The sequence below is a fragment of the Rhipicephalus microplus genome, chromosome 9 (genome assembly GCF_043290135.1).
Source record: "Rhipicephalus microplus isolate Deutch F79 chromosome 9, USDA_Rmic, whole genome shotgun sequence".
Lineage (NCBI taxonomy): Eukaryota > Metazoa > Arthropoda > Arachnida > Ixodida > Ixodidae > Rhipicephalus > Rhipicephalus microplus.
Genome location: NC_134708.1, coordinates 93,099,865 through 93,388,222, shown reverse-complemented (window position 1 = coordinate 93,388,222; position 288,358 = coordinate 93,099,865). Strand labels below are relative to the sequence as shown.

Here is a 288,358-nt window from a genome sequence, read left to right as displayed (position 1 = left end):
TTACGCAGCATGGCTGACACTAATAAGTATTGTTACACATTGCGTCATCTTGAACAATTAGCTATCTGCAAAGATGGCTTTACACACATAACTTATAGCACTGACTGAAAAAAAAGCTTAATTTTGAACACCCTGAGCGTGCGAGCTACTTAAATAAACCAACCAGGTGGCTCAGCGAAGTTCTTTTTCCATAGGAAACAGAAGCCATGCGCAGCTGTTGTACATCTGCAGCCAACTTTGCCACGAGCTACCATTGATGACTGGCTCCTGGGGATTTCTTTCGCACTCAGTTTGTACAAGGAGCATGCATATGCTGCGATGGAAACACAGAAAAAAAATTAGGTGACATGAGTGTCTTTGCACAACTGAATTTTTCAGTTTATTCAAAATGATTCGGAACATTGTCTTAAACTGGCAGGATTTACACAAAATAAAGCTGTTACAACATAAACTTTCTTGATGTTCTTCACAAACAAAGCTGCAACCTTAAGAAATATTATGCAGTTTCCACGCCAGAGATGTGTCAAAACCATGCTTGAATTGCGCTCGTGCATAGTGCATTGACATGCAAATTCAGTGATACCACAACACACATATGAAGGTATGTTGACCCGCCGGTCGCGGGATCAAATCCCGGCTGCGGCGGCTGCATTTCTTTTCCGGAGCCCTCAACTCCGGCGTCTCTCATAATCATATAGTAGTTTTGGGACGTTCAACTCTATATATCAATCAGTCAATCATGATGGTATGCAATTTAACCAAGTATTTACTACAGGTAACATATAAAATAAATTTGATTTCAAATGCAACTAGTGTACCTTTTTTCGGGCTGACCACATTGAAACAATTATATCTATTATGTCACTAAATGACTATTGTGTGCTGCTAACCTGTGGTCATTAGTTTAAATGATTCTGGTTGGCCAAATATTCAATACCCTTCACTTGAGCATCACAGGCTGTCTAATGAAGAAAGTGGAAATACGTTTAGCAAGGTTTCACCCACAAGGGTGGGTGGGACACATGCGATATTTATTAAACCAAAACAAAATAACGAAATCCCAACATAGTTGTAACAAGCAGAGTAAAATCCATGTCGCTCTAACGCTTGGACTAATGAACGAATTGGTGCTCACAGAGTAATGTATAGCGACTCGGTCGCATTTAGCAATGAAATATTTGTTCGAAAATGCAGTTCATGTTTAAGGAATGGCTTAAAACGCGCGGGTTGCGGCCGCATTATGTAATCTATGTTGCAGGTGTATACTGCAAGTTCTAATTTTACTAAATGAGCTGCATGATCACCTGAGCGTAAGGTAACCTTTGCGAGCCCTACCTAAGACGATGCAACACGCTGCACACGAACACGGATCAACTCGAATGTCACGGTAGTTTATAAAGACGCGGGCCGGCGCGGATGCACACACCGGCATACATTCGGCCTCTCGCAAGAATAAAACATGTCTGATAGTAGTCATAACGTATAACGATACTGTAGCTGTGTAAAATAAAACGTACAGCGAATCAAACAGCCGTAGTCACGCTCACTTCAATAGCGTGCAATAAAAATGATTGGCGTACGTGCCTTAGCTATGGTCAATGCCTACACCTAATAAACTCCCCAGAGTTATATAACCAAAAATAGTGGTCGACGCGAGCAGGCCCCCCTCCAACACCACTGCCGACAGAGGCGGGCGCTGCTCCAACTCATCTCAAACCTGCCACCGAATTCCCGCTGCGTGTGCATGTGCTCACTCCTTCACCTCCCACACAAAAGAAAAACTTGTCCATGCTTAAGCTCGCACAACTTTGCCTTTGCTCTGATAAAATGGAACAGACAACCTGGCTGGCTACGAACACAAAAGCTCCCTTATCACGCACATGGTACGAAAAACATGGTGAACGCGGCGGAAACAAAGCGCCGCCAGCAGCAATGTGGCACATATCTGGCGAGTGCTCAATGACACGAAGCCACATGTGATAGCTTGAGTGTATCTTCGTAATCAGCAGCACTTGCACAACACAAAACACAAAGATAGAACGCAAGCACACTTCACACATCGAGAAACATGATTACATAAAGAGCGGACACTCCCGTAGGGCCCTGTGGCCCAGTACTGCCATACTTTCAGCGCCACGAGTGGTTGGTCTGTGCCTCTGTGCAATCAAATCTGCCTCTGTGCAAAACAAATACAGAAAGGCAACACTTTCTAGTCATACTTCACTGTTTTCTGTTGTAAGGCAATAAATGTCCTAAGCGGCACATTATGTGGAGCGGATATAATACAATTGCTCAAGTTAACATTTTTTTCAAGAAAATGATGTCAAACTTGGGTATTTATTGTCCTCCTGCGGAGGCTATTGCATATCTTAACAAAGGGGTAAAAGCAAGCATGGGTATGCCATCTAGCGGTTGTTTAGGCCCTTCCTTGCTGGGCTGCGAAAACGCCCCAGTGGCCGGTCTTTATATAGTGTATTTCTCTACGCTTCACACAGGAGACAAATTGACTCGCACACAACCCTTCAAGAGGCGGTCGTCGGTGGAGAAGTGGGTAAAGCGCGAGACAGACGTGCGATTTTCCGTGCGATGCGGCGTGCGGCGTCACATGGTGCGGCGTACCACATGCGACGTTTTGGGACACACGGGGGCGAAGAAGCTATCAGCGGCAGGCTCCACCCCCCTGCGGCGCCTCGGCATGCAGGGTCGAACGACTTGTTATCCTCGTAATGATGCTCAAAACAAACAACAATACACAGCCATGCGTTGCCCGCCCCCAATAATTATTAAATCGCATTCGTGAACGACAAGCACGTCGCAACCACGGCAACAGCTGATTATTCACGACTCAGAAAGGTAGGCCTAGCTTTGCGGGCGCCGGCCGTCGCCTACGCCATTCACACGCGAGCTCATCGCCGAGCGCTTGTTTCTGACAACAATATCAAGCATTGCGCTCGTATGTAATGCGTTAGCATACATTATTACTTTATCGATGACATCAATGTGAAGAGCAAAGGTGGAAGCGAAGAGAGCCAGCGCAGAGACGCCGTTAGCTGTGTTTACCTGCGAAATGACCCTGCATCGCTGCTCACGATCTCCCTAGCGGTTTCAAAACGGGCGTTGTCGTGCAGAAAAGGCACACTTCAAGCATCACTTTATTTAATGCGGAATAAGATCACGTCACCAGGGAAACAAACGTACTCGATGTTTGTCACGCCACCGCAGTCGGCGATGTCAGCAATCCACACTCGCACAGCTCCATCGACTCGCCTGGAGCCTTGGAACACGGATGATGGGAGCGGCGACAGGGAGATGGCGCCACTAGCACCGTGACGCCACTCGTATGCTTTTGCTGTGATTGGCTACTGCTATACGGTGGTGCGATGCTGCGACGATAATATCTGGCCGGTTTGATGTTCGCCGCACCGGCTATGCGGCGGTGCGACGCGAAGATAAGTCACGAAACGTCACGAAACGTCACCACTCCGGCAGTCGCATCGTCGCACCGCACGCCGAATCGCAGAGAAAATCGCACGTCTGTCTCGCGCTTAACACACCCAATCAAGTAAAATGGTTACAGCCGCGCAGACCCACACCGCATTTGCGCTTCTTAATTTCTAAAGGCTGACTAAAATGCTCTATTATGACAATTCAATACGTAAAAAATGTAGATATAAATTACATGAATACCCACAACGTGTAATAATTTGATTTAAAGAAAAAAAGAAACGTGAAGCTTTGAATGCGGAAAATTTAAAACTTCTATGGAAGGTACACATTGAACTCAATTCCGAACAAACAAATGAACAGAAGCAGTAATAACCGCCGAAAAAGGTTCATTTATTGTGAAATAAAAATTTACAATTGCAGATGCAGACATGTACAAGCGAGATTTTATTGCGACTGATTTAAGTATACTGTTAGGCTATACATATATATATATATATATATATATATATATATGTATATATAGATATATATACATATATATATATATATATATATATATATATATATATATATGCTATATCCTATACCTATGGGTTATGGCATCCCATACATACACACACATATATATATATGTGTGTGTATATAGGATGCCATACGCATATATATACATATATATATACTACATATACTACACTATATATATATATATATATATATATATATATATATACATATATATATATATATATATATATATGTGTGTGTGTGTGTGTGTGTGTGTGTGTGTGTGTGCGGATTACGTCTTTATCGTTCATCGTTATGTTTTGAGGGCGTTCACTGGAGAAAGCCAAACGGACGTAACAATTTTTCCGACATTAGTATCTTTCTGATGTCCCATGGACACCTGTTTAGGACGTGGAAGTGCGGATTTTATCCGGATGTCCGATGGACTTCCAAAGACCATTGGGAAGGAACGATGTTCTCGGAAACGTCATGCTCATCTTTTCAAACAGTTTTTATTTCATTTTTCGTGGCAAGCAATCCACAAAAATAATACGCGAGTTGCAGAGCGCAAAAAAAAAGCTCTCTGCTCCGAATACAACAATGCGAGGAATGTTAGTTTAAGGGCTTCAATGACGGATGTAATACGCACTTTACAAAGTAATAAATGGCGTTTGTACCTAGCGGCAGCCAAGCTGAGAAGTAGACAAATAAGCAAGAACCTCAAGGCACACCACACACGGCTTCGCACCTTTTTTTATCGCCTCTCCCTGCTAGGGTACTGCTTCACTGCATTAATTTCTAACGAGCACAGATAGTAACACCGTTGCCGTCGCGTGGACGCAATGTGCACCTTTCTGGCATCTGATTGATGCCAGATCTCTCCCGATCATGTGCGCACGAGGTGACAAAGACAAACAAGAAAGGCACAGTTGCAGTCGCAAAGGCATTTAAACCTGTACTGCACTAGAAAAAAAATTGGCAGATGCCACGTGCAGTGGGATTCCGTGATACGCGAAGCACAAATGAGGAAGGTTAAAATGTCAATAAAATCAAGACAGCGCTACAATGTGGATGTAAATTAGGCAGTACGTGGTTTCAGTTTTATGAGTATAATGTTTGGACATGTTATTTACCTTCGTCGTCTATTCTCGTGACGTGATATCAAATTTAATATATGTGGAGCTTGCAAAACGGCCGCTAGCATGCTACGATCGTAGCATGTAGTCATGTTTTACATTACGCGCATAGTATGACTATCTTGTTTGAAAGTGTCATTTACCTCCGCCATCTATTCACGTCTCGCGATACCAAATTGGGCATATGTGGAGCTAGCAAAACGGCCGCGAGCACGCTATGAACGCAGCATGTAGTCATGTTCTTAGGTGAGATGCATATCTTGATTATCATGTTAGCCCCAGTCATATACCTTCTTCATCCATCAACGTCTCGTAATACAAAGTTAGGTAAATGTGAAGCTCGCCAAACAGCCGTGAGGGCATCATGAGCGTTTCATGTAGTCATCTTCTTACATGACCCGAAACTCATGATTATCATGCCTGCACAAAACATATACCTTCGTCATCCATTCACGTCCCGTGATAACAAATCTGGTATATGTGAAGCTAGCGAAACAACCGCAAGCGCACCTTGAGTGTGGCGCGTAGTCTTGACTTACACAACATGCATCTCATAATTCCTACCTTAGGTTCTATCATATAAGTTTGCCATACATTCATGTCATACCATACCAGTTTTGTTTATGTAATGTGAACAAAACTACCGCAAGAGTAGCAAGACAATGAAATGTAAATCTTTACATTCATGACATATATGTCATAATTTTCATGTTACGCCTAGTAAGTTATGTCCGTCATACAGTCACATTGTGTCATACCAATTTACGTATCGTTACCATAGTCCAAACGGCCAGGAGAGATGAAAGTCGTAGGCGGCTAGATAGATAGATAGATAGATAGATAGATAGATACATAGATAGATAGATACGCTCAATGTCAATGCTCAATATAGATAGATAGATATAGATAGATACGCTCAATGTGTGGAATGATTTTGATACTGGCGGCCAATGACCAAGTTTTGGCTTGATGACATGCAATTTATTCTGTGCGTGTGTCCCATGTGCTCTGCCAATAACCCCTGAGCTTTCGTGTTAGAAAAGGTTTCGAATCGAGTGCAGGGACTGGTATCAATGTATAGGTAGCAGTTTTGTCGGCGCATCCAGCTAGCTGATCTATCAGAACGTTGCCTTGTATTTCGCGGTGTCCTGGCACCCAACATGCGACAACATGCTGCTTGTATGTGTTGGACTGTGCATAGGAGCGATTAAAGCAAGACAACGACAAGGTTTTTGTGATCCTTTAAGATTTTTGAGAGCTTTTACTACGCTTAGCAAGTCTCAGTGTATTATCGCCTTCTGTAGACCTATTTGTTTTATATTGTAAATGCAAGGTCAAAAGCGGTATCAGCGTCGGTACAGAAGCAGCAAGAGCTAGCCTTATGTACGGGCAGCGTCGCAGCAGCAACCAGGCAGTCTTAGCTCGTGCCTCGCTCCCACGTGTCGACGTCGCTGCAGTAGTGGGCATTCCTCTTCCCTACACTTCATACCCCGTCGGAAAAGGAGCCATCCTGGCGACTCATGGTGAACAGAGTACGAGCGGGTCGTAATAAGGTTTCAGGCGCTGTACGTGAACAATTTCACGTCCATGAAAGCGCTGGTCGGTGGATGGCGTACCAGGTTCGACGATGTAGTTAACTGGTGAAGTCTGCGAGACAATGCGGTATGGTCCCTGGTATTTTGAAAAAAACTTCGAGGAAAGACCTGTAGGCACAGCGGGAACCCAAAGCCACACAATAGTGTCCGGAAAAAAGTTAGGATACGGGTGGTTATCGTCACGCCGAGATTTTCGTCTCCATTGGTCGATGGTTGTGAACGACGGGGCGAGCTTACGGAATTCCTCGGCACGGCGGGCAGCTTCAGAGATGGGCGTAGACTCGAAGGAATTGGAGTGGTAGGGCAGAATGGTATCTAGTGTGGTGGAAGGGTCCCAGCTATATAACAGGAAAAATTGTGAAAAGCCCGTAGTCGCCTGGGGAGCAGTATTGTATGCGTATGCACAAAAGGCAGAATGAGGTCCCAGTCGGAGTGGTCTGAGGCAACATACTTCGATATCATATCCCCTAGGGTATGGTTGAATCTTTCGGTCAATCCATTCGTCTGCTGATGGTAGGCGGTGGTAGTCCGGTGAATAATAGAGCATTCGGCAAGGAGTGCCTTGACGACTTCAGAGAGGAACACACGTCCTCTGTCGCTGAGAAGTTCGCGGGGTGCGCCGTGACAGAGAATGAAGTGCCGCAAAAGAAAAGAAGATACGTCGCGTGCTGTGGGAGCAGGCAAAGCGCCTGTTTCTGCGTATCACGTCAAATAGTCGACAGCGACAACAATCCAACGGTTTCCGGAAGCCGTGAATGGAAGAGGCCCGTACAGATCGATTCCAATGCGGTCAAAAGGTCTGGCTGGGCCAGAAATTGGCTGGATCAGAGCAGAGGTATGATGAGGCAGAGCTTTCCGTCGTTGGCACTGCGGGCATGACTGAGTGTACTTGCGCAAAAAGGTGTACACGCCTCGCCAATAAAACCGGGAGGAAATCCGAGCGTATGTTTTGAAGATGCCCGCATGTGCGCACTGAGGGTCAGCGTGGAAAACTGAACATATTGCAGCACGAAGATGGCGAGGTATGACCAGTAGCCACTTTCGGCCGTCAGACTTGTAATTCCTGCAATAAAGGAGGCCATCGCGGACCTCAAAGTGAGCCGCTTGACGGCGCAACGTTCGAAAAGATAGAGAAGTCGACGGATCTGAAAGGGATCACAGAACAGAGCTGATCCAGTCATCCTTGCGTTGCTCAGACGGTATGTCACAGTTATCTGAAAAGGCAACCATTTCGTCCACGGCAGATAAACATGCAGTGTTGTAGGCCCGTGTGCTCAGATTTGGGTGCACGTTAAAGAACCCCAGGTGGTCTAAATTTCCGGAGCCCTCCACTACGGCGTCTCTCATAATCATATAGTTGTTTTGAGACGTTAAACCCCACATATCAATCAGATAAACATGCAGAGCTTTCAGCGGACATAGGTGAGCGTGATAAAGCGTCGGCATCAGTGTGACGTCGGCCAGACCTGTAGAGAACACGCATGTCGAACTTTTGCAACCGCAAAGCCCAGCGAGCTAAACGGCCAGAGGGATCCTTCAACGTGGATAACCAACAAAGCGCATGGTGATCGGTGACTACGTCGAAAGGGCGACCATATAGGTACGGTGTAAATTTACCTAGAGCCCATATAATTGCCAGGCACTCCTTCTCTGTCACAGAATAGCTCTTCTCCGCTTTGGTGAAGGCACGGCTTGCGTATGCGACTACGTACTCCTGGAATACTCCTTTACGCTGCGCGAGCACGGCGCCGAGTCCAACACCACTGGCATCGGTGTGTACCTCCGTCGGAGCAGTCGGGTCGAAATGACGCAAGATTGGTGGCGAGGTTAACAGACGGCGCAACTTTTGGAAAGCATCGTCACAGGCGGGTGACCAAGCGTAACTTTTCGAGTCACTGCGTAGAAGTTCAGTCAAGGGGGCGGTGAACATAGCAAAATTCCGACTAAAGCGGCGGAAATACGAGCAGAGGCCAAGAAAGCTGCGCAGATCCTTCAGAGACGCAGGTTTAGGGAAATCTGCAACTGCCCGAAGCTTGTCGGTGTCAGGAAGAATACCCTCTTTAGATACCACAAGACCGAGGATGGTGAGCTGACTTGCGCCGAAGTGGCAATCCTTCAGGTTGAGCTGAAGGTGGGCGTCAGTTAGGCACTGCAGCACTTCATCTAATGAGCCTGCGAAAATGCATTGGAAAATCCGGTGAAAATATAATCACGTCATCCAAGTAACACAGGCATGTTTTCCACTTCAGGCCACGCAAAAGATTGTCCATCATCCGCTCGAATGTTGCGGGTGCGTTGCGAAGACCAAAAGACATGGCACAGAATTTGTAAAGGCCATCAGGTGTGACAAAGGCCGTCTTAGGCTGATCTTCAGGTGCCAGAGGGACTTGCCAGTAGCCACTCCGTAAGTCAATAGAAGGGAAGAACTCCGCACCTTGGAGGCAGTCAAGGGCATCGTTGATTCTCGGTAACGAGTAAACGTCCTTTTGAGTTATTTTGTTAAGACGACGGTAGTCAACACAGAAGCGAATTGACTCGTCCTTCTTCTTAACAAGAACGACTGGAGATGCCCAGGGGCTGTTCGAAGGCTAGATAACGCCACACTTGAGCATGTCAGCTACTTGGTCATCGATAACCTGGCGCTCGGCTGCGGACACGCGATAGGGTCTTTGACGCAGTGGCGCATTGGTACCCGTGTTGAAGCGGTGACACACGGCTGACGTGCGGCCAAGGGGAGTATGCTGGCAGTCGAAGGAATAACGGAACTTGTTCAGTAGTCGTAGAAGCTGAGCACGTTGCGAAACTGTTAACGTGTCGGCGATGGAGCTCCTCAGTACGTCCGGCCTAGTAGTCTGCGGCGAAAAGGCACAGTCACTCCAGCAACTTCATGTTCGGCGGAAGGACCAGCCGGCATGTGGATAATTGCAGAAGGGTCGAGACTGTAAACACGCCCGACGCACTCACCCCGAAGTAGTGTTACAGGACATCACAGCAGGTTCGAGATGAGTAGTCTGCTGACGCCGTCATGAAGTTCTAGAAGGGCATAAGGTAGTGGCAAACACTTGTGACGAATGATTTGATTTGATTTGATTTGTGGGGTTTAACGTCCCAAAACCACCATATGATTATGAGAGACGCCGTAGTGGAGGGCTCCGGAAATTTCGACCACCTGGGGTTCTTTAACGTGCACCCAAATCTGAGCACACGGGCCTACAACATTTCCGCTTCCATCGGAAATGCAACCGCCGCAGCCGGGATTTGAACCCGCGACCTGCGGGTCAGCAGCCGAGTACCTTAGCCACTAGACCACCGCGGCGGGGCACTTGTGACGAATGAGAAGAGCAGATGGCGTGAAGAGGGCACTAGACTTGGCGAGAGAGTTGCAAGACACCATGGTAAGGGCAAAAGAGTGCGGCGGTATGATGACGTCTTCAGCAACTAATAGTTTGTCCCCGGTTTCATGAGCATCATATAATGGAGCGTCGTCAAACACTTCAAATGCCACCTCAGCGCGAGAGCAGTCGATGCTGGCCTTATTAGAGGTGAGAAAATCCCAGTCCAAAATGAGGTCACGGGAGCAGGAATCCAACACTCGCAATTCAACGACATAAATGAGGCCATCAATTGCGATGCGAGCAGTACAAGCAGCGGCCGGCGTGACGTGATCTGCGCTGGCTGTACGAAGCGATATACTAGCTAGTGGCGTCATAACTTTTTTCAGCAAGCGGCAGAGTCTAGCACTTATCACTGAAACTGCGGCACCAGTGTCGACAAGAGCGAGTGCAGCGACGCCGTCCACATGTACGTCCAGAACGTTCGTTGGTGAAGTGAGAGGCCTTGGTATTTTCGCTGGCGACGCAGTTCCTGCGTCTGGAACTGCGGCAATTAGTTTTCCCGCTCCAGCGATGAAGGACGACGACGCATCGGCGATGGCGAGCGGCAGTTAACAGGAGGGCAGTGGTCGGCGTACGATGACTCTGGTAGGGTGGCTGAGAGCCTTTGAACGAATGGCGCGGTGGCACATAAAGGGCAGATTCGAAGGTCTGGTCGAAGCTCTGTCGGTAGACAGGGACGCGCCGACGGCAGTATCGCGCTATGTGGCCAGGTAGCCCACAGGCAAAGCATATTGGGCGATCGTCGAGTGTACGCCATTGTTCACTACTCTAGACGGACGTTGGCTGAGCGAACCGAGGAGTGGGTCGGAGCGGCACGGCTGAGGGAATTGACGTAAAAGTCTGAAGAGGTGGTCGAGCCGCTACTTCAGCATAGCTTAGAGGTGCCTTTACCTCGGCACTGGCAACAGGGCTCGGCAAGGGTGAAGTGTCACGGGCAGATGGCAGAGCCGCGCAAACTTGCTCCTGGATGACCTGGCGAATGTTTGCTGGCAGAGGTGACGCTGGTTGGCTGGCTGTTGATAGCAGCGATAGCTGACGAGCGACCTCAGCCCGAACAAACTCCTTAATCTGCGATAGCAGCGACTGAAGGTCAGATGTGGTGGTCAGGCTGGAGAGGGTGTCATCCGGAACGTCAGGGCGTCGCGTGAGAAGACGCTGTTGTCGCACCTCGTCGAAACTCTGACACAACTTAATGACCTCAGAGACAGTGACAGGGTTCTTGGAGAGCAGCATTTAAAAGGCGTCGTCGGAAATGCCTTTCATGATATGTCGCACCTTGTCAGTTTCTGCTATCGACGGGTCGACACGCCGGCAGAGGTCGAGGATGTCCTCTATGTAGCTGGTGAATGTCTCACCAGTTTGTTGGGACCGGCCTCGTAGGTGTTGTTCTGCGCGAAGTTTGCGCACGCCAGGGCGTCCAAAAACATCTGCGATGCAGGTTTTGAAGGTAGTCCAGGTGGGGATATCCGCCTCATGGTTCCTGTACCACAGCTTGGCAACATCCGTTAAATAAAACATCACGGTGCCAAGCTATGTGGGATCGTCCCATTTGTTAGTAGCGGTGGCTCGTTCATACGATTCCAGCCAATCCTCAACGTCTTTCTCGTCGGTGCCGCTGAAGATGTCGGGTTCTTGCAAGAGCTGTGTACCGGGACAGCTCCTGCGTGGCGAAGCCGGTGGGGGTGTGAAGACAGCGTCGTCAGGCATGACAGACGGCAGCTTTCGGCTCCGCAGTTCCAGGACTGGGGAACACTGTAGCACTCTCCACCAAAATATAATGTAAATGCAAGGTCAAAAGCGGTATCAGCGTCGGTATAGAAGCAGCAAGAGCTAGCCGGATGTACGGGCAGCGTCGCAGCAGCAACCAGGCTGTCTTAGCTCGTGCCTCGCGCCCGCGTGTCGATGTCGCTGCAGTAGTGGGAATTCCTGTTCACTACTGTTTAATGAGTTTAACGGCCGCAAGTACCGCATAAGCTTTGCCAGTGAAAATGCTTGTATCGGGGTGCAGTACGCCGGATTCCGAAAGAATGGACCGACGGCTGCGTACGGGACAGAAGTGTTAGACTTTAAAGCATCCGTAAAGAACTCAGGACACGTGTATTTCTGTTGTAGTTCTAGGAAGTATGTCTGAGTATGTGCAATTGGTGCATGCTTCGTAACCTCCGAAAATGACACGTCACAAGATATCGCCTGCCATTGCTACGGAGGCAGGCATATTGCGGGGGCCATCATAGGTGTTCAAGTGGCACACTGGTTTCCTTCGCTTGCGCTCTCGCTCGGAGTGAGTAGGGTTGTCTGATATAAGGTCGTTTCTCAAGCACAGCAAGGCTTGACATGTCATTATTGGGGAATATGAAGAATGTTGCTTGTCGGCGTTCACTTTAGGATAATAATCAGAAGACATGTAACATCTCTGTAGGTGGAGCAACCATTCGTTCGATTCAACGTTCAGGCTTTCGAAGGGGCCTAGTGCAAAAAACACCCGTAAAGAGACGGATGCCCAGATGTTGTACAGGATCAAAGATATTAGGGCAGTAGGTATCACAGACTACTATGCTATAGCCCCATAGTCTAGGCGAGCACGTATGAGGCTTGTATAGAAATTGATCAGACACTTCTTGTCACTTGCCCACGTAGTGCGTGACAACACCTTTAGAACATTCCTGGCTTTTATGCACATGTTTTTTTAGATACTTGATTTGTAGTATGATGGTTAGCTTGGCGTCCAAGATTAGGCCCAAGAATTTGTGTTCATTATTAACAGAAAGACGTTGCCCACGCAGTTGAATATCAGGTTTCGAATGAATGCCTCTCTCTCTGGAGAACAAAACACACTTTTATGCGCATTCAGTCGTAACCCGTTTTCTTCTGCCCAATTGGAGTCTTTGTTCAAACCAAGCTGAACTTTCTAATCACACTTGCCCAGATTACTAGACCAAAAAGCAAGCTGGACGTCGTCAACATATGTGCAGTAAAACATATTTCGAGTGATGGACAAGCGCGAAGAATTCATTTTGATAGCAAAAAGTGTGCAGCTAAGTGCGCCACCTTAAGGAACTACTGTTTCTTAGAGAAATGTCTGCGAAAAAACGCTGCCCACTCGGACACGGTATGCCCGATTTGACAAGTAACTTTCAATTATGGTAAGCACTCTTTCACGCTTTCCAATGTGGGACAGGTCTCCTAATGTTCCAAAGCGCCATGTTGTATCGTAAACCTTTTCAGTATCGAGGAACACAGAGAGGAAATATTGTTTGTGGACGAAAGCATCTCTGATCTGTGCCACTATACGAACAAGGTGGCCGGTGGTGGATCTACCCAATGAAACGGTTCGTGCAAATTCTTCGTTTCAAGGAAATGTACAAGTCGGTAGTTTATCAATTTTTTCGAAATGTTTTCACAAGCAGCTTGTAACTGCAATAGGCCTCTTCCTCGAAACTGAAGATGGGTCCTTGACTTCTTTCAAAAGGGGAATAACAATAGCCTCTTTGCAGGAAGTAAGGACAATGCCAGAAAACCAGATAGCATTGTAAAAACAAAGTATTTTTTTGCGTTTTGATTGCGAGGCTTTTTAACTTATCGTACAACACTCGATCAGAACCTGGGTCCTAAACACTGCAGTAGTTTAGTGATGTCTCGAGCACAGCAAAGCCAAAAGCCTGGTTGTATGCTTCGTATTTTGTACATTTGTGTTGTAATTTCTGCTTCTCAATTCTTTTTTTATTTTTGAAAGCTTCAGTATAGTTTGACGAGCTGAACATCCCTTCAAAATGCGTGCCGAGGAAATTTGCCTGATCTTCCAAGCTGTTTCCATATGTGCTTACGAGTGGGAGTGAGTGTACATGCTTTCCTGCTACCCTACTAACCATGTTCCAGACTTTAGCCTCGTTTGTATACGAGTTGATCCCTGTTAAAATATTGTGCCAAGTTTCCCCTCTGGCCTGCCAACGCGTTCTCCTGCCTCTTGATTTTATTTTCTTAAAGCTGTCTAGGTTTTCCGTTGTTTGTAAGTTCCGCAGCAACCCCCAAGGCCTGTTCTGCTCCTTTCGCCCATTTCGACATTCAATGTTCCACCATGGCATGCGGCGCTCGCCGGGAAGTTCAGATGTTTGCGTGATGCAGTTGGCTGCTGCATCAGTAAGAAAAGCTGTGAAGTACTGCACAACTTCATCTGTGCCTAACCTGCATATGTCAGTCCAACTTAAGTGAGTAATGTTATGAAATTGTTCCCTGTTGGCGTTGTTTACCAGCCATTTGGGAACACGTGGAGGACATTTATATAATATTCGTGCATTAAAAACTAAGGGAAAATGCTCACTACCATATGGATTATTATAACTCTCCATTTGAGTAGGGGTAGAAGAAAAGGAGATACAATATTGAGGTCTTTTGACGAGTATGTTTTGTCGGCGAAGTTATAGTACGTTGACTCCTTCCTGTTACTTAGACAGGCCCCGCAACAAAGGGGAAATGTTTAGTGAGACGACCTCGTGCATCACAGCGAGAGTCACCTACCAGACCGATTAGTGCATTCAGACACCGAAGCACAAGATATAGTTCAGGTAGTTCGTCTCCCAAAGACTGGAATTAACGTTTTTCAAGACAGTGGTTCGGAGTTATGTACAAAAAGCAGACGGTGACGGGTATGTTTAGATTAACTGCTCGGACAAGCACCGCCTCGAGGGAAGTTTGAAGGGGTAATTGTGTACATGCTATTCCTTGGCTAACTATATATGCTACACCACCGGATGATGGCATGGACATCTCTATACTATCGGAAGATTACGTTGTTAAATAGAAAGTTTCTGTGTGTTCGGTTTAGGTGTGTCTCTTGTACATACAGCACTCTAGTATTGTGTTCTTGGTGGAGATCTTGCAAGTCATCGAGGTTTCAAAGAAGGCCTTGGATGTTCCATTGTAATATTTCTCTCTGCATATTAAAAAAAGATGCGTCTGTGTGTAAAGAGAGTATCCTTTGTTGGTGTGAACTTGTTATTTTAAGTGAAAGGACAGTCGTCCGGCCCCGTTATTGGCTTTTTAGATTTCTTGGCGAGCTCCAAGGAGCCACGCCACTCTTTCGGCCTCCAGGGTATTGTGATATTCATTGCCTCCTCGGAGGCACTGGATGCCCGCACGTGCGAGGTGGTGGTTCAGAATTTAGGCCTCACCTGATTTGGTGACGCCTTGAGACCAGAGGACCCTGGAGTCTCTGGTCTCGTTTCGCTAAGAGGTGGAGTAGACTGAATTACTGCCGCTTTGGGGGCAGGCGCCATAGCCGACGGCTCGCTCTGCGCTGGCCGAAGGAGTGGCGAAGGCTGGTGCGGCGTTACTCCCTGGCGCCCCGCGTCAGCATATGTGAGGCCATAAAATGGCAACACTCTTCTTGCTTCTTTGAATGTGATTTTTTTCTTTGTTCTTCAATGTGATGGTCTTTTTCTTTTTTTCCAAATTGAACAAGACCGTGAGTATGCGGCATGAATTCCGCCACAGTTCACAAACTGTGACAGTTCTTTGCAGTTGTCAGAATTGTGACCTGACGCTCCACATTGTGCACAAGTTTGGTGACCACGACAGCTTTGTGAGCCGTGGGCATGCCTCTGGCATTCAAAACAACGACGTGGGTTAGGTATATATGGCCTGATTGAAGTTTTCGTGTACCATGTTTGAATAGTTTTTGGCAGATAGTGTGGAAGCGAACAGTTTGAAAGCGAACGTAAGTATAGAGTCTTATGTTGGTGTTTGCTTCTTGTCTCTTCTGACGATAATCCTGTGTACATTGGTCCCAATCTGACACTTCCAACAGTCCAGAAGTTGCGCTTCGCCAAGACCAAGCAAACAGTGTCAGATACCACTCCACGAGTGGTGTTCACTGATCTGTGTTGTGTGACAGTGATCGGAGTGTCACCAAACTTAGAAAGACTGTGTAGCTTCTAAAACTTCTTTTCCTTCAGATTCGAGGAGGAGGTTTCTGCTTGCCATTTTGGTACTTTTGTATCCGGACCCAAGGGTTTCTGTAAGACACCTGGATACTAAAAAGGGGGATACAGTTCTGGCTTGCTTGCCACTTTTCTCATATTTTATGACGTGAAAATGAGGGATGTTGGCAAGTGGCTATTTAGGATTCTGTGTGATTGAAATTTAGGCTTATAGAAAAAAATCTCATTATATTTGATGATAAGATTTTAATTTGGCACGTTTGCTGCTAGTATATCTCAAATTTTTGCGTTTATTCTGCCTAGTTGCTTCGGAACGAAATTCATTGGTGGTTTATGAAAACGTGGCCAATGAGCAAGAAAAATGCAGTTTGGGCAGTTGATAAATACATATTCTGAACGTTTTAACGAATAGCTCCAAGTTTTAGATAACCCTGAACCGTAAGGATACGAAATCGACAACGCAAAGTAGGTAAGCACAACTCCTTTTACTAAACATTGCTCGCAAAGAACATGGGGAGCCCTAGGCTTAGTCGCAGGACATCACGCTCTAAAAATCCATCTCCTTGTATTAAGCAGTGCTCGCAACAAACTTGGGAAGCCCTAGGCATAGTCGCAGGGCCTCACGCTCCAAAAAAAAATCAATGGCTTAAGTTTATAAGCAGGGCCACCTAAGAATACAACACATCCAAATGAAGTTTTATCTGAGTTCTCTTCATTTTCATTTGACACAGACGTTAGGGAGAGAGAAGCATGCTATTGCAACAGCTACAGCATCACCACATGTTTCAAATCCTTCACACTTAAAATCATAAAAGCGCAGTGATTCATCCATCTGACCTAAGCTATGAATCATTCCTTAATTAAATATTGTCTGACATCACGATCTCGGTTTAAAATTTCCGGCATTTGCATTGAGAGAGAGCTGTAAAGTAAGGTTCTCGTCACACATCGATGTCAGAAAGAGCCGTAACGACACAGAGGCTGGCAGAATGCGTTGTTTAATACTGGCTTCATGAATAAAATAGCTCATAGTCTATACACTGTACAAGCCTTGGTAGTAAAAAAGCAAATCAAAGAAGCATTAATTTTACTTTGCAGTACGCTTTGGCAAGCGATTTCTTTTAACATGTGGAAAAATATTGTCACTTAGTGATGACGTGAACGAAGGATGCAGTCAGCGTCTTCAATTTGAAACTGATTATTTGACCTATTTTGCAGCCCCAAAACGAAAACTCGTATTACAGCCAACATTGCACGCTGAACCGGCGTCGTGTAAAAACTGATCATCATTGAGAAGCGCCCACACTCTACACATCATGCATCAAGCTTTCCAGCTTCATCACATGTCGTCGTTATTATGCGAAGACACGGGCAGAAACACAGTAACGAATGCCTATTTGTTCTTTGTGCATTGATTGCACTAATCAGCTTCCTATGCTTTTAATATATTTATTTTTGTCTTTAGAGGTGAAATAATTGATTCTCAACCCGTAAAGCACCGCTTTAGTGAACAAGAGGATTCATTAGATGGTAAATGGCGGCATACAAAGGCGGCAAATGTGTATGCACACGTTCCTCAAAAAATGCAGCGGTATTCATGGTTTTGTAATTTGTCCACGCGATCAGGCACAAGTTTTAAAGGATTTAATATGCAATCGCTTAACACCTCAATAAGTACTTCTAACTATATATACTTCAAAGATGGAAAACTGACTACGTAATATTTTAGGAACTCTTCGACATGTGTATCCAGCGATTATTTCCCTAAAATATCATGTTCAGGGAACCAAGCTGACAAGAGCCGTTCCCACGTGAAGATGGTGAATACTGAATGGCTAGCTTAAGATATAAAGAATGTCTTTATGCTCTTGAACACTTATTAGGTAATTGAAAGTACACATAAAATAAAATTCACATAGTTGACAGCAAGGCGAGCCATACGCCTCTCAAATTAATGGAAATCTCAGCGGAATAAATGGTGATCACAAAGACATATATTCCTGTAGGAGTGCCAGTCTGCATGCCGCTTGTGTCCTGCCTGCATACTTTCGCACGCGTGATGTGATTGTGTTGCAGACCACCATCGTGCTGACTATAAGCGCGTATTTGCTACCATTTTCTTCATTACGGAGCAACTGGACCTTAATAAATGACGAACTTTACGATACATTGTCTGTTAGTCAACCCTAACAAACATCTATAACATTTTTTTCATTATCAATGGGGCATGTTCCGCACCTTTTGTACATCACCGATGTTTTCTCATAGTTAGCTCGAGATGAGAGTTTTACAGGAAAACCTTAAAGGGCAAAACTAGCAACCACTTGTTTAAAGCAGTGTGCTCCAGATGTATCTAGGTGGATTTCACGGAAACAACAAAGTACAGGGTCTTCTTCCTAAAGATGTTCATTGGTTCGATTCACAGTATAAAATACATTTGTTTAAACCAGAAAGATTTTGTTTTTTCAAAGTTCCACGTATATTTCCTTTTGGTTATAGACTCGATACAATACATTACCAAATAAATATTTCATTAGTCAACCGCCACATTAACACGGAAATCATGTACCATAATCAATAACGGCGTCAGCGAACACGGACATTATACGATAAAAGTATGTAGCGGGCACCAGGTTTTAACATTGGCTTGTGAATTGTGGCAAACTACTTCTCTGCTACGCGCATTTAAAAGGGTCATGTAATGGTCACTCAAAAGTTTGTGGTTTCTTGCGAAAGTTGAAGCTAGAGGGATGAAAATGCTTTTCGACGTGTGAACACTGTACTGTGAAAGATTATTTCAGTAAAAAATAAGCTGTAGAAGTCTTCGACTGTAAACTCGGCCCACCGCCGGTTAACTGCCAATTTTCCATGGCGTGTGCGACGTCACAAACCACTGGGAGCAGTTCCATCACCAGAAACCAAACGGCATCTCCAGCACGCGGTCAGCGTGTTCATTTTGCTGCGAGTTTTGCTCCCGCGTGGTCCACGTGCGTCGCAAGTGTTGCGAAGTGGTACCGGTACCATCTCCTTGTCGTCGGTAACACTCGGCTCAAGATTTGGGCAAAGAATACTGGAGCAACAGAAGTGGGGACGACGTCCTGAACGCTGCGGATTTCAATTTCGACCCCATCACCACCAGCTCGTGCGACAAAGAAAGCGTCGAAGACGGGGCGAACCCCGATGCTAACGACCGCGGTGTTGTGGCAGATGCTGCATGGTGCATTCCGCAATGACGAGTAGATTTATTTCAAGCTTGCCAGGTTTACAAGCGAGCTAAGCGATTAGTAGACGCTGCCTCAGCTTTATCAGTGTTATACCGAACTCGCAGACAAGACGCTGGTCATCATTGTAGCTGTCTGCCTTGAAGTGCGCAGACCACAAAATAGGCGCGTCTGTTGCGCATCAGTAATTTCTTCGCACGTTTATACCCCAGCGTTGCGTTTGGCGGGCTTTTTAGCGACCTCGAACAATGACACAGTACTCCCTCTGCTCTGTACGCTCTGTCACCCCACAGTGCAGCATGGGCGATTCGGTGGCATAGCTTCAACCGCTGCCAGTCATTGAGTTCCAGTTGCACGTTGAATAACACTGAAACAACTCGATTGCAAGTAAATCTCACCCTGAAACATAATCGCCCTCCTTACTTAACACCATGCAGAAGCTCGCGGAGTAATCCGTTCGTTAGGTCACGCCTAGCGAGCGCGCCAATGTATCCCGACCACTTGGCCGCTCGCTCGTTTATAAAAATATTTGATTATAAACTACGACCAAATGTGCTGAAACCTCGCCAGCTCATTTGTGAGCGTACAAGTACCAACCCACACAACACCAATTATTGTCCAAAATTGGGTGTCATGTCCTCTTTCAGATGACTGATGGTGTGCTTGGTGCTTTGTCTTTATAGTGATTATAGTCGGCCAATCAGGGTTTGCAACGGGCTCTAAAAGGAATGCTCTGATAGCAGCGCATGTTTTGTTAAGGCCTGCCTGCCTGGAATTGTTGCTGTTGTTTTACCTCTTCACAATAAAAGCATATAACAAATCACAAGAGCAGCCTCTTTGATTGATACGTGGCGTTTAACGTCCCAAAACCACCATACGATTATGAGAGACGCCGTAGTGGATGGCTCCAGAAATTTCGACCACCTTGTGTTCTTCTCGTGCACCCAAATCGGAGCACATGGGCCGACAACATTTCCGCCTCCATCGGAAATGCAGCCGCCGCAGCCGGGATTCGATGCCGTGACCTGCTGGGCAGAAGCCGAATACTTTAGCCACTAGACCACCGCGGCGGGGCAAAAGCAGCCTCTTTTTCTGCGTACTTGTTTGCTGCCACCAGTACCAATGACGGTGTCTGTGGCCCATATTGCGTGTCTTAAGAAAATTATATCAAGGACCTAGCGGTATTTGTTCTAGTGATGCTAGCGTTTGTGCACAATGCTGCTGCGCAACAAGAAGATTTAGCGTCACTCTGTTACGCTACAGTAATACACGTAAAAGCTGCGATGACTATAATAGAGTGTTGATAGGGGCAGCAGACCCAAAACATAGCGAACGGCAAATTGTGTTTGGAACATAACGAATAGCAAAGTCCTGTCCCTGTGTTGTTTGCTACGTTTGAGGGCGAAAAAAGGGGAGAGAAAGACGTCGTGGTAATTTAAAATCACCAACCTTTTTTATTAAAACTACGTATTTCTTGCGTAACAAGAAAACGAGCGCTTTACTTTTTGAAATTATTTATTAAAATTAGCTATGGGTTGCCTCTGAAGACAAATGTTTTTCTTTTTCGTGCGCGGTAATCATTTTTCACGCAAATGCATATGGTGGCCGCTTAGTTCTTGTACGCCACTTTCTCTTTGTGCTAACTCTCGCATCTATGACGTCTGTTTCACCTTGAGTTCGCGCTCCTTGCCCCTCTTACTCTGTTTCCTTGTTCTTTATTCCTGGCAGTGCGCGCAGTCTGATAAGCAGCTTCACTGTTGTTGGCGTCAGCAATATCATGTTGATATCATGGTAACGAGCGGAAGCTGAAACGTGAGGCCCTGGTCGTCATCGATGGGTTCACGTTGACGAAGCACTGAAGCCTTTCACAATTATTGGCTGCGTGTTTGTGCTTTATATTGAGGTTAGAAACAGGTTTCGCTTGGGTTTATCATTATGTTTATTCGATATTCCGCATAATGTGCCTCAAAACATCACGGCAATGATGAAGATTGTTGTGTGGCGTTTAACGTCCCGAAACCACCATATGCTGCAAACATTTTTCCACTCATAAGTGTGTATTTTTTTATCCCATGGGCCACGCCCTTTAAGTGTGTTTAGGAACACTCTAAACGTAACGTGTTTAGAAATACCCTAAAACATAGGGTGTAAAGAAACTTTATTTCTGCTTTTTTAGATGTAACACCCGTAAACAATTAGTTTTGGATGAAGCTACGCCCGTTCGAGTGGGATGTAACACTAAAAAAACCCTCAAAACGGTGGCAGTTACATGGATAAGCACACTTGATCAAATGAAGCGCAATTAACGGGACAACAAAAGGAGAGAGACAGGAGGTGACGCTTCATCTTGTGTGTTGAAGAGAGCCGTTCATAGCACTTCATGCCATCAAATATGCATCACCAACTGAACCGAGCCTCATCTGTTCTCAGGGAGAAGCATATATGAACCTTCTCTGCGGCTGACAGGGAAGAAAGAAGATACTGGTGTCAGCAAATCCACCTATTATACCTGCATGCTTGCAAATGATAAAATGAAGTGTGTGGTCGTGAATGAGCTGCCTAACACCAGTGTATATGTGTGTAGGTAGACTGTGCCAAAAACGACAAAGTAGGACGCGCCAGACACACACACACACACACACACACACACACACACCACAACAGTAGCGAAAGCTGTAAGCTGTAGCGTAACGTTCAACCGAACATACGCCAAAGCAAAGACAATTCAGCCCATATGTTCACAGGTACCTTTATTTATAGAAAAACTGAAAGAAGTCTGACATACAGGACTCTGACGGCATTCTGCAAAATTTTGAAATATCTCACGTGACCAAGTTTTTTTCTCTGTATATTAGAAAGTCATTGTTTTCAATACAATAGATCCCCATAACTTTCAAAAACATTTGCGCTAGTCGGGCAAACGACTGAGAGGTATGGCGTTGAATGACACCAATAGAAAAACACGTAGAAAGAGTAAGCGAGTTTCTGGAGTCACATTTACAACCGATTTTATGTCGCAGTATAATTTTCGACATTAAATATGAGAACATTCGACAAAGTATTGTAATTGGGGTTGCAATAATGTAATGTCAGTGTTGATTTACTTCCAATCGCAAAAGCAGAGCTAGTCACTGCTGCTTGCACAATCATATTAGCTGCTAAGTTAACTGGTGCCTTCGAGAGAAGTGGGGCCAAGCTGTTCTTTCTGTACAGCAAATTCAATCCCGGAAACCTAAAATAAATACACAAGGAACAATGATCGAAATTTCACAAAGAGTGCAACATACAGTGTGTACCCTGCATAACTAACTGCTTCCTTATGTGTAAGTATAAATTGAGTGTTTATCAAGCATATTCAGTGGCATCGGGCTCCACTGCAGAGATGAATGCAAGAAAAAGTATGCTGATCAATAAACGCCACAAAAAGCGCACTGTGGCAGAATCGTTATACCTTTTGTGCCAGAGATATGAACCTTACTTTACCCTTTCAACTTGCTTGAACAGGCAAATAAAAAGGAGCAGCTCCAAGTTGATAATGTTTCATTAGCCGCATGCATCAACCCATCTAAGTGACTGTCAAGTTCCATGCTTAAGTATGCATCAACACAGCTATATGTGTATTTCTGCAGATCTACCATGGTACTCAATCAATCAGTTTATTAAAAGAATGGAGTACAACACGCAAGAACATATACTTAATTTATCTATATTGCACAAAAGCGCAATCCCACTGAGCATACATGAAGATATGCACATTGAGAAGGTATTCAGTGCAAATAACTTACAAAAAGATGTAGTATGCGAAATATACTAGTGTTCTTGAACTGCCTCACATCCACACAATTATATAATGGAAGAATTGGCTATTGGGTCATTCACGGTTAGACGTCCCAGCCATTTTGGCAAACATCTCAAATGTATTAAAAAAATCGCGCTCATTTATCACAATTAAAATGTAACTGTTAGAATATTTCGCAGACGAATAATTTTTGGTCAAGTAGCTGCCTCCTGAACTTCCGAGAATCTCGTCTGGGTGTTTGCGAAGAAAATTATTTGATAAGTACGTCTTCTTCTGCCGTGCCAAATTTGGTCTACAAGTAGAGGGCTTGCGTAAAGTGTTCGAAGCTCAGTAATATTACCATTTTTCGACCACACAAGCCTCAAAAAAATTAGCCAAATGTGTTATATCGGCATTTTTCTATATCAATACTTCACTTTCAATGAATATCTGACGAGTGAATACTCAATCCACATAAGGTATATTTTGAGAAAACAATATTTTATACTTCTCAAGCTGTCACACTTTACAAGAAAAATTCACGAATTTCACAAAATAGTTGTTTTGTTCATATTGAGACGCAATTTTCACCATGTGGTCGTTGAATTAAAATAACCTTTGTACTTAAATTGAAAGAAAATAAACAGTTCTTTTATTGTGCCAAAATTCTTCATAACAATTTATGTTTTGACGAAAATCACCGCATTTTCATGGAGTGAATGATGATGAGTGAGATGAAGCGTCCATACGTCCAGACGCACAAACAGATTGACAGACAGTCTGACGGAAGTATAGAAAGACGGACGGACTCACAAACTGACCGACAAACGGAAGCCCGAACGGACGGATGCACGGATGGACGGACGAAAGCACAAGTGTATGGACGAACGATTCGCCCCACTAATCCTCATTTTGTCCGTGTATATGCTACGAAAAACACTAACGCAATTTATTGTGCATCTCATAGAGTGGCTACATACTATTAGTACGACTGCAGAGGAAGGAACGTCCCACGGTCTCAAGAGCTTTGCCCCTAATTGATTTATGAAGTTCTTCATTCGCCATTTGATCAAACGGCAGCCGACGCCTCGAAGTTCCCCATTGTCGTTGATGGGAAACTGCAAAAATATTTTTTCTTTATTAAATAGCAATTGTAAAGATAAAACTTTTCATATACAAAAAACTGTCTATTCGTTTTCAATTTAGGTAAACGGTGATTTTTATTTGGCCAAGCACTTGGTGCAAATTGCGCGTCAATATTAACAAAAGTAACAATTCTGTGAAATGAGGGATCTTTTCTCGTAGAGGTTAACAGCTTCAGTTGTCTAAAGATTATTTTTCATCAAATTATCTTTTCTGTGAAATAAGTAGTCAGAGCTCAGATATTCATACAAAGTGCCGTATCGCAATGAGAAAATGCAAACATAACACATTTTGGCTAAATGCTTGGAGTTGTACGTGGCCGAAAAATATATTATTATTACTGAGTTTCAAAAACCTTACATAAGCCTGTTTACATAACATGTACAAAAAAGAGCCGTACTTGTAAAACAATTTCTTTCACAAACGACACTCAGACAACATTCTCGGTAGTTTCAAGGCAACCACGTGACCAAATACTTTTTCTCTCTGAAATATCGTAGCAGTTCACTGTTCTAGTGCGTGAAATCATCACGATTGATTTTTTCGAACACATTTGCCATCGCCGCCTAATTCGCTGGGAAATTTTGAATAAAGGGACTTTGTCACTTTTCCTCAATGACCATTGCATACTGCTAAACTTGGGCCATTTGTTTCAACCATGCTGGCAGGCTGATAAAGCATAACTACTTCCTGATGCAGCGTAGGCTCTTCAGTGGCTGTGCGTGTTGTGTTCCCAGATAAATATGATTCCCAGTCTTACAATTTGGCTACAGCACATGCTTAGATACCGTGCAGTCTGTATGAACTTAGAATGTTTTTTGTGCAACAAAACTATATTATTATGCTTCACATAGCGAAATTACCTATAGCAGCTGAAGTACTTAGCGAAGTTAAACGCCAAAGTGAAGTCAGTGCAATAGAACTCTGAATAAAAAGAACGTTATGAAAGGTACAAATGATGGAAACAAGCGGAATAAAATACAATGTGCTCGAACGTTAGGAGTTATGCTCAAACAAGCGTTTGCACTGTTCAAGTAGGCAATTCGGCCACACACACACACACGAAAGTTTTGTTCAAACACAAGTACAGCTTCAGTTCTCGCTCCGCTACATAGGCATGGCTTCCGGCAGTGTCACGCTACGTTGCGGGGGAATGAAAATACTGGTGAAGACAAATATACCGAAATTGAATGTATTAGCAAGTAGGCAAACTTCGCGAGGCACACCTATTGCGAAGCAGTATGCTTTGTTGCCACCCGATGCATCAACCCGAGTTATCACGGTAGTATTAGGGCGCACAACTAAAAAGGACTGAAAAGAATGACATGGATACCATGCTCTCTTTTTTCGTTCTCGGTGTTTTTATGCAATAAAAAAAAGAGAGAGCAATTGAACTGCCAACATACCCAAGCATATGCATCTTAGATACGGTTGATGCTTAGAGCTAACAGGCCCCCTCTCCGCACACGTATTATTAAGTAAACTAAAATTGATCGTATTTACGAGCGGGCTCCGTTAAACACGCCTACCAACAAAGGGCACCGCAAAAATCTGTTCAATTTCTTCGCCGAACCACAGCCGCACATGCTAACTATGCTTTGTACTCCAAACAATCCAAACAAACAAAAAAACTTGGCCACAATCACACTTCTTCATCATTCCCGAGAAACACTTCGCAAAAATATTCTCGCTAAGTAAGGAAATGCTGACTTGTCATCAACTACTTGAAAAAAATTGTTTGAAGGCGTTATTCTCGTGCTAACGCAGTTAACACGGTGCTAAACGGCACATTTCAAACAGGCGAATTTCAAACTAAACACCGACTGATAAACTCTACCGATCGAAAAGCCATGCGCACCACATGCACACACACGGGAGGGATCTTCGCCAGTTCACGCAGTGACATGTAAGACGACACCCGTCCTTTTTCCGCGCTCCACGCCCACTGTATGCGCGAAGCAATCCCGGGCAGCCAAGGTTGTCTAGGCGACGAGACTTGATGACCCGGTGGCGCTCTTAGATGCGGTTTAACAGTAGCTCCGGCCCTCTACTGATTGCGCAGGCGCTGCTTTTTTTTCTTTTAGAGATGATAGTCTTTCTTTGGGAACTTCAAACAAAAACTTTGGTACGTCTGTCTGTCTGAACATTTGTCTATTTGCCCAAAGTTACCGCGAAGCAGGTACTTATACAGTACCTGCTGATACCCCGAACGTCCAACCCCACCCGCAGCACCCCCCAATGTTGCTCAAGAATCAGCCTTCATACGTGTGTGATTGTCAATTAAAATCAATTATTGCGCATATCTAAGACACAATAACAACACGTATATATTCAGCATGTTCATCTTTTACCAGAAAAGACATACATAAGTAATTGTAAGAACCGTAGCACTTATCACGCTGCGCTGACCGTCCAAAGCTTGCACGAAGAAGCGAGTGTTTACAACGCTTTGCTAAGACGACACGGTGGTGGCACCTACCCGTCGCCCTGCGTTCTACACCTTACCACATCTGAGACTGGCGGGCACGCTGGTCTCAGGGCCACCTGCTTGGTTTTTCAAAAAAAAAAACTGCCAGGTGGCGCTCATGTCTCACAGTGTGACGTGACGTGATGCGCTCGTTCGATTCCACTGCACGCTGGAGGCACTCTAACGCAGCGCTTTCAGAATACCATTCACCAATTTTCTTCTGCAGAATATCAAATGAATGTTTTCTTCACTCTCTCCACACGCAAGACTATCGTCTTTCGACGACATTTGCAGAGTACGTGCGGATACGGAGCCATTTTTTCTTCTTTTTGTGGCAGTGATCTGTTGCGTTATACCCGTTCTTTAACAGCGCCTCTGAATCGCAGTGAATATTTTAAAGGTGCAGTGCGGCCAGCACGAGCTGCTGGTCAGGACGTGCATTTGTAATATTTATTGATATGTGGTGTTTAACGTTCCAAAACCACCATATGATTGTGTAAGATGCCTTTGTGGAGTGCTCCCGAAATTTTGACCTCCTGGGGTTCTTTATCATGCACCCAAATCTGAGCACACGGACATAAAACATTTAAGCCTCCATCGGAAATGCAGCTGTCGCTGCCGGGATTCGATCCCGCAACCTGCGGGTTAGCAGCCTAGTACCTTACCCACTAGACCACTGGGACGGGGCCGCGTTTGTAATATTCAGGAGCAATGTTTAGCGCAGCTTCATCGACCTAATCTTGTATACACTGGTAAAAGCGCTAAGCTGGCGGCTTCTGCTTAACTCTAAGGGTCTTTAGTGACTGCGCATTCAGGGTCACGCAGGCGATATTTTATCAGCCCTTTTATTTCGTTAAAGACATTGCTCCTCCCACCGTTGCATGCATCGGCCGTCACACTACCCAGGTAGCGCAGAAGGCTGAGTCAACGTGGTTTGAATGTCACGATTGTGAGGCCACGTTAGACGGTAAAATATAACATTGCACTGACGTTTAAAGTATTACGTTGCCATAACAAAATGTTTTTATTGTTGCAGCAACATTCAAATAGTGATGTTGTCCTAACGTGTTGTTTTTAGCGAGGCAACAACATTCAAATTATCACGTTGCCCTAACTTGATGCTATAATTGTGGAAACAACAATCAAATATTCACATTGCATCAAAGTTGTATATAGACATCAAACCCGTGTTTAACAGCGAACGTAGAGACAACATAGAGAACATAATCGCTGAAACATCCATTAACACACATGGAATCTTTTTCAACTTCGTGTACCTAATTGCTTATTGGCTGACAGTGGCTAGTTAGTGTGGTTGAGTAAGAAATAGAAGCACAAACAATACAGACAACAGTTCAGCCTATGTTTTTCACACACTAATCATTTTATAAATCTGATTTCTTTATACAGCTGCACTGTATGTTTCAATTATTTGTTTGTTTGACACTACAAGATTGCCGTAGCGCAGGAGACAAAAAAGCACCACCATGAGTCACCTGACTAGGCCTCTATAGCTCCGCACCATACGTTCTTCACACAGAGTGACTACATTGGCAAAAATAAAGAAACACAAGAGCACAATCACATGATGGAAACCACTGCGTCCCGTTCTTACGTCTGTAGCTAGTTACACTAAACACAGTGAATTCATATGTGAGAAAGATATGTGCAAGAGCAAGCCTGTTAGGACCCCAAATTTCTAGGCTACTAATAGCCTGCTGTAGGCAGGCTTCATTGTAACGTATATGCATGCAGACTTGAAGAATAAATTACGTGTCTGTTTCAACAATTACTGTGTGGTTGGAAAAATAGTATGGGAACCATTACAATTTGAAGTGAGCAAGCAGTAGTTAAATCAAACTGTGCCTCCATTATGATTCATCACTACAATCATGTTTTAAAGAGCGCTTTCAGATTAAACACAAAAAAAACAGATCTACAAAAACGGGACTTACATGCTTGTATGATGCAAGGCAACAGCCACAATAAACCCTACGATGGGCAATAATTATGGAAGTGGAACCAATAGGAACCATGGAGCTAGAAAAACAGGTGTTTCACAGAGCCTTTATTCTTGGCGAACATGAAAAGCTATGGCATGATTTGAGACAAAGATGCAAACAGGAAGATCAGTAACTGGATATAGTAATAAAGTAAAATTACGGTCAAAAGAGAGAGAGAGACATATGGTATGAAGAAATGCAGGGAGGTTCACCGCAAAGCAAGTATCTGGTTTGCTACCCTGCACTTGGGAAGGGAGACAGGAAGGTAAGTAAACTGTAATGAGAGAGAAAAAAAGAGCGGGAAGAAGTGAAAACACACACGCACTAGACTGTCAAAAATGTTCGACGAGGCGGGGCGATCGCAGAAATTTTAGGAGGACGGTCATTGACGCAATAAATATATAGACATACTGAGCTTTCGGACAAAAAGGGGTGCCCATTCTGGTTCGAAACTGCTTTGACAACTGTTTGCAGTACTCAAGTATCTGTTAGTGTGTGTGACTGATGAAAATTCAATACAGCAGCTTTTTCGCATGCTCTGCTTTTACAGCTTTGTTGGAAACTCGCATCGTTATGAAAGCATTTCAGGTCTTCTCAAGAACTGCGTGTAAGTAAACATCGGCCAAAAGTTAAGCAATCGTAAAAAAGTGTGTTATTCTGTCAATGCCAAAGTTATGTGCCTGCAGAACACAATGGCCTGCAGAAAACAATGTCTTCAAGCAAATATAAACATTGCATTGCACCGCGAGCAAATGCCACACTAATACAGAAGGACGATCACTCACAACAAACAAAGTAGACACCAACCTAGAGGAAGCACGCCTGCTGAAAACACTCTGTTGTTGGTAAGAAAACCTAAACCACAAATTGCAGTATCGTGAAAGGGCACAGTAATCTGGAAACAATATCACCCACAGCAAATCTGGGAGACGCCAACACGGAGATGCCAAGCCTGCACAACACACTATGCAGCACACCAATAACTCCAGACCACTGCGGTCTTCTTGCCATTTGTCCAAGGTCTGGCTTGAGCTTCGCATGTTATGTCGGCTTGAACAAATGCACCTATTATTTGTGATTCCCTTGCTCGAGTCGGTCGAGCGGGAAGACACGCAACTGAGGCAAAGCTGCTTATGAGATGTCATTCTTTCTTCGCGTGACTTCACGCGGCTTTCTATGTAGTAGATGTAGAAGTAGTACCAGGTTTATCCAGCTGCCTTTGTGACTGATACATTTGGTCAACTGCAGTGTTTTTGTAGTTGGTCACAACACATACGGCTGAGGGATATGTCACAGGTGTGCTCCTTTCTCCTTAACATGCTACCGTGCACTTCAATGCCGTAAATTCTGACCGTTACTGATCACACAACAGCACCTTTTACCTATGTAATTCGAGGCTTGAATGGTTTCAGTCTTAATGGAGTCTTCTTTCCTTAGTAAAGGAAGCTTCGATGCTTTCTTTATGTAGTATATTCTCACTAACTCAATTTTTTACCAGTAAGCCTGGTAGTGCAGGGTAGGTTTTTTGAGCAGCATGTTTGTTTTCGACAGAGTAGGTATGCTAACCTGTCAGCAGTCAGGCGGGCTTCCCTTCCTGTTCCAGCGTGATGAACATGCATAATTAGCACCACTTTCATGAAGCTGTTTCGACGACTAATACATTTGGTCAACTGCAGTGTTTTTCTAGTTGGTCACAACACAACGAAAGCTTAGCTGCATTTATCAAACTGTCAACTATAAATTATAATTAGGCTGATTTGAGCTGGAAGTCGTGTGCGAGCTGCTACTGCTTGGTGAACCTGGCGAGCTCTGTACATGACAATTGTGGACTATTGTCACTAGTTCGCATAAATGGTGATTCATGCCTGGGGAGGTCTGTTGTCTGATCATCTTGTCGCGCTGCGGCTCATTGTTACATTCATGCACTTCAAGGATTGAGGCAGTGGGGAAATAGCCGAGACGTTGTTTAGCTTGCCGCTTTAAGCGGTAAAGCGTGCAGCAGGTATACTGTTTGTTGCGTGTCAGCATAGAGTATGCATGGAGTGTTCATTTCTGGTTGTGGAGTCACCTCAGTTGGAGGACCGAATTCTGAACTGTTGTCGATAAGGGCAACAGTTCCGCCGGCTACGGAAAGTCGGAGTATCAAGCCCAAACCTCATAAGCGCGAAAATGCATGCGACTGCGACGAGCGATGCGACATAGATCGTCTTCGCGCGATCAGTCGCTAGCGCAGGCAAACCTCATTCACGCGACGGCTTCGGCGAGCGAACTCCACTGTTGCTGGCATGAGGTCGTCTACTCTCACCAAGAAAACCGCGTAGTGAGTGGTATGCTATTTAAAAACACGGAATATTGTTGTGTAATGTAACGGAAAGTGTTTATGAATGCTTTGCAGCACTTTTTTATATGCACATGCGCAAACATTGCGTTATTTCTTGTTGCGCATACGTGACTCGAGCAGGGTCACGTGCACCTGAGTAGTCTTTGTCTTTTCCAGTTTTTGCTATTGGCTGCTTGAGCCCAGCATTTCCGGGCGATGAGCGACGGTTTCCAAATCTGGAGAACTGAGCGAACGTGCGAATACAAGCACGCGACACGTCGCGCGAATGCCCTGTTTTGTCACTCATAGCATCGCTCGTCGCAGTCACGTGCATTTTCGTGCTTATGAGGTTTGTTCTTCACCGTCCGTTCGATAGATGCAGTTTCTTGACTTGCAACGGTGAAATAAAGTTTAAATCGCTGTGTGAACAGCATCCAGTTCGCCCACAAATCACCGATAATGCACTTACGTGCTCAGATGTCTCTGCTGTGGACGTTATTTTGTGTAGGAAGATCCGCATCAAGTGAGCTCAATAATGATGCTTAGTTGTTGCGTGGAGGTACTCTGCTTTTTTTCACTAGAGGTTGTCGTTACTTGTCACACTTGAACGACTTCTCCCGCTTGACTAAGCCACTCTAACTTGACGCCTTTCACCGAGAATGCAGAGCGAGAACACACAAAAATAAAATGCTCCGTGCTGCTTTGGTACGTTTATGATGACGATAATAGTTAGTCGAAAGCGAAATTGCACAATCTTCGATTTCAACTCTATTTCGAACTGGTTATTTAAGAGTAAAAAAAGACAGGCAAGGCTGTATATGAAAGGTGAGAAAAAATTTGTTTGCAAGGGACCGAATTGCTGTACACACTACTAAAATATCCGCAGGACAACGCTATGACTTGTACAGCGCAACTGAAGTTTCAGTTACACACTCATCATTTACTTTTTTTTGCACCCTCATGATGCGTTTTTACAATTTCTATGTTGCGATCATCAAATGTCACCAAAACAAAAATGAAGTCATGATTAAAATAATAACACAATTTGCGCAAAGAATCCTTAAAATACCTAGTTATAAAACAAGCAATGACCTTTAAGATTCGCACTGGCTTTAGTCTCGGAGGCTATACAATGTCAACTTCGGGCCGCGCCTTGCATCATGGGCTGATATAGTCACATGATAGTTTCGCGCTCAAAATAATGGAGGTTTCCGCTGCGGTCCCTTCATCAGTAGTTAACAAGATATAATTTTAGTTTATATAGAGTCTGCGTGGCTGCATTTATCGGCTTTGTGTTCGGCGGTGCCCCCTCCTGTCCGTGTGCAACTAAGCAACGCGTTCGGCGGTGGTAACGGCTTCCACCTGACCTTGAACTGGTATAGCGCATTACGGGGAAGAAGAAACGGCCAAGCAGACCGACACAAGAGGACAGAGCGCTGACCGAAAAGCAGAGTACCTGTGGCAGCATATGCTCTTCCACCTTCGTGCCATGACCCCCATGAAGGTGACTGCAATGAGCAACCCTGTACACACTCTGGGTGGTGTTGTGCTCCCTGAAGCGGTTCGACGCGTATTGCGCCGCGGACCGAAGTTCGCCACGGAACCAGCCAATTCGCCGTACGATCTGCTCACCTACGTCAGGCAAGTGGCTCGACAGATTCCTGAGGGTGAAAGGGTCAGGTGTGTTGCCGATGGCGTTGATGTGGTTTCGCGTTTCATGCCTCCCACAAAAAAACTGCCATTTAAGAAAGTTGTAGGACACTTAAAAGACAATCCACTTGCTCTGTTACCTTCTGACAAAGAGGGAGGTTTTGTCGTTTTACCGAACTCTTTATTTATTGAGAAAGCGACCACAGCTGTTCATTCCGTCTTTAGAGCTGAGGATGGCACTTCTCACAGCAAAGTCAAATCCCATGCAAAACAGCTGTGTGCTACCTTGGGTTTCGAAAAACTTGCCAAAGCAGAGGATAAGGGCAAAAAGCTTAGCCTTGATGTGTTCTTCACGGCCAAAACACACAAGGTTGATTGCCCTCTACGGGTAATTGTGACAGAGAGAGGAACATGGCAAAAAACTGTGGCATTATTTCTGCAAGAAAAACTCAAGTTGCTCACCATCGATGACCCTTTTTTTAATTAGGAATTCAGTCATTTTGGTTAACTTTCTGGAACATAACGACAGGGGCTTAAAAGCACTTTCGGTCGATATAAAGGATTTGTGTTACTCTTTGCCTCATGAGAAGTTGTTACAGTGTGTTGACAATGCCATTGACTCAATTGATGCTGTAGCCTTCCAGAATCTCACAGGTGTCCGTAACAGTAACCTCTTAGAGCTTCTGTCTTTTTATATAGAGTCGACTTTTGTATCTTTTAATGATCGTAAATACATTCAGAATAGTGGCGTCTGCATCGGGTCACGCCTCGCCCCGATCCTTAGTGACATATACCTTGCATATCATGACCGGTTGCTGATGAGCATGCTTGACCAAAATATTGTCACAAAATTATGTCGTTACGTAGACGACTTTTTAAATTTCATCGACTGCAGCGACGCTGCCTGCCAGCAGCTAACCGACGGTATTTTAATGACTTTTAAAGAATGTTTTAAACCGCTTTTATTGGCTCATGAGTTGCTAGCTGACAACAGCTTACGCTTTTTAGATTTGAATTTAATTCTTTCACCCGACTATGTGTGCTCACTATTTAAACCAAGAAATGAAAAAGCCCTTTTACCCTATGACTCTTCCCATTTCAAGTTAGTTAAGTGAAGCATCACAAATCTTTGTCTCATCAATCCTCTTAGGAAATCGTGCCATCATGTCATGCAGCGCAGCTTTGCAGCTCAAGCTGAAAGGCTTTTGAGTGCTGGGTACCCAGCTATCCTACTGGCATCTATAGCTTAAAAGCTATAAAGCAGATAAAGAAAGGCTGCAACTCCGAGGCTCCGCCGGAATCTAATGACCGAAAAAGACCTGTAGTTTTATTCTACGTGCATGACATTTCCCACCGGCTAAAGAAGATTGGGAAGAAATGCAGCTTCAAAGTGGTGTTTTCAGCGCCAGGTAAGTTACAGCGGCTTTGCAAAGCAGTCAATCCTCTCAAATCACGTACCACTGGTTGCGCAACCAAGCACAAAATTCGGTTTGTGCCGTGTGTAGCGGGGGCTGTTTACGCGATTTCATTCTCATGTGGTAAGTGGTATTTCGGTCAAACGGGGTGCTGCCTTAATGAAAGGCTGAAAGAGCACCAATATAATGTTCACAAAGGAATCCAGGGCCACATTGGAATTCACTGCCGCGATTGTGGATGTTCCCCCATGTTTGATCAATGTGAAGTGGTAAAAAAGCACCCGTCACAATTAACTCGGGAAATTATAGAAGCGCATTGTATAGCAAGAGCTGGCAGCACGTGTATTAGCGCCCCTTCTTTGGTTTTATCAGAACATGATGTGGCCTTCCTTAATCAAGATAACCGCCTATGAATCTGTGATATGTGACGGTGCAATGTTTAGTGTAATCTTGTCGTGGCGTTAGGGTGGTTTTGTATGCTTGCGCTGGTCTACATATTTGATGCAGTTTGACAATAAAACTCAGTTAAAAGTTAGCGCTCTGTCCTCTTGTGTCGGTCTGCTCGGCCGTTTCTTCTTCCCCGTAATGCGCTATACCAGTTCAAGTACATCCAACCAACTCGCCCAATCTTCAACACTTGTGCATTCCACCTGACCACTCCTCCGGCTGCATGATCGGGTAAGCAGTGGGGTATGCAGTCTTCTCTGTTGTAGCCCTGTTTGCCATCGCAGGTTCCGTCACACAAAATGTGACGTGAATCACGTTCACTGCCAGTGTCGCACGGGCGCTTTTGATCGTGGTTTGGCTCCCGAATTGCGGTTTCACTCTCGTTTCGGGCAAACTTGATTCAGATTGATTTGCACCGCTTAGCAACGATCATTGTTGATCGCGATCAAAATATCAGACCCGTCGTCGTTCTGTTCTCGCGCTATAACTATCATCATGTAATACCAACTAGCATAAACTGCCAAACTTCCGAATCAGCCCCTTTTACACACCGCCAAATCAACTGTATTCAACCAAAAATCATAAATGTGTCATTTTTGCGTACATTAACTCTAAATATCTGTATTTATGCAGTGTATACGATGTATGAACTAAATAAAGCAAAAGGTATATCTACGATTCATTATCCGAATCATTGTTAGATTGCTCTGTGTGATTGTGTCTACAAAAAGTTGGCCCTTTCAATAAGTGGCAGCCCCTTGTTCATTTAAACAACGGTTTCGCCTTGTTTCCCCGGGCCACGAGTTTTGCCGTAACCTCTTCCGTCACGTCTGTTATCATGGCCTTCTTCGTTTGGCTCCTGTCAGGGTTATTACATTTGTACACGTTTCTTCGTGTTATAGCATTAATATAGTTTTACTCCAATTATTCTGTCAGGAGAACAAGTATGATTCTATTATGGCCGTTAAAATCACCGCAGCCTGTAAGCGTAATCCTATCGACGTGGTGACTTGCGGCACAACTATTCATTTGCTTTAACTACTTGCAAATGATTTAAAAGTGAGATAACGAATGCAACTTTGTTAAGAATTGTGTAACCAGTCTCGACACTCGAATGCTAACTACTCAAATGTTGACCATAACCTGAGTAACCTAATGTTTAAAAATTAACAGAGTGGAATAGCCCCCTGGTAAGAACTACTTGAAAGGACTACGCTTGCTTTGAAGGCACCTACAATTCCACATATATTTTCGGAAATGCCTCATCACTGTTGTTTGTATGCTACAAAAGTTTTATGAAGTCAATCCTCAAGGCAACGTCCCATCTGACCCATGTAGCTCCTGCCACATGTCAGTGATTGGGTACATAATGCCTTTAACCCAAGTTACATACTTCTGCCTGTGATGAGTGCGGCAGTCTTTCCTTCCTTTCTTCTGATGAATGAATCTGCGTAGGTCAGAAAGTTTCGGGGGCCACAAACACTACTTCAACTCCAGCACTTACTACCTATTTTCTAGTAGAGTTTGTGAGAAACACTGTGCATGGTAAGTGCGAAGGCCGTCTTTTTTTCTTGCAGCCCTTCAGATAGTCTGTAGCTTGTTTCTACGCCTAGGACAGCTCGCATTCCAAAGCAAAACTTAGGCTAGAGGCAACTCGTCTTGATTTCAACCTCCAATATCAAGTCTAGACACTTACATAGAAATTTCTTCTACCACCTTGTGTTAAAGTGATCCACACCGAGCACTCTGCAAGGCTATGTGTATGGCCGCCATCTTGGTTCTTTTTGTGTGCCTCAATGAGAAAGGCAGTGGTGGCTTCCATCGACGAGACTTACACCGCCAACTTGTGCAACATTTTGTAAAAATCTGTCTTAAGCGCAGGGATTAAATTGTGAAACATTCGGGAATCATTTGTTGCCACAAGATGCTGGAGCTTGTGCTGCAAAAATTTCATACTGGGCTAGACAACCTACTTTCAGTCCACAGATTCTGCCATATTAAAGAGTATAAAATTATTCACTTAGCAAGGGATTGTATAGCACTGAAACCTAGCAATCTGTTATTATTGTTCCTATAAATATTGGTCAAGTGCAGCTCCCTAAGAATTGATGAAGTTTTCGGTTCAATGCTAATACTCTGCCGTTAGAAATACACATCTATGACCTAGCAAGGGAAAGTAGAATCAAGTAACAGCGTGAGAAACACTTCCAAACTGCTGCCAGTGACATTCAACACTTTCCGGGAAAAGATACTGCTCAAAGAAATTCGATACCATCCTTGACGCAGAGCAGTAGATCCTTAGCGCTGGCAGGCTCTTTATATTTCGTTAATCATTGAAATGGTTTTATAGACTTGTACCTGGCTTGCGATCAAGTAAAATTTATTAATAAAAATGTTGATGACTTCTAGTGCTGTAAAATTCTCCTGCTTTGTGGATGATTTTTTGGTGTTTCACTAAGCAGAATCAATAGGCTGGAAGTAAAATGTCGTGCCCACTTTTAAGCTTTCTTAGGATGTTCTCCAACTTCTTGAAAAAGCGTAGCTGCTCCTCGAATGAAGCACGAATAAATTCTTGAACTTAAGGTGGTTTCTCAGAGAATAACAATCATATTGGTGGTATGAATTTTGTGCTCGGAAGCCATTGCTGCTTTTGTGTCATGGTATTCAAAGTGGCTAAAAGGCGGAACATGCACATGCCTTTGCAGAATGCTCCGTAGCCATCGACTAATCTCCAACAAGGTGGATGATGCATTCTCCGAGTAAACATCCCATTTTAAGACGGTGGGTTTCACTCAAGATGTGTTCTTGTTGGTAGCTGTAAGTTTGCTTACGTATGTGACGGAGCCTAGGTGTGAAGATGAGTGGCTGGCCACATCGAAGGCCCAAGAAAGAAATAAAGCACCTGTGTACATTGCATGTACAGTGTCTCTCACAAACACAAGGACGTAGGGAAAAAGTTTTGAAGTCCAGGCAGTGTACTTTCTTGCCTGTGCAGATCCACCTCTTGAATGAACCAAAACGTCTGCAGCTCTGATCACAGGCGGAAGTGTGTAACATGTTTTAAACACATGGTGACCACAATCCCTTTAACAAAGAAAAAATTAGCCCCTAAAATTTTTTTTGTTCACTCTTGGCGAGTGTCTTGTTCCTGTAGACCTAGTGTCTTTAGGTAGTGTAGGAGGCCTTATTGTCAGCTACATACACGTAGAAAGATCACGTGCTACGAATCGTGCCCACCAATACTCCCAGGTTTACGTTGTCGGAAACACTCTATAATATCGACAAGAGGTCAGCCGCCACTCTAGCTAATATATAAGAGCATCGATTGCATTATCCGAAGGTTGTAGGTTCAGTCTTTACTGGTTGAAAGTTGTGTATTTGTCCACCCTAATTTCTGAACAGTTTAATTGTAATTGTTGTACTATAGTCAGAAATCTACTAATAACGTATCCTACAATTTTCATGTGCTGACTGTCTGTTCTCATTGAAGTACTGTATATACATCTGCACTGCTTTGTAATAAAGTTCATTAGGAAGATGGTGCTGCATATTTGTATCTTTTGTCCCTCGAATTGCATTTGCTCGGAGCAGCCTTCGCAGTTGAGTTAACTTGTCGGATCAATATGCGGGGGCACGGTTGTTGCCTTCAATATATCAAGATTTATATGCTGTACCACACTTTAAATCAACTTTACAGCACTTGTCATACCATTACTTGCAGAACACTCCTTTGGTTTCTATCTAAACAACCCACTGCCTTCTAAGTCACAAGTTTGTGTTGGCTTCCACAACCCTTGCAAGTGCTCTCCTAGCAGACTTCTTCAAATGAAGAGGGGCAGACTTGCATGCGAGCACAAAGGCCGATGTCCTTGCTTTGACTGCACATTTTTAAGGGTCATGCACATTTACTTCTCAGAAGCAATTATCGCTGCACCCAGAAAACCTTCATTGAAGAAAGTTGTCTGGGCGGTGACCATCTTCATGCGATTTTCTGTTCATGTAGCCAGCTATGTTCACATGAAAACCACGGTAAGTCCCACCTCACTTGTTTAGCGCCCTCTGAAATTGAAATCGTGACTGAGCACTGTAAATCCTTATTCTAGGTAAATAATCGTTCCATCAACAATGAGTGTGTCAATAACTACTTATTGCAAAAGAAAATAACGCCATTAGAATATTTTGTGTGAGTGCTCAGGCTGTGTCTATAAAAGATAATTGAGCCCTTAAATGCTTCTTTTGTTCTGTGACATGCAGGAGGGTCAGTGGCTCAGACAAGAACCTTACATAATGATATGCTCTGTGAGCACCATTGCAATCTGTAAATAGCAGTTTAAAGGTTTCCTGGAATGCTTGTATGGGTTGATGGGTTAGGCTCATTTTTGAAGACAGTGTGTTTCTTGCACTTGGTCCAAATCGAAGAGTCAGGAAATTAGTAGAGGTGGAGGAGATCGCAAGGTCAACTGACGCATGTGTAAGCATGCTATCGTTACACCTTTGAGATTAAGAGCCTTGTCTTTCGGCCGGATTTAGAGATACGAGCTGTCCGGCCGCATGTTTTTCATTCCACTTATTCTGATATTGTTATTCTTGTGCATGGTTTGATGCTTTTATTTCTTGTTCTTTTTCTGTATACAGCTAAGCCTTGATGTAACTGGATGGACAAGTGAACAGAAAAATTTTGTTGTTGCAAGGATTTCGTTATTGGAAAATAACACAGTACTTATTGAAATAAGCAAAGACGCACACCATGGAGAACAAAATTTAGGACAGAACAGAAAAGGCTTCACTTGCAACTAACTGTGTTCTCAGAAAATCAGCGAAATATATAAGCGTACATACCATGCGCGTGCACGTTGCCTTACTTGCTAGTCAAAAAATATGCCATAAGATTGACAACAAGAAAATGATAACAAAAAAGCCACTAAACAATAAAACGATTCTAAGAAACAAATATTCCCCAACACGCAGAGCAACAGATGTACCACAAACATGCGTATCTCCCTTCTTTTTAATGTAGAATTCTTCCAAAATTTATTGGGCTAAGGTATCATTCAAGGACGGATACACTGGAAAACCTAGCCTCACGTTTGCAGAAACTACAGTGTGCTGGCAATTAGGCCGAAAGTTTATTTTTCACAGGAAGTTCTTGCTCCCTAATTCTGTAGTTAATGAACTTGCACATTTGCCTGCACATTGCGGTTCCTGCAACTGTGAGGCTAGGTTTTTCAGTGTATCCGTCTTTGGAAAGAGTAATGACTCCTTAGCACGCAAAATTATGCAAGCATACTACATAAAAAGAAGAGAAATACGCATGTTAATATTACGTCTGTTGCTCTGCATAGAGGGAATTTTGTTATTCAGAATCTTTTTTTGTTTAGAGGCTTTTTTGTTATAATTCTATGTTGTCAATCTTAGCGCGTGTTTTTTGACTAGCATGTGAGGCAATGTTCGTGTGCAAGGTTGCTACGCTTATATATTTTGCAAAATTTTTGAGGATAAAGCTAGTGGCGAGTGACACCCTTTCTGTTTTGTCCTCAATTTTCTTTCCCGATGGCATGCATCTTTTTAGAATTAAGTAAGGATGTACCACTAGCCCAACAAATCGGTTTATTAAGGTGGCGGTCCTACTCCGGCAGCACCTACTCTGCATTTTATTCACTGTTTGCTAACGTTCTATACTCAGCCTATTGATGTGAATTGTATTGCATTAGAAAGCTTACATTCTCCTTTCTAATGACAGCTAGTACAGTCGCCTAGTCTGAAGTGGTTTTAATAGCACTCAAAACAGCGCGAGCCAAGACCAGTGCTTTTGCTGTAAGAGCCCCCGTTGCACTGGAAGCGTGGCAAAACTGTTCTACTTAACCAAATGCGATTTAGTGAGCCTCTTCATAAAATATTATACAAGGCTTCTATGAATAAATGTAGCCAGCAAAGCAATCAAAAAGGCATGCAGGCTTCAAATAAAATGAGCAGAACAATGTAGGTGTTTGAGTGAAAAAGTTTTTTCTTTTTTGTGTAGAACAACATTGAATGGATTTGCAGGCTGCAATGTGCCTAACTTCTTGCAAAGTTGTTACGCGTTCTGACGAGTAGTTCATGAATAATAACTGAATGAATTCACGAATTTATGGATCCACTTGTTCAGGAAGTACCGACTAGGTGGTAAAACTTTCCAAGATGAAAATCTGATATTTTCAATATTGAAGCAGCAAGCCTTTCTATGCAGAGAAAATTGTCATAAGTTAATTAGAAAAATGTATGACAGAGTGATTTCAGCTCATTTTTCCGCTTGCAAGGTTCGGGCAAATTTACTTGTTTCTTTTATTGCTAATTCATAATTATCGCAATTATCGCACATTAGCTCGACTATGTCATGTTTTGTAATTACCAGTGCTCACTAACTTTGCGTAGCAGTGGTTGACTAAAAAATTTTCAACAATAATGAATACTGCAAACAATTTTCGGTGTTGGCTTAATCTATGAAGAGAACCATGAAGATGTCTCGTGTTAGTATTGACGTTCGTCAAAAGTGATGCCGCTAAACATCACTATGCCACCGAAATACGTATGGGCTATTTCTTAAGATTTCAGGCTTCAGTGTCTAGCCCAGTGGGTATACTTAGTCGCTATGTATCAAATGCACAATGTAACCCCATGACGCTGCTGAAAAAAAAAACAAAAGCAAGAGACGGAGTGACAGAAAAAAAAGAAGGGGACAAAGCATGCCACACTCCTGACCAAGTGGTTTGGCAATAGTGCCGAGGATTCCAGGACCTGCTTGGCTGCTCGCCTTTGTAGCCACAGGACTGCAAGTGTTTATAAAGTACACAGAGATCTTGACTTTGCCTTCATTTTTTGAAACTCGTAGGGCATTACCTTGTGATCTTTACATTGCGTAGAGGTAAGGAAGATTTGGCAGTGTGTGTTCCACGTGACACTGGTTGAAGGGTATTAAAACATTGTACCTTTTTCGGGAGACTAGTCTGCACAGGTGAAGGGGTGATGACATGACGCGCGTCGCGTTTTTTTTTTCTTGGGAGAGGAGGGGTGGTCACAAGGCCGAGCAGCCTCTATAACGTAGCACATAGTGGCCATAGTTGTTAACTGAGAGGTAGATTGAATCGTACGCAAACCATTCCTCAACAATACTAAGCCCCCAAATTTTTTATCCCCGCGTGGCGGATGACTTCAGAGGCTACAGACTCACAGTTTCGATTTCGGTCACCTTCATAGAGACGCTTTTCAGACTTTAAAAGGGCCCACTGACACGTTTGTGTATAGTTTGCGGGCAACTTGGTGGAAAACAAACTTGCATGTGCACAGTAACTATATTATAAACTGTGAGTTATGGAGCCATAGTTACCTGACTTCAGCGAAAAGTGCGGATGGCTCCATGAGCTCTATAGCGTTCGCAGCCACGCGCAGCAAAAGAAACGATAAGTGTATTGACGCCGTCTCAAGTTTGGAAACAATATTTTCAGTATGCCAACGTCTTGATAAAAAATGCGTTTGCTAGTGTAATACTTACTCTCAAACTATGGTAACACCTACATGTATTGCAAATGGTCATTGTCTCCTCGAACATCATTAATGTGATGCGATTTGCTTGTAGTTGTGGGCAGTGACTAGTCTTGCAGAGAGGTAGCAGGAATGAAGCTTGAACTGCGCGAAATAGAAAAGATGGTGACCATTTACCTCTAGCAGATCTCAGCTTTGGCAAATAATCGGTTCGCGCATGTAGGTCATGTTATAGCTTACTTTCTAGGCACCCAGCCTTCACTGACCATAGCGGGACACAATGCATTTACTCTCAGCATCGGCCACCATGGACACTTGGAAAATGAGACGTTCGCAGAAAACGTACACGCACTCAAGCGTATTTATCCAAAGAAGTTTTTCGAGTTCTCACTGGGTGCAGCCACAAATGTGTGAGCCGCCTATTCTCCTGCACCTCACAAATGACAAATGCAATACCCGAACTAGTTTTTTAGCTTCCACTCGCTAAGCCAAGGGTCCCAATCAGCTAGTGTGCTGTCCAGACACTCAAGATGGTAAAAGCACTGAGGGGGTGGGAGAGGGAGAGAAAATTTCAAGCTTGAAACAAATGAAACGGAACCTTGAAAAAAAAAGACTGCGCATGAGTTTTCGCGATAACAATATCACATGCTAGCGCTATGAGTACTCACAAAGGTGAGCACTAATGAAGCAATCGTTTCATGTGATCACTTGGTATACCACACCACGGTGCTGCTGTTCTAAAACTAGCATGAAAATATCTACAGTACTATGTGCACAAACTGATCAGTTTCTGACATGTCTAGCGTCTCATCCGTGAAAGCTCAGTAAAAGCGCAGGTGGGGTGCAAAATTTCTGTCTCAAAAATACTTCCAATATTCCATATGCGTTTGTCTTAGAGGATTTGAACGCCGAAGCAGCCATCATTTTCTGCTTCTCGGTCAACTGTACTCCCTCGCCACAGCTTTCTGCACCTCATGCGGTTTGTAAGTTTCTCGGGGATCTGCCCAATTTAGACCAAGCGGTGATGTCACTTGATGACATCATGATTTCAAAAATTTTGGTGATTTATGATGTCAACCAATGATTTTATTTAGCACTTGTGTAGACAGCGACAGGCACTTTTTCTGCTTGATATTGCCCCTAAATTTTCCCCTCCATGTGTACTATGCTGTTTGTTTGTTGGAGCGCGCGAATATTAACTTTTCACACTGAATTGAATACTGCCTAAGGCACAACAAATAATTACCCACATTCTAGGTTTGAAGTCTGCATGAGTATGATATCATAGATTCGTTGTTCAAAGTTCAGCGGGTGCAATTGGCATCTACTTTACGAAATAATTGCGGTTCGAGCGAAACTCGTTTTATAGCTGAAAGAATTGACTCATTTGTTTCACTAAATCTGAGCACTGCATTCGTGTATGTAAGTGTGAAACTGCCCTCTATGTATGAATGCTGCGCTGCTTGACCTCATCTTTATCTCTGTCGGCTCACCACGCCTGCACCACATCATGACCGATGTCACCTTGATCTCTATTTATATTCTTGAAGGTTTTAAGTAACTGTGTGAGAAAGAAAAAGAAAGTAACGAGGCTAGTAATGTTTTGGCTGGCAAATTCTTTCTGCCATTCATGCCGATGAAATCACCATTTTTTTCGCTCACTGCAAGGCATGAAAGGGGGACTTTTTGTAATGATAGCCAGATAGTAGTAAAAAATAGTTTTCCAGGTAGGTTCTGTTTGAAACGACATAAGTATCAAGCGGACCATGCGCAACAACCCCAGTATATGTGCAGTGGGTTCCACTGTTAAAGGGAACGCCAGAGCACGTGTCATCTGCTCTGGTGAATTTTTTACAAACAACCACATGTAGTGGCCACGTAATCAAACAGAGGAGGTGACATTTAACATCCCCTGAAACGGGTTTCCAAACCTCGCCAGCTATCGCTCGTGTTTCTCAACTGACTACATTCCCCCTGTATTATTTTTAGAACGAATATGAATAGCACCGGCAGTGAATAATGCTACCGGCTGGAGAGTAAAGCCCCGAAAAGTGGGCCATCTTAGCACTTCTGTTGAAGGAAGAGTGCACGATGTAAAGCAGAAGTGGAGAAAGGGAAGCAGCAGGACAGGACGTCTGACATCATGCCGCAGGGACGTCTGACATCATGCCCATCAAGGTGCTGCCTCACAAAGACTGGTGTGCAGCTGCGACCAGCATGCAATGTTTCAAAAGTACAAGCAGATCATGAGGAACACTGGAACTAAGGGTTTATCGAAACAGAAGCTGCTCTCAAGTGGAATTTCGATGCTTTCGTCTTTTTTTTCCTGTTTTCTTTAGTATGCTTTAAGCTCAGACAGAGGCATTATAAAGTGATGCACATCAAAGTAATTTGAGTGTAAGAAAGAGGGTATGCTGTAAACGAAATGTCGTAAACTGCAGGTATTCGCTTGTTTGCACGAGGCGAAATGTTGCTAACATAAGTTATACCAGGCTAGGCATTTTACGTGAGTTAGCCTTGTTTTGTTTTGATTTTGCAGCTTAACATTATATTCAAGTGATTTTTTTCTGAAAACCACTGATACAGTTTCTGCATGACGAGGAAGTACATAAATTTTTAATCCTACACGACAAAGTGTAGAGCAAAAAACTAAGCTTGTCATTTCCTAAAAAAATTGAAAAATTTCACTTAAGGCAAATGCATGAAATTAGATCAAGTTTGTTTTGATGTTTTAATTTTAGTACGATCATTCTGATAGAGTGAGCAGCACTCGTTGAGTGATATACTAACCGAAAATTCGGTAGCAAATTTGTCACTTCTTGAATGAACCCATGTAGCCAAATAAAGAGACGCATAGGTGTAGCCAAATGAAGAGACGCATAGATTACAACTTCCAAAAAAACAGTTCACTGGCAATAGCATAATTATGGGATGGTGAATTATTGGTAGTCAACACATGACATAAATGCTGAGTAGCAATGGTTATTTTGCCTCAGGAGGGAAACATGTACGCAAAGATAGAAAACAAGTCTATAACTATTTGCTTTCTTTAATAGACAATTTTTTTCTCTGGAAATATCTGAACAAATGCCAAACTAACATGAAAAAAAACTCTACTCCTTGGTGATTTTAATGTGTACTCCAACTTTACACAACAAAATATAACAAATCTACTCAGACACAACGCCTCCTATGTGAGTGGCATCCTCAGTGTGCACTGGCACCAGATGTGTGGAGGTGACCAAATTCACTGATTGTCTCGTATGTGTCTACTCATCTGGATAGAAGCCGTAATTGTTGTTGCGCGCTGGCTGGCCACGATGGTCTAACCACGACTTGAAAAGCTTTCTCTTCCTTCTCTTTTTTCCTGAGCCAGCGTCATCGAATTACGAAAGTCGAAGGCATGCCCCATTTTGAAGCAGTGTTTGATTAGTTTTGTCTGAAAATGCGTGGTCTTTGTGATGTACCCTTTGTGTCCATTAAAACTAGTGGACCACTTCCTGCCAGTTTTGCCAATATCAGTGGTGTCACAGCCACCGTACAAGAACTTGTAAACAACCCTGTTTCAATCTTTCACCAGTTTTGCCAATATAAATGGTGTCACAGCCACCACACAGAAACTTGTAAACATTCCTGTTTTGATCATTCGTGGGGGTGCTGTCTTTGGGCTTAGAGAACACGTTTACCAAGGTCTAATGAGGGTTGAAAATTCTTTTATTTCCCAGTGGACGGAGTGCTATTCGAACAGAGTCTGAAAAACTGCCAACGTAAAGTACAGAAACAATGGGTATTGCGTTTTCTCGCCGCACACTACTTGTTTCCTTTTGCATGTGTTTCTGGTTGTCATTGATGAACCTGTTCAGACAATGGTTTCATTACAATTCACCAACCACGTTTTCCATTCATATGACTGCAAGTGCTCGTCAGTGATGTATGCGACACGACATGCATGAGTGAAATATGCTGGAAGCGACCAACAGGGGTCAAAGAGCATAAAACAGACATTAAAAGCCACCCATGCCACGCATTATAAGACAAAACTTGTCGAACACTGCTCGATGGCCGGATATGCCTTCGACTTCAGTAATAAGACAAGGCTAGCTCGGGAACAAAAGTGGCGCAAAAGAAATATTCTCGAGTCGCGATTCATTGGTGTGACAAGTTGGCGCGCGACAAGTACCACAGCCGCATACTAAGCGACATACGAGACAAGCAGCCAACTGCCTGAACTCCGCTCATTTGGTGCAAGGCCATACTGAGAATGTCAGCTGCATATTTGGCAGAACTTCTATGTAGTTTTTGCTATATTTTGCTGTGTTAAGTATAAGTCTACATTTTCAATCATGAACTGGCCTGTTTTTGGAACATTTTTGTCCCTGCTCTTTAGCTATAAATCTGATGCATATTGTGGTGTACAAAAACATGCTGATAACTTTATTTTGATATTTTGGATGATTGTTTTTGTTTCAGGTACATATCCACGGGCTAGAGGAAGAAACTAACCTGAAGAATTTTATCTTACTTTATAACCAATGCAGCTGGCGGGAAGTGACAGAAAGGAATACTACGCTGTGTGTGCCATCTGGTTGATAAGCACCATATTATATGGCAATTTTAAACTACTAACAATTTTTTGTGCATCATTTATATTAATTAACTCAACGAACATTGCTACTATGAAAATAACCAGGTAGACTGAATTTGTTTGAGCTGAAGAATTGAAATAAGACTGTAAATATGCTGCAAATGTTGATTCCTTGTCATCATTATTGAGCAAGAAGCCAATCGTTCAGCTTAATAAAGCTTCCCAAATTTTATTTTTCAGGTTACCTCACTGCTGTGTCTTTTCACTGCAGGATTGTTACATAGCTCTCTGTCAGTTCTGGCACAGCTTTCATAGGATGTTGCGGACATATTTGGTCAGCTGATTTTCTGCATTTTTAAAGAGGTGTTTTTATTTAATTATTTTGTTTGCCTGATAAGCTACTAGTATGGGTCTAATCACTTCTTCTTCATAAGGCAGGCCCTCATTGCCAACTGATTGCTTCGCATCATGGCTTGTTCATGGTCGTCACAGCAATAACCCTGCATTTGCCGTTTGCCGACATTGTCGACAGTTTAGGCCTCTTGAGCGTACCTTGGCCTGGCGAGCTTGTTCACTCAAGTCGAACCACATCGGCAAAGTCTCGAGCAAAGACTGGTAACTTCAACATGCTGCTCAGTATGCATATGTGAAATCCACAGGGCATGTGAACTGTTGTGGCGGTATGGCTGTTAGTTGCTTCTCTGATGGTGATGGAGGTTGGTGTACATTTGTCATTCTACTCTAAAAGATTGAATTTCCTGTGCCTGCTGCTGTTCCTGTGCCCACAAGTATGACTTTAGGTGTATCTGTAGTTGATAGTTATTGTGTTAAATTTTGTGACAAATAGGGGTATTGGTCATAATACTTTCTGAATAGCTTTTAAAAATCAACTTCCTTCCAAACAAATTCCGCAAACAAGTAAGTAAATTGCAACTTTTCCAAAGATGCATATAACCACTCGCATCAAAGTACCAACTTGGAAGTTGCATTCACTGCAAATCCAAAAAAAGTTGAAATGTTAAAATTAGTGGCAAACACATCGCAAGAAATGCATAAGTGAAAAATACTAGACAGGTATGCATAGCCGTGCATAACAATCTAAAGATAACTTGAGCTCACCTCTAGCTACAATTTAATAAAATCTGGGCTGAACGAACAAGAATAATTGTGTCAAGGCAGTTTAATCATCCAATGGACAAAAGAACAAAAACCTGGTACTGAACTGAACAAAAAATAGTTGACTCTTTTGTGTATTTATTTCGTGATCAATATTTCTCTCTTGGTTGTGGCTGAGAGGTCACTGTTTTGAGCGAATTACACCGAGCTGTTGCTTCACTCATCGCGTTTGGCTTTTTCTGACCAAGTGTCAGCTACCTTAACTTTCAAAGGCGTACTCTTTATGTAATCAATCCGCCACATATAATGAGCCCCTTTTCACTGAACGCGTGTCAGACAGTAATCATAAATTTCAATTGCTTTCAAACTGATAAGCTTCTTTTGATGTGCAACATGTTTTGCTACCCAGATGTCCACATGGTTTCTGTTTTGTTAAAAGAAGTTCTAGTTTTGAACATTTTAAGCTCCATCAAAACAAGCTGTACCAGAGTGGTATGTAGCAGTTTAGCAATGCTGCTATATTGTTTTTGTTCATGAAATCATGACTTAGACAGTCAACAGCAGTCGCAATCATCATTGTATACAATGCATGCATCACTGTTGAAAAAAATTACCAACAAGGCAATGGCTGTCTATAGTTTTTGTGTCATCCTATGTATTAACACATAGCAGTTTCGCCAGTGTCTTCTTCCTTGCCTATTAACTTTCCTACTGATATTGTTAATACTATAGATAAAGCTTTTTTCGTCAAACATTCGCTAAACACGTATAAACAAGTTGTGTTTTCATTTTGCACATGTATTTGTTTTTTTTACAACCCAGCAGTTGACATAGTATGAAAGAAACTTGCAATATGCCTTGTTCATAATTATTACTGAAGGCTTAAAATGTGATTTGTAACACTCCTCTCAAGTCTTGCTCTGTGACAACGACAAATAAATAAGAAGTGAGTAATTTTTGTAAATAAATGCCTTTTTTTTTCATATGGCACTCAGGCATTTCGGCATGTTCTTTCGTGCCTAAACTGTGTGACTGCATGTCCTCATGTTTGCTGCAATTCTGCAAATAAAAATACTGCACCCTCAACACATGTTCACTCATTGTGTTCATTGCTTACACAGAGCAGAACTACATTTTCAATGCTCCAGAAAATGCAGTATGTATATTACATGCGTTGGAAGCTTTGAAATTTGAATAGTGTGTTTTTTCGTCTTACGGACATGCACAAATCTGTTTTGACATTTTTATAGCTTGGCTGTACCATTACCATTTGTTTATGCATGTACGAATGTGTTGATAACTTGCTTCTGGGAAACAGTTTTTGTGCATGGACAATAATAATGCAATTTTTCAAACCATACAAGAGCTATTTTGTTCTAGGCAGAAGCTTCGGGGCGGTTCCCACCACAAGTCAACAACACGCATTTTATTAATAACGCACATACAATAGTATATATTTTCGCGCACGTCGCGTGACAGTCAACACGTCACACAACGCCCCGCCGCGGTGGTCTAGTGGCTAAGGTACTCGGCTGCTGACCCGCAGGTCGCGGGTTCGATTCCGGGCGGCGGCGGCTGCATTTCCGATGGAGGCGGAAATGTTGTAGGCCCGTGTACTCAGATTTGGGTGCCCGTTAAAGAACCCCAGGTGGTCAAAATTTCCGGAGCCATCCACTACGGCGTCTCTCATAATCAAATGGTGATTTTGGGACGTTCAACCCTACATAACAATCAATCAATCAACACGTCACACAACAATGTTCACATCACGTTATTGGTATACTGACGGTTGCTGGCATGTTGACATTACGTTGCTGCTATGTTGCGAAAACATTGCCGTGATGTTGGAAATGTGACCCTGGACGTTGCCATATCGTCCTGAATGTTACAACGTTATCGTGTGATGAAAAAAAGAGGACGTTAAGCGCGTTTAGGCAACGTCGCTGACTGACATCTGGGCGCTTTCATTCAACGTTTGGATAACATTCTGCGTTACTTGGGTATTCGATGAGAACTTATTGCCACGTGCGTGTTGCGAGGAAGACGAAGACTACAGCGCATGCACGCATCTGCACAGTTTCATGCAGAAAGTAATAACAAGAAGAGGAACACTCTGGTGCGCGGCAAATAAAAATACTGACCTGCTGCTACTTTCTCAACTGCAAAATACTACATCTGTTTTCACGTCATGACAGTATAATTGTACTTAGATTGCAGTCCTTGTAACAAGAACGGGGCTGAAAATATTTCATCAATGTTGATTTCTCACTACCTACAAAGTCAAGGATTTGACCAAAACACGTCTGCGGCGAAGTAACATAAAATAAAAGAAGAGGAGCCACAAAAAGCAGAGAGAGAGAGAGAACTGTAGAAGGTGTTTTGGCCCCACTGAGGAGAGCTTTGTTCGCAGTATAGTCAACAAGGCTCCCACCATTGTGAGCAAGGCTGCATCAACGTCAACAAAATGTTTTTTATGCTTTTTTGTGATCGGTTTTCTCTCCTGATTTTCATGACGCACTTTCAAGGACGCGTGAAAAAAGAACATATTGTCACGGGGTCGTGACGTGGCCGAAGACAGGAGACTTCGTGTTGGGATTTTAACTGTTTATTTGGGCGAACCTGTGCCGGTAAACAGAAAGTTCGATTACAGTAGCAGTCTCGCACAGATAGCAGTCTCAGACTGATAGCGGCGAACGGAGCGTCGGCCTTCGATCAACTACTGACAAGCGGCGAAGCGCGTTGGCAATTATACTCCCGCCGTCGAATGTTCTAGCGCTACCGCTGGCGGCGGCGTACGTTCCAGAACAATCTGTACCATTCGCACAGTGGGCGTGATCTTATCAAAATGATCTACTACAGTCCGGAACCCTCTCGAAAACTGCTGGCGCGGTTTGCGCTGAGAATCGTGTGGTGTTTTGGGACGATAACAAAAGCTTGGGAAATGGAAAGTGGCATTGCCCCCCTCTGAAAAAGGCATCGTCTCGATGCTTTAACTAAAGATGAAGGTACAATAATAATGCAAGAAAGTACAATGAATAAATTACAATACAACAATAATACAAAAAACACTGTTTCAGTTTGTTAACGCGCATGAAACGGCTTTAGGCGTGCGACATGGACGACTTCAGGTCGCGATCGGCGTCGTTGAGAGTTCGTGATGCCGTCGGGGACAACCTCGTAATCAAGTGGGCCGAGACGTCGAACCACCCTGTACGGTCCGAAGTACCGTCGCAGAAGCTTTTCACTTAGTCCACGTCGGCGTATCGGCGTCCACACCCAAACACGTTCACCGGGCTGGTATTCCACGAAGCGTCGTCGAAGGTTGTAACGGTGGCTGTCGGTCGTCTGTTGATTCTTGATACGGAGCCGCGCAAGTTGTCGGGCTTCTTCGGCGCGATGAAGGTACTCGCTCACATCGATGTTTTCTTCGTCGGTGACGTTGGGTAGCATGGCATCGAGCGTCGTTGTCGGGCTCCTTCCGTAGACCAATTTGTATGGAGATATCTGCGTCGTCTCCTGCACCGCCGTGTTGTATGCGAAGGTCACATACGGAAGAATGGCGTCCCACGTCTTGTGTTCGACATCGACGTACATTGACAGCATGTCGGCGATCGTCTTGTTAAGCCGCTCGGTGAGGCCGTTGGTCTGTGGGTGGTACGCTGTCGTCCGGCGGTGGTTTGTTTGGCTGTATGCCAAGATCGCTTGAGTTAAGTCGGCAGTGAATGCCGTTCCTCTGTCGGTGATAAGGACCTCCGGGGCGCCGTGACGTAGGACGATATTTTCGACGAAGAACTTAGCTACCTCGGATGCACTGCCTTTTGGCAGGGATTTTGTCTCGGCGTAGCGGGTGAGGTAGTCGGTAGCTACCACGATCCACTTGTTTCCGAAAGCCGACGTCGGGAACGGCCCCAGTAGGTCCATACCAATCTGCTGGAAAGGTCGGCAAGGTGGATCTATTGGCTGCAGAAGTCCCGCTGGCCTTGTCGGCGGTGTCTTGCGTCGCTGACAGTCCCGGCATGTCCTCACATAACGAGTGACGTCGGTGGTAAGACGCGGCCAGTAGTACCTTTCTTGTATCCTCGCGAGCGTGCGAGAAACACCGAGGTGCCCTGCCGTCGGATCGTCGTGGAGGGCCTGCCGGAGTTCTGGTCGCAGAGCTGAAGGCACCACAAGGAGGTACTTAGCCCGAAGCGGTGAAAAGTTTTTCTTTTGTAGAAGACCGTTTCGTAGAAAAAACGACGCAAGTGCGCGCTTGAATACCTTCGGGACTTCGGCGGTCCTGCCTTCGAGGTATTCTATTAGGGCCTTAAGTTCCGGGTCGGCCCGCTGTCGTTCAGCGAAGTCGTCGGTAGTGATCGTTCCCAAGAAGAAGTCGTCATCCGGGTCGTCGGGTAGCGGTTGGTCGACAGGCGCACGAGAGAGACAGTCGGCGTCTGAGTGTTTTTTGCCGGACTTGTAAATGACAGTAATGTCATATTCTTGAAGTCTCAGGCTCCATCGTGCGAGGCGACCTGAAGGGTCCTTCAAAGTGGCTAGCCAACACAAGGCGTGGTGGTCGCTCACAACTTTGAAGGGCCTGCCGTAGAGGTATGGGCGAAATTTCGACGTAGCCCAGATGATGGCGAGGCACTCCTTTTCTGTTGTGGAATAATTTGCTTCTGCTTTGGATAGCGATCGGCTGGCGTAACTAATAACCCTTTCAAGTCCGTCAGCCCTCTGCACAAGAACGGCGCCAAGACCTACGCTGCTTGCGTCAGTATGTATTTCTGTCTCGGCGAATTCGTCGAAATGGGCAAGTAACGGAGGCGTCTAGAGGCGATGTTTAAGCTCCTGGAAAGCGTGTTCCTGTGGCGTTTCCCACTTGAACTCCACGTCGGCCTCGGTAAGGTTAGTGAGAGGATCGGCGATGCGGGCGAAGTTTTTCACGAACCGCCTATAATAGGCGCACAGGCCCAGAAATCGGCGCACGGCTTTGTCAGTGGGCGGCGGGAATTCGGCGATGGCGGCTGTTTTCCGTGGATCAGGACGAACTCCAGACTTGCTGATAACGTGTCCCAGAAACAAGAGCTCTTCATACGCAAATCTGCACTTTTCTGGCTTCAATGTGAGTCCGGAAGTCTTGATGGCTTGAAGTACAACTTCAAGGCGTCGAAGATGCTCGTCGAAACTCGAGTTAAACACGACGACGTCGTCCAAGTACACAAGGCAAGTCTGCCACTTCAATCCTGCCAGTACTGTGTCCATAACGCGTTGAAAAGTTGCAGGCGCTGAGCAAAGGCCGAAGGGCATCACTTTAAATACGAAGAGGCTGTCCGGTGTTATAAACGCCGTCTTCTCTCGGTCTCTTTCGTCGACTTCGATTTGCCAATAGCCAGTCTTGAGGTCCATTGACGAAGAGTGCTTGGCGTTATGGAGCCGATCAAGTGCGTCGTCTATTCGTGGGAGAGGATACACGTCCTTTCTTGTGATTTTGTTCAGGCGGCGATAATCGACGCAGAAACGTAGGGTCCCATCCTTTTTCTTCACTAACACCACGGGGGATGCCCATGGGCTCTTGGACGGCTGGATAATGTCATCCCGCAGCATTTCATCAACTTGTCTCTTCATGGCCTCACGTTCTCGCGTCGAAACCCTGTATGGACTCTGACGGAGTGGTCTGGCATTTTCTTCGGTTATGATGCGATGTTTCGTTATTGGGGTCTGCCGAATTTTCGATGACGACGAAAAGCAATCTTCGTATTGCAGGAGCAGGGCCTTGAGCTGTTCTTGCTTATCGTTCGGAAGTCTGGGATTCACGTCGAAAGCTATGGGAGGGGCTTGGTGCCTCTGAGCAGGTTCCGCAAAATCGGCGAGGGCAAAAGCACTGGTGGCTTCGACAATTTCTTCGATGTATGCGACCGTTGTTCCTTTGTTCACATGTTTGTACTCATTGCTGAAATTCGTTAGCATAACCGTTGCTTTGCCTCCCCGCAGCTCTGCAATTCCTCTTGCGACGCAAATATTTCGGGTGACCAACAGATGCTGACTGCCTTCAACGACGCCTTTGAAGTCAGGTGATTCAGGAGCGCCGACTGAAATAATGACGCTTGAGCGAGGCGGAATGGTGACTTGTTCTTCCAGCACATTCAAGGCATGGTGTCCAGACGGCGTGCGCGGCGGTAGTGCTTCTTCTGTGGATAACGTTATCGACTTTGTTTTTAGGTTGATGACAGCACCATGGAGGCATAAGAAGTCCATGCCAAGGATGACATCTCTCGAGCAACGCTGTAGGACTATGAAGTCTGTACGATAAATACGGCCGCTAATGGTGACTCTTGCTGTGCAGATTCCTGCAGGCGTTACGAGATGACCTCCGGCTGTGCGGATTTCAGGCCCTTTCCAAGCTGTCCTAACTTTCTTTAACTTCGCGGCGAACGACCCACTGATGACAGAATAGTCGGCTCCAGTATCGACGAGAGCGGTCACACTGTGACCGTCGATAAGAACGTCGAGGTCGCTAGTTCGCCGTCTCGCATTACAGTTAGGGCGTGGCGTCGGGTCACGGCTGCGTCGGCTTGTTCCGCTGCTTCCACGTTGCGTCGTCAGGCCACCTTCAGTAAGTGAGCTTTCGCCATCAGGGCTTTGCCTGGTTGGCGTTGTGTTCGGAAAGCTCCGTCGCGGCGTCGTCGGAGGATCTTCGGTAGTTCGTCGCACAGCAACCGCACCTCCACCGGTTGCTGCCCTTAGTTTCCCGGATACGGGCTAGGAGACCGGCCCCGCATTGGGCCAGAGTACTGTCGGTGGTGCGGTGACGTGCGGCGGCTGGGCGACGGCGAACGTGAAGGGCTTCGTGGTGTCCACCGAGTTCCTGTCAGGTAGTCGGCGATGTCACGTGGTCGTTCTCCTGGCTGCGGACGTGGTGCATCGACGGCGAAGCCACGCAGTCCCATCTGTCGGTACTGGCAACGGCGGTAAGTGTGCCCGGCCTCGCCGCAGTGGTAGCACAGTGGGCGGTGGTCAGGGGTGCGCCAAACGTCGGTTTTCCTCGGCGCACTGCGCTGGCCCGCTGGTGAACGGTAGGTCATCGGTGGGGGTGGTGGCGGCGGTGGTGTCTGGCGACGGAAGTGCGACGGGGCGGCGTTTTGGCGTGGACGGGGAGGAGCGTTGTGGCGCACTGCAGCGGCGTAGCTCATAGTTTCTGGCTCGGGCAGCGGTGTATGGGGAATTCGAAGTGATTGCCGAACTTCTTCTCGCACAATGTCGGCGATCGAATCCACTTGAGGTTGCGCCGAAGGCAACAGTTTGCGCAGCTCTTCCCGCACGATCGCTCGGATCGTTTCACGCAGGTTTTCGGAGTCACTGGTTTGAGCAGCAGCGCATTCTGGAGTCAGGCGACGATTATACTGTCTGGTGCGCATGTCAAGGGTTTTTTCGATGGTGGTCGCCTCGGATACAAATTCTTGGACGGTGTTCGGTGGATTCCTCATTAGTACCGCGAAGAGCTCCTGTTTGACCCCTCGCATGAGGAAACGAACTTTCTTCTCCTCAGGCATGTCTGGGTCAGCGTGACGAAATAGGCGGGTCATCTCCTCTGTGAAAATTCCAACCTTCTCATTCGGTAGCTGAACCCGGGTCTCTAGTTGAGCAGCGGCCCTTTCTTTGCGAGCGACGCTCGCGAACGTTTGCAGAAATGCGCCGCAGAAGACATCCCACGTTCGGAGCGTGGACTCACGATTCTCTAGCCAGGTCCTTGCGGTGTCTTCCAGGTAGAAGTACACACGCCGGAGCTTTTCTTCGTTGTCCCAGTGGTTGAGGGCGGCCACACGGTCGTATGTTTCTAACCAGGACTCCGGGTCTTCGAACGATGACCCATGAAAAATTGGTGGTTTTCTGGGTTGATGCATGACCATCGTGGGCAGGGATGCGGCGGTTGTCATTGTCGCTGCAGTCGCGGTCATGGCCTTGGTCTTCCGCGCCTTGTCTTCTAGAATCCCGTACTCCGGTGGTAGCCCTTGCTGTCGGCGGCTTGTTCGCTGCTCCTGGTTGGCGTCGGTGTCTTCTCCGCGACGTGGGCTGGGTTCACGGCTTGACGGGGGCGTGCGGTACATGAACGAAGCAGCACCTCCACCAGATGTCACGGGGTCGTGACGTGGCCGAAGACAGGAGACTTCGTGTTGGGATTTTAACTGTTTATTTGGGCGAACCTGTGCCGGTAAACAGAAAGTTCGATTACAGTAGCAGTCTCGCACAGATAGCAGTCTCAGACTGATAGCGGCGAACGGAGCGTCGGCCTTCGATCAACTACTGACAAGCGGCGAAGCGCGTTGGCATTTATACTCCCGCCGTCGAATGTTCTAGCGCTACCGCTGGCGGCGGCGTACGTTCCAGAACAATCTGTACCATTCGCACAGTGGGCGTGATCTTATCGAAATGATCTACTACAGTCCGGAACCCTCTCGAAAACTGCTGGCGCGGTTTGCGCTGAGAATCGTGTGGTGTTTTGGGACGATAACAAAAGCTTGGGAAATGGAACGTGGCAATATGCTACAGTAATTAAATAAAATGTGTCTGCTAAAAATACATCACGTCAATGTTCGTTTTTAAGGGACATGATGGCCCGTTCACGTGGTGGTTAAGGCTAAACAAATGTGTAGATGGTTTTTGGACGTTTTACCTCCAGCTTTGAAAGCTCCGATCTTATAAAAGACTGGGGGAGGGGAGTGTTCTATGAATGGCTACGCCAATCTGTGCAAGATAAACTTGTTCAGGCAATTTAGTGCACGTTGTGAGTGTTGACTAATCATGCAAATTACACAGGTGAAAGGGACAGATACAAGAGGATTGGTCCTTACTCTATTCTTCAAGCGGTGCTCTTGTTGTAGCTTCTGCCTTATAGTAGTTTACGTTCTTTATCAATAAAAACTGTGCTTCGGTCACATTACTTCCTGCTTTGAAACAATACTTTTAGTAGGAGCCTCGCTGGTATCATGAAGGTTAATGTATACAAGCAGTATAAACAGAACTGCCCGAAAATGTCATGCAGTTGTAGCTTTGTAGGCCCGTGTGCTCAGATTCGGGTGCACGTTAAACAACAACAGGTGGTCTAAATTTCGGAAGCTCTCTACTACGGCGTTTCTCATAATCACATGGTGGTTTTGCGACGTTAAACCCCACATATCAATCAATCATTTGTAGCCTTGTTCACAACACCCCAAATATAAGGGTGTAAATGGGATGTTGTGAGAGTGTATTATTCACGAACACCTCAGATTTTTAAACTGGAGTGTAAAAAGTGTGTTCATAAGGATGTTTTATTAAATACACTCATTTTACACCCTTTAGGGTGTAAAATGTTTGCAGTGTATGATTATGAAAGATGCTGTAGTGGAGGGCTCCGGAAATTTTGACCACCTGGAGTGCACCCAAATTTGAGCACACGGGCCTATCACATTTCTACCTCCATCGAAAATGCAGCCTCTGCAGCCGGGATTCAATCCCGCGACCAGCGGGTCATTACAGTAATGGAGGAATGCCATGGTCTGTTGAATGAGTTTCGCAATGCAATAATGACAGTTGTTGTTCTTCAACCACAGGCTGTCGGAGATGTCGCAGTCAAAGCCATTGTCCCACTGGAGAAACTCTCAGGCCGAAAGCGCTGCCGCAATTATCACACTGACGCTGCAATGCAACATTGTTGCAAGCGTTTTATATCACAAACTAACTCAGTAGCGTGAAAGTGCCAGTGAATATTGCAGGATTGAATCTTCACCGGTACTTTCATTCCCTTTCGCAATTTAGCACGGCTTGAAAGCTGTCGGATTATAGGTACGCAGTTATGGCCAGCTCTCGGCCTTCGGGCTTTTTTTTTCGTTTGTGTACAGACTGCACCATCGGCCCGAGGACTGTATGCTCCCTCATGTTTCCACTGTTGGAGCTATTTTACGCATACCTACAGCCAAGGTTTCAGGTTTAATGGCCGATTTACGTCACTCACAAGAGAGTGAACGATGTGCGGGGTTAGGTACGATGCGGCGATTGACGTAATTGATAAAGCATTCAATGGAAACTGCACGTGACACCACGACCGGACAGTCCCATATTTGAAGCATCTCTTGCTCTTGCTTTGTATCTCTTGGATCGAGGCGAAGCATCTCTGTGCGGAGGCATTAGTCTGCGCACAGCATAGCGTTTTTGATGCGGCTTGACGGCATCAAAGTCGCACCCACGCTGTTAAACTACGTAAACACAGTTCATCACACCGAGATGCAACGGGCTCTACTTCGCACTTCAACAGCGCCTGCACCAGCACCCCAGCGTCCACCATGCCGATCATCAAACCATGAGGATTGCCAAGTCTCTTCACCGAAGTCCCGTTATTTTCTCTAATGTGGCGTATTACCCATGCTCATGAACATTAGCGTTGTGTTTTTTTGTGTGTGTGTGTGAGAATAGTTGTGTACTTTTTTACCACGTCAGATTTTCGCGTCCATGTCTTACTCGCACGGCACCCACAACAAGCAGGCGGAATCAGCTTCGTATGTTTTAAAGCATTATGTTATAAACTTCTTCGCATAATGAACATTGCTTATAGTTAGAAGTTAGAAGCGCTCGTGCTGCGTTCTTTCTGTGGTTGTCGTGCGTCTTTCATTAGTATATCTTCGTGTTCAAGCAGCACATCACAAATGTCAACATAGGTTACATTGGCTATTAGCCGAGTAAGACTGTGTTTGTTGTTTAAATGTGTCTGTAATGATTACATAAAATGGGAATATTTTGTTTACTCATGAGCAAAAGACACCGAATGACACGCGAAACTGATAGATTGATTGACTGTTATGTTGTAGGCCGAGCCGAGCATCGTTTATTTATTACTAGCGAGAACATAAAACACTCAGGTAAAAACCTTCATACTCCTAAATTCCTTGCCCAAATATCCGCTGACATCTGTTAAAATAGACCTTCAAAGTAGGTTGATTTCCAACGACACGTTGAAAGTAAGTTTGACAGGCTGGATGGGGCCTTGTGCCAACAGCTGAATTTCTCAAACGCAGATCGTAGTATACAATGTCCCCTGGAAACACAAAAACGGCCAATTAAAAACGAATGCCCACTTCTATATATATATATATATATATATATATATATATATATATATATATATATATTCATATATACATAGATATTAATGCCAAGGCTATGACGAGTTGAAAAACAGCGTGATTCAACGCGATGTGCTCTTTCCACAACGACCAGGAAGGCACGTACTTGGCAGAAATCTAATGCATCAACGCTTACTTCGACGTTTTGGCCCCGTGGGACCAGCCTTTTGACGAATACTGGAAATGCATTTCTGGCATCGATTGACCTTCCGCGTACTTCAGATACAGTTTATGTAACAGTTAGAAATATTGCGAAGCTCAAATGCGGAAACTTCAAGAATCGCAACTCAGCTGCTTCGAAAACAGCCTTACCCAGTGCCCCATCCCAGCGAGGCCTATCGTGCTGGCCGCGTCGGTGTATCTGTTACTGGCGCTTTTTACTTGCAGTAGGCACAATTCTAAACGGTAAGAATGACTGTAAAGTACATTTTAGACATCCCTGAGCGTAAATCAACCATTTATCTGCGTGTGTGGTGCTCGCGCAAGGAGCAGCGACGATCGATGTGTCGTGCTTTCAGCAACGTAGGCTGTCACCGAAAGCCTCCTTCTGAGCGCAGGAGCCAGTACTTCTCTGACTCGTATGTAAGAACACGCAATTTTGAGTTGGTAATTTGGTATGCGTTAGTGAACTAACATACTGGCATACTTTTTCAGCGGAATGCATTAGTTATTTCTTTGGCGGTTTCTTAGTTGCAGGTATCGATATAACTGCAAATATGTAATCTGGCACGCCAGATGTGTACTGCTACATCGTCGCTAGTGCGAAAGAAAAATACTCGATATTCACTCGTGTGCGTGGATATCTACCAAACAAGACATGTACATCATCTGCACTTGTTGACCAGTAGCAAGTGCTAGAAACGACTATCAAAGAAAAAAACTATCAGCAGCAACAGCTGACAATCTGCGCTCCTCCTCCAGTCAATTTAAAAGTTTTCAGAGTTAAGATATACATGCTTCAAAAAACTTTGCGCTCTTCACACGTCATTTGGTGCCCGGAAGCTACTCATCACTGTCGAATCAAGACGGAACTGTTATTTTGAAAGGAAAATTGTGCAAGTCTTGACTGTGTGACTTGAAAACATGAAGGTGAATGGCGCGTTCTCGGATAAGTAGTCATTTTACAACATTGTAAGCATGTTCTGGCGTGGTGTAGTGGGTTGCGCACTTAGTTCGACATCAGAAGGTAGCAGGTTGAAATCATTAGGCGGTGTTTTATTTTTTTATTTCTTATTGTTATGTTTTTATTGTGAATGCGCGCTATTTTACTTCTATATTAATTTATTTATGCGAATAACCCTGTGAAGCCATTTTGCGAACTGTACTGGGACGCTGCCGCTCCAGCGGCCCAGTACCTGCGCTGGGAGGCGCTGGTACCAGTGCCATACTGGGTCCATAATCAGGCACGGCGCTGGACACTGGTTCCCAGTGGCGCTGGTTTTTGCAATAAGAAAAGCGCTTTTAATGAGCTAAACATTGCCTCAAGACGCCCTTGGCACTTGCCCATTTCGACGAATCAGCCGAGATAGAAATACACACTGACGCAAGCAGCGTAGGTCTCGGCGCCGTTCTTGTGCAGATGGCTGACGGACTGGAAAGGGTTATTATTTACGCCAACCAATTGAAGCCAATTATTGCGCAAGAGAAAAAGAGTACCTCGCCATCATCTGGGCTACGTTGAAATTTGGACCCTATCCCTACGGCAGGCCTTTCAAAGTTGTGAGCGACCACCACGCCTTGCATTGGCTAGCTACCTTGAAGGACCTATTCGGTCACTACACACGAAGGAGCCTGAGACTTCAAGAGTACGATATTATCATCGTTTACGAGTCCGGCAAAAAACTCCCCGACGCTGACTGCCTCTCTCGCATGCTGTCTTCCCACCACCGCTTGACAATCCGGGTGACGAATACTTCTTAGAAATGATCACTGTAGACGACTTCACTCAACGACAGCGGGCTGACCTGAAACTTAGGGCCCAAAAAGAATACCTCACAGGCAGGACCGCCGAAGTTTCGAAGTTATTCAAGCGGGCACTTGCGTCGTTCTTTCTGCTGAACGGCCTTCTCCAAAAAAAAAAAACCCTTCTCACCGCTTCGAGCCAAGTACCTTCTTGTGGCGCCTTCAGCTCTGCGACCAGAACTTCTGCAGACCCTGCACGACAATACAATGCAGGGCACCTCGGTGTTTCCCTCACGCTCGCGAGAATACAAGAAAGGTACTACTGACCACGTCTTACCGCCAAAGTAACTAGTTTTGTGAGGACATGCCAGAATTTCCAGTGACGCAAGACACCGCTGACAAGACCAGCGGGATTTCAGCAGCCCATTGAACCGCCGTGGCGACTCTTCCAGCAGATCCGCATGGACCTACCGGGGCCATTCCCGACATCGACTTTCGGAAACAAGTGGAGCGTGGTAGCTACCGACTACGTTACCCGCTACGCTGGACAAAAGCACTGCCCAACGATAGCATTCGAGGTAGCTATGTTTTTGTTCAAAACATTGTCGTACGTCACGGCGCCCTGGAGGTCCTCATCACCGACAAATGAACGGCATTTACTGCTGACCTAACACAAGTGATTTTAGCTTAGAGCCAGACAAGCCACCGCCACACTACAGTGTACCACCCACAGACCAACAGCCTCACCAAGCGGCTAAACAAGACAATCGCCGGCATGCTGGCAATATATGTCGATGCCGAACACAAGACGTGGGACGCCATCCTACCGTACGAGATCTTAACATACAACACAACGGTACAGGAGACGACACGGATATCTCCATACAAATTGGTTTACGGAAGAAGCCCGGCAACGACTCTCTATTACAAGTTACCCAACGTCACCAACGAAGAAAACAGCGATGTGAGTGAGTACCTTCAACGTGCTGAAGAAGCCCGACAACTCGCGCGTCTCCGTATCAAGAATCAACAAACGAACAAAAGCTGTCGTTACAAACTTCGACGACGCTTCGCGGAATACAAGCCCAGTGAACGTGTTTCGGTGTGGACGCCGATACGCCGACGGGGACTCAGTGAAATGCTTCTGCGACGATACTTCGCACCTTACAAGGTGCTCCGACGTCTCGGCCCACTCGATTACGAGGTTATTATCGACGGCATGATAAACTCTCAACGACGCCGGTCACGACCTGCAGTCGTCCGTGCTGCGCGCCTCAAGCCATTTCATGTGCGTTAACGAACTGAAACAGTGTAATTTGTTGTTGTATTAGTGCTGTATTGTAATTTATTGCTTGTATCTTTTGTATTATAGTTGTACTTTTATCTTCCGTTAAAGCATCGGACGATACCTTTTTCAAAAAGGGACAATGCCACGTTCCTTTCTCAACTTTACTTATCGCCGCAATAAACAACGTAGTTCTCAGCGCAAAATGCGCCTGCAAACTTTGAGAAGCTTCAGGACTGTAGCAGGTAATTCTTCAAAAATCACGCCCGCTCCGTGTACTATACAGGTTATTATAGAGCCTACGTCACCACTAGCGATAACGCTAGAACAATCTATGGCAAGTGTATAAATTCTGACGCGCTTTGTCGCTTGTCAGTTGATCGACGGCTGACAATCTGTTCACGGCCATCAGCGGAGGTCTGCTACTGTGATCCTACTTCCCGTTTATTGGGCACAAGTTCGCCAAAATAAACAGTTTAACCTTCATCGTACTATCTGCTTCTTTGTCGACCTCACGACCCTGTGATAATATATAAATAAATATAAATGAATAAATATATATATGAGTGTGTGCTTTGAACTGGTCGGTTTTAGCTCTGGCATTGCTTTAATAAACGTTTGTCAGGTTCACCGCTAAAAGTCTGCTACCATGTGTTACAAAGTGCTGGGTCCCTTTCAAACCTTGTACTCCACACGTGAGCCTAAGTTCGCCATAAACGATGCTCAGCGATGCTGCGTAGCGTATTGCCCCCCCCCCCTACTTCCTCTGCCCACTGTCCCACAGTCTCAAGAGAGTGGGACCCAGCCATCTTCAGTGGTACCACAGAGCAGGTTATACAGGGATGGCTGTCTTAGTACGAATGAGTAGGCATCAATGTTAGGCAGGATGACAGCAGCAAACTTGGCCACGTCTACTTTTACCTCAGCGATCAAGAAACTAATTCGAAAACTTTGAGAATGAAGCTCAGCTTACTAATCAGGCCACTTTCAAGACCACCTTGGGGGACGTGTTTGGCCGACCAATAGTGCGGTGCTCGGCTCAAAAAAGCGCTTTGAGATCGCACTCAACTGACTGGCGAATGTTTCACGTCATATCATCGAAGGCGTAGTAGGCCTCTGCCGCCGCTTCAATTCCGACATGTATGAAAACGCCAAGGTCAGACATACCATGAAGGGCATCGAGGACGATGCATTTCACAAGCTGGTGGTGAAACACCTGCGAACAGTTGCAGACGCTATCTAGCCCAACCAAAGCTTGAAGAGTTGCGAAAAATGTTTATTTCTACGTGGTGCGCTACTTTCATCAGTGGTGTCATTTCTCCAGAAGTGACGGCATTGACAACGCTAATTCATAAATTCACCATAAATCAAGTGGCTGCCAGGGGTCCCTTGTGCCCTTCCTCCCAAACAACACTAATGGGGTAGCCTCATCGCTGCCCCTAGACCTCGAAAAGCAAATCTCAAAGGCACTTTTGGCCATGTACCAGCCGCCGCCTGTGTCCGCACTCTTGACCTACGCTAACGTCGGGCGAAGGCATGCACGTGCGCCGCCAAACGTCGTCGACTTTGTTCACCAATTCAATGCCTTCTACGCAACTTACGCGCCGAAAGGCACGCACGTTACACGATACCTCCGTCTTTCAAAGCTTTCCAACAATCCTTGGCACACCTCGGATAATACACCCAACCGTTACTAGTGTTGTCTACCTCGGAATGTTCAGCGATACTGTCGCAGCCACGTCCCTGGTCCAGGTACCAGTTGATAAAACATTCAGCTACGCCCAAACTGAATCACCACCGAAGATGCCTCCTCATGCTACTTCGAACTCCCCTTTTTCGAACTGCTGCGCCTGCAACCCACAGCGATATCACCCCCCTAACGCCGACATTCACCTTTGCCGATGCTTCGTCATGCATCACCTGCATAAACGGAAAACTGAGCATCACAGTTCCGGAGGCAAGACCTTCGCCGTTGTCGAACTTTACAAGTACTCGTTCTCAACCAAACAAATTAGCTGTGATTACTAATTTTGTGGACGTTTAAACATTCGCCGAAGCCGGGATTGCTGTGTCTGCTAAGTGAACCACTTTGTCACAAGCTGAAAAAATGTTACGATTCCACTTTCTGGCGTCTCGCTGCGTAAGAGAACTGCGTATCCCGTAGACCTTTAAAGCGTGTAAAACTCGGCTACTCATCCAGAACATTCTGTACGTGATTGAATTCATCGTCTTGGCATGCTGCTCACACGATGTCATACTGGGCTGGGAATTTCTTTCCACACATCATGTCATTATTTATTTTGTTAGTCTCTAACTACAATTATGATCAACCTCCATGCACTAATATAACAAGTCTTCTTTAGTTCGCGTCGTCGTTGTCGCCGACACGGGTGCCCCACCTATGTATTCTAATCATGTGCGCATCGCCTGCGACCACGTGCCGTTTTGGTACTTCATGTTTAAGCCGTCCAAAGATTTCGCTTCTCGAAGGAACATACTTTTACATTTTGAGTTTTCAGTGATCGAAAACTCTCGCTCATCTATTTATACCAGGAATCTTCTTTAATTACCACACCATTATTCTGTGGAGAATTTCTCGGCTACCTTGAGGCCATCAATTTTGTTTGCGCCATTCAGCTTCTGGATTCTGTAATGATACTGAGGGTCCCCAACGTTACTCTCGCTCCCACGTTCATCACATCTTCACTAGACGCCTTTTTTTAATTATTGATTCATACCTTGTCGCTGCTTACCGGACCCAACTTTTTATGCTTCTCGATCGCGTCCGGATGTCTTTCAGCTTCGAACAAACTAACTCGGACCAAGCATCTGCAACAATTTATCATAATGCCAGGCACCCACGTACCATTGCATAAGCACCCTCACCTGGTCTCTCTCGCTAAACGCCACATTATTGACAATGAGGTGACCAATATACTCAACCTTGGCATGATACACACGTCCAAGAGCCCTTGGGCTTCCCCTCTGATACTCCTAAACAAAGGATGCCAGCATACAATTCTGTGTTGTTTATAGCCGCCGTAACAAGGTTACCCTGAGATGAATAAGATGACAAAAAACAGGTGCTGCTCTCGATAACATTCAGCCTATCCACCTGAGATGCATCTCTCACGTCATATCAACTCCATTAGCCTATTTTGCCAATCTTATGTCTAAAACAGGCATATTCCACGTTTAAAACAGGAATTTTCTTGTATTTAAAAAAAGGTGACAGAAAGTCTATTGGTAATTACCGACTTCTTGTCATTCTTTCTTCAAACAGCGAAATCACAGAGAAGTGTATTGAAAAACGATGCTTGAAACATCTATAAAAGCTTCGTAGTTCATACACCTAACAATTTGGTGTTCGTGGTGGCTATTCAAGGGATTTTGGAGTGCTCTTATTTTTTAATTATGGTGAACACGTGGTTGACTCTGGTTGTTCTGCCGGAGCTCTATTGATTGACCTTCCTAAACGATTGGATTCTATCGTCCACACCATACTGTCAGCTAAGCTCAATTCAAGAGGTGTCATAGGTAGTGTACAGGAGCTGATAAACAGCTACTTATCTAATAGACAAGAAGCTGTTTCTGTCGCTAACGTGCTCTCAACTTTTAAATATATTGGCAAAAGTGTCCCGCATGTTATCATACTGGACCAGATTTTATTCATGATCAATATCAATGTCCAAACCTCAATTTAACCACACAGTGATCCTTCCTTGTATGCCGATGATACAACTATTCTTACTAAAAACAAGTTTGTCGATGCGCTAACTAATAAATTGCCCTCTGAATTCTACAACATTCAGAAATGGTGCACAGGTAATAGTTTAACAGTTACAAAAATAAAACTCAGTTCAGTGTTTTCTATTAATAAAGTCAGAACGTTCTTTCACCAACTCTGTTATTACTATCAATGCCCACAGACATCTTTGTACCACTAAGGGCACAATCTTGGGAGTAGTCGTACATTACCGTCTAAAGTACCATCATCTCATTTACCTTATACAAAGGAGCTCAGCTTATGGTATCAGAACTTAAATATATGTATGACCATTCTTCAAATTGTATACTTTGCCTAAGCTATGCTACGCCTTTATCCAAAGTCATAATATGTACTCAGTCATGTGGTGGGTGAACACCGATCCATCTCGTATCCTTCTATTTTAGCATCTCCAAACCCAAGCCATTCGCAACGAAAAGTACAGTACTCCGTTCACCAGTCAGTTGTCACTTTTTAAACAACATAGTGTACTAACAGTGTGTCAATCATTAAATTATAAGTTGGCGATTTTTGTATTTAGGCGCTGTAGAGGTTTTGTAACAGCCAATGTCTTGCACAAACTTCTATTTGTAAAAGCTTATGCTACCACATCTGCCAATAACATTTTTGCTAACGCATTCACGCAATACCCACTGCAAACAGACTACCACATTCGCTGCTATGTATTTTTAAAATTGAATAGCACTATGCACAATACAATTGTCATTCATCACTTTTAAAAAATTAACTTGTTCAACTTACTTCACAGTAATAACTAATCCGTATTTATATTTCACTATTATATTCCATTTGGAGCTATCGATGTACAAGTTGTTTTTACATATATTATGTAGATTTGAGTTGTCTGAGGTATCTTAGCTTAGTCTCCTATGTTCAAGATTCTGCTGCCATTCTAGTATAGTCATGTATAACTAGCAAACTTTGTGCTATTACTATCCCTACTAAAATGTATATTGCAAGTTTGCCACGTCTTTATTCCTATATTGATTACATGCCACTTTTGAGTTGCCATTTTGTTGTACTCATTAACATGTGTATTCCTCACGGAAGTCCGCTTTCAGCCTTGTGCTCTTGGACTTCCTTCTGTATATGCTAACCCCAATGCAGTAAATATTTTATATTTTACCGCTCCCCAGAATGAACGGCACTTGCGACTGTTCGCAAAGAGCAGTTTTTTTCGTTGCTGCTATTTCGGTCGGTGTATAGGCAGTTACCCATGAATGAGGCTGACCGACCCAAGACGGCGTTTGTAATTACAGACAGCTTCTACTAGTTCAGCGTCATGCCGTTCGGGATTCGCAACGCCCCTACCACTTTGAAGCGTCTGATGGTCAACATGCTTTGAGGCCTTAAATAGTGTACCTTTCTTATCGCGTCAACGTTGTCTTTTTTAGAAATAATTCGGCCCCCATCTTTCACGCTTCGCAAGTGTCCTGAAATTTCTCACACAAGCTGTGCTCTAACTCAAATTAAGGTACTGTCTTTTTGCCGCCCGGAAACTTACCCTTTTAGGGCATGTTGTCAGCAAGAAAGGTGTTCAACCTTACACTGTTAAACTGTGCCATAGAAGGGTTTTCTAAGTCATTGGCTTTACTAAAATTGCAGAGCATCATAGACCTTTGTTCGATCAATTCCATTAGAATCCTATTATACTTTCATTGATTCATACATAATTTAGCCTGAATAATGACTTTAATTATGAAATATCCCAACTTCCTGAAAGTCAAGACATTTTTGCGTGGTCTTGTGCTTGCGACGACACATCCGTAAGCCTACACCACCTGTTGACATCGACACAGATATTCCATCACTTCAATTCAGATGACTCTACTGAAATTCACACCGACGCTAGTGGAGTCGGACTTGGCGCTGTTCTAGCTCAACGCACGTCTGCCTTCTACAATTACGTCGTTTTCTACGCCAGTCGCACTCACACTAGAGCTGAAGAGAATTATCGTCACGAAAAAGGAATGCATGCACATTGTTATGGCAATCACAAAATTTTGATGTGGCGTATCTGGTCAGCCATTTGATGTCGTTACTGAACACCCCGTACTCTGCTGGTTATCGTCACTAAAATACCGATTTGATCATCTGGCTTATTAGAAATTACGTCTCCAAGACTATGACATCCACGTTGTCTACCGGTCAAGCAGCAGACATTCAGATGGCGGCGCTCTTTCCTGCTCTGCACAGTGCTAAGAATATGCAACTGCGTCTGTTACCAGCTACGATGATTTGGCGCTCTCGCAAACTGACTAGCTTTCCGAGCAGCGCCAAGGCTCTTGGATAGGCTCTCCAATGATGGTCCTTTCTCAGCTGTCCAAAAGTGCCATCACTCGTTCACAGCGACACACAACTCGAGAATACACAATCCGCAATGAACACCTGGACAAACGCAGGTACCCTTCTGACTGCCACAAGTGGTTGCTTGTGATTTCTCGCCACTTGCGCGCCGATATTTGTGACTCCTTTCTCGTAGATCCCGAATGAGGCCATGCCGGTATGATAAAAATGTATGTGCGCCTCTGGCTGCTGTGCTACTGGCGCGAATTGTACCACTTTGTCAGACAGTACCACGTTCGTGTTCCAGCGTCAAAGCCGGAAAGCCCACTGCAGATTGTTAATCGACAACTGCAACTGCTTCCTTGCCTTTTGCGTTCTTTATACCATATCAGAGTCAACTTGTGCAGTCTTTTTTCCGAACCGCTGGAGGATCGTCGCGATAGATCACTTCACACGCAAGACTGAAGTTTCCGCGGGGTCAGAGGCCACATTACAGAGTCGGTTAATTTATCTTTCACTACAAGCCCATGTGTGGACTTTTTTGTTCTACATTTTGCGTCACTGCTCTCAATCGCGGCAAAAGGTACCAGGAAATGGAATACCGCAATGCTTCGTTTTACGTTAGGATATCTCTGATCGTGGGACATTTTTTATCGCCATACATTCTCCTGCGACAATGCGGTATCTAATTGCCTGACATGCAGCAATATATGGCGTAGAACAGGCAAGATACTTTTTCTAGCTGGATTGCAACATGGGTTAATATAGGTGCGTACTCCGCCAACAATCTAATGAGTCAGTCTAACAAACTGAAGGGTGAAAAAACTATTATTCTTGTTAATACAGTAGAGTTGCTGTGGATTACTGCTGTAAATCCTGTAATCGAATCATTTCTGGTAGTGTTCATAAGGAAACATTTTAATGTTTTATACATTTAGGCATACTGCCGGCTTAATCGGTCCTTGGAGGAGTGGTTACAGGAAAAAAAAAGTAAAGCATTTCAAAGAAGAAGAAAAAAGAAAGTCAATATCATGAACAGAATTGAATGGCGCGCACCACCGCAACAAATAATTTAACAGTAATGCAATTCACAACACTATCTGGTAAAATGTGCCATTGAACAATTGCCGAGGGTAACAGAGAATATTTGTCAATAATAATGCGGCTTGAAGGTTGTCTGATTGCCTTACTGTGGTGTATATGAAGTGTGTATAGTTGTGACACGGTATTTTTTGTTCGACGCTCTTGAATGCGGGAGCAAGCTTTAGGTATACCTGTCATCCCCACATTATCTTTGAGTGCATAAGTCAGGAACAGTGCTGACGGCATTTATATCTTATCATCACTGAAGCACGTAAATTACAAGGCCTAGGCCAACCTTAGCAATGAAAAGGTTTATATCCTGATTCGTGTTAAAACATGCCGGTGCATTAAAGAAACAGAACAAAGGAAGAACTACGGCTGCTTTGTACTGTCGCAAAAAAATGAGGAAAGGTCTGCAATTAACGAAAGAGAAAAAAACTGAAAATAAGTACGATGGAATCAAACCGTACATACGGATAGCAGCACTGAATCACGAGAAAATATAAGCATTTAAAGGCTACTTATCTCAAAACGTTTTGGTTATCCCCTGATATTTTTAATGAATGTTATTTCTTTCATGAAGCAGTAAGGCGTGCCGTCACAGTGAACCCAAATACTAGGCTGGCTATTCTATAAATACTGACCAGTACAGATGTGATTTTCAACGGCAACTTTATTAATCCTAAGGCACAGGATCCCGAGGACTTAGTTAGGACCATTCAATTGCAACCTTATTAAAACTCGGCGCGGAAAACTATAAAACGCTTGTCAAGGCCTAGGTAAGATAGCCGGGGAAGCTTGTGTCCTTTACAATCGTACGCATCTGCTCCATGCTACTCTGCGTAAACGCCTATTAAAACAATATTTTGTTACTTCTGTCTAAACTGGCACTTTTCATTTAGAATGGATGTCATTATTTCGATATTTGCTAAGGTGTTGAAGTTCTAGAAAACGAGAGATATAGACGAGCACTTTCTGAGAAAAGAAACTCTGTGATTTATGCGAAAAATAATTCTTGTCACTCAAATTATCCAATATGATTTGATAACCTGGTTGCTTGGGCGAGTTGGTACGACACGATTCACATACATGATTCACGGCATGATTTGAGGAAGTGCTTACGCAAATTTTTCTGGGTGGGCAGAGAAGATCATAGGCGGAGGTCGTATTTGTTCTGAAGTTGTAAAGGACTACAGTCATTACTGAAACACGTTCTACAGGGTGAGAATGGCTTGAATTCACGTACATTGTACCATTGACTCCACCTTGAAAACGGCACAGGAATGATCAAATGCCATGAAAAGTAAAGTTTCAGTTGTTTTGAAGACGTCTGAAAAAAAAAAGAACAGAGACAATTAGCAATTGCAGTCACTGCAGTAACTGTTGCAGTGATAGCTTGCATGTGCACATAAGTTAACTATAGCTAAATATATACTCTTACTTCTAAATGTTAGCATATAGGTAGACGTGTGCTGCACATATCGGAACCACATCCCGGAGCTGCGTAAGTGTACTACGCAGGCTGCTACTGGATGGCTGAATGTGGATAATTGTAAACAGTAGGTTTCGTGTGTCTCTTTTATTAAGGGTAACAGTACCTTGAAAATTATTTAAATCGATAAATACAAAGTTCATTACGTTGTACAGGTGACCCCGACGTCCCTGCAGCTTGTACACACCACCAAGACGCATTGTTACAGCGTGTAAACACGTGGGAACCCTATGATTGGTAACACACAAATTTTAAAATATGATTCTCAAATAAAAACAAAATTCAATTTGATAAAATTTTATGTGTACGTCGCCACTAAAAGTTGCTACTTAATCGGCAGTTGAGCAAATTTCAGTAGGATGGCCTCAGTATTAAATTCATGGGTGAACATGCGCGAAAATGAACGCTTTTTTTTTTAAATTTGTCACCACTTGTAAACGTCTTCCGCAATGTAAATGACTGAAAATATTTTTGGTCTCTGGTACAACATTCTGACACCATGCTAATGTGAACCATTGAATTTCACTTAATGTTGGCTTTTCATTAAAACGTTCCCACTATGGACCACGTTCTCTGTTTCAGGCCACATAAAAACCCTGAAATAGGTAAAAGCTTGTAAAATTTACATTGAATGAAACGCCTACGACTGTTCTAAAGGTAACAAAATTGTCTCAACCTAATTCAGGAAGAACAGGTTTTCTACAAACTGTTTTAGGAGCAATGGTGTCGGGTTTTGTGAAAAAAAGTATTTGAGCCTTGCGGTACTGAAAAAGGATTTCTTGCAGTCGTGTTATATTGGCTAGTGCTCAATAGGCCGAGGCTAAAGTGTGTCACCTGTAGTCTACTGTAGAATGGACATAACTAATGCTTAAAGGAACTGGCTTGTAGCGGTTATAAAGCATTTCCCATTGTGGCATAACTTTCGACTACTTCGTTTTACTTACGACAGTGGTGTCTCATATTGGTTTGTACAGTCTACCGCTTATACATGATCGCTGGATGTGAGCTGAATTTGTTTACTTGTTAGCGGTATTTGATCCTTTCGTAATGTTCGTTGGCCATCGGCTGATGCCGACAATGGATACGCGATAGTCGCGTATCCAATGAAAGCACCCTGATAGCTTTGTATGAGAGATTGTAAATTAATTTTTATGACATTTGTCCTTGTGGTAAATGGCTGTGGTTGACTCCTAACAAATTCGCCAAAGCACAGCATTCGCGGTATTGATGATGGTGCCCCAAAACGCGTTTTTTGCCGGTTAAACAAAAGCTCGGCGTTCGAGCCGAAGTTCCCGAGTTTCCTCGCAGTGCAGTTCAAAACTCTAGCAGGGCTGTCGACGTTCTGTAAGTACGCAACACGTTTCTCTACGTCGCAGCCCTTTGTTTTGAACATTACCATGTGCTATGTGTACATTTTGATATGTCGCTTAACGTAAAATCAGGCTGTTTGTGTAAAACTGTTGAATATTCTTCAGCAAAACTTCAAAAACAGTTTTCAGCAAACTGCCTTTAACGTAACGAATGTCGCAAAAAATACCGTAGTTGACCATGCACGTCCAAATATATAACAACCTAATGTATTTAGCAGTTGTGTGATTATTATCAACATTTCGAATTTTTGTGGTAGTTTCATATATTAGTTTACTTGAACGTTCCCTAATGAAAAGTATTTTACGGTCAGAAAAGCATGAGCGCAGGGTACCTTTTCAGCAAAAAGGGTCATGTTGACAAATGGTAGCTAAGTTTTTGTTGATTTTAAGTGAGACCACAAGTAAAAAGGACCGTGTGAAGTACTAGGCAATGAAAGACTTTTTGCGGGCAGTGAGCCTCAATTTAGAAATACTCGGCAACGTTCGTGCGTGAAAACACGTTTATTTGCGTAGTATACGTAATGCAATCATAATTAAGGGTAATAGAGATCTTCCTCAGGCGTTCTCCAGGACATATTATGGTTGAATAAACAACAATAACTAGTTATTTATATTCGCTAGCGTTATTTTTCGACGCGAACACTTGAGCATTGTTCATAGCTAATTCAAGAGCGGCAAGGCAGCGTACGGACTTTAGCGGCATCTGATATGAAATGTTGATGTTTTTTTCTGTTGCATGTCTAAGTACTTTATATTACCTTCGTACTGCATTTTAATGCGTTTGGAAAAAGTGGTTAACAATTTCGAGGGCTTGGTACTCTACTTTCGGAAAGGTTAACGCTGTCCCAAGAAAATAAGACAGTACAGCCCAAAATGATCTGTAGAACATACGCTGTGACGAATATTGGCCTAATTCTGCGTGGAGAGAGTAAATTTAGGGGCTCTGCCCTATTGAGAAAACGTCCACTAACGGAATGGTGGGTTCCACCATCCACCATTTTGGTGGACTATGGCGGTGTAAATGTTGGTGGCACATAGTGTATGGCGGCTGTAGTGGCGCTGATGGTGGATTGCGTGCTCCAGCTGGCAATGCTGGAGCGCGAAGTGGCGTCAGAACCACCGTGACAAGCTGCCACTAAAGATAATAAAAATAATTGTATTAAAAACGACGTAGAAAACACCTGCAAAAAAAACTTTCAAGAGCGGGGAATAGAACCGGCCTCGTCCGAATTCTGAACTGAGCACACTAACCATTGCGCCACGCCGACAGATGGCGATGCGGATGTTAAAGCGGTAGTCAAGTAAGAAAGTCACTGTTTAACTTCAGTTCTGTTTGTTGTTTACTCGGGAGGGACGGGATCCGCATCTGCTAAACTTTGCACATTTGATAAACACAAACAACTGCTGCCTGTAACGATTGCCACTGCGATATTGGCAACATCGCTATGTTTTTGTTACAATTTACAACGGCAAGAAAAAAACAAACAACTCAGTGGACAAGGGAGCAGGTAGAGTTTATCTGCGGTTACTGCCAAGTTTATTATCCCTTTCTCGCTCCTTTCAAAGAGCGATATCAGTTCAGGCTTTATGACGCTCCTATGCTCATTCGATAGATACGCCCACGCAGGTGATTCTGATGTTTTTTGCGCAACGCAGAGCGCAGTCGTGCCATCGTACGCTGTTGCTCTGTCGCTAGGAACAACTGCATAATGGCTAGGCGAAAACGAATGCAGTGCGCCAGAAATAATATTCTATCATATTAGTTCAGTAAGCATACAAATTGACGTGTCGATGTTCTCGCATAAGAGCCAGTGAAGTGCCGGCGAGTGCGACTGGCGGCTGTCGGTGAGGAGAGGCGTACCTTTGGTGGAAGTGCTGCTAGCGCGTCGCATCGATGTTTGTCGCTTCTTGCGCGGACACCGTCCACAATAAAAAAGGCTTCATTTAGGGTAAATGATGCCACAGCTGTGCTGTATTGTGATTTTTACTCGTCAAATTTGCTTATTCTGAAAGCCAGAAGCACTGAAAACACTTGTGCAGGCTCGGTCGGTATGACTAACCTTTGGTGGAAATCATTGTGGTAGAACAGAGGGGTGAAAATCAAATTCGCTGGGGCTCATCTCGACGCATGTCGAAAGTGAAAGTTTATGCATATTCACACGCACTTTGTTACCCTAAATGTACGGCTCAAACAATAGAGTGTGCAAGAATTACCAGAGTTGCGTTTCTAGCGTGGCGACATCGAAGGACCACTGTGTTCTGCTCTAACATTGACAGGAGCGATTGCGAACTGGAGCCCATTTATCGGTAGACAACTGCGCACCGATGTAAAACATTTACTGTCAAGTTCACAGTGACAATTCTAGTCTTCTAAACATCACAACAAAGAAACACATCGCGGATGTCGAACTGATGTAAGTACATGCGCGAAAGTAAACATATTCCCGGCAACATATTCTATGCTCCACAAAAATTAAGCGTCGTTGACACAACAGGAATAAAAAATTAAACGTACTAGAAAGCGTAATGAGCAGCGTCGGTTTCTTTTGACTGTAAACATATATCTCTGCGCATTCAAGAACGAAACACTACAAATAAGTGATTTCGCATACTGTTCTGTACTTTTCATCATTCCATCATCATTCACCAAGCTTACACCATGCCCCCGTCATCCTCATTGCTCACCAAGCCTTCCACCAAACACGTTTTGGCTCGCCACCATGAGCCGGCCTTTTCCACCGTCACCACTATTGGCTCGCGACCACCACCACCATCTGCCACAATTTTTTCCACTCTAGCCGTCATCAGCCATTATGCCCACTACAGTTTCCACCATATTCACTAATATTTCCACCATATCCACTATTCTTTCCACCATATCCACCAACAATTCCATCATCCACCAACCCAGGATTTACAATAGGGTGTGGTTTGCATTAGTCATCATGGATACTGACAAGTATGAGTGACCAGGTATTTCTCCCGTGGAAGTGCACAGAGGTATAGGTCTAGGCGTCAGAATTCACTGTAAGTTTGAATGAACCAAGTTCTCAATAATAATTGACCTTTTAGTGTGACAGTATTTAGTGAAGTACTGCTGACAGGTTTCCAAAAAAGCAAGTTCACTGTGTGATCCGTTAAGGTTAAATTCACAGGAAAAATTAGCGCTAAATCAAGTCTTGGTGCGCGGCAAAAAAACAAGTACCTTGACTGGCTTCTACATTGATGACTGCATACCACTGCCAAGTTTTGTTACAGATGCACGATTATTGAACTGTTCTAAGCCGGTAAGAAATCACAAACCTAACTTTGTGCGCACAAGGACTTTAAAAGACTAGCAAAATATGATTGTGAAAGACGTAAATGGCCATGTCACCGTATCCGCGAATGAGTAGTCACCCGTACTCTTGTATACCATCTTTTTCATAACAAACAATAAGGGCATAAGTAGATGATTTTAAAAAGATATTTCTAGTACACAGTGTCACATCCTAGAGTGAATATCACTTTATTGTAAATATCACCGTCCCGGTGCTATTGAGTTCTTAATTACTGTGGCCCAACATGTTGTGCGCGGGGATTGAGCATATAACATGCTCCTCCACTTCTTTATAGTTTGTGGGCATAGACCTATACGAACCTCTTCTCACACCCATCTGTTACCGCTGGATAGTTACTGCCATGAATCATCTTTCTCTCTGCTCCGAGGCGGCAGCTCTTCCTTGCGGCACTGCCTCTGAGGTGACCAGCTATGTCCTTCTTTGCACTATCTTGCACCACCGCACGCCACGTGCTGTCCTTAGTGACCGTGGTAAGACACTTTTGCATAGCCTCGCTGAAGCTTTACAGGCCTCTGACATCATCTAGAATACCACATTGGGGTATCTTACGGAGATATATTGCCTCACCAAGCATTTTCGTCGAATTTTTTCAGAAAACTTCCATATGTGTTAAATTCGATCATAAAAACTAGAAAACAATTCTACCATTCGTCACGTTTGACCAGAGTATTGCGAATAAATATACAAAAAATACAGCCTGTTTTTAGTCGTGTATGGTCATGCATTGTCTTTTCTTCAGGACACCAGCTTCTTCTCGACGTCCCCAGGACTATCTGCGCCCCTTTCTGAAGAGCTCCCTGTCCACGTCCCTCTCTTCTATGCAAAGACTTCGGCAGGTCACGAAGAAAGTTTGTTCTGATGTGATACATCGAGTTGTATCATTGCAACCAGGTGATGAAACGCTCCCAAGAACACATGTTCGTGCGCGGTTTTAAACCAGGCTAGAATGAAGATGTACCATGAATTATTGCGTCGCTTTCTTGATTCGTGTTCTGTCCTCCGTCATTGCAGTGCCGAGATTGACCATGTTCCTGGCCTGAAGCCCTACATACCATACTCGTACCATTACCAAATAGACGTGTTGTTGACCACCATCATAAAAGGGTGATATAGTATGTGCGCTATAGTTTGAGTGTAGTATGACCTTAAGCTGTGCATAAAAATCATCGTCATCACCACCGTGCTTTTGGCCTGCTCTTCAAAAGCTGGCTTGCGCGTCTGTGTTGTAAATACAGTGATCGTTCCGTCGGACCTGACGTCGTCTCTCAATTTATATTATCCTTACCTTTGTGAACAATAGTCATTCGTTCTTTGTGCTCTGTATCAAGTACTCCAAGTATTCCCATTTCACATCTGCAAATAAGAAACGCAGGAGATCAGCAGAAGACTGGTAGCCGCAACACAAAAACTTACCTATTTCCTCTGATATATACACATCTGTTCATTGAAACCGACAACGGTGTAACATAATTGACTTTGTCTACCTCGCACTGAACAGGCCTTCTGCGAGTCGTTCGGGACGTCCATATAGGTTCCATCTGGTTGACAAACTGAAAAAATAAGAATAAATATACGGGTACATATACAAAACTAGTTTCACAAATTGATGCCACGGTAAGCTGCTGGAATGCACAAGCAGCTGACGTTAGAATTATACCGAAAACGAAAGTGCCAATAAACTGTTGTTTCCGTTTTCATCCACGTCCTTGAACGTGCGGGCTTTCATTTATTTGTTTATATAAATGGATCACCACCTATGGCAGTGTTCCACACGCACTGCCATAGGCACTAGTCGACGGAAATCGGCAATAGATACTGTGATCACTTGAACACACTTCGATCGTCGTATTTTCAACATTACGTTTGATAATTTATAGAGTTACGTGGCTGTAAACAAATAAAGTGCGCTTCGGTTAGTGAAACCAGACCGCAAATTTTTCGATGTCGGAAGTACAGACTCCACACTGTTTGAAACGAAAGTGCAACTACAACCTAATAGGTTCAAGAAAATGTTGGTCTTGTGTAGCTAGTAGTATAGTACAAACTTCTGCGCCAATTGTGGTTTCCCTATAGTAAACCACAGGAAATGCGTTTCAGAAGCCCCCAGCAGTGACTGCTGTGTCCAGACTTCAGACAATTTCTTTTACAAATTGTCGATGCCGTCAATGCAAGAGACGAAGGCATTAGTTGATAGACGCGTCATCTGTGGCGAGTTCCGCCAGGCTGTTTATCAAGTGAAGTAAGAGTGACAAATCCGCCGGAAAACGCCGGTAGTACTCACAAGTGATGCAATCGCAAGTCCTGGAAAAGCGCGTGCTGGGAGGTAAGAAACTAGACATTAGATGGGTGTTTCGAAATGAAAGCTCACTACCTAGAAACGGACAGAGAGACAAGGACAAGCGCTTGCTACCAACTCAAATTTATTCGTGAAACTATGAAATAGATAGGGTCAGATGAAACATTATCATGGCACATAGGATAAGGAGCTAGCATATTTAGACAGTATCAGATGCCAAAGGAGTTAAGTAATCCCTCGAAAGCACAGTAGGCGTTGTCATTTTGGTCCGTGATTTGGTCTTATCGTATGTGCCATGATACTGTTTCATTCGTCCGTATATATTTCATAGTTTTCCGAATGAATTTTCAGTCGGTAGTAAGCGCTTGTCCCTGTCTTTCTGTACTTGCTAAGTAGTGTGCTCTCTTTTCGAAACAGTCATGTATCACCAACTCACCCAATCAACCATATTGACAAACTAGATGGGTATCGCAACTAAAGCAATTGTTGTTCCTATTTACAATATTTAAACATCGTTCTTTGGTTCACTTGGATTAGAGCTTTCCTGCATTTTCGGAACCTATTGTGTAGACCACGCAAAATATGCGGCCAGTGAACTGTGTAGTTCCGATAAGGACTTCTTTTTGACCGTGTTGCTAGCTCCGCAGCTTAATGTACACTTGGGCAACGCGCACAATACGTTTGTGTCGTTCATGTCGTTCACTATTCCGAGAATCTTAGTTAATGGTGAATAAAAAATAAAGCTTACTGTTTCATTTGGAAAGGAGTTTGCTCAAAATAATGTGCAGCCCCGTTACGTGCATAACCCCCATCGCGTAGTGGCAAAGTCCAAAAGCTATTTTGCGTCGTTTTCGTAGGTCTTCACTGTTACACGTTCTACTAGCCTTAGGGATATTTGAATTCGAAGCACAACTAAACACACATCCATAGAACTATACAAAGATGATAGGTGGGTGCGTAGCTAGATAACAGCGACATTTACCTGAATATTTGTCTAGATGCCAGATTTAAGGAGGCAACAATATATAAGCGCTCTTTGTTTAATCTAATATTGCAAGTGGACAAATGATTCGCCAAAATGTGTTGTATACTACTTCTTCTAATTCCATTGTTCACCAAACATACAACGCTGATTTTGCAATCCGCACACAAGTCGTTGACAAATTATGGATTATAGCAAATCTGCTTTCATGAAATCCAGTACAATAGTTTGAGGCCCCTGTGAACCAGTTTCTTCATAAGTTGAGTGGAAGCAGGCGCATTTATGACACTGAGTGTGATGTGAACCACTATACTTTACACATCGCTAGTTTACGTTGGTTTCGCGCATTAAGTAGAGAATACCCAGCAGCTTCAACAAACGTAGTGACCTCGACGTTTGGTCTCGTATGACGTCAAGCTGTCTAAAAAACACGCTGAGTAGCAGTTTACCATAAGGCCTTACTTGGAAGGAAACTAGGCGGGAAAAGCACATAGGATTCTTTCATTCAATATGTTTTGTCCTGTTCCTTAAAACTCGCATTACGGTCGAGAAAGCTCGATTATTCATTTTGTGTGCAATATATAATATAATGGCTTATATAATTTATTATTATATGAAGTTTAACTTTTCAAAACCTTGATATGATTACGAGTGACGCCGTAGCAGAGAGCTATGAAAACTTTGACCAATTGGAGCTTTTGAACGTGCACCTAATCTAAGCACACGAGTCACAAACGTCACGTGTATTGTTTGCGCGGTGTGTTTATCCTTCGTGACACTAATCCGTATGAGCTACAAGTTAGTGAGGTCCACGTGAGGCATACAGGTGGGAAAATTGAAATGCGACCTCGTGGTGCCAGGATAAATACATGAGCTTCAGTGCCTGCAGACATTGCTCAACCTTTAGGCAGCCAAAATAAACGTCCCTTTCTTGCTAAGAACAGAACTGCGAGTGCATTTGGTACTGAATACTTTGTTGCAAAAAAGCTATACAAGAAACTGGAAAAAGTACATGTGTCGGTGAAACATGTCCTTGCCGTATGTAAAAATCAAACTAGGAGCCTTCAGGTATCATGCGAGGGCTTGGCTGATCGGCTACTAGTTAGTAAAAACATCACGTGTTATGCAACGCCGGTTGCGAAAAGTGCAATTCAAGAATCGCTGGCTAACAATCCTGAGACTACAATATGATGAAAAATTGAACGCTGCTTTTCCATTTGCAAAGCGCGTTCTATGAAAGCCTGAATTATTCGACCAGGCCATGTGCATCTTTCTGCTGTTTCATTGTTTTTTTTTTATGTGTGTAAATTGTTTGCTCTAGCATTTGGTACCATGACAATGGACATAATTGGGGAGCTTTTCCAAATCTGTTGCTGTGGAATAGCTTGCCAACACTTGTGACTTTGCTGCTGACCCGCAGGTCGCGGGTTCGATTCCCGGCTGTGGCGGCTGCATTTCCGATGGAGGCGGAAATGTTGTAGGCCCGTGTGCTCAGATTTGGGCGCACGTTAAAGAACCCCAGGTGGTCAAAATTTCCGGAGCCCTCCACTACGGCGTCTCTCATAATCATATAGTGGTTTTGGGACGTTAAACCCCACAAATCAATCAATCAACACTTGTGACTTTTTACTGTGAAATAGGCAATGCTAGCACATCTTTGTGTTGTAAGCACTTTGAGCGCCTGCCTGCTATCTATCTATCTATCTATCTATCTATCTATCTATCTATCTATCTATCTATCTATCTATCTATCTATCTATCTATCTATCTATCTATCTATCTATCTATCTATCTATCTATCTATCTATCTATCTATCTAGCTGACTGACGTTTAGATCACCTGGCTGTTTAGGTAATGCTATCAATACCGAATTTAGTATCGCATAACATGAGCGTATGGCGACAATGTTTGACTGGTCGTAACATGAGTATCATGACAAGTGCGTCATGAAGTTATGATTTACACTTCAAGGTCTTGCTGCTCTTTGGGTGGTTTCATTCAGATGACATTTTGAAAACTTGGCACGGTATGACATCACTGCATGGTGAACACAAGTGACCGACCCTAACACTGAAATCATGACAAGATGTCCCGTAACTCATGACTCATCACTCATGACAACGCACCAAGCTCGCGATACACTTGCAGTCATTTTGCCAGCTTAACATGTACCATGTTTTGTGTTACGGGACGTGAATGGATGTTGAAAGTATGTGACTGGTGCAAACATGATAATTATGAGATGCGTTTCATGTAACAACTTGACTACATGCCACACTCCTCATGCGCTCGCGGCCATTTGGCTAGCTGCAAGAACACCAAATTTGTTATTACGGGACGTGAATGGATGGCGAAGGCATAAGACTGGTGATGACATGATAGTCGTGAGATCCGTGTTATGTTAGAGCATGAGTACAAGCCGCACTCATGATGCGCTCGCGGCCATTTTGCCACCATGTACCAAATTCAGTATTATGGGACGCGAACAAATGGCATATGCAAATGACACATCCAAACATGACCCCGAAATGTGTGTCTCATAATAACACGACCACCAGCCACACTCATGATGCACATGCGGCCGTTTAGTTAGCTTCACATCGTCCAGATTTGGTATTTCGTCGCGTGAATGGATGCCGAAGTATGTGACTGATCCGAGCATGACAATCATGAAAGGAGTGTCATGTAAGAACGCGACTACTTGCCAAACGCAAGGCGCCGAAGCACTTCGACATCACCCGGTGCGTGTGCGCGCCGGCGTTTGTTTCGTCTTGTCTCGCCGGCGATGCCATGCCAGGCGCCAATCTGCCTGGGATATACTCGCAGGCGCACGCCGTGCTGCATTGCTTTGACGCATGCGCGTTTGCGCGCGCCCAGCGTCCTTCCTTCACGAAGCCAAGCAGACGTGGTGGTGTCTAGGTAACATCGTTGGCATGAAATGCAGCATGTCGCATTTCTCGCCGGCTGTCGCCGGACCTTACCGACAGACACTGGTCGCGCCTAGCGTCAGAAAAAACGCTTGTGTTTTGCTAGCGTAGCGTCACTCTGCTCAGCGTGCGCACACGCCCATTTTACATGAGCTCTCCGCTGTTTTGCTGGCTTCACATATACCAAGTTTGGTATTATGGGACGTGAATGTACGACGTAAGTATGTCACACGTCGAAACATGATAATCATGGCATTCGTGTCATGTAAATCATGACTACATGCTATGCTCACAGCGTGCTCGCGGCCGTTTCGCTAGCTGCACATATGCAGAATTTGGTATCAGGTGACCTGAATAGATGAGGAAGGCGATTGAGACGTTAAAACGTGATACTCAGAATTTGAGTGTCATGTACCGAAGAATTTACTTCCGCCTCGTAATATTGTGCGGATTTTCAAGTGACATATCAGCTTTCCTCATTTGTGCTTCGCATATCAGTGATTCCAATTGCGTGGGATTCCAAGTGCGTGGGATCTGTCATTTGTTTCCTGTGCATAATATTTTCAGGCCTACTTTTCTGCTTTCCTTGTCCAGTTTAGTAATAATAACTTGTAATTGGTCCCCGTGTTACTTATCCAAACAGTAAATCGCAGGTTACTAAGATATACCCTATAAACTCTTATTCTTAACTCTTCGCAATATTGTGTCCTCTAAACGTTGTGTAAAGAAGCAGTGAATAGGGCATTGTTACATTTTACGGTATATTCCTGGTTTTTTCGGCGCCTTTAGAGGTCTTTGTAGAACTCCTTCACCACGTCAAATATCCTATCTACACTAGTTATGACATCGGCTTCCTTGTTCCTCAATACATAGATGCAATTTCGACTACACACAAGTCTGCCTTCGCAGCTTGAGGCTACAGCGGCTCTTCACAGCCCGCTCAATTATCTCCAAGTCGCACCTTTTGATGTCGTTTACCTTAAAGGCTATTGTTACCTCGAAAAGCTGCAATGTCCCTATTTAGTCAACTGTATTAGATCCTCTCATGGTCTGTCGTTACTTATTAAAATTTTTTGTCTCCTTAAGTATTTTCTATTGTCCTGTCTAGTGACTACAATTTTGCCTATCATTGCACACTTTTTGATGCTACTCGTAAGGTAATCATTCGGCGTGCCCGCGCTAATGTCGATTACCTCGTTCAGAGCCTCGAATCTAATATGAAGCAAAAGTCTTCATTCCTTTACTTTCTATCTCACTCCTAGTTCATTACCTGGCTTCTTGACTATTAGTTTGTACCTTTTCTGATTTATATCTAGGTGAATACAAGCTCGCACCATTATATCATCACTAAACCTGATCTTTCTAACTACATCCACATCGTGTACAATGCCTCGGTGTGCACGGAGACTGAAGCCTATTTATTTGTTGTTTAACTATTGGGAATTCGCAAAGACCCCTTATGGTTAGCCCTTTTTCTGAAGAAGGTATTCCAAATCCATATTTAAGATACACCTTTCATAAATAAAGGGCATGGCTACAGCATGTAGGTAAGACGATAAGTGCGTTGCGAAGTTTGTTTATGAATTGTTTCTTTGTTATAAGCCAAAAAATATTTTTTTATTATTACTGAAAGAAATACCATAAATCTGGCAGGAATCGACCATTCTTACTTGAAATAATTTCTCTAACCATTTGAGGAATGACGCGACAATGGTGCCGCACTTTTTCTTCTTCAGTAAAAACATTTTCGATCACTTCGTGGTGTCATGAGCTCAGTGATATTCCGCTGCAGTGTATCAGAAACCTCCAAGAAACATTTTGTAGGCGTGGTATAATTTACACGTTCAGGTGAATTTCTTTTTTGCTGTTAAACTTTTTCTTAAAAGTGGTGGCACGTTGCGCACAAAATAGCTCGAGTTCTAGATTTATGGTTTTTTTAATTCTTCCCTGGATCAATGGACAAGTAATTTCAGCATGCAACCGTTGGCTTGCTTTTCAATAAAAGCAGTATATTGGCCAAAATAAAAAGAAAGCAATTCATTCGTTTTTTTAGCTGCATAACATTCATGCACAGCTGTTTTCTCTAGTTAGAAGGAAATTATGTTGTTTCAAAACAGCACTTTGTCATAAAGAAGCCGCTCTAGTTTCTTTTTATTTTTTTGGACAAAGAGAGCAGGGACAATTAAACGAAAACTTTGGTTAAATGCTGTTTCTGAAAGTGAGGGCCAAACAAAACGAATGAAGAAATTGATACTTAGAACAGCTAGGAAATGAAAACAAAAGTTCTATGAGAAAACGTAATATATGACGCCTGTATATGAATCACTAAAGAGCAGCATGTGGGTGTTCGTCTTTGTATACACCAACTGAAAATGCAGAAAGAAGCTAGTATGGTTGACTTTTATGAGGAGCTAAGACAGATCCACTCGGCTGAACACAACAGGCAGAGGGACAGATTTGGTACTATCTAGAAAAAGGTACCCCACAAAATTTTTGCATAGTTTTCGAAGTGTCGCTCCGTACCGCTTGTATATGGTCTCTTCTTGGTGAAATTTCGGCAAAATAAATAAAGTTTGAAACTCTGGTGAGACAACCGAACAACTGCTGTTCAACTTTTTCAATGCACTTTATGGGTAAATAGTACACATACGTCCAACTTTGTTCTCGAAACTATAATGGTCATGTTTCGGTAAAAATAGCGTCATACTATATCTAAGCACACTTTACAGGTATTCTGCAGGCATAATTTCGGTCATCGTGAAAAAAATTATGGATGAACCCACAAAGAGTAAATATTTTGGTGTCATACGTGAATGCCCTATCTTCATGAATTGTAGAATAACAATTGCAAAAAACGTGAATAACCTGAATAACAATAAGTATGCTCTTAATACCAATGCTTGAGAGATCCCATTAGCCTCTTTGCCGTTGAAGCACATTTGGCCGTTCAGGACAACATGGCGTCACCTATTAACAAAGTGGTTTGCATAAGACACACAACATACGAGTCAACAACAAAGTGTGGTAGGTTAACTACGTCACAAGTGTTCTTTGTAACAGTAGACTCTGCCAACCTGTCCTCTGGATGAAAATGTGGAAGATTTGCGTGAAAAACTGACAAGATTTATTATTGTTGAGCAGTCAGCGACAAACAGTTTTGCTACAAACGAACGAAAGTGTCTCGCTAGAATGCAATATATTGTGAAGATCCGGCTCAAAGACCTTTGAGGCGCTACACAGTAAACAAGACGAGTTATAGTTAGAAACATCAGCTATGGTCATAAGACTGACTGAAATTTTGCGAAAGGAATACGCGCAGTTTTTCACATGCCTGGAAGTGTTAAACAGTAATAAATATTGTAGCTTTTACTAGGTAAAAACACTACCATAAGCGTTTAGTACGGCAGAAAGAATGATATCTGCACCTCCCAATATGGTTGGTTTTAGCGCCTTTGTGCACCAGTAGATGAGCGTTTTATTCAGCGACAATCGCCTGGACGTTCTAACTGCTTTGGACTGCTGCCTCATCTCAGTGCTGGCTGCCAATACAAAATCGATTAGGAAAGGTGCCTAATTCGTCTTACGTGTTGTGCTACTCATATGTAAAGTACTTTCACGTGGTACAAAATTGCTCAAGTCATGAAGAAGAGGAGGAACAAGGGGGCGCGAGGAGAGAGTTGTTGTGGGGTTGGCTGTCCTGTCCTGCAACGGATAAAACATCAAGTTTTTTTCATCTTGTAAATAAATTCATCGCATCATTGCAGTTTTCAGGGACGTGCTGGGTACGTCAGCCTGGGCGACATAGATCTACAATTACCTTGACGCAGTAAACAGTTGACCACGCTCCTACTTGAAGGCGTTGCCATGAACGACGTAGACAGATGTAATGAAGGGACGCCCAAGACAGGTGAACTGTATCACTTATTACGAGCCCCACACATTCGCGCGAAGAGAGAATGAGAATGTCATTGACTGGCTGAAGCACTATCAGAGGGCAAAGTGCCTCAATGAATTGAATTCCTCTGCACTACACACCCACGTTGTCCGGTACCTCACTTGAACTGCACTTCTGTAGTTAGACAACAATGAGAATGTACTCATATCTTGGCAAAACTTCGTCGCCGAGATACTAAGTGCTTCGGTGATTCGCTTCCAAAACAAAAAAGGCCGAGCAAGCACTTTTGTGCAAGGCTCAGTTGCCTGGAGAGACATTTACGGCTTATATAAAAAAGATCCCGAAGTTCTGGAGAATAGTGGATTGAATTTTCATAGACGAAATAAGATAGGTCATTTGCTAGAGGGAATTGCTGAAGGTGTCTATAATTTTCCCATCCCCAAGAGAGACATCAAGACGCCACTTTACTTCACTTGAGGTGTAAATATAGCGCTTTTGAAGCGCTCAGAACAAAAATGATACTTCTGAAGTGTGGTAAACTAGGCAACGGCACAAATAGCCAACGTGGACGACTATCTTTTTGAAGACTTCACTGCAACGGTACAGCACGTTGTCAGAGACGAACTAACCATCTTGCACCGCTGCAATGCCAAACTCGTGTGTCACCAGTGTGCATAGGATGAGCGCTATTGGTAAGTACCACCCACCTGGTCGCAACCTGCATACACCAACCACCAAGTCGGCGGTGACGTCATTATGAAGATCACCACGCCACAGCCTTGAGCGACGAGTTTTACATGTCAGGACACGCCGCCTCCGCGAGTGCCTCCTAAATACGCCAGGCCCCGAAGGCCTGTGTCCTACAGCAATAAAATCTTCAGCAACCCACCTGTCTGCTTCAACTGCGAAATTCCGGGGCACTTCTCGAGGTACCGCAGACGTCATCGGCAACGCAATGCAAGAGATAGTGCGCACCCGCCTCACAAGCAAGACGCAGTTCCCCAGAAACCATCTGCTTATCTGCCCTCTTCCTGCCCTCGAAATTACTGTCGATCACCGCCCGCCTACACTACCCCAGCTGGGAAACTAGCCAGTGCTACCAATGGAGGTGGCATTGAAGGAAAGTCATGTTTGCAATCATTCCACTTGTCATTAGGTTCATGAACCAATTGTATTTGTTTATGGCGTTAGCGTTATAGCATTGGTAGATAGATACTGGTGCTTCCGTGTCTGAGACGTCACTTTCAAGAATCGCCTCAGACAGAAAATGATGTTTGCTTCGAATGCGTTTTCTACGTTTCGGGGAGTTGGTGGCGAGGTGTTGCAATTTGTCGGTTTGTGTTCAGTTTTGGTAACCGCGAGTGAAAGGGCGTTTCAAACTGAGTTTACCATAGTAGTAAGAGCTATTCATGACGTTATTTTCAGCATTGATTTTTGTGAGCCCCTGCAGTGACGCTGGACTGCACAGCAGGTGAAGTTTTTACGAGAGCTGATACACTACCGCATCCTTTCTACGATGTGCCATCCGCTCAAGTTTGGGCAATTTCTGTATCGCATAATGTGCTTTTGCCTGAAGACACAGGAGTGTTTGTTTGAGTGATTTTATCTCACCCCCGTGAAAGTATATTCTGTGGATTGATTGAGCCGTCTATTCATACAGTATGAAAAAGATGATTATCATGCCTCGTTCCTTTGTGACTTCGTCGGCGGCTTTACTCGCACATGAACGGTGAACGTGTCATGCGAGTCGGTTTTATTACCTTCTGGGTTTCGGCTTTCATACTTTGAAGAAGATATGGCTGTGTTTTGGCAGTTGCTGTCACGACCAGTAAAACTGCGTCCCCTTCTGTCCACTCTTCGAAGCTTGAGGACGTAGATAATAAATCTAACTCCCATGAATGCATGGCCTGTGCATTTATTGAGCCATCTATTCAAACAGGTTGTGAAAGATGATTATCATACCTCGTTCACTTGTGGCTTCGTCGGCGGCTCTACTCACATATGGACGGTGAACTTGTCATGCGAGTTGGTTTTCCTACATTCTTCGTTTATTCTGGCATATTATGAAGAAGATATGCGTGTGAGTATTTGTGCAGTTGCTGTCACGACCCGCAAAACGGCGTCCCCGTCTGGCCACACTTCAAAGCTCAAGGACGGGATTGACAAATCGCTCCCCTGGTACGACCAACACATCTTCTCAGAGCTTCTTGTGCGCTATTATTCCGTCATGTTCGGCTTTTCCCAAGCTGAACGGCTGCCTACACCACCACAATTCCGAGCGCACCACTGAACCATAACGAAGCTGCGGCTCCAATCAACAAAAGCCTTATCAGGTCTCCCCCATCGAAATGAAAGCCATAGAGGACCAAGTTAAGGAAATACTACAGAAGCGTGGCATTCAGGAGTCCCGTAGTCCTTGAGTTTCTCCAGGTATATTAGTGAAGGAAATGGATTCGTGTCGATTCTGTGTCGACTACACGCTTCTGAACGCAGTAAGTAAAAAGGACGTCTAGCTGCTTCCATGAATTGAAAATTCCAAAGGCTGCTTGCAATCTGCTTCTCACTTCTCATCCATTCACATTCATGCTGCCGGAATATACCTTTGAATCCAGAAGACAAAGAGTATCCCGTTTTTCTAACCCAAAATGGTCTCTTTGAGTTGAACGTAATGCCCTTTGGTTTGTTTAGTGATGCGACCCCACCAGCCGGTCAGCTCACCGGTCGTTCCTGCTACACGATTACGAATTTTATGTCACGTAAAAAAAGGATAGCTGCCCCACCGACGCTGACTGGTTATGAAGAATTTTATCAACGAGCACTAGAGATGGGGACGGTGAATTGTAAGAATGCTTACTCGTGATATCCCCGTAGTTTTCTGATGCGGCAGGTTCTAAGCGTGAAGAGGACGAAGACCCTTCGATAAGGGCTTTTCTCTGTGCCACTCAACCAGCACCTTGAAGTTCACATTTCACTGTATCCACCGACTCAATTTATAAAAAAAACTATGCTGCTGTAGGTGCTCCACTTCTCGTTATGCCCCTCAATCTTAGATGCGAGACCCTACGTGCCATGCAGGATGGTATCACATCAGGAATCCTTGCATTTACTGGGGCGGTGCACCGAGTACGTCAGCGTTTATACTGTCCCAAGCTCTTGAAGTCGACCAAACAGTACGTTGATTAATTTGATTTATATGTGCTGTTTAACGTCTCAAAAACATCATATGATTTTGAGAGACGCCGTAGTGGAGAACTCCGGAAATTTCGTTCACCTGGAGTTCTTTAACGTACACCCAAATCTAAAAACAGTGGTCTACATTTCCGCTTCCCTTGGAAATGCTGCCACCAAGCCGGGATTTGACCCCGCGATCTGAGGGTCAGCAACCGAGTACCTTAGCCATTTGACCACCGCGGCGGAGCAACCGAACAGTATGTTGCCAGCTGTGCTGTTTGCCATGGTCACAAACAACCAAACATGCCTTCAGCGGGATTCTTGCAGCTAGATAAACTGCGACGTCTCACTTTAAAAAGGTTGCTGTTACTTGTTTGGCTCTTTTAACGACTGGGTATCATCTACTGGGTGTCCATATCTATAACAGTGTGCGTGGACTACCCGACCCGATACACCGGAACCACGGCACTTATTTCAACGACAGAAGCTGACGTCTCCTCTTTCGTTCTACACTCTGTCAATCTCCGGCGGGGTGCTTCACGTGCTGTGACTAGTGAGCGGGGACGCAGTTTACACGGGATGTTATTTAGGAACCCTTACGCCTCTATGAATCCAACTATCGGCACTAATCTCCTTGCCACCCTTCAACGAACGCCCTAGCTGAACGTATGAATTGACCAACATGCTTGCCATGCATGTGGACAATATTCAGATATACTTGTATTCTATTTTGCTGTTTGTTACATACAGAGAAGTATGAAGTCAATGAGAATGCGACATTTGCTTGGTCGACGCTAGCCATCACCAAAGCTCTATCAACACAACACTGTCTTGGTCTACACACAAAGACTTTTGAATAGCATAAATATTGTGTCGCGCTCAGAACGCCTAATTCTCTGAAATGTTCACAACTCCACTCAAGTACACTATAAGAATAAATACCGCAATAAATAGTTTGCATAGCTCATTTATCTTATGTGAATACCTTGTCGCAAATTCGGTAAATCATGCTCATGAAGGCCTATGAATGCACGACACTTAAAGGCGACAATGTCTAGTAAAAGGCAAAAAACACAATTATGAAACAGCATATTTAAAATGTCAATTATATACTTTAGAGCATCGAGATTTTACCAGAAATTGAAGCACAGTTCATTAACTAACCTGCTTGACGTCCCTAGCGGTCGTATGAAGCGTAACATCAGTGGAAATGAGGACGACTATGACTGTGAGTAATTGTGTTTGCATGGTGATTTAGCTCAGTTTTCGTAATGCTCTCGAACCCCAACGGGTAGCCTCCCCTGATTGACAGTTTCCTGAGCACAGGAAGGCTGCAAGGAACTTTACTGACTTTTATACAATGCTGTGACGTAGATGTATCTCATTGCGTTGCTGTTCGGGTTCTTATTACTGAATGTCATGTAATTCTACCACTGTATGTATTGAATTATCATTCCACTGCAGAATCGTTGGCATGTCACCAAAGATTCGACATCGATAATGTAAGAAAACACACCGAAAGATAAATTGACGCAATCTACTTGTAGCACAACGCCCTAATTATGCATGAAACTTCTAACAAAGAAGAACGATCTAGTGCCTGTTTTGGAAATATAATGGTTCACGCTTCTATGTACAACCAGCGCGAATTTGCTTCACTTAAAATGCTTCCGCATCTTTGAGGTACGTGTGATTGCTGTACAAGATTTGTTCGACCAAACTATGTTTGTTTAATTTCATCGATCGTTACATTGTTGACACTCTATGGCATACCTCAAAACTCACTAAAAATACAGAAAGACTTTTCGGTGCCGTAGCGATTGCTACAAAATTAGCCTCCTCAGCGTGACAACCATTTGTCTTTTGAATGTCAATAAAGTGCTCGATTACAAAGTGACGCATGGATGACGCGTGAACTTGGGTGAACTGAATGTTGAAGCTGTGCCACATCTGTCCTTTACGCATAGTAATGATACCACTGAGAAGCCGCATTCGATGAATACATCAATAACGCTGCGTGAATAAAAGCGCAAAAACAACCAAGAAGGTGTGTCTGCGCAAGAAGGCGTTAGGTATTTGGTGACACCACAATCCCGAGCTAACTAAAAGTGGGAGGAGGGGGGGGGGCGGGTTAATCTTTTATGCCTAGCCATGCGTGCATGAGCCGTGTTCGAGGAAAGTGGGCTTCGAGGCGCTGAGCCCGCGCTAGGTGTTTGCACCTTTAAGGCCCCCCGGCACACTCAAACATCCTTTTGGCCCTGGCCTCACGCAATAGCACTCCTGGGGTGAACCGCCGAGTGATAACTGGCAGTCGCCTTTTCCCGTCTCTCTATCCCCTCATATTCATTTTTTTTCAGTTTTATCCTGTCCTGTCTCTCACTCATTTAACTTGTTGATAGTTTTACTTGCAGCAAGCGCAAACCTTGTGTAGCTCCTCTAAATTGGGTAGTTATGTTTAGGTTATAGCAGACAATGGGGACACTGTGAGTTCTTTCTCACAGCATCAAATTGTTAGGCTTGTTGGTGAGAGCCATCAACACGGCTTAATTTTAATTAATATTGTCGCAAACGCCTCAACTTTAATCCTTTATCCCCGCCGGAGAGGTGGCGCACCAAAAATTTTTACATTTGCCTCAATCAAGGAGTCGTTTTCTAAGTACCAACTAGCACGCACTCAACACAAAAAACGGCCAGAAGAATTTCACCATTCGTTGTGCTAAAATCTATTAACAAGGATATCGCCTCTGTCTGCAAAGTAACAAAGATGGGAAGGGGCAATCTGACTCTGGAAGTTCATGACAGCTGCCAGTACGAGGAGCTTTTAAAACTTGTAGCTTCTTGGAACATGACAGTGTCAGTTGTCCTAATGGATCCATGAAAGCTGTGCCTAACGTTGTCTCTTCTTGAACTGTGTGAAAGTGAACTCCTTGAAGGATGGCTGGACGAGAAAGTTGTGAAAGCGCAAATAATCATGATGTAACGAGACGACAAACACTTCGTTAGCCACATCATTATTTGTGAGATTTACGTCTCAAGAGGAATAGCAGAGCAGCGGGGAGGAAAAATGACTAGTGCTCACAAATTTTAGTAATGAGTACAAGTAGGTAAGCAAAGCGTAGGACGGTTATGAAAATCAAAGAAATTGTACAAGCTACAAATCATTTCGCCATCAGGGATTCTTCGACGCTTCCTCGAATGAACCACGCTCGTTAACCAGTTTTTGAAGCCAACCTAAGTAGCCTAGAGTACGAAAAGATGAAAACTTTGCTACACCAATACAAGGGCTTGTTTTCATCGTTATCAAGATTTCGATAGTTGCCAGTCACAAAATATATATTCATATCAGAGGAGAGTGCCTAGTCTGCCTGTTTGAGCCCATACAAAATTTATTCTTTACAACGCGAAGGCATTAAGACACAAGCCGAAGGAAAGCTACCGGATGACCTTGTAGACCTTTGAAAGAATACGCGAGTGTAACCAGTGGCACTACTCAAGAAGTTGGTCAGGACGAAACACTACACTTTCAAATTTTTAGGCGTTATTTTAGACAAGAAACTTGCATTTATTTCTCACACCAAACACCTCAAAAACGAGTGCCTGAAAGCAATGAATGTCATCAAGGTTTTGTCGCAGACATCATGGGGCAGTGAGAGAAAATGCCTGATGAATCTTCATAGAGACCTTATATGCACACGTCTAGATGATGAGCCGATCATATATCAGTCTGCAGCACCAAGTGCTTTGCAAATGCTTGACCCTTTCCACCATTTGGGCATCCCCCTTTCTGCGGGTGCTTTTCGCACCTGCCCCGTAGAAAGCCTATACGTCGAGTAAAATGAGTGGTCGCTTCACCTGCAGAAAACTTACATGTCCTTTGCATATTTCATGACAAGAAGCACCCCTCATACTCCACTATAATGATTTGTCTTCGGTGAGGCAGCCCTATTCAGTTCGCCTGAAGGTTCTCGCTGAGGAGACTGGTCTATCACTTGAACACAGCTTGATGGTCCCTGCGGCATACCTGCCACCGTGGCAGTGGTAGATTCTAGATTGCGACGTGTCTTACCTAAAGGTACAATACACGCACCCATTGCCCACATCCGCACATACTTCCTGGAACTTCGACACAAATACTTGTGTCCTCATTTTTTACAGATGGTTTTAAGTATAACTCTTCTGTGTCCTACGCTGGTGTCGGAATACTTTTTCGGATGCTCGTTCTCCACATCCAGATACAAGTTTATTTACAGCGGAAGCTTAGGTGATACTTACGGCCGCTAAACACCTTAAACGATACAACTACAAAAAGCCGTTATTCACGCAGACTGACTCGTTGTGGTAAAAGATCTGCAAACTCTTCAAAAAACAAGAAAAACCTGTCCTCGTATCACTTTACTCTATTTTATGCGCACTGTACACACTCAAACAACACGTTGTAGTGTGCCGGGTGCCAGACCACCGTGAGATCCTAGGCTACGTCATAGCGGATCAGCTTGGTGCAATCGTCCACGAAAGCACTGCCACTACACCCATATCAATCCTGGCACTTGACCTTAAAATGTCTTTCAAACGAAAGCTCAGAGATTACTTGCAGAGCAAGTTGGATAGGCACACAGAAAACAAACCATATGTTATTAAGCCACATCTTGGTAATTGGCAGTCAGTATCAAAATGACGTCATACAGAGCTAACACTAACAAGGCTCAGGATTGGCCACACATACATGACACACTCATACCTTTTTCTCGTTGAGGATAAACCACTGATTGACAGATGTGATGGAGGACTGACAGTGCTTCTCATTTCTATCCAGTGTGAACACTTAGACACTCTAAGAATGATGACATATGTTGTTTAATGGCACAAGGGCCATTGATGGCCAAAGAGCACCAGGAAATGATATCGGATCAGAGCAATAGTAATGTTAAATGGCTGTAAAAGGGCCTAAGATTCAGCGCTCTAAAGGTGCGTAAGACATTTATTTATTAAAATCATTAAAGTGAAGTGAAGCATGCCTGGTGAGAATGCGCCTTAAGTTATCATGACACCATAGAATAGGAGTAGTATATGATACCTCGCCAGGGCCATTGGTCCCAAGAGCCGGGAGACAGGTGCTCTCTTTGGATGTAGCATCCGCAGCAGCAGCCTCCTTTCAGAGGCCATGCTACTGATCACTTGAGTAGATAACATGGAAAGTATTTACTTCCTTTAAGAATGCATTCAATGAATTATATTTAAAAAGAGGTTCGCGACCAATAAACATAGCTGGGTGAAGGAGTATGTGTTCCTTGTACGCTAGTGGAAAATGTTTTTTCCTGTAAGCGTTTAGCTCAGAGCATTCAAGGAGTACGTGGAGTACGGTAAGTGGGTGCCCACATCTGTGATAGCTGGGTTGGTCACCACCAGACAAAAGGTGTGTGTGCGTGCTGTGTGTGTGTCCTATTCTAAGCCGACAGAGACTGACCTCTGTACGGCGCGTTGTCGACGTGGGTGGCCAGTTACCGAGGTATGGTTTGATGAAGTGTAACTTGTTATGAGTTTGTAGATCCCATAACTTCTGCCAGTAAGCCCTGAGCTTTTTCCGTATATTTGGTTTTAGGTCTATTATAGGGACAGCAACTGAAGAGTTGGCAGTGCTTCCGTTGATTAACGTGGCGAGCTGGTCAGCCAACACATTTCCTTCGATCTCGTGGTGTCCTGGCACCCAGCACACGACATGTTGCTTGGAAGCATAGGCCGCGCAGAGTATTGAATAGAGGGATATAGTTATAATGTTTCTGTGCTTTTTTAGATTATTCAACGCGTTTAGGACACTCATGGAGTCTGTGTATATAACTACCCTTGGCGTATTCAAATATTTGATGTGTTTAACGGCTACGAATAACGCATAAGCCTCGGCTGTAAAAATGCCTGTGCTGGTGGACAGAACGCCGGCATCCGAGAAGGATGGGCTGACCGCCGCATAGGACACGCATGTATGGGACTTGGATGCATCAGTATAATATTCTGGACAGTCATATTTATGTTGCAGCTCTAAAAAATACATCCGAGTGTATATGGGGGAGGCATGCTTTGTGACAGCTACGAGAGATTTGTCACAGTCTATAACGCTGAACGGGGGGGGGGGGCTGAGGTGGTGTTCAAGCAGTGGGACATCTGTTTCTTCAGCTAGGTCTCTAACACGCAGTGAGAAAGGGCGTGCCATTGCGGGCCGATTGCAAAAATGTTGAGAGCTGGACAGGCGGTTGATGGTAAAATATGCGGGTTGCTCACTGTTCGCATTTACTTTAAGAAAATATATGAAGGAAGAATATGTTCTCTGCAGATGGAGTGACCACTCATCCGATTCCACATGGATGCTTTCAACTGGGCTTGTTCTAAAGGCGCCTGTGGACAGGCGGATGCCTTGATGATGAACAGGGTCCAACATTTTCTGAGCGCTTGGCTTGGCAGAGTGATAGACTGTTGCCCCATACTCAAGGCGTGGGCGTATAAGGCTTCTGTACAGATTCACGAGGCACTTTCTGTCGCTGCCCCACGTTGTTCGTGACAGCCTCTTTAGGATATTCATTGTTTTCAAGCATTTATTTTTAAGATGTTTTATGTGTGGTGCAAAGGTTAGCTTCGCATCTAAAATTATACCTAAAAACTTATGTTCTGTGTTTACCGGTAGACGCTCACCCTTAACGACCAGTTCAGGATCAGGGTGCAAGCCTCTTTTTTGTGAAAAAAAAGCAGGTGCTTATCTGTGGGTTCAGTTTGAACCCGTTTTCATCAGCCCATTTGATACCTTGTTAAGGGCGAGCTGAACCTGTAGCTCACAGATCCCAAGAGAACACGATTTAAAACCTATCTGCACAGCGTCGACATATGTTGTATAAAAGATATTACGTGGGATGCACAGACGGAGAGAATTTATTTTTATAATAAAGAGCGTACAGCTGAGCACCCCATCCTGTGGCACTCCGGTTTCCTGTACAAATGTTCGGGACAGAACATTGCTCACTCTAACGCAGAATGTACGATCAGACAGATAGCTTTCAATGACACTGAACATATTACCGTGTATACCTATGTGTGAGAGGTCTCTCAATTTTCCATACCTCCACGTAGTATTGTACGCCTTCTCCATGTCGAGGAACACAGATAAGAAAAACTGATTATGAACAAAAGCCACACGTATGTGTGCCTCAATATGTATAAGATGGTCGGTGGTAGATCAGCCCTCTCTAAACCCACACTAGTATGAGTCGAGCAATTTGTTTGTTTTTAAGTAGTGGAGAAAGCGGCAATTAATCATTTTTTTTTCAAATCGTTTGCGCAGGCAGCTTGTTAACGCTATAGGTCTGTAACTTGGTACAGTACAGCGATCCTTTTCCTGCTTCAAAATTGGAATTATAACAGCCTCCTTCCAGGAGGAGGGGATCACACCTGAAAACCATGTGCGATTATAAAGAAAGAGGAGGGTTTCTTTAGTTTCGGAGGGTAGTTCCTTCAGCGTCGCGTACATTACGTTGTCAGAGACTGGGGTAGATGTATTACAGCAGCTGAGTGCTGTACGCAGTTCTGATAAGCAGAATGGTTCATTATATGCCGCATTTCTTGCGGATTTTCTTTCTTACCTTTGTTTTTCTATTTGTGCCTTGTAAATATGGAAGGATTCGTAGTAGTGTGAGGAGCTCGATATGTGTTCGAGATGTGGGCCAAGAAAGTTGGCTTGATCCTCCAAGCTTTCTCCGAGGCTATTTACTAGTGGAAGGGAATATGTTTGTTGGCCCTTAATTTTCTTTACCTTATTGCACACGTTTCTCTCATTTGTGTATGAGTTGATACTCAATATATACTTTGTCCAGCTTTCTCGTCTAGCTTGACGACGCGTTCTCCTTGCCTGCGATTTGACCCGCTTGAAATTTTCCAGGTTTTCACTGTAGGGGAATCGCAAAGCAACGCCCATGCTTTTTTTTGAGTGGTCTGTGCTTTGCTGCATGCGTCGCTCCATCATGGGACTCATCGTTTAGAAGACATGCCGCTCGTTTCGGCGATACATTTAGATGCGGCATCAAGTATAAAAGCAGTAAAATACGTGACAGCGCCATCCATGGTTAAGGCAGGCAGCTCAGTTCATGTCATGTGTGTAATAGTTCTATACCCTTCCCAATCAGCTGATTCAATCTTCCATCGAGGAACCTGCCGGGGTAGTTGAACTTTCTTCGGCGCACTCAGGATGATTGGGAAGTGGTCACTCCCATAAGGGTTTTTAAGATCGTTCCACTTAAAAACAGGTAAAAGGGACGGTGATGAAATGCTATGATCTACGGAGGAGTACGTGTTGTTTGCAAGGCTAAAATATGTAGGCTCCTTTAGATTTAAAAGACATAAACTAGAAGAGAAAAGAAGCTGCTCAATGAGACGTCCTCGCGCATCACAGAGAGCATTGCCCCACGGGACATTGTGTGCATTAAAATAACCTAGAACCAGAAACGGCCCTGGGAGTTCATCTATCAATGATTCTGAATCACGTCTGTGTAGCTGTTGATGCGGTGGTATGTACACAGAACATATGGTAATGAGTTTATTGAAAAGTACAGCTCGAATGGCCACTGCCTCAAGGGCTGTTTGGAGCTTCGAATGCTGACATGCTATACTTCGATCAGCTATAATGGTCACACCGCCAGATTGCACGACAGCTTCCTCCCGGTCTTCTCGGAAAATAATATATTGCCGTAGGAATTCCTTCTGCTTTGGAGTTAAGTGCGTTTTTTGCACACATAGCACCTTCACGTTAAACTTACTCAGAAGTTCTTGGACATCATCTAAATTTCTAAGTATTCCCCTTACGTTCCACTGTATGGGTTTGTCCATAGTGGAAAAATAGGAAAAAGTGCTGTGTGCAGAGAAGACGGAGATTAGCTCATTTTACAGGGACTTTGTCAGGCCCTGTAATCAGCGTTTTGTCTTTTTTGGGGCAGTTGAGAGAAGCTCACGGCTCCTTCGGCGCTTCCGGCGCCCTTTGGCTTGAACTGGTGTCTATAGCCTCTTGCGAGGCACTGAACGCCCGCTCTACAGAGCGATCTGTGCGTCACTTAGACTTCGCCTCGACCGACGAAGTCTTTGTCCCCACCGAGCTGGGGCTCGATAAAGCCCCCTTGGCCTCGTGATTGCCCTGGCTGGTGCCAGAGCTGGTTGAGGTCACTGGTGTGGACAGGCTGAATGTCGTCAGGGCAGCGCTTGGCTGCTCCCGCCGTAGTTGCTTGTGGTGCTGGCCTCGGCACGCTAGGCGCGGTCTGGGCAACTGCCAAGGGCCTTTGTGGTGCCGCCCCTCTTTGCACCACTTCGGCGAAAGGTGTTTTTAGTGCCAAGGATAACGAGATCTGTTGTCTTGCTTCCCTGAATGTGATATTTTCCTTACCTTTTATAGTTATTATTTCCTTTTCTTTTTTCCGGGCTGGGCACGCTCTGGAGCATGCGGAGTGACTACCTTCGCAGTTAGCACAGAGGACCTCGTCATGACTACATTCATCAGCGCTGTGGCCGGTTGTGGCACACTTACCACACATCAGCTGCCGTCGGCAGCTCTGGGATGTATGACCAAATTGCTGGCATTTGAAACAACGCCTCGGGTTTGGAATAAAGGATCGAACATGGAGTTTTATATAGCCAGTTTCGAGAGTATCAGGCAAAGTGGTTGAGCTGAAGGTGACTATGAAGTGCTTTGTTGCTATTTCGTTGTTGTTACGTCTGATTTTTATGCGCTGGACAAGTAATACACCTTGGATTCCATCCATCAAGGAGCTCTTCTTCACTGAGTGTCATCAAATCTTCGTCCGATACCACGCCCTTCACTGTATTCATGGTACAGTGTGCGCTCACAGAGACAGGGATGTTACCAAAGGCTACAAGGTGCGAGAGTTTATGGTACTGTTCCTTGTCTTTTATTTCGAGAAGCAAATCTTCACTTGCCATCTTCGTGGCCTTATAACCGGTTACAATGGTCTCTCTCAAGCACTTGGCCACAAGGAAGGGTGAGATTGCTCTAGCTTTTGTCGATGATTGTTCGCAGTGGGCATGGTATTTTGAGGAAGCTTCTCTGTTTTTGGGCCAAAGTAGTGAAGTTGCGTCAATGCGTACCCTTTTCGAGGCATGATTAGTTAGAGATGGGGTCGAGGATCCCATGGGAAATTTTGGAGTTTTCGGTAACGGCGCCTACCACCCACCACGGAGTCCAACAAGGGGACGTGGCAGAGCATATGGACATGTCTGCGCAGCGCCAGCAGTACGCAGTTACTATAACCCAATATGGTTTACCCTAATTCGGATGGCCACACAAGGTTAACCCTTGCCGCCAGAAAAAGCAGAAGGAAATTGAAGAGAGAAGAGAACAGGAAAGATTAAAGGTGAGAGGAAAATACGAAGATGAAGAGAGGGAGAGAGAGGAAAAGGCGACGGCTGATTTCCCCTCCTGGGTGGGTCAGACCAGGGGTGCCGTTTACGTGAAGCCGGGGCCAAAAGGGTGTGTTGCCCCGCTGGGGTGCCTTAAAGGTCCAATCATCCAGCATTGGCTCAACCCCCAGGATCCCCTTTTCCCGGGACATGGCAAAGCCACGCATGGCTAAGCATGGGAGGGAGTCGAAACTCCCCCGTTATCTCGGGTCCGTGGTGTCGCAACACACCAAACGCCTGCTTACTCAGGCGCCCCTGCGGGGTAGACACTCCAAGAAAACAACACTTTTCATTACCCTACTGACAACAGATACCATTTCACCCAGCTATTTTTGTCGATAGGGAACCATTTTTCAGTCATAAGTCTGTGTTGGCTTTTCAGGGGATGTTCGCACTTTTAAAGTATTATACCAAAACATCACGTTGTGCGACCTCTCAAGGGAGGTTGCTGCTGTGGTTGCTTCATTGAAAAGCACTTGTCTCGCACCCCTTGGACACTAGGGCACAGATGAGGCAGTTGTGCTAAGGTCAAATATCTCCACCATGCTTTATTATGAGAACCTTCCGCCATTCATTCTTACTATATATTTCGCGTCACTGTCAGTATTTTAGAACTTCTATATTTTACCCACCTTAGCGAGATGAATTTCAAGGCCCTTTTATAGAAGCCCAACACATTCATTTTTCACAGCTCGTCCTGTGACCTGGCGCTGTTTGGTCATGAAATGGCCCTTGCACCAAAAAAAAAAACATTATGCTTCTGTGTCTATTATCGCCGCTTGACAAAAAAACGTGTGCCATCTTTTGCGAATAGACAATGCTCTAGATAGACTCCGGAACGCGAAGTGTTTTCGTCTATGGAACTCAAGACTGGCTAATTCCAAATCAAAGTCATCGAGAAAGATGGACAGAAGACTACAGTAATATTACCAGAAGGCCTGTTCCAATTCACGGTTATGCGCTTCATCCTTCGCGCGACAAAGCATGAATGGGCGTGACTTTCGGATGTGTCACATCACAGATACAGCGCTGGTCGGCTTAAACTGTAGACTCCCGTGCCTTGTGCACTTGGACGGCATCGTTGTGTTTCTCTGGAACCTTAATTACGAGCTCCAGCGCCTTGAAGCTGCATTTAATTATATCAACTGCTTTTGAGTCACTCTGAAGCCAGAAAGGTACCGCATCATGAAGGGGCAGTTGGTGAGAGTTACTTGACCGGTAAACATGTATAGAGTTCGCCCCAACCCAAGCAAAAGAGCTGCCATTGCGGCCTTAACGTCAGCTGCCGACAGGGTGTCTTAAGGCTGACTTCTCGTATTTCGCGCTTAGTAGAGATCATTGGTCAAACTTTTCCACACATCGTGGACGTCACCCACGACGCCAAGACTCTCTGAAATTGTCAGCGACGGATACCGCAGCTGACTAAGCCAGCCGGAATTTTCTGCGGCCTGTCAAGCCTGGCTGTCTCAGCAAATAAGCATGGGCTCATCACGGGCGTCGAAGATTCTGAATTCCGAAAACGAACGGATCGTCATAGGTACCCAGTAAACCACTAGCTATGCCACACAAGCGCGCGGACCAAAAGACGTGCCGCCGACGTTGCCAGGCTTTTCACTAAGAATATTGTACTGAGTCATGACCCCACATAAGCTTTCATTATCTACAGCCTTTGCTGCGGAGCGTACTTACGCAATACTGCTGTGGAGCCAGTCCAGTGACCACTGAAACACTGCCAGCCAGTAAGAGAAGTATGACCTCACAAAGCGTATAAATTAAATCATCCCTGACATGCTGGTAATGTACGTGGACGTGAATCATTAGACTACGGATACAATTATCCTTTCGTATGTGACATTCACATAGGTCGCGGCCATCCAAGAAACCGCCCAGATCACGCCATACATGTTTGTATATGAACTATACCTGGGGATAACGCACGAAGCCGTGCAACCGAAAGTCAGCAACGAAGAAAGTATGTTAACGTGACTGTATACATCCAGTGCGCCGAGGAAACAAATAAACGCGCACTGCTACGCAGCTAGAAGCAGCAAGCGGGAGACAATCGCCGTTCCCAACTTCGACGACGCTTCACAAAATACCAGCCCGGTGACCTCGTTTCAGTGTCTACGCCTATACGCCGCATGTGGCTAACTAAATGACGCATTCCGACATATAACTGTTTAACAGCATTTTATCAGCCTTGGGGTGAGCATACCGACCCTGCACTCCAAAGGTTAGAGAATGAATTATTCTTCTAAGCTTGGCACCTTGGTTTTCTAGCCACCGTCGATGAGGGTAGCGTCCAGTGACGGAGCGGCACGCGGTCCCTTATCGCAGGCTTGTTGCCACATGCGGGCGTCTCACGCCGGGCTAGCATAGAGTAATATATAAAAAAGTATAGAAAGGACTTTCCTACAGTCCCCTGTGGCTCATTTGGGTTTGCAGTGCACCAAACGTCTGTGGGAAATTTGAAGCCTTAGAACTAGCGACTGCACAAATTGTGATCTTCAAGGCCATTTGTTTTTGTTGAAAAATTATACCGCCTCAATACCACTTCCATGTGCGTGCTCGTATCCGATGCAACACGCATTTTTTATGTTATTTAACACGTCGCGTTCTTGTACTGATTAGCATCTCATAATATGCACAGCCAGAGCGGCAAGCACATGGTGCCACTGTGTGTCAACGCACACAAGGCGAAATAAAACGTGTGAATCGTCGCAAGAGCGACAACTTCTATTTTAAAGTGACATTCTTGGTAAGAACATGCCCACTTTCTTAACTGTTGATGAATGCGGGCACAAAGAGATAGGTTCGTTGCACTTTGAGACGAGGCAATACAGCTGCCATATCATGTGTACTTTTCACACAGAATAAACATACAGGCGACATTGTAAAGAAGTGCAGCACAAAAAAGTTTATTAAGCAAACACTACACAGCAGTGCACAACGCAACACGCCATAGTAGCCACAGAATTTGACTGCGAATAGCACGAACCAAAAAAAAGCGAAGCAAAGTAATGCCCACGTTTTATTTCCCGCCGTCGCACAAATTTTCTGCTGCTCCCATTACATCACTCTTTTGCGAAATACAGTCACAAGCAGTCGCTGCAGCTAAAACAAATCAAATTTAGGTGTCATGCATGCTGTTAACTCTTTCGTCATTGTGCAAAAATGGTTATTTTTTATATGCCTCGGAATAAGCGCTCCTGCCAGTTTCTAAAGCTCTTGAACACGCTTTGCGGCTTACCAAATTTAGCGCAATTAAATACTCTTTCCGAAAATATACGTAGTGGACAAAAAATTTTGGAATGAATAAAAAGGTGAAATGTGTGTAACTTCTGGTTGACAGCTGGTATCCAGTGCAATCAAAACGTTATATATTCACAACTTTTCAAGACACAAAATAATTAACATTATACTTTTTTAACACAAATGACCTAGGAACAATGTAAAATATAATTAAGTTCTCCAAAAAGTTTTCATTCGCATAGACAACGAAAATCAGGACCGAGATGATGCTTTGTTGCCCATGCCATGCGGTGAAGCATTGCTTTGTTTTTCGTGAGACAAAAGGGAACTTGTTGAAATTTCTTAGTAATATATTTTTGCGATAGGTATTCTAATATTTTTCTATGCTCGTGTATGCTCCAGGTATTCTAATATTTTTGTATGCTAGTGCTCTGAATTATCCCACTATAAACTATATGTCTGATGAACGTCGTTATTTCGTCTAGCGTGACCTAATTTCATGCGCCACCTCTCTCCGCATAGGTTGGCGTTTCTATAAATGCGTCAAAACATATTTCTTAGCATTTTGCACAGCGTATTAAAACCAATATCATTAGCAGTCGTACAACGTTTTGTGCTGCTCCGTAATCAGGATCAAGCTGTGCTCATGTGGCCTTCTTGCCTTTAGAAGAAGCTCTGCAGCCGGCTCCAGCACACCACACACCAGTGACCTGTGGACCTCGCACGTAACAAGAGTTGCCTAACATTTTACACAAAGAGCAGCACCTATGCACTTGCGGGGAAGGAGACAACTTGTTGCTGTAAAAAAACCAACCCCATGAATGACTGCGGCCATCTCGGACTTACGCAAACCATCGTCGCCATAAATTTTGAAACTAAGGTTGTGACGTCTTCGAAATGTATGCTTGTTATTATTCAATTCAAGTGAGATTCTAAGACACTTTCAAGCGCCACGTGTTTTATCAGCGCTGGTGCGCACCCATGTTTGCACGACGACAACGCCTTAAGAGAGAATAGTGACACTATATGCGACCCTGTGTCTGATATAACAACACAGGCAATACCAAAGCTGCTGGAAATTGACAAAGACGGCCACCTTGACACTTTACATATGCAGCGAACTTTCGGAAACATTTTTGAGGAATAAATTTTCAGTGACTACTAGCAACAGCTCTCTATTGTATAGCTCACATAGGTGTATGGTAATTATGAGACTCATCAATACTAAATGACGAAGCTGGCACTTTCATTCAATATTTGGCCTGTAAACGTTCTTTCAATTACAGAACTTTGATATTACTGCAGGGTAATCACGAAAGGCATGAATGTTGGTCAAGTTCAACAGTCAAGAAAATTTTCTCAACAACACACGTTCACTAGTGCGCGTAAAGGTCTGTAAAAACACTAGGTAGTCAAAACGGCCAAATTCAATTTGATTTTAAAAGAAGAGTGGCTGTACTAACTACTAAAAGTTCTGGATGCATGGGAACCAAATTCAACATGTCGATAATGACGATTCAAAGTGTCGATCCCCGATGATCGATTTGAATAGGCAAGGTAATGAAAGAGTTAACAAGGTGGTGACGTCTTAACGAGGCGTGTGTACGCACAGAATCAAGACGTAGCTTTTTCAAAACACAATTTTTAAATACAACACTACCTATTGCGCTCGTCACAAGAGCTTTAAGCAATTCGCGCACGCCCCAGATAACAAGACTAAGTGTAATTGCACTTTTCACGTAATCTCATAATGGCAGTAAACTCTACTACATATGCACAACTTCCACAGATGGTCGTGACACCTTGCGGCAATAGCTAGAGGCACTGTCGAGATAGTCAAAATGTCTCACGCTGTAGAAAATGCAAGTGCATTTGCGAGTACGATCGTGTTCGCAGTCGTTTAGGCGACATTAGAGCATAAATTTTGGGGTGTGCACGACCCTTTGGTATCTCAGAATGTATGAAGCACAAAAGTAACCGTTTGTGTGGTGAGCCTTATTGCTTACACCATGCAGTCCGAGGCAAAGTGAGCCTACCCTCGTGTATCTTATATGAGCGCCTGAAAATGGCCTGGCTGAATAAACTCCGCATAGAAAAGCCTGCTACAAAGCCTATGAAGGTATGCATTGTCCATTTCAAGCCCGAAGTCTTCATCTGCAGTACGACAGGTGTGTGAACTGCTGGCATATCTATGGGTCGAACTTATTTCTCAGCACGGTACCGTCGCGACGCGAGAATACTAGGACTAGAAGGAAGCTTTCATCGTATTACAATAGGTGAACATGAGTCTAGCAGTGATGTTCATTGCTTGTGTAGAGGCTAAATGCGAGTCATCTTAGTGCGCAAGCAATATTGGCAGATAAACTGGAGAGAACCTGTGATTTTCCCACAAATTGCCCCACCGCGGTGGTCTAGTGGCTAAGGTACTCGGCTGCTGACCCGCAGGTCGCAGGTTCAAATCCCGGCTGCGGCGGCTTCATTTCTGATGGAGCCGCAAATGTTGTAGACCCATGTGCTCAGATTTGGGTGCACGTTAAAGAACCCCAGGTGGTCGAAATTTCCGGAGCCCTTCACTACGGCGTCTGATAATTATGTGGTGGTTTTGGGACGTTAAACCCCACATATCAATCAATCATTTTCGCCCGAATTATAAGTGACCCTGCCTGCTGTGCTTTTACGTTTTGTGTGACTTTGTTATTATTTATTTTTCTTTTTTTTTCAGGGACACGTTTAGGAGCATGCAGGGTAGGCGTCATCGCAGTTTGCGAAGTGGGCCCCATCCTCCACCTGCAATCGTCTGGGGTGTGTCCAGTGTTTGCGCACTTTGCACAGGTGAGTTTGCCACGGCAACTCTGAGAGCTGAGTGGAAAACGCTGGAATTTAAAGCAACGTCTATTTTATTTCAAGACGTTTATTTCAAGAAATAAAATAAATTACTACTACTACTACTACGTCGTGGGTTGGGGATGTAGGGTCACACATTTAACTTCAAGTATTCTGTTTTGAGATGTTCATGGAGTGTACTTGTGCAAAATGTCACAAATATATGTTCGGTTGGAACTTCCGTCTCGTCACGCCTAATTTTGATTCTCTGTACTAGTGTCACCTGCTGGTCCTTCCAGCCCTTGAGGAGCTCACCTTCAGTCAGGTCGAGCAAGTCTTGATTGGACACAACACCTCGCGTAACTTTGAGGGTACGATGTGGTGTAATTGAGCTATGGACGTTTCCAAACGATTCTAGTTTCGAGAGGTGTTCATACTGGGCCTGACATTCTACTTCAAGGAAAAGATCCGCACTAGTCATTCGTATAGCCTGGTAACCTGGCTCAAGTGCAGTGGTGAGGCTGGAGACAACCAAAGGCGAGATTGTTCTCGCGTTCTTTTCAGCAGTTTCACAGTGAATTACACGGTAGCGGAGAAAAGTTTCTTTGGGTTTTCTGAAATAATTGCGAATGTCTTCGGTGCGCCCTCTCTTTGAGAGAAGTGAAGGGAAAGAAATAAAAGCTATAAAATAGGTGTAAGTTTGGCAGCCATGCCAGCCGTCCACCATGGAGACCAACACGGGGACGTGACAGGTCCTAAAATTATATAAGGTATGTGAACGTCCGCTGTACGCCGCCACTAGAGCCAAATATATTATGCCCAAGACAGAGCACATACACAAAGTTAACCCTTGCGGCCAAGAAAAATCAGAAGCAAACAGAAGGGAGAAGTAGACAGGAAAGATAAAACAGTGGGAGTTGAAGATAAATTTGTAGGGAAAAAAGATAGCAAATGGCGAGTGGCGATTTCCCACAAATCGGTCAGCTCAGAAGTGATGCCGGAGCCAGAGGGGTGTGTTTCCTCAGCCGGGGGCCCTTAAAGGTCGAATCACTCGGCGTCGACTCAACCCTTAGGATCCGCGTTTTCCCAGGCATGGCTAAGCCACGCAAGGCGTAGAATGAGAAGTGGTCGAAATTTCTCTATTAACTTAGGTTCGTTGTGTTGCCACACACCATACGCCTACTTGCGCAGACGCCCGTGCGGGAAAATTTAAGGCATTTCAAATGACACGTAATCCTAACAGAAGGAGGTAAAAGCACACGTAAACACAGAAAGAGTGCCATAATTCTTTTTCGATATTTTGACGAGACAGAATAATGTGTGTCTTGGATTGAATCAGCAGTTTTTCAAACACGTGTAAGGTTGATGCCTAAAATTTGCTAATGATACAATAATAACAAATATGCAAATAGGAATTTAGAGGCGCGTTCATTTTGTTTTACGAACATACCTGCAAACCACATCCTGTGGCTGCAGCCCAGAACTGCAGCACCAAGAGCGTACATTCTCAATGATGGAGGGCAGCCCAAGGTCAGTGAATGTTATGACAAGGAGACGTTTTCTTAACAGTCTGTAACGGTGACATGACAAATCATAATGCACTATTGATTGCAGATCTGTACAAAAGCTGCATAAGGGAGATATTCTCAGACCAGCCCTTTGTGAATATAGCTTTAAAGAAGCACGCGACATCGTAATCTTGATTGCGCGACTTCCAGTTTTGTAGTATGGCACCAGTCAGTTTTCTATCGATATTTGAAATGTGTTAATTGATTGCATGGTGTTACTGGATTTATTGCATCGGCCCTCAGTGAGAATTTTCGATATATTATCGCCATTTGACAAGCCAGCACAAGAAGGACAGAAAGTATTGGGCTATTTATTGTCGTTCAAGCTAACGAGTCCGCCATTTCCTTTGTTTTTAACCCGCAATGTCGAGGCACCAATGATAATTTTAGAAGCTTTAGCTGTGAAGGAGTTAGTGTAAGGAATCTCCTTAGGGCATCTGTTCCAGCTGAAGCTGCCAGTGACGTACATATAGACAGGGAGTCTTTAGTTACTATAGCAGTGTTAGTTTTCAAAATTAGTTTCGTAGTGCGAGAACAATTGCGAAAAATTAGCTTCAAAAATAGGTATGAAGTCTGGTAGTCTTACTGAAAACGGCTAGTCAAGTGAAGGAGAGTAAATACCTACTCCTGCCTTTTCGTTTATTATTGAAGCATCAGTGGCTTTTACATTGTTTGTTTCCATGTGTGCAAAGTAATCTTGCAAGTGGCTATTTAGGACCCTGTGTGATTGAAATTTAGGCTTATAGTAAAAAATCTTATTCTATGACAAATTTTAATTTAGCACGTTTGCTGCTCATATATCTCAAATTTTCATGTTTCTTTTGTTCAGTTGCTTCTGAACTAAACTATTTGTGGTGTAAAAAAACATGGCGCATGTGCAAGAAAAAATTGTCTGGATCATTGATGAATACATACTCTAGTCTTAAGAAATAACTATAAAATTTTAAATAAGCCCAAACCATCAGTATTTGAAATCGACAAGGCAAAGTTGGTAAGCTTGCCTCCTGATACAAAACATTTTTCGCAACTAACTTAGAGAGCCCTAGGCAGAGTCACAGGACCTCGCGCTCCAAAACAATCAAAGGCTTGAGTTTGTAAGCAGGGTCACCTCACAATAACACATATTCAAATAAAGCTTTAAGTGCTTTCTCTTCATTTTTCTATGACACAGAAGTTAGCGAGACAGAAGCATGCTATTTCAACAGCTACAGCGTCACCCTACGTGTCATAGCCTTCAAACTGAAAATTATAAAAGCGCAGTGATTCATCTATGTGACCTATGGTATGAATCATAACTTTATTACTCATAGTCTGATGTGATGATCTCGATTTAGAATTTTCGACATGTGCATTCAGAGACAAAATCGGTATGCTGTACAGTAAGGTGCTCGTCGCACATTGACGTCAGAAAGAGCCATAACGAAACAGAGGCTGGAAGAATGTGTTGTTCAATGCTGGCTTCACGAATAAAGCAGCTCTACTGTATACACACTACAATCCTCGGCAGTAGAAAACCAAATCAAAGAAGCATTATTTCACAATGCGGTACACTATAGCAAGTGATTTGTTTTAACAAGTTTAAAAATATTGTCAATCAGTGATGATGTGAACGAAAGATGCAGCCAGCGTGTTATAGTTAAAACTGATGATTCGGCCGAATTCGCAGCCACAAAACGAAAACTCATATTACATCAAAGAATGCACGTTGAACCAACGTCGTCGAAAAACGGATCGCATTGGGAAGCGCCAAACTCTACACATCATGCATCAAGCTTTCCAGCATCATCACATGTCGTCGTCAGTATGCAAAGACATAGGCACAAGCACAGTAACAAATGCCACTTTGTGTTTTGTACAACGATTGCGCCTATCAGATTCCTATGTTTGTAATATATTTCTTTTTCATTTTAGTAGGGAAAACAGTTGATTCTCACCCCATGAAGCATCGCTTTAGAGAAGAGGATTGATTAGATGGTAAATGGTGGCATACTAAGGTGCTGCATCCGCACGTTTCACGAAAAAATGCAACAGTATTCGTCGTTGGTAATGTATCAACGGGATCAGACATAAGTTTCAAAAGAATTGAAGATGCGATCTTTTAAGACCAATATTACTGCTTCTTACTATAAATATTACAAAAATGGAACACCAACTACGTAACGCTTTATGAACCCTTCGGCGCAAGTATCACGCAATTATTTCCCTAGAGTGTGATGGTAAACAAACCAAGCTTACAAGAGGCGTTCCCACGTGAGGAGTCTGAGTACTGAATGTCTAGCTTAAGATACAAATGATGTCTTTATGCTTCAACTCACACTTGCTGATGACCACTTATTAGATAATTCAAAATACATTAGGAAAAACACTCACTTGGTTTACAGCACGTCGAGCCGTACGCCCTAGCAGAAAATATGCTGGTAACAACGACATGTATTTCTATAGGTATGCCAGTTTGTATGCCGCTTGAGTCCTGTCTCCATACTTCCGCACGCCCGATGGGAATGTCTTACAGACCACCAACGTGCTCAATATAAGCGCGCGTTTGCTACCGTTTTCTTCTTTATGGAGCTACTGGGCCTTAATAAATGATGAAGTTTATGATACATTGTCTGTTAGTCAACCATAACAAACATCAAGAACATTACTTCATTTTAAATGGGGTGTCGTAAGCACCTTTGGCACGTCATCGACGCTTGTCAAACATAGCTCGAGATGAGAATTTTACAGTCAAATCATGAAGGATAAAACTGACAACCTGTTTATAGCGCTGTGCTGCAGATGTATCTAGATGTATTTCACGGAAACAACAACAGGGGCTTCTTCGTGAAGGTGTTTTCATTGGTTCACCGTATACATTAAAGAATTTTTTCTTAACTAGAAAGCTTTTGTTTTTTTGAAGTTCCATGTAGATTTTTCTGTAATATTATGCTCAAAGCCGTAGATTATCAAGTATTTCTTCCATTAGTCAACCACCACATTAACCCGCAAACTATATACCATAATCAGTAATGGCGTGAACAACAAGGTATGTAGCGGGAACCAAGTTAACTCATTAGCTTGTAAACTGTGGCAAATTACTTCTCTACATCACGTATTCAAAACGGTCACGGCAGGGTCACCCAACAATTTTTGGTTTTTGGCGATAATAGAAGGTAAAGAGTTTAATATCTTTGTAGACGTGTGAAATCTGGACTGCGAAAGATTATTTCACTCCGAAATAGGCTGCAGAAGTCTCCGGCTGTTAACTCTGCCTACCGCCGGTGACTGGCGTTTTGCCATGGCGTGCGTGACGCCACAAAGCGATGGGAGCAGTGCCGTCATCTGCTACCAAACAGCACCTTCGGCACGTGGTCAGTGTGTTCACTTTGTTGCGAGTGTTTCTTCCCGCGCGGTGCGTACGCGTCGCAAGTGTGCCGAAGATGTACCTGTACAATCTCCATGTCAATGGCTCCGCTCAGCTGGATATTTGGGCAACGATTCATGCAGCAGCAGAAGCAGCGAGGGTGTCATGTACGCTGGGCATTTCAATTTCAACCCCATCGCTACCAGCTCGAACGACGAAAAAACGCTGAAGACGGGGCAAACCCAGACGCCAACAACCGCGGTGTTGTGGCAGACGCTGCATACGGCATTCCGAAATAGTAAGTAGCTTTAACTCAAAATCGCCAGATTGACAAGCGATCTTAACGACTAGGAGATGCTGCATTCGGAGCACGTGGTCGGCAAAGCGTCCAGCCGCAGCATCAGCTTTATCACTGTTATGACGAACTGGCCGAAAAGATGTTGGTCATCATTGTAGCTGTCTGCCGTGAATAGCACTGAGCACAAAGTAGGTGCGTGACTCGCCACAGTGCTTTCTGCGCACGTTTATAACCCAAGCGTTGTGTTTGGCGGGCTTTTTAGAAAACTTCAAGAATGACACAGTACTCCCCCTGCTCTGTACGCTTTTCACCCCACAGCGCAGCATGGGCAATGCGGTGACATTGCTTCAACCTCTGCAAGTCATTCAGTTCCAGTGTCAAGTTGAATAACGATGAAACAACTTGAATGAAAACGCAGCTGACCATGAATCACGATCTCCCGCTGTACTGGAAACCACGCAGAAGCTCGCGGAGCAATCGGTTTGTTACATCACGGGTAGCGAGCACGCCAGTGTTTCTCGACCACCAGGCCACTCGCTCGTTGATAGAAATATTCAATTACAAACTACTGGCACGAACGAAGGCGCTGAAAATTCGCCAGCTTGTTTGTGAGCGTACAAGGACCAACCCACACAACACAAACTATGGTCGAAAATTGGGTGTCGTGACCTCTTTAGGTTGACTGGTGGTGTGTTGGGTGCTCTGTAACTGTACTGATTATAGTCGCCCCATCAGATCTCGCACCGGGCTCTAGAAGGGCTGCTGTGATAGCACTGCTTGTTCTGTGAAGGCCTGCCTGCCTGGCATTGTCGCTGTTGCTTTACTTTTTACAACAAAAGCATTTATCAGATCAAAAGAGCAGCCTTTTTTTCTGCGTGCTTGTTTGCTGCTGCCGCTACTAACGACGATGTTCATAGCTCTTATTGCATGTACCAAGACAACAATATCAAGGACTTCGCGCTATTTGTACTACTTATCCTAGTTTCTGTGCACAATACTGCTGCGCAGCAAAATGACTTAGCTCAACTTCGTTACGCAGCAGCATTAACCGTGAGAGTTGGAATGAGTGTAGCATAGCGTTGATAGTGGCAGCACACCAACAACATAGCAAACAGCAAATAGCTTTGCAAACATGAAGAACAGCAATGTGCTATCCCTCTGCTGTTCGCTATGTATGAGGCCAAAAAAAGGAGAGAAGTATGTCGTGGTCTTTTATTTTGGCGTTTTTTCCTTAAAACTGCTTTTTGTTTTTGCTTAGCAAGAATGCGAGAGCTTTGTTTTTTGAAATTCGTTATTAAAAATTAGCTAAGCGTAGCCTCTAAAGACAATTTTGTTTGTTTTTTGTCCGGGGCAATCATTTTTCACGCAACTGCATATGGCCGCTTCATTCTCCTACGCTACATTCTCTTTGTGCTAAGTCTCGCGTCCATGACGAGTGTTTCACCTTCAGTTCGCGCTCCTTGCACCTCTTATTCTATCTCCACGTTCTTTCTTCTTGGAAGTGTTCACAGTCTTATCGGCAGCTTTACTGTTGTTGGCGTCCACAATATCATCTCCTTGTCATCACATGAAAAATCCCAGCTTTGCCACAAAGGCGAAGCATTGAACGCGATAGCAACAAAATCAGAGGTCACGTGCTGAATGGCAAGCAGATTGAAACGTTCCCCACGTTTCCCACGCAAAAATGACGCATAAAACGTACTCCCATGTACAAATTAACGTGAATAAGTGCTGAAATCGTTACTTCGCTGTGTCTGAAAGGCGCGCTCTTTTCGAAAACAGAGGTTCTGGAACGATGGCAGTGATCATTGTGCGCCCAGTCCCTACAACAGAATCGTTCCGACGACACCCAAAGGCTAACCAAAATGTACAATCATCCCCACTGCAAGATAAGGGCATGCGATCAACCATACCCCCCTTGTTCTTTACGTAGGCTAAAATACGCGTGATAGATGAGAGCCGCCACGCACTCACTGCGCCATCTTGCTGATAATGCTGAAAACACCATATTCCCCCCCCCCCCTCCCCGAGATTCCCGCCAACAGCGCTATGTGGTAGGTATAAATAGCTTGAGTCATTGATTTGATTTATTGATATGTGGTGTTTAACGTCCCGAAACCACCATATGAATATGAGAGACGCCGTAGTGGAGGTCTACAGGAATTTCGATCATCTGGGGTTGGTTAACGTGTACCTAAATCTGAGCACATGGGCCTACAACGTTTCCGCCTCCATCAGGAATGCAGCCACTGCAGCCAGGATGGTAAGAATAGCTTGCCTTTTGATCAGTGAGGCAGGTACAATTCAGTTGCTCAGTGGTTAACGTCTTGCATTCACGGCGCGGACGTCCCACGTTCGATTCCACCCTCCGAAGTCTTTTTCGTAGATTGTTTTCTTTCTTGCGTATTTATATATAAAAATAGGCATACATATACGGTGGAGGAAATCGACGTCGACGACAACAGCGGCGAAATCTAGCCGAGAGTGCCTTTATAATTGTTGTCGCAATAAAATTTTGGGCACCCTCATTATCAGTTCTGTTCACTTACCCATGGTTGCAACTTTTCATGAGTAACAAATTATAGTACCACTCTGAGGTCTAGACGTCCTCCTGAACAGCGTTGGGTGTAAGAGCGTAAGATCTGTGTAAGAGATTTTTCTGACTGCTACGCCTAGCAGCACATGATAGCGGGTTGACGGGTCTACGCGGCTCGTGGCCACTTGGAAACCACGAATGATATTGATGGCGTCTACCCAGCCTACCATAGCTAGCTTTGCCTCAAGTACACCTGATTACAGCGACAACATTGCAATCGTGATCTGCACCCTTAAAACCTTTGAGCGCCCCTTGTCGAATGCCTTGAACACCCCGCCAAATTTTATGGTTTTGTGACCAAGAAATGAGCTGTTTGTAGATATCGCTGCTCGGAAGAAGCAATCACTGGTTACTGCTTTTGGCTAACTGTTGGGGAGATGCAGTGGGCTATTCGCCATGCTGCTGATAACCGTCGTCAGATGCTTTTACCACACCGGATGTGCTATACAGGGTGTTTCAGGAAATGTGTTCAATATTCTTTAAAATCAGTTAAAGTCTCTATTTGCTAGCTATGTTTTGCAACTAAAGCCATTATGAGATAAAAACTCAGGTAATGTGTGGCGCCGTAGTATTCTGCCATTGCCGCCGGTGTTTGTAAGCATTATCGCATGAAATTAGAAACACATCTCAGTAATTGAAGAACACTAATGAAACAGGGGATTGGATTTGGTGTTTTCTCCGTGCCAGCCCAGTACTTTACCACTGAGCCACGCCGGCGCTTCGAACTTATTTCAAAACTGGGCTTAGGCAGGCTTGATTGCGGGAAATAAATTGTGCCTATATGAGTAACATAGCGTTTTGGAACGTCAAAGGAGCAACTAGGTGTCACTCAATTAAAATTGCTTAAAGAGTGGTTCGTCCAATGATCAAACCCGCCCGAAAAGCTTGTTTTTGTTTACCTCTAAACTGTGCCTTATACCCACTTGAACCACAATTCTTCATCGTCGTCAACCACAGCATAAAACATTGCACACTATTCTTGGCTTGATGCTCCCTACTTGAGCTTAGCCGAGTGGCACGGGTCTCCTCAGTTTTCTCTCTGGACCAAAATAAAGTTTTCACCATCATCATCATCATCATATACTTGGCAAGTGTTTAGTGAATGCCACGCTTATTCGAACAATTATGAACAATAGCACGGTGGTGAATGCCGCTTACTACACAAATATCGTGAGTGTTAATGATATAGTGGGTACCCAGCAGGTGAGCTTGTAGCAGTTATCCAAAAAGTCTTTGAAAAAGGCTCTAAAAAGTCGCTTTTCGAGCTTTCGCTGTGCGTTCCAAGTAGGCCTGGCATTTTTTTTCCATTGGGCTTCATTGGTAGCCAGCAAAATAGAGGCACAAATGAATGTTGACTTGGAGGCTTTTGTCGCACAGGGCACCCTGCTCAGCCTTAAAAGCAGCGCAATGTACAACATAATTGTCGCTTGTTCCACCGAACAGTGATGTGATGCCTCATGGGCTTCCATTTAGCTTCAGGGCTTAATTTGAGCGTTGCACAAGGCAATGACCGGCGAGAGGCAGTGTTCCTACTGATAGTTTATATTGTTAAGTGTTCCAACTCAGCGCAGTCACGTTTGCATGCTTGCAAACGTAAATGGTAGTCTTGAGCCACCCCTTTGTATAATTTATAAAATTTTGGGGAGTAAACAGCTATTACGTATTCGAGTGAAGTTTCATGATGTATTAAAATTTGGCAGACCAATTATTCCGCTTCAATACTGTGAGCACTTTTCCCAGTACACCAGCTGAAGCTGCCACTTCACGATACGACAGCTGCACAGTTTTAGGTGAGAGCCTTCTTATCTAAGCAAAGCAAAATATTGACCACCGGTGGCGTCTGGCGTCATCTTGCGTCGACAGGCCATCAAAACAAATGATGCAAGAATTCACAACTACGTGATAATTTCGTCATACGACGCACCAAAATATCAAATGTTTTGACATAATGAAAGGCACTCAGCTTGAATGCATCATATTGAACCTTCGCATGTTCGAAATGCGCCAATCACGTTGTCTGTGCACAACCCGCTGAAAGACAGAAACCTACCTTTATCTACAATCCTTGAGCCAATAAAGAACCGCGTTAGGCACATAAGTATTTCGGAGGAAAGCGGGAAACATTCAATGCGTTGAATTAGAAGAAGATGAAGAAGATGGTGTTTGCCTTTCAGAAAAACAGCGCTGAACGCTCGAACACGCAAGTAGCTGGTCGTGCTTGCTCTAGGGTTTTGGCCTAAGTTTGTGTAGTGGCTGTGGTTTCTTTGTCTTTATTAGGTGTTCCTATAGTGCTTTTACAGCTAAGTAAGCGCTTTTAGCGCTAGAAAGTTCACTTAGATGCAGTTTTCTTCACCTGGACCAGGGGCTTGCCCCTGGTCTGCTTCACTTCCGCCACAGGAAATACCAGTGGATCAGTTTCTACGCAACGGCATTCCCGCAGTTCCTGTGGCCCTCGTCCCTAGCAATGACGGCTTCATTCGGATGAAGAATCCGAAAGTGATCCAGGCGGAGCTTAGAGCTGTGACGTCTCACTTTCACAGCATCACAGAGGTCCGCCAGTTCGGCAGAGGTGGTATTCTATGTTTTTCATCTGATCAGCTCTGTGTCCAAGACCTATTGAAGTGCTCGAGTTTCGCGACCAATCTGGAGAGCGCCTTTATTCCCCCGCATCTGGCATGTGTGAAAGGTATTGTTCGCGGTGTCGATGTTAACTTGACCCCGTCTGAGGTATTAGAGATGTTTGCCGTGACTGGTGCTACTTCCGTTTATAGGTGTGCACGACTAGTAGAGAAGCAGAAGACGCCGACTGAGTCGGTAATTGTAACCTTTGCTGGAGCGAATCTCCCAAGCGAAATCAAGGCATGGCCACTAATATACAGAGTGGAACCGCTATCACCACGACCACTCCAGTGTACGAAGTGCTGGCGATACGGTCACACTATTAAAGGATGCAGGTTAGAACTCAGATGCCAAGTGTGTGGTGACAACCACGAAACAAATTACTGCAAAGCTAAAGAAGAGAAATGTTGTCTCTGCAACGAACAACACTGTGCAGATAATCCTGATTGTTCTGCAAAGGCTCGAGAAATGCAAATTCTTGAAATTATAGGGCGTAGGCGCTGTTCTCGACGAGAAGCCCTAGCGGAAATACAGACTAGAACTCAGGGGTATGCCAGTCTTGCAGCACGACATTTCTCGGAAATAAATGGGTCGATTTCCCTGAATATAGCGGAGGCCATAAAAAAGGCTCTAGAAAAAGCCATGGAACGACTGACTTCTAACCTTTGCGATTCTCTATCTCAAATTTTGGCTAACCAGATGACTCGCATATTTAGTACAGCGGGAGAGTCAGGCCTAGTATCCCAACACGTTGAGAGTTTACGACCAATAGCTGACGGTGAATCTGAAACTGCGCCATCGTATTATCAGCCCGCAGGAGCCTCTGCAATAGGCGTCCACAGCCAAAATGAGGAATTTGAAACCGCACCATCGTATTCTCCGTCTACAGCACCCTCTGCAGTAGATATACAGCGTGTAAGTGAGGACAAAGCTGCATATACAATAGATTCCGATGACATGGATTTGGACCCTAGGTCCCTAAAGAGATCTAGATTCCCTGTGTCAAGGAAAACTAACTCACCGAAACAAACAAACAACAAAAAGTATCTGAAAGAAAAGGAGAGCCTTTCAAAGAGGGATTTCTTGAAAGAAAGCATTCTAGAGAAAGCTATAGCGGAAGCAGCTCTTTCAAAACCATAGGGTCGCTTAAGATTCTCCATTGGAATTGCCGATCAATCCATTCTGCATCTACGGATTTTGTATACTTGACTTCTAAATTCGCTCCTGATATTGTAGCATTACAAGAGACATGGCAATCTGTACATAATATGTTCCATTTAAATAACTTCCAATCTTTTCGATTAGACCGTCCATTGAGAGGTGGGGGTCTAGCTCTCTTTATTAGTAATAGAATTAGTATGAAAGTCAAATGCTCATACAAACATATGTCGCCAGAATGCGAAATTTTGGCAGTAGACATTACACTGCCCAACTGCACTCCTTTCATTTTAGTTAATATGTATTTTCCGGATGGAGTTCAAGACACACGAAGTTTGGATCTAGCTACAAAGTCGTTGTGCAAAGACAAAGTTTTAGTTGGAGACTTTAAATCCCACACACGAGTTGGGGTTTTAGAACTGATCTTAGTGGGAAACGCTTGTGGGAGTGGACAATGGCCAATGACCTGACGTGCCTCAACGTCAGAACCCCCACATTTATTCGTAATCACTCCAGGTCGGCCTTGGATTTAAGTTTTGTCAGTTCAGCCATTACTTCTTCTTCTTGGAAAGCGCTGGACTGTGGCACCAACAGTGACCACTTACCGATAAGTTTTGAAATTTCTTGTCCGATAATTCCATCTTGTTCAAATGTAAGAGTCTTTGTAAAGTACACTAAATTTAGGAATGACCTGAAGTCAGCACTGGCTTTTCACTCGGAAGAGAGCGATGATAAAAAAGCACTGAAAATAAACGCAGTCATTAAACGATCCTACAAAAGAGCCGAATTTACTGTTCAATCCACAAAAAGAGTATATAGCCGTTGGTGGAATGATGAATGTACAAGAGAGCACCGACGACGTCAGGCAGCTTGGAAGCAGCTCTTACATAATAAATCCCCACAAAAATGGGCCGATTATAAATTAATTGCTGCGGGCTTTAAAAGAACGGTAGCTCAGGCTAAACAAGATTATGACAGAAGACATTATGAATACCTGTCGAAGCCTAAACATATGAAAGCACTGTTCCGATATATGAGAGCTCGGAAAATCTTGCCATCACCAGTTAATGTAGCTTGTGATAATCTGTCGGCACAAGAAATGACCACTACCTTAGAGGCAATCGGTAAAGGTCTGGAAAGCAGATTCACTTCAGTAGTGCCGAACAACTGGCACAAGTCTACGACAAAGTCTGACTTTGAAGAAGTGACACAGACTGAAGTATTCAACGTGATTAAACATATACCCTGTGCATCTCCTGGCCCAGATGGAATCACAGTACCCATGATTAAAATTCTGTTCAATTTATCGCCTCGAGACGTCGCCAATGTTATTAACTACTCCTTAAAAAACTCATGGGTGCCGCAGGATTGGAGGATAGCAAAGGTGATTCCTATACTAAAAAAATCCAGGTGGAGGATTAACAGTCGATAATATCAGACCAATCTCTCTAACATCTAACATGGTCAAACTAGTAGAAAGGGTCCTACATAGCCGAGTAAGTATCTGGGTGGCAGACAATTTAGTAATAAAACCGAACCAAATCGGCTTTCGTAGTGATTTCTCAATTTGGTGTGCCCATGCTGATTTAGAGAGCCGAATACAGCTCGCGCGTAAAAGAAGGCAATACGCTGCTTTAGTAACGCTTGACATAGCCAAGGCGTATGACAATGTGGAGCACTTCGTATTATTAAATACGCTTGAGAGATTGAACTTCCCACAATATTTTATTGAGTGGGCGGCAGAATTCTTAAAATCAAGAGAATTCTACTGCGTCAAAGATGGATGTTCCTCATCTAGATTTAAACAAACGCGCGGAGTTCCCCAAGAAGCAGTCTTATCTCCAATATTATTTAATGCTTTAATGAGCACAATTCCAACAGATCAAGAAGTTACTGTCTGCATTTATGCTGATGACATTGCACTCTTTGCTGCTGACTGTGGTATTTACTCATTACAACTTAAATTACAAAGATATATTAACATGTTAGAAATTTGGTTGCAGTCGATTTCGTTATAGTTAAAAGTCAACAAAAGCGCGCTCATGGCGTTTCCGCTTGCAGAACCAATTTCAATTTCAATTCTATATAAACAGGAACCCATCCAGCAAGTAGACTCTATAAAATATTTGGGAATCATTTATAATGACAAACTTAACTGGAGTCCACACATAGAGTATATAACTACCAAAGCACAGCGGGCTTCAGGCTTACTACACAAGCTAAGTAACCGGAAATATGGGTTACGGAGGCACACCTTGATAACGTTGTACAAGATGTACATGCGCCCCATCATGGAATTCGGCTGCATATTATTCTCGAGTGGCCCTGCTTATAAAACGAAACCTCTAGTAGTCTTGGAGCGAGAAGCACTGCGAATGTGTCTGGGACTCCCTAGATTTGTGGCTATCAACGTACTGTACCAGGAAGCGCGCCTGCCTACACTACTTTGTCGATTTCGAATTTCGACCGTACAAGCATTTTTAAAATTTTATAGCTTACCGGCAAGAAGATCTCAATTTGCTTTTATCGCAAACCCAGACGCCTTCTTTCTTGCTCATTGGCCACGGTTTCACACACCTCAGATAATGTTTGTACAAAAAAATCTACAAAGTATAAATCTGAACATTAGAAATTGAGAACAATGACTCGAATTTGTTCTCAATTGAGTTGTTCTCAATTGAGTAATTGAGAACAATGACTCGAATTTTCATGTTATTATTGAACATGATGATATATTCCCCCAAAACGCCAAATTACAATCCCTCAAATTTTTAAATAACATATTACTAGATTACTTATAGCATGCAAAAACTAAAAATATAATAGCCACAGATGCTTCCGTAAATAATCAAAAGGCATGTGTAGGCATTGCCTCTGATTAGCTTGACTGGTCCTTTTCAGTGAGACTGCCTGATTTTACTCCAGTTTTTGAAGCGGAGCTCTTGGCGATTATTTTAGCTCTTCGAAAACTTCCATCAAATCAAAACAATGCAGTAATAATGACGGATTCTATTTCAGTTTGTGCAGCTCTGACAGCTTCAGAGAACTCTCGAATTCTAAGCACATTCAAAACATTAGTACCGCCGCAGTTGAGACTCCTGAGATTACTATGGGTTCCGGGTCACTGTGGATTAAGATTAAATGAATTGGCCGATTCCTTAGCACGAGCCGCACTTGATGGGCCAGTTTTATCCATACTGCCAGATGTAGAATATATCACGGCTATAAGATATCGAATATCAGCAATCTCCACTGATACAATAGAAAAAGTATTTACATGGACAGACTATAACCACCTCATGTTTCCATGGCAACCCCACTGGAGTCAGTCCAGAAAGCTCGAAGTCTTAATTACTAAATTTTGATGTCGTGTCCCCCCCCCTAAACCTGTATCTACACAGAGCTGGTCAGACAACATCACCCCTCTGCGCATTCTGCGGAGAAATGGAATCACTAGATTATTATTTTTTGTATTGTCGCCGCTACGAGATACTTAGAAAAAGGTTACTAGTTATGCCATTTCGGAAAATAGGCCTTAGATTGACGGCGAAAACGGCGCTAAGCTTTGGTGCCTCAGCTTTGGGACATTGCCACAGGGATGCTTTCAATGCCGTTTGCGATTATATTCAGGCAACCAAGCGTATACCTTTGTGATCTTCAATAAAAAAAATTATTTATTACTCCCAAGGGCAGAGTGAAGTGAACGCAGCTGAGTGGTAAACATAACACCTCAAATCTCCAAATTGCTCAACTTGATTTTTTTTTCGTTTGCTCTTATTATGTTGTTTTTATTTTTACATTAGTCTTATTATAATACCAATTCATTACACATAGTTAAAATGATCACGGAAAAACTACACTACACTTTCTTGGCCAATCCCCCTGAGAGGGTATGAGCCAACCTCCCAGGGACACAAAACAGAAACATTCAGTCGTCTGAGAGAAATCTGTAAGAAAACTTGTGAGTTCTTTTTTTATGTAACTACAATGAGAAAAAACAAAGAGTCTAATTTCTTTGCTTTGAAAGGCAGAGTAGTACAAAGTAGTATTATTCACTGATGCATGCAAATGTTGAGGTTGGAATAGCTAAAGAAGGAAAAGCACAAATGCTGTAAAACACGAATGAAAATATGAAAGTGGTAGCACGGCCTGAGAGACTGCTTGAGAAATACGCACAGTGGGCATGAAAAGAAACACGGTCATGTTGTATTAAACCTTGTTTTCGGTTTTGCATTTATTGACCAGTGGTTGTTGCCTGTATGAGTAATAAATATACAGAGTCTTGCATGTTATAAAGACGCTTTAGCGTCTTATTGCCGCCACAATCAAAACCCCCTGAAAACAGCACATCGCTGCGTTCGTGTTACTTCAATGCCACTAGTGAAAGCCGAAGGAAATCACGAGTTCAAACTAACTTACACGAACACACAAACTTACGACGTTCCTAATACGCGCGGCCGCTCAGTGCCAGCCTCGCGTAGTCTACTCACGCAGCACTGCCACGCGGCAGCAGTGAGCGGAGGCATAGCGCAGGACGGGCTTAAAAGAGCGTTCGCCAAGGCACTGAAAAAATTACAGAAGGTGCTGGCTTGCTTTTTCCCATCACCTTTCGCATCGATGGCTTTACTGGTAGGACAGGCCTCTCCCACAGATTCTTTAAACAAAGTGCACCCGGCACGATAACTTGTACTCTATGCGGTAGCATAGGAAATATTTGAATGGGGCACTTTTCATGACACTCTAGGTGTTCTTGAGGCCAGTGACACCCTTTTCAATTCAAGAGCAAAATCAGAGCACATTGCTGTGGGTGCTCTTTTGCGAGCCAGATATCTCCAGAGTGCTAGCTAGAAATCACTGGTCCAGGTCGCACTCGTTAATTCAGGGTGCACAGCTCTCATTGTCACAGAGGTGAGCAGCAGGATGTAAGCTTTCGTCGTGCGATAATGTATAGCTCATGTTGCTAAATATATAATGGGCCTGTAAAGCGCAATCTCTCTACATCAAATGGTCATAATCACAGAAGACGGTCTTGAGGCATCGGCGCATATTGCACGGTTCGCCTTGTATCTCAGCACAGAAAACAAGTGTTGATGACTCGTTAGACGTTTGGTTGAGCGTGGTTATAGAATACCACTGCTGCATTTGCATCACTGTGCTTGTCCAACCACCACGCAAAGCTCTGCCTTGAGCTTAATTGGTCGGTAGTTTGACGGTTGAGTGATCGCCACTTTTATGTATCGGAATAACTTTTGCAATTTGTAAACAAGAACGGTGCATGGCTGTTCTCATAGAATGGTTAAATAGTCGACACTAAGACGGTCCGAGGACGTCTAAATTTTCCTTGAGAATCCTTATAGTTATCCCATCTAGGCCTACCGATTTATTCGTTGGCGTTCCTGACACAATTGATATGATTTCCTCAACGTCGATATCATACATGACAAATGAATTGGGATTGGAATCTGCGAGACCATGGTCTTCGTTGGGTTCCTTGAATTCTTTAGCTAGTGTTGGACCAATGGAGGCAAAATAAGTGTTAAACGACTCAACCATATTGGAGTCGATGACATCAGGAAGCACCTTAGAAGCGGGAGGGTTTCCGACAACGTCATTTGAAATTTGCCAAAGTATTACCGAATTACCAATCGCCTGCTCTGTTTGTCGTGCATAATAATCCTTTTTACTTATGCTCCTCAAGGCAACTGATTTATTACGCATTGTTTCAAACTGGCGCAAATAAAGCTCGTCATGCTTGCTCTGTTTCCATTTGTCATGCCAGTAATCTTTGCTTCTTATGACTTCCAAGATTTCTTTATTCATCCAGGGAAATATTGGCATTTCCCGTGAAGGAACCGAAACTTTTCTGCTGCTTCCCTTGATCGCGTTTTTAAGAAGTGTAATCAAGTTCGAAAATTTGATATGAACGTAATCATGGTATATTTGTTTAATGCTAAATCCAAAAAGAATATTTCTTAAAACCAAGTAGTCTATTTTTGTTACAAACCTCAGCCCTTCACGTTTTTTATTCTTTAGGCAATCAACAGAGACAAATATTAGAAAATCATCTATGATAGGCTTATCATACATTCCGGCACTATTATATTTCTCGAAATTTGTCAGTGCATGATTGATCAATGTAGCAGACGTTGCTGTTATTCGAGTTGGTGTAGTGATGAGGTTCCGAAAGCGATGCGATTTTAGCAAGTAGATGTAATTGTCGTTCGCTGGACTACAAGTATCACTGTTCATATCACCACCAATAACAGGAGATTGTTTGACATTGTTTGTTAGTTGACTCAGGATTATTTCAAGCGTTTCAAGATAGGAGAGAAAACACGCTTTGGGGGGACGATAAACTACGCCCACTGTAACGGAAGATTCTAGATGGGTGTCGACCCAGGCTGATGCTTCTTCATGACACACGATTGTCGACCTCGGGGCAGCTCACGGAACTAGTACTGCTGCATTTGCTTCAGCCTGCACAGCGCCACTCAACACGGAAACGGCATGGTGTCATCACGATTGAGAGGGCCTCCCAACTCATCGTAGGGCACGCTGGAGCCTTAAACGCACGAACCAGTTAAACACAATTCATGGCGGATGATACGCTCAATTGGCTCAATACGCTCAATTAGACTTTCTTATCTTTGTTTCTCTATGTGTGTGTGTTTTATTTGACTGTGTGAATAGTGAATAAACCGAGGTAGAGATTTTGTTTTACACTATCGGCCTGGGTGATTTATTTTGCAAAGCCTTATGGGTAAACCAGCCAGCAGCATACGCATGACAATCCTGCATATATTTGAGTAATGGAACTATTTTCATATGATAACGGGGCGGCACATATAAGCAAAATAAGTGTAAATCACTAATTCGCTATCTGTAGTCCTCTCCAGTCATTATGGTGACAGAGTTTTTAGCATGGTTATTAACAATGGAGTACGGGACTAGGGTAGGTTTGGGTAAAATGTTCAAAAAGTTTTAAAAATATTTTTCACCCCTTACAACTAAACACCAATGCAGAAACCCTTCTTTCGGTACAATGTCCGTGCTACACAAATGTTGCCATATCGCCATTTTTCGAAACATAATTTTAAAATTAAAGAAACTTTAATGTTGACGCCTTAATTTGATCAAACCTGTGGTGAAAAAAGAAACACTGCATGGGGCAAAATGAGAGTGTGCGAAAAAAAGTTTATTCTTTTAGTTTTCACAGTAGAAAGACTTAATATTCACGCTATGGTCTCACGCACAGCCTTGAGAAGCCCTTTTCTTGCACTCCACGCATAGACACAACGTGATGTTGTGTTGCTTAAAGACTTCTTTGATAGCGAACACCACGAGGCTTCTTTTTGTTCTTTTGCCGAACGCTTGATCTGCATAATAGTTAAGTTGTGTACGGTAAGGATAACACATCTTCATGTGTGGATAACACATCATAATGGATAACACATCTTCATGTGTTATCCATTATTTTAATGCTAGAGATGTTTTTAGGTATCTTCTCTGCATCTTCTTGCCGATTTGTTGCAGAGTTGCTCATGCGTTTCATAGCTTTTAACTTCGTGCGCAAAACATTGTGAGTTAATGAGTTTAAAACTGCTAGATTCAGATTTTCTTGCACGGGTGTTTTTTGCTCAATTAGGGTATAAAGAAGCGGTTGTTAAAAATCAGTTCAAAGACGTCCCTGTGAATGACTTAACTTGCAGACTCCGCCATTTTTAAACGTCCTTTGAGGACATCCTGCAGCGTCCAGGGAAAAAATAATGGGGAGACTTTGAGCTTCGAAAGCCAGAGCACAATTTTTCTCTGCGCTCCCGCGGGTTTCTTTTTTTTTCTAGCCATTTTTCCACACTTCCATTCACCGCGCAGCTTGTCTTAGTGAAAACTGGAGACATGGTGGCTTAAGAATTTTTCAACAACCAGGATCCCATATCTCAGGCATTCCACCGCACACGAAAGCAGCTGTTGAAGGCGTTGTACGGCACCAAAATGCAGCGGCGGGCTGGAGCAGTTGCCCCGCATATACATTAGCCACAAGCGACTCCGCCCAAGAAATGAACGAAGAAACTTACGAAACCCATAAAGGAGGAACCTGACACGCAAGCCTGCTAGAAACCTCCGGAAGCCACCGCAAGCCCCATCTCAATTCATTCCGACATAGCGAATCAATCGCCACTATCACCCGTGGGCACGCAAAAAGAGACCTCCACACAGGGCATCCCATCTCGAGTGTACTGAACATTGACCGACACCTCGTCTGAGGAAGCACCACAAGCCAGCGTCGTCACCGGAAACGTCGGAAACAACGGGTGCATGAAATGAAGTTGGCACTTCGCGCTCTTCCTCTCATTCTCCATTGTTCTTCCCATACCCGGCTACCAAAGAAAACATGGCCTTGGTGCCCGAGCCTGGCATTGCTCTAATAAACGTTTCTCAGATTCACCGCTTAAAGTCTACTACCAGGAGGTACACAGTGCTGGGTCCCTTTCTGACCCTGGAACTCCAAAAAAAAAAGCTCCCCCTTAGTCATAAAAGACGCCCAACAACGCTGCACAGCAGATTGCTCCTAGACCCTCACCTTCCCGCTGTCAAACCGTCTGCCTGCAGGGGTGCCTGCGCAAACAGGTGTTTTGTGTATTGCGAGACCACAGACCCGAGCTAAAGCGGAGGGGGGTTTAGACTCCCTCCGACGCCTAGCCGTGCGTGGCTGTGCAGTGTCCGAGGAAAAGGGGATCCTGGGGGCTGAGCCGACGCCAGTTGATTGGACCTTTAAGGCTCCCCGGCAGAGGCAACGAAGCCCTTTGAAGCCGGCTTCACATAGAGATGGCACCCTTGGCCTGACCGTCCCAGGGGAAATCGGCAGTCACCTTTTCCTATCTCTCTCTCCCTACATCTTCGTCTTTATCTCTCAGTTTTTTTTCTGTCCTGCCTTCTACTCTCTTCTGTTTACTTCCAAACTGCCCGGTGGCTAGGGTTGACCCTGTGTAAATAGCCTACTTAGGGCCAGGCGCATTTGGTTATAGTAGCGTTGTACGGCTGGCGTCTGCAGGTTTTAGCATCCGCAAACTTTTAGCGTCCCCTTGTTTGGATCGGTGGTGGGTGCCCGCCAACACTTCTGAAAAAAAATAAACAGGCTTTTCCCCTGTTGATTGATCAAACCACCTAAAGCGCGTACGCACTGATGACTGGCTTTTTCAACCGATCAAATGAACACTTGTCCCAATTTCATGTTATACATAGTGAGAAAAGTGGCATACAAGCCAGAACTGTATCCCCCTTTGAAGTAGCCAGGTGCCTTACAAAAACACTTGGGGTCAATTACAAAGTTACCAAAATTGTCCAAGAAATTGTCCAAGGAAGAAATTGTCCAAGAAAGATTTGTCAAAGAAACAGGAGTGCCGCAAGATGGTGTACTTAGCTGAAAACTTTTTATTTCAAACTGAATTCTTCGCGCTTGTCTATCCCTCGAAATATGTTTTACTGTACATATGTCGACGACGTGCAGTTTCGTTTTAAGTCTTGTAATGAAGCCATGTGTGAGTGGCTGGTTCACCTTGGTTTGAACAATGTCTCTGGTTTGGCAGAAGAAAAAGGGTTTCGACTGAATTCACAGAAAAGTATGTGCGTCGTGTTCTCCAGGAAGAGAGGCATTAATTTGTAACCTAATAGTCAACTGCATGGGCAACGTCTTGTTCCTAATACTGAAAATAAATTCTCAGGTATAATATTGGGCACTATGCAAAGCTTCATACCACACATCAAATATTTAAAAACGAGAGCATAGAAGCCATAAATGTTTTAAATGTGTTCACGCACTACATGAAGAAGTGAAAAGAAGTGTTTAATGAATTTTTATACAAGCCTCATACGTACCCGCCTAGACTATGGGGCAATAGCGTATCAGTCTGCGACACGTACTGCCCTTAAAATGCTTGACACTATTCATAAGCTAGGCATCCGGCCTTCTACAGTGCTCTTCACACCAGCCCCGTAGAAATACTCTACGTGCATTCGAACGAACGGTCGCTCCACCAAAAGAAATGTTACATGTCTTTCAAACATTGTCTTAATGTAAACGCAGACAAGAATCACCCATCACATTCCACAAATATGACACGTGAAGCCTTGCTTTTTCTGAAAAACGGACTTCTATGAGACAGCCCTACTCCCTCTGTGTGAGGGGCCTAGCGAAGGAAACCGGTGTGCCACTTGAACACCGCTTGATTACTCCCGCAGTATGCCTGCGATCGTGGCAGTGGCAGGCGATAGATTGCGACGTGTCTTTCTTGGAGACTACGAAGTATGCACCAATTGCACATACCCACATATTGAACTACAACATGTTCTGAGTCTTTTACAGACACTTCAAAGCACGTACGCAGCAGCAGTCACCGCAGCAGACGCTGGAGTACTCACAACGTCGGGAAGCATACGGTGCAAGTCGCCCACGCAAGCCGAGGAGTTTGCAATCGCACTGGCACTAGCGATCCCGGATCGCCGCATGGTCCTCAGCGACTCGAAGACGGCAATAGTCAACTTTGCTACAAACAACGTCCATGGAACCACTGCAAGAGTACGTTCAACTATAGCAAGACCGGAAACCAACATTACCGTCAAGTGGTTCCCTGCGTACGCCGGGGAGCTGGACGTGGGCCCGAACCGCAACGAGGAGCCAGATACGGAGGCACACGTGCTAACTTGCCGCGGGTCTCTGTCAACGCATTCCTCGGAGCCGCAACGACCCGATGCCGAAGACGGAGAGTGTTTTATCACAACCTACGCCGACGTTCTGCAGTGGTACAGAACAAGCAGACGCCTCTACCCACCACCTCATCGAGAGCTACAACGCAGACAAGCAGCCACACTACGGCAGTTGCAAGTACAAGCCATATGGACTCCCGTCTGGGCAAAGCACGTTCGCCCGGAGGTTTACACTACTGATGTATGCCAACACTGCAAGAAGGCGCGAGCCACCCAGAGACACCTCCTCTGGGACTGTGCACCACCGCCGGGTAACCAAGAAGTAATGCCAACTGCCATAAGCAGCAAAATCATCAGCTGAGAGCCAAGCAACCAAAGAGACGTGGTCCAGCACGTGCTTAGCATCCTGGAACGCCAGTGGCCAAAAGCGGCGCCCCCACGGGTTTGACGCGAGTAGGATGCTGCTCTGGGACGTCTGAGCACGCTAGTGTCTCGCTTTAATCCCCCTACCCCTTCCCCCTTTATGCCGGATTGTCAATAAAGTTGTCTCACTCACTCACTCAAAGTGTAACACTTTCGTCTCGTATGCAGCCGTCGGCCCATTCTTTTCGGAAGCCGGCGTTCTGCACTCTGATACAAGCATTTTCACCGGCGAAGCCTATTCTTTATTTGCGGCTGGTAAGCACAATAAACAAAGAAAACTACAGAAGGCAATAATATACAGAGTTCCTAAGCGTAGTAAAAGCTCTGAAATCACCTCAAAAGGAAAAAAACTGTGTCCCTGTCTCGTTTATTCACTCCTATGCACAGTGTACTCATCAAAGCAGCCTGTTGTAGTCTGCTGGGAGCCAGGACAGCGCGAAATACAAGGCAACGTTTTGGTGGACCAGCTAGCTGGATCAACCATCAAAACCACGTCCATTACATTGATAACAGTTCTTGCAATCGACTTGAAAGCTTTTATAAAACGAAAGCTTTGGGGTTCTTGGCAAAGCACATTGGACAGACACGCACAGGTAAAATATTGCATGTCATCAAGCCGCAACTTGGCCATTGGCCGCCAGTATCAAAAGCACGTCACACAGAAGTAATCCTTACAAGGTTGAAAACAGGACATACACAAACAACATATTAATTTCTTTAGTCTGATGGTGGTCCACGCTTTTGTGACAGATGTGGAGAAGCACTCACAGTACTTCACATTCTAATTCAGTGTAAAGAAATAGACACGCTGAGAAGACAACACTTTCCGTGACCCTACCGACAACAGATACCACTTCGCCTCCAATGTTCGTCGGCAAATAACCACTTTTCACACATAAATCATTGTTGGCTTTTTGAGAGATGTCCGTACTTTTTACGTCATAGCATGACCTCATAGCACGACTTCTCCAGAGAGGTCTGCGCTGCAGTGGCTACACTGAGCAAAACACTTGCCTCACGATCTATGGACGGAAGGGTGTGAACGATCGAGGCACTTTTGCTAATGCCATACATGTCCACGATCGTTTTTATTACCACAAACTTTTGTCATTCACTGACACCACACAATTTTCACGGTATGGTCATGTTTTCATTCCATTTGTTTACCCTTCTAAAAGCGAGAAATTTTAAGGCCCTCATACAGCCGTTTATCACCATCATTGTTCGTATCTCTTGTAACATGAACTGGTGCTCTTTGGCTATGAAATGGTCCTTCAGCCACAAAACATCCTATATCATCATTATCCCACCATCTCAAGAGATTGAGGCCCAGCCATTTTTTGTGGTACCAATGAGCAAAATGTAGAGGGCTGGCTCTCTTTGTACGAATGAGCAAGCGTGAATAATAAGCGGGACAACAACGGCAAATTTGGCCGCGTCTATTCTCACCTAAGCAATATCGAAACTCTGGTTCAATGACGATGAAGATGATGTTGGGCTTCCCGATCGGGCCACTTTCAAGACCACCTAGGCGGACGTGTTTGGCCAACCGACAGTGCGCCATCTCCGCACAAAGAACGCTTCGAAATTGCACTTAACTGTTTGGAGAAGGTTTCAAGTTATACATCGAGGATGTAGTAGGCCTTTGCCGTCGTTTCAATCCTCACATGTATAAAACCGCCAAGGTCAGATCTGTCATGAAGGGCATCGAAGACGATGCATTTCACAAGTTGGTGGTGAAAGACCTGCGAACACTTGCAGACGTTATCAAGAACTGTCAAAGCTATGAATAGTTGCGAAAACAGCGTGTTTCAACACTGTGTGCCACTCTTATCATTGGTGCCATTTCTTCGGAACCGACGGTATTGACGACGCGAATTTAACAATTCATCATAAAGAAAATGGCCCGAAAGTGGACAGTGGAAAGAGGCCCTTCTTCCCAAACAATACTCGTGGTCTCGCTCATCGCTGCCCCTAGCCCTCAAAGAGAAAATTTTTAAGGCATTTTTGGCCATGCGCCAGCCACTGGCTGTGTCCGCTCTACTGACCTACGCTAACGTCGGTCAAAGGCAGGCACGTGCGCTGCCAAACGTCGTCGGCTCTGCTCACCAATTCAATGCCTTCTGCGCAACTTGCGCGCCGGCCGGCACGCGAGAAATGGTTTACCTCCGTTCTTGAACACTTCCCATCAATCCTTGGCAAGCCTCCGATAACAGACCCGTATGTTATTACTGTCGTCTGCCTGAGTATGTTTAGCGGTACTGTCGCCACCGCGTCCTTTGTCCACGTACAGTAGGTGAAACATTCAGCTACGCCCACACAGAACCAACACAGAAGGTGCCTCCTCATGCTACTTCAAACAACTCTTTTTCGAGGCACTGTGCTTTTAACCACAGTGATCACCCTCCTAGCGCTAAAATTCACCTTCCTCACTGATTAGTCATGCACCACCTTCCTAAACGTAAAATTGAGCATCGCACCTTCGGACACAAGAACTTCCACGTTGTCGATCTTTACAAGTCCTCGTTCTCAACCGACTAATAAAATAGCTGTGATTACTGAAGGTGTGAACGTTCATGCATTCGTCGATACCGGGACTGCTGTGTCTGTTAAGTGAAGCACAGTGTCGCAAGCTGAACAATGTTACGATTCCGCTTGCTGGTGTCTCTCTGCGAACAAAAACTGCGTATCCCGTAAACACTTAAGGCGTGCGCAGCTCAGCCACTCATGCAGCACATTCCGTGCATGGTTGAATACATCGTCTTGCCATACTGCTCGCACGATGTCATATTTAGCTGGACTTACTTTCCCCATACCGTGTCATTGTTCATTGTGCCAGTTCTGAACTACAATTATCAACAACCTCCATGAACTAATCTAGCAAGCCTTCTTTATTTCGCGTCCTGGAAATGGATGTCCAGCCTATGTATTATAATCCCGTGCAGATCGCCTGCGATCACGCACCTTTTTCGAACGTAATTTTGACGCAGTAAAGACTTCGCTTCTAGAAAAGACATTCTTCGACATTTTGCTCTTCTTGCGATGGAAAACTTTTGCCCATTCATTTATATCAGGAATATCCTTTCATTACCACCCCACTATTCTGTGGAGAATTTCTCGTCAACCTTGAGGACAGCGATTGCGTTTGCGTCAATAAGCTGCTTGTTCCCGCGATAATACTTCAGATCGCCAGCGTTACTCCCGCTCCCACGTTCACCACATCTTCACTAGACGCCTTTTTTTATTCATTAGTTCGTATCTTCCCGCTGCTCACTGGACCCTGCTTTTGACGCCTTTCGATCGCTTCGCGATGTCTTTTGACTTCTAACAAACCAACTTGGACCAAGCATCTGCAACTTTTCATTTTATTGACATTGGCAGCCACGTACCACAGCGCGAGCGTTCATACCCGGTCTCTACGCTGAACGCCAAGGTATTGACCATAATGTTACCGATATGCTCAATTGCTGCGTCATACACATGTCAAGCAGCCCATGGGCTTCTCATGTGATATTTCAAAGAAAAGGGATGGCAGCATTCAATTCTGTGTTCAGTAAAGGCGCCGTAAGAAGGTCACGCTCACATAAATGGGTTAAAAAAACAAAGGCTGGTCTCGATTCAGCTCACTCCCCTGCATCTCTCACGTCATCTCGACTCCACTAGCCTATTTCATTATTCTTACATTTGAAACACGCATCTTCCATGTTTAAAACAGGCGATAAAACATCTATTGGTAATTAGCGACCAATTTTCATACTTTTATCAAAAAGAACAAACAAGGAGAAGTGTATTCAAAATGAATATATAAATATCTAACGATGTTTCGTATTTTATACACTTTTCGCAGTACTCTCATTTTCCAAATATAGTAAACACGCGCTGGACTCTGATTGTGTTGCCGTAGCTCTATCGTTTGATCTCCCTAATGGATTTTATTATATCGTCCATACCATACTATTAGCTAAGCTTAACACAATAGGTACTATAGATATTGCGCAGAAGATGATAGATAGCTACTTATCTAACAGACAAGAAGCTATTTCCGTCGCTCACATCCTCTACACTTTTTAATCTATAGACAAAAATGACGCGCAAGCTTTTATGGTGGACCAAATTTTATTGTTAGTCTTTATAATGTCATAATCGCAATTTTACCACTCAGTGATCCTTTCTTGTATGCAGATGATTTAACGATTCTTAGTAAACACAAGTTCAACGATGCGCTAACTAATAAATTGTCTTCTGAAGTATACAGCATTCAGAACTGGTGCACAGGTAATGGTTTAACAGTCAGACAAATAAAACACAGGTCTGTGTCTTTCATTCCAGTCATAACGCTCTTCCACCTACCTCCGCTACTACTATCAACGCCCACAGACATCTTTGTACCATCACGGGCACGTTCTAGGGAGTAGTCCTATATTCTCCTCTAAAGTATTGTCATCACATTTAACTTATACGACAGAGCACAGCTCGTGGTATGAGAGCATTATTGGGGCATGGCCCTTTTTTAAATTGCATTTTTGCATAAGCTCTTCTACAGCCTTATCCACAGTCATACTATGTATTACTTCACGTGATGGGTGAACAACTATCCGTCTCGTATCCTTTCACTTTAACATCTCCAAACTAAGCCATTCGCAACGTGACGTTCAGTACTCGGTTCACCGGCGGGTCCTCACTTTTTTAAAAACGTAGTGCTTTAACAGTGTCTTTTATTAAAATTTAAGTTGGTGATTTTTCTTCTATGTGTTGCCTCCACTATTATCCCAACTTCCCGACAGCAAAGGCATTTCAGCGTGGTCTTGTGCTTGCGATGACACAATCGTGAAAAACCCCACCTGTTGACATCTACACAGATACTCGTCACTTAAATTCAGATGACCCTTCTGAAACTCGTACCGGCGCTAGTGGAGTCGGCCTTGTCGCTGTTATAGCTCAACGCTAGTCTGGCTTTTACTGTTACGTCGTTTTCTATGCCCCTCACGCTCGTACTAAAGCTGTAGAAAATATTCGTCACAGAAAAGGAATGCCTGCACATCGTTTGAGCAATCACAAAGTTTTGATGCTACGTATATGGCCAGCCATTTGTTGTCGTTCCTGAACACCACGTCCTCTGCTGGCTATCAGAACTAAACACCGTAGTGATCAGCTGGCTCATTGGAAATTACGTCTCCAAGACTATGATATCCGCGTCGTCTACAGGTCAAGCAGCAGACATCTAGATGGCGACGCTATTTCTTGCTCTGCACACTGCCAGGAATATATAACTGCGTCTGTTACCAGCTACGTTGATGTGGCACTCTGTTACACTGACTTCCTTTCCGAGTAGCGTGAAGACACTTGAATAGGCTCGCTAATGAAGGTCCTGTCTCTGCTGCTCCAAAGTGCTATCGCTCGTTCATAGAGACACACAGCTCGACATTACACAATCCGCGATCGACTTCTGTATGCAGCTACCCTTCTGACTGCCACAAGTGATTGCTTGTGATTTTTCGCCACTTGATTGCCAATGTCGGCTACTCTTTTTTTCGTGGATTCTCAATGCGGCCACGCCAACGTGATAAAAACGTATGCGCGCCTCTGGCTGCGGTGCTGCTGGCGCACATTGTACCACTTTGTCCGGCAATACCAGATCCATGTTCCAGTGTCAAAGCCCGAGAGCCCACTGCACACTTTCAATCAACAACCAAAACTGCTCGCCTGCCCCTTGCGTCTTTTATACCACATCGGAATCAACTTGTACGGTCTTTTTCCCAACACACCTGACGAGAACCACTGGGTGATTGTCGTAAGTGATTGCTTCACACGCAAGGCTGAAGTTGCCGCACTGTCAGAGGCCATATACGTGAAGTCAGTTTATTTATCTTTCACAACAAGCCCGAATGTTGACTTTTCTGTTCTACATTTTGCGTCATTGCTCTCTGATCGCGGCAAATGGTCCAAGTAAACCGAAACACCGCTGGATTCATTTTACTTAAGAATGCCTCTGATCATGAGAAATTTTTTATTGCCATACATGCTCCTGAAACAATATGGTAACTAGTTGCCTGACATGAAGCAATATAAGACGTAGAACATGCGAAATATCTTTTCTACCTAGATCGCAACATAGACTAATATAGTTGCTTCCTCCTCTAAAATATAATGAATCTGACTAACGAGTGAAAAAACGCGAAAACCCGTTTCTATAGTAGAGTTGCTGTGGAATACTGCTTCAAGTTCTCCAATCGAATTAATTCTAGTAGTGTCCATAAGAAATGATTTCAAATGTTCTTAGTTATTTAAGCATAATGAACGCTCAATCGGCCCTTGCAGGAGTGGTTACAGGGAACAAAATAAAGCATATCAAAGAAGGATAAAAACATCACAATTGATAACAGAAATGAATGGCGCGCACCCGCGCAACAAATGATTCCACAGTATTGCAATTCACAAAAATATCTAGTAACATGCTTCTTTGAGCAATTCCCGAAGAAAAGAGTGAATATTTGTGAATAATATTGCTGCTTGAAGGTTGTCGATTGCCTTACTGCGGAGTGTATTGTGTATTGTCTATATTTGTCACACGCTATTCTGTACTCGAGACCCTTGGAAGCGATAGAGAGCTTTATGTATTCATGCCAGTCCAACAACCACGCATACGTTAAGTACAGTGGTGATATAATTTCATATTTTATTAGCACTCAAGCACGTAAATTACAAGGTCCATGTCAAGCTTAGCGACGAAAATGTTTACATCGTGATTTGTGCTAATAGACATTGGTTCATGAAAGAAACAGAACAAAGAAAGAGGTACGGCTGCTTTTTACTGTCGCAAGCAATGAGGAAAAGTCTGCGATTTCCTAAGAAGGAAAAAACTGAGAGTAGGTATGACAAAATTCAACCGCAAATGCGGATAGCAGCACTGAAGCACGATAAGATGTAATCGCCGCAAGGCGCATTGTTAAAGCTATAAACAAGTGCGAACCTGAGGAGCAATGACGCACAAATTAAAAAGTACTTTTCTTGCTTAAGACAAAATTTAATTTGATGGAACGTTCTTAGTACGTCACCAATAAAAGTTTTCACCTAATATGCTATTCAGCATATTTTAGTAAGACGGCCTCAATGTTGATTTCACGGTGGAACATGTGCGAAACTGAACGTTTTTTTTTTCGAATTTGTCGTTGCTTTTCATTTTTTCGCACTGTATAATACTGAAAATATTTTGGGTCTGTGGCAAAACATTCTCACACTATGCTAAAGTGAACCTATAAATTTCACGAAATGTTGGCTTTTACGAAAAAATCCCAATTGGGTCAATGTTTTTCATATTTCAGGCCATATAAAAACACTGAAAAAAGTAGAAGCTCGTGAAATATACTTGAAGCGATATGCTAACGATTGTTCTAAAAGTAAAAAAAAAATCTCATCTTGATTTAGGAAGAACGGGTTTTGTACAATGCGTTTTAGGAACTATGTTTTCGGGATTTCTGAAAAAAAGTACGTGAGGCTTGCGGTACTGAAAAATGGTTTTCGCAGTCTTAATATATTGGCTAGTGCTTGATAAGCTGAAGCTAAAGTGTGTTGTTTGTAGTCTACTGTAAAACAATCATAAATAACGCCTAAACGTACTAGCTCGTAGTGGTTAAAGTATTCCCTATTCTCTAAAACTTAATTTAAAGTAATTCCTAAAACCACTGAGTTACGTAGCAGAAGCCCCCAGGGACTCCTTTTCCCAGATGTTACACTGATTCCTTCACAAAACTGTCAATTCCGTCAAGGCATGAGATGAAGGTAGGAGTTGATAGAAGCGTCATCTGTTGCGAGTTACGCCAGGTTGTTTATTCAGTGCAGAAGTAGGCACAAATGCGCCGGAGAACGCCGGTAGTACTCACTTTTGATGTTATCGCAAGTCATGCAAAAGCCCGTGCTGGAAGAGAAGAAACTAGACATTAGATGGGCGTTTCGAAATGAAAGCGCACTACCTAGACACGGACAGAAAGACAGGGACAAGCGCTTGCTACCAACTGAAAATTTGTTCGTATAACTATGAAATATATAGGGACACGTGAAACAATATCATGGCACATACGATAAGGAGATAGCATATTTAGACAGTAGCAGACGCCAAAGAAGTTAAGTAATCACTCGAAAGCACAGTAGGCGTTGTCATTTTGGTCCGTGATTTGGTCTTATCGTATGTGCCATGATACTGTTTCATTCGTCCGTATATATTTCATAGTTTTCCGAATAAATTTTCAGTTGGTAGTAAGCGCTTGTTCCTGTCTTTCTGTCCTTGCTAAGTAGTGCACTCTCATTTTGAAACAGTCATGTATCACCAACTCGCCCAATCAACCATATTGACAAACTAGATGGGTATCGCAAGTAAAGCAATTATTCTTCCTATTTACAATACTCAAGCATCATTCGTTTGCTTCATTGGATTTGAGCTTTCCTGCATTTTCGGAACCTAAATGTGTGGGCCACATAAAAAAGGCATCTGGTAAACTGTGTAATTGCTATAAGTACTTCTTTTTGAGCGTGTTGCTAGCTCCGCAGCTTGATGTACACTTGAGTGAGGCACCCAATACGTTTATGCCGTTTATGTCGTTCACTATTCCCAGAATTTCGGTCAAAAGTAAATAAAAGTAAAGCATACCGTTGCATATCAATGGGCGTTTGCTGAAAACATTGTGCAGCCCCGTCTCGGGCATCTCTCATATAACGCGCGGTGGCAATGTCCAAGAATTATAGTTTGTCACTTTCGTAGGTCTACGCTGCTACACGTACTATGACTGGTAGGGATATTTGAATGCAAAGCACAAATAAACAGTCATCTATGATGATAGGCCCGTGAATAACTAGAAAACAGCGACATTTACCTGAATATTTGCGTAGATGCCACATAAAAGCAGGCGTCCATATATAAGCACTCAATTGTGCACTTCTTATTGCAAGCGCCCACATATTTCGCAAAAATGTGTTGTATACCTCTTCTAATTCTATTGTTCACCAAACATACAACGCTGAATTGGCATCCCGCACACAAGGCCTTGCAGAAGTATGAATGTGATATCAAATATGCTTTCAAGAAGTCCAGTACAATAGTTCGAGGCCTCTTTGATCTAGTTTCTCCATAAGTTGAGAGACAGCAGGTTGATGTATGATACTGAGTGTGATGTAAACCGCTATACTCTACATTATGGCTATTTTGCATTCAATTTATGCAATAAGTCGAGAATAACCAGCAGCTTGAACAAACTCAAAGACCTCAATGTTGGGTCACGTATGACGCCAAGCTGTCTAAAAGATGCACGCTGAGCAGCAGTTTAACTTAACTCCTCACTTGGAATGAAGTGGACTGCAAAAGCACCTAGGTTTGTTTCAGTCAATCAGTTTTGTCCTGTTCCGCAGTACTAGCGTTATGGTCGCGAAAGATCAATTAATAATTTCTTATGCAATATACCGAGCCAAAATATCAGCCCCCAACATTACGGCTTAGGAATGTAGGCCAAAAGGCGGCAATGCATAAGCTCGTCGGTAGTTTTGCGTAGAGACTGCTCTTGTGTTCATGACAGTGGCATCAAAATTACGGCCACGAGGACTTCACTGCTGATAGTGTCCCTGCGATGTTAAATGAGCAGTTGTGAGGACATGCACAAAGGAGCTTCAACGAACCATATAGGTGCACAAGCCTGAGAAAAAGGTGAGCCATGCTGACGTTTGTACCGCCGCAACAAATTTATTATTTGTTATTATCTGAAGTTTAACGCCTCAGAACCACGATATGGTTACGAGTGATGTCTTAATAGAGACCTTCAAAAATTTCGACAACCTAAAGCTTTTTAATGTGCAGCCTATATCGAAGCACACGGGCCGCAAACGTCAAATGTATTGTTTGTGTGGCCTGTTTTTTCTTCGTGACTCTATTTCGTACGAATTACACGGTAGTGTGGTCCAGGTTACGCACACAGGTGAGAAAATTGAGACAGTGCTTGGTGGTTCCCGGCTAAATGCGTCAGCTTGAGTGCCAGCAGAGATTGCTCAACCCTCAGGCAGCAAAAATAAACGTCCCTTTCTAGCTTAGAACAAAACAGTGAATGCATTAAATACTGAATTTTTTGTTGCAAAAAAAAGGTATGAGGGAAACTGGAAAAAGTAAATGTGTGTGGAACATGTTCATGCCTACGTAAAAATTGAACCTACAGCTTTCAGGTGTCATGCGAAGGCTTGGCAGATCGGCTCCCAGTTCATAAAAAACATCACGTGCCATGCGATGCCGGCAGCGGAAAGGGGAATTCCAGAATCGCTGGCTATCAAGCCTCAGATTACAAAATCATTAAAAATTGAGCGCTGCTTTTCGAATTCCAAAGCGTGTTCTGCAAAAGCCTGGATGATTCGACCAGGCCATGTATATTTTTTTGCACTTTCATTGTTTTTGTGTGCATGTAAAGCGTTTGCTCTAGCATTTAGTACCAAGCCCATAGACATTCTTGACGAGGTCTTCCAAACTCGTTGCTGTGAAACAGTTTGCCAACAATGTGCCCTTTTACAGTGAAACTGGTGGTGCTAGCAGGTCTCACATCAAGCACATGTACTGCTTGTGACTGATAATAAGAACTAAGCATAATATTGTTCAAAATTTGTCATTAAAATAATCTGGTTCTGTCTGACGCCGAGACAAAATCAGAATAGCGAATGAAACTTACCAGAACGTTCACCAAAACGCACAATGTAATATTGAAGCCTGTATAGGATTGCATCTAGCGTTTGTGCAAAGTATACTGACGTGATTTTGATGTTTTGAGTCTATAAGTGTCTTTAGTGTTTGTGTAGACTGGTCGAATAAGGTTTTCTGTGGCTAGGATTCGGGCGTTCCCCTAATTCACAGTAACGTGGCTAGAAAGTTGGTTGTCTCTGCAACTCAAGTGATAATCCATCGGATATATTATATGAATGCCACAAGTTTAGCCCATACCTGCAGAGACTTGACTTTTCATCTATATTAAATTGTTTTATTTGTGTCGTAATTAGTACAACTTGGTCAATTACTACAAGAGATAAGGCCTAACTGCGTGTAAAATTAGTGACGTTTCTCTCGTATATATTATAGGTACAGTCATATCACAGTTTTTTTGAGTCACATATAGTGGGTATAAATAATAATCAAATAATAAAATAGTGCTATATTCGATATCATAATTGATATTAGTAGTAACCGTCTTAGCTGAGTAGCGTCAGAAACCCAGAGCCTACAAAAGCATAAAAAGTTAACCGTGCTTGCCAAGAATTAATCTGTCCTTTATTTACTGTGTCCAGGCCCAAGCATTAGGTCTTTGTTGATGTGCACAAAAAAAGGAATACCACGATTTTTCAGAGAAGGAAATAAAATAAGACCAAGAACAGATATAGAAATAGAACTGACCGCGAAAGCAGAAAAATACAAAACAATCACGAGAATCATGCTATGGGAGTAAAAACATGAGCATTATACACAACACTACGTAAGACTTCCTGAAACAAGAAAAATGAAATAGTTTTTACAATGTGCAAAAGAATATGATGTTCCTGAGAAGTCCAAATAAAAACACCGTCTGTGGACAATTAAAACTATCAAATGAAGAAACCTATCATTATATAGACTTCTTATTCGATGAATAGAATAAGAAAATATATTGAAACAAGCTGACAGGTACATAGAACGGTCAATGCTCTATAGTTACCTTAGGTGAAATATGAAATATAACGCAGGCAAATTTTAAAGGGCAGAATGTAATATATTGAGGTGTCTTGTAAATAAACATGCCAGCACGATTGGGTCGGTGTTAAAGTGATACAAATGATAGCTGTCTAGCGAAAATTTAACGACATTTACAGTCATTGCTACAAAAACGAGTGTTCCGAAGTCGGTGATTATTTTCTTGACTTGCTCAGTGTACCACTCTTGCTCCACTTCGGAATACCATTGCAGATAACAGACGCATATTCCAGTTGAGATTGACATAGTGTTGCTTACAATTTTTGAAATTCTGAAGCAGAACCTAATTTTCGACACATTCCGGAAACACGGCCGAACGAACGAAGTCTCTACTTGGCTGCACAATTAGTGTAATCGTCAAAGTTTAACGTGCTTTTAAAAACAGCACAATCACTTATTCCTTACATTATCGTCGTCGTCGACGTCGTCGTCATCGTCATCATCATCATCATCCTGACTACGTCCATTGCAGGACAAAAGCCTCTCCCATGATTCAATAAACAACTAGGTCTTCTACATTCTGCGGCCATGTTATACATGCGAACTTTTGAATCTCATAGGCCCACAATACTTTTTGTCTCCCATTCGTGCTTTCGACTTCTCCGGGAGTCCAGCATGTTACTCTTAATGACCAGTGGTTATACAGCCTTCGTGCTACGCTCTTGGCCCATGACCATTTCTACTTTTTCATTTCAACTATGATATTCTTAACCCCGATTTGTTCCTCTACCCACTCTGCTATCTTCTTGTCTCTTCAGGTTGCACCTATAATTTTCCATCACTCTCTGTGTCATGCTCAATTCATGTTGAGCCCTCTTTGTAAGCATCCATGTTTCTGCTCTGAAGGTACGTACCAGCAAGACACCGCCCTTATATACTATCCCTTCAGAGACTTAGCGGCACATTAGCATTCATGACTTCAGAATGCTTAACGGAATGCTTGATCCCATCCTCAATTTACATATTTAACTCCATTTGACTCCCTCAGTAGACATATTCTTTCACAACTTTCAACGTCTGCCCACTTCTGCAAAGCACTTCTTTTTCGGCCGAGCCTGTTGGACGTTACCTTATTCTTGCGCATAATATATTCAGACGCACTGTTCTGCTTTCCATGTCCAGTTTTGTCAATTATTAACTTAGAAAGCTCCACTAGACCTATTTTTTCAGTTGTATTGGAACCTTTCACGGTTTGTCGTTATTATTTCAGGTTTTTTGTCTCCTGGGCTATTTTTTTAGTGTCCTCTCCAGTGACTGATTTTGACTGCTATTGCACACTATTTGTTGCTACTACTAGGATAATCATTCAGTGTGTCAGCGCTAACGTTGATTACCTCATTTAGAGCCTCGAATCTGATCTGAAGCGAAACTCTTCATTCCTTTACTTTCTCTCTCACTGCTAGTTCATTAGCTAGCTTCTTGCGTATCAGTTTGTGTTTGCTGTTCTTTGCTGTTTTATATCTAGGTGAATACGAGGTCGTATCATTCTATTGTCACTGCATAGGGTCTTGCTAACTATATCCACATCCTGTACAATGCCTGACTGAGCACAGAGAATGAAATTTATTTCTTGTTTTGCCATTAGGACTTCGCGTCGTCTCCTTAAGGTTAGTCCGCTCTTCAAGAAGGTATTCCAAATCCATATTTACGATACGCCTTTCATAAGTAAACGGTAAGAATGCGTCATATACATAACGCGATAAATGCTTTGCGAAATATATTTTTGAATATTGTCTTTTTACTATTACAGGAAATATTTTTAGATCATTCAGAGAAATAACTGAAGCTTCAGCACAGCAAGTGAACGTCAATACCTGAATGAATTACTCTAACCATTTGAGGGATGATGCGACAATTGTGCCGCAATTTTTTTTTTCAGTAAAGACTTCCTCCATCACTTCGTGTTGTCATGACCTCAATGATTTTCCGCCACAGTGTATCAGAAACCACCACGAAACATTTTCTAGGCGTGGTATAAGTGACACGCTCAGGTGAATTTGTTTTGTGCTGTTAATTCTTTTCTTAAAAGTGGTGTCACAAGTGCACAAGATAGCTCAAGTTATAGATTTACGGTGCATTATCCTTCCATGGATCTTGAGACAAGTATTTCAGCTTGCAACTAATGGCTTTCTTTCTAAATAAAGGAGTGTATTTGCCAAAACGAAAAGGAAATCAATTCATTGGTTGTCTTAGCTGCATAACATGCATGCACAGCTGTTTTCTCTTAGTTAGCAGGGAATTAGGGTGTTTCAAAACTGCAAATTGTCATAAAGAAGGTGCTCAAGTTCGTTTTATCTTTTTTAAAACTACGAGAGCAGCGACAATAAACCAAAACTTTGGCTAAAATTCTGTTTCTGAAATACAGGGCCCAATGAAACCAATGAAGAAATTGAGGCTTTAGACAGCCAGGAAATGAAAGCACAAGGTCTATGAGAAAAGCTAAAATATGAGGCCTCAATATAAATAACTAATGCGCAACGTGCAGTTGTTCGTCTTTATCTACACCAACGGAACAAACCAAAAGGAGCTAATATGGTTAACGCATGGGAAGAGCTAAGACACAGCCACTTGGCTGAACACAACAGGCAGATGGACAGATTTCGTACCAAATTGAGAAAAAAAGGTGTCCCACAATTTTTTTCTGTTGTTTTTGAATTGTCCCTTCGTTCCGCTTGCATGAAGCTTTTTCTTAGATAAAATTTGAGAAAATGAAAACAGCTTGAGGCCCTGGTGAGACAATAGGACAACTGCTGTTCCACTTTTTCAAATACACTTCATGGGCCAAAGTACACAAACATCCCACTTTTTTTCTCGAAAGTATAGTGGTCTCCTGTTGGTTAAACTAGCTTTATACTCTATCTCACCACGCAATATAGGTATTCTTCAGGCATAGTTTTGGTCATTGTGAGAAAATTATGGATGAACCCACAAAAGAGGAAAACATTGGTGTCATAAGTTGATGCCTAATCTTGATGACGTGTACAATAGCAATTGCAAAAGAAACATCGAAAACGTAAATAACAATAAGAATGATCCTAATACCGACGCTTGACAAACCTCATCAGTCACTTTGCCAAAAACAAACCTGACTGTTCAGGACAACATGGCATCACTTATTACCAAAGAGCTTTGCATGAGACGCATAACAGACGAGTACAATGAAGTGTGCAAGGTTCACTAGGATCGATTAGTGGCTCAGTATGTCACAAGATTTCTTTATCACAGTAGACTGCGTCAACCTGTCTGCTGGGTAACTATTTGAAAGATTTGCATGAAGAACTGAGAAGATTTATTATAGTGGAGCTGTAATCGAAAAACAAAGATTTAATTACGAATGAACGACTCTTTCTCGCTAGAATGTAATATGCTGTGAAGTGCCAGCTCAAAGATCTCTGAGGCGCTACACAGTAGAAAGGTCGGGTGATAGAATTATCAGCTATGACCATAAGACGAACTGAAATTATGGAAAAATAAAAAAATACGTTTTCAATTCATTGGTAAGTTTGGAAGTGTTCAAACGGCAAATAAATATTGCATCTCGTAATGAGTAAATACACTGCCATAAGCATTTAGTATGGCAGAAAGAGTGTTATTTTACCTTGCAATATCGATGTTTTTTAGCACCTTTATGCATCGGTAGATGAACATTTGTTTCAGCGACAAATCTCTAGACGTTCTGACTGCTTTGGGCTGTTGCCTGATCTAAGTGCTGGCTACCATTCAAAAATGAATAAAAAAGATGCGTCGCGCTATGGGCAAAGCATGTAGTCATGTTCTTACTTGACACGCATGGCACACGATTATCATGTTTGTCTCAGTTATATACTTTTATCATCCATTAACTTCTCGTATACCAAGTTTGGTGTGAAGCTAGCGGAACTGCCATATGCGCATCAAGAGCGTGGCATGTAGTCATGTTCTTACATGACCGAAATCTCATGATTATCCGGCCTGCACCAGTCATATACTTCTGTCATCCATTCAGGTCCCGTAATAACAAATTCAGTGTAAGTGAAGCTAGCGAAATGACCGCGTGCGCACCATGAGTGTGGCGTGTAGTCACAACTTAGATGACATGCATATCATGATTTTAACCTTAGGGTCGGTCACATATTTTCGTCATGCAGTCACGTCATACCATAGCTGTTTTTTATGTAATGTGAGCAAAACCACGGCAAGAGCAGCGAGACCGTGAAATGTATTATCGCGCTAAATATGAGCTACGCCCCACGAGCGCGTGGCCGTGCGCGCGGCATAGTTCTACTGTAGCGCCGATTACGGCATATTTTTGAGTTATCGGGAAAAGGTTTGGCTGTTGGTGCGGATGCAGATCACCCCTATTCGCTATCACGCTCGCCCTCGTTCGGCTCTGCAGTAATATCAGCTTCAAAAATTATAACTGCCACCGTGTTCTGAAGACCAAATTTTGTGCTCGACAAGACGAGCTTCACAGAACACGTTATATCTGGCCTTGCGCTTTTTGTTTGCTTCGTTTTATTCAATGGCGAATTCCAGACTAATGCCCCGGTTACCGTATTACATGAAATTGGCTGTGTTTAGCGCGCACTGTGAAGCACAGGAAAGCTTCATCACATTGCAAATGTCCCAAGCGCTTAACATTGAGCGCCTGCAGATAGTTTAATTGTACCAAAAGCAGTACACTCAACGACAAATAGCAGGAATGACGGGGAGGTCTAATTAAACCGTAAATCGCTTTATACATGCTTATAAGAAACAAAGCCGCATCAGCAACGCTTCAAATAAACGACACTCTCGTGCAACGACTGCGGCTCAGGACGCCAGCATCCTCGACGCCGCGAAGGGAAGCCCCTTCAGTATTGCGAGAGAGATCGCTGCTGCCGTCGGAGTGTGTGCGAGCACGTCGACAATCTGACGGCTAGCAGGAGGTAAACTGAAGAGCCACGTTGCGTTCCAGTAGCCGTGCCTCTCCTTGTCTAACAGGATCACGCGTCTTAGCTTCGCAAAATATCATGCCTCCTGGACATCGAACGACTGGAAAACAATTTTTTTTGTTCTGACAAGTCCACGTTCACCACACGCGTGGACAAAAACAATGTGTGAGGTGCCCTGTATATGCACGCTACGACCCGCTCTACTTGCAAGAAGTAGCATCGAGTGGATGCACGGCTGTGATTGTTTGGGGCACTATGCCCCATGATGAGCTTGGTGTTTATACCACATTGAGGGCCACCTGACATCGGTAAATTACGGCGACATCCTCGATTATACCATGATAACTTACGCATTGGACGGCCTTTTCCTGACGGGTACTTCATGTTTCAGCAAGATTTGTTGCTTGTTCACAATGCAAAGGTTGTTGAAGAGCTCCTGAACATGCGTAGTGTGCGGTGGCTGAAGTGCGTTCTCATAGGGACCTCAACACCATTGAGGCTCTATGGGGCAGAACGAAGTGCAGGCTGTGTAGAAGATGGTTACGCAGTTCATCCGCCCACGATTCATGGAGCACTGTCGAAGAAGAATGGATAGGCCTCCGAAATGAACGCAGTTTCATCGACAATTTGTACGCGTCACAATGATCCAGAATGCAGAATGTGATATCCGTGCAACGGGCCATGACCCGCTAATAAGTCGCGGCAACCGCTTTATCGGCCTTCCTTTTTTTTAAGTCGCAATATTGAATCCTAATACTCGCATTCTCGCATCTTAATACTTAATAATCGGTTCATCAGCAGCCGTTTGGCACTGGCTCCGCAGCCAGGCACCATCGACAAATTCACTGGCCGGAATATAAATTCTCATGTAGTTGCATCGTATGTTATGCATCTTAGTGTAACTTCATTTTGTTTTATTCTTGCGCACAATTCTGTCTTTTTACAGCACCTGTGGTATTTTTATGTTCCTAATTTTTTTGACTGTAAGAAATTTACTTTTCTTCGTTATTTCAGGCACTACTTAATGGATATCAGACAATAATTAAAAAATAAAAGCAGCACAGCTTTTTTGTCACTGAAATATCGGTTACATTTTTTATTCTAGCAGTATTTTGCTCTCTTTCGATGACCACACAATAATTTTGGAAAGACAAGTAATTTTATTATTTAGGATCACTGAACACGATCTCACATTGAAGTATCCATGAAGAGCGCTTCCTGCCTCCTTATTTCCTAGGCGAACTGACCAGAGAGTGGTATATGTTTATAACTACTGTTAATAAAACGCATTATCAACCTAGTTGTAAACGAGCGAAGTAACGGCTGCCACGCCCATAAAACAAATGCTGCTAGCGTTCATTGAAACGGTATTAACGGAAACACGTTGGGCATTACCACTGCTCTGCTAAAAGTTATTACGGAAAATACTGCACAGTGCCAGTCGTCGCCGGCTCTCTATTTTCTAGAACAGCATGACGCAATATGAAAGAATCAAATTCAAGTAAAACAGAAATTTCATATCCGGTCTTGCACGAAGGCAACGCTCATTCATTCACAAGATTTGCACTACACGTCTGGTGAGTGATGAAGTCGCTGCATTATGCTCAAAAGGACTTTTAGTAAAGACAGAATCAGCGAGCAAAACGAAGCGCAAAAGCTTCTTTTAAATAAACAAATGCGAGGGTGAAAGCAAGCTTGTGGGGTTGATGTACATTCGCAGGATCTGCAAACCCTCTCCCGATAACTCGAAAATGTGTCACAATCGGCGCTATTGTACAACCCTGCAGCGCGCTCGGCCACGCGCTCGCGTGGTGTCGCTCATACTGAGCGCGATAGTACATTATGACATATATCATAATTTTCATGTTATGACTATTCAGTCATGGTCGTCATACACTGATGTTATGTTATACCAGTTTTCATATTGATCCCATTGTTACACGTTTAAAATTGATGTTTAGAGTTTGCTTATTATTACTTTAATAACAGATATACAAATAGGAATTTAGAGGTGCATTCCCATTCTTTCGTGAACATAACTGCAAACGGCATCAAAGGCGTTCCTGTGGCTGCAGCTCAGAACGAAAGCACCAAAGGAGAGTATAGTCTCAAAGATGAAGGACAGCCTAATGTTAGCGAATCTTATGACAAGGAGACGTTTTTTTAATAGTCTGTAACGGCGATTTGACAAAAAATGGTGCTCTATTGATTCCAGATCTGTACAAAAGCTGCATAAGGGAGATATTCCCAGACCAGCCCTGCGTGAATATAGATTTAAAAGAACACTCGACATCGTAATCTTGTTAGCACGACTTTCAGTTGTCTAGTATGACACCAGTTGGTTTTACATCGATATTTCTTATGTTTAAATTCAGCGCATGGTGGTACAGATTCTATGGCATCAGCTCTGAGTGAAACTTTTCGATATCTTATCTCCGTTGTACTGACCACACCGGGACAGACAGAAAATATTGGGTCATTTATTGTCATTCGAGCTAACGAGTCCGCCATTTCATTTAACGCTAACCCGCAATGTCCATCTCACTTGATACTTTAAGAGCTTCAGCTGTGGAGGAATTGGCGTATGGAATGTCGGTAAAACATGTGATTTAGATGAAGCTGTCAGTGACGTCCATACGGACAAGTAGTCTGTAACAATAATAACAGTGTTAGTGTTCGAAATTAGTTTTCGTGGTGCTAGAACGATTGCCTAAAGTTCAGCTTGAATAGTAGGTGTGAACTCTGGTAGTATTACTGAAAACGAGCACACAAGTTAAAGAGTGTAATACCTGCCTTTTCGTCTATTCCTAAACCATCAGTGGCTATTACAATATTTGTTCTCACGTGTGCAAGGCAATCTTTCCAGTGGCTAATTAGGACCCTGCATGATTGAAAATTAGGCTTATAGGTAAAAACCTTATCATATTCAATGACAATATTTCGATTCTGCACGTTTGCTGTTGGACTATCTCAACTTTTTTGGTTCATTCTGTCTATTTGCTTCCGTAGAAAACTATTTTTGCTGTCTATTAAAACGTGGCCATTGTGCAAAAAAGTGTCTGAGTCGTTGATTATAGCATATTATGATTGTCTTAACAAATAGCTCTAAAGTTTTAGGTAATACTGAACCGTCAGTATTCTGAATCGACAAGGCAAAGTTGGTAAGTGCACCTCCTGATACGAAAAATTGTTGACAACTAACTTAGGAAACCCTAGGCATAGTCGCCGGGCGTCACGCTCCAAAATAATCAAAGGCTTAGGTTTATAAGCAGGGCCACCTCAGAATAACACACATCAGAGAAAAGTTTCAACTGCCTTCTCTTCCCTTTTTCATGACACAGACGTTAGAAAGACCGAATCATGCTATTTCAACAGCCGCAGCGTCACCATAAGTGTCATAGCCTTCAAACTGTACAATATAAAAGCACAGTGATTCATCCATGTGACCTATGGTATGAATCAGAACTTTAATATTCATGGTCTGATGTCATGTTCTCGATTTAGAATTTTCAACATGTGCGTTCAGAGACAAAATCAGCTTGCTGTATAGTAAGGTGCTCGTCGCACACTGACGCCAGAAAGAGCCTTAACGAAGGCAGAGGCTGGCAGAATGCGTTGTTCAATGCTGGCTTCATGAATAAAGCAGCTCATAGTTTATACACACTACAAGCCTTGGAAGTAGAAAAGAAAATCAAAGAAGCAATAATTTTACAATGCGGTACACTTTGGCAAGAGATTTGTTTTAACAAGTTTAAAAATATTGTCACTTAGTGATGACTTGAACGAAATATGCAGCCAGCATCTTTAAGTTGAAAATAATGATTCGGCCGATTTCGCCGTCGTAAAACGAAAACGCTTATTACAGCAAATAATGCACGTTGAACTAACGTCGTCGAACAACTGATCACCATTGGGAAGCGCCTAAGTTCACGCATCAGGCACAAAGCTTTCCAGCATCATCTTATGTCGTCTTCAGTATGCAAAGGTACGGGCACAAGCACAGTACCAAATGCCTCTTTGTGTCTTTTGCATTGATCGCACTAATCAAGTTCTTATGTTATTATTATATTCATTTTTGTTTTAGAGTTGTGAATAATTGATTCTCACTCATGAAGCGTCGCTCAGAGGACAAGAGCATTCTTGTTATGGTAAATGGCGGTATACTAAGGTGCTGGATGCACACATTTCTCAAAAAAAATAAATAGAACACAGTATAGAATTTCGTATATTATCAACGTGATTGGGCATAAGTTTTAAAAGAATGGAAGATGCAATCATTTAACACCGCCAATAATTACTTCTCTCTATAAATATTACAAAGAAGGAACACAGACTACGTAACGTTTTAAGAACCCTCCGACACACTTATCCAGCAAATATTTCCCTAAAGTATCAGGTTCAGCAAACCAAGTTGGCAAGATCCGTCCCCACGTGAAGATTCTGAGTACTGAATGGCTAGGTTAAGATATAAAGAATCTGTAATGCTTCAGCACACACTTGCTCTTATTAGGTAATTTTTACTATGTAACACTTTTTAGATAATTTAAAGTACACAGAAAAAAAACCTCACGTGGTTGACAGCAAGGCGAGCCGTATGCCCCCTCGAATTATTGGCAATCTCAGCAGAATGAATGGTAGTTACAAAGACTTATATTTCTATAGGTAGGCCAGTTTGCATTCCGCTTGAGTCTTATCTCCATACTTCCGCATGCCCGAAGCGAATGTCGTACAGACCGCCAACTTGCTCACTATAACCTTGTATTTGCTACCGTTTTCTCCATTATGCAGCAACTGGGCCGTAATAAATGACAAACCTTACGATACATTGTCTGTTAGTCAACCCTGACAAAGATCTATAAGACTAGTTCGTTTTGAATGGGGTGTATTCCACACCTTTGGGACGTCTACGATGTTTTGTCAAATATAGGTCGAGATGGAAATTCGACAGGAAAATCATGAATGGCAAAAGCGGCAACCACTTCATTATAGCGTTGTGCTGCAGATATATCTAGCAGGATTTCACGGAAACAACAAAAGTACAGGGGCTTTTTCCTAATGGTGTTGTTCATTGATTCAATTTATATGGTAAAAGACATTTGTTTAAACTAGAAAGCTTTTCTTTTTTCAAAGTTTCACGAATTTTTTCCTCAAAATTTTTGTGCTCAAAACCATAGATTATCAACAAAATCTTCCTTTAGTCAACCGCCACCCTCACACGCAAACCATATACCACAATCATTACAAGCATCAACAACACGGTAATTATACGATAAAGATAAAAAAAATTTTCGGCTGTTAACTCTGTCCACCGCCGGCGACTGACATTTTGCCGTGCATGCGTGACGTCACAAACCGATGGGAACAGTGCCATCGTCTGCTACCAAACAGCACCTTCGGCACGTGGTCAGTGTGTTCACTTTGTTGAGAATGTTGTTTCCCGCATAGTCTTCGCGCATCGCAAGTGTTGCGGAGTGGTAGCGTACCGGTGCCCTCTTCATGTCATCGGCACCGCTCGATCAGCTCAATACTTGGGCAATTATTCATAGAACAGCAGAAGCGGCGAGGACATCGTGTACGCTGCACATTTCAATTATGACCCCATCGCCACCAGCTTGAGCGACGAAAAAAGCGTCGAAGACGTGGTGAACCCAGATGCCAACGACCGTGGTGTTGTGGCAGACGCTGCATACGCCAATCCGCAATGGCAAGTAATCCCTGCTGCGGTGGCTGCATTTTCGATCGAGGCATAAATGTTTTAGGCCCGTATGCTCAGAGTTGGGTGCACGCTAAAGAACCCCAGGTTGTCGAAATTTCTGGAGCCCTCCACTACGGCGTCTCTCCTAATAATATGGTGGTTTTGGGACGTTAACCCCCACATATCGATCAATCAATCAATCAATCAATGGCAAGTAGCAGCATTTCAAGCTTGCAATGTTGACAAGCGATCTTAGCGATTTGAAGACGCTGCCTCAGCTTTATCACTGGTATACTGAACCCGCCGAGAAGACGCTGGTCATCATTGTAGCTGTGTGCCGTGAAGTGCACTGAGCACAAAACAGGTGCTTCTCTTGCACACCAGTTCTTCCTGTGCACGTTTATACCCCTAGTGTCGCATTTTAGTGCTTTTTAGACAACTTGAAGAATGATACAGTACTCCCCCTGCTCTGTACGCTTTGTCACCCCACAGCGCAGCATGGGTGACACGGTGGCATTGCTTCAACCGCTGGAAGTCATTCAGTTCAAGTGGAACATTGAATAATTCTGAAACAACTCGATTGCAAGCGCAGCTGACCAGGAAACACAATCGCCTTCCGTAATGCACACCATGTAGAAGCTCGCGGAGCAATCGCTCGCTAGCCATGATGGAACACATCATGGCTAGCGAGCGCGCCAGTGTTTCTCGAGCACCAGGCCACTCGCTCGTTGATAAAAATATTCAATTATAAACTACTGGCATGAAGCAAGGCGCTGAAGTTTTGCCAGCATGTTTGTGAGCGTACAAGAACCAACCCCCACAACACAAACTATGGTCGAAAAGTGGGCGTCGTGACCTCTTTAGGTTGACTGATGGTGGGCTGGGTGCTCTGTAACTGTACTATTATAGTCGCTCCATCAGACTTTCCACCGGGCTCTAGAAGAGCCGCTGTGATAGCACTGCTTGTTCTGTGAAGGCCTGCCTGCCTGGCAATGTTGCTGTTGTTTTACTTTTTTAAAACAAAAGCATTTATCAGATCACAGTAGCAGCCTATTTTTTCTGCGTACTTGGTTTCTGCCACCGTTACCAACGACGAGTGGTAGACAGCGTTACGCAAGGCAGCAGCGTTCCTACTGAGAGTCTCAATCATTGACTGTTCTGAAGCAGCGCGGTCACGTTTAATGCAAACGTGAAAGATAGTCTTCAGTCACCAATTTGTACTATTTATATGTTTTTGGAGAGTAAACGGCAGCTACATATTCGTGTGTAGTTCATATATGTATTAAAAATTGGCAGACCAGTTAGCCTGCCTTATTATTGCGAGCACGCTTTTCCGTAGTGTAGCGGCCGCTGCCATTTCTCGGGATGATTGCTGTACAATAGATTACGCAGAAGCTTTCTCATCAAAAGCGAAAATTGATTACCGGCGCTATCTGGCGTCGGCGTCGTGTCGCGTCGGCAGGCTGTCAACACGAGTGATGCAAGAAATCAACATAACGTGAAGCCTGAATCATATTACGCTCCAAATCATGAATTATTTTGACATATCGAAAGGGTACTTATCTTGATAGAATAATATTGCACCTTCGCAAGGTCGAAATAGGCCTATCACGCAGACTGCGCACAACCCGCTGAGGGGCTGAAAGCTGCCTTTATCTCCAATCTTCAAGCAAGCTAATAGCCGCGTTAGGCGTAGAAGTATCTCGGAAGAGTGAGTGAGAATTTATTAGAAGGCAGAGAGGTCGGCCTGAGCTAGTTCGCTCTAGCCTGCTACTCTACACAGGGGATAAGGGAAAGGGGAAGGAAAGAGCGATGAAGGGTGATGATGGGGACAAGAAGAGGGGGTGCGTATGTACAGTAGCAACTTAGCATAGTGCCCTACAGTCTAGTTTCTAGTCCAGTGCTTTTTATAAAGTCTAGAACAGCCTTTGTAGCAGTTTTTGACACTGTTTGGTCGTTCATTGCTGACAATATGTGGCTTTCACTTAATGGTGTTCGTCCAATGCTTGCCAACGTTGCAGTTAACATTTTTCTTTGCGTCACGTATAATGCACAGTCACAAAATATGTGTGCTATCGTTTCGCGCCCTTCGCAGCGTTCACAATTTGGGCTGTCGGCACGGCTGATTAGGTGGGTGTAGTGGCGAGTGAAGGCGACGCCCAGGCGAATTCGGTGCAGTATATTAGCATGTATTCGGCTGATTTTATCTGGAAGACAAAAAGTCATACCGGGGTCTGTTTCCCGCAGGCGCTTGTTCCGGTGATCTGGTAGCGACCAGTAAGTGGCAGCGCATTCGCGCATGATTGATCTGAACAATTTGTTGACGTCACCTCGCGAGTAGGGTACTTTGACGTACATAGGAGCGTTGTATATTGCCGCTCTTGCTTCGCTATCGGCTGTTTCGTTGCAAACCAGGCCGCAGTGTCCAGGAATCCATTGAAGTGTAATCAAGTGACCGCTCCTGTGTGTTAGGTCAAGTGCTTGGACGATTCCTAACGTTAACTCGTAAAATTGGCCTCTTCTTGAGCAAGAATGAATAGCTTGAAGCGCTGGTTTTGAATCAGACAGAATCGTCCACTTACGCGGTGCTTGGTCGTTCACAAATTTTATGGCTTCTTGTATAGCAACAAGTTCTGCAGCTGTCGAAGATGACCTATGATCTAATTTGTACTCTGGGGAAATACCGAGTTGAGGGATCACGAAGGCTGCAGCTGAGGCAGATGAAGCTACGGATCCATCGGTGTAAATGTGCACGGAGTCACTGTATTGGTCATCTAAATGTGCCAAGGTGAGTTGCTTGAGAGCAATATAAGAAACATGCGACTTATACGAAATTCCACGTATGTGGAGGCACACCAGCGGTTTAGTCAATGTCCATGGAAGCAATGCAGGGATTACGGCAGGTGCAAAGCCTGAAGGGATCATGTGCCTATGCGTATCGAGGCATCGCGAATAGGTACATCCTGGTCGGTTCACTTGTAGCGAAGACAACGGGTGCTGTGCATGTCGGGTCAGCAGACGAAGGTGCACTCGAAGAGGCTCACAGGACGTGTAAACATGTATAGGGTAGGTGCGTGACTCCTCTATAGTGCCAGAGGTAGATGTGCACCGTGGCAGGCCAAGGCATATTCTCAGTGCTCGTGCCTGAAGGCTCTCTAAAGTACGAAGGCACGTTGCCCGCATGCTGGAAAGCACAGGTGAGCTGTACCTTATATAGCCCACAAACAATGCCTTGTATAACTGCAGAAGACTTTTCTCCGAAGGGCCCCATCTCAGTCCTGCTATAACACGAAGAACATACACAAAACTGATTAGCTTGTTTCGCGGTGCAGTCACATGCTTTGACCAGGACAGGTTGCGATCAATGAAGACTCGGAATCTCGTAATGAATCAGAATGAATCGGAATGAATCTCGGAAGAAAGTGGGAAACATTCAATGCGTTGATTGAGATGAAAACGAATAAGGTGGTTTTTGCGTTTCAGTCATAACAGACGAATCCATAAAAAAACCTGTATTTTTTTCAACACCAACATGAAAGAAAAAAAAACATGATTTTCATGCATCAAATACGTAGAATGGTACAAAGTTGTTTTATATACTGGTGCATGCAAATGATGAGGTTGGAATAGCTTGAAAGAGAAAAAAAAACGTGACTGCTGTAAAACTCGAATGCAAATATGGAACCGGAAGTAAGGCTTGAGATACTCTTTGTGAAATACGTACAATGGGGCATGGAAAGAATTGCGTTCATGCTCTGGTTACCTTTTTTCTGTTTCACATTTATATCCGAGTGGTTTTAGCATGCTTGAGTGATAAAAAGACTGAGTCATACAAATTAGAATGACCATATAGCATACTCTTATTGCCACCATAGTCAGAGCCTGATGAAAACAGCATGCCACCGCGTTCGTGATACTTTTGCTCCTCTTGTACGCGTGAAAGCTGGAGGGGAGCACGAATGCAAAATTAACTCGCACGAAAACACCAACTTATGGCCTTCCTCATATGCACGGCCATTGAGCGCCAGCCACGCAGCTCGCAGGGCTTCACGCGTATCCAGCCTCGCAGTGCCACCATGAGCGAAGGCCTAGCGTGCTAGACGGCCTGAAAAGAGCGTTCGCCAAGGCACTAAAAAATAGAGAAGTTGCTGGCTTGCTTTTTTCCATCAACTTGCACATCGATGGCTTCACTGGTCCAACAAGCCTCTCCCACCAATCCTTCCAAGAAGGTTCATCCGGCACGATAGCTTCCACGCTATGCGGTAGCAACCGGAAAGACTGAGCTGGAGAGTTCTTCATGACCCTTTAGATGTTTGATAGGTCTCATGCCACTCTCTCGAAGTCAAGAGTGATACCCGGGTACATTGTTGAGGCTACTACTCTGCGAGCCAGATAACTCCGGAATGCTGGCAAGAAATCACCGGTCGAGGTTGACTCGTTATTTCAGGGTGTACCGCTCTCGTCGTCGCACAGGTTAACAACAAGATGTTGGCTTTCATTTTGTGGCCATGTATAGCTGCTATTGCTTCATATATAGTGGACCTGCAAAGACCAATCTCTCTACATCAAATCGCCGTGATGAAATAAGACGGTCTCCTAGCATCGGCACATATTGCACGTCTCCAGTTTTTACGTTGTATCTTCAACAGACAAAACAAGTGTTGATGACTCGTTAAACGTTTTGTTGAGCGTGGTGATGCCATGCCACTGCCGTATTTGCTTCCCTCTTCTTGCCACACTACAATGCAAAACTCTGAATTGAACTTCATTCAGTACAAGGGAAGTGCAAGGATACCTCTGTGGCAGTATGACCGGACGCTTTTCGTCATACGTGGCACCCATTCTTTGAAGTTGTCCGCCAAGCCGTGGTTGCCCATTCTGACCCAAGAAAGGGTGACGATTATTCAGCATAGACTGTTTCAGGATAGTGCGTCCAAGCTGCAATTGCTATACGTTTTTCGCGAATACTTCCAGATTTTTCGGTTCGCTCCGCTGCTTCCGCGTTGCGTCACGAGATCTTCTGGCTGCATACAATGACGTCAAAATACCTTTATTTTGTGATGACTGCCTTATAATTTATCGCAGTGGTGTCGTCATCGGCGATGGAACATTTTTAATAGTTCATCGTACAGGAACTGCACCTTCATTGGGGGCTGCCCTTTGTTTCACGAGTTAGGGCTTGAAGATGGGCCCCTAGTAGAGCTGGTGTATTGACTGTGATTTCATGAGGTGTAGCAGCCAGATGACGGCAAACGGTTGTCGGAGTGTCTGCTGTTCTGCTAGGTAGTCTGCGATGTTGGGTGGTCATTCACACCATTGTCAATACGCCCCGTCGACGACAAAACCATGTAGCCGAATCCGGTGGTACTGGCCGTAGTAGTATGTGTGCCCCCTTCGCCTCAGTGGTAGCAGGGAGGGCAGTTGTCAGGGGCACGCTAAGCTTTAGTTTTTCTTCGAGCATAACGTTGGCCGGCAGGTGGGCAGTGTGATGTCACTGGTGGTGGCAGCTGTGTCTGGCGACGGAAATGCGGTGGTATGGCCTACTGACTAGGGCGTGCAGGGAGAGGATCACGTCGTGCAACAGCGACGTAGCTCATGGTTTGCGGCTGAGGATGTGGTGGTTCAGCGGGTCTAAGCAACTGCTAGATTCGTTCTTGAACGATGTCGGTAATTCAATCAACTTTGAATCAATCAATAACGACATCTTTGAGTGAAAATATCTTCAAACCAAGGCTCTTATGGTTTCATGCGGGTCGCCTAAGATCATCTCTGTAGCCTTACGTCGACCGGTGAATAAATCGGCGTGTGCGCGTTTCGAGCGTCTTTTCAATCGTAGTCGCTTCCAAGAGGAATTATTGAACGGTCTTCGAATGGCTTCTGAAGAATCCCGCGAAGAGTTACTGTTTGACCTCTTGCCTTGGAAACGATTTTTTTCCTCAGGCATTTTCTGGTGAGTGTTGGGGAGTAGACGGGTCGTTTCTTTGACGAAGAACATGACGTTCACGGTCAGTAATAGTAGTTGTACGCGGTCTCCAGGCGAGTAGCGGCCCTTTATTTGAGGGCGATCTTCCTGAAAAGGTATGTGCAATGAAAAAAAACTTCCTGGTTTTAGGTCTAGACTGCCGGTTCTCAAAACCAGTTCGTGCCATGTCTTCCAGGTAAAACAAGACGTGACGCAGCCTCTCTTCCATGTCCTAGTTGTTCAGGGTGGCCACTCGGTCGTAGGCAGCGAGCCACGTCTTCGGGTATACATCGGGCAGTCTGTGGAAGCTCGATGGCTCTTTGGGGCGGCTCCATCACGATCGTTGCAGGGGCAAAGCGATCGTCACTGTGCCCGTCGTCCTAGTTGCCACAGGTTTTGGCTTGTGCAGTGAGAGTCCTTGCGGTGGGGTAGTTCTTTCAGTCGGCACGTGGCTCAGCTCTCTGTGATAGGGTTGGTGTCTTCGTCATAGCGGAGGCTTGAATCATGGCTTGACGGTGTCGTTTGGTACATGAACCAGAAATCACATCCTTCATATGTCACGCCACGAGACATCGGGAAAGGCAACAGTTCATTCGCGAATGAAAAAACTCCTTTATTTGGTGGAATTGTGGCTTGCAGACGGAAACTCGTATTAACGTGATACGCACTGACACTGGTAGCGCCGAACAGAGCGTCGCTCGTCGATCAATTGACGATCCGTAATATGGGACGGTAGTTATAGGTGTGGCGTCTGCTTTTCCTGTGTTGTGGCTAACAGCCACGTATTTTTCCGACCAATCGGTAATGTTCACGTTGCTCGAGTAATCTCATTGAAAGGTTGTACGTTTATTTTTGTGGATATTTGTCTCTCAACAGAGTTTGCGCGAGGCAGCACTCACAAGTGTATAGTGGGCCCATTGCAACACTCCGCTAACGAGCGTGACAATACTAAAAAGTCATGTCAACACAATTACAACAGAGCTTAAAAATTGTACCCTTCACTATGATCTTAATGCAATATCAATGCTTGTGCTGCAGAGACGCGTTGCAGCAATACACCTACGAGAGCTACTGTTCTCATATAAACTTCATCGCATCGTAGCGTTACTGTGAGAAAAAGTTAGTATTAAGAATTAGTACACGCATGTATGTTTTTGCTTGAGCCTATTTTGCTACCTTCAAGACATTAGTATTCAAGCCAGCAGAAAGGCAAATTGAAGCTTTTGCCATTTAAACCTGGGAAACTTCATCAGTGTGTTTTGCTAAGTAATTACTGTGCCATTTACATTGACAGTTAATTAATATGTATCGCAGTATATCGATGAAATATTGAAAAACATTATTACGCTCACTAAGCCTATGGAAATAAAAGTTTCTTGTTACTTGAAGGTACACATGGCAGCAATTGTAAGCACAAAAAATGATGTGTAAGCAAATCAATTATTCCTCCTAACTGCACCACTGGTAGCTGTACATGATTCGCTCCCTCTAGGTAGCAGCATAAATAACACTGAGCTGCTACTAGAGTAGATATCGGCAACGTTGAAGTCTGACACTCTGTGACTGTATTTGCCGGTATTCTCGTCAGTTTTGCGTCCAAGCTTCTACGTGGCTCACTGCTATTTTTATTTACCATAGTAATTTTATAGTGTAATGAGTGTTCATTAAATATTGTACAGCATTTATATTTATTATTCTCAAGAATGGCGAGGTGAAGTCATTCATGAGAGAAGTGTACTTTTGCAGAAAACGATAAATTCAAGAGTGGATAAGAAGGAAAAAAGAAGGCGAGAAAAGATAGCGCGGTGAAGCCATATCCGAAAAGCACTTGCAAGGAAAACCACGGGAGGCAGGAAGCATCGTACATGGGGTGGCAGCTACTGAATTCCTAGATGGGTATCAATCCAGGCCAATGCTCCGGCGTGACACCCGAGCGTCAGCCTGGGAACAACTCACAGGACTAGAGCTGTTGCGGTTGCTTCAACCTGCACCCGCCACTCAACACAGACTTGGCGTGTCGTCATCACGCTTGAGAGGGCCTCCCAACTGATTGTAGGGCACGCTGGAGCCTTAAGCGTGTGAACACGCTAAACACAAACCATAGCGGGCGTTGAGCTCGAGATATTCAAACATTTTTATTTTTTTCTCCGAGTATTCGTGTTTTCTTTGTGTGAGTGAATTGTCAAGAAGCAGAGACAGATGTTTTGTTTGATACCATCGGCCTGGGTGATACATTTTGCATAGCCTGATGGGCGAACCAGGCAGCAGCATACGCGTGACAATACTTTATGGGCTAGAGTAATGAAACTATTTTTATATGACAATGAACAGGCATATATAAATAAATTTTTGAGAAAGTCTTGAATTGACTATACATGGTCCTCCCCAGCCAATATGGTGGCTCTGTTTCTAGCGCGGTTATAAACAATTGAGCACTGGACTAGGGTAGGGTAGGGCAAAATGCCACAAAATATAAAAAAGTTAATATTGACTTTTAAACCCTTACAAACAAACACCAATGCAGAAACTCTCCTTTCGGTACATAGATTGTGCTACACAAAAGTTTCCATGTTGCCGCGATTAAAAAGATTATTTTAAAATATGTATTATATAATGCAGACGTCTTATTTTGACCAAACCTGAGGTGCGAAACGAGACGCTACGTGGGGCAACACTAGAGTGTGTGAAAAAAGTTCATTCATTCAGTTTTCGCAGTAAAAAGACTTGAAGTTTACTATGAGGACTTTTACGCAGTAATAAGAAGCCCAGACCTTGCACTCCACGCATCGAAATTTGTGAGAACGTGGTGCCGTGTTTCTCTGAAGCTTCTTTCAAAGCAAAAACGCCACCAAACTTCTTTTAGGGGCGAAGCTCTTTATAGCAACACCAGTTCGTCCCTCGTAGCCGTTGTAGTGTGTAACGAGTATAACATTTTGATCTCCAAGGCGGTACCACTGAGAGATTTCTTCTGTGCGTTGTTGAACAATAAAAAACAGTGCTCAATGTACGTGCCAATGGCTGCTAAAGAAAATGAAGCACAGGAGAATTCGACTTTTTGTTAACGCGCACGCCACAATCCCGATCAGCAGCCATTCTCATGTACATTAGGCAATATCTGACAAGAAAGGGTCGCTACGTTATACAGGCTGGGTGTAACTTCCTTAGTTTTAGAAAGGTTTGGCGAGCGTTGACCCGCAGTGCTATGAATACAATGACCTAGTATATACCATGAATGAACTCGAGGTGGTTAAAGGTGGGAAGTAGACCCGAAGCGGAAGCCGTAAAAATGTGTGTGTGTGCCACCTCTCGTTTAGTGCTTGGAATGTCCGCTGGATGGCGGTGCTTCTATACGGGGAATACATCATCGAAAAATTGCGAGATGGTGGTACTTGGAGTGTTGAATAGATGGACGAACGGACACACAGACAGATTCAAGGATGGACGCCTGAACGGACGCAGGGGCGGATGCATGGAAGAACGCAGGGACGAACGCATGGACGAACGCATGCACGGACGGGTGGATGGACGCATAGACAGTCACACAGACGGACGCATGGACGGACTGAAGCAAGAACGAATGGACGGAAGAATTCTTCGCCCATCATTCAGTCCGTGGATATGCTGCCATTTTTGTGCTGTCGTTTAACGTACGCTTACATCTTATCAGGTCATCTATTGTTTTCATACTAGAGATGTTTTTATGTATCTTCCCTGCATGTTTTTGCTTTTTTGCAGAGCTGATTACGCGTTTTATTGCATTTAACTTTGCCCACCCAGCTTTGTGAATCAATCAATTTTAAACTGCTAGATTCAGATTTTCTTGCTCACGTGTTTTTTTTTTCAATTGGGGCATCAGTGAAAGGCCGTTGAAACTCAATATAAAGATGTATTTGTGAACACCATGACTTGAAGGTGCCTCTGTTTCTTAAATGCCTCGAGAGCATGCTGCCGCACGAATTAAGGGGTTATTGCTGAGATTACGGTTCGAGCTTTAAAAGCGAGAGCACGATTGTTCTGTGTGCTCCCACCGGTTTCTTTTTTTTTCTCGTTGTCTGCTTGCTTTTTCGTTCGCGCAGCCAATTTCAAGAAAAACTGGACATCCGTTGGCATAAAGATTTTCTCAAGAACCAGAACCCAAATTTTATGGCCTTCCGCCGCACGAAAGCAGGTGTAGAAGGCGCTGTACAACGCCAAAATGCAGCGGAGAGCCGAAGCAGTTGCCGAGGTTATGCATAAGCCGCAAGCGACTGCTCCCATGAAACGGACGAAGAGGGTGACGAAACCCATAGATAAAAAACCTGACAGGTATGGCCCCTGGAAACCTGCGGAATAGGCGACTAATGTCACCACCGCAAGCCCAATCTCAATTCAATCTGACATGGCCGGTCAATCACCACCATCGCCCGCGGGCGCGCACAGGGAGATCTCCACTCAAGACATCCCATCTCGAGCGAACTCAACAGTGACCTACACCTCATCCGAAGAAGCACCACACGCCAGTCTCGACACAGGCAACGTCGGACAAGACGGGCGCGCGAAATGAATTCTCCGCTGTGCGCTTCTCCGCACTCTTTCCGATGTTGTTGCCCAACCCGGCCATCAAAGTAAACACGGCTTTGGTGCCCTAGGCTGTTGCCCCTTCCTACCCACAATCATGAGAAAACGAGGAAATGAAGGTGAAAATGGAGCCGATGGAGGTGAACATGCCGTAAGCACGAGTTTTCACATTGTAGCGTGTGTCAGAGTTGAGCGTAAAAGAACCTCAGGTTGTCTAAATTTGCGGAGTACTAACTTACCGTGTCTCTTAATATCATAGCGTAGTTCAGGAATGTTGAACTTCCCACATAAATCAATCAACCAATCGAAGTTTCTGGTGCATATCAAGTACGTCAATTAGGTAATGATAGAACTTTGCTTCTTAAATATATAGTTTTTTTCTTTTTTCTCCCGCATTCAGTTAGTGAGGAACAAGGTGCAACGAAACTTCATGTATGAACGTCTCGCGAAAGCTCAGCAATTAATAAAAGCTTTGATTTTACGTCATGTAGCACAAATGCGCGACGTCGCTACCACTTCTGGTCGCGACGGCATATTTTTTTAAATTTTTGTTTGTTGTTAGTTTTCCTCTCCTCTCGTATATGTTGACGGTGGCAACGAGCCACCGTCAACAGGATCCACGGGCTTTTATGGAAGTTATGGTATTATATTGCATATACCCTGCGGGGTCTTTCCTGCGTGCGCGCTGATGAGATTCACAATTCAAGAGAGGATGGAGGCCACTTCACAAGCTGCCACTGCCACGTTCACGAAAGGAGCGTGCTGCTGACAAGCGATGCAGGCAAAATTGTGACAGTGAGTAACCCGCACTCCTCCTTTGAATCCTGATTTCATGCGTTTTTTCTGCTAGATGTCTGCGGTGCACGTTTTGAGCTGCTTGGCAAAACTAACGTGGTTTTGAAGTTGTAGTTGTTGCTGAAAAAATGCAAAGTAAACGCCCAACTATCTCTGTAAAGACGCAATTCAATTTCTTGCTATACTGATTCTTATATGGGGGAATCATCACCATTTTTTTGTCACAACCGCAAGAGACTTGAATGGTCTGCCTGCGTTTACAATGCACCACTCAGACCATCATCAATTAGAGATTGCCCTCTAGTCACTTTTTTCTGTGACTAATACCCATCCGCCATGTAATACCACACCTGGGGCTTTTGAGCTATTGAAAATAAATAATAAATACATGATCTAGACTATAAAGATATCTCATATATATCTGGTTCCACGCTTTATTGAAAAGAAGTACCCGAGGCTGGAAAGCCATGGTGGTAGGCAGGATAGCGAGAAGAAAAAGGAGACATTCTCTTCGACGTAGAGGGTGGAGGTGTTGAGCTACGGCATCTGTAAATAGAGAGAGAAAAACAACTCTATAGAAAGGCACAACGAAGTCGCTTAATTCAGCGTGCCGGTGTAGCGAGGGGTGAGGCCAGTAGCACCCCACGAGCTTTTTGGCCAAGTTAACCGCTTTTACTTGAATACGGTTGGTAATGGACAATATGAATGACTCCCCGTCTCGAGGGAGAAAGCTGAAAGCATTGTTTTTGGTGGAGGGTGTCCCTCGCATTCCGAAACACTTACAAAGAATATCCCTTGGCGTAGCCTTCAGTCAGCCGCAATTTTGGCAGTGTGGTCGTATATAATCCTAATCCTCGTATATAATTACATTTCACCTCGTTTCGATCATTGCTTTAAAGTAGGTGTGTCATTTTTCCGAACAAACCACTACAGGGATTCCTTCATTCCCAGAACAAGCAAAGACTGAAACTGCCTTTCCGCGGCCACCGCATCCCTCATCGACCCTGCAAACTTCAAACTCTCCATTTTGCAGCAATTGTAACATTTCGCTTTCTTTTTGTTGTATAACCACCACTCCTTTCTGTAAAGCCTTCGGGCATGGAAAGTATTCAAATAAATAAAAATAAATAAATAATCTGGGCAAAAATTAGACAGCCGATGAGAGCTTGGAAGAGAATTTGTTTGGACTTGCCCTTCAGATCGTAGCATGTGCCCTTGTGGGGTCAGTATTGGGAGAAACGCAGGCTAATTTTCTTCGAGTCGTCTTCGTTGCTGAGAAGAGACTTCAGCTTACTTGAAACGGAATGGAACGATCGTGATGTCTATTTTAAAGGCTTAAAAATCATGAACAGAATTCGCTGCCACTTGGGGCTTACTGCTGTACGGTACGTTGTAAGGAAGCATAGCATTAATGTTCCTCGCCACACCATTATTGGTACTGCCAGGCACCACCAAAAAAGCTAGCGTATGTATAGTCGCCTTAAATTTCCTAATTTTGCTTACCGCGAACTACGGACTTACGTTCAATTCTTCGCCGAAAGGCAGGAACACAGACCTATAATTGTACTTCCCATTATATTGGATAAGAGGGACCAGTATTGCGTCTCCTGATGATCATTCGCTCAGCAATGTGCAGAGATGCTGTATTCATAGGTGGTTGGTAGTGATTTTTTCTACTTTATCTTGCTTGCATATCCATGAACACATTATCAACGGGGGTACACACAATACTGGCGAAATGAGGAACAGAGACGTACTTGCTGTGCCTGGATATTCAGCGAGATTTGGCGTAAACTTAGGCAATTATCATGAGCGCAACCACAGTAATTGTATCAGGTACCCCCTAATGTAATAGACATGAATTATATTAACTATTGTGCTGAGTAAGCATCGCAATTTAATATAGCTGTAAAAAATTTTGAGGTCTCCGACTTTGCCTTTATTTGTTGTTTGCGACAGCTCTATTAAATCCCGAGTGCTGACTCAGTTCCAAATGGCTTGTGTCAGTGAAAATTTCGCGCACGGCAGCACTCTGCGTAATGAGCAGCATGTCTCCATTGATTATGTTATCAGTTACGCCGTTCACAGCATCGTACCCAAGCGCTTCTGCCATTGGTTGCACTGTAAGTTGCTTCGCGACGTCAAAGGCTTGCAACATTGTGGTGTTGCGGCATTATAGCGGTGATTGCTGGAGCACGTTCACTGGGCCGAGCGTTCACTTTCGGCGGGAGTTTCTCCAGTGGTATTTTTGCTTCAACTACGACGTCTATGAGTGCCAGCGATTCAAAAACAACCATTGTGATTAACGCAGTCTGAAATGCATTTAACCGCTCATTACACTTTTTCATGACTGTGACCATGCGAGGCACATTGTGTGACATGTCCAATAAACACTATGATAAACGCAACACAAACGTGTTTCTAACCTAATCAAGAAGCATGAACATGAAACCATTAACTGTGAAAGACTTCAGTGCAACGTCTAGTTGAACCCACTGCTAAGCACCGGGTTCGAGAACTTCGTCTTTCATTGGTTAACCATTTGTACGGAGTAATCGGGGGGCAACTTTTGCATCATGGATTTCATTTGCTTCTTTGTAAATTTTCGACCATGCACAGGATGATAATTTTTCGCTCACAACAAACGACGCCGGTGTCGTCACTAAGACCAACGCCAACATCGACACCGACGCCATTATTTTCTCAAAACAAGATGTTTAGCTTTACCACAATAATAATGTCACTGCAGAGGGCACATCTTGCTTTTTTCTTGGGGAACGGCCATCGATGACGCAGAAAGTTTTGCTAGATTGATTGAGAGTTATAGGTAAGACAAGTGTCAGCATCGTGTATTTAAAGTCTGAAAGAAAATAAAACACTGAGGCTAAAAGTTCCATACCTTGACTACCCTTGCCTAAGTAGCCGCTGACATGAAGGTTTGTACACGGTGATAGGGATTCGGTTTCCAATCATAAGTCTAAAGCGTCTTCGACAAGATGGATGGGGCCTTGCGTCAACAGAAGAATTTCTCAAGCGGAGATCATAGAAGACAAGATCCCCTAGAGAGAAAAAAAAAGCAGAATCAAGAATATATGCTGACCTGACTGAATCCTTTCTGAAATGCTTCGATTGCAGCCTTCTTTCATATATATATATATATATATATATATATATATATATATATATATATATATATATATATATATATATATATATATATATATATATATATATATATATATATATATATATATATATATATATATATATATATTAATATATATATTTATATATATATATATATATATATATATATAGATATATATAGATATACATATATAGATATATATATATATATCACTCCTATTTCTAAATATGTATATGTCACTCCTACTTCTAAATTCACATATGAACCCAAAAAAGTGGATGAATGGAAGGCCGCTGTGGTAGCTCAGTGGTTAGAGCATCGAACACGTTATTGGAAGGTCGTAGATTCGATTCCTGCCCACGGCTGGTTATTTTTTAATCCACTTTTCTTTCTTCCTATTTACATTCCATTGGTTCTAATAACTTCCCTTGTACATTCCTTGGCATTACTGTCTGTTAGATCTCATTACTATTGTGTCAAAACACGGAGAAACGAGCCCTTAGATATACACTTCTTTCCCTTATTTCATTGAACGAGGGTCTTGTAATGGCAGACTTGGTCTGTTTAGGTTGTATAAGAGGGACAATTAATCAGCTGCCCGCTCATAATACGTTCACGTGCTACGTGACGCCAAACATGCGCATAAGAGTGATTTCAAGCTCGTCGTTTGGCTTATAGATGGCGCTGACTGTCACTTCTACTTCTAAATTCACATATAAACCCAAAAAAGTGGATGGAGGGAAGGCCGCTGTGGTAGCTCAGTGGTTAGAGCATCGAACGCGTTATTGGAAGGTCGTAGGTTCGATTCCTGCCCACGGCTGGTTATTTTTTAATCCACTTTTCTTTCTTCCTATTTACATTCCAGTGGTTCTAATAACTTCCCCTCTACATTCTTTGGCATTACTGTCTGTTGGATCTTATAATTATTGAGTTAAAACACGGAAAAACGAGCCCTTAGGTATACACTTCTTTCCCTTATATATATATATATATATATATATATATATATATATATATATATATATATATATGTAAAAAAAGTCGGCCATCTCGAAACAACATATCAAAGTCAGAACGAAGGGCACTCGGTGAACTACGAAAAAACACTGAAATTGCCATTACCATCAAACCGGGTGATAAAGGGGGCTGCATAGTAATTCTAAACATGTCGGATTATTTAAAGGAAGGGAAACGACAACTATCAGACACAAAATTCCACACAGAGCTTCCAACGAACCCGACTACAGAATTGGAAAGGGAGATAAAAGTAACCCTAAACAATCTCCGCCGGGACGAGAAATCTACCGGCCAAATGTTAAAAGCAATTATACCGGCCCATTTTGTTCCCGTTCGATTCTATTTGCTCCCCAAAATACACAAGGCAGGCAATCCGGGACGTCCAATAGTATCCAGTAACAGCACATCAACAGAAAATATATCAGAATTCATCAATTCCTTAACAAAAAACATCCCCCCAAACTTTTCCTATTACCTAAAGGACACAAATCACTTCATCTGCGAGACTTCAAGTCTCGACATCCCAGGTGGTAGTTTTCTGGTGACCATGGACGTCTGCTCACTGTACACCAACATACCCCACTATGACAGAATAGCCGCTATTGTTTCTGAATATGTAAAATCTGACTGATCAACTAGTGCAAGTGGCGAGGGACTGCTTACACTTCTTGACCTTGTACTAAATTATAACTATTTTGAGTTCGATGGCAAGCATTTCCTTCAGGTCAGCGGCACTGCAATGGGCACGAAAATGGCCCCAAACTTCGCGAGCTCCCTTATGGCTTCACTTGAAATCCCATTCATTGAGGGACGCACCTTGATACCTTTTTTCCACAAAAAATACTTAGACGATATTTTTATGATATGAAACCATGATGAGGGAAGTCTTTTCCGCTTCATAGAGGATTTTAACAAAGGCCACCCGTCAATTAATTTCACGCACAAAATTTCCAAAACTAGCATTAACTTCTTGGACGTCACTGTAACGGTCAAAAATGACCGCTTGTCAACAAAACTATACAAAAAGCGTAAAGAGCGTCAAATGTACCTACATTTTGACAGCAGCCATCCAAAGCATTGCAAAACGGGTATTCCATATTCTCAGGCCTACCGGTAACGAAGAATATGCACCAATATGCGGGAATTGGACAGACACGCAGAACACCTAAAGCATTTTTTATTGAAACAAAATTATCCGGAAGACATTATTGTCGATGCCATACTACGTGCTCGCAACGTGAACAGGAATGATATAATTAGGGGAACAAACAGAGTATCTAAAACGGCTTCCCAAACGAACCTTGTACTAACTTACTCTTCATCAGCACCACGAGTCAACAACATACTTTCCCGCTATTTCAACATAATCAGGCAAAGCAAACGACTAACTTCTATTTGCGTGAAGTTACCTCACGTGGTGTACCGCCGGGATAAAAATCTGAAGGGCATTCTTGTCAGAGCAAAAACAAACACCCCCAAAATTGAACCAGGGTGCCATCCCTGAAGAAAAGCTCGATGCAAGTTATGCCCAAAGATAGTCACAACACGTGAATCCAAAGCGAACTTCTCGGATTTCAAATTCTGCATAACTGAAAGCCTTAATTGTGACTCCAGTAACGTAATATACATGCTACATTGCAACATCTGCGGACAAGAATATATCGGCCAAACAGACACGCCATTTCGGCTGTGGTTCAATATTCACCGGTACCACGCCACTTCACTGCCGAAGCTACCTTCATCTAGACATCGACGCCCGCCAAACCACAGTTTTGAAAATATCAGCGTAACTCTTTTGCAGTCCGGTTTCTCAAAATAGGCGCGAGCGTGAACAGCGTGAGGCATATTTTATTTTCAAATTTCGAACATTAGTAGCCGGCATCACTGAGGACCCCGGAAGACTCTCCTGCCTCCGAGAGTAAGCCAAGAAGAAATTGGTGACAAAGATTGATAGCTGGAGACCATGCGTGTTTTTTCTGACTGACTCCTACGTGTACACTGTTGTTTCTTGTTTTTTGGTTTTTTCTTTCTTTTTTTCTTTTTTTTCACATGCACATACAATGTGTTTATGTTCGCCTACCACCTGATGACCATTGAAGAGAAACGGACGAAGATGAAAGGTAAAGAGCTGACCGACCCATTAAGGGAAAACCCTTTTTTTGCGCACGCCGTCACGAACCCTTCCCGCCACCGCGGCGACAATCTTGGGTGGCCCGACACACGTCGAGAACTGACCAGCACGTGATAAGAACCGGATGTGGACGTACACGGACATTTGGTTTCGTTCTCAGTGTTGACAGTGGTTCTTCTTCTTTTTTACTGTCTTTTTTTTCTTTTTCTTTTTTCTTTTCGTCTTCTTCTTCTCTTTTTTTCTTTCATCCTTTCTTTTTTTAGTTGTCTCTTACTCTCACAAACATCTTTCAAGGTGTGAGGGACGCGGCAGCAACGAAATTTGGAAGTTCATGTTAGTATTACTCATCCCCTGATGAAGGGGTACCCCCCCCCCCGAAACTGTTGGGAAATAAATATATTTATCCTTGTTGACAACGCTCCAGTTGTGCTATATCCCATATATATATATATATATATATATATATATATATATATATATATATATATATATATGGTATTCTTACTCCCGGTTTTTTCCCTGATCCACTCTGCCCTCTTCTTGTCTCTTAAGGTTACACAAACCATTTCCTATCTATAGCTTGCTGCGTCGTCCTCAAGTTAAGCTGAACCTTCTTTGTAAATTTCCAGATTTCTACCCCGTGGCTAAGTACCGGCACGATACAGCTGTTATATAGCTTCCACTAGCGAGATAGTGGCAATCTACCTGTCGTGATTTGAGAGTGCTTACCAAATGTGCTCCCCCCATCGTTATTCATCTATTTAATTCAATCTCGTGGTTCGGCTCGGTGGGTGTTGATTAATCTTTGGGATATAACGTCTCAAAACCACTATATGAGATTGAGAGATGCCCTAGTGGAGGGCTCAGCCGATTTTGCCTTATCGAAAAAAAAACAGCATTTCCAGTATCCCCCAGTGCGTTTCAGCGCACTGGGTGAAGCAGGAAACGCTGTACAGTGTGTCCCAGTGTACTACCGCGCGCCGAGAGGCACTGGGACACACTGTACAGCGTGGCCAGTGGCGCGCTGTGCGCTGAAACGCATTGGGCTACACTGTACAGCGTAGCCCAGTGTCTTAAAGCCCGCTGGGAGGCACTGGAACACACTGTACAGCGTGGCCAGTGTCGCCTAATGCACTGAAAAGCACTGGGTCAGGCTGTACAGCGTAGGCCAGTGTCATAAAGCACGCTGGAAGGCACTGCTCACGCTGTACAGTGTCTTCTGCACACTGATAATCTTAGCGGCACATTGGCAGAAACTAGGCGCAATCGGCGCAGTTTCTGTAAGACTTCATAATAAATCGCGTCATGTCGAGCGTAAAATTTACTGAATATAATGGCATTTTCATCTATGTGCTACACATAGCTTCAGTTTCCTTAGAGAATGGATGCGAGTACGCTAAAGCATTCATATGTTGATCGCACGGGTCAGAGGCGCTGCCAGGATTTTGCTGGAGGGGGGGGGGGGACAAACGTAAACTTTGTTCCTGCCGGGGTGCAGGGAGCACAGAATTTATACGTCGTGTTTTACCCATGCTTGCTTAATGAGGTGAGGGGCAAAGGAGGAGCCTGCAAGAATTTTGGGAAAAAAAGTTCCAGCCCACCCATGGATGCCCCCCTTGGCGCGGGTGCGCTTTCCTTGAAGTTTGAGTTTGGTCAATGTATTTCATAATCAGCATTGATAGAACTGAGAAATATTAATACAAAATTATAGTATTATCAATCTGATAATCAAGACCAACCTACTCTATCAGTGAGTTCTTGCGGCTCGTTCCGTAGGAAGCCGCATGTCCCCGGCAGCAGTTATCTTCTGCAATGCCCGATCTTGGTGCATTTGGCTTCCGATATGTGTAAACGATGGTGAAATTGTGACTTTTCATGGGTCAGTTATGATCAAAACTACATTGTAACGATTATTATACTCTTCCTAACTGAATATCTACGATATTCACAGCAACCGTGGGACAAGAAGTATGACCCTAAGCCTTGTGGTCGTTTCAGCTATAGTGAACGGCTGCGGCTGTCGTTTGCGGAACGTAAACGAGGAGAACAGAAAATGATTTCAAGCTATCGAGGGGCGAAATCTACAGTGCTCAGTGAGCAGTTCCGATGAACGCTGTTTTATACATAGGTATGACTAACCACCTAGCGAGTCACTGCGATTGCCGTAACACACCTTCAGCTACGCTAACAAGCTTTGCGGAAAAACGTGCCAAATGAATGTGATCCAAGGCAACCCGCAAAAACTTAGCTAACAATCCCAAGTTCGACGCAAGCACGAGGAAACTAAACACTCCGTATGTAAACGACAAGTTCAAAATATTGGATACCTGAATTACTTTTAAGATGAAGATAAATGAAAGCATTCTCGGGTGTCGGGTGTGGAGTGTGGGCAGCGTGTCTGGCTCAGACTACGTGATGTGTTAAGGCCTTAGACTTGACTCCGGCTCAATTATTTTGTTTTGTTTTTTTTTCTGTTCTCACTGCGTGTGTGTTTCAGCCTTAATTACGATGTACGCAAGACCACAAATACAAACACAACTTAAAAGCCAGATTTTGGCTGATAATAGGTGTCCCAGTGTGCAGCGCCAGCGTGCCTCATGCAGCGCGGCACTGTCCCAGTGTCAGTGCCACACTTGACACTAGTCCAGTAATCAGGTATGGCGCTGGGCCAGTGCCACTGGTTTTTGTAATAGGGTATTGATTAATATTTGGGATTTAACGTCACAAAACTACCATATGAGTATGAAAGATGCCGTAGTGGAGGGCTCAGGAGATTTTTACCACCTGGGGTTCTTTAACGTGCACCCAAATCTGAGCACACAGGCCTACAGCATTTCGCCTTCATTGAAAATGCAGCCGCCGCAGCTGGGATTCGATCCTGCGACATGCGGGTCTGCAGCCGAGTACCTAGCTCTGCGGTGATTACCTGTTCTAGGTAGACATAGTGTTTTACAACTTCAAGGGCACTATTACCTGTTATTATTGAACTATTTATTATTATTTATTATTATAATATTATAATATATTATATATTTATTATTATTACATGTATTATTAATATATTATATTATATTACCTATTACTATTTGATAGAAAACATGCATTGGTTTGTATCTGCCACCACTTGAATACAGACTGTTTATATTTCTATTCTTTTATTCTCACTTCTGGCAGTTCCTGTTCGACTATGGTACCCGTGTAAGAATACACGTGATGTAATTTTCTGCGTACTGTACTTGCGGTATGTTTCTGCTTTGCTGCCAGGGTGGCACGACCAAGTCAGGCATTCACTTAGCCTTTAGTCATGTCCTTCAAGGCAATCTTGTACAAGTTTGCCTTGAATAAAGCAAACCAAACCAAACCTATCTCAAATTGGTGCTTTCTTCCAAGGTTGTTGTACATTACTTTCGTTTTCTGTAAATTAATTTTAAGACCCACCTTTCCGCCCTCCTCGTCTAACTCCATAATTATGAGTTGCGATTCTTCCCCTTAGTTACTCAGCAACGCAATGTCGTCAGCGAAGCGCAGGATAGTGATGTAATCTCCATCAACTGCTATTTCTAACTGTTTTCCCTCTAGGCTCCAGAAAACCACCTGTAAGCGCGCGGTAAATAGCATTGAGGAGATTGTATAACTCTGAATTACACACTTGTTGATTGGTATTCTGTTGCTTTTTTCATAAAGCACTCTGGTAGCAGTTGATTTCTTATGGATTTCTTTCAGGACGTTTATATATGCTTCGCGGACGCCCTGATTCTGCAGTGTCTGTGTTGCTGGTGATATTTTTACTAAATCAAACGTTTTCTCGTAATCTATAAAAGCTGTGTGTAGCGGTTGGCTATATCCTTAGCATTTCTATACTACTTGATTGATAGTATGAATCTAGTCGATTGTTGAGTAGCCTGTTCGAAATCCTGCCTGTTCCTTTAGTTGATTGAATTGTAATGTTGTCTCAAGTCTGTTAGCAATTACTTTTTTTACAGTTTGTGTACTACGGAAAACAAGCTGATCGACATGTAATTCTTCAAGTCCTTGTCATCTCCTTTCTTATGTATTAAGATGATTTAAGCATTCTTCCAAGATTATGGTACTCCTACCGTCAGGAGACACCTCCAAAACTGTGTGGCTAATTTTCTAGCACAATCTGTCCCCCAGCCAGAAGATCTCATGTTACCTGATGCTCACCTGTAGTTTGGCTGCTTGCGTGCTCTCCAAGGCTTTTCTGATTTTAATTATTTCTGGTGGGGTGTCATCTGGGTTACTGTTAGTTCTCATATTATGGTCGTGGTTGTCCTTGATACTGTACAGATCTCTCTAAAACTCCTCCGCTATTTTAATTATCCTATCCATATTAGTAGTTATTTTGCGTTCCTTGTCTTTTAGTGGATACATCTGATTTTTCCCTATCCCAAGTTTCCTCTTCACTGCTTTGATTCTTCCTTTGTTCTTCAGAGAGTGTTGAACTCTCTCCATGTTATACCTTCATACATCGGATACCCTAAGCTTATTACTCAACTTCGAAAACTCTACCAACTCTATTTTGTCTGTTGCATTTGAGGCTTCAATGCTTCGACGCTTCTTAATGAGATTCTTCGTTTCCTGTGACAGCCTGCCAGTGTCCTGTCTGAGTACCGTACCTCCAATTTCCACTGCAAACTCCGTAAGAATACTCGTCATAATATCATTCATTGCGTCTACGGTATTGTTGGTTTCATCGATAAGAGCCGAGTACCTGTTCTGAAGCGAGATTCTAATTTTGTGCACTTTCCCTCTCAGTGTTAGCTCATTTATTGGCTTCTTGCATATACGTTTCTGTTGTTTCCTATTCAAGTCTAGGCGAATTCAAGACCTTACTATTCTATGGTCACTGCATCGTACCTTACCAGACACGTCTACATCCTGCACGATGCATGGGTGTGCACTTATTATAAAGTCTATTTCGTTTTTATTTTCGCCATTAGGGCTCCTTCATGTCCCCTTACGTTTCCATTGCTTTTGGCAGGAGGTATTAAAATGCCGAAATAATTACGTTTTCCGAATTCTACTACTAGCTCCCCTCTGGCATTTCCAGTACCAATGCCATAGTCTCCCACTCTCTGGTCTCCAGCCTGCTTCTTCCCTACATTTGCATTGAAGTCTCCTATCACTATGTTTCTTATACTGTGTTTTTACCTCACTCTTTGCTGATTCCATGTTTTCGTAGAAGCTTTCAACTGACGCGTCATCATGGCTGGATGTAGGCGCGTAAGCTTGTACGACTTTCATCTTGCATCTCTTGTTGTGATTAGCTACGATACTTACCACCTTTTCTATATGGCTATAATTTCCTCTATGTTTCCAGCCATGTTTCTGTGAATAAGGTGCCCAACTCCCAGTTCTTTTCTGTCAGACAGTCTCTGATAGGAAACAACGTACTCATTCGGTAGCGCTGCATATGCCTCATATGTCCTCGTAGTCTCGCTGAGCCCAATTACAACATTAATCACCGTCTAGCTTTTCGAATAATACAGCTAGACTTGCATCACCAGATAATGTTCTAGCATTAAACGCTGTCAAGTTCAGGTTCCAAGAGCGGCCAGTCCGATTCCAGAGATTCTCAGCCTCCTCTGCTGCGCTGCATATCTGACTGCCGCCGTGGTCAGTTGCTTCGCAGCCGCTGGGGACTGAGGGCCATGAGTCAATTAACCTATGGATGTGTCGGAGGTAGTGGCCATATACTGCACCAGGGTGGCAATTCCTTGTGTGTTGAGGGAGTGCGTTACCGGTGGTGGTCACGGGTGAGCCTGCACCCCAGGCCTCTTAGAGGTTGATTCTCTAACCACTACGCCCATGCCGCGTATATATATATATATATATATATATATATATATATATATATATATAAATATAAAATAGGGGAAAGAAGTGTATACCTAAGGGCTCGTTTTTCCGTGTTTTTAACACAATAATAATGAGATATAACAGACAGTAATGCCAAGGAATGTACAGGGGAAGTTATTAACATTAACGGAATGTAAATAAGAAGAAAAAAAAGTGGATGAAAAAATTACCAGCTGTAAGCAGGAATCGAACCTACGACCTTCGAATTACGCGTTCGATGCTCTAACCACTGAGCTATTACAGCGGCACTCCCTCCATCCACTTTTTTGGGTTTATCTGTGAATTTAGAAGTAGGAGCGACAGTCAGCGCCATCTATAAGCCAAACAACGAGTGTGAAAACACTCTTATGCGCATGTTTGGCGTCACGTAGCACGTGAACTTATTATGAGCGGGCAGCTGATTAATTGTCCCTCTTATACAACCTAAACACACCAAGTCTGCCAGTACGAGACCCTCGTTCAATGAAATAAGGGAAAGAAGTGTATACCTAAGGGCTCGTTTTTCCGTGTTTTTAACACAATAATAATGAGATATAACAGACAGTAATGCCAAGGAATGTACAGGGGAAGTTATTAACATTAATGGAATGTAAATAAGAAGAAAGAAAAGTGGATGAAAAAATTACCAACTGTAAGCAGGAATCGAACCTACGACCTTCGAATTACGCGTTCGATGCTCTAACCACTGAGCTATTACAGCGGCACTCCCTCCATCCACTTTTTTGGGTTTATCTGTGAATTTAGAAGTAGGAGCGACAGTCAGCGCCATCTATAAGCCAAACAACGAGTGTGAAAACACTCTTATGCGCATGTTTGGCGTCACGTAGCACGTGAACTTATTATGAGCGGGCAGCTGATTAATTGTCCCTCTTATACAACCTAAACACACCAAGTCTGCCAGTACGAGACCCTCGTTCAATGAAATAAGGGAAAGAAGTGTATACCTAAGGGCTCGTTTTTCCGTGTTTTTAACACAATAATAATGAGATATAACAGACAGTAATGCCAAGGAATGTACAGGGGAAGTTATTAACATTAATGGAATGTAAATAAGAAGAAAGAAAAGTGGATGAAAAAATTACCAACTGTAAGCAGGAATCGAACCTACGACCTTCGAATTACGCGTTCGATGCTCTAACCACTGAGCTATTACAGCGGCACTCCCTCCATCCACTTTTTTGGGTTTATCTGTGAATTTAGAAGTAGGAGCGACAGTCAGCGCCATGTATAAGCCAAACAACGAGTGTGAAAACACTCTTATGCGCATGTTTGGCGTCACGTAGCACGTGAACTTATTATGAGCGGGCAGCTGATTAATTGTCCCTCTTATACAACCTAAACACACCAAGTCTGCCAGTACGAGACCCTCGTTCAATGAAATAAGGGAAAGAAGTGTATACCTAAGGGCTCGTTTTTCCGTGTTTTTAACACAATAATATTGAGATATAACAGACAGTAATGCCAAGGAATGTACAGGGGAAGTTATTAACATTAATGGAATGTAAATAAGAAGAAAGAAAAGTGGATGAAAAAATTACCAACTGTAAGCAGGAATCGAACCTACGACCTTCGAATTACGCGTTCGATGCTCTAACCACTGAGCTATTACAGCGGCACTCCCTCCATCCACTTTTTTGGGTTTATCTGTGAATTTAGAAGTAGGAGCGACAGTCAGCGCCATCTATAAGCCAAACAACGAGTGTGAAAACACTCTTATGCGCATGTTTGGCGTCACGTAGCACGTGAACTTATTATGAGCGGGCAGCTGATTAATTGTCCCTCTTATACAACCTAAACACACCAAGTCTGCCAGTACGAGACCCTCGTTCAATGAAATAAGGGAAAGAAGTGTATACCTGAGGGCTCGTTTTTCCGTGTTTTTAACACAATAATAATGAGATATAACAGACAGTAATGCCAAGGAATGTACAGGGGAAGTTATTAACATTAATGGAATGTAAATAAGAAGAAAGAAAAGTGGATGAAAAAATTACCAACTGTAAGCAGGAATCGAACCTACGACCTTCGAATTACGCGTTCGATGCTCTAACCACTGAGCTATTACAGCGGCACTCCCTCAATCCACTTTTTTGGGTTTATCTGTGAATTTAGAAGTAGGAGCGACAGTCAGCGCCATCTATAAGCCAAACAACGAGTGTGAAAACACTCTTATGCGCATGTTTGGCGTCACGTAGCACGTGAACTTATTATGAGCGGGCAGCTGATTAATTGTCCCTCTTATACAACCTAAACACACCAAGTCTGCCAGTACGAGACCCTCGTTCAATGAAATAAGGGAAAGAAGTGTATACCTAAGGGCTCGTTTTTCCGTGTTTTTAACACAATAATAATGAGATATAACAGACAGTAATGCCAAGGAATGTACAGGGGAAGTTATTAACATTAATGGAATGTAAATAAGAAGAAAGAAAAGTGGATGAAAAAATTACCAACTGTAAGCAGGAATCGAACCTACGACCTTCGAATTACGCGTTCGATGCTCTAACCACTGAGCTATTACAGCGGCACTCCCTCCATCCACTTTTTTGGGTTTATCTGTGAATTTAGAAGTAGGAGCGACAGTCAGCGCTATCTATAAGCCAAACAACGAGTGTGAAAACACTCTTATGCGCATGTTTGGCGTCACGTAGCACGTGAACTTATTATGAGCGGGCAGCTGATTAATTGTCCCTCTTATACAACCTAAACACACCAAGTCTGCCAGTACGAGACCCTCGTTCAATGAAATAAGGGAAAGAAGTGTATACCTAAGGGCTCGTTTTTCCGTGTTTTTAACACAATAATAATGAGATATAACAGACAGTAATGCCAAGGAATGTACAGGGGAAGTTATTAACATTAATGGAATGTAAATAAGAAGAAAGAAAAGTGGATGAAAAAATTACCAACTGTAAGCAGGAATCGAACCTACGACCTTCGAATTACGCGTTCGATGCTCTAACCACTGAGCTATTACAGCGGCACTCCCTCCATCCACTTTTTTGGGTTTATCTGTGAATTTAGAAGTAGGAGCGACAGTCAGCGCCATCTATAAGCCAAACAACGAGTGTGAAAACACTCTTATGCGCATGTTTGGCGTCACGTAGCACGTGAACTTATTATGAGCGGGCAGCTGATTAATTGTCCCTCTTATACAACCTAAACACACCAAGTCTGCCAGTACGAGACCCTCGTTCAATGAAATAAGGGAAAGAAGTGTATACCTAAGGGCTCGTTTTTCGTGTTTTTAACACAATAATAATGAGATATAACAGACAGTAATGCCAAGGAATGTACAGGGGAAGTTATTAACATTAATGGAATGTAAATAAGAAGAAAGAAAAGTGGATGAAAAAATTACCAACTGTAAGCAGGAATCGAACCTACGACCTTCGAATTACGCGTTCGATTTCCCTTATTTCATTGAACGAGGGTCTCGTACTGGCAGACTTGGTGTGTTTAGGTTGTATAAGAGGGACAATTAATCAGCTGCCCGCTCATAATAAGTTCACGTGCTACGTGACGCCAAACATGCGCATAAGAGTGTTTTCACACTCGTTGTTTGGCTTATAGATGGCGCTGACTGTCGCTCCTACTTCTAAATTCACAGATAAACCCAAAAAAGTTGATGGAGGGAGTGCGGCTGTAATAGCTCAGTGGTTAGAGCATCGAACGCGTAATTCGAAGGTCGTAGGTTCGATTCCTGCTTACAGTTGGTAATTTTTTCATCCACTTTTCTTTCTTCTTATTTACATTCCATTAATGTTAATAACTTCCCCTGTACATTCCTTGGCATTACTGTCTGTTATATCTCATTATTATTGTGTTAAAAACACGGAAAAACGAGCCCTTAGGTATACACTTCTTTCCCTTATTTCATTGAACGAGGGTCTCGTACTGGCAGACTTGGTGTGTTTAGGTTGTATAAGAGGGACAATTAATCAGCTGCCCGCTCATAATAAGTTCACGTGCTACGTGACGCCAAACATGCGCATAAGAGTGTTTTCACACTCGTTGTTTGGCTTATAGATGACGCTGACTGTCGCTCCTACTTCTAAATTCACAGATAAACCCAAAAAAGTGGATGGAGGGAGTGCCGCTGTAATAGCTCAGTGGTTAGAGCATCGAACGCGTAATTCGAAGGTCGTAGGTTCGATTCCTGCTTACAGTTGGTAATTTTTTCATCCACTTTTCTTTCTTCCTATTTACATTCCATTAATGTTAATAACTTCCCCTGTACATTCCTTGGCATTACTGTCTGTTATATCTCATTATATATAAATATATATATATATATATATATATATATATATATATATATATATATATATATATATATATATATAATATGTATATATATAAGAAGTGTGTACTTAAGAGAGCTCTTTTTCCGTGTTTTGATACAATAATACTGAGGTCTAACAGAGAATATTGCAAAGGAATGTATAGGGGAAGTTATTAAAACGAATATAATGTAAATGAGAAGAAACAATAGCCGCCGTGGTAGCTCAGTGGTAGAGCAGATATATATATATATATATATATATATATATATATATATATATATATATATATATAATATTTATATATATAAGAAGTGTGTACTTAAGAGAGCTCTTTTTCCGTGTTTTGATACAATAATACTGAGGTCTAACAGAGAATATTGCAAAGGAATGTATAGGGGAAGTTATTAAAACGAATATAATGTAAATGAGAAGAAACAATAGCCGCCGTGGTAGCTCAGTGGTAGAGCAGATATATATATATATATATATATATATATATATATATATATATATATATATATATATATATATATATATATGTATTTATATAAGAAGTGTGTACTTAAGAGAGCTCTTTTTCCGTGTTTTGATTCAATAATACTGAGGTCTAACAGAGAATATTGCAAAGGAATGTATAGGGGAAGTTATTAAAACGAATATAATGTAAATGAGAAGAAACAATAGCCGCCGTGGTAGCTCAGTGGTAGAGCATGTAACGCGTTATTCGAAGGTCGTAGGCTCGATTCCTGCTCAAAGCAAGTTACTCTTCACCAGCTTTTGTGAACGAAAAATAACTTGCTAAATATATATATATATATATATATATATATATATATATATATATATATATATATATATATATATATATATATATATATATATATATATATATATATATATATATATGTGTGTGTGTGTGTGTGTGTGTGAGGGAAAGCAGTGTATACATAAGGGCTCGTTTTTCTGTGTTTTGACACAATATTAATGAGATCTAACAGACAGTAATGCCAAGGAATGTATAGGGGAAGTTATTAGAACCAATGGAATGTAAATAAGAAGAAAGAAAAGTGGGTGAAAGAATAACCAGCCATGAGCATTACTGTCTGTTATATCTCATTATATATGTTGAGTAGCCTGTATATATATATATATATATATATATATATATATATATATATATATATATATATATATATACAGGCTACTCAACAATTGACCACATTCATACTATCAATCAGGCAATCAGGTAATAGAGAAATGCTCAGAGTATAACCAACCACTATACATAGCCTTCATAGATTACGAGAAATCGTTTGATTCAGTAGAAATATCAGCCGTCATGCAGACACTGCGGAATCAGGGCGTCGATGAAGCATATATAATCATTCTGGAAGAAATGTACAGGGGATCAGCTTCTACCATAGTGCTTCATAAAGAAAGCAACAGAATACCAATCAAGAAGGGTGTACGGCAGGGGAACACAATCTCCCCATTGCTATTTACCGCGTGCTTACAGGAGGTTTTCAGAAGCCTAGAATGGGAACAGTTAAGGATAAGAGTTAATGGAGAATACCTTAGTAACCTGCGCTTCGCCGATGACATTGCATTGCTGAGTAACTCAGGGGACGAACTGCAACTCATGATTACGGAGTTAGACAAGGAGAGCAAAAAGGTGGTGTTTAAAATTAATCTGCAGAAAACGAAAGTAATGTACAACAACCTCGGAAAAGAGCAGCGCTTCGAGATAGGTAATAGTGCACTTGAAGTTGTAAAAGACTATGTCCACTTAAGGTAGGTAATAACCGCAGAGCCTAACCACGAGATCGATGTAACTAGAAGAATAAGAATGGGGTGGAGCACATTCGGCAAGCACTCTCAAAGTATGACAGGTAGATTGCCACTATCCCTCAAGAGGAAGGTATATAACAGCTGTATCTTGCCGGTATTTAGCTACGGAGCAGAAACCTGGAGACTCACAAAGAGGGTTCAGCCAAAATTGAGGACGATGCAGCGAGCAATGGAAAGAAAAATGGTAGGTGTAACCTTTAGAGACAAGAAGAGAGCAGAGTGGATTAGGGGACAAACGGGGGTTAAGGATATCATAGTTGAAATAAAGAAGAGGAAATGGACATGGGCCGGGCACGTAGCGCGTAGACAGGATAACCGCTGGTCATTAAGGGTAACTAGCTGGATTCCCAGAGAAGGGAAGCGGTTTAGGGGGAGACAGAAGGTTAGGTGGGCAGATGAGATTAAGAAGTTTGCGGGTGTAAATTGGCAGCAGCAAGCACAGGACCGGGTTAATTGGCGGAACATGGGAGAGGCCTTTGTCCTGCAGTGGACGTAGTCAGGGTGATGATATATATATATATATATATATATATATATATATATATATATATATATATATATATGGGTGGCAGATATTGTTCGCATTGCTCTGGAGCATAGACACGTTGCTCGTACTGTTGACGCCTTCTGCAAATGCCAGATGTGTTTCTCCTATAGCCATAGTAGTAACAAATCGGCGAGGAGGAAGTGGAACGGCTGCGGATGCATCGGCGTATCATAATTAAGTGAGCACACAAAGAAAGCACAGCAAGCTGTATATAAAGGAGCAATATGTGGATTCAAACTTGCACTGTCCAATAGGGTAAACTGAATTGTTATGGCTCGTTAGCGTGAAATGACACTGTAATAACGTATGAGCATGCACATTGCGTTGACAATTGAATATTTTGCATTTAGTGACCGAAACGGTGGCTTCAGTGTGCGCAAAAACGCCTTCAAAATGACTTCCACACTCTCATTATGCGAGTTTGCAGTGTTCTCACAAGGAATTCTGACAATTAAATGAAGAGAAGTTTCCCCTAAAAAGTGAAGCTTCGGTTTTGCGAGTGGTGGTGAAGATGTATCAGAACAGAATGTGAAGCCGAAGAGTACAGTGGAAGAGGGTGGTGAAGGGGGCCGTGTTGAACAAAAGAGACGAGTGTCTTCGAGGGACCAAGGGGGTGAAAGCGGGTGTCGTGTCCGTGTGTAGGAAATCGAAACAGAGGGCTTGATGGCAAACGCGGGCGAAATGTCCTTGTTTATCACAGTAGAAACAGAGAGAAACGTCGTGCACCTGTTTGTCGAGTGGGGGTATCATAGAGCCTCTGCCATCATGTAGGCCAAATGGTGGCATGTGACGTCCGCAGCCGCAACCCGAGTTGATACATGAGGCCGTGAGAAGACTTTTGAATACGAAGGCGTACGGAACGGAGAGGTGGCACGTGCGACGTTCGTCATGGACGCGAGTTCACTCTTGATGCCCCGCAAATTATCTAGAAAAGGGCGGATGGATTGTGTTGCTGTACTCCCGAAAGCAAGTGTGGAAAGTTCCGCACTCAGTATGGTGGGAATGAGAGCACGCAGTTCGCATACTTTAGCAAGGCAAGCGTAACAGAAGACGCATGGAAGGTGCATTCAGCAGAGTGCGTCGAGGCGTTTGCATGTGGTAATGATGTCCTGAACTTATGTTGTACTCCGCATGATAAGAGCAAACTCTGGCGATTTTTCGGCCATGCTAGAAGAATGGCTCTGTATGCTTCTGAGACACCCTTGTCAAGCACCTGATAGCTGAAGTGGTCAAGAAATTCAAAATATATTTCAATTACCAAAAACCATAACATTGATGCCAAAACCCAAACGAGTGCGCTTCTACATGTGACATATTTGTTTGTCCAAACCTGCCTGATCACGCATAATAGCCGCCAGATAGCACTACCTGTCCACGCCGTCCGCCGCGATCGGTTCAAACACTTACACTGTTATAATGGGATTTAGGGTGAATCGTGCGTTGCTCACAATGCAACAACACTTGCCACCTATTGCACGCCCACCAGCACGGAAAAATAAATCACACGCTCAACAAAGTAACCACTGGCCAAACCCACACCATCTGTAGCAGACAAGCAGATACTGGAGTTTCACATCACCTCTTCACTTCCGCCTCGCAAACTCTACGTCACACGCATCATCTAGCAAATAATTCTGGTAAGCGAGGTTAGCGCTTCTAGGCAAGCTGGCAAGCTATATAATTCATTTGACAAGATTCTTAGAAACCCTTAAGCATACAATTTGGCACGAAGATGTGTAGGCGTGACGTAACAAGGCATGCAGGAGTGGCTTGTTGAAGTTGAAGAAGAAGTAGAACGGGTGAGGAAGAAAATGGACACATGTGGAAGCGCATTGCCATCGCCTGGCTCGCACCACTGTTCGCTCCCTGGCTAAGGTTTGCCAGCTTGTTGGTATTTTCCCGGTCACTGTGTACCTCCACAAACCCCCGTAACAAGCGGTGGAGCTGATGGATAGCGAAAACCTGGAACTTCGCAGCCGAAAACTCAAGCCAGCCTCTGCAGTGCTGGATGAAGTACCAAATCAACCGCAGAAACAACCTGCTGTCCTGGTGCCCACATTGGTCCGCCCCGGCCCATCGCGACCACGCGACCCACCAATCTTGAGCAGTACTGAAGAGGACGATGTTCAAGACTGGCTCGCCGAATACGAACGGGTAAGCGTGCTGAACCGCTGGGATGACGCCGCTAAGCACAACTACCTGTCATTTTCTTTGAGCTGCGTCGCAAGCGTGTGGCATTGAAACTACCTACGTGACTTCCCGATGTGCGTTGCTTTGAAAACACACGTGACGGAAGTATTCAGGGGCCCCGCTGTTCGCAAGCTTCGAGCCGAGCAATGGCTGCGTGGCCACGCGCAGTAGAATGGTGAAACATTCACCAGCTACATTGAAGACGTTGTTGACCTGTGTAACCACGTTGATGTCGCAATGGCCGATGCCGATAAGATAAGGCATATCTTGAAAGGGATCGAGGATGATGCCTTTCAGATTCTCCTGGCAAAGAACCCGCCCACAGTGTCTAAACTTGTCAGTCATTGCCAAAGTTTTGATGAGCAGCACAAACAACGTACAGCCATGCGCCACTCTCCTCCGCAGGCGACTTCAATGTCGGGATCGGCTGTTCTTCTAACAAATTATCTCTGCTGCTGCACATTAAAAATGTTGTTCGGGAAGAGGTCGCTCGCCAGCTTTCGCTGATGCCACTTGTTCACGACCAGTCGAATTTCCGTAGGCACCTCCACAAGTTATCATCAGGGACCAAATCGCCGAAGAAGTCTCATCTTCGCTTCATCAGGCTCCGACTGATGCTCCCCTGACGTTCGCCGAAGTCGCATCTAGGCCAGTGATGCAAGGTTACAGCCCACGTAGTTCACCTATTTGCCCGCCAGTATCGCCACCCACCCGCCCAGTTGTACAGTACGCACGAGCCGACGGTCCTTGGCGCACGCAAGACAACCGTCCTATTTCTTTTTATTGTGGTCTTGTTGAACATGTGGCCCGTTACTGTCACTTTCGCACAACACCTATCTCCAACAGTGTGTGTCCACCATGGGTCACGTATGCACCACGTCAACCCTGCCGCGGTTATTCAGACGACGACGAATCTGATCCTACCTTCCGGACCCCACCCTTCTCTCACCGCTCGCATTCTCCTCACCACGCTCTCTTTCTCCCATGCACCGACGGCGGAGCCCTGTGCGCCAGGAAATCTAAGTAGCGTAGTTCAGGAGGCAAGAGCTGTGGTTCCGGCGATATGCATAAGCCCTCAAATTTTTCCCCAAAACGTTATTCAATCAATCAAGTTTATTATTTCATAATAAGATGTACAAAAAGTATATACAGAAGGAGGTCTCGTAGTGTACTCTGAAATGGGACCTCCCAAGAAATATAAACACAAGCATTTGGTTAGCGACAACAGTGCGAAACTAAGAAAATACAAGGTTTAAAAAATGAATTACAGATGCATATAAATGACGATGCTCTCACCAACTATATGCACTCAAAAATATATTGTAAAATATATTTATATAGTTGTATATAAATAGCATGACGTAAAAAACGAGAGACTGAAAAGAGAATGACATGGCGATCGAGAAACAAGTTAGGCAGAAGAGTGAGCGTCACATAACAAAGATTTTTGTTTTCAATTCATGGCAATATTCATGTGATTTTTGAATTTTCATTAGAAATGGCATTGTGTTCCATAATGATATGGTCGCAAAGTAAACTGACTGTTTGCCATAGAGAGTTCGTGCTTTAGGCAAAATAAAGTTATGCTGCGCAAGACGAGTTGGGTTAGTATTTAGTAAGGATGATGAATGAATTGATGATAACGATATTTGTTTATTGATTACTTTGAAAACAAAAGTGGCGAGATTGAGTTTACAAGTCTGGCAACATCAAGAAATTTATTTTCTTGTAGCAACTATTTAGCATTGTAGGTTGGTGAACTAAACGTGATTAACCAAATCGCCTGGTTCTGAATGATTTGTAGTGGTTTCAGATGGGTGGCGTACGTGTTACCTCATGAGGTTATGCAGTAATTGATGCGTGAATGTACAAACGCGAAATAAAATAAGAGCAAGACCGGACGTGAAAAAAATGGTCGTGCTCTGATACGGATGCGTATTCCGTGAGATAACTTCCTTTTAAGTTGTGTGACATGGTTTTGAAATTTTAAATCATGGTCAATATACACCCCTAAGTAAAAACATTCTTCACTCACCGTGAATTCGTGGTTAATAATGAATATAGGCGGAATGCACACTGGCGATTGATTTTGCGATGAAAACAAAAGGAATTTAATGATGATGAGTGCTTTTTAATGGCGCAAGGGCCAATTGATGGCCAAAGAGCGCCATTTCAATAGTCTAGAGATATGAACAATGATATGATGCGTGGCTGTAAAGGGGCCTTAAAATTCCTTGCGCTAACGCGGGTTAAAACATGGAAGTAATGAAAGCATGGCAGTGGTGTGAAATATGTGCTGTGAAAGCGGATGGCGAAATGACATGATAATAATATCATGGAGGAGATGTAGTCACCGCAGCCGCGACCACAGTACAGAGGTCGTACTATGGATGACCTCGAAATATCGCGTGAAAGCTATGCACATCTTTTAAAAACGTGAGAAGTGTATGCAGTTTAGAAAGCGGATCCCTACTGATGAGCATCCCAGGGTATCGTGGGAGCTGCTGTCGGTAGGGCAGTAAAAAATGCTTTTTCCTTAGAGCACCAAGCTGACTGCACGGGACGAGAATGTGGTGAACCGTAAGTGGTTCTCCACATCTCTCACAATACGGTGGATCGCCAGTAGACAAAATATATAAATGTGTAGAGTGTGTATGTCCTGTTCTAAGCTTTGTTAGTATGATTTCTGTGTGTCGTGATTTTGATAGTGGCGGCCAATAACCTAGTCGCGGCTTATTAGCATGGAATTTGTTGTCTGTGTGTTTATCCGACGTGCTCTGCCAATACCACCAGAGCTTTCGTTTTAGAAACGGTTTAGGCCAAGTGCAGAGATTGGTATTGATGCATTGGGAGTGGTGTCGTTGGCGGAAGCAGCCAGCTTGTCGGCCAATACGTTCCCTTGTATCTTATGGTGTCCTGGAACCCAGGAGACAACGACGTGCTGTTTTGATGTGTACAGTGTGCACAGAAGTGAGTAAAGTGACACCAGCACGGGGTTTTTGTGTTCTTTAGGAGTTTTCAGGACTTTGACCACGCTTAGGGAATCTGTGTATATTACCCCTTTTGTAATTTTATCTGTTTGATGTGTTTTACGAACGCCAGTATTGCGTAAGCTTCTCCTGTTAAAACGCTCGCATCAGGATGAAGAACGCCGGCCTCGGAAAAAGATTGGCCTACTGCTGCATGTGACACAGAAGTGTTCGACTTTGACGTGTCGGTAAAGAACTCAGGACACGTGTATTTATGTTGAAGTTCTAGGAATAATGTATGTATGTGTGCAAATGGTGCGAGCTTTGTGACTTCAACAAAAAAGACATCACAGTCTATAAGCTGCCACTGCCACGGTGGCAGATATGTTGCAGCAGCCATCAAACTGTGTTCGAGAAGAGGCACACCTGTTTCTTCAGCCAGCCCCTTACACGGAGTGCGTAGGGCTGCCTAAACGAAGGACGATGCTCGAACAAGCCAGAACAAGACAAATCATTATTGATAAATGGGAAGGGTGTTGCTTGTCTGCTTTCACCTTCAAAAAGTACAAAAAGTACAGGAAACATCTTTGTAGGTGGAGCGACCATTCATTTGAATCCACCTACAAGCTCTCCACAGGGCTAGTTCAGAAAGCACACGTAGAGAGGCGAATGTCTGCATGGTGGACAGGGTCGAGAATCTTCAAGGCTGATGGTGTTGCCGACTGATAGATTATAGCACCGTAATCTAGGCGTGTGCGTATGAGGCTTTTATATAAATTCATTAGACATTTCGTGTCACTACCCCATGTAGCACGTGACAACACTTTCACAACGTTCATTGTTTTTAAGCACCTGTCCCAAAATACTTGATGTGTGGGAACAAGGTTAGTTTAGTGTCTAATGTGAGGCCAAGAAACTTGTGCTCGGTCTTAACTGACAGAGGTTGACCATGCAGGTCAATGTCGGGGTCAGGATGGAGGCCCCTCTTTCGGCTGAACAAGACACAAGTGCTCTTTTGCGCGTTGAGTATAAAACCATTCTCAATTGCCCATTGAGATACCTTGCTCAACCCTAGTTGAACTTCACGTTGGCACAGTATGATGTTGCACGATTTGTAACCAATCTGCACATCATCGACATATATGCAGTAAAAAATATTACATGGGAGAGACAGGTGCAAGAAATTCATTTTAACTACGAAAGGTGTGCAGCTCAATACACCTCCTTGTGGCACTCCTGCTTCTTGGACACTCTAGATAAGACAGTGCCAACTCGCACACGGAGTGTACAATTGAACAGGTAGCTTTTGATAATTGTCAGCCTTCTACCCTGCATACCTAAGTGTGACAGGTCTCGCAATATGCGAAAGCGCAATGCAGTGTCATATGCCTTTTTCAAGGAAACGCAAAAATCAGAATCAGAGGAGGAAGGTTATCGGTAAACGCAACCAAAAATAAAATTTCTAGTATCTATGCTCAGAAAGTTATGATCGAACTCTAACCAAACTGATTTGCAATTCTCAGTATTTAGCGTGAGGTCGTGTCTGCGTTTGTACGGTATATTAGGCGAGATGTAGATAGCAGCTCCACCATGATTACTGGATAGAATGTGGGCGTATTCAGATTCGTACGAAGGGAAAGAATACAAGTTCTTATCAACGTCACTAAGCCAGGTTTCTGAAACAGCAATTATTAAAAAAGTAAAAGAAAGGGTGGAAAGCAGACTATAAAGCCATCGTAATGTTTACGGAGACAACATGCATTGAAATAAATAACAGAATTATTACTATTCCTGAAAAATTTGTTTAACTCATCTGTGCTGTAATATGAAGCCATTATAGAAGGATAAGAGTAAGGCAGGCGCAAATTGAAATCAGATTAGTTGACTACCGCAAGGTTCGATTTCTCGGCTACGTGGTACAATTTAGTTTTATCGGTTTTTATAGCTTTGATTTGGCTGTCTGATCTACAGAGATTGTCATTTGTTGTTATTTTTTCAAAGCCAGTGCCTTCCAGAAGAGCGCCTTGTTTTACCGCGACAAGTGATCATTCACATAGAAAGCACTGTCAATAGAAGCTTTCACACCAATGTCCCTTAGGTTATACTTAGCTTTGTGGGCCTTACTGACGAATTCATCTTTTTTAGATGCGGAAGCATCTTATACTCGCGCCTTGTAGTGCGCCGTCCGCACCGCTTCTCGAACATTCCACAGCTGACGCGCGCGCATGAGCCGTCGCGCCGTCGCCCACTCTTCCACCATCTGTGCATCCCTTCCTCCTCTACACACCGCGCGCGCTTCACTCCTCCACCATCTGTGCACCCTTCCTCCTCTACACACCGCGTTCGACATCTACAATTCTCCTGATTCTCCAGTGGACGCGCATGTGGCGTCGCGCTTCGAGAACATTCAACAGCTGACAGTGCATGCGCCGTCGTGCTGTATATATACTCAAGGTCGGCGCTCGCTCGCTCAGTTGCCGCTCGTCGGTTGGTTTGTACGGCGCGTCGACGTCCAAGGTCGCGGTGAAATGAATTCCAACGAATCCACAAACACAATTATCGACGTCCCTTCGACCAGCGCCGCCCTTTCGCATACGTGTGTACGTGTTCACTCATTTAACACCCCCTCCTACAACCACGTTAGCCAATTTAGCCATCGACCCAAGTAAGTCGCAATTTAACACCCCATTTCACAACCACGTTAACCAATTTAGCCATCGACCCAAGTAAGTCGCACTTTAACACCCCGTTAACCAATTATATGGTCCGCATCCTCCTCAGTGTTCCCCCGAGGGAAGCTGCGGGCAATTTTTTGTTCGCGAACAGAACCTAGCTACGATATTTTTCTTGTCTTGAACTTCAGTGGGAACTCGAAGAGCGACATTGAGATCAGTCGCCGATACCAGGCACCCAATTTTCGTCCCAATGGTTTGCACGATTGCAATGCAGTCTTCCCATTGGGTACAGAGAACGCCCCTCGCGTCAACATTGTTCATTCTAGAGTATTTTCGAGCTCGGCCCCCCTTAAGGACAGCGCTTTGTTTTTTGATATGAGCTTTTTGTTATCTGTTGTAAGCTTCATGTTTTCATCACGCAGTTTTTTGAATAACGTCATTTTAGACATACAAACTTGATTCCAAGGTTTCTACTTGTTTCTTTGGCTCGACAGCATGAAAACCGGAGGACTGAAGCTTTACCAAAAATTTACCGAGAATATCGTCAGTGAAACTGCTGCTGAGACGTCCCCCGCTACGCCACCGATTTCCAAAGAAAGGGAAGACCACTCAACCCATTGTCTATCCGTTTCCCTCATGGCTATGTGTCTCAATCACTTCCCACATACAGGGATACGTGCTGGGAACGGGAAGTAAGAGACGCTAAGACCTGTTCCTGTTCACTGATTCATTCAATTTATTACTAACTGCAAACATCGTATACCCGCGTACATCAACCACTACACAAACTTATAACACATGATTTAGACACTCGCGACGTTTTACACAGGGCAGGTACATAAAGAAAGTAACTGTAACAATACAAGGGTATGCATATATAAAGAAAACACACGATGACGCAATTGATGAAGTTATCAATGAAAAAAACCATGCAATGTGTCAACGCGCCGCTTCCCTGCCTGCAAAGCTCGTTTAAATAGGGTGCGTAAAGTTCGTCTCACGAATGGTCCGTGTTGTCAGTCGTCATCGTCTTCGTCGTCTTCGTTGTCTCTCTCAGCGATTTCTATCTTGATCTTCTTTCATAACGTCCCGCATCCCTCGCTTCCTCGTTTGCCATCTCTAACTTTCATTCCTCGTCATATCATCTCTGCCTCAGTCATCATCTCATCGACTCTCATTGTTATCTCTTCACACCGTTATCTTCCTTTTCTATTCCGTCTCTCTACCATCTCGAGCTCATCGCATCATCTCTCTGACTCCTCCTATCGTCTCGTAGTCCCTTTTTGTAGGACCCGACTCCACCCTACCGGGGCACCAAACCAATCACCACTATCGACGCGGCATATTTTCTTGTCAGTCGGAGTGTATCATTTTCGACGGCCGCCCCCGCGGCCCACACCAATAGAAAACCCTCCCCCAAACAAAGCCGGGCAAGTAACAATGTAAAAACTCAAGCCTCAGAGAGAGAGATGGGCGTGCTGTCCCAAGACACTTTAATTACGGGTGAACAATGGACCCGATGCTTCCGACAGTGCGTCGCCTGTATTGGCCAACGTCTGGAGTTTACAGTGTTGTGCCGAAAAGTGTTCGGCCGAACCGATTTCCCCTGTTTCTGGTACTTGATGAGCCGATGTTCAGAACGATTCTCGATGTCTCCATGCATCTCGGTGTCTCCGGCGAAATTATCCGTAGTCGCCGCTTCTTCGTCATTCAACGCCGCGGGTGGCCATCCACACAGAGCGCAGTAATGAGCCCCGGAGCCACAGAGGCTGACGCAAAATCAGACCCGACCCGGCACAGGCGCTGCGGCAGGGTCGCATTCCCCGAACCAACAAAAGGTGCTTTGCTGCTTCCCCATGCCACAAATCTGAAGGGTGCGCGCAGATTATTGCTACCGTGCACTGTCACACTGTCTGTAGACAACAAGGCGCCACCCGGTCCTCATGTTTGCGCGGGGGGGGGGGGGGGGCGAGAGCAGTAGAAATAGTCCTTCCAAGTACTCCACTCCGGAATGCCCAATCATTACACCGAACCGAAGGTTTTCTTTTCCTTTTTTTAAGCGTGGGTTTAAGGAACGAGCGAAAACATCCTGAAAGGACCGGTGTTCAGTCCACGTTTGCGGGGACGTCACACTGCTTTCATTTTCTATTGTAGCCTCAAGTGCATCTAAGCACTTGGCAAGCTCTGTATTTCACGGCATTTTGCAAGAAAAACGGCAAACAAATAACTGTACAAGCAAAGGCGCAGAGAAAAAAAGTGATGGCGACGAGAGGAACAAGTGAAAAAGGTGCGTAAAGTTTCACAAATCTAACTTGCACATGCAGAGAAAGTTGCGTGAGACGATATGTCGGATGCACCGTCGCTGCCACCAGTGAAGTCTCGGGTAAGGCCCTGCTTCTTATGAGCGGTGTTACACGAAGTGACGACTTCTGGCGGACTTGTGGCCAGCCGATGAAGCCGATAACACCAGACGAGCTTATAAGTAGCCGTTGACCAGGATAATCAGGTTCGCTTTCCACGTGGAAATGTCGACTGCTGGCTGAGATAGCTGCCCATGCAATGCAAATTGCATGAGACGATATTCCGGATGCACCATCACTGCCACCAGTCGATATAGAAGAAACATGGACGCTAGCCCTTGTCGACACCGGCGCTGCCCTTTCAGCAATTCATGCCCGCATTTGCCACCATATTTAAAAAGTCACGACGCCTGTTTCTGGACTATCCCTTCGTACAGCCAACGCGCAGCACGTCGAGCCATCCGGTGCCTGCACAGCCCGTTTCGTCATCCAGGATGTTCTTTATGTGATCTGATTCATTGTGTTGGCATCTTGCTCTCACGACATCAAATTAGGGTGGAATGTCCTCACTACACTTCGTGCAATCATCGATTGCGCCCGCACTGAACTCGAGTTCCTATTTTCGACAAACGTCATCAATGACAAGAAGAAATGTCGCAAGATCACAGTTAGTGACCGCACCATTTTACCTACCAAATCTACTGTTCTTGTCTCCATCTCTGGTGACTTTGAAGATGGCAACTCAGTGCTTTTCGCACCGTCTGCACTTCTAGTTCACCGCCGATCACTGCCATTGCCATTCGACATACTCGAGTTTGAATTAGGCGCCTCTGTGGTGCACATTACCACAGAGGCGCCTCCATCGCCCGAGCCAATCACTTTGCGCCGCCGGGAAACCGTCGGCAAAGCCGAGCCGCTGCCGTCATCATCAATACTCAACCATGAACGAACCCACTGATATGGCCACCCTCGAGACATCAACTTCTCGATCACTACCGCGATATTTCACACCAGCTATAGCCAGAGACCTTACGATCACACAACGAGACCAACTTCTTCGCTTGCTCGATGATTTCTCTTTCTCTTTTGACTGCCAAGCAAGGGCACTAGGCCACACAACTACTGTTTCGAATACTATCTACACCAGATAACGTGCGCCCGTTCTACAGCGTCCGTACCGAGTATCAGCTAGTGGAAGGCGCCTTATCGATGACCAGGTAAATGACATGCTTAAACGTGGTGTCATTCAACCTGCTAACAGTCTCTGGGCATCACTCGTCGTGCTAAAGCCTTGCTAAAACCAAGGAGGTTACGCTCAGCGAGTTTAACGGGGCAATCCTTTTTAGCCAGATAGTGCTCATAGTGCGTTCTTTTGATACTACTTTTTCAGCATCAAATTTAAGGCAAAATTCATTGAAGATTAGGTCACCAATACTGGTCACTGTAAATTTTATAATGAAAAACAACGACCTTTTTACTTATGGTTAACGTGCGCTTGTTTCCTTCTCTATTGAAAAGGGTGCGCGCGTGCCACTCCTCTAGTCCGGCCGTGGAGGCGGCTACCCACTACCACTACTATTTATTTATTTATTTATTTATTTATTTATTTATTTACTGTACCCTCAAGGCCTTCCATCATTACAGAGAGGAGCAGGTTACAGGGGTAGAAGCGACAGTTATAATAACTAATGAACACAAATCATGATTAGTATATTGTTCGCTAATCATACAATGTTAGCTGAGTAGGACGAATATCGCACTCAACGAGAACACAATTAAATAAAAAAATGCGCGCATTTTGTTGCCTCTACAGTACAAGTTGGGTAGGTGAAATACGGTGATGTATGAAAAACTGCAGGTTCATTTGAAATGAGATGTGGAGATTGACAGGTGCAGCTATAATTGTATGCCATAAAATATTGTTAGGTGACATTAGTTTGCACAAGTGCTTATTGTTGCACAATGGTATGTAATGCTTTCTGGAAGTTGTCATTGTCAATTATACTGACAATATCAGTCGGGAGGTTATTCCAGTCATGTTATGTTCGAGGTATAAATATTTTGAAAAACGTGTGAAGTTACACGCACAAGTTCTAACTTTGTGATGATGAGCAATGCGGGAAGATAAGAAATATGCTCGTGACATGAATTCCAGATGTAATGTAGGATGGTGATACAGCTTATAAAAGAATAATAAGCGAGTAACATTACGTCGTAAAGCTAGTGGTTCGAGTTGCAAATGTGATTTCAATAAACATGCGCTGGATGTTCGGTTGTAGTCCCCTATAATAAATCGACAAGAGTTATTTTGGATTAGTTCAATAATGAATTGAACAGAGTTGTGGTGATAAGAATCCCATATGGTTGAATCGTACTCTAGTTTTAGCCGTATCAGTGTTTTTGAAAGTAGTAACTATAATGATGATGAAGAGTAGGAAAAGTTACGGCGCGAATAACCCAACAAACGATTTACTCGATTACATATGTATTCGATATGTGTATTCAATGTTAAGATGTTATATGCGCCCAATTATTTATATTCATTCGTAGTTTCTAATGAAATTGTATTCAGTCGGTGTACGGGCAGGGTACTGTTCGATCTAGATATTCTGATAAATTCACACTTGTTAACGTTAAGCTCCATTCGCCACAGATGACACCAATTGCAAACGTTATATAGATCGGATTGAAGAGTAGATATATCGTGCGGCGTTTGTATTTCTCTAAAAATTATGTAATCATTGCCAAACAAGTGCATATTAGATGTGACTACTGAAGTAAAGTCAATAAAGTAGATAAGGAATAAAAAAGGCCCCAGGAGCAAACCTTGGGGCACTCCGGATTGAACGATGTTGCGTGGCAAGTTATGACCGTTAGCTGTTACGAACAAGAAACGATTATCAAGGAACGGCTCAATCCATTTTACAAGGTTACGATCAAGGTTTAGTGTACTTAGCTTACGGAGTAAAAGTTTATGGCTTACCTTATGAAAATGCTTTTGAAAGGTCTAAAAAAATTCAATCAGCGAGGGATGAGTGGTCAAGTATCTGGTGTATTTTAGAAGTGAACGACAATAATTGAGACTCACAAGAAAAGGTTTTCTGAAAGCCATGTTGTGAATGCATAAAAATGAGTTAGATTCAAGAAAATGCACCAGACTAGTAAAAATAACATGTTGAAGCAATTTACAGCAGCTGCTAGGTAATGATATGGGATGATAATTTTCACTTGAGGTTTCGCTTCTAGATTTAGGTAAAAGAATAACTTTTCCAGTTTTCAACACAAGTTGAAGAGTGGATGTGACGAGCGATTGCTGGAAAATTTTAGTCAGTACTATAGAGCTATACAAGGAGGTGTTTTTAAGGAATTCGGCACATATATTTTCACAACCAGGGGAAGAATGCATTTTCAATGAGTCTATTAGCCGAAGTACACCAGCAACATCAACAATTATCGGAAAATTCGGTAAATAAATATACTTTTTCAGTGTATTTAGAGTAATATTAGTAGTTCGCAAGACGTTCTTCACGAAAACATCGTTCAACAGAGTTGCGCAATTGTTTACTAAACTCGGTTGCCGAAAGAATCGTTTAGGTTGCTGAAACTATCGGGAAGAGGAATAATGGCACGCCAGAATTTTTTTCGTTGGTTGTTAGCATCGATGGTAATGTCGATGACAAAAATGTTTCTTTAGCTGGTTTGAGAATAGCTACATAGGCGTTAGATGTATGCGTGTATCGTTCCCAACGAGAGTCGGTGGGAAACTCTTTCGCCGAACAATACAAACGTTTGTTTTTGTTGAACAACCGTTTTATTGTAATACTATACGAGGGCGCACGTGGATTACATGTTATGGCCCGGGTTGGAATGTATTTGTTAGTTAGAAGCTGTACATCAGCCACGAACATGTCCTAGCGTGACTGCACAGTACGGTTAACAAAGTCCGGAAGAAATTCGTTCACAAACTGGCACACATCAGTATTTATTTCTTCGAAGTTCAATTTTCTGTAATTTCTGAAAATATTATGTTTTTCAGAAGTTTTTGAAAAGGAACATTAAGAGAAAGTATTTATGAAGTGATCACTAATATCTGGTAAATAATGAATATTCGATGCATATTCAGGACAGCTCGTTAAGATCAAATCTGGAGTGTTACAAGCATTCGGTGTATTTTTTGTGGCGTGCGTTACTAATTGCCACAAAGCAAAAGTACACAAAAACCCAAAAATGTTCTGAATGAGAAAGGTTGCTTATCTGCCCACGTTATGTTAGGAAAATTGAAGTCGCCCAACACAAAAAGGGGCGTGGAGTGAAACTTTTTGGCAATGTTTGAAACTACATCATAGAAATTGTGAATAATTGAGGGTGGAGATGGAGGTGGACACTGGCGAACCCCTAAGGTTATTCTTTGGTTGTTGAGCGTAACTATGGCCCAAGCTGTTTCCAAGTTGGAAGTGATGTAAATGCTTGATGATGGGATATTTTTTGAGATAGAAAGAGTTACACCGACTTCTCGATGCTCTTTTCGATCGCAAAAATATACCAAGTATCGTTTACTAGTATCGAAGACTTCAAAGTCTAGTACACTGTTTGGCTCGAACATCGTGCGTTCTTCAAATACCTTATTGTTACCCACCCCGCGGCCGGTGACCCCTCGCCAACAAGGAAACAAAGCCACCGACATGCGGGACGATGACTGTCTGCTGGCCACAAAGGACGTGACAACTCCCGTGCAACAAGGGGTTTAATTATGGCGCCTTACAGGAGACCAAGCCAGGCTGCAGGTGGCCGCGCCAGGCTGCAAGAATAGAAGGTACACGTGCGCGTCCGCCGGACAACCAGAATCAGCGGAGGCGACGAAATTTGTGCACGGGCTAATTGTATTGATGGCCTGTCAGCCCGGCATCACGAGAACTTACTCGGAGGCGCTTTCCCACTACGCGGCAACGCCCGTCGTCGTTCATTCCGGGAACCGGGGTGAAAGAAACCTGAGCGACGGCGAGAACCGATGAGTGGACAAGAAGCGGTGGGTCTTCGAGGTTGTGGCGAGAAGAAATCCGGGCCTGGCACTTTCAACGGCAGCCAAACCGGGAGTCGAGGAGAGAGACATCCGTGCGTTCCGATTGGACTGTAAGAGTGGTGCGTTACGATTGGACTGTACGAGTGGTTGAATGGGGAGACAGGGGATAAAACCAGGGGTGCAGGGACAGGGAGAAAAACGAATAAACGTTTCTATATCCAGGTGATGTCGGAATGGTCGTTTCCTCAAGGTGCCAGCAGATGAAAACTTCTCGTCTTCGGCTTCCTTGGCGGCAGCAGCAAATGTCACGCAACAAGCGAGAGGCGAGTGGAAAGAACCAAACGGAACGTAACTGGCGCAGTCAAGCAGGATCTGCATGGCTGAACTGAGGAGGACAGCGGGGAGCGACATTGGTCGAGACTGACGACAACCACCTTCAACTGACGACCACGCTGCGGGATAAACGAAGCCAGGCTAGTCCACCAGATTCCGAGGAGGAAGAGGAGGAAGGCTACTTCAGGCGGGTGCCTCTTGATTTTCTATTGGGCGCAGGCGATGACAAAGCATTACAACTTGCGAGACAGAGAAATGGATAACTCGGAAAGGAACGGGGATGGGGCAGGAAACTTGCAGGCGTTGGGAGTCACCGACAGCGGCACGGGGGGTCATGGTAGTGGCACGTCAAATACGGCGTCGGAACAGGAGCTAGCGCTGCTCCAGCTTCAATTAAAAATTGCTGAGGCGGAAAGGGAGAAGCAGCGCTTGATGCTTGAAAGCCAGCGGCTACGAGCCCATAATGGGGCAGAGTCCAACGAGAGTGATGACAGCGTAGCGCTTGGCGGAAGGTCAGAGGAAGACAGGCGACTGAAATTCGCAAGCTTGTTAAGGGGTGTACTGGCACCAATGCCGAACCAAGAGGCGCTTGCGCCTATGTGGTTCGAGGATGTTGAGGCAACGCTCGAGTCGTATGAAGTTCCGAGCGAATGGTGGGCCGGGCTAGTTTTGCCACAGTTGAGTGAAAGGGCACGCGGGCTGCTGTGCAGGCTTACAGCAGAGGAGCGCAAAGCTTATGTTAAGCTTAAGTGAAGCATTTTGGAGGGTCTCAGGCTTTCGGCAGCGGAGTACAAGAGGCTATTTGCGGGATCAAAAAAGGGAGAAAGGGAGTCATGGGATCAGTTTGCCGTGTGCCTTGAGATATCTTTCGACTATTATGTCCAGAGTTCAAAGGTAGGCACGTTCGAGGAACTCAAGCAGCTAGTCGTCCCGGATCGCTTGAAAGAATGTTTGAGCTCGGAAGCGAGAGCGCATGTCATTTTAAGCAACAGGAGTCCTTTTCGCTTCCCAGTGGCGTGGCTGGGCTCGTGGAGAGATTCGAGGAGAGTGAAATGTGCAAGGCAGCACAAAAGAAGGCAAATGTAGAGGAGTGGCAAAAGAAAGCTAAAACAGCGGTAGATACACCGACGGACGGAAAATGGAAAAGGCGATGTTTCGAGTGTAAGGATGCCGACCACATTGCCAGGAATTGCCCCAATAAGGGCTCAGGTGCAAGGCAAGGCACTAGGCCAGCAGGACAACAAAACGGTCCAGTGGTCGCAAGGTTGACGGCTTCTGCATTCGGGTCAGAAATAGCAATGACAGACAAGTTGTGGCAGCGTAAAGAGCAGAAACAACCCTCACTGGAAACTGTAACACTTAAGAGCTCAGGTCGATCCTTAAACGCCGTGGTAGACTCAGGAGCGGAGATGAGCATCATCAGAAAGGCAGTGGTACCACAGTACGATGGTACGGGTTCGCAGATAAAGTTGACAGGAGCGTTCGGGCAACAGGTAACCGCTGAGTTGGCTTACGTGCCGCTAATAGCTACTGAAGGAAGTCCTTACGTGATGTCCGAGGCGGTGCAGTCGGCCGTGCTTTGTGCAATCACAGATAAGCTGCTGGACGTCACCGACACGCTGATCACGCCCAACCATTACGCACAGCTTCTCTAAGAAAGGGTTAAACGTGACAAAGTGTCAGACGAGTGTTCAGCATTCAAGGAGACCGAACCTATAGTAGAGCTGTCAGATGAGGCATGCGAGGAGCAATGGGCGATGGCAGGTGTCATAACCGCGGAGAGCAACAGCGAATGTTCCGAGCCTGTCAAAAGCAAACGACAGGAGTTTCGTGAGGCTCAGGAAGCAGACCCGGCTTCGCGAGATGCTTGGGCGCAGGCAAAGGCCGGAACGCATGGTATGCTCGTTCAAGACGAGCTATTGTATCATCAGGAACGACTGGCGGGTCGCATCTGCAAAGAGCTAGTGCAACTATCGCTCAGGCACAAAGAAGTGCTGAAAATGGCTCACGATTCACTAGGGCAGGTCATTTAAGAGAGCGGAAAACACTACAACGAGTGAAAAGCTCGTTTTACTGGCCGCAGATGTCACGAGATGTAAAGGAGTACTGTACGTCGTGCCGTGGATGCCAGGTGAAATCGCCGACGAGGTGGATAGATAGGGTTCCGATAAAGCTCCTGGCCAGGCTCAGCGCGCCGTTTCAGATAGTAAACGTGGACTGCATCGGTCCTATGATACCCCCTTCGGCTAGAGGTCACCGCTATGCTCTTCGTGTCGTAGACTTACATACCAGATGGCCAGAGGTGGTATGACTCTGTTCACTAACGGCAAAAGCTACATGTGACGCGTTACTGCAGATATTTTCTCAACGCGGGGTGCCAGAGACAATTTGCTCAGATTAGGGCACCAACTTTACGTCAAGGTTGGCACAGGAGATGTTGCAAAGACTGGGGGCAACACCGAGATTTTCCACGCCCGATCAACCGCAAAGCAACGGCTTAGTCGAGCGCTGGAACGACACGTTCAAAAGAATGCTTTCTCACATAGTCAGCGAACATGGACGCGAGTGGGATAGGATGATTCCGTTTTTGTTATGGGCATATCGTGAGGTCCCACATGCGACTACAGGGCGGTCACCGTTCAAGCTCATGTACGGGCGGATGCCGAACGGGCCCCTATTCCTTCTCAAAAGGACTTGGTCAGGAGACTGGGAAGTGCCGGAATCATTGGGTATGCCATCAGCGGAATATCTTGCGAAGCTCCGAAGTAGTTTGGAAGAAGCTAGCGAAGGAGCCGCCCAACAGATTGAAGTCACTCAGAAGGAGTACGTAGGACGCTATAGTTTGAGGGCCACAGACAAACAGTTTGTCACAGGGGACAAAGTACTATGGCTCGAGAAGGAAGGAGAGGGGAAGCTAGTGGCCAAGTGGAAGGGACCGATCACAGTGGTCGAAAAACTGCGACCGTACAGTTACTTAGTTGAGCTAGAAGACGGTTCACGCAGAACCATTCACGCTAACAAGCTTCGCGCATATCATGCCCGAGTAACTGCAGTAGGAGTGATATTCGAAGGTGATCAGGAATTTGGAGAAGTTCCAGTTTCACCATGCGGGCTAGAGGCGCAGGCGACGCTGCAGCTTCATAAGGTAGAACACCTGCAGCCCACACAGAGAGAACAGCTGCGAGACTTAATTGCGAGGCACCCAAGGGTATTCGCAAACAAACCCGGCACCTGCAAAGTGGGAATCCATAAAATACGAATCAAAGCAGGAGAGCAACCGAGGTGCGCATACACATACAGAGTGCCGGTGGCGCTGGTGAACAAAGTAGAGAGGCAGGAAAATGAGCTCCAGCAGTGGGGATTGATATACTCGGTTGAAAGTCCGCACGCGTATCCACTGGTCTGCGTATCAAAGAAGGACGGTGGCATCCGCATCTGTTGCGATTACAGGAGACTCAACGAAATAACAGAGACAGATGCATTTTTCATGAGCGTGGCGACTGACCTGTTATACCAAGTGGCAAAGGCTAAGTACATAACTCTGCTAGACTTGTTCAGGGGTTACTGGCTATCACTTCTCGACGAAGACGCGCAGGTTTGTACTGTTTTCGCTACTCCCTCAGGCCAGTACGCAAAAAGAGTGATGCCCTTTGGGTTAAAGAATGCCGCCAGTCATCAGGGTCATCAACAGTGTACTGGCTCCACATAGACATTATGCTTGCGCTTACATTGACAATTTAGCGATATACTCTGAGAACTGGAACGAGCACCTGGAACATTTAGACAAGGTGCTTGTGTCCCTAGCGAAGGCAGGGTTGATGCTCTACGTAAGCAAATGTCGGTTTGCACAACAAGAAGTAAAATTCTTGGGGCATATTGTGGGATCAGGCAAGCACGCGGCCGATCCAGAGAAGGTCAGGGCGATAAAGGAGATCCCGGCTCCCGAAACAAAGGGACAACTTCGTAGTTTTTTAGGGCTAGCCAACTATTATAGGGACTACGTGCCCGAGTACTCCAAAGCCGTTATGCCTCTGACTAACCTAACTGGCCGACTGGCCAGTTAGGTTAGTCAGAGTTAGTTAGGTTAGTCAAAGTTAGTTAGGTTAGTGGACCTAACTGGCCGACGTATTCCGCAGAAATCACCTTGGAATACAGAGGCGCAGGAAGCTTTTGACAAGGTGAAAAACTGTCTAGTGCAGGCGTCGGCGTTGCAGGCACCAGATCCGAGGAAAGAATTTACCCTCGCCACAAATGCATCCAATTACGCCGTTGGTGCGTGCCTGGCACAGCAGGATCTGGTGGGCAAGGAGCGTCCTATCGCTTTTCTGAGCAAGAAGCTTAGCCCGGCTCAGACTCGATGGGTCACAATAGAAAAGGAACCTTATGCAATCATTTGGGCACTGGGGAAGTTGGATGTTTAGCTCTTTGGCGCTAAAATCAAGGTGATTACCGATCATAACCCACTCAAATTTCTGACTCTAACCATTCTGCAGAGCGCTAGGCTGACACGCTGGGCGTTGGCACTACAGAAGTATAACCTAGAAATTGAACACAAAAAGGGGTGTCTCAACGCTAATGCCGACGCAATGTCGCGGTTGGTGACTCCTAACGATGACGCATAAAACTGACGGCGAGTTAAGGGGGGTGTACGCTTTGTTAGCGCGTGCGCGCGACGGAGTCACATGGTACGAGTGACAGTTGGTGCCTCACGTGTCGAGCCAGTGAACATGTGTGCATATGCGGTTGTGTGTGTGTCTCCGTCATAGATACAGTGCAACGCAGTTGGAGGGGAGGTGTTGGGCTCAAACTTCGTGCGTTCCCCGAATGCCTTATTGTTACCCACCCCGCGGCCGGTGACCCGTCGCCAACTAGGAAGCAGGGCCACCGGAACGCGGGACGATGACTGTCTGCTGGCCACAAAGGACGCGACACCTCCCGTGCCACAAGGGGTTCAATTATGGACCTTACAGAAGACCAAGCCAGGCTGCAGGTGGCCGCGCCAGGCTGCAAGGATAGAAGGTACACGTGCGCGTATGCCGGACAACCAGAATCAGCGGAAGCGACAAAATGTGTGCACGGGCCAATTGAATTGATGGCCTGACAGCCCGGCATCGCGGGAGCTTACTCGGAGGCGCTTTCCCACTACCCGGCAACGCCCGTCGTCGATCATTCCGGGAACCGGGGTGAAAGAAACCTGAGCGACGCTGGAGAACCGATGAGTGGGCAAAAGGCGGTGGGTCTTCGAGGTTGTGGCGAGGAGAAATCCGGGCCTAGCACTTTCAACGGCAGCCAAACCGGGAGTCGAGGAGAGACACATCCGTGCGTTCCGATTGGACTGTAGGAGTGGTGCGTTACGATTGGACTGTAAGAGTGGTTGAATGGGGAGACAGGGGATAAAACCAGGGGTGCAAGGACAGGGGAAAAAACGAATAAACGTCTCTATATCCAGATGATGTCGGAGCGGTCGTTTCCTCAAGGTGCCAGCAGATGAAAAGTTCTCGTCTTCGGCTTCCTTGGCGGCAGCAGCAAATGTCGCGCAACAAGCGAGAGGCGAGTGGAAAGAGCCAAACGAAACGTAACTTACACCATCTGATATCCACGTTTCCGTAAGAGCTAATATATCGGCTGAGCAGGTGTCTATCGTAAATGTTAGCGAGTCGCGATTCTTAAGAATACATCTGATGATCGTATAAAGAACGTTGGCTTGTCTCTTTTCATTGACGCCACTACCCCTCACGCACCTTTAAGTAGGAACGCGTTGTAGAGCAGCCGGCTTGTTGTTAGTGCGTCTGCTACGGTCATGAATTTTTTAACACTTGTTATTCATGAACAATTTTTATAGTTAAGTTTGAACTGTGCTTTGTCTGGCAGAGAACATACATTGTGGACCCCCGACTCACGGCATAGGGAGCTTCGTCCCCAAAAGCCGCTAGACGATCCCTCGGACATTTTATCTGCTAGGGACGCTTTGTCAAAAACTTCGCTAAGACCGCTGAGCCTTCGACGTAGCTAACAATAGAAAGTGTACCATTCGCCTGGCAAGAATAACAAAGAGAAGCTTTCTCAGAGTTGCAAGGGCACTTGCAGTCTCTTCAAATATTTGCTTGTTTTGATGAAGACGCTGACAAGAGCATTCGTACCGGCGCGAATAACGTTGGTTTAGATGCCATCCTCATTGAGTGGCAAAATGGAGAGGAAAGGGTTATCGCTTACGTGGGCCGCACTTTATCGAATGCCGAGTCCAATCACTCAGTGACAGAGAATTAACGTCTTCAAGTGATATGGCCCATCAGCAAGTTTCGCCTATGCCTCTACGAGGGACCATTTTGAGTGATCTGTGATTATCAATAATTGTTTTGGCTGGAAAATATCAAGAACTCTTCAGGAAGACTTGCTAGAAGGAGTCTGCGTCTGCAGCAATATGACATCACCGTGGTGTACAAGTCTCGTCTCAACCACAATAAGGCGGACTGCCTGTCACGCGCGACTGTGGAGTCTCCATCATTTGACCAAGAACAATACCTTTCATTTCTTGGAGCTCTGAATGTGTTAGAGATGGCTCTTCGTTAGTGAATGGGCCCGGAGCCAGGCCCATTTATCCAGTACTTAGAGGGTCGGCAAATAAGGTACCACGAGTTTCTTTCAAGGATTGGTCTTTTATGTCCTCCAAAATTACGTTGTCCAGAAGCGCAGCTTCGAACACAGCAGAACGATGGTTCTGCTTTTCGTACCATCATAACTGTGGGAAGAAATGATATTTATAAGCACATCATGACGACCCTTCAACCTCCCATATAGGTATTAATCAGACATTGGCGAGAATTCACCAGAAGAATTATTGGCCGAAAAGTGGGTTTTGGTGAATCATTATGTTAAGTCATGTCAGGCTTGTCAAGAGTGCAAAATACGACCATCAAGTCAGCGAGTCTGTTGAAACTGATAGAGCCTTCAAAAAGCCATTTCAGCAAGTGGAAATGAATTTATTCGGTCCATTTCTGCTGTCATCACCAGAAAAGCGCCGAGTCGTTGTAGCAAAAGACTGTATGACTCGATATGCTGAGATGTAACCTTCCGCTAAACGGCGAAAGAGGCAGCGCAATTGTTCGTCACTCACATTGCACCACGACATGACGCAGAGCAGGTTGTCATCACTGACTGCTATTGCTAATTTGATGCAGTCTGCAATGAAACTCATTCACACCGCCCACAGAAGAACAACAGCATACCGTCCGCAAACAAGCGGATTAGCCTCACCTTCCGTCTGGTTCTGACCTCGTCTTGTCGTCTCGCTGGCTGAGCGCGAGCCCAAGCTTCGTTGCCGCTCACGCCAATAAACTCAGCTATTATTGAGAGCACGCATTGCTATCAAAATGGTCTCTGGAGGTTGGCACTGCGATTGTCATGGTGGTTGGTCATGTGTACGCCTCGAGCTGTCCTGATGAACTGTCATATACTCTGGTGGACGACCCTGGCTATGTCGAGGTGCTCGTCGCAGGTCAGGTACACACTGCGAATTATTGTAGTTCCCTGAAGATTAGATCACAGCAGGTCATATTGGCTGATTCAGACTAATTGCATGGATTGCAGGCCATCGTGAAGACAATGCCTTTGCAATTTGAACGATATGGCAAGAAATCCGAAATGCAGTTCTGTGACTTTCCACACTGAGCGGGAAAATCTGCACTGTTCAGGGCTAGTGAAGATGCGATGAGCTATCTCACTAGACATCAGCGACTTCGCTGTGCGGAGTTCACGCGCAGACTTGCGAGGCAAGTAGTGATATTTCAGCATCCCTTTCTAGTTTTGGCTCTTACCATTGTGTCACCTGCAATGAAGCCGACTTTGCCTCTTGCATTGTCATCAGGTGCAACTTTGAGTTGCACCCACATGACTTTGACGACATCATCCGCACACGTAGTAGGCACTTAAGACTCGTTGAGGAATATGGTACTTGGCAAGTGACTTGCTTCCACGCACTCGGTCAATGACTGCGAAGGTGACAGGTGATTGTGTGGCTCCTGATCGAGGGACAGACCAGCCCTTTTGACTGGTGCGTCGTGTCCAGCTGGTTGTGAAGGAGCCGGCGTCGTCACGCAGTACGTCGACAAGTCCAAGCACTCTGCGGCTGGCCAGCTTGTAGGCTGGCTCGCCAGCTGCTGTGGTTTATAGACAATCATAAGCTCTGTCAAAAGTAATTGTGTGGCGGGTATCGACGCAGAGTCGAACATCTGCGCGGAAAACTATACTGTGCATCATGTTTCGAATGTTGCCGCAGGCAAACGTGGGAAGCTGTTCATAGAGTGGGCACAGGCCACAGCTGTACCAGGCGGGCGCTGGTCCTCGTGAACTCAATCTCTGAGGCATGGCAAGTTGATAGATGCCTGATTTGCAGCTTTGAGGAAATTTACTTCGTCATCCGCCATAGAAATGATGTCTGGGGAGATAATTGCCACAGGCTTGTGAACAAAGGCGAAATATATTGGTGAGCCTGATGCACAATTCAGCCCACGTTTGCTAACTGATTCCCTCGTGAGTGTACCATCCACTGGCCCTATCAGAAACGTCGTCGGAGGCAAGTATTCACTTGCAATATTCCAGACAGGAAAGGAGGGTGCCGAGTAAATTATCGTTCTCCACCCCGAGAAATACGTCATACAGGATGCCGCTAAACACTGGCACTTTTACAACTGCCATCGATGGGGGAGCAGCAGGCGAGGAACTGGAGTTCCCCGACGACGACATGCTGTGGGGTTGACGCAATCGTTTTGTGAGCATGGGCGAGAATTCCGCATAGACGCCTACTGAGGCAGCCGATGAACCCTGGCTGGTGATCTGGGAGTGTTTGGTTGTCTTTGTGCTCAAGGCGAATGCGTACAATGCCATTGACGCATAGACAGCGTCCATTGTCGTGAACGTGTACAGAGGCAGTGATACTGAATCGCCGAGGAGGCCTAGACGCCTTCTCCGAATGGAGGTGGCAATAGCGGCAGGTGAACAGGTAGCGAGGAGGCCTTGTACCCGTCCTCAAGCTGGCCTTACCGCGGATGCATGCTCAGGGGGCCACAAACGAGGAATCGAAAACGTAGTATTTTGTGTTCATTGACTTCGCCATGGTATTGATTAACCAGAAAGAAAATGCCGGCTGACCGCGTCTTCGTTGTCATCGCACTGGCCGAGCGCGAGCTCAAGGTTTGTAGCCACTTTTGATCATTACTATATATATATATATATATATATATATATATATATATATATATATATTAATATATAACGTAGGGAACACTGCGAGACGACGATAAAGCAGCAAGTGACAGCGTTGGTGATCTACACGCGTAACCCAAGCTTGAGCTTGCTTGGAGTGTGGCCTGCCGACGTTATTCGGCCTTTCTGTTCGTCTGTACGTAAATAAATGACGCGAACTGGTTGAGGTGCGTGAACGGCCATACAAAACTGTAAAATCGCTCCCATAGCCATCCCCCTCTTCGTGAAACCAACTTGGCCATCGAGACGCATCTCCAGGTGAAACGATCGGCCGTCCACGTCACTTGCGGGCCATGTATTCTCAACGAGATCCGCCTATTTTCACCGACTATTCCGTTGGCAAGGTACGACAAAGTCGGCGCAAGTAACAAATGAGACGACCCAAGTAAGCTGGGCTACGTCACGTTCCACCTCGTGGACAAAGCGGAGCTGTGGTTTAATAACCATGCAGCTGACATTCCAACGTGGTTTGCATTCGAGACTGCTATTACGTACTTCTTTGAATGACCCGCGGCACGCAAGCTTGCAGACGATAAGCAGTTACGGCAACTTGCGCATCAACCAGAGGAGAACTACGCAGGATACACTGAAGATATGTTGATCTACGCACCCACGTCAACTCTGTCATGCCTGAGGAAGAAATAATCAGGCACATTTTAAAAGGTATCAAGGACGACGCCTAACAGATGTTGCTCACGAGAAACCCACTTACAATCCCTTTGCTCGTCTTCCTCTGTCAGAGCTTCGACGAGTTGCCTAGGCAGCGCGCAACTGCTCATCAAGCCCTCGCGACGCCAGACACACTCGCAAGCTTTCGCCTATCTGCCCGTCCAGCCGATGAGCAGCCGCTGCTTTCGACAATCAAATAGTTCGTTCATAAAGAGGTACCACGCTAGCTGTCACTGCCGCCACTGATACTTGAGCCCACGCATGCTTTGGCTTCGGACTTCCAACACACCATTCAGACCTAAGTTGCTCAGGATCTCCCACCGATGCATCAACAACCACCTGTGACTGCGCTTCTTACGTACGCCGCCATCGTTGCTCGGCCTACGCAACAGTGAATGTTTTATGCTCAACCTGCCACGCCTCCTCATGTCGTGCCTACAACCCCGATTTCTGCGCCACATTCCTTCGGGCAATCCTCAACTCCGTTTTACCGTCACTCAGACGCTTGGAGGACGCCGTAGAACAGGCCCATCTGTTTTGTCTGTGGTATCGCTGGACACGTCACCCACTGCTGTCGCCAAGCTCCACCATTTGACACCTTAGGCCGGCTGGTTGCGTCATCGTCAAGGACGTCATCAAGGTACACCCCTGACGTCTTAACGACCCTACGCGAATGGTCAGCCACCATCTCCCCAAGACGACGCTTCCCGTTACCTATGCGTCACTGACCTGCTACGGAAGAGGGCAACTGATCGCTGCAGCTCCGGAGGTAATAGCTGCATACAAGTGGAACTGTTCAAGGCCTCTTTTTTGCCACAAAACGTTATTGACGTCATTGGTGAGGCGACCGCCGCACAAGCGCTTATTGACACAGGGGCCATTGTTCTCACAATCTGTGAGACCCAAGCTGCAAGTTAAAAAAAGACGACGTCTCTCTCGGACCTGATGCTTCGCCCGCACGGCCAACTCGCAGTGAATACAACCTGCATCTGTGTGCACTGCACGTGTCACTAGCCAAGGTGAGCTGTGTGTCATTAAATTTTTTGAGCTGGTGTCATGCTCCCACGAACTCATTCTTGCTTGGGACTTTCTGTCGCGTCATCGGGTCATCATAGATTGCTCACGTGAAGAAGTTGCCCTCATACTGTGCGAACTTCTCGTTTCGTGGATTCCCTTTCTGAAGCTTGCGAACTTGTCGTTGCCGCAGACACGGACATAACACCGAACACACTCACCCTTGTAGCCCTGACCTGTACGGCCGCCCCTGGTGGGACTGTTTTGTTTACTCCTCCTTACGCATTTCTTCACCGCCGTAGCCTACAACTGCCCTTTGCCATAATCACCATGAAATCCAGTGCTCCCAGCATGCTTATTGCGCATTCGCTATCGTCGCCAGTCACCTTATTTCGCGGAGAATATTTGGGCACCACACAAGACGTTGACATCCTGTGCCTTCTGAAATTTGCCAAAAGCCAATCACATCCCCCTCTCAATGTCATGACGCTATCTGCGGCCACACTGCCTGCGCCAGACTCATTCCACCCTTCTTTTGCCGCTGAGCTATCGCTGACACAACCACGCAAACTCTCATCCCTTCTTCGTGAGTTCCGCTCATCTATCGATTGTGCTCAACTATCTTTGGGTCGCACAGCGAACATCACGCGCCACATTCACACCGGTTCTCATGCTTTCTTACGCCAACGACCATATCAAGTTTAAACGGAAGACCGGCGCATTTTCAACGAACAAGTCGATAATAAGTTCAAACGTGGTGTCAACCAGCCATCGCAGAGCCCTTGGTCGTCCCCTGTTGTGCTTCAGCGCAAAAAGTATGGGTCTATCCGATTCTGTGTCGACTACCACCAGCTCAATAAGATAACACAGAAGGACGTGTACCCGTTGCCACACATTGATGATGCTTCGATCACTTGCAAGGAGCATGAATGTTTGTCCTCTTTGGATTTACGCTCAGGACATTGCCAAGTTCTAATGGCTGACCCCGACCAATCGAAGACTGCATTGGTCATACCTGTTGGACTGTACCAATTTAACGTCATGCGGTTTGACTCTGCAACGCCCCAGCTACATTCCAATGAATGATGAAAACCATCCTTCGCGGCTACAAGTGGTACACGGGCTTCTGTTACCTTGACGACATCGTCGCTTTTATCGCGACATTTAAGGCTCACTGTGTTCGTCTTCGTGCTATCTCATACGTCTCACCTTAGCTGGCCATCAACTCAACATCAAGAAGCGCCACTTTTTCACACGCCAGCTCACTATGCTCGGTCGAATCGTTTGCGAGGAGGTTCTCCCGGATACAGCTAAAGTGTGTGCCGAGGCCGACTATCTGAAGCCCGATTTCATAAAGGCTCTTCAAAGTTTTAAGTGGCTGTGCTCTCACTGTTGTCGATTTGAGCGTGACTTCTCTTCTATCATCGCGCCTTCTACAAATCTGCTGACAACTTCCAAATGCATTTCTGCTTGGTGAAAAGAGGGCCGCAAATGTTTTACCACGCTTTGGCAGTTATTAATAGCACCTCAAATACCACGGCATTTCGACCCTGATGCGCCTATGGAGGTTCACACCGACGCCAGCGGTGTCGGTCTTGGTGCAATATCGGCTAAACGAAAGTTAGGATACCAAGCATACGTGCTTGCTTACACGAGTCAAAGCCTCAAGAAGGCCGAGTGTAATTATTTCGTCACTGAGTAAGAGTGCCTCGCAATTGTCTCGGCTTTGGCAAAGTTCCACCCATACCTTTATGGCCGTGATTTCGAAGTCGTCCCGGATCACCAAGCTCAATGTTGGCCATTGTTGCTCAAAACTTCATCGGGACGCTTTGGTTGTTGGGTACGTCGCCTACAGAAATACGACATTCGTGTTGTATACCGATCCAGCCACAAGCACTCCGACGTTGAAAAGCTATCCCACTCACCGCTACCGGCTCACTCAACCTCTTCGTCAACTTCTTCAGCTGTATTCACACCAATTGACTTCGCAGACATGGCATCGAAGCAACGCAAACATGTGTGAGTTTGCCAACTTCTCGCTTTTCTGACTGATGCGTTAACTCAGCTCCTCTCAAAAACTATCCGCCGTCCAGCCACTTATACCTCTCTTCGTGATGGCCTCCTCTATTGGCAAGAATTACACGCGTGAAGGTCAGAGGTGTGGTTAGTGATACCCAAACAATTACGCTCGAAAATCTGTAATGCGTTTCGCAACGAACCTTCAAAGCGCTCACGCCGACGTTCTCAAAACGTGCAACCATCTGCGTCAGCGGTACTACTGACGCTGCGTGTACACAATAGTTTGCAAGACGTACGTGCTTGTACTGCATGCTAGTGACGTGAACTGCCGACTCAATGCCCGGCTTCAGCCTCTGCTTTGTCCTACACTTCAGCCTCAGCCTTGTCCAGCGCGTCGATTTGACCAAGTCGATATCAACCTACACGGAGCACTTTCATCATCATCTTCTAGAAATAGGTAGATATTTGTCAGCTTGAACCACCTCACGCGTTACGCGGAAACGACAGCGCTACCCGCTGCAACAGCGAGAAAAGTTGCGTTTTTCGTCTGGCGCAACTGTGGTCTTCGGCACAGTGCTTCCCGCGAACTTTTGAGTGACAGGGGTGCGCCATTCAAGCCTTGCTCAATCAGTGCAACATGGTTCGTCGCATGACGACAAGATATCAATCACCGGCAAATGGCCTCACAGAGCAATATAATCGAACTCTCACTGATATACTGACAATGTACACAGCTTCAGACTAGACCAATTTGGACACTGTCCTTCTATTCGTCCCGTATGCGTCTAATAACACTACGCACGCCACCACAGGGGTTTCCCCATTTTCCTTTTGCACGGCCCCGAACTATCAATTGTACACGCTGGACATCATCCTCCCCTACACGCCCGACTCATCTGAACACACCGCCATTTCTTAAGTTGCCAGATACGCCGAAGATTGAAGACATTTGGCCCGTTCACTGAAAACCAAGGAACAAGGCCACCAGAAGCTAAGGCACGACACCGAACGAGCCCTCACAGCTTTCGCTACTGGTGCATTCGTCTGGCCCTGGCTTCCGCCGAGTACTCCTGGCCATTCGTGGAAATTACTGGCGTGATGCAATGCGCCCTACCGCGTTCTCGCCCGTACGTCACCAGTCGAATAAGAGATTGAGCCTTTGACACCGTCTGATGATGTATGTCCTCGTGGCATAGAAATTGTACATGTGAGTCACCTGAAGCGTAAAACCGTATTATGACCCAAATACAGTGACTGCCCATTAAGTCGCCAGAATGGCTACGCTCGTCACCGGGGGCCAATGTAGGGAACAATGCGAGACGGCGACGTAGCAGGAAGCAAGGTGTCATGTGTTAGGTTTGTCACATAGCAAGGCGTGTGACGCGAGGAAGATGGAGACAGTGAGGAAAACAAACGGGAGTTATATTGGACGAACAAAAAAAACTATTGCACATACAGTACTATAAGTCGTACACACAGCAGTTCACATACGAAAGAAAAGAGTAAACAGTCTCACAGTCTGTGCCGTAGCCCGGTGCCTTGAAGTGGGACCCGTTGCGTGCTCGGATGCTGTCGCCGCTTGCGTTCCAGGTCAGCATACCACTGTGAGGGGCATCACCAGGTCTAGGCGTAGCCGCACACTGTCAGCGACGTCGGCTCGGTGGACATAGTCAGCAGCTCCGGTCTTTCGAAGGCACTCGCCGTACCGGAGATGTCCACAGGACCACTCACCGAGAACTCGAGATCGGCCACGACGACACGCCGTGCCCCGAGGACGTTAATGGCTCGAGGACTGGAACCCAGCCTTTCAAACCTCGCACGTAGTTGCGGGTTCGCCCTAGGCTCCCTTGCGTCGTCTTGCCGGCGTCCGTACGGCTTCGTTCTACGCGAGCGTCTTCTCTTCTTTTTTCAATGGGCGTGCTGCAATGCCTCTTCATTATTCTCATCTTTTAAAAGATGTGGTGCTGTCGTCTGCTATGCTCGCATTTTTAAGGTACTACATCACATCAGGTGAGGCACAGAGTGGGTAATCTACACACGTGACCTGAACTTCTATATCGGCCCGGCGACGTTCCTCGGCCTTCCAGTTCATCTCTACGTGAAGATATATATATATATATATATATATATATATATATATATATATATATATATATATATATGTGTGTGTGTGTGTGTGTGTGTGTGTGTGTGTGTGTGTGTGTGTGTGTGTTGAAAAGCGGTTTATATATATATTGAAAAGGGGCGTGTGTTGCAATGGTGGCTTACGATGAAAACTTGATCTGGACAGAGCAACGGTCAAGTAGATGCCGGCGACGATCAGCACGAGGTGAGTGAGAGGCGCCGAGAACCCATTGCCCAAGCTATGACAATGTTGCTTGCCAACAATGCATTTTCTTCTTCACAATTTGTGCCTGCCAAAAAAGAGCCATCCTGGCGACCTAAGAGTCTGGAGGCAGATGGCTATGGTATGGCTTGAAGCGGGCGACGTGGACGATGTCACGTCCACGCTGGCGCACGCCGTCAGTGGGGAAAGTGGCTCAATGAGAAAATTCACCAGCGAGGTCTGCTAAAAAAGCGGTAAGGGCCCTCGTACTTTGGGACGAGTTTTGAGGAAAGGCCGGGGGTTTAGTAAAGAACAGCCAGCCATACAAGTGACTCAGGGGAATAGCTGTCGCTCCGGGAAGAGTCGGCGTTGTTTTGTTTCTGGCACTGCAGTTGTTGCGACGTAAAGGTGCGTACGAGTTCACGCCACTCTTCTACTTTTCGGGCAGCTTCGTGCACAGATGGGCATTCCGATGCGTCAGGACGGTATGGAAGGAGAGTGTCGATGGTGTGGGAAATGTTTCGTCCATAAAGCAGAAAGAAAGGGGGAAATTCAGTGGGAGACTCTGCCGCGGTGTTGTATGTGAACGCGATGAATGGAAGATTGCAATGCCAGTTAGTATGATCAGATGTCACATACATCGTGAGCATATCGCTGAGGGTTTAATTAAATCTTTCCATGAGCCCGTTATACGGCTGGTAGTATGCCGTGGTTTTGCGATGAACAACATGGCATTCAGAAACCAGAGCCGCGACTTCTGATTAGACCTCAGTCGCTTAGTAGTTATCGAGGTGCACCATGTCGTAGTATGAAACGATGGAGAAGGAAGGACGCTACGTCTCACGCTGTGGCACTCTAAAGGGCGGCGTTCTCAGTGCAGCGTGTTAAATGGTCCACAGCGACTATGATCCACATATTTTATCTGATGTTATCGGTAGAGGGCCACAGAGGTCAATTCAGATACGTCCGAAAGTTTTGGCAGGGCACGGAAGCGGCTGAAGCGCACCGGACGAGTGGAAAGGCGGTAATTCGCGGCACTGACAGTCTGGACAGCCCATAACAAATTTTCGAACAAAGTTATACATTCCGTGCCAGTAGAAGCGATGGCGAATGCGTTCGTAAGTTTTGAAAACTCTGGCATGGCCTAATTGAGGATTGTCGTGAAAGGAAGCGCATATTTGTGATCGCAAGCTGCGGGGGACAACCAAAAGCCACTAGCGTCCTTCAGAGACGTAGTTATGTCGATGTAGCAGCCGATCACGACTGGCGAAATTAGCAGTTTGACGTTTGAGAAATCGGATAGTAGTCGACAAGCTAGAGAGACAGTCAAAAAGGTAAGCGATCAACGGGTCTTTGTGCTGTTTACTGGCAAAGGAGTCAAGGTCGAGAGGTGCGACGGAGTTGGTACCAGTGGTTCCGCAGGCCGAGTAGGGTGGTAAAGGCAAACGGGACAGGGCATCGGCGTCAGAGTGCTTGCGTCCGCTGCAACAAATGAAGGGAATGTCTTATTCCTGGATATGCAACGCCAACCGATCTAGGCGGCCAGAAGTATCTTTCTACGTAGCGAGCCAACAAAGTGCATGGTGGTCTGTTACAAGGTCGAATGGGTGACCGTACAAATAAGGGCGGAACTTGCGAAGCGCCCACACTACCTCTAAGCACTCCTTTTCAGTGACTCTGTAATTGGCCTAAGCTTTATTAAGCTTGTGACTCGCACAAGCGACGATGTGTTCGAAGTAGCCCGGCTTGCGTTGGGCGAGGGCAGCGCCAAAACCAACCCCTTCTAGCGTCTGTGTGAACTTCCGTTACAGCTGTATGGTAACAATGCCCCAACAGCTGCAACGGAAGAATAGAAGGAGTGGTTAGCAGACTGCGGAGCGTGGCGAACGCGATGTTGCAGTCAAGTGATCAGGATGAAGGTCTGCGTCACCGCGTAGGAGGTTGGTCAATCGTGACATAATCGACGTGAAATTTTGAACGAAGTGCTCGAAGTACGTGCATAGTCCAACGAAACTACGTAATTCTTTCAGTGTAGTAAGTTTCGGGAACACAGCGACTGCGCCAAGTTTTGAAGGGTCACGTAGAACACCGTGCTTGGAGACGAAGTGCCCTAAGATGGGCAGCTCTCGCGCGGCGAAGCATCACTTTGTACGGTTAAGTTGGAGCCTAGCGTTGGTTGAACACGTCAGAACCAGCTGGATCCGAAGCAGATGTGTAGGAAAATTAGGAGAGAAAGCGACAATGCCGTCGAGGTAACATAGACACACAGATTACTTCTGTCTACGCAGTGTGTTCTCCATGAGTCATTCAAACGTGGCGGGAGCAACAAAAAGCCCAAAGGATATAAGTAAATTCGTACAGGCCATCTGGTGTATTGAACGCAGTTTTCTGGTGATCAGCTTCTGCCACAGGAACCTACCAGTATCCAGATCGTAAGTCTAAGGAGGAGAATATTTCTGCTCCTTGGAAGCTGTCAAGGGCGTCGTCAATGTGCGGTAATGGATAGACATCTTTCCACGTCACCCTGTTTAATCACCGGTAGTCGATGCAAAATCAAATCAATCCAACCTTCTTTTAAACTAGAACGACAGGAGATGCTCAATCACTGTGCGACGGTTGAATAACGTGACGGCGAAGCATCTCTTCGACCTAGTCCGTAATGACGTGACGTTCTGCAGCAGAGATAAGGTACGGTCTTTAACGCAATGGCTGGTACGAACCAGTGTCAATGTAGTGTTGCACTGCGGAAGTGCAACCTAATAGCGGCTGAGAAGCGTCGAATGAATTCGTGAAGTGCTGGAGGAGATTAAGAAGCTCGGCACGTTCATGAGCACTTAAGGTGTGTAAGATAGAAGTCGAGAAGATGCCACTCGACGAGCATTCCAGTAAAGAAAGGGCATGAAGTTCGGTCAATGCAGTACTGCGAGATTCGTCTGGCATGTGAAGAAAAAAGAAGAATCAAGGTACTCCCTTCGACCGAAACATTCGCCGGCAAGTAGCGTAAGCGTTGCAGAAACGTGGTTCTGGACAGAAATATTGCTTTGCCCAGCAGTGACGTCAAGTGTAGCGAAAGACAAGGAAACGGCTCTGCGGCTCATGAAAATGTTGGAAGGTGTAAACGTTACTGCCGCATCATTATTCTATTCGAGCAAACAAGGACAACGGCAAGAGATGCTGGCGGAGTTTCAGTGTCCGCACGCACGACGAGCTTTGGCGGCCACTGAAGAGTTTGGTGCAAAGGTTCATCACACAGGAGCGAAAATTGAACATTGGTCAGTGAGTGAGCCGTCGATGACGGCATGTGGATGTGACAGAAAGTCCCACCTGAGGATAACTTCATGCGAGCACACTGAAAGGATGAACTCGACAACGTACACAGAGCCTTGGATGAATATGCGGGCCGTACAGGTGCCGAGAGGTCAAACTGGTTGTGGGCTTACCGTACGAAGTTATAGTCCAGAGAATGACACGGTCACTTTGCGTAGGGAACGGCAGAGCTGGGCGGCTATAACAGAAATGGCAGCACCTGTGTCGACGAGGGCAAAGGTAGAAACACCATGGACAGATAGGACGATGAAGGTAGCAGGTGAAGTGCGAGGACTTGGGCATTTCAACGACGGCACAGTTCCTGCCTCTGGAACTGCAGCGTTCAATTTTCTCAGTTGGAGGAAGCGGGTCAGGGACGCATTGGAGACAGTAATCGCCTGTGGGGAGACGGGTAGCGGAGACAGTGAATCTGAGACGGAAGCTGGTGTGGCTGAGTCGGGAAGGTTAGTGTAACCATACTGCGGTGAGGGATAAAGGGCAGGTAGGTGTATGGGCTGTGGGTCATACGGGAACGACCGAGTAGCGTCGTGGAGCCGTTGGAAGCGATGGAGACAATGTCATGCCACGTGTTTTGGAGTACTACAGGCGTAGTAAATCGGCTGATTGTCAGGAGTGCGCCAGGCATTGCTGACTCGCGGTGTGGCCCAAGGTGTCGAAAGAGGGGCGGAGTGAGGAATGATTGATTGATATGTGGGGTTTAACGTCCCAAAACCACTATGCGATTATGAGAGACGCTGTAGTGAAGGGCTCCGGAAATTTCGACCACCTGGGATTCTTTAACGTGCACCCAAATCTGAGCACACGGCCTACAACATTTCCGCCTCCATCGGAAATGCAGCCGCCCCAGCCGGGAATCGAACCCACGACTTGCGGGTCAGCAGCCGAGTATCTTAGCCACTATACCACCGCGGCGGGGCGGAGTGAGGAATATATATATATATATATATATATATATATATATATATATATATATATATATATATATATATATATATATATATATATATATATATATATATATATATATATATCCGACGTAGACAGAACAGGATTGCGGTGTGACCAGGACTAACAAGGTTAACATTCACAGAACAAAAAGAGCAGCTGATTCAACGACGTTTTGTTTGCTCGGAGGAAGAGCTAGCTAATGCTGTCGGCGCTCATCACTTCGTCCTCTGCCATCCTGCCCGGCCTTTCGCCATGACATTAGCCTCCTATCTAAGAAAGCATCATCTCGATGCTTTATTGTCAAAGTACTTTGTAAACGTTGTCGACGCATCGCTCTATTCTGAGAAGTTTGGCTTCATCCATCTTTGACGCCTTGAGCAATGCGCAGTACCGGTAACAAGCTTATAGTCATTGTCACTTAGACGTCGTCTGCTTAATGCGTCCCAAAACACCGTGTCAAGTTTTTCTGAGAGGCAGCAGCGCTGAATAAGATTCACGACCAGAAATTTTTGTCCCCCTCTTATGAGGCTGCTTGGTGACGAAGGTAGTAATGTATAGAATCGTAGTCCTCCTGGTGACTAATACGCAAGCGCACAAGTTGTCAGACTTCTTCGGTAATCTGAGTGACATATTCAGCATCTCTTCCGGCATCTTCGCCCTCGTGCGGCAGCATGGCATAGTGGGCAGCATAGCATAGTGGCGTCTCGTGACGGAAGTGCGATGGGGCAGCGTTTTGGCGAGCGCGTGGAGGAGGGGCGTGGCGGTGGGCTGCAGCAGCATAGCTCATGGCTTGCATCTGAGGCTCTTGAGGCTGAGAAACGCCCAGCGATTGCTGGATCTGCTGGCGTACGACGTCCGCGATGGATTCCACGTGAGGCTGCGCTGAAGAAAGTAATTTTCGCAGATCTTGTTGCACGATCACTCCGATTGTCTCACGCAAGTCAGTGGTTCCAAGCGCTCGAATGCCGGCGTAGCTGGTAGACGAGAAGCTACGGTTATATTGCCACGTGCGCATCTCGGGCGTCTTCTCTATCGTAGAAGTTTCTGAAATGAATCCGGCAAGCGTCTTTGGCGGGTTTCTGATTAGCCCGGCAAAGAGTTTCTGCTTTACTCCTCGCATGAGCAGACGGACCTTCTTCTCCTTGGACATGTCGGAGTCACCGTGGCGGAAAGTTTAATCATATCTTCAGGGAATAGCGCCACGTTTTGTTTGGCATCTGCATGCGGGTTTCAAGAAGAGCTGTGGCCTTCTCCTTGCGCACCGCACTTACGAAAGTGGTGAGGAACTTGGCACGAAAGACGTCCCGCGTTGTAAGGCTTCGCTTTTGATTCTCTAACCAGGTCCGAGCAGCATTTTTCAAGGCGACATGCCGGAGCTTGTCATCGTCTGTCCAATCATTGAAGACGGCGATGCGGTCGAACCTTTCAATCAAGCTTTTCGGGTCTTCCAGTGGCGAACCGCGGAACGTTGGCGGCTCTTTGGACTGCCGGAGCAGAAGTGATGCAGGCTGCACGGGAGCGGTCATGGTTGCAGTAGTTGATGTCGGGATCCGGGTCTGCCTGGCTGCTTCAGAGAGGGGCCCGTACTCTGGTTGTAGTACCCTCTGCCTGCGGCTTGTTCGCTGTTCAGGGTTAGCGTCCATGTCTTCTTTGCCGCTTGGGCTGGAGTCGCGGCTTGAAGGGGGCGTCCGGACCATCAAAGAAGCAGAACCTCCACCAGATGTCACGGGATCGTGACGTGGCCGTAGACGTGGCCAAAGGAAAGTGGTGTCTTCCCGTCCATGAAAAAGGCGGACTGGCTTTGTTCTTGTTGTTTATTCATGAGCCATGTTATGAGCGTGTGTGATATACGAGATGTCGTCCCAGTTTTTATGCTCCAAATTGACACACATGCAGGGCATATCAGCAAAGGTCTTGTTAAGACGCTCCGTAAGACCGCTCGTTTGCTGATGGTACCGCGTTCTTCGCCGGTGAGATGTGCCACTAAGTCCTAAAACTGTCTTTAATAGTTCAGTTGAGCATGAAGTTCCCCTTTCAGTTATCACCACCGACGTAGTGCCATGTCTTGTCACCACAATCACCACAAAAGTTCGGGATGCTTAACTTACCGTGCCCCTCTGCAGGCCTTCGCTTCAGCGTAGGGAGAGGGGTAGTCTGTGGCCACTCTAATCGACCCGTGACTTGCCGACTAGGTTGGAAATGGTCCCAAAAAATTCATTCTCAGTTGATCGAACGAAGTAACAAGTACATAAATAAAATAGAGGAGACCTTTTGGTTTGACGGGTGAGACTTTTATACGCTGGTAATCAAGGTGCGTCCTAACATAGCGTTGAATGGTCGCCTTCAGTACTGGCCAGTAATATTTCTGCCTCACTCATACAGCGTACGTGTGTAACTCAAGTGGCATGATGTTAGTTCATAGTGGTATGTCAGTAATACTTCGCTCCTTAGTGAGGCGTTATGTCGTTTCGGCGAGCTCTTTTATGTACCCGATTACCTTATCCCTTGTTATATATCGGCGTTCACAGCTGAAGTTTGTAGCAAGGACGTGCGTGTGTCCACATTTTATGCTCACGGCACCCCTTGCGATATATAAAGCATGTATGAATAGCATTATTGGTATTTGCTCGGCGATGTTTTCAGATTTGCTCGACGTGTACCGTGTCACAGCCTCGAGAGCACTCGACCGCGGTAGAATGGTCACGTTATCGTCGAAGGCGCGCCGAGGTTTACGTCACTGCTCTGTGCAGACTACAAGACCCATCCAAACTTTGACCTGGGCCATTCAAAATGTTTAACTTACCAAAACCACCATATGATTATGAGAGATGCCGCAGTAGAGAACTTCAAAAATTTCGATCACCGGCAGTTCATTAACGTGTACCCAAGTCTCAGAACAAGCGCTTATAGCAGTTTCGCCTCCATCGAAAATGCAGCCGCCGCCGCCTGAATTTCATCCTGTGACCTGCGGGTCAGCAGCCGAGCACCTTATGCAGGTATTGAGTTATCGTGAAGGTAGCCAATTTGACTTTAAAGTATTTAACTAATTTTTTGGTTACAGACGTTGATGACATCAAACTTTTTCATCCAATATCCTCTTCATTCCTCAGCATTTTAACACTGCGTACTCATGCGACTAAGCGTTGTTTTTTCCCGTAGTCACAGCTATTTTCGCATTAAAGTGTGGTCAGTACTCGCCAGCAATACATTGCCGGAAATCATGGCCTTTGATTTGTGTTTTCACTGAATGCCTTTAAAAGCACAAGTAAGCCTTGGTTTTTCCTTCACGACGAATCTTCTGTCCCTTCTGCGATTTTTTGAAGAAAATTTTGCACTACGCCGTTTTTGCGAACTGTGAACTGAAAAATACGCGCCCTTTTAATGCACACTATTATATTTCTTTCTCGATAAACTTGTAGTTTATAGATAATAAAAAGTATTTCGAATAAATAACACAAATTCTAACAATCACGCACCAGGTGCATATTAGTTCTTTTGTGTTTCTGGGTACCTTCAGCTAAGGTGTTATCAAGGCAGAGTGTTGCCACATTTACAAATGTTTCTTTGAAGTTTATTCACGAATATGCTAATTTTTAGCTGCTAACATTGTTTTACCTGCGCTACGCCGAGTGAGTACAGCATACGATAGCGTACCACAGCCCGCGCCTCTGAAGTTCTCCGCACTTAAAAACTGTGGTACAATGACCCTGGGCTCCGAAACTCCGAACTTAAATTGGCCTTCGTTAGGGTGCGGGTGCAAACTGTAGGAACTAAATTATGTTCTCTTTTATCGCCGCTCCAAGTATACTGCGTTATTACCCGTGGGATTCATTCCTGCAGTGGCATGCTTATTTACGAGTTAAGGAGCTCCGATAGCCTAATACACTGCTACACGTGTTTAGGTCTTATGATCATCAGCCCATTCCACAGAATATAATTTTTTATATTGAACCCATGCGCGTTAGGAAAGCAAGCTGATCCATACGTTGCTAATCTCACTACAGCTGTGAACATAATATCAAGCAAATAAATAGCAAGTAGCGTGCTTAAATGCGAGTCACCATAGGGTTATTGACCTAATGTTATTACATCGCCAGTACAAATATTGACCCTATTATATTACAAGTACTGTAACTTTTTTATGGCCCCACAATAATAAAGTTACTTGTACTAGCAATACTAATGCACTCGCACTCAGTGATTTGTTAGTTTCACTGATCATTCATTGCAAAGCTTCGGATGATTGATATCCTGTACTATGTTCTGAAACTGTAATCTAGCAACGTAATTCATCCTTAGCTGCCACGGCAAACTTTGCCAAAATAATATTGCTATTTGCTGACCGAAATAAATAGAGTTGGGGCATAGGTTACATTTTTCCTAAAGTCAGCAGCCTGTGAATGCTGGTGATGTAGACCAACATAAATAATCGCACGATCACAAGGTTTTACTTCCCAGAACTAAAGCTAGTTCTGATAACGCGGCTCTGCAATGGTGTGTTCAGTTTCATCTACTACATACATCGCGTTTTACAGTGACAAAACATAACTACATCTATCCATAGTGGTTGCTATGAGAGTAACTTTAAAAGCAATAAAGCAAGAAATAAGTATTGCGTGTAGGCTACAATGTCCTTTCGTACATTTCCTATGGTGTAAACTGGCGGCTGAACTCACTCAAAACACACAAAAATATAACTTCACATGAACCCTATTCATGCGTCTACATAACAGGCGTCTTAAGTCAACAATAGTAAAGTCATTACAGGACAAAGCATGCGCAAATCACTCGTTGGCTCGCATGTGTACTGGTTTTTTATAATGGTGAATACAGCGTCATGAGAAAACTTCCAGCCTCTTCCTGGAGCTCTTCCTTCGTTGAAAAGAGTATTGACGTGTCCTGAGAGGCGCGGCAGCTGTTGACGAAGCTCCAGGTTCAGAGCGTGTGCTTCCCGCCTTATAGCAGCGCATCTAAACACTGGTAGTTGCTATAGTAGGTGTGCAAATCACTCTCCTGAGCTTCGGAGTCACTTCACAACACCAACTTAACAAAAGGTTTCTCGCTGATGATAGGAACGAAACACAAGAAGAAGCAAAAAACGTTTAGTTGAAATTGAGATATACTCAAAGCACACAAGCAGCAAAGGACAGCATCAGTGTAAAGAACTGATGCGCGACGAATAATGCCATCTCTGAAGCCATGTCTGAGGATTTCCGCGCAACAATCTTTTGCTGGTTTCTCGAAACTCAGTTGCTTTGGAAAGCCTTGTTACAGAAAATCACTTTATTCAAATTTTCCCAAGTAGTATAGTGTAATAACTGGCTATGCTACTGTGGACGTATCGTAACGAAAATAGTCGCTTTACACAAACGCCCCACTGAAGGTCTGAACCTTCTCACAGAAGTTCATATGAGCTGAGAAAGCCATTAAACCACATAAGGGAAGGGCAAACTAGGGACACGAATTCGCAAACACAAGGTATTCTTTGATTTGCTCTTGGCCAGCGCAGTCCGGACTATCCAGGAGGGGCCGCAGCTTTTCTCACGATTCAGTGCGAAAGAAGCAGTGGCTTTTGGATGAAGTATTGCAATAAATGTGGAATATTAGAATCAAATAGGAGATCTTGTAATTCCCCTGTAGTTCATTACTGCGCACGACTTTCTAGAACCGTGCATACTAAACTATTTATCATTATTTATTGAATAGAAAAAGAGATTCCTACGCTTACCTATCCGTACAAGACACATACGAGTAATTAGGACAGCCTAAATCAGACGCAATTTTAGTGGGGCACACACCTAAAAAAATATATTGCAGGTGCGTGAAGACAACACAAGAAAAAAGCTGTGAAAAACCTCTCAGTTATAGGATGCGGCTAACTACGAGTTAAAGGTATTGAAGCCACTCAAGCAAGCTGAAACGAAAGCGTTCTATTGTGCTAATAACAGTGCCGTATTCATGCAGTAAATCTATGCACAAGATAAGCTATTTGCTTCTTTGTGGTAAAAAAAGTACCAACAAAATCCAAACAGCTGAATTTATTTCCAGCACTAAATTTACCGGTTGGCGTCATCAATGAACCCCCTGCAGTTCTTCTGCTCGGGTCCTTCTATGATGTTCTGACTTTCTTTAGTCGCGGGTTCAAATCCCGCTGCTGCGGCTGCATTTCCGATGGAGGCGATAATGATGTAGGCCCGTGTGCTCAAATTTGGGTGCACGTTACAAATTCCGGAGCCCTCCACTACGGCGTCTCTCATTATCATGTGGTGGTTTTGGGACGTTATACCCAATTAACTATCTGTCAATGACTTTCTTTAGGCAGTCGGCGAGTTTAGGGTTGATAGTGGAGAAGACTGGCGGCACCAGTATCTACAATCGCTGTTACTAGACGTCCGTCTATGCAAACTCCTAGGTTGGCACTTACGATTTCTATTGATGTTGGTGATGTCCTAATGTTCACCGTATCGTCCTTCGTTCGATTAATGATATCATCCGCCACATCACGTCGTAGTGAAGATGTTCGGGGTGTAGTAGGATCTCGACGGGCAGCAACCTTCCTCTAGAAGGTCGCCACTGCTAGTTTCCCCGATGAGAGCTTGTGGATCGGCCCCGAACCACCTCGGCGTAACTGCAGTGCTGAGGCAAGTTAGGTGCGAGCGAAGGATAGCGGGGTCGACGATATGGCACATCGGGTGGCTGCATTTGCAGGCCTGCATTGTTGTACCGACGGTTATAAAAATAAGCAAGGGGAAGGGAGGTTTGTACAAAGTTCTGATGTCTATGGTAAAAGGCGTAGGTGCAGCGCGAATCCGAAGAGACACATGCTTAGAAGTATCCATGTTTTGAAAATCGCTGTGTACGCCAATTTCAGACTTCGACGCCACACTCAGTATCCCTCGTTTTTCGCGAGTGATCGGGAGTTCATGGTCACCAAAACTTCCAGGTGGGTCAATAATTTCAGATTTACGTCAGCGAAAAACCTTGGCGAGTTTATGAGATGCTACTAGAACTCAAGCCTAGCAGCTAGTACGAGCGCGCGACTGCCACTCAAGCCATGTCATCGCAATATCTGCAGCCCCTCCTTCGTGAATACGACCCAGAAAGCAAGCAAGTTTCAGAAATCCAGCTGGCCACTCTGTCATTGGCTAATTTTCCCCTCATTACGAGGAGGTACATCGAGAAATGCGTCGCAACCACCCAGGTGCTCGCACACCTCCGACAGGCGCGGAGACGCTACCCATCACAAGTTGTGCTACAGGAGCCATTTCCGCTCTTTTCGGGGTGAAGCCAGCAAGAACACAGGTGCACCACACTACTCGCCTTGCATAGCTCCAGGTGAGCACTTGATCTTCACTAAACCCAGGCTGACTTGCCACCTCAAGCAATATAAAGGCACAGGCAGCATTGGCAAAGCCATACGGGCACCCATCTCTCGATGTAGCGTCACTGCAGAAGCAGCCCCAAATCGAGCACACCAATGCCGCTTACACCCACTGTGGGAACAGAATCTCGTTGTCGTCGGCAGCAAAAAAGAGTGTGTGGTTCGCATTCTCTTTAGCTTGGAGCACCTGCCGTTGATCGACAAAACCATCAACGTGCAAGCTTACCGAAGGCAACCAAAAACATGGGCAAGGGCGTAAATCGGCTAGCAAACACATTCAACACAGATTACATTCTGGCGAACACCTCCCCTCACAACCCAATCAACGGGGTCCAGAGACTTTGCTCCACCATGTAGTGACGCTCCCATTTCAACACAGCAATATCCTAAGGCTGGTAATCTTCCTCAACAAAGACACCTTCGTTGAGCAGTACAGAAAAAGCAATGCTGTTTGTGCCATGTGTGAAAAGCCTGGACTCTAAACGGATGTGTGCACCGCGCACATGCTGGAGACCGAATGGTGTTCGCTTTGCGGCAAAACTAGAATGGACGTGTCGCAATTACACGAGTGTCATACAAGCTGTGGGCTCTGTGGCGGGTCACTCGTTACCGGCTTTCGCGACTGTCCACGCAGATATTTCCAACCTGCCTCCGCCAAGCCTTTGGTCCAACACGCTTGCCAAGCCCACTACCAGAGCCGGACACTGTCCGGTGGCCAAAAGGATCAGCAAAAAAGCAGCAACGTGGCCTGCAATGAAACGAGCACCAGATCACCCCGGCCTCAATTCAAGAAGTGGGCGGCGTCCCGATCTAAATCATGGTCCTGGTTCAGGGGACCCTAGTCAGCCCAGAAGCACACTGAGCTCAAGACTTCTAGAGCGCTGTCCCCGTCCTTTAAGTCAGCGGGCCCTTATGTGAGCTGGACATCAAAGCTCACCTCCCAGGTACTCAAAATAGCTCTCAAACAACAGAATACCCGTTATTCGAGCACCTTATAAGCACTATAGTAAAAGAGAACCAAACGCTAGCCCAACTGCAGCAGCTCTTTGCGCAACAGAAGCTGGAAATTGTCTTCGATAGGCAACTACAAAGAGAAATCAGTGTCCCCAGACAGCCTCTGCAACTTCGGCAGACTGCGAGAGGCCCGTGGAACCTTCCAGGACGACACGAATAGGCATTGGTTGTACCAATACAGCAGCTTGACCTCGCAGGCCTCAGTAGCCGACATAATAGACAAAACCCTGGAAGAGAAATTCAGTGCCTTTATAGCAACTATAACTCAGATGATAGAGCAATCAATTTCAAGCCACGTCAGCGCAATCGAAGCCAGAAGTTGGCAACAATTTCGTGAACTCACAATGCTTCCATCACTTTGTGCAGATGAAATGAATAATTATTAAATACAATCGACAAGTACGCAACCTAATGAAGGCAGGCATCTCAAAGGGGTAAAGCAGCTGTCTGGGTGGCGTGACATTCCAGCTACAACTCTATACATCAATCTACATAGCGACGACGCCTCCACCTTGCCCCGTGATGGCTAGCAGAGGTGCGCATTCTAACAGTGATACAGTGTAATTGTCGCAGCTTGCTCCGTAAAGCAGCATAGATGCATCCCTATATTAAAACCTTACAATCAGTACCAAAAGTAGCAGCTTTAGAAGATGTCGGTCAACACACAGCCAAACTTTGTGCGTATACGGCTTACGCTAGTGCCGACCGCATATCAGCAGTCACGTTCTCCAACAATCAATGCGCCACTCTATAGCATGACCTTGCCCTCAGGGACCCTAGCTTGCAATATGTGTTCATCCCATTTCTTCCACGCAACAAGTAACACAATTCATTATACGTTCTAAATATATACAGTCGCCCATCATACCGACCACATACGCTTGCTGAGGTCAGCCGCAAGGCGAAAGCCTTAGCAGTACGCGCTTTCCGGCTAGTGCTGGTTGACTTAAACGCCAAACATTTGGATTGCGGTTACGTCTTCGACGACGCGAAAGGGTCCAAAAGCCAAACCTAATGACCATAGAAGTACTAACACTACTCTTGGACGAAACTAACTCACGCGGATCGGCGAGAGCGTATCACAAGACACATGCCCTCACTTTACGATGGCTTTTAATGCTCTGCATCCAAAATTGCTGAACTCCCAGGGAACGCTGGGAAGTGACCATTATCTCATCCATACCACCATAACATATGGCCGTCATAAAGCACGCGATCAGTCAGTCGAACTGGTAGATTGTCACGCTTTCTGCAAACAGGAAAACTATTTTTCACCAGCCATCGGATTTCTTTGACGAATGGTCACGAATCCTCATTTAGTGGTTGAAGGAAGTGACCAGAGAAATCAAAACCGACCAGAAAACACCAGCAGTAGATCAGTACCTGCTGCACCTCTGGTATGCAAGACGTCAGCTGACCAGTGGATGGAAGCGCCAGAAGCTTAACCGCAAGCTCAAACTTCGCATCGCGGAAGATACAGCACAAACAGAGGAATATGCCACCAAACTTGCAAATGATAGTTGGTGCGTGAACTGTGGTAAATTCACGAGTACATTACACACTAAATCATCCTCGCACTTACTCCGGTATCTTATAGATCCGGAAAAATCACGTGTTCATAAAACTTTCAGTTGGCTATCCATAAAACTTTCAGTTGGCTATCCATAAGGCTTTCAGTTGGCCGCCCATAAAAACTTTCAGTTGGCTATCCATGCCAATGCAGGAGACACTGCTCAACTATTTTGAGATATAGAGGACAAATACATCAATACCCCGTGAGCGCTGACCACGTACCTGATTACAGCGGAATTTCGATATTTTGAAATGGATCAAAATTTCACGTCGTCGGGGATTCGAGCGGCAAGTGGCGTGATGCGTAGTGCAACGGCCCCAGGTCCTGACTAAATTACTACCAATTTGTTGGCGAACTTAAGTGACGACATCCTCAATATATTTACTGGTCTGATTAATAAGCATTGGGTTGATGGAATACTTTCTCAGGAATGAAAACTGGCTGAAATAACCTGTATTCCCAAACAAAGAAAGCCGATCAATATAGACAACCTTTGGTCCATTTCCTTAACCTCCTGTGCCGGCAATGTAATAAAGAAGAGACGATACACTCAGCTCACTGAATACATTGAGGCTAAGGACCTTTTTTCAAATACCATGTTTGGTTTTAGAGTACATTTATCACCACAGGAAGTTCTATTTTACCTAAAGCATCGCATAAACAATCTTTAAGTGAAGCGACGCAACAGAAGCGCGCCATTCTGGTGATATATTTTGAAAAAACCTTTGATAATGCCCAGCACTCGGCTATTCTGGCTAGCCTGGCTAAACTAGGAAGCGGTCAACCCGCATACAATTACGTGCGCGATTTCCTGCACAACCGTCTAATCACCATTCCTGTAGGCTACGCCAAATCAGCCCCCATCACATTTGCAAACTCTGGAACACCACACGGGGTTGTAATCTAGCCACTATAATTCAACAACGCATTGCCTAATCACCCTAGGGCACCCAGCGAGATACCCGGAATCAAACACGCAATATATGCTGACGACGTCACCCTTTGCACGGACACCGGCAGTATGGGACAAATAGAAGAAGCGCTTCAACTAGCCGTGGATACTGTGGAACGCATTGGTCGAACACGCGGACTTCGCTGCTCCCCCACTAAATTAGAATAGTTGGTATTCAGGCTACGTGGCAATTGGATTCCTTTGAATATCCAACTTGATCAATCCCCAGTCAAGAAAGTAACAACCAACCACGTCCCCGGAGCGCAGAATAATAATCAAAGCAACAACAAGGTAGCGATCAAAAAATTACGTTACACCTGTACAAGCATCTCACGAATGATACCTAGAATTGCCAATCGACACTGAGGCATAAAGGAAACGGACATGTAGTGCATCTTGTACAAGCCTTTGTGATCAGTCGCGCCATTTACAGCTTTCCGTACCTGCGCACTCTGAAAAAAGATCGAAACAAATTAGACTTTCTACTACGACTTTCATATCAGAAAGCCCTCAATCCACCCCACGGGCCGTGAAGGACAGATTACTTTTGATGGGAATATATAATGCAAAGTCATAACTTTTCGAAGCTCATCACACAAACCAAGTTATTTGGTTCACACCTACCAAGGCAGTTCACGCCATGCTTGACACTCTCGGCATAAATCCACAAATGCAGGTAACTGGTACACTGTCACTACCACACGAATGGCAGAAAGAAGTCCATATTCGGCCTTTGCCACGCAATATGCACCCCATCCATCACAAAAACAGACGAGCTCCCAGAGCTAAAATAAGTGACGAATATTCAGAATGTGAAGACACCTTTTCTGTGGATGCCGCCGCACCCCTGCACAAGCGCGCCAAGGAAGCTGTGGTAAGCAGGGGAAAGGTCGTGGACTGCATCTCAGCTAGCGGAGTAGACATCACATACATAGAAAAGGCCGGTATAGCCTTAGCCATGCGTAACCTAATAGCCACCTTTGCCCTCACGTATTTCAAGGAGGCATTTCGCAGTTTCACTAGAGGTCAAGTCAGCCAGTTAGCACATCCACTTCTGCAACCGGTGGCGGCCCGTCGTCAAGAGGGTCAGTGTATACAACTGCTGTGGGTACCAGGACCCACAGGAGTTAGAGGCAATAAACGCGCTTATGCTTCCGCTCGTGATCTCTCACACCGTGCCTCCATTGCTTCATTCAGAGCGCAACTTCTTGCTGGCCAAGACGATTTCAAGCCCCCCCTTTTCGTATACTGATATCCTGCAACGCATCACGCTAATTAGACGCATTCTACTCAGACCTTACCCTACATTTGATAAGGCATCACAGCTCATGTGGAGAAGACTGCAGTCATCAGCCTTTCTAAATCTTTATGTATTGTCAAAGACACAGCTTTGGATGTACAATCCGCGGTGTACGTTCTGTCCCCAGATGGCCACTTTATTTCACATGGTCTGGGAGTGCCAAAATAATCCCAGTATAATGGACAATCAAAATCCTATACTAGTCGAGTGGGAGACGACCCTGCCCAGTTCTCACCCAGTGCAGCAACAAGCCCTAATCGACCGAGCGCGGGTGGTGGCAAAAGCCAGTGGTCTTCCCCACTAGGAGGTCCAACCATTGAAGCGACTTCTTTATTACCAGTAAATTATTAATTTTCTCTCCCTCTATGATAACGATACGGGCAAATGCGTAAAACACGGCTGGCATCTGTGCAACGAAAGCAAAGTGGTCAATGGTCGACGGCGCCACAAGTCCGTCTTACGAATGAGCGATCGACAGGTGGGCATCGTTTGCAACCAAGATGCAGATTTTGGCGAAGGGTACAGCGGCGACGTTTGCGTGGACACGTTAGACTGTGGATACGGCGGCGGCGGATTGGAAGTGGATGTCTGCGGCTCGTTGTAAGGTAACTGGCTGACGTCGCAAGAAGTCAGTGGTGAGGAGTTCTGCCTCACTGCAGTGGGTCGAGAGACGGCTGACGAAAGCTTACAGACCGCCGGTCTGAGTGTGATTCGGGCAACGTTAATGCCTGGCGGATTTCTTGCCGCACAACTTCTGCTACGGAAGCCATGGTATGTTCTTGCGGAGTCACAAGGAGGATTCGTATTTCCTTATGAACAACTTCATGAATGAGCTCAAGCAGAGAACACTAATTGCCGGCAGTCCAAGCATGAAGACTGACAGATGCGTTGTCTGGTTGGTCGTGCTATCGGCGGCGTTGTGGCAATGCTCGCTATTATTTCCGCTACGCTTGTTGGCGGGTTGCGTAACTTCTCTTTGACGACTTCTTTTTCGCTTGTTGGCGGGTTGCGAAGCTCTCCTTTCACGCCTCTAATAAAATGACGGACTTTCTTGGCTTCAGGCATCTTGAGGTCAGCCTGTAAAAATAGCCGGGTTGTGTCCTCCGCAAACATGGTGACGCTCTTGTTCAGTTTTTGAATGTGTGTCTCACTCAGCTGCAAAACAGAATCACGGTGGTTGTTTTTTGCGAATGCCCGGAACATTTTCTGCCAAAATTCATCCCATGAAGGCACCGTTGACTTGTGGTTCTCGTACGACGTACGAGCGCTCTCCACCACAGCAAAGTAGGCGCGTGGAAGCTCTTGCTCAATGGTCCAGCGATTGGCCTTGGCGACTCGCTCATACTGGGGCTAAGCGATCCTCGACGTCTTCCTAAACCGCACCATACAAGGTCTCGAAAATTTGAGGCTGATAAAGACTAAGCTGTAAAGGCCCTTCAGTAGCGATTTCTCCAGACAGGATATGTTACTGGAGAACTTCAAGGGGGATTGCCTAGGGAATCTCGCTGTCGGCGACTGTAGCAGTGGACAGAAGTATCCACCACAGGAATGCATTGCGCTGGTGGAGGACTCCAAGTGTCAGGACGCGGAAGTGTCCGAGCATCAATTGGAGAAGTCCAGCACCTCCACCATTGTCGTGGCGTGGCAAAAAAACAGGAAACAGTAACACGGTGCGACCATGAAAAAAGCGCCAAGCCTGCGTGGAAGGCGCAGCGCAGTCGCTGCGAAAGCTGGAAGAGTAGCCTTTCAGACCTTTTTCTAAGCACTTTTTGGGTAACTACTGCAAGCACAATAGCTTGATACCCCGTAAGGCATATTCCTAATGAAATTTTGGGGTAGCAGGCCGACATTTGCCATGCTATTTTTCTTCATTCTTCTGAGAGTCGTGGAATCCCAATAACATTTGCAAAAAATTTTGTGCCAATTGTTCATGCGGTGGCTGACAACAATGAGGAATGATAGCTGAAGTGGGTGTGCACTGTATTTAATAGCCAAACAACAACGAGCTTTCGTATAGAGTTGCAGCATTTGATGACCCACTCATTAGGCCATTCGCATTGTGCGACAACTGATTGTTCTTTCGCTGTTTTGAAACGCTTCAAAAGTCGTAATAAGGCTTTCTAGACATTGAGCTAGCCTAAAGCAAGTTTGCCAACAAGTCCAAAGCACCGGCGTTGCTCAGTGGTAAAATATTGGGCTGGCACCTAGCGAACACGGGTTCGAGCCCTACTGTGTCATTGGCGCTAGTCTTTTTTCTTAATGTCACGAAATATAATTACGGAGACCAGCGGCAGAATCTGCGCGTGACCCGAGTCGTGATATCATAACAGCTTTCGCTGTAAATTAAGGTCAGTAATAACATAAAAGCAGCCGCTTGAACATCTTCTTGAGAGCATTTAAGGTTGCGGTCCTCACTAATCACTTCGCCTTCTTTTGTCGTCCTGCCCAGTCTTTAGCCGTGACAATATATATATGTGACGTAAGAAGGTAGCGATGGTTGGTAGAGGCCGAGAAGGAAGAATTCAGAATGAAATAAACATGGCATATGAGCCAGGCCACATCTCCCAATCACCATAACGTCACACGATTTAGGGGAATGAAGACCCCCCCCCACCCCTTCATCAGGGTCTCATCACCGACGCAGTTCTCCAAAAGACGCCGTGACCATACATCGACTACCAAATCATCTCCTAGTAGGACACAGCGACCAACACCATGACAGAACCATCGGCCGAGTTTAACATTCCCAAGTACACCAGAGCAGTGGACAATGAACCCGTGCAGGACGGGTTCTACCTATTCGAGCTCTACGCTACGCTGCATCATGGTCGAAACCGGAGATGGTTACAAACTTCAGTGACTACATGACTGGTGAGGCATTTAAATTTTACCTTACCCACATATTCAATAACGTCGAATCGTGGCAAAAGATCAAAGAAGAGATGATCACCTGGTTTATCGGATAACCAAGGCCTTCTTATTACCAACCACTTGGAGACAACCGAAATCTATCGTCAGTTCCCTAAGCAGTCTTCAAGCATTCAAAAGCTCAGCGTGAATGAACAACTGCCACAAGACGAAATGGCACATGAGCTGCTGACGGGCGACCGTGCGTATTTCGGGAAAAAACCATCCATCGTGCGCGCCTTAATTCTACATGAAAGTTGGCATTTTCAAAGTCGTCGCGCCAACACCAGATACGAGACGTCGCTCACTCTACTGATGCCCTTCATGTTTCGCCTCGCTTACATGGTCCACCACCTAGTTTTCTACCACGCAGCCCTTCAAAGGCTCCTCAACGGTCGCTATTCGTGTCATAAGGACACCTTGTCCACGGTAGACCAGCTGACGCATTTGGAAAATGCCGAACAACGCCATGACAACACGAAGAGTGAAAATCAGTCTTCACGCAATCAAGCAGCTTACTCCCTATCTCGCACACTTTGCCCACCTCCTGGTTTTACATCGCTTGACTCTTTCGTGGCTCAACATTCCCATCTCACATCTAGCGCACTCATAACGGGCGGAACAGAGGTGTGGAGCTCGGACGTTGCTACGCCAAGAAATGAACCTACCGGCCAGGTACATGCGCCAGAGCAGCTCGCATCATTACTTGCACAAAAAGAGGGCCATTGACAACTGAAATTTCACCGAACCACGCCTGTTGTGGGGTTGCCGTCCAGTGCGCAGCCACTTGAAACTACAAACACAGAAGGCTCCAACACATCGGGCGTCGCACGCTACCAAGCGCAACAACCACTCATATTGAACTCTGAAGAAGAAGCCCCTGATGAACTATCTGTCAACTCTAAATGTTTTTCGTTGCAAGACTTCATTTTTCATTACCGCAGACTTGTGACGTTATGATGAATGGGAGACGTGGCCTGGCTCATACGCCATGTTCATTTCATTTGGACTTTTTCCTTCTCGGCATATATATATATATATAATATATATATATATATATATATATATATATATATATATATATATATATATATATATATATATATATATATATACATACTGGCCGGTGCTTGGACATTGTGTATGGGGGAACCAGACTAGGCCTCTCTCCGAATTAAGCTGCTCTTTCCCAACGCTGTTTCACCTCATCTGCAAATAAACAGAATCACTCGCACCAGTTTCGTGGAACGTGCCGGGTACATAAATTTGTAGATCTAGGACGACCCAGCTCTACCAATTTTGTGATGGAGCAGACGCTTGGCAGGCTTGCCACCGCAGCTACCAGACATGGAGGACGCGGGAGCAGGCAATAATGACCTCGCCGCTGTTAAGCATCCCACTCACCCGCTAGGACAAGCTTGCTGTGGCACGCCGGAACGTCGACAAAGGACTTTTTCGGGGCAGACGGATGACGATGTTCAGAATTGGCTCAAGCACTTACTTGTGCTTGAGCTAAGAGTGTGTCGCCGCAACCGGTGGAGCACTGTTAAGCAGCTCGAGAACTTGGTGTGTTTTCTCGTTGGCGCCGGCACCGCGTCTCTTTGGTTCGACAACCACCACAGTGCACTGACCACATGAGACATTTTTGTGAACGAGCTGAAGAGATGTTTTGTTGACTCGACTGCAACGGTCAAACAGGCGCAGTAAACATATTCACGCAGATCCCAGTTACCTGGCGAAATATGCACCACTGACATCGAGGCCGTCTTGAAGCTTTGCGAAACAGTGAGTGCGACCATGTCTGACGAAGATATGGTAGGTCATCTGCTTAAGGAAATCGCGAAAGACGTGTACTTTTCTCCTATCACTGAGGAAGACCTACACACACCTTCCGACCTTGGGAAACACTGCCGAGCGTTTGAAGCACTGAAGAGAAGTATCCTACCGAACTCGGATGTCTTGACAATGTGCCCACGATTGAAAGTGTCAATCTTTCTTCGCAGGATGACATCTTTTCGATTATAAGATGAGTGGTTAAGGAAGAACTTGCTCAACTGCAAGCTGTGGACACCGCCGGTGTCTTCCAACAGTGGGAATTCGACCAACAGCCCCATGAACCACCGGTACTTTGGATGCGTCCGAACTACTTTGAGCATCGCTTGAATTATACCGATTAGTTCGAACGAAGGAGTGAATGGCCACTCGAAAACCAGGCGCAGGCAAGCTGCATCACAGCGATTTACTCCTCAGCCGCCATCACCCGAATTTCATCACCCAAGAGGTCTACTTCATCGGGTACGACAAGACGCGACACCCGTACTTGCTACAACTGCGGGCTACCTGAGCACACCGCTAGGTACTGCTAACATCACCAGCAGCCAACTCCACGATTCGACGTGTACACGCCGTATGTGCCTGCTGGTGAGTCTCGACTATTTCTGAGCTCTTTCCAACGGCGACACGCAGAACGTGCTGAATCACTTTGCTCTGACCACTGCGTTACCTCTCCACCCGCATGCCGACAGCGATTCCTGTCCCCACGTCGCTGCTCGGGGACGCCACCACATAGAAAAACTAACTGGTGGAACCGATGCGTTTCACCAGTTAGTTTCCGCCCTAGTGTTGTAATGGTCGGGAACAAAGTGAGTGTTTTTGTAGATAATGTGAGTACTGTTGCATTAGTTGATGCTGGTGCTGCAGTTTCTTTAATGAGCACGTCTTTCAGGAATCACCTTCACATGAAAGTGTTGTTTGCTTAGAATGAGAGTGCTACATTCCGTGGCGTAGGGGAAAAAAGTTGAGCCCAGTTAGTGTTTGTTTTGTTTTACTTTCTGTAGAAAATCAAACGTTTAGAGCTGAACTAACGATGCTAGCACGCACGACCCACGACGTCATTATAGGTATATATTTTTTGCGTGAATGTGGTGCCACTCTGAATTGTGGCAATGGTGGGATTAGTTTTCGTACCGTGTTGCCCTCTTCATGGATCCGTCCGCGTAGCTAACACACGATCACAAGGCCATCTGCTTCTCGTGTCACTAAAATGGGCATGTTTCCCGCCATTAAATAAGTGACTGGGGTCCTCCTGCACAAGCTTACCCACGAACTTTTAATGCTCGTCCCGCTTCTCGTCATGCGAGCAGCCCCGACGACTATGCCCAGGAACCTGCTACTGAATAATGCTACTCCCACTCTCCATTCCCCCAACGTAGCCATGTCTATCTTCGTTATCATCTTCATCTATATGCCACTGGTACGTAGCAGTATATATAATAATGGTAAACTAAAGAAAAGTTAAAACGCGGGAGTGTAAAAACGGAGTGAGACGAAATGGTAGTTTCGCGCGCTCTACTTAAGAATTTTCACACTCATCAGTCTACAAGAACAAAATGATTTTTCGAGTCCAGGCTGATAAGCACTTATTTTTTGTGGCGCGTTTTTTTTTACAAATGCTAAGAAGTGACCTGTGAGTTCTAAAACAGAACGCGTGGACTGACATGGTGTGGATTGGCAAAAGACCTCATTCACTCACGATTCTTTCCTTGGCAATATTTGTTTTGACTTTGAAACGTATGCCGAAAATACCACCTTGCGACAAATGAACTCACTTTCCTTCGCATTGTTGTTTTCTGCCTTGCTTCACTGAGCGTTTCGTTTTCAACAATGCTGAAGGGGGAAGTCGTGATTGTCTCTTGTGCTCTAATACACTGAAATATTTTTAACCTGCACATAAAAAAACATTGTTGAAATGTTTTCGATTGCATTCTTCATTAATTTGTGAAGAAAATTGCGCCGGAGTTCTTCCGCCCGAATGGAAGTCGGCAGTATTTGTACACATCAAGTCGTGTAACAAACGCCATGAATGTCTTTGTGTCTTCCCTCATTGGGTACTTGCCAGTATCCTTTATAGAAATCTGTTTGATAGAGACATTTGCATCCACCAATTTCATTGATTATCTTGCGATTCGGGCCATCGAAAGCGGGAACATGTTGATCTGCTTCTTTATAAGCGTGTTATTCGTGCATGTGTGAAATGATTCATCTCCTTTAGGCACGATCGTGATCGGTGGGCCAAGCAATGATCTGGATGGTGTGATGTGGCCCGCTTATAGCAGACCAGGAGTTCTTGCCTTGACCAAGCTGTTTTTTTTTCATGGCTCAAGGCACAATGCTTCTTCCTTACTATGCCTTCGTCACACAGTTTGAAGAGATTTTCAATTTTTGTGGTAGTTGTAGAGTAGAGGCCAATACTAAGAAGCTCGACATATTTTGATTTCGCTTTTTCGGTGCACATTACAATTTCGGAACGCGTTCCTGCAACAATAGAGCAGTTTGTGACGTTGTCAGTTGTTACGATGTCATGCTAAGGTATGTGGATTTCTGGAAGTTTCATGTCTGGTCGGAATAAAGGAAATCAAATTCAACATCATATATACGAGGCATTTCACACCTACAGCCAGGTTCCCGAAGCACACTTTGACCTCATCTCATTTTGGGAACTCTCTGCCAGTTCCATCAAAGCTGCAAACCCTGAGTGGTTTCCCTGGCCGGTAGTCACCATTGGTTTGAACCAGGTTGGTAAATCAGGCTCAATGAATCTCCTGCGTTGATAATCACTGACACAATGGAACCATTAACAACCACTAGAGCGCAGGGTGTGTTTCGACTTATTCAAAAAACAGCCTCTTGCTTCAGTACGTGTCGCTACAAATAATAATGTAAAGACTCTTCATGGGGTGGGCCCATTTCATGCATTTCATGCGATGTGTGATTCTCACGCCATTTCCGCCCAAGGTACCTTTTCTAGATGACCCCGCTTCATCTGGTACAATGGCTGCATCTTTCAACCTTATGGCATCTCTAAGGTCGGCAGTTATATACTACGAACCTTTAAGGAGCTCCTCACACGTTACAGGTGCCTCTATTTTTGATTGCTGTACATATTCCTTATTCAATTCACACATTAAAAAGACACGATGCATGATTCTGGAAGGTTTGGATCAGCATCATACAGAAAGTGTTCTTTGACGAAGAAAAAATCGACGGCGTTGTCGCTTTTTTTCATACGCGATAGCTGTATCCCGCCATTCAACTGCATTCTTTTTGAACGCACTGACAAATTTGTCCTTTCAAGATTCTAGTGGACGGTGTTTATGTTGAACAAAATGCAAGTCAAACCATTGTTTTCAATTACCGGAAAACCATTCCCACATATTTCTTTATTTCTCGAAGTTTTAGCACCAACAATTGTGTTCACACGCAAGTTTCAATGCATTCAATTATTATTCAGCACTAAAATTGCCATCAAGATGTTTGGGTTTTTCATGATGCAACTAATCCTGTCTGATGCCAGCATCGCCAAAAGCGCTCGTTATTGCTCTAGTTGTTGCTTTCGTAACATAGTAAACTGAAAGAGCACGTTAGACAATCTTGTCATTTCGGCGATCGCATTGGAGTAGTTTCATATTTGCTCCTTATTAGTATTTAGTTTTTTTCGGGTTTCGAAATTCAACCTTGGTATATTCTTTTTCACAGTACCTCTTGTGATGATGTCACTGTTTGGTTCTCTTGCGAAAGTGGTGATGTATCCGATTCCGCTTGGCATTGTGGTCTCTTCCGGTTGCTCAACCAAGTGCTCGCTATCCAGTTCGTAGCCTAAAATCAGCGAATGGCCGTCCCGATGTGTTGCGTAAAAGTTCAGCCACATGTTCCAGATGCTCTCCCTAGGCTACAAAAATATTGTTCCAAAAAAATAGTTTTCTGCTTTCCATCCATTTATTGACGCTCTTCCCATCTGCCTTGAGCTCTTCTTCCAGTAGCCTCCTGTTTGTCGCACTCTCCAGCCAATTTCTTTAGATCACTAGTAGAGATGTTCTACAGGGTAGCCTTGGAATGAAACAGTGCGTAGTCCTCTTCAGCATCTTCTATTGGGTCACCCTTCCCTCTATAAAAAAGAGCAGCCCCGGCAGAGTTGATCTTCCCCATAACTGTTTCTGTGTACCTCGTTGCCGAGTGCCCTCCCATTAAAATCTTGACAAGTTTGCGGACGTGCTGTGCCCTTAAACAACCTTGGTCCGCATTCAATTTTCTTAGAGCTTCGTACCCGTACTGTGCCATCTACTGTTTCCCGAGATGCCGCTCTGCAAACGCTTCCTCCGGCACCAACACCAAATCCTGGTGTCCTCCACATTTGCGGCCGTCCTATCTTCACCGCCGCGGAGGGTATCGACGTCGACGACTGGCTCGTCATTTACGAACGCGTAATGTAATGTGGTTTTTCAACACATTAGTTTATAAGGACTTGATTGCGTCATCGAAGACGCTGTAGTTAATAAAATGCTGAGGATGTTTTCTGATTTTTTCCTCACTTTATGAAACCAACACAGAAATAGACACACAAAAAGGCTGCCACATGAGAACACAACGCGCTACAAAACAGAAGAATTGATAGATCCCACGTACAGTGCGAATTGATGATATGCAAAGCGAGAATAAGAAAGCATGAACTGTCACAATAAAATGAGTGTAACAATACGAGGCCGACGTAAATTATGCCGTATAAGACCTCTTTATCACGATTATCACGTTCGCACCTGGCATTTATTTTCTCCTTCATTCATGTCACATATTACCGAATTAGGTATATGTGAAGCTAGCGAAACGGCCACAAGGGAGCTAAGGGTGTAGCACGTAGCCATGTTTCACATGACATGCATGTCGTAATTATCATGTATGGATGTGTCATTTACCTTCATCGTCTATTCACGTCAAGTATTACCAAATTTGGTGAATGTCAAGCTAGCGAAACGACCTCGAGAGCCCTATAAGCGAAGCATGTTGCCATTATTTACATTACAAGCATATCATGATTATTATGTTTGTACGAGTCATATACCTTAGTCGTCTAGTCACGTAACGTAACACCAAATTTGGTATATTCAAAGCCAGCGAAACGGCTTAGAGTGCAACATGAACATGGCATTAGTCTTGTTCTTACATGACACGCATGTTATGAATGTCATTTTTGTACGTGTCAGTCCCCTTCGTCGTCCGTTCGTGTCACGTATTACCAAATCGGGCAAAGTGAAGCTAGAAAAACGGCCACGAGAGCACTATGAGCGTGGCATGTAACTATGTTTTAGATGACACGCACCTGATGATTATCATGTTTGCAACAGTCATATAATGTCATCATCAATTCCTGTCATGTAATACGAAACTTGGTGTATGTGAAGCCAGCAATTGATTGATTGATTGATTGATTGATTGATTGATATGTGGGGTTTAACGTCGCAAAACCACCATATCATTATGAGAGACGCTGTAGTGGAGGGCTCCGGAAATTTCGACCACCTGGGATTCTTTAACGCGCACCCAAATCTGAGCACACGGGCCTACGACATTTCCGCCTCTATAGGAAATGCAGCCGCTGCAGCCGGGATAAGTGAAGCCAACAAGACGACCGCGATTGCATCATGAGCGCGGCATGTGGTCTTGTTTCACATGACATGCATGTCTCAATTGTCATGTTAGAACGTATGATTTCCCTTTATCGTCCATGTGCCTCACGTAATATAAAATATGGAATATGTGAAGTTAGCGAAACGACCATGAAGCCAATATAAGGTTGGCATGTAGTCATCGTTTACATGGCAGGCCTGTTTTGAATATTTGATCTGGACATGTATTTTACCTTTGTTGTCCATTCGCGTCAGGTAATATCGAATTTAGTATATGTTAAGCCAGTGAGACGGCCGTGAGGGCATCATGAGCGTGTCATGTAGAAGTGTTTTATATTAAACTCATGTCATGATTATTAAGTTTGGCGTTATATTACCTTCGTCATCCATCCCTACTACAAAAACAGCGTGATTGCAGTACGTTTTTTTTGGCACTGTTACACGCTGGAGACACTGGTACACGCTTGTAATCACTGGCACTTCGCTGGGTGCACTGGGAAAAAGCTGTGTCCCATTGGTAGAGGCTTTGGCTCAAACGCTGTGATGGTGGTGCGCACTGCGAAGCACTGAAAGCGCTGGTAAAAACTTGAGCACGCTTTTCTTCTACCAGCGCAGCATGCGCGTTATTTTAGCGTGTGCCAAGGTATGTCTCGGTGTCGTTGAATGTAAAACGCTTCATTCGACGGTATGGAGAGACGCTACCGTAGCAGATACTGAGCATACGTATTTTTGCAGCGCACGTATGTATCGCAGCATTATGCACCTTGTTTGCACAGGCCCCGGCGTATACCGGCCATATTCGCATCATCCATGTGTTGCTGTAACGATCCCAAGTTGCAGTGTTTGTAACCCTGTAGCTGCAGGCCACTTCTAAAAGAGTCAGAAAATTGTTTTTGCCGCAAACTTGCCGAAACGTAAATAAGCTTTCTCGATCGCTTCGCAAGGTTTCCCTGCGGAGGCGATAAAAAAAGCTGTGGTTCTATTTCGCCGCACCGCATAAATGTATGTCTGGTCATGCCTATTCTTCTACTTACTACAGGTAACAGTTATAAATGTTCCGAAGCTCAAATGCAGAATCTTCAACCATCCCAACTCACCGCGTCGAGAGCGGTCTTACCCAGTGTCCGGCCCAGCGAGCGTTAAACATGTCGTGCTGGCCGCGTTCGTATATATGTTTTCGGCGCTTATTGCTTCGTGTACACATCTTTAAACTGTGAGAATAACTGTAAAGAATAGTTTAGACATCCATGAACCTAAATCAGCTATTTTGGTCTTGTGTAGGCGTTCGCACAAGGAGCGCTGACGATCGAACGTCGCTCTTTCAGCTACGCAGGCTGTCACCAAAAGCTGCCGGCCGCAGTTAGCCGGTACTTCTCTGACTGATATGTAACAACACGCAATTTTAAATTAGTATTTTGGTACGCCTTAGGGAACTCACTCCCTGGCATACGTTTTAAGTTGATCGCATTGGTATTTCTATGGGTGTTTTTTCAATTGTTCATAATAATTTTACTGCATCTGTACACTGGCACGCCCGTTGAATACTGCCAGCGGAGGCCAGAAAAACGGCTGTCGCTCGGCATCGCCACTCCGTCAATGCATTTCTGGCTTTGATTCACCTTCCACTTACTTCAGGTACAGTTGAAGTAACAGATAGATATGTTGCAAAGCTCTAATGCAGAAATTTCAAGCATCGCAACTCACTTACCCCGTGCCCCGTCCCAGTGAGGCTTATCGTTAGGCCCGCGTCGGTGAACTTGCTACCTGCGCGTTTTACTTTATGTAGGCACAATTCGAAAAAGTACGAATGACTGTAAAGTACACTTTAGACATCCCTGAGCGTGAATCAATCGTTTATCCACGTGTGCGATGCCCGCACAAGGAGCGGCGACGATCGATGTGCCGTGCTTTCGGCAACGCAGGCTGTCACCGAAAGCTTCCTTCTAAGCACAGGAGCCGGTGCTTCCCCGACTCGTACGTAAGAACACGCAATTTCGAGTTGGTATTTTGTACGTGTTAGTGAACTAACATACTGGAATACTTTTTCAGCGGATTGAACTCGTCAGTTTTTCGGCGGTTTCTTAGTTTCAGGCATCGATATAACTGCAAATATGTAATCAGGCATGCCGGTTGTGTACTGCTACATCGTCACTTGTGGGGAAAAAACTGAATATTCACTCGTGAGCGTGGATATCTACCAAACAAGATATGTAAATCATCTGTACTTGTTGACCAGTAGCAAGTGCGAAAACAGACTATCAAAGGAAAAAATTATCGGCAGCAACACCTGACAATCCGTGCTGCTCCTCCAGTCAATTTGAGATTTTTTAGAGGTAAAATGTGGATGCTTGAAAAAACTTTGCGCTCTTGCTAATATCCGCATGTCATTCGTTATGCGGAAGCCGGTCGTCAAGGTCGAATCAAGATACAATTGTTAGTCGGAAAGGAATATTGTGTCAGCCTTGTCTCTGTGACTTGTAAACATGTTGAACGGTGTGTTCTTCGGATAAATAGTCATTTTGCAACCACACCAGCATGCTTTAGCGTGGTGTAGTGTGTATGTTACATCGGTTCGAAATCAGGAAGTGGCGAGTTGTAATCCCGTCAGGGAACTTTTTATTTTTTGATATTTCAATTTTTAATTTTTATGTGAATGCACGCTATTTCACTTATATATTTGTTTATATATGGTGAATGGGCACCCCCGTTTGGAGGCTGTGAAACCAGTTTGCGCAAAGTACTGGGACGCTACCGCTCCAGCGTCCCAGTACCTGCGCTGGGAGGCGCTGGTACCAGCGCCATACTCATGTTGGACAGTGTCACTCATGTTGGAGAGGAAGTTCTATCATATCATACTCGTTTTCAGTATGTCTTGCGAACGGAAACATCGTAAGAACAACAAGACCATGACGTAAAAGTTAGGACATTCATAACATACCTGCCTTGATTTCCATGTTATAGCTAGTCAAATATACGCGTAATACAGTCATGTTATGCCATACCAATTTTAGTACAGATCCAATTTAGCAAACTGCCGAGAGAACTGAAAGTCGTAGGTGGCTAGGTAGATAGACAATTACGGTGAAACTCTCCGCAGTTCACTTAGAAACGCTTCGCAATTAAATGCGAAGTGTGAGAACTCAGCAACGCACATTCTGAGTTCTAGCGAAAGTGTCTAGCCAGTCAGTACATGGAGCTTATGAGTGGATCAACTACGTGAAGGAGTAACACGAAAATGCCAGCACCACAGGAGTTCGACGAAGAGCTGGGCAACGCTCAAGTAGATGCGTCGATAGAGCAGATAGGTGCCAAAGATCATGACTGACGAGATCAGACCATCTTTTCCTCAAACGCACGGCCCAAGGACCACAGCCAAGCACTCAATTTCACACCGGAAAGTGGACATGGATTCAGGCACTTGTGACAAACCACCTTCGTAACGCTGGCAAGCGGGCTTCCTCACTGCCGCTCAAACGAACGCCGTCTTCCCAGCCACGTGGCACTACACTCAATGCGCACTTCTCGCCCCCTTCTCTCGCCGCCCCTCGTCTTCATTTTCGTGCTAGCTTTTCTACCACACTTCTACCCGATGAGTTCGTCTGCTGTGTCCATGTCAGCTTTTCCACATCACACAACACAGGCGTACTTCTCCCATCCTGCAAGTGCCCATCAAATGTTTAGTTTTCTATACCAATACTTTATTTAAGTGCGCGATGACTTTCTTTACCATATGCAAAGTTCAAAGGGACTATATAACAGGCAACTAACAAGATTGACATGTTGTCATGGGTCCCGTTAACTGGGGAGGCTATCGCCGAGCTAATTCCAAGGGTCGAAGTATCGGCCCCCCGAACCACACCACGAGAGCGTGGACAATTTAGAAGTGGTCCTATTTGGCGCGCCAGCGGACGCCGGCTGCGGTCAAAAGAACAAGTCAGAGCCAAGAGTTGATAAAAAAACAAAATTATATTCTCAATTGAGGCAGATAAAAACGATACACAAGTATGCGCAGCAAAGGCTGGGGGAAAGCGCGAGACGGTTCGACGGCGGTCCGCGACGGATGACGCAAACCGGCATCACCACGCCCCTTTCCATCGAGAAATTTCAAGGGCTTGCTCGGCCGCCGATGTGGGGTGAGGAGGTTCGTCGACGAACCTACGCTTCCGAGAGGGCAGAGGGACGCGCGCCCGGGGAGTCTTTGGATGCTTCTTTTTTTTATTGTTGTTCTCTCGGCGCTTCATCGCGAGAATTTGGCGGCGCGCCCTTTTTTGAGCGCTTGTTTTGTGACATATGTCAGCGCTTCTTACACTCCGTTTTTCAAAACACTTTGTAGTAAATAGGAAAAGGAAACCATGTACAAGTCAGGAGCGTGAGTAACGTGACCTATTCCTAGTTTTTTCTTGAAATTTTAGGTTAAACTACTTGATGTCACCTAGAACAGGGAAAGAATCTGCTCTTGGTGTCAGAGCCGGTATTTCTAAAGTACTGCTTATTTTGTGGTGACAAGAGCAGTGCGTCTTTGATGCGTCTTTGATGAAAAATTCTGGGAAGTAGCTCGTACCTCGGGCTCATTTATTCTCGAGTCCACAGACATTTCATCAAGGACATTTGTCCTTCTTTGTGCCTGTGTGTTTTTTTGTTGGACGCTGTTTACTGGAAGACGTCACAGGAGTGAACAAACTTTTTCGCTTTTGCGTAAACACCTGGCCAATAAAAAGCCTCTGAACGTGTTTCCACGTGTGCTTTATTCATTGATAGCCAACACAATAACATCCATGTGTAACTTTTAGAACATCATCCCGCCAGCTCGGTGGCAAAATTACTTGGGTGAGTATTTTACCACTGCAAAGCTTGCGTTCTCGTTGAGGTATTTTTCTCCTGACTGTGAACCCCTCTCTGCTGCCCCACTTCGAAATTTCGACCAACTATGGTTCTTCAACGTGCACCCAAATCTGAGCAGACGGGCCTACAACATTTGCGCCTGCATCGGAAATGCAGACGCCACAGCCGGGGTTTGAACCCGCGACATGGGGGTCAGCAGCCGAGTAGTTTAGCCACCAGACCACCGCGGCGGGGCCAGGTACATGAGTACAACCCTCCATCCCATATTCCAAACAATACAAATGTACAAAGTTCTGTCTTTACAATTGTACAATACTATACTTCACATCACCGTAACAAACATTTTGACTCGCTCGACATACACTTGTGACATAGGATAACAAAAACATTAAAACAACATATGGCACTCAGTACTGCCAAACACATTCCGATTTGACCTCAGCATCTATCTTGTGCATTTCGAGCTGCGGTGCTCGCTCGATCTCTTTTTGTTTTTCCTCGTTCTTTTTCGGCGAGCCCTTTCCAACGACGGGGTTTGAGGCGGCGTCTCAGCCATCATTGTCACTTCCGACGCTGTTAACGGGTGATAACATTCAACCGATCCTGTTTGGTCATTCACCCGCTTGTTCATGTCACGACATTGTGCCTGGCTGGCCGACTCCGTCATATTTACATTGTCAGTCACTTGAGGTCGAGCCGACGTAAGTCCAGCTGCCCAGCACGTAAACTCATTCAATACGATCTTTTCTCATTCGCTGTGTGCTGCGCTCAGGCTTCACCTTGGGCTCGAGTGAAATCCTTCACAGGATTGTTCTCCGCTGAATCTCGCGGCCCCTGTGTCACCGGAAGCTCCATCTTCGGGTCTTCCCCCAAATATTCTGGATCATTTGGCCCTCGCGCCCCGTCGATGTTTCCGATGACGAGGTTGTACTGGGGGGTCATCATGCATAGAGCGGTAACCTTCCCGCAGAAGTACGGGGTTTCGACCTCAATTTCTGCTTCGGGAAGCATACGAACCGTACTATCAATTAGGCAAACTGGTTTCGTTTTGCCTGTTAACTCACTTTCTAGTACCGAATTTCTCCGCACGGTAACGGTGGAGCTACCGGTGTCTCTTAGAACCGTAATATTCTTGCCCGCAACCTTTCCAGGCAGCGTTGGCATTCCCTTCGTAACACCGGTTGACTGTTTTGACATTACAGCACCCACAATAGGAATTTTCTCCCAATTTTTCAACTCTACGAATCCGTCGGTGACGGCTTTATCATCGGATTTCGGTGCTGCTAACACACAGGATACCTGGTGAGTTTGACTCGCTCCGTTTCGACACGCGTCTGCTTTGTGCCCAGTCTGACCACACTTAAAACATTTTACTACCGTAGGGCTCATAAAGTTAGTACGACAATTGCTCGCGCGATGACCCACTCGGTTACACAGAAAACATCGCGGAATACTCTCCAGTGCACGCTTCTTTTGTTCGGGTGCCGAATTTATCGAAACTTCGGGACACTCCTTCTTGATTTTGGCCAGATTTGTGCCACCTTGCGCTTCCAAGAATTGATCAGCCAATTCAAGCATACCTTCAAGTGACTCAGCCTGCCTCTTTTTCAAGTACAGCGACAGGCTTGGGTGGCAACTAGTAAGAAATTGCTCTGTAATGAGGAGCTCTCTAAGCTCATCGTACTCCTGCGCTGTCCCTGAAAGTTCAATTCATCTGTCGAAATAATGGCAAAGTCGGGCGGCATACTGCGTAGCCGTCTCACTATCAGCTGGCTTTCCTGTCGAAATCTGTCCCGGAAACCTTCCACAGTAAATCTAAATCGCTTCAGTAAAGCAGTTTTCACCTTTGCATAGTTGGCTGCATCGGTCGGCGTCAGCCGGCCGTACACACTGAGCGCTTCACCACTCAAGCAAGTACTCAAAGCAGTTGCCCATTGATGTTCCGGCCAATTCTGGCTCCTTGCAATCGTCTCAAATCGGTGAAGGTACGCATCAAGGTTGTCCTTCCTTTCATAAAACGCTTCGAGCAGCTTGCTTGGGTTCAAGCGGAAGCCGTGGTCCTCCTGTTCACTGATTTTAACTCTAGCTTGGACCGGAGTTTCACTTCGCTGTTGCAAACGGAGCCGCTCGAGTTCCATCTCGTGCTGTCGCTGCCGTTCTCTTTCCTCTCTTTCTTCTTTCGCCCTCTCAGCTGCCAGTCTTTCTCTCTCCAGCTCCAACTTCAATTGCTGTTCTCTTTCTTCTTTCGCCCTTTCGGCTGCCAACTTTTCTCTCTCCAGCTCCAACTTCAATTGCTGCTCTCTTTCTTCTTTCAGCTGTCGCTCTTTTGCCTCTCTTACTTTTTTCGCCCTTTCAGCGGCCAGCCTTTCTCTCTCCAACTCAGCTGCTTTTTCTTGCTCTGCCCTCTCAGCTGCCAACCTCTCTCGTTCCAACTCAGCTGCTTTTTCTTCCTTGGCCCTTTCAGCTGCCAACCTCTCCCTTTCCAACTCAGCTGCTTTTTCTGCCTTGGCTCTCTCAGCTGCCAACCTCTCTCTCTCCACCGCCTCTTTCTCCTTCTGGCTTACCCACTTCCGTAGTTCGGCACCAGAAAGACCCATCTTCTCACCAAGAGCGACTAACTTTTCGAGATCCATTGTGTCTCGCAAATAAAGTCTTGCCGCGTGCAAAAAGTATCTGCCTAAATCAATCTATCGGAACATTTCCTTGCACTCGTTAACAAGAACACTAAGCAACACAGAAAATCTTTCAGGTAGCAGTATCAACAACTCGAGGCTCTTTCTCACTACTTTGGGTGCACTGTGCACCAAAAAGGTCCTTGTCGCGGACGCCAGATTAATTGTCACGGGCTTCGTTAATTAGAGAGACGATCACCGGGCTGATTCCGAGGGCCGAAGTATCGGCCCCTCGAACCGCACCACGAAAGCGTGGACAATTTAGAAGTGGTTCTATTTGGCGCGCCAGCGGACGCCGGCTGCGGTCCAAGGAACAAGTCAGAGCCAAGAGTTGATAAACAAAAAAAAATTATATTCTCAATAATGGCAGATAAAAACGATACACAAATACGCACACTCGACAATTGTTGAATATGATATGATACCAATCAAACAACCTACTACACAGTACAATCAGTCACACTCGAAACAACGGACATAAACAACAATCCACTCTACAATGCAGTCACATGCATCGAACAACCAAGGCACTTAAAGACGAAAGAGTTCGAAAGCTTATTGAGTCCAAAGTCCTTGGAACAAAAGACTGAATGATGCTCTCACTCAAAGTCCAGCGTTGTTGTCGTTCCACTGCCCCCGAAGTTTCTCTTCCAGGAAACCTCGCGTCTTCACTTGACCGCTCTCCAGGCTCCAAACTTCTTCGCCGGAAACACGTCGGCTTCACACACGCAGCTGTTGCCACGCGTCTTCACTCGATAGCGGTAGACACACACTCTTGCCTGTAGCTCGAGTCTTCACCCCTCAGGTGGAACTCCTCTTCTTCTCCACTTCCTTCTTCTCCTCCTTTGTCACGGCAGACAAAAGGCTTCGCCCACAAGGCGGTACACCCTACGCAATCTGGCACATACTTTTTTCTCCTGCTTTGTCACTAAGGACAAAACCTTCACCGACAGACGCGGCGGGATACCCTACGCACTCTAGCGTTAACTTCCTTCTTCTGCTGATCTCCCATCTCCGCTGCTCGTTTAAATACCTTCCGCGCACGATTCCAGAAAATTCTCATCATTTTGCCGGCGCGATGCGCAGCGAAGGCTGGGGGAAAGCGCGAGACGGTTCGACGGCCGTACGCGACGGATGACGCAACCCGGCATCACCACGCCCCTTTCCATCGAGAAATTTCAAGGGCTTGCTCGGCCGCCTATGTGGGGTGAGGAGGTTCCTCGGCGAACCTACGCTTCCGAGAGGGGAGAGGGACGCGCGCCCGGGGAGTCTTTGGATGCTTGTTTTTTTTTCGTTGACCTCCCGGCGCTTCAGCGCGAGAATTTGGCGGCGCGTTCTTTTTTGAGCGCTCATTTTGTGACACATGTCAGCACTTCTTACACTCCGTTTTTTCAAAACATTTTGTAGTAAATAGGAAAAGGAAACCTTGTACACAGTCAGGAGCGTGAGTCACGTGACCTATGCCTAGTTTTTTCTTGAAATTTTAGGTTAAACTACTTGATTTCACCTAGAACAAGCAAAGAATCTGCTCTTGGTGTCAGAGCCGGTATTTCTAAAGTACTGCTTATTTTGTGGTGACAAGAGCAGTGCGTCTTCGATGCGTCTTTCATGAAAAATTCTGGGAAGTAGCTCGTACTTCGGGCTCATTTATTCTCGAGTCCACAGACATTTCATCAAGAACATTTTTCCTTCTTTGTGCCTGTGTGTTTTTTCGTTAGAAGCTGTTTCCTGGAAGATGTCACAAGAGTGAACAAACCTTTTCGCTTTTGCGTAAACCCCTGGCCAATAAAGAAACCTCTGAACGTGTCCCACGTGCGCTTTATTCATTGATAGCCAACACAGTAACATCCATACGTAACCTTTAGAACATATCCCCGCCAGCTCGGTGGCAAAATTACTTGGGTGAGTATTTTACCATTGCAATTCTTGCGTTGTCATTGAAGTATTTTTCTCTTGACTGTGAATTCCTCTCGGCTTCCCCACTTCGTAATTCTAGCTTTATCGACGTGCTCAAAACTAGAACTTCATGTTAGGTTATTGCCCGGGGCTGCACGAAGATCATATTAAGAGATAACAATGTACCTTTTCAGATCCTCACATGGCTGGCCAAGTTTTTTATATTTCTCTGTTATATCGCACAATGTATTTAGTGCCTCACAACGTTTGGGACCTACTTCAGCATAACTTTTTTGGTCCTACGTTTATGACCGTTTCGAGTCAAAATCATTAAAATCCTGTGCCCCCAGTACATTCCCCACGAGAACTTGGTATAGCGCACGTGACATACATTTCATTAACAGACGACAAGTACAATACAACAAAGACAGCGTTACCCACGCTTTTGAAAGTTCTTTTGATCTGCCGTCTGCAAGGATGATGGCGCCCTTTTTATGTGTCAGTGCGATGTCAAGGACGAGGTCTTGCTGCACTATTGAAGCGTTGCTTCAAGAATCACGCAGTACTGGTACGTCGCTTGGAAAATCAATTTCGAAAGATCTCTGCATAAACCTATCCTGAGCATTTCCGTATTTTTTCTCTTTCTCGTCCTCCTTACACACACTGACGGCCTTCATTAGGGTGCAACTCGATAGTTTTCTGGTGTCCTTCGTTTCTCCCCGTTCATATGCGTCCACGGCGTACGTAGGTCATCCTTGCCAGTTATTCTTACATTTCACTGTTGGTTTGATGTCAGACTTTTTGACAAGCATGACCAAAGGGCTTCTTGGTTATCAATGGCACGAAGAAGCCTCGTGCTCAGCACGGTCACACAGAAGACATACCAATGAACACTTTGACGACTCATTTCCTTGTCAAATATCTCCCGCAACACAAAATATATAACTACTTCCCGAAATAGTCCTAGGTTTTGTTGTTTATGCGCCTCCATAAAGTGGAAGCATACATCGGACATCTGCTTCAGGGTTTTGCAGTTTCTGATGTTTAGAGATGCGGTGAGTTCGCTACGGCAGTTAATCCAAAACTCCTCTGAGACGAGGAGGTCTCCCATGCCCCCATAGGTTTACGTTGTCTCGGACATTTCGGACCACCGGTCAATACAGCCCTGTAGTCAAATGGCATAATGCTGGCCAGTCTCATTGTCCTCCGGTTAGCTGGAGCGGAATTTATCCTTGTATCCTTCAGCAGAAAATTGAAACACCTGCAAGCGGGCCGCGTTTGCATTTTCATAGTAAAGCGAATCTTCTTCAGAAAGCCGACCAAACACTTTCAAGGCTTCTGCCACCAAAGGCATGCTGAACTCAGTAGCCTACTTATCTTTCGGTCTCTCTTGACCGGTTGCGTTCAAAATACGCCTCTGCGTCATCTTTTTTCTCGTCGAAGAGTGGTACAAAGTTACGAGGACATCTTGGCTGTTGTGGAGACTCGGCTCATAACACTGGCACCTTCAAAATTGACGGTGTGTGCTCCTGGGCATTGTTCTGAGCTTACCACAGGCGTATGTGAGGCTGCCAACGTTTTTCCTCAAGAAATCTTTTTTTTCCCGCGCTAACATGAACTCTGCCTCACGCGTCCATTGCTCACGCTCGTGCTGCTCGCAATGCTCATGCCGAACTTTCTCATCACGCTAATGCTACTCGCCCAAGGCTTCGCGTTCAACAAGAATACCCTAAGGCGTGACTTCTACTTTTCTCTACATGTCCGGAGCGCCTCTCCGATAAACCAAGCTTCTCTGTGAGACTGACTCGCTCTTTCAATTCTATGGCGCTGCTATGTTACTTTTGACGAACATAAATTAGCCTCGCCCCACATTGGGTGCCACAATAATGAGGTATTTCTACTGTTTAGTTTATGTGGATATTGTTGTGTCCGTGACACAACATCCGTAACAAAACGACGAGGCTGTTTTCCGTTTTTCCTCACTTTATGAAAAAAAAAACAAGAATAGACACACATTTGGATTGCTGCATGGGAATACAACGTGATACAACACAGAAATAAACCTGGAAAAGCAACGCACATGCTGAGTCATATCCCGAGAGTGACTCGCCGGTGAGTACTTGAGTTTATACCAGGCTCGACAACGTAGAGGAGATGTAGCGCAGAAATGTCGGCGCCGCAGGAGTTCGCCGAAGAGCATGGCAACTCTGAAGTGGATGCCCTGACGGAGCAGGTAGGTGCTGAAGACCATGGCTGACGAGATCAGGCCATCTTCTCCTCAGACACATGGGCCACGTGCCACAGCCAGAGTGCACGTTAAAGAACCTCAGGTGGTCGAAATTTTCTGGGCGCTCCACTGTGGTGTCTTTCAGAATGCTTTGGTCGTTTTTAGATGTTACATGTCACGTATTCATCAATCAATCAATCAATCTGGTACCACAGCCAAGCACCAGACCTACACCTGACAAAGAACCTGGTGGCTTCGGTAGCTTTCTGCTGGCTCTAGCACCGACAAAGTTTGAGGTCCAGTGAAGCCATTCGCTTCCAATCTTCACCTCTGCCAAGCACTCAGAACAAACCACTTCCGCGAAGCTGCCAAACGGGTCTTCTCGCTGCCTTCCGAACACCACCTACCCAACCAAGGGCCACCACACTTCTCGCGAACTCCTCTAGGCTCCGTACTGTGAACAGGCGACGCTACTGAGCAGGGGCGGTTAGAGAGCCTAGAAGTCTGGTCATGCAGGATCTATCAAGTGGCTAGATAGCTTCAATTCTTGCTCCTCCCTAGGAGCGGTGCCACGGCTAGAGTGTGCTAGGTGTTCATGGCGTTCAGTGGTGCCGTGGTGAGGGGCGTGACAATGACGAGGCTGAAAATCTGGAAGTACGCATGCATCTTTGCTTTTAAGCCCGCGATCCGACGTTTTTGTGTGCGCGAAGACTAAAGGCTCGCACCTGTTTGGTGATGAGTGAGTGAGCGAATTTCATTAACTCAGCGGATTCAGGCGTGGGTCCTAAGCCGCGCCAGGAGCGGTGGAGAGACCCTGTCTCTCAGCCACCGTGCTCGCTCGATGGCCCATGTTTGATCTGCCCGGTCTGAGCTAATCATCGCGGCTCTCTACCATGCCTTAAGCTGTTCTGAGGAGACTTCTCTGGCGTCCTGTATTTGAGTGCACTCCAATAAAATATGCTCTAGGGTGGCGTGTCTCATGCAACATAGCTTACACGAGTCATCTGGGTATAGTTCGTGGTAGATGCGATTTAGGTGCTTCGGGTTGGGAAATGTTCTAGTTTGAAGTCGCCTCCAGTCAACCTCCTGAGATCTGCCTAATGTGTAGCTAGGTGGTGGAAATCTGCGCCTCGATTTTTGGTAGAATTGGATCATGTCGCAGAACTTAAACACTCTGTCCCTCCCCCACCACTCCTCTCCTCCCGGTACCTCATGTGAAGCACCATCGCGAGTGCGTTTGGTGATATCCCAGATACTTTTTCTGGACTTTCGACCCAATAAAGGAATAGGCGACTACTTTCACGGCGCCGCGTTAAAAAGGGCAAGCTGCGCGCAACTTCGCATGCACATTACTTGAAAGAGATGATGGCCTTTTCGTTCACTGAAAGTGGTGCTCACAGCATAGAAAACAGTTATGCGAAGTTACCCTGCACGTGAGGAATACAGATTGCGACACTAAAATTTAGAGACTAAAGTACCACCTTGACTAAACTGTACTAACTTTTAATCGACGTTTTTCTCGTTCCAATGAATGCCTCATTTCAGTGCGACGGGTTGTACAATGAGGCGTGCCGTTTCGTCTTGTCACACTGTAATTTAAATATATGAACACTTCATTATTAAGTGTGTACAGCCGAGGTACTTTGCATTGTGATATTGTGCGACCCGTTAGCAGTCGACTGCGTTCCACGTGTCATTTTTTAGGCCGTTGTTGCCACAGTATTGAGCAGTGAATTAAAATATCTCAATTCCGATTCTTGGCCCATGCAGCCGTGACCTCGTTTGATTGAAATTGAAAAGTATGATCCACGGTTCGGGTGTGATCGTCATTAAAGGAGGCGTTGCGCCACCTAAGAAGAAATACAGCTTTGTTCGCGCGTAGACGTAGCCTGATGCTCCTCTAAACAAAAGCTTCTGCAGCTTACAAGCAGTTGTAAGCGTCCTAGCTATAACGGCCTGATCTGGATACAGAAAATGGCTTCTTTTTACACCTAATCGGCTCAAAGACGAAAAGATGCGCGCGGAAGGTGACACAAATTCGGTATTTCTAATCGTAAGCACTTTATTTTTGTGAATTATTACTTTAGATAATTAATTGGTGCTCTCAAACGCAAAACGATGCACCTGCGTTTATAGAAACCTGTAGGTTACCGTATTTTGCCTACTGCTCCGCTCAGCCAGCTGGTGGTAGCGCCACTGCGCATGTGCAAGAATGAATGATGATTTTTTTTATCAGTAGAGTTTTCTGGCGCAAAAGTCATGGGTAGCCAAAGAGCACCATGTCTGGAATGTAATGTAAACATGTCACCAATGCTTTCGATGGCAGAGTGTAATACGGCTGTATAAAGGCCTAAAACCACCTGCTGTATAAAAGCGTAAATTGTGTGTATACGGTATAAGATTATGACAGTGATACGCGATTTGATGCAGTGGCCTTGGTATTCACAAGTGAGTGATAGTAAAACAGCACGAATGTTTTCTCAACCCCTTTGAAATCCAAGGGTGAAAGGCAGGTGCTTCTCAGAGTGACTATCGCAGCAACCACCTCTGCGGAGAGGTTATGCTACAGTTTTCTTTTGTATATGGTGCTTAAACATTGAATTTCATCTAAAATCGCAAATAATGACTGATATTTAGAAAGTGGTTCTTCGCCATTGAACATTCCAGGATGAATTGGAATGTGTTCCTGGTAAGCCAACGAAAAATTTCTTATTCTAATAGATTCTAATTCACTGCATTGTATGAAGATGTGGTTGACAGTGAATGATTCACCACATCTATCACGCAAAGGTGGATCTCCACCGCACAAAAGCTATGAATGTGTGCTGTTGGCATGCACTGTTCATGGCCTTGTAAGTGGTGTAACCTGTGTGGCGTCGCCCCGCCGACGTGGTCTAGTGAGTAAAGTACTCGGCTGCTGACCCGCTGGTCGCGGGATCGAATCCCGGCTTCGGCGGCTCCATTTCCAATGGAGGCTAAAACGTTGTTGGCCCTTGTACTCAGATTTGGGTGCACTTTAAAGAAGCCCGGGCAGTCAAAATTTCTGGAGCACTCCACTACAGCGTCTGTCATAATGATATATTGGTTTTGCGATGTTAAACCTCACATATCAATCAATAAATCAACCTTTGTAGCGCAATTTTGATACCGGTGGCCATCGACCAAGGAACGGTTTGATGAGGTGCAATTTATTTTCTGAGTCGCTATCCCACGTTTTTTGCCAATAATCTCTGAGCTTTCGTTTAAGATATGGTTTTCTGTCAGGAGCAGGGATACCTACAGATGTATTAACGACGCTGTCTGGGACAGATGTGGCTAGCTTCTCCGCCATCCCTTTACCTTAGATTTCGCGGCGTCCTGGTACCCTGCACACTACAACACGCTGTTTAGACTTGTACACTGTGCATAGTAGTGCTTGAAGCAAGACAAGGACAAGGTATTAGTGTTTTTAAGTTTTCAAAGCCTTTACGACGCTAAGGTAGTCTGTGTGAAAATTGCCTTTAGTTGTTTTGAATGGTTGATGCGTTTAACGACCTTAAGTAAAGCGTAGGCATCTGCAGTGAAGATGGTCGTATTAGGATGCAGTAGGCCAGCTTCCCAAAAAGATGGGCCGACAGCTTCGTGCGACACAGAAGTGTGAGACTTGGAGGCATCTGTGACGAGGTCAGGACAATTGTATTTGTGTGTACGTTATAGGAAGTACGTGTAGATATGTGCTCCAGGTGCGTGTTTCGTAACTTTCTCGAAGGATCTATCACATTTTATTAGCTGCCATATCCACGGTAACAGATGCGCTGCAGGAGCCATCAGGCACTGATCAAGAAGTGGCACTCCCGTTTCCTCAACGAGGCTTGTTACTCGAAGCGAGAAGGCCGTCGAGATGAAGGACGGTTATTATACAGCGTGAAACTGGACAAGTTTTTCACTACAGAGTGTGATGGGTATTAACTGTCTGCGTTTGCTTTGAAGTAACACACAAAAGACATATAAATCCTCTGCAGCTGCAATGACCACTCGTTCGACTCGACGTACGAGCGTTCTACGGGACTAGTGCGAAAAGAATACGTAGAAAGACGGATGCGCAAATGATGGACTGGGTCATGCATTTTTTGAGATCTTGGGCTGGTGGACTGTGAGACAATTTCTCCATATTCTAAGCGCGTACGTATGAGGCTTTTGAAAGATTCATCACGCATTTTCTATCACTGCTTCATGATGTCTGCGACAAAACCTTGAGTATATTCATAGCTTTCAGGCGCTTGTTCTTGAGGTTTTTCAGGTGAAGTACAAATGTTAATTTCTTGTCTATAACTAGGTCTAGAACTCTAGGCTCAGTTTTCACAGCTAATCGCTGTCTGGGGAGGTCAATAATCGGATCAGGTTGGAGACCTCTCTTCCTTGTAAATAAAACACACGTGCTTTTTTGCGGCTTAAGGTTGAAATCATTCTAATATGCCCATTTAGCAACCTGATTCAAACCAAGTTGACGTGGCCGCTTGCACATTGCGAAGTTGCATAATTTGTAACCTATCTGCACATCGTCGACGTATGTGGAATAGAACATATTGCGTAGAATGCTGGAATGAAAAGTATTCATTTTTATAATAAAAAGTGTGCAGCTCAAGACACCACTTTTTGGCACACCAGTCTCCTGGAAAAAGGTTCCTGACACGACATTCTATAACCGGAGACAAAAAGTGTGGTTGCACACATACCTTCGATTATGGTCAGCATGTTACCTTGTGCGACTAATTGCGAGAGGTGTCGCAGTACGCCGAAGTGGCAGGTGGTTTCGAAAGGTTTCTTGATATGAAGAAACAGCGAAAGGAAGAATTGATTATGAACAAAAGCATCACGAATCGGCACTTCGATTTTTGACAATTGGTCAGTAGTGGATCTATCCTCGCGAAATCCACACTGGTGTGGATCCAGTACATCGTTTGTTTCTAAAAAATCTAAGAGCCCGCTGTTCATCATTTTTGCGAAACGTTTACATAGAAAACTTGCAATGCAATCAGCCTGTAACTTGCCACGGAAGAGGAGTCTTTTCTTGGCTTTAAACTTGGAATTACAATGGCTTGTTTCCAGACAGAGGGGATCTGGCCGGAAAGCATATACGGCATTCTACAGGTGGAGAACTGCTTAGAAGTTTCATATACAACACGGTTGGAGACCTGTTCGAGGTGTGCCCCTGGAGAGTTCGCCTGGTTCTTTAAGCTTTCGCCCTGTGTGTTCACAATAGGTAGTGGGCAAGATCTTCATCGCACTACCTAGCTTACCACGTTGCAGACTTTTGCCTCCTGTGTATATGATTGATACCAGATAAAAAAGTTATGCCAACTTTCACTTCTCACCAGTTTGTGCTTTTTTTCTGCCTCAAGACTTTATGTTTTTAAAACTGTCAAGGTTCTTGGCTCTCGGTGAGTATCAAAGTAGCCTCCATGCCTTATTTTGCTTTTTTAGCATTAAGACAATGACTTTTCTACTAAGGAACACGCCGTTGGGTGTACAGATCAGTTGGTGGGATCAATTTTGGGGCAGCATCAATAAGAAGAGCTATAAAGTTATATACAGCTGCATCTATGCTTAAGTCGCGAATATCAGGCTAACTTATGTGAGTTGCTTTTTGAAACTGTTCCCAGTCGGCCTTGCCTATCTGCACCTGGGAATCTGTGAAGGACCTTCATAACCTAATTGTGTGCGCGAATTATCGGAAAGTGGCCACTTCTGTAAGGATTGTTTATGGCTTTCGAGTTGAAAAGAGGTGTAATTGTTGGGGATGTGGTGCTAAGGTCTTTGGATGAGTAGGTTTTGTTTGCCAGACTATAATATGTTGGCTGCCTACGATTTTAGAAACAGGCATCGGAGAAACAAAGGAATTGTTCATATATACGTCCTCGTTCATCGCAGCGAGGCCCCCCCCCCCATAGTTCACTATGTCCACTGAATTCTCTGAAGACCATATAAGGTTCTGGAAGCTCATCTAAAAGAGCCTGTAGTTCATGTTTTGTAGCTTATGCTGTGTGGGTATGTCGAGAGAGCAGATGGGGATGAGCCTTTTGAGGCTCATCCCCATCTGCAAAAACGGCCCGAACAGCCACTGCCTCAAGGCAAGTTTGAAGTGATAAGTGTGAGCATGCAACTCCTTGGTTAACAATAATGGCTACGCCACCAGATTACGCCAAAGCAACATCTCGGTCTTCTTAGAATGTAGCATAATGCCGTTAGAAGTTCGTTGTTTTAGACTTTAAATGTATTTCTTGTGCACACAGCACTTTCGGCGAAAGTTTGTGTGATATTCTTGGATATAATTGAGGTTTCTGAGCCGTCCTCTGTTGTTCCACTGTAGGGTTTGTCTCCACTGTATGTGTAAAGTGATGCTGAGTGTACCAAGGGAGATGTTGGGTTAAGTTACAGGGCCTTTCCCAGGGTTCGTAATGCTTAATTTATTATTTCTGGAGTTATCGAGATGGTCTCGTCGCACCCTAGGCGCTGGGTGCGCTGTCACGATAGGTGTAGTGGTCGTTGCCTCTTGCGAAGCATCGGACACGCGCTCTTGTGAGCGAGAGAGTCGCTGCGAAAGCCTCGCCTTGGAGGAAGAGCCTCCCTTTGGCCCGGTGGTCGATGGCGCTTCTTTCAGGTTCAGACTCCGCCTGCTGTTGTAAGGTTTAGCAGGGGCTGGTATGGCTGAGGCACTCTTGACTGCAGCCTCCGTAGGGGCTTTCGACGGTCCTGCGTTTTCGGTGCGTGTGGCGCAGGTTACCGTTCATTCATTTTCTGCTAGGGTAGGCCGGCTTCGTTGTGTTTTGGGTGTAGCAGACTTAACTACTGCTACCACGGAGGCAGGCGCCCCTAGCGACAGCTCTTTATGCTTGGGCTGTGCAGGTGGCGATAGCTGCTGCGACGCTGCCACCTCACGCACCCCATAGGTTCTGCCGTGAAAACCAAAACATTCTCTGCGTGCTTTCTTAAATGAGATGTTTTCGCGAATATTGCGTGTCAGTACCTCTTTTACTTTTTTCCAATAAGGGCATGAACACGAGTACACCGGAAGGTCTCTGTCGGAGTTCACGCAGTGTGGCGCTTCTTTGCAGGTGTCTGAGGCATCACCTTGGGCACCACATTTTGCACATGTGAGTCGGCCCCGGTAGCTCTAATAGCCCTGGCCATCTCGTTGGTATTAGAATCTTCGGCGGGGGTTGGAATTGTGTGGACAAACAGGTCTGTTTGTATAGCCGGTGTCTGATGTTTGTGGTAGTGCACTGGTTTCAAATGTGAGTATAAGGTGTTTTGTTGCGATTTCTCCATAGTGTCTGCGCGTGACAATGCGTTTGATGTTTGTGACATTCTTAACTTTCCAGCCTTCGAGGAGTTCTATTTCCGATAGGTCAAGGAGATCTGTGTCTGATACGACTCCGAGTGCGGGGATCATGGATCAGTGAGGTGTCACAGAGATGGGGATGTCACCAAAAGTTTGCGGATTCTTAATTTTTTTGAACAGTTATTTGGCACGGAGTTTAAGAAGCGGGTCTTCACTGGCCATTTTTTTTAACTTCATAACCAACCCCTAAGGTGGCTGTCAGTGATTGGGATACTATGAATGGGGACTTGGTTCTAGCTATTTTGTTCGGTTTCTCAGTGTGGACATCATGATAGTGAGGAAATATTCCTTGGCGGTGACCTAAAAAAGAAAATTCATCAGTGCGTACTCGCTTCATGGGTTCTGGGTTTTCATAGCGATACAATCATTTAGGTAAAGGAAATGCTTGGTGCATGATATTGATACGTGTATAGAACTGTCGCCCCGACACAGCTGAATTGGCACCCAAATGAAGAAGACGACAACGTGGTTGTAGTGGGTTGGACTCTCAGCTTCTCCCGTTGGCCTGCTTGACTGTGCGCTCTCTAAGCCGTTAGCAAGACCAGCTCTCAGTGAATAAATATTCCCCGTAACACCTTTTGGTGGGAGGTGCTGGGTTTTCACACAACCCGACTCTGGAACTCCGCAGTGGAGGCCAGCTTTGTCCAGCCGCGATGCCTGAAACTGGCACTCAGGCCTCGCCATCCGCGCCGGCTCTATCACCTGTTATTCCCCCCCCCCCCCATCTTCTCGACCCTGGCACGTTTTCCGGGACGGACAGCACGGACGTCGAAGAATGGCTCGCATTATTCGAGCGGGTCAGCAAGCACTACAGGTGGGACGAAACGCTTATGCTGGCAAATATTCTATTCTACCTATGGGGTACGGCACGCGCCTGGTATGAGACGCATGAAGAAGAATTAACCAGCTGGGACACATGCAAGCAAAAGCTTCGTGATTTGTTCGGTTGGTCAGTTGCTCCTCAGATGGCAGCCAGGCAGGAACTCGCGTCGCGTATTCAATCATCGATGGAGTCGTACGTCACGTACATCCAAGACGTACTGGCACTGTGCCGGAAGACTGACAAAAACATGTCCAAGGCGGACAAGATCAGCAACGTGTTGAAAGGCATTGCTGATGATGCTTTCAACATACTAATGTGCAACAACTTCACCACTGGCGACTTCATCATATCTGAATGCCAGCGATTTCAGCAAGCTAAAAGCAGGCAAATCACCCACCACATCGCGAGACTACCAAACACTGCTGCGACTTCGTCTTGCGACGATTCTGCAGCACCCCGCTCACTTGCGCCTCCTGCCAAAATTGCAAGGATTGTTCGCCAGGAGCTGGAAGCCAAGGCACCCGCTTCCTATCAGGCCGCTGCGCAAGACAACTGAGCAACAGTCTCGCTCATTCAAGCCGTCGTACATCAGAAGTTTGCTAACCTGGGCGTCCAGGTTCCCCAGCCCGCCAGACTTATGCCGCAGCCCATGAGCACTCCCGTCCACAACGCTGACCACCACTCTGCTCCATTTGTCGCTGCGGCAGCTTCGACTCCTCGGTTTCCACCACGCTACTGAAATCCATCTGAGTGGCGCACGCACGATGATCGACCCTTCTGATTTTCTTGCTCTCGAGTTGGGCACATCTCCCGCCATTGCCGCAACAGGTGGTATTTCCGGCCAAGCTTTCGTAATGTAGATCGGCTTAGGACCGCGGACACTATTCGCAACCCGGTTTTCCGGATGACCATAATCTGGACCCTTCAGCTCGCCGTTCATTTCCACGCTCCGAACCGTCCTACGCTGACGTCGTCGCCCACAGAAACTAGTCTAGCCGCTCGCCGTCACCTCAGGGTCGGCCGTCACGCTTCCTTCAACGCCGCCACTCTCCGTCACCGGCTTATTCTGCCCATTCCCCTGGAAACTGACGAGTGCAGCTCCTGGAGGTGGCGCTGCGTTGACGCCTCGGAACGAAAACCCTCAACCGGCTACAAATTCAAGACGCAATTTACTTCGGGTGTTCGTTGATGGCCACGCCCTTACTGCTGTAATTGACACTGGTGGCCAAGTATCTGTTATGAGTTCTACACTTCGATCTCGCCTGAAAAAGGTTCTCACACCAGCTGTGTTTTGTACTGTTCGAGTTGCCAATGGAAGTCAAACATCGGTGCTTGGTATGTGCACTTCCCGCGTTACTTTTGCTGGCCACCACATTTCCGTTCTCTTCGCAGTCCTCAATGCTTGCCCAAACGACGTCATCCTTGGAATTGACTTCTTAACCGCCCACTCCGCCCTCATCGATTGTTCTACCGGTATCTTATGGCACGAATTGCCTTTGTGCTCCCATTTCACTCATCCAAGTCACACTCGGCTACGGTCCGTGGAGTCTCTACGGCTACCGCCCCAGGCTGCTTTGTACGTTCCTCTGTCGCCCTTCCCGTCCGTTCCTGATGGAGACTATCTGGTAGCTCCTCTCATTGATTTGACCCTTACGCACTACATCGCACTACCACATACTACTGTGATTGTTGCTAACAACACGGTGCTACTTCCAGTTCTGAACTTCTCTACGTCGACCCAAGTTCTTCCCCAAGGCATCACTTTAGCCGATCTTTCCACCCTTGATGAATGTTCGATTTGTTCTTTTACACCTGACACTAAGACCATGACAAAACTTGTCATCACGTCACAAAATAAGGCGTTCCTCGACAAAATGATATCCAGCGACCTCTTACCTTCCCAAGTTGTGGCGCCTCGGGGTGTTCTATTTTCTTAACTGGATATCTTTGACGTCGACGACCGTCCCCAGGGCCGCACAAGTGCCGTAACCCACCGCATCGACACCGGCGACTCCAGTCCACTCCACAAACGCCCTTATCGCATGTCACATGCTGAGTGCCAAGTAATACAGAAAGAGGTCGAGAAAATGCTGAGTAAAGACGTCATTGAGCCTTCATCGAGTCCTTGGGCCTCCCCTGTGGTCTTAGTTAAAAAGAAGGACAACACCTGGCGTTTTTGCGTCGACTATTGCCACCTGAATCGAACCACCAAGAAGGACGTTTATCCTTTATCTCGAATCGATGATGCGCTCGACTGCCTTCACGGCGCCAAATATTTCTCGTCCCTTGACCTTCAATCTGGATACTGGCAAATTTCTGTCGACTACCACGACCACGAGAAGACAGCATTCATCACACCCGACAGCCTTTACCAATTCAAGGTCATGCCTTTTGGGTTGTGCAATGCCCCTGCTACTTTTGAACGTATGATGGACTCTCTTCTTCGCGGTTTCAAATGGTCGACCTGCCTCTGCTATCTTGGTGATGTAATAGTTTTCTCGCCTTTCTTAGAAAGCCACCTGTCTCGTCTCTCGATAATTCTTGACGTTTTTCGTTGCGCTGGTCTCCGACTGAATTTGTCGAAATGCTCATTTGGACGTCGGAAGATTAAACTACTCGGCCACCTTGTTGACGCCACTGGTGTTCAACCCGACCCTGACAAAGTCCGTGCAGTCCGAGAATTCCTGGTTCCGCGTTCCACACAAGAAGTTCGCAGTTTTATTGAGCTCTGCTCATACTTCCGCCGCTTTGTCTTCATTTTCGCGGATATTGCTAAGCCTCTCATGGATCTCCTCAAAAAGAATGTGGACTTTCCTTGGGGAAGGGACCAAGAACATTCCTTCGCGTCGCTAATTACCACCCTCACATCACCACCTGTGTTGGCTCATTTTGATCCAGTGGCTCGAAGAGAGCTTCGCACCGATGGGAGCCGCCTTGGCATCGGTGCTATACTGGCTCAGATACAGAATGGCACCAACCGTGTGATAGCCTACGCTAGCCGCCTTTTGTCACAAGCGGAACAAAATTATTCCATCACTGAGGAATGCTTAGCCCTCGTTTGGGCTATTGCGAAATTCCGTCCGTACTTATACGGACGTCCGTTCGCAGTCATCACGAACCATCATGCGCTTTGCTGGCTGTCAACGCTTAAGGACCCTACAGGAAGACTCAGTCGATGGGCGCTTCGATTACAGGAGTACACGTTCTCGGTTGTTTACAAATCTGGAAAGCTGCACAGCGATGCTGACTGCTAATCCCGGCACCCTGTTGATCCACCTAGCTCCACTGATTTGGAATCCGATGCCTGCGTTTTAGCCATCACTGACTTTCTTAATCTACAGGGGATCAACTGCTACCATAGTGCTTCATAAAGAAAGCAACAGAATACCAATCAAGAAGGGTGTAAGGCAGGGGGACGCAATCTCGCCAATGCTATTTACCGCGTGCGCACAGGAGGTTTTCAGAAGCCTAGGATGGGAACAGTTAGGAATAAGAGTTAATGGAGAATACCTTAGTAACCTGCGCTTCGCCGATGAAATTGCATTGCTGAGTAACTCAGGGGACGAATTGCAACTCATGATTACGGAGTTACACAGGGAGAGCAGAAAGGTGGGTCTTAAAATTAATCTGCAGAAAACGAAAGTAATGTACAACAACCTCGGAAAGGAACAGCGCTTCGAGATAGGTAATAGTGCACTTGAAGTTGTAAAATACTATGTCTACTTAGGGCAGGTAATTACTGCGGAGCCGAACCACGAGATTGAAGTGACTGGAAGAATAAGAATGGGGTGGAGCACATTTGGCAAGCACACTCGAATAATGACAGGTAGATTGCCACTATCCCTCAAGAGGAAGGTATATAACAGCTGTATCTTGCCGGTACTTAGCTACGGAGCAGAAACCTGGAGACTTACAAAGAAGGTTCAGCTTAAATTGAGGATGACGCAGCGATCAATGGAAAGAAAAATGGTAGGTGTAACCTTAAGAGACAAGAGAGAGCAGAGTGGATTAGGGAACAAACGGGGGTTAAGGATATCATAGCTGAAATCAAAAAGAAGAAATGGACATAGGTCGGGCATGTAGCGCGTAGACAGGATAACCGCTGGTCGTTAAAGGTAACTGACTGGATTCCCAGAGAAGGCAAGCGGGTTAGGGGGAGACAGAAGGTTAGGTGGGCAGATGAGATTAAGAAGTTTGCGGGTATAAATATGCAGCAGCAGGCACAGGACCGGGTTAACTGGCGGAACTTGGGAGAGGCCTTTGTCCTGCAGTGGACGTAGTCAGGCTGATGATGATGATGATGATGATGATGAATTTCTTAACGTGGCTGACGAACAGCGCCGAGATTTATCGCTGCTCACCATCATTGACCGCCTTTAAACGCGTTATGCTGACCTTTCTCTTAGCAGATACCTGCTTCAAGACAACGTTTTGTACTGCCGCAACTTACACCTCGACGGCACGGAAATTTTACTCGTCGTACCGCATCACCTGCGAAAGGATGTTCTGCGACAATTCCACGACGCTTCAATTTCTGGAAATCTAGGAGTCTCCAGAACTTACGACCGCATTCGACGACGAGTATTCTGGAAGGGTCTGTACCGCTCTGTTCGCCGTTACGTCACATCTTGTGACCTCTGCCAGCGCCGAAAGAAGCCTACGACTCCCCCTGCCGGTCTACTTGAACCTATTGAAGTTCCAGCGGAGCCATTTTATTGAGTGGGGTTGGACTAGCTAGGCCCCTTTCCTACTTCTACTACTGGAAATAAATGGATTGCAGTGGCCACAGACTATGCCACTCGGTATGCAATCACTCGAGCGCTACCAACCAGCTGCGCAACCGACGTTGCCGACTTCCTGCTGTACGACATTATTCTTCAGCATGGCGCTCCGACTCACCTGCTCAAAGACAGTGGTCGCTACTTTCTATCTCGTGTGGTTGATGATCTACTCCGAGCTTGTGCTACCCGTCAACACTTCACCACATCTTACCACCCTCAGACTAACGGCCTTACGGAGCGACTAAGCCGCACATTGACGGACATGCTTTCCACGTACGTATCTACCAACCCCACTGATTAGGACATAGCTCTTCCGTTCGTAACCTTCGCCTATAACTCGTCGCGTCATGAAACAGCGGGCTACTCCCCTTTTTATCTACTCTTAGGACGTCATCCCTTACTGCCTTTCGACACACTGCTTTCATCAGACCACCCATCCTCCACCTCGTACGCTCAGGATGCAATCACCCGTGCCCTCACGGCACGTGCGGTAGCGCGTGCTCGGTTATCGTGGTCGCAGACAGCACAGAAGTCTCTTTATGAACGTCGACATAGAGATGTTTTTTCTGCGGGTTCTCTTGTTCTCCTGTGGCTCCCATCTCGACGTGTTGGCCTCTGCGAGAAACTACTATCGCGATACGCTGGGCCCTACCGAGTCATTTGTCAGGTCACACCTGTGACCTACGAGATTGCCGCTACCACAAACTCATCAGCTGCTGCACCCAGAACGGAAGTAGTCGACGTTTCTCGTCTCAAGCCCTACAACGCCGACTCGCTCATTTAACAGGCACCGAGACGGTGCCTTACGGGCCGGGGTGATGATACGTGTATGGAACTGTCGCCCCGACACAGATGAGTTGGCACCCAATTGAAGAAGACGACAACGTGGTTGTAGTGGGTTGGACTCTCGAGCTTCTCCCGTTGGCCTGCTTGACTGTGCGCTCTCTTAGCCGTTAGCAAGACCAGCTCTCTGTGAATATATCTTTCCCGTAACAATATCGAAATTGGATTCGGCAGCGGTGGCGGTCACCCACTACGGAGCCCAACATAGGGATGCTACAAGATTCAAGGTACCGAAAACATTCCCACGTCAGCCGTACACCGCTGCTATAATCAAAACTGGGAAGTAATCGATGAAAGTAGGAGACAGGACAGCGAAGTAATAGAAGCAAATATTTGAGAGAGAGAGAGAGAGAGAGAGTAAAAGGCAACTGCCGATTTTTCCTGGGTGGGTCAGCCCAAGGGTGCTGTCTACGTGAAGCCGGGGCCAAAGGGGTGTGTTGCCTCTGCCAGGGGGCCTTAAAGTTCCCAATACCCAGCGTCGGCTTAACCCCCAGGATCCCACTTTCCCCGGACACGGCTCAGCATATGCACTGCTAGGCATAAAAGGGAGTCGACCCCCCCCCCCCCTCCTCGATAGCTTGAGTCCGTGGTGTCGCTACACATCAAACGCTTGCAGACGCCCCTGCGGGAGCGCATGCACAATCCGCTCAGGCGCTTAGCGTGTGAATCGACCATCGGAGTAAGCTAAGTATCACGTGACGCGAGAAGAGACGACTGAAATGGCAGACTCCTGTGCCACGAGTCCACGCTGCTCGGGAAACGCAGTGGTTCTTCAGCAAACACGCAAGTACCGATGGCACTTCAATACACACAAGGATATGTACCTCTTGCAAGAAGTCATGGCAGCCAATCCCTTCGAGTATCCCCGCTTGTCGAGTGAAGTTATGAGAAATGTTCTAGTGCTAACACTTGGAGCCACAAAGGAGCGTCTCGGGATGCTTCTTTGGTATTTCCGTAAAAGGGACCTCGTGAATCTTCAATACTAATCGATTTTATGTAACAATAGTAACAATTTGTTATTTAACAGCAGCTACTCTTCCCCCTATGCAGAAAAGCTTTTTAGTTTGACATGTCACAAAACAACGTGGTAAACGCGCTGCCTCCGTGCGTTGCGTTTGGAACTATGGGCTGCCTTGAAGGCGTCGATTGTAGTCCAGCTCCAAGTGAAAGTGACAAAAAAAATAAAAACGCATATCGGTCAAGGAGTTAACTAATTCACAGTCTTTAAAATAAAGTTTTCTAACTTTCTACCAGAAAAAACTCTGTTTTGTTTTTAGACTTCTTTAACGCACGTGGCGTCGCGATAGCATTGACCGAACTTGGCTAAAAGTAATAACGTGCGTTGCACTCCTGTAACGTTGAGCACTTGAGTGGAACGGGAGACGAAGCACAAAATCGGTCAGCTAAATGTCCCTCATATTGATTCAGGGTCGAGTGCTTTAGGTATTAGTGAAGACGGCTATTTCTAAGAAGAAATACATGAATATTATGCCAATCGTTCTGGGCTTGCCTAAACGTACAGCCAAAAAAACTAATTACCTTTCAGATTGCCTTGTAGCTCGACAAATATAGCCGCTAACGTAGAGAAGGGCATTGCAGCTGCAGATATAGAGCTGCGGACGATTTCAAACACTGCACCGCTCATCCATCATACATCACAAGGCACGAACGACCGCTCAGAAAACCAATAGAGCTTGATTACTGACTGCTCTTCGTTAATATGGCAATCTTTGGCACAGCAGTATTGCCAATTCCATGGTTATCTCTTCCCACCTGCACCGCTCCTGATGCTTACCACCGAAGCAGAACTCATTGCGAATTCCCAAAACGCAACAGGATAAAAAGAAACATAACTAAATGACCAAAACTTTGAACGGCACTCACTGCGTTGCACGAGGGAAGAGCCGGCGGAGCCACAGCCCACCGTCCCACTGCTTTCCGGTCGTTATGGAAGGTGGCGCCAAAGTAGCTGCAATCTCTAGTATATGGGGCCTCTGCCGCATCTCTCGCCATTCCTCTTCTTGTTTGTCTTCGCGTTAGTTTTTCCTCCACGCTTCTGTCTGGATTTCGCTCGGAGAATTTCAAGCTGGACGGTCGCGCCCTCGCGATCTCCGACAAGAGCGTAGCTCCCGCCGACTGCTTCACCCTCCACGGTCTCCTGATGCCGTGAAGCTCTCGCATTGTGGTGCCCCGTCCTTAGCCCGCTTCGACTGGATCCCCACTTTCCTATCTCCTTCTATTTTCTGTCGTTTGCCTTCTCTATCTCTTCATCAATTTCCTTCTATTCTTTTTTTACTCCTTCTCCCCACCTCTATAGGACGCTTCACTTTGCTCCCTTAAGGGCTGCAGAAATAAACATCTTTTTTTTTCCATCGAATCACTACCACCACCACCACCGCTTCTGCCCGAAGAGTTCGTCTTTTATGTTCATTTTAGCTTTTTCATGACATCACACGACAGACGCGCACTTATCCCATCACAGAGCATCCTCCATCAATGGGACGAGGCAGGCAAACTCAGCATTCTGGCTTTTTACCTCGAGGGTGTGGCCTGGATGTGGCATATCAACCACTTGTTCCATTTCCCAACTTAGTCTCTTTTTGAGACCGCCATCGTTATGTGTTCGGTCATCCTAACATTCTTAAGTTCCGAGCCGAACAACGTTTGCGCGAGCATAGCAGCCTGGCGGGTCCGTCACTAGCTACATAAAGGACATCCTTGACTTGTTCAAGAAAGTGGACGTGAGTCCCTTAGAGTCAGGCAGACTGACACATGTTCTGAACGGCATCGCCGACGATGCCTGAACGATGCTTCTGGCCAAGAACCCTCACACCATAGCAGAGGTCATTACGCTGTGACAAAGTTACGAGAATCTGCGCCGGAATTGCTTCATGACTAGTGGACCACCATCCCGCGACACTGATAGCACGGGCTTGTCGGTCGTTTTTGATCACAGCTTGCCCGCCGAAATCAAGTCATTCGTGCCTCAGGAAATGGTCCGACAGTGTTTGGTCCTGGCTTTCTCTCCACCCAAAATGATCAACAGCAGCTAACAACACTCTTGTCTCGCGTCCACCGAACCATAGAGCAGGACATCGCGGAGGTCATTGCTGAATACTGCCACCCACACGTAGTGGGTCGATTGCAAGAGCGGCTCTACCATCTGGAGGGAAAAAATAAGATCGCGTGCTTCTTCTCGACTCGAGAGCCAGCCATGACTGACGCATCGTCCTAGTGCTGCTATTTGGTGGTTTAATAAACCCTCAGTACTAGTGATTATTTGTGACAATACTATCACCCGCCTCCAATATTTACGCCACTAAGCTGTAGCAAGGCTGCCTTCACCAATTCTTGTGGCTCGCTCACTTAGTTATACCGAAGTCTTCGCCACAACCCAACACATCTGGGCCGCATGCATACGCCGACGTCATCCATGATACCCAACTTCCGCCCATCATGCAGTCATATCAGCAGCCGCCTCGCCCATCTTGCTCGGTGACATGGCTCTAACACATCATCTGATGGTGCACTTCCGACAACCACGCTATCAGTTTTGCCAGTGGTTGTGTCCTCACGTCGCATGCTATCGCAATCACGTGTGCCAGGCTTGGGACGCTTCCAAACATCTCTGCCCACCGAGTTGCCCTTATTATGAAAAACTGCTACCTATGTCACCAACACCCATCCAACACCATCTACCCGCCGTTCACCATCTTCTTCACGCCACTCACTGTCACCGATGCGGCCATGTCCGCTTGCATGTGACCACGAAAACTATTCGCCGCAGCCACCAAAGCAAGGGCTGCGATTGTGTCAAGCTGCGAAACCCCTCAAAGAATCCCGTCCAACGTTTGAGACGTGTTTGTGAACGGTGTTCGCGCATCTACCTTCGTAGATACTGGAGCCGACCTATCGGCCTTGAGAACTAACCTTAGCCCATTACTCCTCAAAGTTATGGCACTACTTTCTGTCCTCTCCCTTCGTACAGCGAGAGCCCAAAGTATTCACCCTATTGTTGTGTACCCCAATGGACTGTCTTCGGAATGCGCCGTTGAAGTCACAGCATTGTCAACGTAGAGCGCCTCAAGGCTTACAGTGACCCACTTCTAGAATCCAGCTGTCAAGTCGACCTCCTCGTACCCGGGGTAATTGTAGTGAAGCTTTAGAAATATATATACTGAAGCGTGCCCGCGCATCTGAACAAGTCCTTTGTCATTTCGACAAAACCACGCCTATGCTCCTGCATACAGACGCTAGTAGCCATTGTACTGGTGGTATCCTGCAATAGGGAGACAAGTCTTCACGCGACAAGGTCGTCACATACGTGAGCCATGTACTTATGGCTGCCCAAAAGAATTATACCATCACCGAGCAGGAGTGTCTATGGTCGTTTGGTTTATAGAAAAAGTTCAACCTTAGCTTCACGGCCGCCAAAGCACTGTTGTTACGGACCACCATGCGTTGTGCTGGTTTTCAACAGTCGAGAAATTGTCTTGACTCCTTAGTCACTGGATTCTTCGTTTGCAAGAATATAATTTCCCTATTACTTACAAGTCGGGCGAAAAACAATAAGACGCTGACGAGATATTGTGTTGCCCGCTTCCTTCAGATCCAAATAACCAAACCATTTCTACCACACGTCTTGAGCTCTTGGACGTCCCTTCTCCACACGTTTTGTCTTTAGCTACTCTAGACCCGACTACTCCGAATGAATATCGTTCAATGTTCTATCATCAACGCGCTAATTGTTACCGTCGCCGCCTCATGAACCGCCTTGACGGGTCTTCACGGGCACCTAACGCCCTTCATCATCGACAGCTGAAGCAATTCAAGCTCGACAACTGCGTCCTGTACCGCCATATCTACCACCCCCTGACGGTCAATGCTGGGTACCCGTTCCACCTCGCTCTCTACGGGCATGTGCTCTCAAAATATACCACGAAAACTTGTCTGCTGAATGTCTTGGATTTTAGAATGCGTACGACTGCATCAGATGTCGCTACTATACTGGCCGGGTTTGTCAATAGGAGTAACGAAGTACGTTGCCTCGTGCGCCCTTTGTCTGAGTCGCAAGCTCCCTGGGTTAGCTAGATGTGGACCATCACAAAGAGTTCCGCGTCTGCTGGACTCATTCTAGGTAGTCGGCGTCGACCTTTAGGCCCCCTTCCTATGATGGCCTCTGGCAGTCGTTGGATAGAGACAGGTGTTGACCATTTTACACGCTACGCTGAAACAACATCTGTGCCTTCTGCATCAGCAAAGAAAGTTGCTGACTGTAATCTCTGAGCAATGATCCTACGTCATGGCGCTCCTCGCGTAATTCTGAGCGGTCGTCGAAAGGTATTTCTTTCCCGGCTCGTCGACAAATTCCTTAAAGGCTGCGGCATTACCACCAACACAGGCTCCTGCTCCACCCACGAACGAACGGCTTACACAGCGCTTTCATCGCACGCTGTTAGATATGATAGCCACATATATCGACCCGAACGCACTGCTGGGTATACCTAGGGCAGCCTTGACTAACTTTCTGATAATGGTGTTGAGCTTGTTCAGCTCGGCCTGCGACAATTGGAGGAGACCTGTCACGTAGGTGAAGTGACAGAGAGCGAAGGCGTGTAATAGCCTTAGAGCACTGTCCTCACCAAGGCCTCTGTGTCGGTTGGTCATTCTCTTTAGAAGCCTCAGTACACGGTCAGATTTTTTTTATTTAAATATGCTGAATGACAGTGAGGTTGCTACCTCCCGCTTCTATATCGAACCCTAAAACTCTAATTTTTTCGACCTGCTTGATCGCGGATCTGTCCTGACAGCGCAAAATAATCTTGGCTTCCTAACCTGGGACATAGCCCTAGGGCCTTCGACCCTTACCTCGATTTTTTATAACCAAAAGTTCTGACTTCGCCAAAAAATGTAGCCCCATTTCGCCGAGAGTGCTTTCCACGATGTCTACACTCCCCTGAAGTCTACCCAACAGTGCGTCAAAAGAGAAACTTATGACCTTAGGCATGCACAATACTATGCAAGAAATGACTGAAGTGCAACAGACGGCGCAGCAGGAAAGACTAACAGTACATGCGCGGGTAGGCTGATACTCAGGGCAATCGGGTCAGTCCCCAATAGATCGAAGAACCCGAAAGAAGTCGATATCGAACGAAACACGAACCCTAGAGACGTGATTAGATCCACTCCCTGGCTGCGAAACATGCATCTGGAACACAATATCAGCAGGCGAAAAGCTAGAGCGAAAGCTTTATTGAAAGAAATCGAACAGGTTGGACAACTGTTGGCCATCGTGGACGCAGCCTGGGTGAAAGGCCAAGAGGCCTACACGGCTGTGGTGGTTGACTGCCAGGGAGAGGTACGGGACGCCCTGACTGCACTCACTAAGGATTCTACGGTTGCCGAACAAGCCGTGATTGCTTTAGCTATCAGGAACCGAAAATGGTCATACGTCTATAGCGACTCCAAAACAGCAATGACGAGCTTCGACAAGGGCTATGTCGCTGAGACGGTGGTTAAAATTATGAACAAAGTGAATCCTATCAATACTGAAGTTTCATGGTTTGCTGCGCATATGGGACAAGGGGACAAAACTCTGGTCAGCCTCAATGAGGAGACAAAGTACCTGGCAGGAGGACTCGCTTGTCGTGCCGGTCAGACCCGATCTGACGCCCACTACCATTCCGGGGGCTATGAAAATAATTTATACACTTAAACGACATCACAAAATATTATTACTTGGAGCATAGGCAAATTCCACTGCCACACGCAAAATTGAACAGGGCTCAGGCAGTCACGCTACGTTTACTGCAAACTGAAACTCAGCCCACTCCATATTTTCTACATGAAACTCTCCCCGACAGTGAAATTTTAGACAAGTGTGAAGCGTGCGATGGCATCAATGGGATCAGACACATGCTGGCGGGCTGTCCCAAGACTCTTACCTACCCCGAAGAACAATGGCTTCACTGGCAGACGATGGTGCGAAGGGCGTCTTATCAAGACCAACTACGGTAGTAGAGAAGGTCCTAGATGCACCACAACGCTCAGCCTGACGGTACCGACGTGGACGCGGCCCGCCTCGGTCTGAAAAGGCCGGCCTTCGGGACGCAAATAAAGTTTTGTGAATGAATGATTATCGTCCCGGACCGCAGAAACTTGGACACAATACTGCCATTTGTTTCTTTTGCGTACAATACTTCCATTCAGTAGAAAACAGGTTACTCGCCGTTCTACCTCGTCTACGGCCGCTGCCCCTCTTGTTTCCTCGACGTTTTGTTTTTCGCTGCACCTGTGAAACGATCATCATGCTTCAGTGAAAAATTTGTGTCATGACAGCTTCATTGCCACCAGCTTGCTCGTTTCAACAATAAAGAAAAGAAAGAGGATCGCAAGCTTGACTAAGATGAATCTCATCGCGAAGTGTCCTTCAGCCCTGGCGATGAAGTGCTGCTTCTTACACCTATTCATGCTGCTGGACTGTGAGACCTATTTAAATTACGCTTTATTGACCCCTACACTGTCTTGGAGCAGACGTATCTGGTCAATTATTGAGTGGCACCCACCATTCCTCCAATGGACTGCCGCGGCCGGAGAACAATGATAGTCCACGTATCGCGCATCAAGCCTTTCACAAGGCGCTCTTGTTCGCTTTAAACTGTGGTCAGGATGACCGCTTTCGCATTGAGTGTGTGGAGGGAAGAGTTAGTGTGGGCACTTATTGCGCACATCTACTTTCTTCATTCATGTTCCTCTTTATAAATGTTCGTCGTCTTTATCAATTGTGGGAACATGGCGGGCTGGTGATCTCTGCTTTGGGTGTGTTGCCATCATCGTGCCTAGGGACTTAATACAAGTCATTTTAACCGTAACATTGCAACATGTTCTTTTTTCGTGCAACAATATACAAGCTCAGCCCGTAAAACCGCGGGACGCATGTGATTTACCAAGGTAAGCGAGTTAGGAAAGCTTGTGTCCTTTTTATTCCTGCGTACCTGCTTTGTACTAGTGTCCGTGCACACCTATGGAACAAAAATATTTCGTCGTTTTTATCTAAAGCACCAGTTTCAACCTCGAAAAAATCTGATCACTTTGACATTTGCTAAGGCGTTTAAGTTTTGAAATTCTGGCGACACGAACTAGCGAAGTCTGTATTGAAACATGAACTTTTTGAAACACTAAAAAATTGATTGGTGTCATTGACATGAGCCAATATGATAAGAGAGAACGGTTGTGTCAGGTTTCTGAGAGTGGGGCAGTGATTGCCGGAGGCAGACCTCATATTCGATTTTACGTTTTAATAACTACAGAGAATGCTAAAATATGTTTTAAAGCGTAAAATGAATTAAAATACGTACAAGCTATTAGTGATTCCACCTTAAAAATGCCGCAGGAATGGTCAGCAGCCATGAAGAGTAAAGTTTCAGTTCTTTTGAAGATGTCTAAAAGATAAGACAAAGGAAGAAATTACCGTTTGCAGAATTTTAGTAATCTATATCGTTCAAGAATAACATAAAAATGTCGCTGTAGCACCAGTGATGAAACCTTTTATCATAAGGAAAGGCTCGAAGGCTTGCAGTTTCGTTCAAGCAGACAGGAGGAGTCAAGAAAAAATCTAACTAAAGATTACGAAGCTTGTAGGCAGTTTTAGGTGCAAGGCTCCAGTATTGAGTCTTTTCTGCTTTGAAGACAGGTAAAATGCTGAAATAGACGGTCATGGATTACTACATTCTATTGAAAAAACATAAACTTTGCTTCCCCCATACGCAGAGTTGTAGCCCTTGCACTAACTATACACAAAGTATAACAACAATGTATAAAAGCTATGGCACGCACACCTATAAAAAACTTGCTCAGGGAAAATGTGTTTGTGTCAGAAGCATTGAAAAATGTTCAATGCATGCATCAGAGGTAAATTGCGTCCCATGAATCACAACATAAACTATGAGAAATTGAGATGTATACGCCCTTGAAGTAACCATGGCCGTTTCGTCAACAAACGCTGCACAGGAATTGGCACGACCAACAGGCTATTAGTTTGCACTCAACAACGAACACTCTGAGAAAGCATTCACTATCAGACGGTAGCAAAGGTTACGGTGTTTCGCCTGTCACTTACGCACTTAAAAAAGGGTAGTGCTACTTACTAAACTTTGTAGTAGTAAAGTGCTGTGAATAAATTCACTACTTAAGTAGTCATTGCGTGTAGTGAACGTTGTGACAGCACTTAACAGCCTCAAAAGCTTGTAAGTAACACTACATTCTTTAAGATTGTCGTTTAGACTGAATATAACTGTCGCATCAAAATACTTGCTCGTAGCGGTCATCAGTTCTTTAATGAGCGGTAACTGCTAACAACAGCTTTACACTTAACCATGTGTTGTGTCACATTAGCTTGCACATGCTAATACTTGCACGAGTTTTCTTGACGTCGCTAATGAGACCTAATTGTTACTCTTGTTTGATCACTCCGCACGTTCTTGTACGGTTGGCTGGTGTTGACTACCAGATGCGACCATTAGGCATTACTTGTAAGAACTCTGATATTTCCCATGTACACATTTACATCAATTTTTATCGCTTGCGCTCCAATGTCCCATGGCTGTGGTTGAGTCCACCGGATCTTGCCAAAGGACACCACTCATGACAATGATGACAGGACACCTCAACGCGCCCTTTGCCTGAATGGAACAAGCCTCCAAGTCTAAATGTACTTCCGATGTTTTGTCGCAGCTTAGCCTAAAGAAGTGTGGGTGGTCCACCAGACTAGTAGGTACGCAACGCGGTCCTCGAGCTCATATAGCTTGGCTTTGAACGAGTCTCTGGGGAATGTGTAGACGCGGTTAAATACTAGTTGCAAGCTGCACAGCTGAATGTGGCTCATGCTTACACTGCGAAGCGGCACGTACAAAAATATCTTGGATTAAATTTCATCAACTAGCGGTACTTTCCAAGCCAGCCTAACCATTTTCGGTGTGTTTTCTCAGGTAGCGTTTCATTTCAACTATATCCAGGGTATCACAACACATGATAACAGTGGCTGTACATCCTCGATTCCCGCCATACGTCACCAAACATTTTATCCCATATTTTGCGGAAAGCTCTGCAAAATTCTTAAGCGATATTTTTTAATTACTTTTTTTAAACTACCTCCAACAACACGATGCTCGCAACAAATACCACACTTGACAACGCGCGACTTTGAACACGCATGATGAACGCAGCATGTTTACCGGGCCAGTGCTACCTTTTCGCATTAAGAGTTTCCTTGCCACTTTCATATACTAGTGTGAGATTAGTTGAACAACACTGAATTACCCAACTGCTTTGTTGTGGAGTGCCTAAATACACTACGTTCTAATCTACAACAACCTGCCGGCAAGTTTCATTCTGTATTTCATGACTTTAAGTGTTACCACTACTAAGCAGGGCCGAGTTAAATTACAGAAAATTGAGGCAATAATAAGCCTCGCTGAAGACTCCTGTGGTGGTGACCAGTAGTACTATGCGCCAAGAACAAAAAGTTATTTGTTAGCAGGAGATATTCATTACAGCGAAATCGTATTAACTCATTATTGATGAGGAATCTAATAACTTTATTCTAAGTGCAGTACAAATTCGTTTGCGAGCGCTCAATATGGACTATTATCCTTTGAAGAAAGGAACACACACGCGTATGGCCCGCGCTTTTCCGTGGCTGCTTATAGCCCCATCCACCGACAGCTAAAAAAAAATTTGCCCACCTTTGATGGCACAGCCTTTTGCAATAAACCAGCAGCAGCGTTATCTAGCAGGGCTTTTCCAAAGGCGTGACTGTTTAGTGTGTTCGCCAACAGGTGGCACAGAAAGCAGACGTGTTTACTTCAGCTAACGTTTGATGGTGTTGTAGGCAAAAGCAGCAGGCCGCTCGCTCGAGTGTCCCTTTCATGAAGAACGGTAGTAAACAAACAATGCGCCAAATTGTGCGGGCAGATCGCACCAAAGTAAGCTCAGGACACGCTCATAGTTATGAACGGCGCAAAAGCACACGGGAGAGAGGTGAAGAAAAACCACACAGACACCGGCCCCCGTGTCTCTGGGTGTTTGTGCGCCGTTGTTAACTATGAACATACACCACCTCATCCAACTGTCAGTGCTAATGATCAGGACACGCTATTGTGAGCTACGTGCTACTGTAACTTCGTGGCACGTTTTATTTATGTATTAGGTTATGGAGCTTTTACTAATGAACACACCATTACCCAAAACATATGTTGCAACAAATTTAAGAGTGTTTGGGTAGTGGCTGCATCCCATTTTAAAAGGGCTTCACTCAACTAATTCAACTAATTCACTCAAGATACGCCTAAAATGAACAAACACCGGCATATACTCAAGTGAGCAGTGAGCCCTAATGTCAAAACATAAAACCATTATTACACCCCAGGAGGTCTAAAATTCTGGAGCCCTCCACTACGGCGTCTCTCATAGTCTTATGATGGCTTTGGGACGTAAAACCCCAAATTTAAATAAATCATCCAAACCATAAGACAATCTTTACGCACCAAGCAATTTTATTTACATTCTACAGTTAACGCAATTTAAATGGCGTCCTCTCTGCGTGCTTTCTCGGCCATAGCTTGCCCTAAAGCTCCAGCACATCATACAAAATGCCATCTGCTGATAAATGCTGCTCATTTGCTCTTTTGCGAGCTCAATAATTTTGCGTTGGTTTGTTGTGGCAACATATATTTTAGACCAACTTCTGTGAGCAGGGACCACATTCGGGTACTGTGCAGTTCAAGTTGACCATCAATAATATTAACCTATTAGAATTGTCGGGAGTTTTGCTCCTTACAAATGTGCAAGGTTGGGTCGGGACTAAGGCACCTATTCGAATTCACTGGAACTAATAATGAAATGACCAAGTATTAACGAGGGTTTGCTGTAATGCTCTTTTGCGAAGCTTTGCTCAAGGGCTTTCAGAAAATCATTTTCGCCGAATGAATGGCTTACACTATTTTAACTTCAAGCAGTGACTCTAAATTAAGGTACTCGTGCGTGGTAATTGAGCAAGTACGTTCGTTCAGATTAAGATTGACTGCACAAGACTGTGATTTACGGGTTACGAAATTAGTGTTTTTTCGAAATTTTTTAGACAGTGATAAAATCTAAGTATTCAGACCGCACGTGCACGGCTTTTTAAAGGCGATGGCAAAAAGACGAAGAAGATATAATAATTATAATCTGTCAAGATGTTTATGATCGGGTGGAAACATCTGCACATCAGTTTTTCAACTCGTTGTAACAAAGCTATTCCAGGATAAGTAATGAGGATGTGAGTAGGCGATGATTAAAGTGGTCATACATGTTTCAGATTCATAAGTAATATGAATAATTTATCAGTCATGTCGTGTTGTTGCAATGAAGGTCCTGATTACATCGAACGAGCACATACTTTATCCTTACCCTGGTGAAATATAGTCATCCGCTCCTTGTGGTCTGTATCAAGCACTCCGAGCATTCCAAAGTCACATCTGTCAATAAGAAGCACTTGAGTTTAGCAGAAGGCAAGTGGAGAGAACACAAAAACTCACCTGGTTCCTCTGACTAACACACATCTGTTTAATGAAAGGGACAATGGTGCAGCAGCCTGAACTTGATCCACTTCACATTTGACAAGCCTTCTGCGAGTTGTTTTGACTGTCCATATTGGCTGCATCTGGTTGAAAAACTAAAATAACAAACAATCACAATTAAAAATACATATAAATGACTAGTTATTTTCTCTAACTTCTCAACCCTTTTCTTAACTCGTCAGCCCACGTCAGGCTTGCGGGTTGTGGGCTCATTAGAAGTCGCGCTAATTTGTATCCATAAGCAAAATTAATACGCTACTAGAGCTGTTGTTCTTGTTTTCAGGAATGGCCTTGCATGTGTAAGCTTTTATCAGCTTGCTTATACCGATGTACCACCGCCAATCTATCTTCCGAATGCCACAGCCTCAATGCCATAGCCGCTAATCAACTAAACTGGCAATTGATGGTACAGGGCTTTCTACATAATTTGATTCTGATATCATTCGTTATTGCATTGTGATAATGCGTAAAGTTTTCGTATCAGTCGAACTATTGCGATCTTCGCTTAGTAATACTAGACCACGCAGACGTACTGAATCAATGTTAGCTGTAATATAAACTTCATATACAATTGACTAAGTTGTAAAAAAAACTAAACAACTGGTCTTGTGTAGGTACACAGGTATAGTTGAAAGTCTTCCGATAAATGCACCCCAAAGGCGGAAGAGGTGAGTTTGATGGTCACTCTGTGATTCCCAATAGTAGATTTTCCACTGCTTTTTATAGAAAACCGTCGATTTTGTCTACATTTTATGTAAGCAAGTAGGGTGTCCAAGGCGTGATTTGAAGGCGATTCGAAAAGTCGGTATGGGACAACGTGCCACTTTTTTCTGCGCTTTATAAACTACCCCTCTTTTACGGATGTCGGTGCATGAGTAGTCTACAGAAAGGTCCATCGGTTTCTTTCGCCTGTAGTGACGTACGCACCAGAGAATGCCAGGAGGAAAAGCAAGCATTCTTTTTGCGAAGTGAGGTGGCGGCGCCATGCTTTGTGTGGTGCAGTAGCTATGATCCATTTTCTAGAAATTTTAGCAATAATAAGTCAATATTTGTGGATGCTTCCTAGTCATACTTAGTCTTTTTGCTTGTTAATAACCAAAAGACAAAGCTTGAAGCTGCAGCACAACTAATGATGTCTCCACGCTGCGCCTGTTTGAATTGACACTGCAAGTTTGCTCAACCTTCCTGTTCGCATAGAAATCACAACCTTAACATTTTACTACCTAAATGCACAACTAATTTCTACAAACATAGCACATTTCACTCAACAACACTACGTTGGAATGCGTAGCCGACACTTGTTCGCACATCAACAGTGACCAATTTTTCGGTTCCCACCTCAGATATACTACCATAATACCCACAGCAAAACCTACAGTGGGTGGCGCAATGAACAACTTCAATATATAATCAAACACTTATCCCTGTTAAATACACGTTTTTGACATATTTCAACTGTTCTTCTTCATTTTGGGCATTTATGCATTTATTTACACGTGTTTGAGTAGTTCGTCTTTAGCAGAATCACTTAACTTTTTCATTTACGAATGAACGACAAACTTGACGCTTAATGCCCTAAGCACTTTAGATAGATATTGGATTAACTGTATAAATTCTATAAGTACTTTTTTTTTGCCAAAATTTTGCGTACATTGAGTAGAGAATACATAAGAAGTGCAGCGCTGGCTTTATTCATTTATTTATTTATCTATCTATTTATTAATTTATTCAGCAATACTACCGATTCAGTTCGAGATCATTGCAGGACGAACACCTGTTAACGTGTAACATAAACAAATCAATAAAAAGAGAAGAAAAAAAAAGAAGAATACTCTGAAAACTTGTCAAGACAACAAGCGTTGAGACTGCAGCAATAGCTACAATAGCGTCTGAAAAAAGTCATAACAGCTTCAGCAGAAAAAAATGAGGTATTATATGAAACTTCATAAATAAAACATGAAAGGAAAAAAAAATCTGGCCGATTCAGCTGCAGTCAGTACATTTGAGGGCACTATTGTAGTATTACATTAAATTCTCAATTTATGATTATCAGTAAGTAAAAAAAGAAATTAAAGACACGGTACAAAGAAGCGCTACATCTGGAACAACAGTAACACGTGTGAGTACTTCGCACAATGATTAGAATCCTAATACACTTACATGCGCAAGAAAAGAACAGGCGTCACTGATACAATTAGGTACATTAAAATTAGCACGGTAATTTAATACACTATTGCATATGCATTCACAAACCAATATATATATATATATAAATTTATATATATATATATATATATATATATATATATATATATATATATATATATATATATAACAAGTGTATATTTAAGGGCTCCTTTTTTCGTGTTTACACAATATTAACGAGATCTAACACGCAATTATGCCAAGAAGAGTATAGGGTAAGTTATTAGGCCAATCGTAATGTAAATGAGAAGAAAGAAAAGTGGGTGAAAAGATAAAGTGGGTGAAAGGATCTACTATAAAGCCATAGCCCAGTATGAAGGGGTTGTCTTTGTATTTTGTATCTTAGCTTCTCATTTTTAGGTACGTAAGAAACTTTGTTAAGGATCGAACGAGGAATCACTGACCCAGGGTAGGTCTCTAGGAGCCATCGTCCATGGAGCATCGTGCAATCTCCTCGGCAATGACCGTGGCTCGCTGAACAGCTCAGATTTGGTCCACTGCACATGGGCTGAGTGGGGTGGCTCACCACATCTCAGCCAGTCGTCCTGGGATACACCCACTCTCGTCCGTGTAGTGGTGGCGAACACCGAACAAGCACTACCAAGGTATATGCGCCATGCCGGCTGTATAGCACCCGCACCGCGAACGGCCGGGTGACGTGTGGAGCGAGGGACAAAGTGTATACATGTGTCGGGCATTGTCAAATGTGTTTGTCTGCAGACGCCTCAGATGAGACACCTGAAACCTCTCTATCTGCATGTGGGGTGGACTATGAACTGTTTTGAGGGCTATGACTATTTTTTTTTGCCGCCTCGGACGATGGCTACCTCGCAGATCTCGTCACCAGAGTTCATTCCCTCGTGTCGACCACCGCCATAGAGAAGCCAGATGTCGATTGGCGCTGTTGTTGCTCTCGATCGTTCTGCTGCTGTCCTCGGTCGGGCCGAGCGTATCTAGCAGCGCCGACAAACAGGACAACTTCTCGACTGTCATTCTGTTTATTGATCACCTTCGCTCTGCTCTCATTTTTATGTCTATGTACTTTTATACGTTGCCCCGGTGAAGATTCGGGGCATGCTACACATGGTCATCAAAACAGCGATGAACTTTTCTAGGCTGCCTCGACAGAGATTCGGTGCATACTAAATTTTAATAAGAAAACAGCTGAATTTTATAGTTTTATCGCAGCCTGTTCACCTTTGTGACTCTGAGCGGGTCATTATTAGCTAGAGTTCCACCACGGTTACCTACAATTGCTTGTTCGAGTGACCAAAGTAGACACATTGCCTTACAAATGCATAGCGGATTGAGTAATTTATTGATCAATTGATTGATTGATTGATATGTGGAGTTTAAAGTCCCAAAACCACCATAGAATTATGAAAGACGCCGTAGTGGAGGGCTTCGAAAATTTTGACCACTTGGGGTTCTTCAACGTGCGGCCAAATCTGAGCACACGGGCCTAAAACATTTGCGCCTCCATCAGAAATACAGCTGCCGCAGCCGGGTATATGCGTAGTGGGTATCTCGCTTATCAGCAGAATGATGAATAACGTAGTGGCATTGTGGGTGCCCCCTCATCATTGGAATCGTCACGACAAGTAGGGGGTACCTTGCATGTGCTGCGGCGGGATGGCAGGAAGAGTGATTGGTTTACCGATTAGACCTAGCGCAACCCACCATGAAGGATCGGCCTTGAAACGAGTAGTGGTTGCTTGCTATATAAACGTTTGTTCATAATGTCAAAATGGTAGGCAATAGCTCATTTTTAAACAACTTTTTAGGTTGATTCATGACAGAACGAAAAGAGAAAAAAGGACGAATTTGTTAAAGAGTATGCTTGAACTTGATTTGAACTATTTACTTCGTAGAAAACATAGAAAGAGGAACATCACTGAAGTTTTTGAAAAGAAAAGTTTCTTTCAATAAACTCATCATTGAATCCATCAAGTCTCATGCTGGAAATCACATAGGGCCTCGCAAATGCTCCGGTGGGTAAAACCCAGCATGCTAGCCTCAGTGAAAACAAACAACAGAAGGAATACATTCTTTCAGCCCCTTCGGAGCAATACTCCTAGAAGTCTTTTTCTCTGAGTGGTTATATATACAGTACGTAAGAAAGGAAATGATCCAAAGATTCACTTTCATCGCAAAGGAGAATGTGTGGTCTGGACCGCGTTTGTTTTTCACCATCAACAGCGTCATCATTGTCGAGTGACGACCGCAGACATGGCTTGACTCTAGTGAGCTGCGCTCTTTGTATATATAAATAAATCATTTGCGAGACTATTAAGCCTCGTCTCAATTCCCTCGGATGTTTTCGGTGACCACCTGAGCTCGTTGAAGTACGGCCTCATGGAGCTCGGCAAGCCGAATAGCAACGTGCAATGAGCAGCACTCAATCCTGGATGAATAAGCTTAGTTCTCCTATTCCACTAGTTTTATAAAGAAATGAATGGCGAGGAGGAGATAGGTTGCGTAAAAAGGTTAGTGAAGGTGAATAAGAAAGTCCAGTCTCTCTTCTAAGCTCGATGTGATATATAGGCACTTAATGCCGAAGCCCACTTGTCTATTGTAAGACTTGCTGCAGCTAAGGGGTATCTCATGCACCCTCTAGCGCTCGTCTTTTTGCGCAGCGCCGATAATATTTTCCGCACGACTTCTATTCACTTCTCAGATTGTTCTACGTGATAGGCGGCACAATTTACTCAACTTCTCTGGACCTGAGAAAAATCTCTGAATTCAAACTGTGCCTCAGCGTCCCTGCTGAAAAGTTGTGAGCAAATGTGGCAGTCAGGAGCTCAGAAATGGTTCTGAAGCTGATTGAGGCGTTTTCAGAGTGTGCAGAGCGTCTCTTTAGTGACATGGTCCATCTTGAGCGAGCGTAGCTTCTATTCGTTGATTACCTTGTTAATTGAGGTTTCTCGGCTTCACTTTATTGACTAATTCCATGCTTGAATTCCACGTTCAGGCGCTATAGGTTGGTGGCGTGAATTCGTTCACTTGAAGACAAATACGCTGAGTTCGTCGATTCCATTCACTACTCCATGAACTTTCTGCGTAAAGCGAATAAAGTTAAAGCCTCCCGTAGCACACAAAAATGGACTTATTGAAAATAAATCACTGCCTGACTACGAGCAACCCGTTTCTAGCGCGTGGGGGCAAAGCACAAGATTTTGTCAGTCTGTCTTTTCTGGCTCTTCTTACGTGCGCTTCCAGTACTTCGAAGGCTCGATTTCAAAGCACAAGACACTCATCCATGGCTCTATGTAATGGCCATGCTCTCATGCATAAGTAGAAATAAACACAGCCTATAGTATCTAAATATTATTGAAATCATCTGATTGAAGCACACTTCACTTTTTAGGTGAGCACTCGTCCACTTGCTGTGGTGAATGGGTGAATGACATGGCAAAGTGTTATCAGCTCCTCGTTACATTGGAAATGCATGCAACGCTGATGTGGAAGTGAACCTAGAAGGTGTTTACGAATTTTCGATGTGCTCCGAAATTTCTATTATTAGGTTCCTAAAATATGGTTCAAGACCTTTCTAAACTATTAAATACACAACTTTAGAGGCATTAGTTCAGTGCATGCCAGTGACAGTGGTGTGAATCGCTACACAGCCTATTCTCAGTAGTTAGCGTTGAAGTCTTATAATTATGTCGACAATAACCAGCAACCTGATGGACGTCTGAAATTCATACTCGCCTGGAAGAGAGTGGGCTGAAAAACACCTAATGGCTGTGCTTTCATTCAGTAGTGTCTGCTTTTATAAATATGCAGTGATTATCAAAAAAAGCTGCAATGATAATTAGGTATTCAATACACCACGGCGAAACAGAAGCCGACAACATGATGACTCAAGGGTGTGCACACAACGGCAGTAATACGTGATTTCTTTGGTAGTTTTGCAGTCTTGTGCAGTGCGTATACGTGGCACTCAAGTTATTGGAAGCAGGCCTTCATGGCCGGGAAGTCCAGGAGCGCTTCCTGGCTCGGCAAAATCAGCAACTGCGAGGCAATTTGAGGAGGCGCTCTAACCACTCATTGTTGCACGCGGAATGAATGTTAACTATTGCGGTGATTGCACTGCTAAATTTGTTCGGTATTCGCAACTTGAAATGTGTTAATTTTGTAGCACGCTGTTCTCCCTTTCTGACCCGTGTGCTTGCAGATCCAGCAGCAGCGATATTCCGGTTAAGCGCACAGATTTAAATATTGAAGTAGTCTTTGGTGGTTCAAGGTACACTGCAGAAGTCGGAGTGCCAGCAGAAGTTGCCCGTTCTTGATGGCATCCGAATTAAACGCAGTTTCTCGCTTAAGACAAAGACAAGGAATGTATTAAGATGTGGTTCCTTTCACGCAAGGAAACTCAAAAGTAGAGAAGAATAAGGGCTGTTTAAAAATTTACTTGGCGCATGTGAGAACCAAACCTACAGGCTGCAGGTTTCATTCGAGTGCTTGACTGAGCAGTTCTCACTGCATAAAATTACCACGTGCTACGTGATGACAGCTGGATAAAACACGCGTTCCCCTTCGCTGTTATTATTCTAGATATAGCTGGCGTATTTAAATCTTGTAGCTACAGAAACATACAAAATGGAAGGACACCTTGTCAATTTGAGATTGCGTTTCGCGAAAGCTTGTAGCGAATAGACTGAGAATGCCATGTTTTTTCCCACTTTTTTTCTTTTTGCGCAAGTATAGCGTTTAGAAGACTGCGGAACTGGGGGTATCGATATTCCTTAGCTGCTTCTTCGACTTGATTTCGCGGAGTCACTGCCAGTGTGCCTTCTCTATTTCTGTTTAACAGTCACGCTAGTAGGTCCCTTTCAGACTTCAAGTACTGTTTTTTACGAATGTAGGCAGTAAGCATGGAAAATCGCTAGATTGTTACAATAATAATGTTGATGTTTTTTACGGTCATTGTTTTTGTCCTAACTTTGCACTGTCTTAGGGTGCCTTTTCACAGCGTACACGTTCTTCCCTTTTCTGTCTTTCAGGAAGGCTTCCACGAAGTTTTGTATATTTCCCTCTATTTCTAACTCAATTTTAATGAGCGTTATCTGGTCTTTTTTTATTCCAATTTATCACTGATATTATTTCCTTTGTGTGCTTTTGCGCAATTTATTAGAATATGATAATAGAATTTATTAGAACATGATTAAGGGGATATCTTGGCGCAGAGTTTCGGAAAGTTTGACGATCTCGTGTTCAATAACATAAAGCTACAATCTAAAGTAGATGTAGCAGCAGAATTTCACTTCTACAGAAATTTAACCGCCATGGCAAGAGTGCCTATTGAAGTCTTGCTCTTGTCGGCTGATTTCAGGTTGTTTTCGCCGCTGTGTGATGATCTTGCACTAATTGTTCCAGGAAAGTTAAAAACAGCCAATAATGCGCACCCAGAAATTAATTATCTTACCACATTGTTGAAGCGCCCATAGAAAAGTGAACCCGGGCTTACGATGCAAAATTCGATCGCAAAGGTGCCTAATTATGCCTACGCGTTCTACTATTCAAATCAATGTTAAAGCTCCTTCTATCTTTTTCGACGCATACATATACACCAAGGCGATGCGCATGGCAAATATTTATTTCATTTGCGCCAACTTCTCATGGAAAAAACTGTTTTTTTTTTAGGTGGAGGAGAATCATTTGGGCATATATAAGTTTACATGACTTAGCATGCTAGTTAATTAAACTGCCACATTTGAGGTTCCAAGAAAAGTGGGCACTCTCGATTAAGCGCAGATCCTAAATAAATCACACATAAACGTATTCGCCAACAATCTTCACTTATACTGCCATGAGTACAAACTGTTGCAGCAATACTGCGCGCTCAACCATAGCTGCAATAGAAGTCAAGATGCCAGTGTCATCAGTGTAAGGAAGCAAAAGACTAAAAACCGACCAGCAGCACTCTACGATTATACTCGACGCATGTACCACCTCCGCATTTAAGCAGACTTCACCAGTGAATTTCACCAGTAATGGTAAAACTCCAGTCTTAGTAAACGCTATTCACTGTTAGATAACATTGAGTAGCAGCGTGCACAATGAACGAACTTTCAGTGTTACCATTGGGTAATTCAGTATGAATAAGGAAAGCACAAATTCCTCAAAAGCGAATAAGGGTGATGATAACCACGATGTCACAGGGAAGAATCGTTATTTAGAAATATTCAAATATTCAAAACATTTGCTAATTTTGAGTGTAGTACGGCAATTACTCCTTGTAAATACTCCGTTAGATTCATCCCGATGTCACTACTGACTGTGATCAAGAAATTTTAGACTCACCTACTTTTTAAAACGTTTATATCGCTCCTCACTCCTGATACCTAATGCGATAAATAACGATAAGATTGAAATTGCATTGCACTAGGTGTTACCAAACAGTGACACGTCTGCGAGGCAAACATCTTCACTAACTCGGGTATTCATGTCTATCAACTTATTTACTCCACTGAAAGCCGACATTGATTCGGGAAAGAAGCTTGAATACTGAAGAGCATGCTTGGAATATCGATTTTGTCAATTGAAGCGTCGAAATTAAAGACTCCATTGAAATTTATTAGACTACTAACTGACCTGCTTGACGTCAATGCCCGCCGTATAAAGCGCAATATCGGTGCAAATGAGAACAAGTAGGGCTTTCCGCAACGCTGTGTGCATGGCGGCTTATATTACTCTTCGTAAGGCTTCCGCGCCCCAAAATAATAAGCGTACCCTCATCGACGATCTCCTAAGTGCAAAGCGCTCCCACGAAGCTTTTCTGTCTTTTATGCGATACCGTGACGCAAGCGCATTGCACCGTTGAAGGCACTGTGTTCTCTTTATCGATCGTTACGCATTTGCAGCACTTAAATTGTTTGAAAATGACTCAACTGCAGAGTCAGTGGCATGTCACTAAAGTTTCGACGTGATACTGCTCAGAAAACCTACCAAAACCAAAATTGACAGAACCTGCTTGTATCGAAATACTGCAATGATACGTGTGATTTAAAAAAACGAAAGAGGTTAGGTGACTGCCCTGAATATCCATTAGTACACTCTTTGATATGTGAATAATATCGACTTTTCTCCATTCAAGAAACTTTTGCTTTGTTGAGGTTGGAGTGGATGGTATTGTAAGTGTCTTCTATGAAAGTATGATGGTCAATTTCATCGTTCGTATTACTGCCGACACCCTACCGCATTCCACAAAACTCACCAACAATAGAAACAGCATCGCGTGTCGTAGCGATTGTTCTTTAAATAACCTGCTCTTTTTGACGAATGGTTGTCTTTTGAATATCAATAACTTCCTGGATTACAGAGATGCGTTGACTCATTCAAACCGAATGCTGAGGCCATGCTATGTGTGCGTCTGCATGCATACATGATCCACTGAAGACTGTTTTCACGAAATATAATACTTAACTTTGTAGCAGAAAAAGTACCAAAAAAGAAACAGGCGAAGCTTAGGCTTAGGCACGAAAACCTCGAAATAGTAAAACTTAATGATTCTAAACACTAACCTGCTTGCTTGTAGGTTAATGGTATGCTTTATTTAGGTGACACAGGTTTTTGCTTACTCGTTTTTAAACTGGCGCTAGACCTTAGTAAGGGTTTTCTAGGTTGTTTTTAAGTTGATTCGAAGCTAACAGAGGTTTGAGATTACCACATACAGTCACAGATGCAACGCGTAGGTTCCTACTGTAGAGGCAGAACATTATGCCATAACCATGCATTTTCACCTCTCCCATAAACACGGGCACATTGTCACTGCGGTTGACCTTCTATGGCTTCGGGTATTCTCACTGCCGCTGTCGCACTTGCCGTGTATTTGCCATCGCTCGTAGTACGTTGTCCTTGTCTTTGGCTAGCCGCCATCGCTCCACAGCCGTTCGTACAAGTAACACTCGTCTTTTTCCTTGTTGGTGGATTTTCTGTGTAGTGAGATCCCTCCAATATCTGCAACCTGAATGTTTTTTTTTGCAATATATGGTATATATATTAAATAATAAATATAAATTGCCGCGTGTGAACTTATCATGAAAATCGTTTTTCAATAGGCCCGACAAACGTCTATGAGACATTCTAAATTTACGGCTTAACTTCTGCGTTCTCCACATAGGTGGCCTAGTGGTTAATAGTGCAATTTACTCAGTTTCTGGGGCGCTTACCCCTTCAAGTATAGCATAGTCCTGGCACAATATTTTGTCAAACGATTTACTAAATAGCTTTGCTCCTAAATGTGAGTTGCAAAAGAACGCTACTTGTTTGTTGACTTTTCACGGACTGAACACAACAGTTGCGTGCCCAAACATTCGTTTGGGTGCTTTGCCGGTAACGATACGTGTCGGGTTCAGCATGAAGCAGTGGTTCTGTTATAGATGCACTCTAATATATATCACCCTTACAACAGCATAAAACAGCAAGTAAGTTGGAATGTATATGAAACGTAGATGTTATGGCAACAGTTTTTCACTGAAGTAAAATTGTGTACAATTTGTCACTTGAAGGGTCTTTTTTGACTGCAATATGCGGTATATAAAATAAATAATAAGTATAAATTGCCGCGTGTGCACTCAAGACGCCGTACAAAGATAAGCTGCCTTAAGGCATCAAGTTTTCCCAAGTTGATTCTGACTGCAGTAACTCAATCTATCACCGAGAAAAGAAAAAAAAAACACTTAGAGAAAGCGATGCACTGTGTACCAAATGACTTTAGGTGACTGTTAGTTTCTTACCTGCTTATGATCGCAATGAGCTGAAAAAACGTCTTGGCAGCCATTGTCTCCCGGTGGCCTCGTAATGTGAGCTATCGGTATAGTTTACGCCCTCCCGCTTTGATGTATGAGACCTACGTTGGTCAAACAAGGACACTAAATGCTCACAATCTCTGGTTCCCTCCACTACGGTATCTGTCATAATCATATTGCAGTTTTGGAACAGAACACCGCAGATAATAATATTATCTAAAGTCAAACAAGAGATTCGTTCACAAGTAGCTCAAGGAACACAGAAAAAGATCAACAAGATTGCAGATAGGGGAGCCTAACTTGTGGCTGAAAACTCTTGCAGCAACGTTGCAGTGCGAATAGAAAATGCGCCGAATTCGGGCAAAAGACAGAAGGAGCATGCGATATGGCTCACCAAGTATAAGGAAACAATATCTTTGCATCTTGCACTTATCTTTGCACTTTCCCTCTGTGCTGGTTTGAACATTATTTCCCGTTTTCGCATATGAAATATGTCACTATCATCAATGTTTCACTCGTTTAAAAGTTTTGTCTATTGGTCACGCGTGTTCAAAAAGGCTGCCTTTGCCTTATATTTGTATTGAAAATTGAAGGAATGTAGCATATAACAGTGTGCCGCACATTTGATATTTCAGCCTTGCTCTATTATATTTGCGCATAAAATTGCTTTCAGCAAGATCCGCGGTAAACGTAGCTTCTGTGCTGAAGAAAGTTTACACGTGCAGTAGATAAACTTGGTAGGATTACCCACAAGAAGCCAACACTTGACCTTATGCAGAGCTTGCGCGACTACTAGTGATAAGATTGGAAAGTCCAATGCGTAGTATATGTAATAATGCGCGACACAGAGATGGCCATTTGATCGATGGGTAATGTTCTGTTCGTCGCTGTCAGTGCCAGTGTTTATTGTCGTAATCAGACCTGCTGTTCACCGGTCCGAAGTTAGACCTCATAAACAGTCTCCTCCTGTATATGCAGATTGATGCCTTTGTGAACGCCCTGACCCCCTGACATTCGGCAGAGGTGCTGCTTCTTTCATTTTCCGGACGCCCTCGTGAAGCCGCGAAGGCAGCCTAGGTTCCAAAGACACCAACGCCAACACTAAACAGCAAGCAGGACGCAGGAAGAGGGAAGTGTAGCCACAGTACAAGCCCCTTTCCAAAAGTGCAGGCAGCGTCAGATCTCAATATTGACAGCTCCAACGATTTGTATCTTTGTACAATTGATTGATTGACTGATTATGATGTAAAGTTTACGTCTCAAGACGACAATACCAATATGAAAGACGACGTAGTGGACTAC

General features: G+C 44.7%; 2 protein-coding genes and 9 non-coding genes across 13 annotated transcripts; 2 read left to right on the top strand and 9 right to left on the bottom strand.

The window, feature by feature from the left end:
* Nucleotides 1–58,481: 58,481 nt before the first annotated feature.
* LOC119165550 (uncharacterized) lies at nt 58,482–109,222 on the bottom strand. 3 transcript variants are annotated; one of them, XM_075872887.1, is made up of 6 exons: nt 89,797–89,936; nt 84,461–84,533; nt 76,774–76,910; nt 76,646–76,713; nt 70,404–70,487; nt 58,482–58,726 (listed from the first exon to the last, which is right to left on the bottom strand). In XM_075872887.1, exons 2-6 carry the CDS (start codon nt 84,503–84,505, stop codon nt 58,569–58,571), a joined length of 492 nt encoding a protein of 163 aa, XP_075729002.1. In that variant the 5' UTR covers nt 84,506–84,533; nt 89,797–89,936; the 3' UTR covers nt 58,482–58,568. The 3 variants fall into 3 exon arrangements, with proteins under 3 accessions (XP_075729002.1, XP_075729001.1, XP_075729000.1); XM_075872886.1 differs by lacking the exons at nt 84,461–84,533; nt 89,797–89,936 and adding an exon at nt 109,086–109,222; XM_075872885.1 differs by lacking the exon at nt 84,461–84,533 and having other exon boundaries at nt 89,797–89,956.
* Nucleotides 109,223–161,941: 52,719 nt separating this feature from the next.
* Nucleotides 161,942–285,050, bottom strand: LOC142771404 (uncharacterized). Its single transcript, XM_075872884.1, has 6 exons — nt 284,901–285,050; nt 276,057–276,193; nt 275,929–275,996; nt 271,839–271,922; nt 164,421–164,580; nt 161,942–162,067 (listed from the first exon to the last, which is right to left on the bottom strand). Exons 1-5 carry the CDS (start codon nt 284,982–284,984, stop codon nt 164,426–164,428), a joined length of 528 nt encoding a protein of 175 aa, XP_075728999.1. The 5' UTR covers nt 284,985–285,050; the 3' UTR covers nt 161,942–162,067; nt 164,421–164,425.
* On the bottom strand, nt 173,869–173,941 carry TRNAT-CGU (transfer RNA threonine (anticodon CGU)). Its single transcript has one exon. It is a non-coding gene; the product is annotated as a tRNA-Thr (tRNA).
* Nucleotides 174,325–174,397, bottom strand: TRNAT-CGU (transfer RNA threonine (anticodon CGU)). Its single transcript has one exon. It is a non-coding gene; the product is annotated as a tRNA-Thr (tRNA).
* TRNAT-CGU (transfer RNA threonine (anticodon CGU)) lies at nt 174,781–174,853 on the bottom strand. The gene has a single exon. It is a non-coding gene; the product is annotated as a tRNA-Thr (tRNA).
* Nucleotides 175,237–175,309, bottom strand: TRNAT-CGU (transfer RNA threonine (anticodon CGU)). Its single transcript has one exon. It is a non-coding gene; the product is annotated as a tRNA-Thr (tRNA).
* On the bottom strand, nt 175,693–175,765 carry TRNAT-CGU (transfer RNA threonine (anticodon CGU)). The gene has a single exon. It is a non-coding gene; the product is annotated as a tRNA-Thr (tRNA).
* TRNAT-CGU (transfer RNA threonine (anticodon CGU)) lies at nt 176,149–176,221 on the bottom strand. The gene has a single exon. It is a non-coding gene; the product is annotated as a tRNA-Thr (tRNA).
* Nucleotides 176,605–176,677, bottom strand: TRNAT-CGU (transfer RNA threonine (anticodon CGU)). The gene has a single exon. It is a non-coding gene; the product is annotated as a tRNA-Thr (tRNA).
* On the top strand, nt 177,340–177,412 carry TRNAT-CGU (transfer RNA threonine (anticodon CGU)). Its single transcript has one exon. It is a non-coding gene; the product is annotated as a tRNA-Thr (tRNA).
* TRNAT-CGU (transfer RNA threonine (anticodon CGU)) lies at nt 177,796–177,868 on the top strand. Its single transcript has one exon. It is a non-coding gene; the product is annotated as a tRNA-Thr (tRNA).
* Nucleotides 285,051–288,358: the final 3,308 nt, after the last annotated feature.

Coding starts and splice junctions, on each gene's coding strand:
- LOC119165550 (XM_075872885.1), bottom strand. CDS start 89,880: ATGCAAACACAATTACTCACAGTCATAGTCGTCCTCATTTCCACTGAT. Junction 76,911..89,796: donor CCGCTAGGGACGTCAAGCAG/GTTAGTTAATGA, acceptor TTATTTTTTCAG/TTTGTCAACCAGATGGAACC. Junction 58,727..70,403: donor GGTGGAGTCAATGGTACAAT/GTACGTGAATTC, acceptor TTGTGTTTCCAG/GGGACATTGTATACTACGAT.
- LOC142771404 (XM_075872884.1), bottom strand. CDS start 284,984: ATGCACACAGCGTTGCGGAAAGCCCTACTTGTTCTCATTTGCACCGAT. Junction 275,997..276,056: donor GTGTTAGTCAGAGGAACCAG/GTGAGTTTTTGT, acceptor TCTTATTGACAG/ATGTGACTTTGGAATGCTCG. Junction 271,923..275,928: donor GATGACTATATTTCACCAGG/GTAAGGATAAAG, acceptor CTTATCTTTTAG/ACATCTTCAAAAGAACTGAA.